The 245,680-nt window shown below is 41.8% G+C and overlaps 1 protein-coding gene across 1 annotated transcript; it reads right to left on the bottom strand.

Moving 5' to 3' along the window:
• Window positions 1–72,421: 72,421 nt before the first annotated feature.
• LOC110537709 (CXADR-like membrane protein) lies at window positions 72,422–196,423 on the bottom strand. The gene is made up of 7 exons (XM_021623977.3): window positions 195,824–196,423; window positions 91,121–91,278; window positions 85,512–85,710; window positions 78,437–78,604; window positions 77,426–77,548; window positions 77,128–77,269; window positions 72,422–76,295 (listed from the first exon to the last, which is right to left on the bottom strand). Exons 1-7 carry the CDS (start codon window positions 195,864–195,866, stop codon window positions 75,941–75,943), a joined length of 1,188 nt encoding a protein of 395 aa, XP_021479652.1. The 5' UTR covers window positions 195,867–196,423; the 3' UTR covers window positions 72,422–75,940.
• Between the last annotated feature and the right edge of the window lie 49,257 nt (window positions 196,424–245,680).

Here is a 245,680-nt window from a genome sequence, read left to right as displayed (position 1 = left end):
ACACAATTGCATTTTATCAATGGCAATTTGAATGCACAGAGATACCGTGACGAGATGAGGCCCATTGGGTTTGGGATGCTCTGGATTGACACACGACAGCTTGTTCCAGTTCCCGCCAATATCCAGCAACTTTATTCCCCTCATTTCTGTATCCACTTTTCATACTGATCATGCCACTTGTGTTTAACTTGAAAAGCACTGTTAAAAACTCCCTCTGTGTACAGCCTTTGATCCACATTCCAGGTTACTTATAGATTCGGTATTAGATAAGATACCCGCATCTAATGTAAAATGAAATGTTGAAAAGAGATATCTCAGCTTGAACAAAATGCTTCAAGTTCATATTAGTCTGTGGTGCAACAACATCTATTGCTGTGATCACAGGATGTGGTGAAAACATAGTAATGTAATATTTGACTTCCAATTCGGTTAACATAGAATGTTCTTAACTTTACTGTACTGTTCAGTAATGTACTCTACTTTACTGTCTAGACTTGTGAAACATAGACGTCTATGATTGGTTAGGATTTGGTCCGGTCCTTTGCCGATCCCAAAGCTTTTGCTTATTCCTAATTTTTGGGATGGAAAATGGTTGAAAAATGTATATATTCTTTAATTTCTAAACATTTCTAAATGGTACAACATGCATGAAAATAACCTAATTGAAAAGGTGAAATTCTGTACTGTCGCCTCATATGAAACATTTGATCTCAAATCAAAAATGCTGGAGTGGAGAGACAAATTAAACGTTTTAGCTTCACTGTCCAAATAAAAACGTAGGGGAGTGTACATATCCCCAGCCCTACCGCTCAGCTGTATACCAGAACAGGTTGCTGGGCTGCCATTTTCCTAAAAAATTAATCCCAGAATGTAGCTTTTAAAAAATATATGTACAGTATAATACAAATCTTCACTTTGTCAATAGCTTTCAATGGTTCTGCACCATCAACAGTATGGCCTTCTTTAATGTTTTAATCCATAAAAGAGTAACTGAAAAAGGTATAACAACCTCTGTGCGATAATTCAATTATTTCAAAGTCATTTCAAATAAAGCCCAGTGCACAAAGAGACATAGGCCTATGTGTGAGAACTACCATCAAAACAGATCAATGGGATTGCAGCCCAAATTAGAGCTTGACCGATTAATCTGCATGGCTGATCAATTAGGGCCGCTTTCAAGTTTTCATAACAATCTGTAATCAGCATTTTTGGGCGCCGATTACATTGCAATCCACGAGGAGACTGCGTGGCAGGCTGACCACCTGTTACGCGAGTGCAGCAAGGAACCAAGGTAAGTTGCTAGCTAGCATAAAACAATCAATCTTAAGATAATCATTAGTTAACTACACATGGTTGATGATATTACTAGTTTAACTAGCTTGTACTGCATTGCATATAATGCCGGGCCTGTTAATTTATCATCGAATCACAGCCTACTTCGCCAAACGGGTGATGATTTAACAAGCGCATTCGCGAAAAAAGCACTGTCGTTGCACCAGTGTACCTAACTATGAACATCAATGCCTTTCTTAAAATCATTACACAAATATACATTTTTTAACATGCATATTTAGTTCATTTTAGCAGACAATATTAACTAGGGAAATTGTGCCACTTCTCTTGCGTTCTGTGCAAGCAGAGTCAGGGTATATGCAGAAGTTTGGGTCGCCTGGCTCGCTGCGAACTGTGTGAAGACCATTTCTTACTAACAAAGACCGTAATTAATTTGCCAGAATGTTACATAATTATTACATAACATTGAAGGTTGTGCAATGTAACAGCAATATTCAGGCTTAGGGATGCCACCCAGTCGATAAAATACGGAACGGTTCCGTATTTAACGGAAATAATAAACGTTTTGTTTTCGAAATGATAGTTTCCGGATTTGACCATATTAATGACCTAAGGCTTGTCTTTCTGTGGGTTTATTATATTATAATTAAGTCTATGATTTAATATTTGATAGATCAGTCTGACTGAGCGGTGATAGGCAGCAGCAGGCTTGTAAGCATTCATTCAAACAGCGTTTGCAATGCTTGAAGCACAGCACTGTTTATGACTTCAAGTCTATCAACTCCCGAGATTAGGCTGGCAATACTAAAGTGCCTATAAGAACATCCAATAGTTGAAGGTAAATGAAATGGTATAGAGAGAAATTGTCATAATTACTATAATAACTACACCTAAAACTTTTTAACTGGGAATATTGAAGACTCACATTAAAAGGAACCACCAGCTTTCACATGTTCTCATGTTCTGGGCAAGGAACTTAAACGTTAGCTTTTTTACATGGCACATATTGCACTTTTACTTTCTTCTCCAAAACTGTGTTTTTGCATTATTTAAACCAAATTGAATTTATGTTTCATTATTTATTTGAGAGTATATTGATTTTATTTATGTATTATATTGTATGTATTATATTAAGTTTAAATAAAAGTCATATATATATATATATATATATACACACACATATATATATATACAGTGGGGAGAACAAGTATTTGATACACTGCCGATTTTGCAGATTTTCTTACTTACAAAGCATGTAGAGGTCTGTAATTTTTATCATAGGTACACTTCAACTGTGAGAGACGGAATCTAAAACAAAACTCCAGAAAATCACATTGTATAATTTTGAAATAATTAATTAGCATTTTATTGCATGACATAAGTATTTGATCACCTACCATCCAGTAAGAATTCTGCCTTGTTAGTTTTTCTTTAAGCCCTCCTGTACTCCACTCATTACCTGTATTAACTGCACCTGTTTGAACTTGTTACCTGTATAAAAGACACCTGTCCACACACTCAATCAAACAGACTCCAACCTCTCCACAATGGCCAAGACCAGAGAGGGTGCAAGGACATCAAGGATAAAATTGTAGACCTGCACAAGGCTGGGATGGGCTACAGGACAATAGGCAAGCAGCTTGGTGAGAAGGCAACAACTGTTGGCGCAATTATTAGAAAATGGAAGAAGTTCAAGATGACGGTCAATCACCCTCGGTCTGGGGCTCCATGCAAGATCTCACCTCGTGGGGCATCAATGATCATGAGGAAGGTGAGGGATCTGCCCAGAACTACACGGCAGGACCTGGTCAATGACCTGAAGAGAGCTGGGACCACAGTCTCAAAGACAACCATTAGTAACACACTACGCCGTCATGGATTAAAATCCTGCAGCGCACCCAATGTTCCCCTTTCTCAAGCCAGCGCATGTCCAGTTCCGTCTGAAGTTTGCCAATGACCATCTGGATGATCCAGAGGAGGAATGGGAGAAGGTCATGTGGTCTGATGAGACAAAAATATAGCTTTTTGGTGTAAACTCCACTTGCCGTGTTTGGAGGAAGAAGAAGGATGAGTACAACCCCAAGAACACCATCCCAACCGTGAAGCATGGAGGTGGAAACATCATTCTTTGGGGATGCTTTTCTGCAAAGGGCACAGGACGACTGCACCGTATTGAGGGGACGATGGATGGGGCCATGTATTGCGAGATCTTGGCCAACAACCTCCTTCCCTCAGTAAGAGCATTGAAAATGGGTCGTGGCTGGGTCTTCCAGCATGACAACGACCCAGAACACACAGCCAGGGCAACTAAGGAGTGACTCCGTAAGAAGCATCTCAAAGTCCTGGAGTGGTCTAGCCAGTCTCCAGACCTGAACCCAACTGAAAATCTTGAGGGAGCTGAAAGTCCGTATTGCCCAGCGACAGCCCCGAAACCTGAAGGATCTGGAGAAGGTCTGTATGGAGTAGTAGGCCAAAATCCCTGCTGCAGTGTGTGCAAACCTGGTCAAGAACTACAGAAAACATATGATCTCTGTAATTGCAAACAAAAGGTTTCTGTACCAAATATTAAGTTCTGCTTTTCTGATGTATCAAATACTTATGTCATGCAATAAAATGCAAATTAATTACTTAAAAATCATACAATGTGATATTCTGGATTTTTGTTTTAGATTCTGTCTCTCACAGTTGAAGTGTACATATGATAAAAATCACTGCAAAATCAGCAGTGTATCAAATACTTGTTCTCCCCACTGGATATATACACTGCTCAAACAAATAAAGGGAAGACTAAAATAACACATCCTAGATCTGAATGAATAAAATATTCTTCAATACTTTTTTCTTTACATAGTTGAATGTGCTGACAACACAATCACACAAAAATTATCACTGGACATCAAATTTATCAACCCATGGAGGTCTGGATTTGGAGTCACACTCAAAATTACAGTGGAAAACTACACTACAGGCTGATCCAACTTTGATGTAATGTCCTTAAAACAAGTCAAGATGAGGCTCAGTAGTGTGTGTGGCCTCCACGTGCCTGTATGACCTCCCTACAACGCCTGGGCATGCTCCTGATGAGGTGGTGGATGGTCTCCTGAGGGATCTCCACCCAGACCTGGACTAAAGCATCCGCCAACTCCTGGACAGTCTGTGGTGCAACGTGGCATTGGTGGATGGAGCGAGACATGATGTCCCAGATGTGCTAAATTGGATTCAGGTCTGGGGAACGGGCGGGCCAGTCCATAGCATCAATTACTTCCTCTTGCAGGAACTGCTGACACACTCCAGCCACATGAGGTCTAGAATTGTCTTGCATTATGAGGAACCCAGGGCCAACCGCACCAGCATATGGTCTCACAAGGGGTCTGAGGATCTCATCTCGGTACCTATAGGCAGTCAGGCTACTTCTGGCGAGCACATGGAGGGCTGTGCGGCCCCCCAAATAAATGCCACCCCACACCATGACTGACCCACCGCCAAACCGGTCATGCTGGAGGATGTTGCAGGCAGAAGGACGTTCTCCACGGCGTCTCCAGACTCTGTCACGTCTGTCACGTGCTCAGTGTGAACCTGCTTTCATCTGTGAAGAGCACAGGGCGACAGTGGCAAATTTGCCAATCTTGGTGTTCTCTGGCAAATGCCAAACGTCCTGCACGGTGTTGGGCTGTAAGCACAACCCCCACCTGTGGACGTCGGACTCATACCACCCTCATGGAGTCTGTTTCTGACTGTTTGATTAGACACATGCACATTTGTGGCCTGCTGGAGGTCATTTTGCAGGGTTCTGGCAGTGCTCCTCCTGCTCCTCCTTGCACAAAGGCGGAGGTAGCAGTCCTGCTGCTGGATTGTTGCCCTCCTACGGCCTCCTCCACGTCTCCTGATGTACTGGCCTGTCTCCTGGTAGCGCCTCCGTGCTCTGGACACTACGCTGACAGACACAGCAAACCTTCTTGCCACAGCTCGCATTGATGTGCCATCCTGGATGAACTGCACTACCTGAGCCACTTGTGTGGGTTGTAGACTCAGTCTCATGCTACCACTAGAGTGAAAGCACCACCAGCATTCAAGTGACCAAAACATCAGCATAGGAACTGAGACGTGGTCTGTGGTCACCTCCTGCAGAACCACTCCTTTATTGGGGGTGTCTTGCTAACTGCCTATAATGTCCACCTGTTGTCTATTCCATTTGCACAACAGCATGTGAAATATATTGTCAATCAGTGTTGCTTCCTAAGTGGACAGTTTGATTTCACAGAAGTGTGATTGACTTGGAGTTACATTGTGTTGTTTAAGTGTTCCCTTTATTTTTTTGAGCAGCATACATACATACATACATACATACATACATACATACATAACAATCGTCCGATTAATCGGTATCGGTTTTTTTTGGTCCTCCAATAATCGGTATCGGAGTTGAAAAATCCTAAATCGGTCGACCTCTAGCCCAAATGGCACCCTAATACCTTTACGGTGCCATTTGGGACACATCCTGAGACTGGCCGCACAATGGGCATCTAACGAAGCGAAGAAAAAAAGCACCTGGCTGTGTTTATACGGTCCTGCTGAAGTTATTCAAGTCATGCAGGCTGAATAAGGAACCTTTCTGCCCTGATCTGTGGAGCTGTAGGTCAAGTTCAAATATTTGACTTGGAACCGCAGAGCAGTCAAACCAAACAACAACCTCTGCTTTTTAATCTCGGTCGACGAACACGTGGCGCAATATCTGTAGCGCAGGTAGTTAGCCTACCCCTATCAATTTCACTCCCACAACACTATAGAGCAGACACCAAATCTCTCTCTCGTTATTTCTCTCTCTCGTCAAAAACGTGATTTTCCTTTATGTACCTAGTCAGTCTATCTCATGGAAAGAGCAGGTTTTCCATGAGATAGACTGACCAGGTAAATCCAGGTGAAAGCTATGATATCTTATTGATGTCACTTATTAAATCCACTTCAATCACTGTAGATGAAGGGGAGGTGACAGGTTAAAGAAGGATTTTTAAGCCTTGAGACAATTGAGACATGGACTGTGTATGTGTGCCATTCAGTTGGTGAATGGGCAAGACAAAAGTTAAGTGCCTTTGAACGGGTTATGGTAGTAAGTGCCATGCGCACCAGTTTGAGTGTCAAGAATTGCAACGCTGCTGGGTTTTTCACGCTCAACAGTTCCCCGTGTGTATCACCACCCAAAGGACATCCAGCAAACTTGACAACTGTGGGAAGCATGGGCCAGCATCCCCGTGAAACGCTTTCAACACCTTGTAGAGTTCATGCCACGACGAATTGAGGCTGTTCTGAGGGCAAAAAGTGGTTCAACTCAATTTTAGGAAGGTGTTCCGAATGTTTTGTCCACTGAGTGTATATTTCAACACTATGAGGTTCGAATAATACTGTGAAATTGTGAAAATTATGATAATTCCCTTTTAGTGTAAAAGGGTTTGAAAAGACCACCTGAAATGTCTGCTTGTTCTGGTGGGATGGAGTTTTGGCCTGTCTGGGGATATCGTCAGTGTTCCCCTTCCCACTCAGATCACTCCCAGACAGTCCTATCAAAATTCTTGATTGAGAAATGTATCTTTGCTAAAAAGCAATTTTTTCTTACCATTTAAATTGAAAACAATCACAGTAAAGTACTTAATTGTTACCCAGAAATGATTTGATATTGAGATAAAAACAGCTGTACTGAACCCTTAAGCTGTGCATATACAGTACACTTTAGTGTTTGCTTACGACACAAATAAGCTCTTTCAGGTGACAGACAAGGATGTAAGCTTTTATTGCGAAGGTTTGCTTGAGGCTCACATCACATGGGCCGCGAAGCAGTGGGAAGTGTGGTAGGGGCCTCATTCTGTGACCAGGTGAAATCTAGCTAGGTAGTGCAGTAGGCCTAGGTTATGTCTCTCCACAATCTGTACAGCGTAATAATTCCCAAATCAAAGTTTGATGGTCAATTGATCTTCTGTGAGTGGAGGAGGGACATTTGTCAAATGAAAAATGCTGTGTCTGGGTCATCAAGAGAAATAACATACAACTTCATCTACTATGAAGGCTTTCGGGAAACTCACCCCAGGGACCGCATGCATCAAGTGTCTCAGAGTAGGAGTAGGATCAATTTAGCCTTTAAATTTCACAATGAATAAGGTTACATGGACACGGTGGACCTGATCCTAGACCAGCACTCCTACTCTGAGACGCTTTATGAATGGCCCAGGTCAATTTGTCTGTCAGCACCTCATATTAGAAAATCCACTGCCTGACTCCGTCTCCTACCTCACATAGGCTCAGGTAACTGGCTACACAGGAGAGGCCTGTTCCCAGCTCACCTCGGAAGCTCCCGGCTTCACAAGATGGCCACGGATACAATGCCACTACAGTCCTGCTCAACTGATACATCAACGGAATCTTCGATGATATGTATCAACCGTTAACATGAGGCAAAGACAAACTACATCAGTTTGACAAAAAAAGTCTACTTTGATTGTTCAATGTTGAACTTAAACCTGGTCTCTTGAGTCATAAACAAAAAGCTGGTACTTGGTCAAGGTCCTAAAATCAAACATTTAGGGACAGTGAAAAGGAAAAGTCATGTGGTCTGAGGAAACCCTATAAAAAAACATACTTTTAGGGAAACCTAAACCATTCTTCATTTTCAAAGCGATGCCTGACAGGAAAGAATCCCTGTTAAATCTTACTAAGAATGATAAGGTTCCATTTACACAAAGTCATAATGAAAGTGAAATGAATGGGTCTCTAACAGAAAGAAAGAGAACAAAGATGATAACTTGAACTCAATAGTAGGTTAAAGAAATATAGAGGGTCTACAGCTTATAGGGCTATGAGGCATAAAATCATAGTTAGTCTGGGACATAAAAAGAAAAGCAACATCATCAGAGATCATCAGAAGACACACTGTGAGAGAATAAGGGTCGGACCTTTTACTTCCTGTCAATGTGCACATTTTCCCGTCAAAGGAAGAGCAAAGCACCAACAACAGCAAAGTCAGCAGAAAAGAACCTACCATTGTACCATAAAACATGCATACATGGTCATGGTGTGTAAATCAAACTGTCATAAAATGAGTGTTGGTGTTATTTTAGGCATGGTAGAAGTTACATAGTCTAACATCCTAAACTTAACCATAGCTGAGTCCCTGTTCAAAATGTTACCAGGTGACACACTTTCTTTTTGACAATGCCAAGAATGTGTAAGGTGTTCCATCTCACATTGTTATACTGTAACTATAATCATTTCCAATTTCCTTAGGAGTTAAAATCTTAACCCTTTAACTGTCTCTTCTTGAAAAACACATGCATTCCTATTACTAACATCTCAACTTCCAATTACTTTTATTTTTTTTTCAACTTGTTGTTTATTTTGGAAATAACAGAGCTCTACCAGACGGTTGAGAAGTCAAAAGAAGGTCATGGCAAGTAATGCCATGTTAGAATTGCAATTTGCATAGCATCTTTACTCATTTCAATAATATTACAAAAATGACTTTAGGCCTGCTTAGATGACTTTCATCGGTAGAAAAGCATTGTTAAATAAGGACTGATTATGGTAATTATGTATGTCCAAAAATGAATATTTAATAACATTTCAAAGTCTGAATATTGATTAATTGACCCCAATGGGTCATGAAATGTGGTTAAATTAAACAATATGTTGACTACCATAAGTATGCTGTCAATCACATTTCTCACCTAAATAAGTATTCTTAGTAAAAAAATAAATGTACCCTATTCTTACACCCGATGTCCAACAGATGTATTTTGTTTTGCCAGATGTCTAGCCAGCATTTTCCATACTTGAATTTAAAACTACCTAGTTGCAGTCTGTGTGTGCAGTTCAGTTTGTACCACTGCGTGGTAAAGCAACGCAATGAGGTGGAAATAGTGAACTCACATGGTACATAGAATGCACCACAGCCTAGTGCCTCATCACCTGAAGCGTTGAGGCCTGCTCCATTGTCAATAAATGACTTCCGCTGGAACACAGGGTTTGATGCATCTGGTGGACATGAAGTGTTATCAACTGCCGGTCTTAGCCCATTCTTGCTTATTAGCCTTTTAACATTTTAACTATTTGTTTGCATATGTTTAAAGGTTTCATGTACAAATATGACCACTCAATATCGCAATATAACACAGTTTAACGCAAGGAAAGTAATACTACTGGAAAAGTATTGTCAAATAAATTAGATACTGTGTGTGAATTACTGTATTTCATACAAAACCAGTGGAGAAAAGCTTCACCAGTTCCCACGGTACGACATAGGCTACAATGTCAAAATGGCTAACTTTCTCAAAACACCAACATGTCATGCGTTGGAAAACAATTAGCCTGCTATCCGCGTTCCTACCTTTTCAGACCCAGGCATGGACTCGGCTGTCAAATCCCCCCTTCAAAACTTTGTCACAGCCATAATCTGCTATGGCTTTAACATTTCCTTTCGTTTGTGTCCACGCACAGCCTTGGGGGGAAGTTTTGACAAATTAAACGTAGGTTGTATCAATCACAAGTGAACGCATATACTATCAACTATTTATTAAACGTTGTATATTAGAAATAAACTATAATTCGTGATTTATCCTTTTGTCAACGATATTCCCTGCATTTTCGGCATTAAAAACTCATACATTTCCAGTGTTAACGCACTAGATTGGCATGCGCTCTACGCAATCAGAATTGCCTTTCGCTTTCAAACGGGGCATCTCGAGTTCCGAGTTAATTTAGCAGGTTTAAAAGAAAGTTCCGAGTAGGCTACTGCTTTTCGGAAGGAGGCTTGTGTGGTGTCTGTCCCATTGCATTTGGTGCCACAACCGAAGAGAAAGTGCCACTGCCATGCAAGCATGTAACAGCAAATGACGCAAATGCAGTTATCAATTTGATTATTCATGATCTCATTGGCTACTTATTCACAACTCAGAGATACTTTTCGGTAGCGTACTATAGTTGTTAATTAAAATCCACCTTTTCAGAGAATAATACCTTCTCCTTACTAATCACACCATCCCAAATGGCCTGAAATAGAAGCAGTCGAAATAATGAAGACCTTTAGAAACACACACAGCCTACAAACAATACAAAGCCATTACTGAAAATGGTCTGATTGTATTCATCATAACCTATTAGACCGATGCGTCATGGTGTATGAAGATAATCAGTTTCACATGGTGATAGAAAATTGAGTCAGATTATTTAATTTAGCATCTTCCAAACGGTAATAGCATACAGTAGCAGCTGTGTATATGTGGCCGATGTGAAATGGCTAGCTTGTCAGCGGTAGTGCGTGCTCATAGTGTTTCAGTCGGTGACGTCACTCGCTCGGAGACTTTTGTGGTTGATGGGTATCGATGTTTCGTGAGTGACTGCGGTTGATGTGTGCCGAGGGTCCCTGGTTCGAGCCCAGTTTGGGGCGAGGAGAGGTATGCTATGCTGCTACATATAGTTGCTCTTTCAGTATTGCCTAGCCATTCTCTTTCATCTATATTTTTAGCATTTGCTTTATGGCTAAAATTAGGCTGAAATACACTCATTGTAAGATGGTCTAGAGCCAGACATTCACTAGCCACATTAAGAGGTTGGGACTGACAAAAAATTTGGTTACATGACTTAGGGGTGAAATACTTTTGCATCCTAAATGGCACTCTATATCTTATGAACCCCATGGGCTCTGGTTAAGATTAGTGCAAAGGGAATAGAGTGCCATTTGGGACAAATCCACAAATATATATATTTTTAAGCTTCTTGGCAATGGCGCAATATGTTTGTGACGTCATCCGGATAGCCTTTAGTGTCGAGCTTCGTCTTTTAAAAGTTTGAGCCAAAAAATGATGAAAATAAATTGTGAATTGGCTGTGTAAGTGAGGAAACGCCAGTTGATAGAACTGTACCACACTCTCAGATAAGTAGGCTACTCACTGTACGTTTTCCACCCCCACAGTGATTGAAGTGAAAGAGATGTTAGGCCATAAGGTAGTAGCTGAAACTGTTTCATACCAATACTGACAAGGATTGAGGGAAATGGATACAACAGACATGTTGGGTTATGCTACAGTATCATAATCATTTCATCATAATCATAATCAATCCTGATGCAACTAAAATGTCAATGATAATATCTGCATGTGCCACCAAAAGGTGGACTACGTCATATTCTGTACAATGTATACCACTTAAAAATGTCTGTGTTCCAAATGCATTGGTTCGGTCCAATCCCTGCTTTAGTATGACACCTTTCATCCACAATCAGGCCCTGTTTCATGTCAAGATGATTGACCAACCACATCTCCTCAGCCGTGTGGATGCATCCTGTCTTAACCTTCACTTCAGACTACTCACTAATTTTCACTTAAAAACCTCTCCACTTGATCATTTTGAGGGGTTTAAAATCAGCAGACTTTGTTCTTGGGTGTTTGATGATATGCAGAGGGGACGTTGCCAGAGTTAAAAGCCTCAAACCCCCCCACGAGGGCTTCGATCTGACATATAGTGCACAAAGCACACTTTAATATCGTCCCTCTAATTTCCATCAGTACCACCGAAGACTAAATTCCCTTCAGGCTGTATAAATCCAAATGGGGAAAGAAAACACCTGCCTCCCATATGGTACCCCATTTCCTACATTGTCCATGTCCAAATTAGCAGACTAAGATAAAGTAATGCAGTCAAACAGACATATTTATGTTTAAGCACTGCCTTCGTTGCAGCTGACATATGTATTATGGGCCCTTTGGCTCTGTAAAATACATCACAATAAAACTCTGCCAACAGACCCACTCTCTCTCTGTCTGTGTGTGCCTGGAATACACCTAAACAAAGCCACTGTGACATGCACGCTTGAGTAATGTATTATTATTATTACGTTTGTTTTTTTTTACCTTTATTTAGCTAGGCAAGTCAGTTCTTATTTACAATGACGGCATACCACGGCCAAACCCTAACCCGGACAATGCTGGGCGGCAGGGTAGCCTAGTGGTTAGAGTGTTGGACTAGTAACCGAAAGGTTGCAAGTTCAAACCCCCGAGCTGACAAGGTACAAATCTGTCGTTCTGCCCCTGAACAGGCAGTTAACCCACTGTTCCTAGGCCGTCATTGAAAATAAGAATTTGTTCTTAACTGACTTGCCTAGTTAAATAAAGGTTTATATATATATAATTGTGCACCGCCCTATGGGACTCCCAATCACGGCTGGTTGTGATACAGCCTGGAATCAAACCAGGGTCTGTAGTGATGCCTCTAGCACTGGGGTGCAGTGCCTTAGACCGTTGTGCCACTTGGAGCCTGAATCCTATGGTGTATCTCTTGCAGGCTGGCTGCACGAACACACACAGACATTGCCATGATCAACCATTCACCTGGGGCATATGTGTCCCAATGAGGCTCAGGTGGTAAGAGAATGGGTCAAGCATTTCCCTCCTCAACAAACAAATGTATAATTTGAACTATGTTTTGAGGTTATACAGTGTTTGTTTACATTTGTTGTTTATAAACTTCAAGCTTTTTTTAAAATACATATTCTTCAAGAATCAGTGGGTATATTTCATTAATGTGTAAGTCCAAAAATGGATCGAGCAACTAAGGATTCTAGCTCGACCCATGCTCTTACCACCTGAGCCACAAATATGACCCAGGTGAATGGTTGATCATGGCATTGTCTGTGTGTGTTAGTGCAGCCAACCTGCAAGAGATACATCATAGGATTGTATCATGACTGTGCAGATAAACTGTCATGACTGTTAACGACATGTCAAGTTGTTTATTACAGTGTTATGTAGCCATTATGAAGCTACGTTCAAGTGTAACCAACAGTTTTTTCTTGAAACTTTTATCCAACCAAACATCAACACATCATCACCCCTCTTAAGTCACTCACAATCTTTTCAATCCTGATCATTTAGACTTAGCTTATTCCTTTAGTTACATGTTATGCAAAAATACAGTTGAGAGGCCAGCTTATTTTTAAGGAAACAAAAGGGGTACTGCAAACATACTCTTCTCACTATCCATTTATTTGTATTAATTAGCATTGCTCAGGCATCCAGAATGATGTCCCAAATGGCACCATATTCCCTAAATAGTTTAGGGCCTATAGGGCTCAGGTTAAAAGTGGTGCACTATGTAGGGAATAGGGTGCCAATTGAGACACAAAACAGGTATTTGGCACAGTGCTGCTGACAAGAGCAATGAGGCCAGTCATAAACAAGCTTGCTATGTTGACCTCATTCCAGCAAACAGCCATACATCAATCCCTGAGAGGATTGGGCATCATTAATGAATCTGTTTTATCAAGAGCCTCTCATGGATGGGGCCAGCATTTTGCCAGCCCGGTTTTCCAACAGCTGTTTGAAGAGGTTCTCTCTATAATGTTTGGAGAGAATTTCACCGCACTCTCTCTGCTGAGGAGGGAGCAGTTTTTTTGGAGATTAGGTCATATCGTGCTCAATGTGATATGGTATGTACATGGGTGTGTTCAGTGTGGTGATATGTTCCGACTGTCTTCTTAGGGCTAGGCCCCTTTTTTCTCCACTTCCTGCCTGAATGACGTGCCCAAAGTAAACTGCCTGTAGCTCAGGCCCTAAATCCAGGATATGCATATAATTGGTACCATTGGAAAGAAAACACTTTGAAGTTTGTAGAATTGTTAAAATAATGTAGGAGAAAATCCAAAGAAAAACCAACCAGAATTTTGTTTGAGAGAGAGACCATCCTCTTAGCAATTCAAGAGAAAGGTCATATTGAAATTTAGCTCCCTGGATGCAATTCCTATGGCTTCCACAGAGTGTCAGCAGTATATGTTAAAGGTTTCAGGCTTGTAACTTCAAAAACTAATAAGAAATAACAGTTTTAGTAGAGGGACACAGTCTTGGATATTCATGTTTGCGCGTGCCATGTTGACATTACGCACCTGATAAAATTGGTTTCCTATTGAACATACTTCTTTCCGTAAGAAATACTATAGTTTGATTACATTTTAGGGTATCTGAGGAGTAGATAGAAACGTATTTTGACTTGTTGAAACAAGGTTTGGGGGTAGATTTTCCGATTCCTTTCTCTGCAAATTGAACGAGTGGATTACTCAAATCGATGGCGCCAACTAAACTGACCTTTTGAGATATAAAGAAGGATTTTATCTAACAAAACAACACTACATATTATAGTTGGGACCCTTTGGATGACAAATCAGAGGAAGATTTTCAAAAAGTAAGTGAAAATTTTATTCTAATAAGTGAATGTATGAAACCTGTGCCGATGGAAAAATATTTTGATGTGGGGCGCCGTCCTCAAACAATCGCACGGCATGTTTCGCTGTAATAGCTACTGTAAATCGGACAGTGCAGTTAGATTAACAAGAATGTAAGCTTTCAACCAATATAAGACGATGTATATGTACATACATGTTTAAAATCCATAATATTTATGATTATTTCTTTTCAATTGCGCACCATCCAGTTTCACCGTAAGTTGTCCCACTAGCGGGACTATCCCTAAGAAGTTTAAAGAAAATTATGCAAGTTGCTTTGGATAAAAGCATCTGCTTATAATTTCAGTATTATAATTCAGGAATCAAACCCACATGGGTTGTAAGCAGGCTGCTATACTTCAACGACTGAACAATTAGAATTATCTTGTGCATTAGTGTCTAATCATGCTGACGTTAAAAAATAGTCTCTCTATGGTCAGGGTTCCCCAACTGGTGGCTGATTTGTTGTTGGACATAAAACACTGAAAAAAGACCAGCAAATCAGCTCCAAGTGATTTCAGTTTTGGGAATCGGTTGCAAAGTTTTCCAACACATAATTGTGAGATACTGTATATGTGATCGTATACAAATGTAAGCACGGTTTGAAAATATATATGTTTTTGTCAAATGTTATATCTGTTTATTTGTAATTATGTTCCGGCCCCCTGACCATCCACTCTTGAAAAAAATCCTCCCCCAGTTGAATCTAGTTGATGATCACTGCTCTATGTGATACATTTCTAAGAGCTTCTTAGGTTAAAGGTGGTTCCAGCGGGAATCAAACCCATGACCATGGCATTGACAGCGCAATGCTCTTACCACCTGAGCCACATTTGGCCACAAATATGCCCCAGATGGATGGTTGATCATGGCTGTGTCTGTGTGTGTCAGCACAGCCAGACTGCAAGAGATTCATCATAGATCAGTCTAGTCTGGCATCACCTGGACTGATCCCATCCCTACGGAATACATATTTGGAACTGTCATTCCTCCTTCTCAGACTTCACCCCTCCCCTAGATGTGTCTCAACAGTGCACTAGTCAACCGTCACCCCTCCCCTACTCAAGTTTCAATCCAGCATTAGTAAAGTCTGGGTGACTAATGCAGGATTGAGACATAACTAGAGGAGATCTCAGGAGGAGGAATGACAAAGTTCCTAATATGTATTCCGTAAAAAGGGTCAACCCAGGTGACACCAGACTGGCCAGACAAGTTCCTAATATGTTTTCCGTACACCTCCAGACTGCACGCTTAGCTGCACCGTTACGGACCTGCTGTGCAGACAACCTTCCTTGAGGGCAAATAGCAGAATACTCTCCCAAATAACCTAAGTTGCATTGCAAAAGCAATGCTCTCAGAGCACGAATAGTATGTTAGCTAGCTAGGGTAGTGTACTGTATGCATGATTTGTTACTAAAGCAATGCCTCCAGAGCCCAACACGCATGCTAGTATGAGGCTGATTTAATCTGTTCAGGCAAGGTTTGTATCTGGGAGATATTTGAGGCAAACTGAGGCCTCTGTTTTTGGCTGTAGGGTGCATAGGCTCTATAACTTATGTGCCTCCTTGGACGTAACATCATACTAATCTAACGTAAAGATCTGTATATCAGCAGGTTTAGCTTTGTGCTTTTGGGAATCATAGGATTACCATTAACATAAGGGATATAATTCAAGTGATTATTGTGGGTATACACTATGAGTATGATATAGTATGTTCCCCACACGCCATTGATAAGAGACTAGGAGTCAAAACGAATGCAATGGAATGTGGGAGTGAAATTAGATTGTTATTATCTTATTATTAATTGGCTCAGCATCCACTCTTATCAAGGAGGACTTAGAGGACTTAAAAGGCCATAAATCTCACACATTAAAATGCCAAAGATTTTTTATGGCTGACATTGTCTGTTATTTTTCATTGGCAAGCTGTGCACCACTATCTAGGATTTGCAACTGCACATCGTACTATAAAAGAGGAAGAATGGTGTTTTCAAAATGAGGGTCTTTCAAGCCCTCAGCCCCGACCGATTCTTCCCAAACTATTTTGGGGGAAATAATAATCGGTGATTAATTGTGTTTAGGCAAAGGATGAAGGCTGAAAACGCAAAGAAATTCATGGATTAATTAATGCAAACGTGTTGTTCTGCCTTACATAATGAAAAATCGTTCAAGCTGTGACCAGATATTCACAATTATACTACACAAAAATATTGTCTAAGTGTTGAGACGAAGTTATGAGAAAGAGTACATATTTAAGGGAACAATTGGTTTCCCTCATCATTGCTGGCGGTTTGCAGACCTGAAACATGATGAACACACATTCCCGATCAGCAAAGTAACTTTGCTACTCACGAAACACAGAATGAGTTTTTTTTAAAAGCCCTATGTACAGTACGTACACTGTATGGACAGTATGTACAGTAGAGTAGGGACTACTTGTTTCAATGGCAGAGAATTCAGAAGAGAAAGTCCATAGAATAATTCTGGGTCCCCATGGAGCGGATGTTTGAAGTATAAAAAAAGCACACTTTCAGATGTTGGTGGTAGTAGTAGTGGGATAGTCACAAGATGGCCATTCTAAAATGGAGTAAATACATTATACATACAAAAGTATGTGGACACCCCTTAAAATTAGTGGATTCGGCTATTTCACCCACAACTGTTGCTGACAGGTGTATAAAATCGAGCACAAAGCCATGCAATCTCCATAGACAAACATTGGCAGTAGAATGGCCTTACTGAAGAGTTCGTCAAATTTCTGCACTGCTAGAGCTGTCCAGGTCAACTGTAAGTGCTGTTATTGTGAAGTGGAAACATCTAGGAGAAACAACGGCTCAGCCGTAAAGTGGTAGGCCACACAAACTCACAGAACGGGACCGCCGAGTGCTGAAGTGCGTAGCACATAAAAATCGTCTGCCCTCGGTTGCAACACTCCCTACAAAGTTCCAAACTGCATGAAAAAACTTAAGCAAAATAACTGTCGGGAGCTTCTTGAAATGGGTTTCCATGGTCGAGCAGCCACACACAAGCCTAAGATCACCATGCGCAATGCCAAGCGTCGGCTGGAGTGGTTTAAAGCTCGCCGCCATTGGGCTCTGGAGCAGTGGAAACGCTGTCTCTGAAATGATAAATCACATTTCACCATCTGGCAGTCTGATGGATGAATTTGGGTTTGGCGGATGCCAGGAGCACGCTACCGGCCCGAATGCATAGTGCCAAATGTAAAGTTTGGTGGAAGAGGAATGATGGTCTGGGGCTGTTTTTCATGGTTTGGGCTAGGCCCCTTAGTTCCAGTGAAGGGAAATCTTAACGCTACAACATACAATGATTATGTGCTTCAAGGCCCTTTCCTGTTTCAGCATGACAATGCCCCCGTGCACTGTTGTGGCAGAATCAGAATCCTTTAGGTAACATTTATGAATAAGATGTTTTATTAATTTTCTTAAGTATGCTTATGTGGGAAAAGTTACTTTTCCCACTCTGGAGAGGTTAGGCTTGTCTTCTTATGGGAATGTGTCTAACTATTTACATGTCCCCTCTGACGTTGCCCTTATCTTGATTTAGTATATGGCCTAGGAGGCTCACCGTCTCCGTGAGCTTGTCCAGGAGGGGTTGTATTTGGGATGGGAGTATCTAGAAATTGACAATTGATACATGCCATTGGAAGAGGTAATGTTTTGGTCCTAAATGGTACCAAGAACGATATAAGAACTTTGTCTAAGAGGGCAAATTGAACGATAATTTATAGCTAAACACTGTCTGGCGATGGGATGCTCCTCTCAGCACAAAATGAGGTTCATACAGAAATGGTTTGTTGAGATCGTTGTGGAAGAACTTGACTGGCATGCACAGAGCCCTGACCTCAACCCCATCTAACACCATTGGGATGAGCCAGGGCTAATATGATTCAGGCCTGATCGCCCAACATCAGTGGCCGACCTCACTAATGCTCGTGGCTGATTGGAAGCAGGTCCACACAGCAATGTTCCAACATCTAGTGGAAAGCCTTCCCAGAAGAGTGGAAGCTGTTATGGCAGCAAAGCGAGGGGACCAACGGCATTTAAATGCCCTTGATTTTGGAATGAGATGTTCGACAAGCAGGTGTCCACATACTTTTGGTCATGTAGTGTAGTTCAACTCAGAAACGTGGTAATTAAGTACAATCCCATAATCCATTGCTTTTTCCGTTTCGGATGGATCAGAGAGGAATGTACACAACACAATGACAAGAGGGACAGAGACAGTTGGTGAAAGTATGCCTTATCTACTTTGAATAACTAATAAAATGATTTCGTCAGACAGCTCTGCAGCGTAGGCTATTTAGGCAGACTAGCTAAATAGGATGACTAAAGACAGTACAGTATGGGGAGCACAGAGATGACGTTAGATGGTTTGGCTGACAGACTGCTACTGCCTGAGCAGAGATGAGATGATGACTTTAAGGAAGTTAAATATTTTCTTATTTCATTGTAATTTCCTATTTTTCTATTGATATCTACCCAAAGTGGACCTGACAAAGACAATTTAATATTTTCAATGTTTTGGCAATTGGATGTTCACGCTTTGTTGCTTTCGGAATTTCCATTAAAAAGCTTTATTACATAATGTATGTTAAACCAAAACGAAATAAAAAAAATAATATTTTGTTATAATCGAACCAACCTCAAAAAGCAGTAAGGCACTATGTATCAGGGACAGTATAATGGTGTGACGACATTCACATTACAAGTTCTCCCCCATTGCCTCTGCATGATGTTGAGAAAGGCAGGCACGACCCACAGTCCCTTATGATCCGCTAGCATTGGCACCTCTGCGCCTGAACTCTAGACAGAACACATTATCACAGAATGCAGTGGACTAATCTTGTATAGCTCTCCTCAGTGGTGACAAACGTGAAATGCCCAGGAATAGAAACCGCTGCCTTGATTTTGTCTTTGTGACTGCGTGAGCAGTCATCATGGCACTATGCAGATCTTTAGGGTTGGCACCAAGAGGAATACAGAGGGAAAAGACAGGACAAAAGGAGGAAGCAAGTCATTACAAATCTGATAGCTGGTTCTCTTGAAAAAGGATACTATGTCAAATCCACCCTGTCCAGATTGTTGCCCAACTGATCAATCCCTGGTGCACTCATCACAAATGCAAAATCACAAGCTAATTATCACTAGATTCAGAGGGGTTGGGTTAAATGCATAAGACACATTTCAGTTGAATGCATTCAGTTGTACAACTGACTAGGTAACACCCTTTCTCTTTCACTTTAGCTATCCCCATTCACTCAATACCAGTGGTTAGAGGGTTGGGCCAGTAACCGAAAGGTTGCTGGATCGAATCCCTAAACTGACAAGGTAAAAATCTGTCGTTCTGCCCCTGAGCAAGGCAGTTATCCAACTGTTCCCCAGGTGCCGAAGATGTGGATGTCGATTATGGCTGCCCCCGCACCTCTCTGATGCAGAGGGGTTGGGTTAAATGCGGAAGACACATTTCAGTTGAACAACTGACTAGGTATCCCCCTTTCCTAAAGCACTGGTTGGACTATGTTACTTCCGACTGACACTTCACATGGGCTCTGAATTCTGATTCATTACTTATACAGTATTTCATGAATGTTAGAAGATGATTGACAATATTTCAAGTCGTCATTGTGCTCCGTCCCCTCACACATGCACTACACTGCGCGTGCGCACACACACACACTACACAGTCATACACAATCATCATATACTGTATATAACGTCATAAAAATGCAAGACTTTACAATGTGTTACAATTAAAACTTTGAAGCACAAGCTGTTGAATTTACCTCCTCCTTGCTCCCCATACCGCTCTCTCCAAATTCCTTGGCTTGTTGTTAAACACTAAATGAACAGCCTAAAAATCCCTTTCATTGGAGTAAAAACTGAAGGAAAAAAAGAGTGAAGGGAGTAGAATGCGTATCCTCTCCTGTATTTCCTCTAACGTCCAGTCTCTCTGAATGTTTCTCAGAGAAGCACAGGTTTCTGCAAATTAAAGCTAACTGAGATTCAGTTCAGTTCTGCACAGAAAGCAGAGGAGTACTCTCATTCTTAAAATGTGTGCCACCCTCTCCAGGTCTCACACTGCTCTCACAATGTGTTCTCTCTCTCTCTCTCTCATCTCTTCACTGAAATCAATTTGTTTGTTCCTCTTACGGCTCTTTCTCTCTCCCTCTGCCTCTTGCAGCTCACTCCTTCACTTGCTCTTGTCCCAGCTCTTTCTTCTCTGTTTGCCTCTTCACTCACTCCTTTCCTCGCTCTCTCTTCTCTGCTTGCCTCTCTAGTCACTCACTCCGTGCATGCTCTTGCACTCATTTCCCTCTCCCTTCCCTCCCTTGCTCTCTCTCCTGCTCTCCCTAACCAGCGTATCCTGCTGTTATCCTGTTTTCCTGGGAGATTGGTGCATCTCGATGCCCAAGCACCACCAAGCAGGCAAGCTTGGCAAGGGAGCTAGCATTTTCTTTTAAATAACAAACTTAGAACCAGAAACTTTAACACTTGTTCTTGACACCCAGCATCTCTGAAGTTAATTTGAACTTTTTTTTTAACTAGGCAAGTCAGTTAAAGAACACATTCTTATTTATTATGACAGTTTACCAGGGAACAGTGTGTTAACTGCCTTGTTCAGGGGCAGAAGGACAGATTCTTACCTTGTCAGCTCGTTGCCTCGATCCAGCAACCTTGTGGTTATTGGCCCAACGCTCTAACCCAACGCTCTAACCACTGCCGACCCTGTTAGAAACAGGCAAGATTGGCATTCCAGAAACATCATTTTGTTGACATGTATTTTGAGCCCAGATAAATGAAGCTAATTGATTGTACCCAAATTGTCCGTTTAAATAAGAGGATTCAGATAATATTAAATCAATATAGTACCTAACATCCAATTTGGACCAAACTTTTCCTACCATTGAGTATGACATCCAATAAAATGGTAAAAATCCCCCCACGGAACCCTCTCACCCCAGGCCAATCCCATCCCAACAACCAGTACACAGTATCAGTTCTCTGTGTCTGACAAGTAGTATGAAGCTTCGGTTTATTGCTTCTTCAAACCACGTAATATATTCCCTGTGAATCTGGTAGTTATTTCCCCCTGTTCACAGAAATGAGTCATGGATCACAGGCAACATTCACACTGAGCTAAAGGGTAGAGCTGCAGCTTTCAAGGTGTGGGACTCTAACCCGGAAGCTTATAAGAAATCCTGCTATTCCCTGCGATGAACCATCACAGGCAAAGCGTCAATACGGGGCTAAGATTGAATCATACTACACCGGCTCCAAAACTCGCCTTATGTGGCAGGGCTTGCAAACTATTACAGACTACAAAGGGAAGCACAGCAGCGAGCTGCCCAGTGACACGAGCCTACCAGACGAGCTAAATCACTTGTATGCTTCGAGGAAAGCAACACGGAGGCAGGCATGAGAGCATCAGCTGTTCCGGATGACTGTGTGGTCACGCTCTCTGTAGCCAACGTGAGTAAGACCTTTAAACAGGTCAACATACACAAGGCTGAAGGGTCAGACAGATTACCAGGACGTGTGCTCCAGGCATGTGCTGACCAACTGGCAGGTGTCTTCACTGACATTTTCAACATGTCCCTGATTGAGTCTGTAATACCAACATGTTTCAAGCAGACCACCATAGTTCCTGTGCCCAAGATCACAAAGGCAACCTGCCTAAATGACTACAGACCCGTAGCACTCATGTCCGTAGCCATGAAGTGCTTTGAAAGGCTGGTAATGGCTCACATCAACAGCATTGTCCCAGAGACCCTAGACCCACTCCAATTTGCATACCGCCCAAACAGATCCACAGATGACGCAATCTCTATTGCATTCCACACTGCAGTTTCCCACCTGGACAAAAGGAACACTTATGTTAGAATGCTATTCATTGACTACAACTCAGCGTTCAACACCATAGTACCCTCAAAGCTCACCACTAAGCTATGGATCCTGGGACTAAACACCTCCCTCTGCAACTGGATCCTGGACTTCCTAAAGGTCCGTCCCCAGGTGGTGAGGGTAGGTAGCAACACATCTGCCACGCTGATCCTCAACACTGGAGCTCCACAGGGGTGTGTGCCTAGTCCCCTCCTGTACTCCCTGTTCACCAACGACTGCATGGCCAGGCACGACTCCAACACAGTCATTAAGTTTGCAGACGACACAACAGCGGTAGCCTTGTCACAGACAACAACGAGAGCCTATTGGGAGGAGGTCAGAGACCTGGCTGTGTGGTGCCAGAATAACAACCCATCCCTCAACGTAACCAAGACTAAGGAGATGATTGTGGACTACAGGAAAAGGAGGACCGAGCATGCCCCCATTCTCATCGACGTGGCCGTAGTGGAGCAGGTTGAGAGCTTCAAGTTCCTCGGTGTCCACATCAACAACAAACTAGAATGGTTCAAACACACCAAGACAGTCGTGAAGAGGGCACGACAAAGCCTATTCCCCCTCAGGAAACGAAAAAGATTTGGCATGTGTTCTGAGATACTCAAAAGGTTCTACAGCTGCAACATCGAGAGCATCCTAACTGGTTGCATCACTGCCTAGTACGGCAATTGCTCGGCCGCTGACCGCAAGGCACTAAAGAGGGTGGTGCGTATGGCCCAGTACATCACTGTGGCTAAGCTGCCTGCCATCCAGGACCTCTACACCAGGCGGAGTCAGAGGAAGGCCCTAAAAATTGTCAAAGACCTCAGCCACCCCAGTCAGACTGTTCTCTCTGCTACCGCATGGCAAGGCGGTACCGGAATGCCAAGTCTAGGACAAAAAGGCTTTTCAACAGTTTTTACTCCCAAGCCATAAGACTCCTGAACAGGTAATCAAATGAAAACCCGGACTATTTGCATTGTGTGCACCCCCCCATACCTTCTTTATACGCTGCTGCTACTCTCTGTTTATCATATATGCATAGTCACTTTAACTACACATTCATGTCCATACTACTTCAATTGGGCCGACCAACCAGTGCTCCCGCACATTGGCTAACCGGGCTATCTGCATTGTGTCCCGCCACCACCAACCCCTCTTTTACGCTACTGATACTCTCTGTTCATCATATATGCAGTCACTTTAACCATATCTACATGTACATAGTACCTCAAATCAGCCTGACTAACCGGTGTCTGTATGTAGCCTCGCTACTTTTATAGCCTCGCCACTGTATATAGCCTGTCTTTTTACTGGTGTTTTATTTCTTTACTTACCCATTTTTCACCTTTTTTGCACTATTGGTTAGAGCCTGTAAGTAAGCATTTCACTGTAAGGTGAACCTGTTGTATTCGGCACACGTGACAAATAAACTGATTTGAAGTCGCTAGCATTATTTACCATAAAATTGTGTGACAATACCAGCCTTTGACCACTAGATGATGCTGTTCCTGCTATACTGCCACACTTTTGTTCATTTAGCTGGTTTCTTGTGTTTATTAAATAGATCACAAAATTGATTTTGCAACTGAGTAGAAAAGCAATAGATTTTGCACATGATGAAAATAAATGGCGTAGTCATCCTCACAATTCAAGCCAGTCTTCTATGAAAGCAATTTTGTTTAGTTTGTCCTTCTCTTAACAACCTAATGCTTCGACCCAAATCTCCTTAAAAAGTCCGACAAGTGGCAGTTCTCTGAGAGGGCCATCCTTATGGTGCAATTCTCATATGAAGAGTTGTCCTACAAGCCCAAAACTTTGATCGAAAAAGTTTTCAAAACAATTATCATAAAACAGCTCTATATGTAGTGTGATTAGTGACATTTACCATTAAACTCAACACCATTGAAAAACACTAAACAGGGTGTGTTTTGGACTTTTACCATTGAATGCTATCAGAACTGCTGTAGCATAATGGTTTGCTTGTTCCATAGAAATGGTCTAAAAATAACTAATACAGACCTTTTTTGAAGGAAATGTGTGGCATGAACAGTGGCATCTAGTGGTCAAAACCGGGTACTTTCAAACTCATTTATGGTAAATAATGCAAGCGACTTCAATGTGCGCCTTGTGAAAAGTTCATTTGTGGAATTTCTTTCCTTCTTAATGCGTTTGAGTCAATCAGTTTCTTTTGTGACAAGGTAGGGTGGGTGTACAGAAGATATCCCTATTTGGTAAGAACAGCTCAAAGAAGCAAAGAGAAGTGAAAGTCCATCACTACTTTAAGACATGAAGGTCAGTCAATCCTGGAAAATTACAAGTTCGAAAGTTTCTTCAAGTGCAGTAGCAAAAACCATCAAGCGCTATGATGAAACTGGCTCTCATGAGGACCACCAAAAGAAAGGAAGATCCAGAGCTACCTCTGCTGCAGATGATAAGTTCATTAGAGTTACCAGCTTCAGAAATTGCCGCCCAAATAAAAGCTTCACAGAGTTCATCTCAACATGTTCAGAGGAGACTGCGTGAATCAGGTCTTCATGGTCGAATCGCTGCAAAAACCACTACTACAGGACATAAATAAGAAGAAGAGACTTGCTTGGGCCAAGAAACACAAGCAATGGACATTTGACCGATGGAAATCTGTCCTTTGGTCTGATGAGTCCAAATTTGAGATTTTTGGATCCAACCACCATGTCTTTGTGAGACACAGAGTAGGTGAACGGATGATCTCCGCATGTAAGGTTCCAACCGTGAAGCATTGAGGAGAATGTGGTGTGGTGTGGGGGTGCATTGCTGGTGACACTGTCAGTGATTTATTTAGAATTCAAGGCACACTTAACCAGCATGGCTACCACAGTAATCTGCAGCGATACGCCATCCTATCTGGTTTGCGCTTAGTGGGATTATCATTTGTTTTTCAACAGGACAATGACCTAACACAACTCCACGTTGTGTAAGGGCTATTTGACCAAGAAGGAGAGTGATGGAGTGCTGCATCAGATGACCTGGCCTCCACAATCACCCGACCTCAACCCAATTGAGATGGTTTGGGATGTGCCGGAAAGCAGATTGAAGGAAAAGTAGCCAACAAATGCACAGCATATGTGGGAACTCCTTCAAGACTGTTGGAAAAGCATCCCAGGTGAAGCTGGTTGAGAGAAGCTGTCGTCAATGCAAAGGGTGGCTATTTTGAAGAATCTAAAACATAAAATATATTTTGATTTGTTTAACACTCTTTTGGTCATTACATGATTTCTTGTGATATTTCTTAGTTTCGATATCTTCACTATTATTCTACAACGTAGAAAATAATAAAAATAAAGAAAAACCCTTGAATGAATAGGTGTGTCCAAACTTTAGACTGGTACTGTATATCTCAGTGAACTAATCCATTGCGGAGTCCGCGGGGACTGTCTAAGGGGAGTGTGGCTAAAATGCACAATGCATGTGTCTCTCCAGAATTGTTTTATAACTGCATTGTGTGAATTGTTTGCATTTGATTTGTAGGGTCTATCAACTCACCATTACATACAGTGCATTCGGAAAGTATTCAGACCCCTTCCCCTTTTCCACATTTTGTTACTTTACAGCCTTATTCCAAAATGAATTAAGTACATGTTTTTACTCATCTATCTACAGACAATACCCCATAATGACAAACAAAATAGATTTTAGAAATGTTTGCAAATGTATAACAATAACTTAAATACTTTATTTACAATGTTTGTTTGGATATGGCAATTTCTATTAATGCATTGAATATATTATTATTCCAATCTTTTACGATTCTTATTGTCAGAGTGGACACGATGCTTGCCTATGCACAACCTATGCTACACTTGTGAGAAACAACTTTTGGTTTGTTTCATTCTATTTATGAGTTTTATCAATTTAAATCATTGTGTTTTGTTTGGAGAGCTCCTGCAAATGTTGAGTAAGTACGCACACCTGATTACGCATAGAAGGCCTGTTGTTACTTGGCCTGCACGCAAACGTAGGCATATAAATGTGCCCATTTGGGGATCTGAAAGTATTTCCGATTGGCTTAACTCAGTATTACTAATGAGCTGTGAAGCTTCTCAAAGTAATGTTTTGTTCACCTCAAACAGCAAGCAAACAAATTCTGTTTTTACATCCATTGAGTATGACAATAGTTCCTCAATGTATTTCAAAATCATTCCCGCTCTTTCCCTTTCGATAACACTCAGAATGAAAGGAGAATATGCCATGCTCTGACCCAGTGGAAACGTCATAAAATAGGCCTACCTGATTACTTCTTATCCCTTGCGCAAGTAGCCTTCAGCTGTGTCAGAGCTCAGTGGTGCAGGAAACTGAGGGCCCAGAATATTTTATACAACGTTGCAAGTTTGCTATCACAAGCTTCAGGCCGAACCCAAGTTAATAGTTGATACAATGTTTCAAATGTGTTGCAGACAGGCCATGCGTAGCCAATGTGATTTATAGGATATATATTTTTATAAGGATATTTTCTACCTGCAGGCTGCAATGATTTACAGTGGGGCAAAAAAGTATTTAGTCAGCCACCAATTGTGCAAGTTCTCCCACTTAAAAAGATGAGAGAGGCCTGTAATTTTCATAATATGTACACTTCAACTATGACAGACAAAATGAGAAAAGAAATCCAGAAAATCACATTGTAGGATTTTTTATGAATTTATTTGCAAATGATGGTGGAAAATAAGTATTTGGTCACCTACAAACAAACAAGCAAGATTTCTGGCTCTCACAGACCTGTAACAACTTCTTTAAGAGGCTCCTCTGTCCTCCACTCGTTACCTGTATTAATGGCACCTGTTTGAACTTGTTATCAGTATAAAAGACACCTGTCCACAACTTCAAACAGTCACACTCCAAACTCCACTATGGCCAAGACCAAAGAGCTGTCAAAGGACACCAGAAACAAAATTGTAGACCTGCACCAGGCTGGGAAGACTGGATCTGCAATAGGTAAGCAGCTTGGTTTGAAGAAATCAACTGTGGGAGCAATTATTAGGAAATGGAAGACATACAAGACCACTGATAATCTCCCTCGATCTGGGGCTCACGCAAGATCTCACCTCGTGGGGTCAAAATGATCACAAGAACGGTGAGCAAAAATCCCAGAACCACAAGGGGGGACCTAGTGAATGACCTGCAGAGAGCTGGGACCAAAGTAACAAAGCCTACCATCAGTAACACATTACGCCGCCAGGGACTCATATCCTTTCAAGGTCCTGGAGTGACCTAGCCAGTCAACCCCATAGAAAATATTTGGAGGGAGTTGAAAGTCTGTGTTGCCCAGCAACAGCCCCAAACATCACTGCTCTAGAGGAGATCTGCATGGAGGAATGGGCCAAAATACCAGCAACAGTGTGTGAAAACCTTGTGAAGACTTACAGAAAACATTTGACCTCTGTCATTGCCAACAAAGGGTATATGACAAAGTATTGAGATAAACTTTTGTTATCGACCAAATACTTATTTTCCACCATAATTTGCAAATAAATTCATTAAAAATCCTACAATGTGATTTTCTGGATTTTTTTTCTCATTTTGTCTGTCATAGTTGAAGTGTACCTATGATGAAAATTACAGGCCTCTCATCTTTTTAAGTGGGAGAACTTGCACAATTGGTGGCTGACTAAATACTTTTTTGCCCCACTGTATTTGTTGGCTTTATAGGCTATTTTAATATACAGTTGAAGTCGGAAGTTTACATACACTTAGGTTGGAGTCATTAAAACTCGTTTTTCAACCACTCCACACATTTCTTGTTAACAAACTATAGATTTGGCAATTCGGTTAGGACATCTACTTTGTGCATGACACAAGCAATTTTTCCAACAGTTGTATACAGACAGATTATTTCACTTATAATTCACTGTATCACAATTCCAGTGGGTCAGAAGTTTACATACACTAAGTTGACTGTGTCTTTAAACAGCTTGGAAAATTCCAGAAAATTATGCCATAGCTTCAGAAGCGTCTGATAGGCTAATTTACATCATTTGAGTCAATTGGAGGTGTACCTCTGGATGGACTTCAAGGCCTACCTTCAAACTCAGTGCCTCTTTGCTTGAGATCATGGGAAGATCCAAAGAAATCAGCCAAGACCTCAGCAAAACAATTGTAGACCTCCACAAGTCTGGTTCATCCTTGGGAGCAATTTCCAAACACCTGAAGGTACCACGTTCATCTGTACAAACAATAGTAAGCAAGTATAAACACCATGGGACAACGCAGCCGTCTTACCGCTCAGGAAGGAGATGCGTTCTGTCTCATAGAGATGAACGTACTTTGGTGCGAAAAGTGCAAATCAATTCCATAACAACCGCAAAGGACCTTGTGAAGATGCTGGAGGAAACAGGTACAAAAGTATCTATATCAGCAGTAAAACAAGTCCTATATCGACATAACCTGAAAGGCCGCTCAGCAAGGAAAAAGCCAATGCTCCAAAACCGCCATACAAAAGCCAGACTATGGTTTGCAACTGCACAAGGGGACAAAGATCGTAAATATCCTCTGGTCTGATGAAACAAAAATATAACTTTTTGGCCATAATCACCATCATTATGATTGGAGGAAAAAGGGGGAAGCTTGCAAACCGAAGAACACCATCCCAACCGTGAAGCACGGGGGGGGGGGGGGGGGCAGCATCATGTTGTTGGGGTGCTTTGCTGCAGGAGGGACTGGTGCACTTCCCAAAATTGATGGCATCATGAGGCAGGGAAATTATGTGGATATATTGAAGCAACATCTCAAGACATCAGTCAGGAAGTTAAAGCTTGGTTGTAAATGGGTCTTCCAAATGGACAATGACCCTAAGCATACTTCCAAAGTTGTGGCAAAATGGCTTAAGGACAACAAAATCAAGGTATTGGAGTGGCCATCAAAAAGCCCTGACCTCAATCCTATAGAAAATGTGTGGGCAGAACTGAAAAAGTGTGTGTGAGCAAGGAGGCCTACAAACCTGACTCAGTTACACCAGCTCTGTCAGGAGGAATGGGTCCAAATTCACGCAAGTTATTGTGGGAAAGTTGTGGAAGGCTACCCAAAACGTTTGACCCAAGTTAAACAATGTAAAGGCAATGCTACCAAATACTAATTGAGTGTATGTAAACTTCTGACCAACTAGGAATGTGATGAAAGAAATAAAAGCTTAAATAAATCACTCTCTACTATTATTCTGACATTTCACATTCTTAAAATAAAGTGATGATCCTAACTGAACTAAGACAGGTAATTATTACTAGGATTAAATGTCAGGAATTTTTACACCTTTATTTAACTTGGCAAGTCAGTTAATACACATTCTTATTTATAATGACGGCCTAGGAACGGTGGGTTAACTGCCTTGTTCAGGGGCAGAACGACAGATTTTTACCTTGTCAGCTTGGGGATTCGTTTTTGCAACCTCCGGTTACTAGTCCAATGCTCTAGCCACCTGCCTTACATTGCACTCCACGAGGAGCCTGCGTGGCAGGCTGACTACCTGTTACGTGAGGGCAGCAAGAAGCTAAGGTAAGTTGTTAGCTAACATTAAACTTATCTTATGAAAAACAATCAATCAATCTTATCATAATCACTAGTTAATCTAGTAATATCAACCATGTGTAGTTATCTAGAGTGTCCTGCGTTGCATATAATCGATGCGGTGCCTGTTAATTTCTCATCAAATCACAGCCTACTTCACCAAACGGGTGATGATTTAGCACTGTCGTTGCACCAAACCTAACCATAAACATCAATGCCTTTCTTTAAAATCAATACACACGTATATATTTTTATACCTGCATATTTAGTTAATATTGCCTGCTACCATGAATTTCTGATCTGATAACTAGGGAAATTGTGTCATTTCTCTTGTGTTCCGTGCTAGCAGTCAGGGTATATGCAGCAGTTTGGGCCGCCTGGCTCATTGTGAACTGTGTGAAGTCCATTTATTCCTAACAAAGGCCTTAATTTGCCAGAATTGTACATAATTATGACATAACATTGTATAACCTTCAATGTAACAGCAATATTTAGACTTAAATAAAATATGGAATGGATCCGTATTTCACTGAATGAATACACGTTTTGCTTTCGAAATGATAGTTTCCGGATTTGACCATTTTAAATGACCAAAGGCTCGTATTTCTGTGTTATTATGTTATAATTAAGTCTATGATTTGATAGAGCAGTCTAACTGAGCGATGGTAGGCACCAGCAGGCTCGTAAGCATTCATTCAAACAGCACTTTCATGCCTTTGCCAGCAGCTCTTCTGCAAGCATTGCGCTGTTTATGACTTCAAGCCTATCAACTCCCGAGATTAGGCTGGTGTAACCAATGTGAAATGGCTAGCTAGTTAGCGGGGTGCGCACTAATAGTGTTTCAAAACGGTGACATCACTCGCTCTGAGACTTGGAGTAGTTGTTCCCCTTGCTCTGCAAGGGCCGCTGCTTTTGTGGAGCGATGGGCAACGATGCTTCGAGGGTGGCTGTTGTCAATGTGTTCCTGGTTCGAGCCCAGATAAAGGCGAGGAGAGGGACGGAAGCTATACTGTTACACTGGCAATACTAAAGTGCCTATAAGAACATCCAATAGTCAAAGGTATATGAAATACAAATGGTAGAGATAAATAGTCCTATAATAACTACAACCTAAAACTTCTTACCTGGAAATATTGAAGACTCATGTTAAAAGGAACCACCAGCTTTCATATGTTCTCATGTTCTGAGCAAGGAACTGAAACGTTAGCTTTCTTACATGGCACATATTACTTTCTTCTCCAACACTTTGTTTTTGCATTATTTAAACCAAATTGAACATGTTTCATTATTTTTTTGAGGCTAAATTGATTATGGATGTATTATATTAAGGTAAAAGAAAAGTGTTCATTCAGTATTGTTGTAATTCTCATTATTACAAATACATAAAAAAAAAAAAAGAAATTGGCCGATTAATCGGTATCTGCTTTTTTTTGGTCCTCCAATAAAATCGGTATCGACGTTGAAAAATCATAATCAGTCGATCTCTAATTGTGGCACCATAAGACATTCAAATCCAAGGACAATATCTTACAAGAGGGTGCCAGTGAAACACAAAAACACCATAGTAAACAAACATAAAAAAAAGGGAAAAGGGGATACCTAGTCAGTTACACAGCTGAATGCATTCAACCTAAATGAGTTCTCCACATTTAACCCAACCCCTCTAAATCAGAGAGGCGCGGGGGGGCTGCCTCAATCGAAATCCACATTGTCGGTGCCCAGGGAGCAGTACAGTATATGGCAACATTATTCTAGTGGAGCTCTTGAAAAAAGGCAACTAACTGAAACATTGGGCACTGATTTTTGTTTCTATTTACCGTTACAAAATGTTTACCATTATTATTCAGACACAAACAAAAATCCCATGTGACAAGGTTCTCTTTTAATTGACAGCACTCTCACAATAACATTCTTTATGCTCATATAATCATACAGTATACTGACAACACGCTCCTGGCAACACATTAGTCTAAAATATCTCTGAGCCAAGTATTTGTTTTCCATCAAGTCAGTAGCTTTTTCTGACCTACTTTCAATGGAAGTGCCTCTCAATCTTATCTAGAACAGGGCAGATTTTTTTTTTGCAGACCCATATTTAGCCACTGAGTTATAGACAGGCATGTCAATTATTGAATATAAATATTCTCAATGCAACCTGTTTACAGTGACATAAAGGGGGGGGGGGGGGGGTTACCTACTAAGGCCACTAAAATCTAAGTTTAAACATTTCCAACATATACTTCCCTAATTTTGTTAAGAAAAGTGGAGATAAAATTAAATATTAATCTATCATGTGAAGTTTTATGACAATTATTTTATAAGACACAAATATTTGATAAAATATGTGAGAAGTCTGGACTAGGCTTAATAAGTACCCAATGTATAATTTAAAAGGATACCTCGGGATTGTGGCAATGAAGGCCTTTTATCTACTTGCCCAGTCAGATGAACTTATGGATAGCATTTATGTCTTTGTGTTCAGTATGAAGGAATTTAGAGGTAGTTGCGTGAGCTAATGCTAATTCTATTATTTTTAAATAATTCTATTAAATTTTTTTTTAAATCTATTTAATAAACTTTAAATTCAGGAATAAGTGGAATAAGTCAAAGAAGGGGTATGAATACTTTCTGAAGACCCTGTAGGCTTTTGTTCTTGCCAACAAGTACACACCTGAGTCAACTAATCATAGACTTCAATCAAGACAGGATTAGTTGAATCAGGTGTGTTATTACTTGGTTAGAACACAACCCTGTACCCACACTGGCTCTCTGTGGATAAGAAGCCATGCAACAAAGACCATAACACACACACAACTTTAAATGAATCATCTGTAATCTACCTCTCTACTGTTGTATTACAAAGGTATAGGTGGTGGACAAAAATACAGAATCCTCTGGGTGAATGAAGGACACCATGACAATGCTCCCACCCAAAAGTGCATGAGTAGTTACCCAATAGTCATCTTCTTATCCCTCATTTGCTTGCATTTTTGTCCATGACTCAGGGCTCGAACCACCCAGTTTATAATTATTCTTACTTGTTTCTAATTTTGGTAAAGGCACCTGGGCTAGAAGCATAACTTTAGTTTTTGTGTGTTTTAATCAAATTAAATCGGAATAAAAAACATATTCATGCTCATGTTCAATGAATATTAGGAATATAATAAACACACTATCCCCATGTGTTTCAATGCAAACCCCAACTTAATAGGAGCATACTGGGCTTAACTAGAACAACAGTGATTGATGGTGAAAAGAATAGTAAAGTCTACTCATAAACTATTTGGAAACCAATGGTTTGGAGTATAAATATAAACTATAATATTATGCAAAGTTAGTATTGATCATATTGAACAATATTTCTTTATTGCCATTTACATTCTGTAGAGAGGGATTGCTTTTTGTGCTACTGTACCCTTTAAGCCCCCCTGAGATAAATGTCAAATTTATGTATAACAATGCAAGGTTATTTTAACAGTAAAATAAGACAAAATGCTACCATATTCATATATCAGCACATGAATCTCTTAATTTTACATAAAGTATAATTAATTATGTGAAAAGGTACAAAAAAAATAAAAAAATAGGGAAAAATGTGTTTATTTGCAGCTTTGAAATTGGCCACTAGTGGGAACTTACACATAAAATGTAAATAACTTAAAACATCTGATTAGCTCAGAATAAAACATGTATGGATATAACAAGCATATGAATTGGTTAGCAGAAAATGTTATTTTTTCCTTTTTTCTTTGAACCCGAAGACGGAAGAGGGCTTAATGGGTACATGGCTTAACGTACGATTACCCTAGCCTAAATATAATGAAAGCATAAGATTCTTGAACAAAAATAGCCTACACAAATAATGTGATTCATGTGCTATTTGTACATTCAAAATTCTCAAGGTCTACTGATATCAAACACTAAGTCGGTTGGAAAACAGGAAACCATCATTTTCTCCATGCCTTCTTGTAAGGAGTCTAGCATTGTCAGGGCCATCACAACCAAAATTATATAGTATGGTATATATAGCATCCTCCCCTCAGCAGATTCAGTATGTGTATGTGTACGTGCATGTGTTGTTGTTGTTCTGCGGTGCAGATAGCGTGTAAAGTATGCTACTCTGACGTTAGTAGGGCGGTAGGGCCGTTAGCCAGTGATTGTCAAGCAAAGAAGTGTCGGTCTCACGGTAATTGACCATTAATTAACATAAAACACAGTAAGCATTTCCTGGCTTCCACACACCTACAAGCTACTGATGCTGACCTTTGGAACATCTACATTTTAAAAAGTCTAATAAATCCATGTAATATAGCCTACACCTAATTTTAGCCTATAGCCTAAATCCATGATGTATTTTGGGCAGGTCTAAAGAAGCATGATATGAAGAAGATTGAGTCTTTTCAGAAGAACAGAATAGCATACTCTGAGTTGTCCTTATGTTAGGTCCTGATCTGGCTCTGCCATATGGCTGTGGGCTACACTAGTTCATTTAGCAGACAAGATTTGCTTAAAATTCCGTGGCATTATTTTATAGTATGAAGAATACAATTGAACAAAGCTGAATAAAATAGAAAGGATATTTTCTCCAAACGATTTGAGGGAGTGCACACATGCAGCTATTCTGTGTTGAGAGGTTAACAAAGAAATAGGTCCTCATATATGCTTCATTTAGAGTTAATGTAACTTTATTTGTTCTACAATGTTGGGCTATGTTTTGATTTTTAATACATTGTAAGGCTGCATGATACAACTAATGATGATTTGAAAAAAAAGTTGCTTGAAAGGCATTAGCTCTGCTTTGTTTTTTGTTTTTTGCGCAAGCTATACACACTTCATCAGTCTCTCATTCACTTGATAATGCCTCGATTTTCCCGGCGCCATCACCTTTGCACCCTAAATGCATTCTAAAAAAATCCATGCCTTTAGCAGCCTTTCTCCTTAAATGCTGCACGCTCTGAGGCACCTCTCATTTCACTCACATGGATATCCATCATGTGATCGGTAGTGATGCACCAATATTACATTTTTGGTCGATACACAATATTTTCCTGGCCAAAAAAAAAACGATACAGATAACCGATATATAAAAAAAGTTGCAGCCTTTTAAGCTTTCTAGAACAGTTAAATAGTTAACAAACACACATGAACGCAGCGGTCTAAGGCACTGCATCTCAGTGCAAGAGGTGTCACTACCCTCGATCGAGTCCAGGCTGTATCACATCCGGCCGTGATTGGGAGTCCCATAGGGAAGCGTACAATTGGCCCAGCGTCGTCCGGGTTTGGCATCATTGTAAATAAGAATTTGTTCTTAACTGACTTGCCTAGTTAAATAAAAGGTTACACACACCACACTGACCAAAAAGTTATTTTGTTGGCATTTACGCATGTCCCCATTACCAGTAAAACATAATCAAAACCTATTTCTTTCACTAACTTGCTGTGCTGTTTCATTGTTCATTAGTTCAGTCGTTTCATTTTTCAACCAGGATTTCTATGGAACGCCGTTTGTGTCTTTGCGTATCAAAAAATATACTATTTAACACTATTTGACGTGTCAAATAAGTTTGTTGACCAACCAGGACCTGAATATGACTGCACGTCATATAATTTAACGCGTTCATAATTTTTTAACGTAGTTATTACACATTGATTACACTATCACTCGTATTTCATATGTCACAAGGATTCATCGATACATATGCTATGACGCTGGTAAAGTTGTCTCGCGCACCTACAGTGCTGGTCATAAAAAAAAAGCTGGCTAGCTAATGGATGCAAAAAATTTTCTTCCCCAAAAACAGAGCAAAATGACAATTTGTTTTAGTAGCTATATAGTTAGCTAGCTAACCGGCTGCCTGGCCGGTTCCCCTCTTTCCACTGGGATTCTCTGCCTCTAACCCTATTACAGAGGCTGAGTCACTGGCTTACTGGGGCTCTCTCATGCCGTCCCTGGAAGGGGTGCGTCACCTGAGTGGGTTGATTCACTGATGTGGTCATCCTGTCTGGGTTGGCGCCCCCCCTTGGGTTGTGCCATGGCGGAGATCTTTGTGGGCTATACTCAGCCTTGTCTCAGAATGGTAAGTTGGTGGTTGAAGATATCCCTCTAGTGGTGTGGGGGCTGTGCTTTGGCAAAGTGGGTGGGGTTATATCCTTCCTGTTTGGCCCTGTCCGGGGGTGTCCTCGGATGGAGCCACAGTGTCTCCTGACCCCTCCTGTCTCAGCCTCCAGTATTTATGCTGCAGTAGTTTATGTGTCGGGGGGCTGGGGTCAGTTTGTTATATCTGGAGTACTTCTCCTGTCCTATTCGGTGTCCTGTGTGAATCTAAGTGCGCGTTCTCTAATTCTCTCCTTCTCTCTTTCTTTCTCTCTCTCGGAGGACCTGAGCCCTAGGACCATGCCCCAGGACTACCTGACATGATGACTCCTTGCTGTCCCCAGTCCACCTGACCGTGCTGCTGCTCCAGTTTCAACTGTTCTGCCATATTATTATTCGAACATATTGGTCATTTATGAACATTTGAACATCTTGGCCATGTTCTGTTATAATCTCCACCCGGCACAGCCAGAAGAGGACTGGCCCACCCCACATAGCCTGGTTCCTCTCTAGGTTTCTTCCTAGGTTTTGGCCTTTCTAGGGAGTTTTTCCTAGCCACCGTGCTTCTACACCTGCATTGCTTGCTGTTTGGGGTTTTAGGCTGGGTTTCTGTACAGCACTTTGAGATATCAGCTGATGTACGAAGGGCTATATAAATAAATGTGATTTTATTTGATTTTGATTTGACTATATAGCTAGGTGTCATCATCTAAAATAACCCTAATTTATAAGACAGTTCTTATTTGATTAACGGTGGTCGGACCCATCTATGTGAAGTTAGCCACAATAAGGATTAGCCACAATAGTGGACTTTGCGGTTAGCCTTCAAAATAAAAGTATGGCATAAATATATTATTTTTATTAATTTGCATCACTGTCAATTACATACTTTTATTTTTAAGGCAAACCGCAAATTCCACTATTGTGCCTAATCCTTATTGTGGATAGCTTCACAACACAGCCGGTCCAGAGCCGTATCAGTTCATACCAGGTCCAGCCCAGGGATTCCACTAAGCTAACATATGGAATTGGAGTTATAAGATAGCTAAATTATACATCTCAGCCTTCATCTTCATATGCACAGCTCGAAGCAAACTGGAACCTCTTCTAAGACTACTTTTTCTGGAATTAAGGGGATTTACAGGATAATAGGAGGCTTACTACTAAGTACATCTTCTGAGAACAGACAAATGTGTGTGTGTGTGTGTGCACTCATATTAGTCTCCTTCATGATGGACATATTTTCCTCCTTGCACTGTACACCCTGGTACTTGCCACCTCCATCAGCAGCTTCAGATGCTGGAATTCTGGAGCAGTCACCATAATCGTTGGTTGATCTGGACACAGAGAAAGAAAACTGTGTGTATATATTAGTGTGAGCTACTTGCCACACACACACAAAGTAAAAATTCACATTTCTTGTATATGATTCACTGGGAAATCTGAAGCGTGACTGGTGTCTGGTGTCTTTTTGTCAGGTCTCTTGAATTGTGAGCACAAGTTATTCAAGAACTGGCACCTTCTCCAACAGCTCCTGATAGGGTTGTGGCATTTCCACAACATCTCCAAACAGCAGATGCTGGAGGGTATCAACATAGCCTAGAGTGGGTTGTGAGAAAGCAGAGTGGAGTCATTTTCTTTTCATTGACATGTCATGACCATTGGTGTAAAAAATAACTGACTGTAAATTGGATGTCTCTTCAGTCCCCCCGCTTGTATTCTGGATAGAAAATGGCATATCGGAGTTTGATGCATTTTCATTATAATGCATCGCTGGCAGATGCAATTTAGAAGGAAACACAGCAATGATTCCAAAAAACATTGTACTAATGGCCTTTGATAACTGCAATGATCATCTTAATGAAAAGGCAAACATTTTTCAGAGGCTGCAATGGAAAGATAAATAAAATACAACTAGTGCATATCAATAGCTCATTCACAACACTTCCTTACAACAAAATCATAGCCTGCCTCTTGCTTACGACAGAGAGCTGATACTCACCCTTGCTTCTTCTAGAGGGCTTCAGATGAACCTGCACAGAAGTGGGTTGCAGACTGCAAGGTTCGGTCGGGCACCCAATCTCTCCGGTGCTTTTAGGCTGAAACAGAACATTTATTGGTAATGATCTATAACAGGGCAGTCAAACTCGTTCCATGGAGGGCCTAGTGTCTGCCGGTTCATTAATCAAGTACAATGGAGGCGCGGATATCCGCAGACACTCAGCACCTCTGTGGAATGAGTTTGACACGTGATCTATAATGTAGAAATTGCGAGTAGAGTTAAAATGGACTATTGTAAATCGTGTGGCTACTATGGAGCTGGCTCATAGTGTAATCATTATGAATCTACACAGTAGCGAAGACTGCTTAGCTAGCTAGCTAGCATGCATCCAGATTTCAGCAATTTATATAACCAGTCTCTACAGTGGAAACATTAACACTGTTGATGCAGATCATTTAGCTTAGCTAAATATTTATGCACTTTGATCACACATTACACTTTGCCAAGTCAAGACCCCATAGCACATTGAGTGAGTTTAAAGAAGATATTCATTGGTAATGTTTCTAGATAGCAAAAGCATGGTGGCTGGATTAGCTATCTAGTTAGCAAGCTAGGTTGCTAACACACTCACCAGGTTGAGAGATGCCAGTGTAGGTTCTGCAGGGGTTGGGATTGGGACACACTCATCTTTCAGAAGCAGTCCTGCATTTTGCACAAATCCCATTTCCAATTCCCTCGAGTTGGCAAAGCATTCCGGCGCACAGTGGGAGTTGCATACAAACTTGTATAGGCTAAAACCTGTTTCATATACAGTGTCAACGTTTTTGATCACTATGTTTGATGTACAGATACAAGATGACATGGTGTCATACCCTGTATTGTTCTGAACAGAATGTGCCTATGTATGTCTATTGTTAAGAACATTTTCCGGTGTTGTGCCCGAAAAGCTCCCCCCTGCCAGAATGGCATAATTCCAGCAAGGCTATTTTCTTGCCTAAATACTTTCTATAGAACAAACTTCACATCAGGATAGGCAACCAAAATGAATAGTGTGTCCTCACCTTTGTGTGTTATATTAAACATAGAGGAGGGAGTACAATGTAGGAAAGCAATAAACATTTCAGAACAACTACTAGTCAAAAAGACATGGGAGAGATGAAGGATTTTGGCATAGAGATTTATTTATAGACTAATACACTTGAAACAAATAGCCAAACCGAGAAACTGCAGACATTACTAGCGCCCCCCCCCCCCCACGATCAAATCGACATGAAAAATCAAATGAAACGCAGCCTAACGCAAACAGAAATCTCAACAAGCATGCAAGTCGCAGCAATGAAGAATTGAGTGCGTGCGCGTTCAAGCATTATTAAACAAATGCAGCTACTTTGCTGTTATTCTGGCTGAACTTTTTGACGTGACTTTAAATTAGCCGTAGTTTGCTAGCTAGCTAGCTCAAGGGATAAGAACGTTGCCAGTCAGTATGGCAATGGAACATTTAGAATGAACGACTGGATCGCGTCTATAGATACAGAACAAAAAGACTGAACGACTGGGTCGAGTCTCTAGCAACCCTAGATTTGTGTCGGGACTATATCTTGTGGAAGGATGAAATAGTACGAATACATTAATACAAATAACATTTTTTAATGAAAATATGTCAGTCATCATTTGAATATGTTGCTAACCTGTTGTATAAAAGTGATAGTGCCCTTGAAGCCAGTGGTTGTTGGATTTTTTTCCAACAAACACTGGCTTTTCAGGCATTATCACTTAATTGGAGAAACCAGTTAGTCCTCTCACTCAAACGCTTGTCATTTTTTAATCTTATGTTGCACCTACCCCACATTTTCCAGGAATATTATTTTCACGTTACTTAATGTATCCAGACCATTTTCAGACTTTGCTATCAACAAATGTGTCAGAGCACAGTAAATGTAGAATGCACATAAAATCAACAGTGTAATGTTTGGATTCAGTCTTGTGTCAGGTGAACTGTTGTGTCCTCACCTTTGGTCTAATACTTTTCCCATAATCTCCAAACCGTTCCCTAGCAATTACGCATATGCTTGTCTTATTTAAAAAATAAAAAAAAACTTTCTGTAAGAAACATTTCAATTGAGCCCTATCCATATAGGCCAATTCCCACGAGTGTAAGGAGTTAAACAAACCATACAGCTCTATGCCTGTGCTAATTTTAACAATTTGCACAGATTTTTTTTTTTACTCGAATAACAGTACAGATGTAAAGTTTAGTAACAGAATGACAGTAAAATCTCCCTCAGTTTTTTATATGTGACCACGTTTTCTCAGAAAGAATGGCATGACACCTTGAGTTTGAAAACATCTCTTTTTGGTTATTGATCTACAGCAAGTGAAGTGGATTAACACCCGGCAACAGAATGATGGTAACAGAATGATGGTAACAGAATGACATCATGGGTCCCTGATCTGTAATATACCATTCTCTTTATGGTGATGTATCCTGAATAGGTAAACAAAAAACGGTAGAAAAATGTAATATCCTCTTTTGCATGTTTAGGTATGATTCTACACACTGGCTATTATTCCAGTGAGCTCCGGCCCTAAACAAGACCACATTTGGTTGGTCCGGACCGAACCAAATCTGTACCAATCATAGATGTCTATGTTTCAAAAGTGGACAGCACAGTAGAGTATAGTTCAGTACAGCAGATCTCATTTACAGTAATACAGTATAGTACAATAAAGTAAATTATACTGTACTCGACTGTAGAGTGATTTACTGTGCTAAACTTTACTATGCTCTACTGTACTGTAGATGCGTGGGTAAAATTAATGGGGAAGCCAAGCCAGTAAAAAAAGCCATATTGCAACCTGTTGTGATATTTGCCTTGTTTGCTCTATAACCCATACGTCACTGTTAAATGCAAGAAGACCTTGACAACAAAAAGACAGTCACACAGTGGCAGAATAAATTCAACTACACATACGTTTGTTTCATCACAAAAGCGGAGAGCAACATCTGTCCGGTAAAGTCCACAAAGCAAATATTGCATGTAACAAACAGTTATGTGACCATCAGCACGGTCAAGCAAGTTAATGTTTTCAACAGTTCACTAAACAACTACTGAGCTGACAAGGTAAAATTCTGTCGTTCTGCCTGAGCAAGGCAGTTAACCCACTGTTCCCCGGGCGCCGAAGACGTGGATGTCGATTATGGTAGCGCCCCGCACCACTCAGACTCAGAGGGGTAGGGTTAAACGCAGAAGACACATTTCAGTTGTACAACTGACTCTGCATCCCCTTTTCCCTTTCTAGAACCAGAGTTACCACAAGTCAGCAGAAAGAAAACAGGACCACTGCCTCTGCTATTCCAGCACGATTTCAAAAATGTTAACATCATCAAATCAACAAGGCTATATATGCTTAGTTTAATACACTGAAAACAAACTTCAAGACACCAAAAACAATTTAGTCCAATCAGTGTAAATATCATGTGCCTGTCCATGGTACTGATTTCTGTGTGTGTGCGTGCGTGCGTGTGTGCGCGCGCGTGTTGATTCACCCTACTTGTAGATCAGTTGAATGCCAATACCATCCTCCTCTCTTCCATGTTGGCAAAACGGTCTATGCTATGTCATACATTGTCATTTAGTTTTTGTTTTCATAGGCTACCTAGCTAAAACGCTTGCTAGCCTAACGTCCCTGCATGGGCAACAATGAAACAGCTAAGTTAGCTAGCTAGTTAACATGAGCTTACTAGGCTATATCTAGGCTACATATTGAACTTCAGTGGCATATTAATTTATGGTTAGATCAGAATTGCTGACATAATCATCAGCCAGTACAGAGAATGAAGTCAAAACCACAAATCCAAATATAAATTTTTCTGACAATGATGATGTTTTGCTTAGGATGTGATGTGATTGGTGTGAAGCCAAATCCAAATAAAGACAGAAAAAGTATTTGGTTATAATTCTAAATGTTTCGGGGTTGCCAACCATCCTCCATTGAGTCCTAGAAAGCTACTAGTTGTGCAGGCTGTTGCTCCAGCCCGGCTCTAACACATTGTAAAAAAATCCGCTGCTCAACAGTCTCTTGATAAACTGTTTTAGGTGTGTTTGAGCAGGGTTGAATGAAAAGCCTGCAAACCCAGTACCGCTCTAGATGGAGGGTTGACCACATATGTTTTATACACTGACTATACCAAACATTAGGAACACCCTAATATTGAGTTGCACCCCCGCCCATTCACCCTCTGAATGTCACACATACACAATCCATGTCTCAAGGCTTAAAAATCCTTCTTTAACCTGTCTCCTCCTCTTCATCTAGATTGGTGGATTTAAAAAGTGACATCACCTAGTCCGTCTATGTCATTTTTTATTTCACCTTTATTTAACCAGGTAGGCTAGTTGAGAACAAGTTCTCATTTACAACTGCGACCTGGCCAAGATAAAGCATAGCAGTGTGAACAGACAACACAGAGTTACCCATGGAGTAAACAATTAACAAGTCAATAACACAGTAGAAAAAAAAGAGAGTCTATATACATTGTGTGCAAAAGGCATGAGGAGGTAGGCGAATAAATACAATTTTGCAGATTAACACTGGAGTGATAAATTATCAGATGGTCATGTACAGGTAGAGATACTGGTGTGCAAAAGAGCAGAAAAGTAAATAAATATAAACAGTATGGGGATGAGGTAGGTCAATTAGGTGGGCTATTTACCGATAGACTATGTACAGCTGCAGCGATCGGTTAGCTGCTCAGATAGCAGATGTTTGAAGTTGGTGAGGGAGATAAGTCTCCAACTTCAGCAATTTTTGCAATTCGTTCCAGTCACAGGCAGCAGAGAACTGGGAAGAGCAGGTGTCAATGTTTTGTATACTCGGTGTACAGTAGCCTATCAGTGCAATATTTTACTTTGTGGGGGGGTTCAGTGCCTTGCTCAAGGCCACAACGGCAGGAAATATAATACTTGGGATCAGAGATCAGCAGCTTTCCATTGAAAATACCAGTAATAATAATGAATTAGATTTTGTGAAGAGGTTCCTTGCATGATACAACACAATTTTCAGTCACCGTTTTAGCCCATGTTGTTAGAAATATGATACTTTTGTTATTTAAAAAAAATCTAGCTACTTGTCTGATGGACAAGTGGCTAAAAAAAGTTCATGTCAAGTCCTGCTATAACTAATTGTTAGATCTACCTTACCTTGTTACTTCTGTGAACTTTCATTATCCTCCTGAGGGAGAGAAATGATAAAATATCTTAAAGATGTGTTTTTTTAAAACAGAATGACAAGAGACTATGAACCTCTTAAGCTTTTTTCACATTGCAGTTTGAAGTGACTCAAATCCTATTTATTTTCATATCTGATACGAATCTGTTAGTTTTTCCTGCAGTCTGAACTGTCGAAAAGCTCTGTACAGTGAAGGAAAAAAATATTTGATCCCCTGCTGATTTTGTACATTTGCCCACTGACAAAGAAATTATCAGTCTATAATTTTAATGGTAGGTTTATTTGAACAGTGAGAGACAGAATAACAACAACAAAATCCAGCTTGTTACCTGTATAAAAGACACCTGTCCACAGAAGCAATCAATCAGATTCCAAACTCTCCACCATGGCCAAGACCAAAGAGCTCTCCAAGGATGTCAGGGACAAGATTGTAGACCTACACAAGGCTGGAACGGGCTACAAGACCATCGCCAAGCAGCTTGGTGAGAAGGTGACAACAGTTGGTGCGATTATTCGCAAATGGAAGAAACACAAAATAACTGTCAATCTCCCTCGGCCTGGGGCTCCATGCAAGATCTCACCTCGTGGAGTTGCAATGATCATGAGAACAGTGAGGAATCAGCCCAGAACTACACGGGAGGATCTTGTCAATGATCTCAAGGCAGCTGGGACCATAGTCACCAAGAAAACAATTGGTAACACACTACGACGTGAAGGACTGAAATCCTGCAGCGCCCACAAGGTCCCCCTGCTCAAGAAAGCACATATACATGTCCGTCTGAAGTTTGCCAATGAACATCTGAATGATTCAGAGGACAACTGGGTGAAAGTGTTGTGGTCAGATGAGACCAAAATGGAGCTCTTTGGCATCAACTCAACTCGCCGTGTTTGGAGGAGGAGGAATGCTGCCTATGACCCTAAGAACACCATCCCCACCGTCAAACATGCTTTGGAGGTGTTTTTCTGCTAAGGGGACAGGACAACTTCACCGCATCAAAGGAACGATGGACGACGGGGCCATGTACCATCAAATCTTGGGTGAGAACCACCTTCCCTCAGCCAGGGCATTGAAAATGGGTCGTGGATGGGTATTCCAGCATGACAATGACCCAAAACACACGTCAAAGGCAACAAAGGAGTGGCTCAAGAAGAAGCACATTAAGGTCCTGGAGTGGCATAGCCAGCCTCCAGACCTTAATCCCATAGAAAATCTGTGGAGGGAGCTGAAGGTTCGAGTTGCCAAACGTCAGCCTCGAAACCTTAATGACTTGAAGATCTGCAAAGACGAGTGGGACAAATTCCCTCCTGAGATGTGTGCAAACCTTGTGGCCAACTACAAGAAACGTCTGACCTCTGCCAACGAGGCTTTTGCCACCAAGTACTAAGTCATGTTTTGCAGAGGGGTCAAATAGTTATTTCCCTCATTAAAATTCAAATCAATTTATAACATTTTATAAACATGCGTTTTCTGGATTTTTTTGTTGTTATTCCATCTCTCACTGTTCAAATAAACCTACCATTAAAATTATAGACTGATTATTTCATTGTCAGTGGGCAAACATTCAAAAAAGCAGGGGATCAAATACTTTTTTCCCTCACTGTAGGTGTTTGTATTCTGATACAAATCTGATTCCTGGCCATGTGACTTGTCTGAACAGTCAAATCTGATTTATTTGCAGCTACCTAGCTAGCTAGTTGACTGCTATGGCTAGCCAAAAAGGACTAGTTTTGAAAGTTAGATCATGTTATCCTTTGAGGCTTTAAAAAAGTGTTCAAACTCGTGATTTTGAACATTCAAAGAATCTGGGAAACGTCCATGGCAGGTATTGTTGTCACATTAGCACCCCCACCAATAACACCAACAATTAGGCTACACCACTGCAGACACACAGGTCATTACTATGACAACTAGTGTAGCCATGTCAGCAAATTACTGCTGTTGACTAGAGGACGACCGATTATCATTTTTCAACGCAGATACCGATAATTGGAGGACCAAAAAAGCCGATACCGATTAAATCGGCCGATTTGTATTTATTTTTTGTAATAATGACAATTACAACAATACTGAATGAACACTTATTTTAACTTAATATAATACATCAATAAAATCAATTTAGCCTCAAATAAATAATGAAACATGTTCAATTTGGTTTAAATAATGCAAAAACAAAGTGTTGGAGAAGAAAGTAAAAGTGCAATATGTGCTATGTAAGAAAGCTAATGTTTCAGTTCCTTGCTCAGAACATGAGAACACATGAAAGCTGGTGGTTCCTTTTAACATGAGTCTTCAATATTCCCAGGTAAGAAGTTTTAGGTTGTAGTTATTATAGGAATTATAGGACTATTTCCCTCTATACCATTTGTATTTCATTAACCTTTGACTATTGGATGTTCTTATAGGCACTTTAGTATTGCAAGTGTAACAGTATAGCTTCCATCCCGCTCCTCCCTGGTCTCGAACCAGCAACACAACGACAACAGCCATCATCGACGCAGCGTTATCCATGCAGAGCAAGGGGAACAACTACTAGAAGGCTCAGAGCGAGTGACGTTTGAAACGCTATTAGCGCGCGTTAACTAGCTAGCCATTTCACTTCAGCTACACCAGCCTCATCTCGGGAGTTGATAGGCTTGAAGTCATAAACAGCGCAATGCTTGACGCACAAGGAAGAGCTGCTGGCAAAACGCACAAAAGTGCTGTTTGAATTAATGTTTACGCGCCTGCTTCTGCCTACCACCGCTCAGTCAGATACTTAGATACTCAGTCAGATTATATGCAATTTACCTTGGCTTACTGTATTCGCGTAACAGGCCCTGAACAAGGCAGTTAACCCACAGTTCCTAGGCCGTCATTGAAAATAAGAATGTGTTCTTAACGGACTTGCCTAGTTAAATAAAAAAAATATATAAAAAAATATATATATATTAATTTAAAAAAATTCAAAAATTTAAATTTGGCAAATCGGCGCCCAAAAATACCGATTTCCGATTGTTATGAAAACTTGAAATCGGCCCTAATTAATCGGCCATTCCGATTAATCGGTCGACCTCTACTGTGGACACACACTTGCTGTTTGGACAGTCTATAGTCAAAAACGGATTTGAAAAACTAAAATGATTTGAGCATTTGTGAACAAGGCTTTATATGTTAAGTCCCCTATATGGGGGACTTTGAGCTGTTCTGGACCAGTTCCAACTGACATTTTGGTGTACAAAGCGCTATGTGAACGCCGTAGGTTCCCGTGCCTTATCGTGCTGGAAAGCCCCATCTGTCTGCTCTCCGCTTCCATTCTCTCAGAGGAGCTGACTTGAAGTGTCAGGTTTCAGAACATACTGTGCATTTGCATAGGGAGTCACGTATCCCATTTTCTGTCCGATCCAGACAAAGAATTGATTTTCTCTTCCTCTGAACAATGGAGCTCAGCCTATGGCATATGAAAGGTGACAGTCTAGCGAATCCAACAGTTGTGGTTACATCTCGCTGTGATATTTTCCTACAGATTTAGAGCTCTACATGAAAATATACTAAATAGTTTCATAGAATTTAAACAAGACCTCTTTTCCTTGTACACAGATGGGAAAAAAAATCACTTCTTGCTTAAAGCTTAAGTTGTAATGAGCCTGTACACATTTGAATGGTGTCTCTGCGCCGCTCAGTGGATGTTTTGGAGAACATTCTCTGTCATCAGTTATGAAATAGTGCCAGTATTGTACTGCATTTTACAGTTACAAGAAAGATGAAATCTTAAAGTAAGTTGTTTGCAATTTGATTGTTACTCGATTTAGAAAGCATTTACCAACTCCATATTAACGCCCATGATTTTGGAATGAGATGTTAGACGAGTAGGTGTCCACATACTTTTGGTCATGTAGTGTATGTTAACTGCATGCAAATTAAAGTAGCCCCTCTACCACACCCACAACTGAAGCACAATCATGGCCTCGGATTTGCAGGTGGAGGACTTCTTGTAGTTACGTACGAATTCAAACCCAAAATCAACGAGGAAGTCTGCTGCAGTGTTGACAGCGTTTGCATGAAACCAATTGGTACGTCAAGCAAAGCTCTTAACCGTGCCATCCCACTCTTAATTTCTATTCAGTTCAACTGGCCATAAATGTAGCGTCTGAACTGTGTGCAAGTCGCTCTAGTTTAGAACATCAATGACTAAAATGTCAAATAAAAAATGGTAAGTGGATGGAGCAGGCTCAGCGTTTTTGTAGGGAAACGCAAGGCGGATTGTGGTCGTGTTCCCCTGCTCAGACGTTGCATGCATCAACTAATGGTTGCTAGCCACGCCAACGACTGACATCGACTAACAGATTGCTATAACATATGTGGTTAGCTGATACTTAAAATACCTATCCAGGCATTGTAAGATCTGGCATGCATCAGCAATTGCTGGCAAGAGGAACGTGCCCTGTGTGTGTAGGGAAATGTGTCCTGTGACACTTAAAGGGATCATTCACTCAAAAACAATATATTATTATTTTTAGTTCATTAGTCCACTGTCAGCAGTCAAGTTTTCAAGATAGAGGAAAAAAACAGACTATGCTGGATGTGCTCTATCATACGTTTTGAGTGAACTATTCCTTTAATGTTGCAGTGTTCATGGGAAAGCTTTGTGTAAACCATTAAACTCCCCTAAGGGGCAGTATTGGATAATATGAGGACATAATGGACGCAAGTCTGTATGACAAAGACACTGTCTGTTCCGACAAAGGCTTGAGTCCATTTATCGAGCTCACAACACCAAACACACCCACACAATGTCACGCCTATGCTCTGATTGACACTAATCTTATGGTGCATCTCTCATATAGGCCCAGCTGGTGGAAAACGACCTGTCAATCATTACTGCTTTGGCCACGGGGGAAACATCACCGCCTCTCACGGCTCTCCTCGTGAAGGAGTGCATGATGGGACTTCATCTCCTTGTCATCATTAACATAACAAGTGACGGGAGTCATGTGTACCTGGTTCTCCGTGAACAGAATAGTTCTATCTACAGGGCAGTATATTCATTTGGAACCAAATGGAAGGAAACTTGCCAAAACGGGGAGACACTAACCTGAATCTGTCCATTAAGAAGCACTAGTTTTCGTTGCAAAACTTTTTTCATTACAACATGTTTTACTACGGTGTGCACTAATGAATAGACCCCAGAGCAGTGTGTTTCACATGGGAATACCATAGCACAGCCAGCTTCTATGTACTACCCAAGTCTGCCATCTAGTGGTCTTGAGTGAACATCAGAGGTTAAAGGAAAACTCCACCCAAAACTATATTTTAGTATTTGTTTCATTAGTCTATTGTTGACATTGAGCAAAACATTTTGGGACTGTCAGCAATCAAGTTAACAAGATATGTAACTTGAAAATAAATAATTCCCATATGAGGCATTTTACATATCTTGAAAACTTGATTGCTGACAACAAAACATTTTGGGACTATGTCAACAATGGACTAATGAAACAAATACCATCCCAACAGGTTAACTAAAGACAGACAACCTATTAAGTGCCAAACAAAGTAACAGTGTTGACTGTAACTGGGTTAAATCAGCCATAAATCCCCTTGTGACAGGAGGAATGGAAGATTAGTGTGTGCAACACAGAATGGCAATTGAATGCAAGCTACACAAACATTTGTAATTGTCTATTGATGGGTAACAAGGTTAACGTGTTATGCTCAACATGCTCAGTTTTCTACCAAAAACCCCAGAACATTTCCACAAAAAAAAAAAAAAAAAAAAAAAGTGTAGAACCTGCTTTTACACTACATAGATGAAAACTATCTTGGTAGATAGTGTGGTCTAGAGCATGAGGTACTCTACCTCAGGCGAGCAATACCTTGAGACTACCTTAATATTAGACATCGCACACCAGCTGTTATTGACAAATAGACACATATCCCCACCCCTCGTCTTAATTGACATAGCTGTTCTGTCCCGCCGATAAATGGAAAACCCAGTGTCGTCGTTCAGCCACGACTCGGTGAAACATAAGATTTTATCGTTTTTTTAATGTCCTGTTGGTAGGATAGTCTCAAACGGAGCTCATCCAGTTTATTCTCCAGTGTTTGCACATTGGCCAATAGAACGGATGGTAGAGGCGGGTTACTCACTCGCCGACTAATTCTCACAAGGCACCCTGATCTCCGCCCCCTGTATTTCCTTATTTTCTTCATGCGAATGACGGGGATTTGGGCTTTGTCTGGGAGCAGCATTATATCTTACGCATCAGGCTCATTACATAAAAAATCTTTGTCCAGTTTGAGGTGAGTAATCGCTGTTCTAATATCCAGAAGCTGATTTCGATCATAAGAGACAGTGGCATCAACATTATTTACAAAATGAGTTACAAGCAATGTGAAAAAAACACAAAATAGCACAATTGGTTAGGAGCCAGTAAAACGGCAGCCATCACATCCGGCGCCATTCTTTCTAAAAACAAAATCTGATTTATTTAATTATCCATGTGGTCTATATTCAATGGCTCTTCATTTAATATAACAGGCTTTTAAAATGCAATATTGGTGCACGATTTCCACTTAAAATATCAAAAGGGACGCAAAAGACACTTTTCATTGAACAATGATTATTTGGGGTGAACAAATATCCACCAGGAAAAGATAGTGTAGGTTACTTTGTCAAATTTTTTGCCTTAGACTTTTTACAGAGTGTATTCATTCATCATGCGTTTTCTTCTTCTAAGTCAGCATGGCTACTGATACAGTACAGACAAGGAAAGATATATATTACATAATGCATGTCCTGTTTGTGCAGATGGAGTGAAACAGGATACTGAGTGTTGCATTAGGGATTTCATGTCCTAATGTTACATAATATCGACATTCCATTCCAATAAGAGGCCTGGGCTGGATACAACAACCTGAGCCCTTATTTATCCATTGGCTCCTACACTGCTGCTTTTCCCAAGGATGCTAGATCCACATCTAATTTTGGCAGCTAGCTATGCTACTGCACTATCGGTCTATTCCTAGAGGTCACAGATAATGGCTAAGGAGTCGACAATGTAACTGAGATGCAGACAGCCTGCAGTCTGGGATTAATTTCAGCTCAGCTCGTCTGTATTCTGTGTTGAGTCTACCATTCACCGGTTAGATATTCTACCGAACTAGACCTCCACTGCTGTATTTACAGGCTATTTTACGAAATGCTTTTTACTATTACTTTTTTTTTTTTAAACCCAGTGAGAGAACTTCTCAAAAACAAAATCACCACAATGTCCGCCTAGAAGAATTGGAGGTGTAAGAATCACTAATGTGTATAGAGCATTTGTTATGCTAGGCTTTCATTAGCACAACAAAATAGTGCATTTTATGCACATCTGTAAGACTTGCATTCACATGAGGTTTATTGTCATGAAGGCGATTGTCTGCAGGCTTTCCTTCAAGCCAAGTCTAAACAATCTGAGTTTAACACAAAAAGGGGTCTGCCACTGAAATGGGTCTGATCAAGATTGTGCTGAAGTGTCCATTTTTAATTGTAGCCTGGCAAAAAAAGAATCCTGCAGTCCTTTTGTTGTACAACCAAATATTGAGTATCTGTAAAGAAAATTGCAATAAGAAAGACTTCTTGAGTTATTGTAAACGGTCCAATGAAGATTGCGATGACGTCACTCCACTGGTGCTTTAGAGCAGGGTTTCCCAAACTCAATCCTGGGGCTCCCCATGGGTGCACGTTTTGTTTTTTTTGCCCTAGAACTACACAGCTGATTCAAATAACCAACTCAACATCAAGTTTTTATTATTTGAATCAGCAGTGTAGTGCTAGGGCAAAAGCCAAAACGTGCACCCAGGTGGGCCCCAGGACTGAGTTTGGGAAACTCTGCTTTAGAGCCTGGATGCAAGAATGGCCTATGCTCCATTTAAAAGTCACAGATCTAGGATCAGCTTACTCTCCCCAAACCACAACCTTAACCATTCGGTGGGTAAACACACAACTTTCCTCAGATCAGTGTCTAGGGGCAATTTTATCCTACTCCCTCCCTGGTTGGCCCACCAATGCTGCACTATGAGCCAGACAAACCTCTGAGGCAGAATCCCAAGTGGGTTGAGAAAGAGCCTAGCTGGCCTTGGATTTAGCCTGTCAGCATGTCTGGGGGGGATCAGTTGGAGCAAGGTGAGGTGCAGAATTGCTAATCTTGAACGCACAATGCGTTGTTATTTGGGATGCAAGGTGATTTGTAGATCAGTGATTCTGCGCAGTCCAACAGCAATGTATTCACTCTCAAACACAAACTCACACAGTGCCTGAGCTGCCCAGTAGTGTCAGGAGTGTGGCCGTGTGTCAGCAGCACACAAATCAGAGCGCAGCAGTACTCTCTCAATCTCATGCATGGCCTCCAGCCAAGGTTCACTTGACAAAGTGCCAAGAGGCAGAAAAACCTCTCCACCACCACCCCCAGCCACTATGAGAAGTATATAGATAATATTAGACCATTCAAATGTAGAGCAGGAAAGGTATGCTATCTGAATGTTGATGCAGAGTTTATGGAGGTGCCCTGTATGGCTTATGCATGGGATATGCACTTGTGTATTACTACCCTATGGTGAAAGAGTTATCCTCCGCTTTAAATGAGATGTCCCATGAGACACATGCAATACCCAAATTTGACACTGCTCTGGCATTAAAAAGTATATTTGAAAAATAATTTCCGCCACAGTGGAAGTACAATCAGAATCCCATTGAAAAAAAAGCTTCGCTTCAAAGTGAAGTGCCTTTTGCTTAAACATAATATTTCTTAAATCCATCACAAAAAAAACTTCATACCAGTGTATTGTTAATAATGCATGCTGCGATGCATCTGAATATCAGCTAGAATTCTGAATAATAAAAAATTGTCCGATCTCATCGTTTTTAATGTAGGCTTTGTAGGAGTCAGGGCGGGGCGGCAAGGTTTATTCCACCTGAAAGCAATCTGTAAGTAAGCTTCAGAGTCCTCCTCTATGGCCTCTTAGAAATGGGTAGGACCTTGATAAAGCATTTAATCATCCCACTTTTCTTTTCATTTAATTAAACCTTTCCAACCCAAAGAGGGGATCTGCCACTATCTCGCTTTGCCACTCGGTACAAATCAGTCATTTCCTGCATTTCCCATCCAGGACCCATTGACTTCCCATGACATGCTGGTGGATCTGAAATGTGTAGATTGCTTTGATCTGCACAGGAGTCAAATGACATGGCAGGAGGCCTTGAATTAATATGAGGGCATATTGGCAGTGATTTGACTTTGATAGGGATCTGGCAGCTGTACTACAGTGTTTTAATGGCTTGATTAACAGTGATAGCTGTTAAAAACAGAGTGTACCCTGATCAGCTTTGATTGGTCCTATATCTGGTAGATCAATGCCTGATTGATCCGTCATCCATCACTTCAGATCAACAGCATCAATGTTCGCTCTTGCTTTAACTCAATAAAGGTAGATACGGTATGTTCAGATAGTTCAGATATTTTACATATGTGTCCTTTCAATGTAAGGAAATACTTTAAGGGAATAGCATGGTTCATAAGGAATACTGGGAAAAAACAACACTGTGCTGCCTCCTCCCAGCACTTCACCTTGATGAGTATACAATCAACAGCACCAAAACATGACCACCATTTTAGTTTGATGCTTTATAAAGAGAAAATTCAGAGGGCACTCAGCTGGGGAACATTAAATAACGAAGAGGCTCAGACTAATAAAAATGACCTGATCGTGAGACGAATTCATGCACAAGGCCTACTCCTGTCAGACCAAGGACAAACAGCAGAGGATAGAGACATGGCATCAGTGCTGAGCTGAACCAAAAGAAAAAGATGCAAAAACTAAACTTAAGAACAGGAAGCATAGAGATAGTGCACATAGAACAGATATTTTGCGCCTTAGACTTGCTTTCAATTTGAATGACAGATCTATAACACACATTTCTATATCCATTTGGTCAGGTTGCCCAAAATGTAACATATTGTAGCTTTAATTACTGCATTATCTGGTTACCTTCCTACGTTCAGTGGTGGGAAAAGTACGCAATTGTCATACTTGAATAAAAGTAAAGATACCTTAATAGAAAATGACTCAAGTAAAAGTGAAAGTCACCCAGTAAAATAATACTTGAGTAAAAGACAAAGTATTTGGTTTTAAATATATTTAAATATCAAAAGTAAGTGGAATTTCCAAAACAGAAATCCAGGGGAACACTCCCACAGTCTGCCAGATCAGAGGTAGTAGGGATGACCATGGATGTTCTCTTGATAATTGTGTGAATTGGACAATTTTCCTGTGGAAAAGTAGCGAGTACTTTTGGGTGTCAGGGAAAATGTATGGAGTAAATAATACATTATTTTCAGAATGTAGGGAAGTAATAGCAAAAGTTAGCAAAAAATATAAATAGTCAAGTAAAATCCAGATACCAAAAAACAACTTACGTACAGTAGTACTTTCTAGTATTTATACCTAAGTACTTTAAACAATTGCCTACGTTTAAGGTTTATTTACAGGCCAATGCTGAAATAGAGCTGTTTAGAGAGGGGGACAGATCTATCTGCAACGTCACAGAGTTGGACAGACTTGACTTGGTGTTGTAGTGCTTGGAATTGAAGTTAGAAATGAACAAGACCCCTACAAAAATTTAGCATTTTAGTACAATTTAAATTTAAAAAATTGGTCACTATCATGGCAGGAAAATACCATGGTACTGTAGCAATACAGCATATATTTATATTGGAGCAATAGCAAGTACCATGGTCGTTTTTTAATTGTACTACCATGGTATTTTCCTGCCATAGTAGTGTCAAAAAAAAAAATATATTTTTTTTAAAATGTAGACTACTAGGTACCATTATCCAAAAAAAGAACCATGGTAGCACAAAAAAACACCATTGTTCACAACGCTGCATTCAGTCTTCTGAATGCATGCTTCTTCTGTTTACAAAACTATCCATTGATGCCACTAGTTTTATCAAAATATATATGAAGCATATGTTTCACTCAAACCCAGAAAACATCACGGAATGTTTTAGGCTATGAATGAGCACTTTTTTTCGTGTACCACCATCTCGTTTTTCGTTTGAGTGAAGTGAAGGAAGACAGTCTTCTCTTCTGTGTCCTACCTGTGTCCTCTCGAATTCGACGGAGTCGGTGACGGCGGCTTGCTTCGTTGTTGTAGTTGTTGCAGGTGCCCCAGACTAATGCTCCTCTGGAAATATTCGTCCTCAGTCTCTTCCAGCTTCAGCTCGGGGATCAAATGACTGTGATTTGCAAAAGCCATTTGGTTGGTTTATTGCTACACAATAAATGCGACGCTGCACTTCGTAAGGTTGTTAAAATGGGGTCTACAAGCGTTGTTAGAGGTTGCGTCGGGTGAAATATTCTGTTTTTGCCTGCCCTCCTCCCTGTATCGATAGGTTGGCCTATTCTCCGACAGCGAGGGGCACGGGACAGAGTAGCGTTAGAGGAGAAGAGCTGCACTTCGCTGTGGGTGGAGTGAGTTGACGTGACACGGATGGGGTGCTTCACAGGCACCTGCCCCAGCGCCATCGGAAGAGAAAGTTTGAGCCCAGAGTCTGGCTATAAAACATAAAAATTATAGGCTTTTAGACTTTTTTTTTGCCAATAGCCTGTTTTGCCCCAAAATAGAATGAAGTGTGTTAATATGGGGGAAATTCCCCTAATTTCAGTGGCGTGTATTCATGGATGCCAAGGGATGCCCGGCTTCCCAAAAAAATGTAGGCCTACCAAGAAACAAAAATATATAAAATAATGTATCTTTCGTGTCTCTGTGTTTCATAATTGTCCTTCAATTCGCAAGCGGCTGAATATACCTCACCAGAGAAAGCATCCGAGCAATCGAAACAGCTCCCCTCTGTCATTTTTTTATTACATTTTGTTTCAGTTTTATATTTTCAATATTTTTATGATCTTCTGATTTCATCTCTTCAGTTTGTTTTGGAAAGAGAAAGGTTAATACTGAAGAGAATGGCGGGACTGGGTAGAAAAACCAGGCTAGCTCAGCCAGCCATTGGCTAGGCCTTCAGAAGCTGGACAGAAGGCCTCTGCCATTCAACTCTATTAGAGGAGAATTTTGGAGTGACAGTGGAATGAACCATTCACATTTTGGTACCGTTTAAAAAAAAGGTGATGTGTCTTGGACAGTTTTAATTTGCCCCCCCAAGCTTTCTGAGCAAAAAAATAAAAACAAGTTAAACATTTTTGGGGTTGGACATAAAAGACTGTAAAAACACCAGGAATTCAGTTCCAAGTGATTATAATTTCAGAAATATGTTCGTAATTATTCTCACATATAATAATAGCGAGATGTGATCGTATATAAATGTAAGCAAAGTTTAACATTATTATGTTTTAGCTTCTTGAGGTCAATTTGCAGTCTACAAATTTTTTGTAATGATCCTGAACAAAAATATAAACGCAAACATGTAAAGTGTTGGTCCAATGTTTCATGAGCTGAAATAAGTGATCCCAGAAATGTTCCACATGCCCAAAAACAAGAATTCTCACAAATTGTATCCATTTTAGAATAAGCCTGTAACGTAACCAAATTTGGAAAAAGTATACTTTCCGATGTGTGTGTGTGTGTGTGTGTGGCGTCAATACGCATGTGTGTGTATGTGTTTTGTGTCTGTGTCCATGTGTGCCTGTGTGTTGGAGTGTCAGTGTAGTATGTGTAATTGTGTGGATAGAGTCCAGTGAGTGTACATCGAGCCTGTGCAAGAGTGTCAGTGCAAAAAATTATAATAAATAATAATAAAATAAGGGGGTCAATGCAAATACTCCGGGTAGCCATTTGATTAACTGTTCAGCAGTCATGGTTTTGGGGTAGAAGCAGTTAAGGAGCCTTTTGGTCCCAGACATCTATGACTTGGGTGGCTGGAGTCTTTGACAGTTGTCAGAGCTTTCCTCTGACACCGCCTGGGATAGAGGTCCTGGATGGAGGAAGTTAAGCCCCTGTGATGTACTGGGCCTTACGCACTACCCTCTGTAGAACCTTGCGTTTAAATGGTCTATCCCACTTTGCCCTGGCTGCTGAAAGGAGGGATCCCCAGCTCAGCTCATCAAACAGACATTGCTCAATTAGCGCTTGATTCGGCCCATTTGCCACCCAGCCAAACTTTTTTATTGTATAAATAATTTAGCTATTGTACGCTGAACAAAAATATTAATGCAACATTTTACTGAGTTACAGTTCAATTGAACTAAATTAATTAGGCCCTAATCTATGGATTTAACATGACTGGGAAGATAGATATGCATCCCCAAGCGGGAAAAAAGTAAATTTTAATATATTACAAGTATACTAAAGTATACTTAAATATACCAAAAAATATAATAATATACTTCAAATATGAGATGCACTCTTCTAGTATATCTTAAGTATACTGTACTTTAAATATAATATCATTACACTTCAATACACATGTTAAAGGTGTACTTTAAATTCATAGTTTTTCACTGTTTTATTATACTATAAATATACTACACTTATTAAAAGTGTACTTTAAATTAATTGTTTTCAGTCTTCAAGTATGTTGAATGATATATGTTCATAATCAATGATATGATATCAATGATATGTTCACTATCATTAAAATTAAACACACTCATTAAAACTGTACATTTTCAAATGCTTGAATTGTAATTTTGTATATTCATTCAAAATACATTTACATTTTTTTATGAAACTCTGCTTGTGAGTAATCAAGTACACTATATGTATAGTGCCTTGCGAAAGTATTCATACCCCTTGTATTTCTTCAACATTTATTGTATTACAAAGTGAGATTAACATTTATTTAATTGTAATTTGTTGTCAACAGTGAACTGAAAATACTCAAATGTCAAAGTGGAAGCAAAGTAAGATGAATACAAATATATACACATGAGATAACTCAAATATAGTTGTTGCATAAGTATTCAGACCCTTTGTTTAGGCAAGCCTAAATTAGTTCAGCAGTAACTCTTGGCTTAACAAATCACATATGTACATGGACTCTGTGTGAAATAATAGGGGTTGACACAATTTTTTTATGACTAACCCTTCCTCTGTCCCCCGTACATACAACAGCTTTAAGGTCCCTCAGTCAAGTATTGAATTTCAAGCACAGATTCAACTACAAAGACCAGAGAGTCTTTGGAAAGCCCCATAAAAGGACAGTGCTTTGGTAGATTGGTAACAATATCAAATCAGACATCGAATATATGTTTAAGCGTGGTCAAGTTAATTATTATGCTGTGGATAATGTATAAAACCACTCAAGACACATCAAAGAAACAGTCATCCTTCTGAACTGAGCTACAGGAGAGGAATGAAACTGCGAAGGGATGTTACCATGAGGCTATTGGTGATTGTAAAACAGTTACAGAGTTCAATGGCTGTGATGGGAGAAAACTGAGGATGGATCAAAAACAGTAGTGACTCAACAATAATGATTAAGTGACAGAGTGAAAAGAACAATACAAGTATACAGAACAAAAATATTCCAAAACATACATCTTGTATACGTCTAGGCATTAAAGTAATAGTGCAAAAAAAGTTTGGGCCTAAATGCAAAGCCTTATTATGTTTGGGGCAAATCAAACACAACACATCACTGAGTAACTGCCACCTTATTTTCAAGCATGGTGCTGGCTGCTTCATGGTATGGGTATGCTTGACGTCGTCAAATAGTTTTTCAGGATAAAAATAAACGGGATGGCGCTAAGCATAGGCAAAATCCTAGAGGAAAACCTGCTTCAGTCTGCTTAACAACAGACACTGGGGGAGGAATTCACCTTTCAACAGGACAATAACCTACAACACAAGGCCAAATCCACACTGGAGTTGCTTACCAAGAAGACAGTAAATGAGCCTGAGTGGCCAAGTTACAGTTTTGACTTAAATCTGCTTGTAAAGCTATTGAAAATTACTGTTTTGCCATGAACCACAACATTTTGACAGAGCTTGAAGAATTATGAAAATAATAAAGGGCTAATATTGCACAATCCAGGTGTGTAAAGCTCTTAGAGATTTACAGAAAACTCACCTCTGTAATCGCTGCCAACAGTGTTTCTAGCATGTTTTGACTCAAAGAGCTGAATACTTATGCAATGACAATATTTGAGTTATTTAATTTATATCAATCTTTAAAATATATAAACAAAAAATGTCCACTTTGACACAGTATTTTGCATAGATTACAAATGTACAATTAAATACATTTTAATCTCACTTTGTAACAATAAAATGTGAAGAAATAAAGGGATATGAACATTTTGGCAAGGCACATGTCACGAATTCTGCCAAAATGGGTCCCTCTCCTTGTTCGGGCGGCGTTGCCGGCCTTCTAGCCATCGCCGATCCACCTTACAGTTTCCATTTGTTTTGTCTCATCTTCCCACACACCTGGTTCCAATTCCATAATTACATGTTGTGTATTTAACCCTCTGTTTCCCCCATGTCCGTGTCCGGAATTGTTTATTGTAACGTTAAGTCTGGCGTGCGAAGGGGTTTTGTCCCATTGTATAGACATGTATATTGTTTTCGTTCACAGTGATTTTTTATTATTAAACTCTGCTGTTGTAACAGTCTTTGCTCTCCTGCGCCTGACTTCTCTGCCGCCAGTACGCACTCCTTACATATGAGTTTTGAAGTACTTTCTGAATTCCTGTTCAGAAGAGAGCAGAGAAAGTTGATAATGGTAACGATTACCTATTCCACATAAGAAAATATGCACAGCTGAGGAACATGCTTATTTTTAATATCCTAAGAAAATATACTTAAGTATACTTTCCAAAAAACATACACTGCTCAAAAAAATAAAGGGAACACTCAAATAACACATCCTAGATCTGAATGAATGTAATAGTCTTATTAAATACTTTTTTCTTTACATAGTTGAATGTGCTGACAACAAAATCACACAAAAATGATCAATGGAAATCAAATGTATCAACCCAAGGAGGTCTGGATTTGGAGTCACACTCAAAATTACAGTGGAAAACCACACTACAGGCTGATCCAACTTTGATGTAATGTCCTTAAAACAAGTCAAAATGAGGCTCAGTAGTGTGTGTGGCCTCCATGTGCCTGTATGACCTCCCTACAACGCCTGGGCATGTTCCTGATGAGGTGGCGGATGGTCTCCTGAGGGATCTCCTCCCAGACCTGGACTAAAGCATCCGCCAACTCCTGGACAGTCTGTGGTGCAACGTGGCGTTGGTGGATGGAGCGAGACATGATGTCCCAGATGTGCTAAATTGGATTCAGGTTTGGGGAATGGGCGGGCCAGTCCATAGCATCAATGCCTTCCTCTTGCAGGAACTGCTGACACACTCCAGCCACATGAGGTCTAGCATTGTCTTGCATTAGGAGGAACCCAGGGCCAACCGCACCAGCATATGGTCTCACAAGGGGTCTGATGATCTCATCTCGGTACCTAATGGCAGTCAGGCTACCCCTGGCGAGCACATGGAGGGCTGTGCGGCCCCCCAAAGAAATGCCACCCCACACCATGACTGACCCACCGCCAAACCGGTCATGCTGGAGGATGTTGCAGGCAGCAGAAGGTTCTCCACGGCGTCTCCAGACTCTGTCACGTCTGTCACATGTGCTCAGTGTGAACCTGCTTTCATCTGTGAAGAGCACAGGGCGACAGTGGCGAATGTCCACAAAATATATTTAAAGTATACTTTCAAAAACGCATGTTAAAAATATTTTGCATAATACCGAGCATCTTTACTGCAACTGAAGTTTTATTTATAATGTGATATTGTTCCTCATATTTAGGTTATTCAAATGATTTGATGTTCATTTTCAAACTGAATAATGTACTTTTAATTACAAATGACATATTACACATTACACATTTTATTGAAATGTTAATTTATCACCGTAATATCTACAACTAAAGTGTGACATCTGACTGATGCACAGTTCTCAACAATGTTACATGTACATTTCTAATCCAGACGCAACTGCTTGGTAAATAGTATCTTAGCAATAGCTGAGATGATGTCTTGGTCAATCAAAGTAACCTTTACATGGCTAATGACAATAACTACTATGGTGAAGGAGTATAAGTGTACTTGTTCAATTGTACTAGAAACACAATTAAAATGCACTTTTTTGTAAAGAAAATTCAGGAATTCTGATTCAAATACTATTTAAAATATTTTGAATTTATGAGAAATACATGACAAATGTAAAAAAGTATTTTTGTTTTGCTCTTTATCTAATATACTAAGAATATACTAAGAACAAAAAAAAGTGTCTAAATTTAGATCATTTTAAATGTAGCAAATATACTTAAATGCTAATAAAATACAGTAAAATGTACATTAAATGCATTACATGGATTTAAAATTGTTCCAGGTGATGGCGGGCCTCATGATCTCATCACGGAATCTCTGTGCATTCAAATTGCCATTGATAAAATGAAATTGTGTTGTTGTCCGTAAATTTTACCCCCTTTTTCTCCCCAATTTCGTGGTAGTTACTATCTTGTCTCATCGCTACAACTCCCATACGGGCTCGGGAAAGACAAAGGTCGAAAGCCATGCGTCCTCCGAAACATAACCCAACCAAGCCTCACCTGATTCTTAACACAGCGCACATCCAACCCGGAAGCCAGCCGCACCAATGTGTCGGAGGAAACACCGTGCACCTGGCGACCTGGTAAGCGTGCACTGCGCCCAGCCCGCCACAGGAGTCGCTAGTGCGCAATGAGACAAGGATATCCCTACCGGCCAAACCCTGCCTAAACCAGACGACGCTAGGCCAATTGTGCGTCGCCCCATGGACCTCCCGGTCGTGGACGGCTGTGACAGAGCCTGGGCTCAAACCCAGAGCCTCTGGTGGCAGTGCCTTTGACCACTGCGCCCCCTAACACAGCTATTTTAATATAGGAAAAAGGAGCCAACTGAAGATTGCAATATATAATTGTTCTGAGCTAGCTCAGGGCCAGTCTTAGAGTCTACATTACATTTTTCTTCAAAACACATTTGATGAGGTTCATTGTAAAAGCATTCAAAACAATTGTTATCTCTATAAATGGTTCTCATACTTCTACTTGGGAAACTATCTCACCTGACTCACTTAATCAAGCGATTGATGATTAGTTGACAAGTTGAATCTGGGGTTAATTCATTATGGTGATTCTGTTGCAAAACATTTTGCAACAGAAACCGTTTACTCCAAATGGAAAACGTTTTGCAATGAAAACAAGTTTCTATTGGACAAATTCAGGTAGGTCCTGTTTAGTTCTGCTTGCTCTGTTTGCTTCTAAAACTGTAAATGGTTGCCATTGAAAGATGTAATGAATACACCCCAGGTGTGCTAGCTCTGGAATAGATCAATGGCTGAGGGTACCTGAGGAGAGGTTTTAGAACAGTGTCACTCACAGTGTAATGAAATGGCTATATTTTACCACTAGAGTGCCTCGTTGCCCTTCTTATTGTTAAATGAGTGCGTAAAGGCTGCTGAGGTCTGGGGAGGATGAGGTTGGCTGGGGCAAGTGGAAGTGTGAACACGTAACCCCCTCATCAATTTGGGACGCAGAGGCTGGGTCAATTTGTTTCTGTGACTGGGGTCGTTCTTGGTCCCCGGTTTTATGGGGGGGGGGGGCGTCCTACAAAACACAACCCAGCCAAGCCGCACTGCCCGCTTAAACTGGAAGCCAGCCGCACCAATGTGTCGGCAGAAACACTGTACACCTGGCGACCGTGTCAGTGTGCATTGCGCCTGGCCCGCCACAGGAGTCGCTAGGGGACGATGAGACAAGAACATCCCCGCCGGCCAAACCCTCCCCTAACCCAGACGACACTGGGCCAATTGTGTGCCGCCCCATGGGTCTCCCAGTCACGGTTGTCTGCAACAAAGCCTGGACTCGAACCAGGATCTTTTGTTGCACAGCTGCGATGCAGTGCCTTTAGACCACTGCGCCACCCAGGAGGCCTATTTTATTTTATTTATTCATTATTATTATTTTGTATTTATTTATTTTTTTTATTTTTATTTAACTAGGCAAGTCAGTTAAGAACAAATTCTTATTTACAGTGACGGCCTACCCCAGTCAAACCCTAACCCGGACGATGCTGGGCCAATTGTGCGCCCCCTGTGGGACTCCAAATCATGTCCGGTTGTAATACAACTGGGAATCGAACCAGGGTCTGTAGTGATGCCTCTAGCACTGAGATGCAGTGCTTTAGACCACTGCGTCACTCGGGAGCCCAAAACTGAACTACGTTGATGATTTTAGTTTGCTGATGTGCACTATGAGATGGAGAAACGGAACCTTTTTCTAATGTCCTCAAGTACAGCCCCATCTGTTTTGTCCCAAGGGTTGCCAAATTATCGGTTTTGTTGCTAAACAACCCATCCATCTATTCTGATCATTTTTGTATTATTATTTTGACCAACGGGGTTGGCTTAGAATTAAAGGATTGTTGACAACATGTAAAATGTATTTCCTCTCAAAATGTTTATTGAAAACAAAAACAATTGCACAATGGGCACATGTTATTTCTCAAATACATCATTGATGTTGTTAGCTAGCTAGCAAATGTTAGCCACATTAGCATAGATGTGACATGAGTCAAAACACCTCAAAAGAAGACAAAAATAAGTATTTTCCAGACGTTGATGTTAAGTTGATTTTAGGTTCTGAATGAAAGGTGTAAATTCATATTTTACGGATGTTTAAAATACTTATTTTCCGGACATTGAAAATATGTATTTTCTGGACGTTTTAATCAGTTTCATTTTCTGTTCTGAATGAAAGTTGAAAAGACATAATTTACAGATGTTTCAACTGCACATAAGACGTGTTCACACTGCTCCTTAGCCCATTGCTAAGAGCCTTGCACGTTCTAAAGTGGGCTAGCAACAATAGCCCAGGGCTATTTGGCCCTTCTCAAGGCAGGGCTGGCACCAACTTTTCGGGGCTAGCCCCAGAAACACTGTACCAAAATATCCCGTGTGAAACGGGGTCAAGAACAACGCATATAGTTTTCATTCTCCAATCACAAAAGCTGCACTTTCACTGAATTTGCATAGACTTGTGATGCGTTCTGCAGCTATTTTGATAAGTAAATGTATACTATTTAATTATTCCATCTGAGGACAAAAACCTGACAAAAAAAAACCTAAATATAAACACATCTGTGCAAATACCTTGGTTGATATGGCTAACAAAAACAGTTGCTATGCAGGCTGGCTAATGTGTTCTCACAATTTCCATCTGTTTTCACAGCTTTTCAATTGACATTTAATAAGATATTACTATCCATGATAATAATATTGCATGATTTTGCCTGGATCAGAAACGTGTATGTCTCGTATGTCTCGTACGTGCACAGCACAGTACAAGGGCGAGATCCCATTTCAAAAGTGAAACTTTGTTTCCAAGGTCAGACAGTGAGGTTTACAAATCGTCACCGATGGAAACAAAATGCCCGGCTAAAAGCAATAGGACATAATGTGTTAATAAATACCTTTCTTATAACATTGTTTGCGTGGCAGAGATAGATTGTTGGTCACATGGATGTGTTTGTCCGTTTTCCCAGCGCTTTGGAATCCTTTGAATCCTTAGACCACGTGAAAAGCTTAGGCCTGGGTTATTAAATGTTAGTGTGAACACAGGATAAGCTAATTTAGGGCCAGTCTTAGCCTGGGGCTAAGATAGCCCAGGGCTACAAACAATGCAATGTGAAAAGGCCTATACATTCAATGAAGTAAGCATTATAACACAGCTATTTTAATATAGGAAAAAGGAGCCTATTGAAGATTGCATTATATATTATTCGTTTTTGTTCCCATCCTGTCACATGCACTTACTAGCTTTTTCAAAAGCTTTAAAACTGTCTGCAATGATGTTGAAAGTAGCACAACCTATACAAGAAACCAACAGACTGTAATATTCATATGTGTAAACATATTGAATTATAATTGGATGCATTTTACTGCCGTATCATACTGTGCTATGACCACCCAGATGGTTAGGTCATGGTCAGTTGATCATGGTTGGAGATAAGTGAACATGCAAGTTGTAGCTAGCTAATGAAGCGCTACGTTAAGAAATATCCTGTAGTACTGAATTTTATTATTTTGTACAAAGTGTGCAAAACAAGACATGGTGTCAGTGTAAAAGGCCTTACAAGATGGATTTCTCTGGAGTTCCTTCACCTCGAATGGACTGGGAGTCTACAAACTTACCCGATGCATGGCTTAAGTACAAACACCATGTGGAGCTAATGTTCACGGGTCCTCTGAAGGGAAGAGGAGAAGAGGAAAAGTGCAGTTGGTTAGGTCATGGTCAGTTGATCATGGTTGGAGATACGTGAACATGCAAGTAAACATTATTTCTCTGAATAAGTACCGCAGCTTGACATCTGAATGCGAGCTACTACAGCCCACCATGCGCAGACTGACTGGTTATGGTGGTGAACAGCTCCCAGTAAAAGGCACATGCACTTTCAAATGCAAATACAAGGAAAGTGACATGATGTTGGACTTTTACGTTGTTGACACTAGAGCACCTGCAGTGCTAGGTCTTAAAGCATGTTTAGACATGGACCTCATCAACCTAGTTTTATCAGTGACAGCACCAGTAGAGACAGAAAATGTACTGGAGGAGTTTGCTGATGTTTTTACAGGAATAGGATTATTCCCAGGAGAATGTACCATTCGCCTTGACCCAGGCGCAACCCCTGTGGTCTACCCACCGAGAAAGATTCCCCTTGCTCGTCTGAAGAAAGAGTTGGAGAGCATGGAGCAATCTGACATAGTCACCAAGGTTACAGAACCTACTGACTGGGTAAACGTGTTAGTGGTGGTGGAGAAACCACGCACAGGCAAGCTCCGAGTATGTCTCGACCCAAGAGACTTGAACAAGGCTATCAAACGCCCCCATTATCCTTTACCGACGCTACACACAAGCTAGCAGGAGCACACTACTTCAGTGTCTTGGACGCTAGATCAGGCTACTGGGTTATCAAGCTCACAGAAGAGTCATCTAAGCTCACAACATTCAACACACCGTTTAGACGCTACAGGTTCCGTCGCCTGCCTTTTCAGATTATCTCAGCCCAAGATGAGTTTCAGCGAAAGATCGACGAAGTGTACGAAGGCCTCAACGGAGTTGTGGCAATTGTGGACGACATCCTTGTCTATGGTCGAACCAAAGAGGAGCACGACCGAAACCTCTGAGCGATTCTGCAAAGGTCCAGCGACCCCGAGAAGCCCCGAGAAGAGCACAGTCGGAGCTACAGAGGTCAGCTACTTCAGACATCTTCTCACAGCGACTGGAATCAAGCCAGATCCACAGAAGATCTCAGCCATAAAAGAAATGGTGCCACCAAATAACCGTGAAGAGCTGGAAACAGTGCTTGGCATGGGCAACTACTTAGCCAAGTTCGCACCCAGCCTCTCTAATGCTAATGCACCCCTGCGTCAACTGCTAAAGCAGTCCAGTAAGTTTCTCTGGGACAAGCAACACGACATTGCATTCTAGAATGTGAAAGACTTGATCACAAGAGAACAAGGACCAATCCTTGCCTACTACGACCTCGACAAAGAGCTCAGACTCCAAGTGGATGTGTCAAAGTATGGACTAGGTGCAGTGCTACTGCAAGAAGGAAAGCCCATCGGCTACGCTTCCAAATCTCTCACAGACTGTGAAATCAACTACGCTCAAATTGAAAAGGAACTCTAAGCCATTCTGTTCGGATGTAAACGTTTCCATCAGTACGTATATGGACGACAAGTCATGGTGGAATCCGACCACAAGCCCCTTGAGTCAATCATGGGGAAACCACTAGCCACAGCCCCGCCAAGGCTACAGAGAATGATCCTTCAACTACAAAAATACGACTTCACAATCACTCACCATCCAGGCTAAGACATCCCTGTCGCAGACACACTCTCCAGGAAGTTTCTTACCTATAAGGACATCAGCCTCAGTGAAGGTATGGACATGCAAGTGCACACTGTGTACAGCAACTTACCAGTTAGTGACACAAAGCTGAAGGAGATCCAAGCAGAAAGAGAAAAGGACTCACAACTCGCACAGCTGAGGAAAGTCATACAGGATGGATGGCCTGAGGAGAGGAGAAAATGCCCTCAGAGCGTCTCAGAATTCTGGAACCATCGTGATGGTACTATCACAGATCAACGGAATAATTTTCAAAGGAGAGAAAGTCATCATTCCTACTAGTCTCAGATAATATATTTTGACAAAGATCCATGCTGGACACATGGGCATGGAAAAGTGCAAACAGAGAGCAGGGACATTTTGTTTTGGCCCGGAATGTGCAAACAAAGAGAGGACATTGTTGGTAAATGCGCCATACAGTGCCTTGCGAAAGTATTCGGCCCCCTTGAACTTTGCAACCTTTTGCCACATTTCAGGCTTCAAACATAAAGATATAAAACTGTATTTTTTTTTGTGAAGAATCAACAACAAGTGGGACACAATCATGAAGTAGAACGACATTTATTGGATATTTCAAACTTTTTTAACAAATCAAAAACTGAAAAATTGGGCGTGCAAAATTATTCAGCCCCTTTACTTTCAGTGCAGCAAACTCTCTCCAGAAGTTCAGTGAGGATCTCTGAATGATCCAATGTTGACCTAAATGACTAATGATGATAAATACAATCCACCTGTGTGTAATCAAGTCTCCGTATAAATGCACCTGCACTGTGATAGTCTCAGAGGTCCGTTAAAAGTGCAGAGAGCATCATGAAGAACAAGGAACACACCAGGCAGGTCCAAGATACTGTTGTGAAGAAGTTTAAAGCCGGATTTGGATACAAAAAGATTTCCCAAGCTTTAAACATCCCAAGGAGCACTGTGCAAGCGATAATATTGAATTAGAAGGAGTATCAGACCACTGCAAATCTACCAAGACCTGGCCGTCTCTCTAAACTTTCAGCTCATACAAGGAGAAGACTGATCAGAGATGCAGCCAAGAGGCCCATGATCACTCTGGATGAACTGCAGAGATCTACAGCTGAGGTGGGAGACTCTGTCCATAGGACAACAATCAGTCGTATATTGCACAAATCTGGCCTTTATGGAAGAGTGGCAAGAAGAAAGCCATTTCTTAAAGATATCCATAAAAAGTGTTGTTTAAAGTTTGCCACAAGCCACCTGGGAGACACACCAAACATGTGGAAGAAGGTGCTCTGGTCAGATGAAACCAAAATTGAACTATTTGGCAGCAATGCAAAACGTTATGTTTGGCGTAAAAGCAACACAGCTGAACACACCATCCCCACTGTCAAACATGGTGGTGGCAGCATCATGGTTTGGGCCTGCTTTTCTTCAGCAGGGACAGGGAAGATTGTTAAAATTGATGGGAAGATGGATGGAGCCAAATACAGGACCATTCTGGAAGAAAACCTGATGGAGTCTGCAAAAGACCTGAGACTGGGACGGAGATTTGTCTTCCAACAAGACAATGATCCAAAACATAAAGCAAAATCTACAATGGAATGGTTCAAAAATAAACATATCCAGGTGTTAGAATGGCCAAGTCAAAGTCCAGACCTGAATCCAATCGAGAATCTGTGGAAAGAACTGAAAACTGCTGTTCACAAATGCTCTCCATCCAACCTCACTGAGCTCGAGCTGTTTTGCAAGGAGGAATGGGAAAAAAATTCAGTCTCTCGATGTGCAAAACTGATAGAGACATACCCCAAGCGACTTACAGCTGTAATCGCAGCAAAAGGTGGCGCTACAAAGTATTAACTTAAGGGGGCTGAATCATTTTGCACGCCCAATTTTTCAGTTTTTGATTTGTTAAAAAAGTTTGAAATATCCAATAAATGTCGTTCCATTTCATGATTGTGTCCCACTTGTTGTTGATTCTTCACAAAAAAATACAGTTTTATATCTTTATGTTTGAAGCCTGAAATGTGGCAAAAGGTCGCAAAGTTCAAGGGGGCCGAATACTTTCGCAAGGCACTGTATGTCTTGAACGATAACCCTCAAACACTAAAGAGCCAGTGTTACCTCACTGTATCCCAGACCGACCCTGGCTGTAAGGGCGTTTGTCTGTAGGAGGAAGAGAAGCGGACCAAAGCGCAGCGTGGTGGTTATTCATGTTTTAATAAATCACTACACATGAACAAACTAACAAAAACAAGAAATGTGAAAACGCAAAACAGTCCTATCCTGTGACACCAAACACAGTGACAGGAACAATCACCCACAAACACACAGTGAAACCCAGGCTACCTAAGTATGATTCTCAATCAGAGACAACTAATGACACCTGCCTCTGATTGAGAACCATACTAGGCCGAAAACATAGAAATGCCCCAAAACATAGAAAAACAAACAGACTGCCCACCCAACTCACGCCCTGACCATATTAAATAAATACAAAACAACAGAAATAGAGGTCAGAACGTGACAGTACCCCCCCCCAAAGGTGCGGACTCCGGCCGCAAAACCTTGACCTATAGGGGAGGGTCTGGGTGGGCGTCTGTCCGCGGTGGCGGCTCTGGCGCGGGACGCGGACCCCACTTCACCATTGTCTTAGTCCGCCTTATTGTCCGCCTCCCTGGCTTACTCACCATGGCCACCCCTCTCAATGACCCCACTGGACAGAGGGGCTGCTCGGGACAGAGGGGCAGCTCGGGACAGAGGTGAAGCAGCTGCTCGGGACAGAGGGACAACTGCTCGGGACAGAGGGACAACTGCTCGGGACAGAGGGGCGATAGCAGCTCGGGACAGAGGGGCGATAGCAGCTCGGGACAGAGGGGCGATAGCTGCTCGGGACAGAGGGGCGATAGCTGCTCGGGACAGAGGGGCGATAGCTGCTCGGGACAGAGGGGCGGCAGCTGCTCGGGACAGAGGGGCAGCTGCTCGGGACAGAGGGACAGCTGCTCGGGACAGAGGGACAGCTGCTCGGGACAGAGGGACAGCTGCTCGGGACAGAGGGGCGGCAGCAGCTTGGGACAGAGGGGCGACAGCTGCTCTGGACAGAGGGGCAGCTGCTCGGGCGGCCCCTGGCTGACTGACGGCACTGGCGGCCCCTGGCTTACTGGCGGCCCCTGGCTGACTGGCGGCACTGGCGGCCCCTGGCTGACTGGCGGCACTGGCGGCCCCTGGCTGACTGGCGGCACTGGTGGCCCCTGGCAGACGGGCGGCACTGGCGGCCCCTGGCAGACGGGCGGCACTGGCGGCTCCTGGCAGACGGGCGGCACTGGCGGCTCCTGGCAGACGGGCGGCACTGGCGGCTCCTGGCAGACGGGCGGCACTGGCGGCTCCTGGCAGACGGGCGGCACTGGCGGCTCCTGGCAGACGGGCGGCACTGGCGGCGCTGGGCAGACGGGCGGCACTGGCGGCGCTGGGCAGACGGGCGGCGCTGGGCAGACGGGCGGCGCTGGCGGCGCTGGGCAGACGGACGGCGCTGGCGGCGCTGGGCAGACGGACGGCGCTGGCGCCGCTGGGCAGACGGACGGCGCTGGCGCCGCTGGGCAGACGGGCGGCGTTGATGGCGCTGGGCAGACGGGAGGCTCAGCTGGCGCTGGGCAGACGGGAAGCTCAGCTGGCGCTGGGCAGTGATAAGATGAACTGTTCCCCTGAAAGAGAACGTGATGGACTAAACACACACACAGCACAACATACACCAACCATACTTACCTGCAACACCACAAGAGCTGTTGACTGACACAAAAGCATGCTCAGCATCATATTGCACAAGGTCCGGAAGATTTTTTTGGTTTAAAAAAAGGGGGATGTAAAATTCATGTGTAAACATACTGAATTATAATTGGATGCATTTTATCGCCGTATCATATATCATATATCATATATCATGTCCTATGATTGGTTAAGACCACCCAGACGGTTAGGTCATGGTCAGTGATAAGTGAACATGCAAGTTGTAGCTAGCTAATAATGAGCTACGTTAAGAAATATCCTGTGGTGCTACATATTATTATTTAGTACTATACGCGCAAAACAAGACACAGACTAGTTCAACTACAATAGCATTCCCACTAAAATATACATAAATGTTTTTTCATGCTATGACTACGATACTTTATATTGTTGTTTATCTACCTTAGTTGAATCCACTGACTGTAAGTTGCTCTGGATAAGAACGTCTGCTGAATTACCAAAATGCTAATGTAAAAAAAAAACACTTGCAAAGCATGCTGGCTATTATTCTAATGAGCTCCACCCCCAAACAAGTACACATTTAGTTGGTCCGGACCAAACCAAATCTGAATGTATCATAGATGTCTATGCTATGTTTCACAAGTTTTGTCTGCACAGTACTAAAAAGAGCCACCTACGATTCCCCACATGGCAGCTTGTCATTGTTGCTAGTTATCTGACCGTCCAGAATCAAAACAGCACTCGCACGCAGCCTAGGTCGTCCCTTGTACAGGATAGTAGGTTACTTTTATTTACTGTTTTGCAAAAGAAACCGTTTACTCCAAACGGAAAACGTTTTGCAATGAAAACAAGTTTCTATTGAACAAATTCAGGTAGGTCCCGTTTCGTTCCGCTTGCTTTGTTTGCTTCCATTTGGTTCTCAAGCGGTAAATGTTTCACATTGAAAGATGTAATGAATACACCCCAGGTGTGCTAGCTCTGGAATAAATCAATGGCTGAGGTTCCCTGAGGAGAGGTTTTAGAACAGTATCACTCACAGTGTAATGAAATGGCTATATTTTACCACTAGAGTGCCTCATTGCCCTTCTTATTGTAAAATGAGCGCTCTAGTTGGCCAGAGAATGTTTATGCATGTATTACTAGTATATGTACATGTAACTGCCAAAATAAACAAAAACCTCGAGGAAATGAGGGACACAAAGTAAATTGAAAGCAGGTGATTCCACACGGGTGTGGCTCCTAAATTACTTAAGCAGTTAATCCCTTCATGTTTAGGGTCATGTATAAAAATGCAGAGTTGCCCATTATTTTGGCTACCATGGCTAGAAAAAGAGATCTCAGTGACTTTGGAAGAGGTGACTCTTCCAAGGGGATTTAAAGGGGGGATTTAAAGGGGGTGTGTGTCTCTCTCTCTCTCTCTCTCTGTCACCAAAATTCAACCCAATTGAACAGTTATGGGTGATTCTGGAACATCAGCCTCAGTGCCACCACTATCAACAAAATACCAAATTATGGAATTTCCCATGGAAGAATGGTATCGCAACCCTGCAATTGAGTTACAAACACTTGTAGAATCTACGCCAAGGCGCATTGAAGCTGTTCTGGCGGCTCGTGGTTGCCCAACACCCTATTAAGACACTTTATGTTGGTGTTTCCAATATTTTGGCAGTCTCCAGTGTCATTGCCAAAGAAACAAACAGATGGGGAATCTTGAGGACAGTGGTTGGTTGGTTGGTTGTTTTTCTTGTGTGTTGCTGCAGAGTCCCAGCAAATTGACTATCCTCGTTCGATCAATTAGAAGGTCAGCTGTCTCACTGTCCAGCAGTTTCCATGATTATAATGGTTATTTATGACTTTGCTTGTAGACACCCTAATCTGGAGGGACATTGTACAGATGGACGTTGTTTGCGAGCCCACTCCGTTGAAGGGCCGAGCTCAAGGGCACAACAGCACGCAGACCCCATCTGGTGTTTCACACAGCAACTTTATGGTCAGCCGTCTAATATGCCCTTCACTGCCCCATCAAATGTTGAGATGGAATGGTCTGTATTCTGATTGGCTCTGTGGATATTGTTTGTGTCTGAGAAACCCCAGGGGTCAAATTGTAGAATGATCTGAGATGTCAAGGGGAACTCGTCTATGTACTTAAAAAAAAAATGTAAATGTATTTTTAGGATTTATTTGGGGTTAGACAGTGACAAGCTTGAATAGAAGGGAGATACAGAGGCAAAAAGGCCTGGATTCAATCCCACACAGGCAGGGGGATCATGCATGTGTCTGAGGCAGGGGCCTTAACAGCTAGGCTAGATCAACTCCAGGCACTAGTACGTGTATTTCTATACTTTACGGCCAGTTTCCCAGACACCAATTATGTCCTAGACTAAAAAGCATGGACAGTAGAAAATCTCCATTGAAATAGCTTAGTGTTCAGGAAACCGATATGTGTGTCTGCATATCTGAAGTAGAGGACAATCAACCCAAGTGGCTCTTCATCAAATGCTTTATTACAAACCAAAACAGTACTTATTCAGATATTGTACAAATATACCATTTTCACTCGAGAGGGAGGTATATATATGGCCTTTTTGGTTTACCACAACTCAAAGTAACTGCATGGCATTGTCAATCAAAGAAAATAGAGTGAGAGAAAACATATTGTCCTTCTAACGGTGTCGGTGTGTTAAAAGGACTTAATGCAAGTAAAACACAAACAGAGGGGACATTAAGAAAGTACAAAGTACTTCAGATTGAATACTTAACCCAAACAAAGAACCTCAAAATGAATTTCTAAAAAATTATAAAACCTTCCTTATTTACAGTCATAGTATTTGTTTTAAAATGATTATTTATATATTTAATTGAGGCAAAAATACCGTTTTGTTCTTTCTCCAGTTAAGTATCAGTGACATGCATATCCATCGTTTTTCAGCTTTGGATGGGTTCTTTCTCCCTTTAACGTTACACTGGTTGGTTTCTAACAGAGATGTCCCATCACTCAACCGATAGTGGAGGTCTTCAGAGTAGACAGACACTAATGAATGACATCAAGATGCACGTTTTGTACTAGCTAAATGAGGGTAATGTCCTTTGGGAGTCGGCACATGGTGAAAAGGCAATGTAATGCCTGTGGTTCACGTTATTCCAATTCCCAGCATGGTTTGGAGCAGACGGTCTTTCCATTCCTCCTGTCTGCCAAGAAAGAGGTTCCAATGAAAAAGGGTGGAAATCTTAATGATTCAGGACGCAGAGCGCTCCGCCACGGCTGAATCAGATGGGCAGCGAAAGGTAGCTAGCAAACCAGGTAAAGAGCCACCAGGATAACTGGAAAATCACTCCCGGTACGTATCACACCCCATCAAACGTCCATAAAAGCTGCATTCAATCAGCCAATAGGCCTCTCTGTATTGGCTTTCAGCAGTATTATGGGAAATTCGAAGAGGGTTGTGATGGGTAATCACTAATAAGGAGCTCTCACTCAGGTGTCATCCTCTCATCTTGCCACTCATCCGTCTCCTGGTTTAAATGAGCTTTTCAAACAGCACTGGGCAAGCTAGAAGTACTCAAGAGACTCACCGAGACAAAGTTGCTGATTTATTTTCGCTCTTGGAACTGCCCACGATTCAGGAGATAATTTCACCTTCCCTACTGGAGTGACGTTCTAAAAAAATTAAATAATACTAAAGGTGAATCTGGTGGATTTCAACCAGGCATGAACCAAAGCCAGGTTAACTTGTCATGTTTTTTCAAGGAGTGTAGACTCCTGAGTACCCCTGTCCTGGCTCCAACCATTTCAGAGGCCAGAGGGTGAGTGCCCTCTGCACTGTGGGGTGAGTAGAGCCCGCTCCCTCCTGGGTGATCTAAGATGAGTGTGCTGGTTTATCCTGGAGGGCGCCACAGCATCATTCAATTCAAATACCTCCTGACATCTCATCCATCACATGAACTGTACTGCGAGGGAGCCAAAATAAGGGGGTGTCTCTCCGGGAGGAAGCAGTCATAATGCTGAAGGACCAACGTGCTGGCAGACAAGAATATCGCTATGCAAAAGTGACGCCTTTGGATCTGAGGAGAGCTCAGGCAAAAATTGACAATTAAGTCAGAGAGAAGGATAGGGCATAATCCAACTTTCAGCCGGGACATTTTATTGAGTTTGAGTTTAAATTCTGTGTTTGGCCACCATGAAGAGACTTTGATAGAATGATTTGAGTTTGGCTGAAACTAGTATGACTACATGGCTAAACAAAATCACTCAAAGCAATTGTCCTTTTCATTCCTCATCTGCTTGAATAGAATCAAATCTCAGATGTACCGTATCGTAGGGTTAACCATTCAAAACGGTGAAGCTGTATTCCTTAATGTTTTGTGAATAATACTTTTCTGTAATTTATTCAATTAAAAAAGGCACTCTTCAGGATCATAATTACCGTTCTTCTATAATTACAAGGTGCCGAATCAACACATATATTATGATGTGTACTGGCCCTTTGTTCCTTTTCCAATAATACAGAACATATTTATCATGTTTTCAGCTACATACACAGTTGCAACTGCAGGGGATTCAACTTATTACTGCAAATCTCTGCTCTTCATTGAAAAATAAGAAGGATTGATCCAATGACTTTATATACTGCAAGATATATCAACACATTCATTAGTTTGTTCATTCAACCGGATTAACGGACATGCTATTTACACAACACAAACAAAAAAACACAATTCATCAAACATCAACAGTGGCACTTTATCGATAGGGCTTATGTGCATCCATTTATTAACAATCCTTAAACATTCTGAGGAATCTGAGATAAATGAAATAAACTATTCTCCACAGCAATACATATCACAGCCATGAATAACCCCTTATGATGACCCTAGGGGATTATATGTCATATATTCCTATGGGTTTATATGACACTGTCCATGAACATGGGAAGATAACGTTACATATGTCCAGACTTGTTAAGTGCATAGTGCTGGATATACAGAAAACATGGAAGCAGGGGAAATCAATACAGATATGTTCATGTTGCTGCGAGTGACCCATGTACAGGTATATAGGGTGACAGGTGACGTGTCTATGTGGAGTCTCTTACTTACTTACTTTTACTTAAGCTATATCATCTTTGTACAGTTACAGGAAACCATCCCTCTTGCATCAGCAGCAGACTTTCATCCACTCTCATTGGTTTGGCGATCGATTGGTGCTTCCCTCCCTCCTCTGAGCCAATCACCATGCCTGCTGGCCTTGGTGGGAATCCAGGGATGCATGGAGGTGTGGATTGCCACCAAAGCAGCCTCAGAGATGTTGATGGCTCGGTGTGGCTCGGTCTGAGAGTTTGGCAGGGGTGGTGCCTAGGCAAGCCCGGGAAAACAGGTGTTTGGAGAGCTGTTTACTTTCCTTGTCTGTTTTTTATTTTTTATTTTGTCTCGTTTGATCTGGTCGGAAGCAGGTGGCGTGAGACACCCAGACACCCTGGCCTGTTCTCTGGGGAGCTATGCAGCCTGTGTTTCTCCTTTGTTTGTTCTTTTCTAGTCCTCTGTTTGCTCTAATGCCCTCCCTCCGTCCATAACCCTCCCACTTTCCCGACTCTGTCAATTCGGTTTAAAAATACCTAAAATCTACTTAGGGTCCTCCCCCTGTTCCTGCCACCTCAGAGTATGATACACATCACTGCCCGCGTTAGCAAAATCAGACAAAAATACAACAAAAGTTCTGTCGTCACGGGAAGGGAATATGAACGTGAGATGTGGCTCTGTATTGCTTGTACAGGAGGAGAGCAAAAGCAAAAGAGCAAAAGCTCTTCTTAAGAAAATATTCCCTTCATAAGAATGCTCTCAATTATACTTTTAGATGGCGACTATGAGTAACGGGGAGTTTTACTTTATGGTATAGCTGATTTTCACAGGGTCTCTGGGGGCAGGCTGGGGGTTGCTGTCAGCTGTGTACGGGTGCTTCTTGTTTCTGTCTGTCTAAGTCCACTCCTTTGTCCCTCCCTTCCCTCTACACAGTCTGGAAGGCCTTGGTCTGGGCAGGGATCATGACCGGCGTGGCCCCCATGCGGGCCAGGTTCCTGGGGCCCAGTTTGGGGGGAGGGCTGGGCTTGGCCGGGGCCGTGCGGGGCTCTGGGGTTTTGGGAACCACTTGTGTGTAGGCGGGGGGCTGTTGGAGGAAGCTGGGGGGCTGGCCGTTCTCCTTGAGGGTGGCCACGGCGGGCAGGCGGGCGTGCGGCCCCCGGGGAGCGCTGCTGTGAACCATGGATTGAGTGGAGGAAGTGCCTGAGCGGGAGCTGCCAGAGTGGGATGAGGAGAGAGAGTTGGGCTTTACCAGTTTGGCCTTGGGAGCCTCAGCATCCTCCCTGAGACAGAGACAAAGACAGGCGTGGCTCAGAACATCGAAGGAATAATTGGTAATATTAATGAAAATAAAAACCTTCCACATAATGCACAATGAGTGCATTAAAGCACATGTATAATGGTTTAAATGCAATGCATTATGAACTTTTACGTCTTCATATAATTATTTGAAGTAGCTGGCCAAATACATGGTACTCTGAATGGCTGAATAACTGGTATACACTTCTTACAATGAACCCTAGTTAGATCAAGTTACGACAGCACATCAACAACATGTGATTGATCATCACTACGTCATTTGCAACCCCTCACCCTTTCTAAACAGTAGTCTGACCTCAGACCGTGTGCGAGTGTGTGCGTACGAGTGGGTGTGTCGCCACTAATGCTCCATATGTAAACAGGACCGAAGCGACGGTCTGCTCTGTGACTCTTCCCTCGCCGTGCCACTCCATTATTGATGCACAGCCATCCCCCTGTGCCTGCATAATTCAGCCTGACACTTGCAAATAGGCAACAGCGTGGATGCTACGCTATCGGCCAAAAATAGCTGCTGTTGTAACAAGCACTGCCAGCAGCATTATCAGACATAATTTAGGATGCTGTTATCTGCTTTAAGAGGTGAGGGAGGGTGCGGCTGTATTGGAGCTACAGTACCAGCGGGATAGGGAGGACAGGGGATGGAAAACATAGGTTAGAGAGAGGATGTGAGGGTTCCCCCACCCTATCTGTTTGTGTATTTACTTTTGGCTATTTCTGGTTGATTTTGTTCTGTGTATTTGATTCTCTGGGAAATTAACCACACTAACCTAAATGTGTTTGGCTCTGTGTGTGTACCTGATCTCGTTAGGGGTCTCCTCCTCCTCGTATTTCTTCTTCTCCTTCTTGCGGAACACCAGCCAGATGATGAGGATGATGAGGAGGACGCCGAAGGACACACCCACCACGGCACCTGCCACCACACCCATGCCCCGCACATCTGAAACGCGCACAAAGATAAATATGATTCACGGGTTGGGAGAAAGTGATAGCTATTACTGTTTTGAAGTCCTACAGATCTTTTTTGGTAACATCTATGGGGTTATAATATGAGGCAGTATGTGTGTCTGTGTTGGTTATAGCCTGGGTTACTCACAGTGTATCTTGACCTCTACGGTGCAACTCTCCTCTCCCACATCGTTGCTGGCGGTACATTTATACACCCCAGTACTCTCCTTGGTCAGGTTCCTCAGTGTCACTATCTCCGAGTTCTTCAAATCTTACACAAGAAAAAAACAGCAGGACAAGGTACAGTGATTGTGATGCAATTTAAAGCTTTTTTCAACTATCCCATCCAGAAACACCATTGCAGGGGATGGTTATTTGGAGAGTGTTTGAACAACCACCAAATTATGATTGCTAAGAATGTAAACTAATTCAGAGTGACCATCCAAACTGGTGTCTCTACTGCATGTTCCTGCAGTATCACTTTCATAATATTTCTGTGGATGTGTGATGAATAGTACTGTTCTCTGTTCCTGATATAAGCTACTGCTTTTTGGACCAATGATCACTGGCCCAATCCCAATCCCAAACTATTAATAGGATTCGATAAGAATCTGCGGCATTGCATTACCCTCTGATAGACTAGGGGGAGTTTTTGCCATATTACCAAAACTATCCAATCCTAGAAGATCTACAGTACACAAAAACATAAGGCTGGTGTTTGATTTGGGATTGGACAACTCAGACCTTTGCTGTAATAGATGTGACTGTGGCCAGTTTCCCAGAACAGATACATGTAGGTAAGGTATTGTTATTGAATAAGAACTTGGTCGAGTCTGCATGGGAGTGACTTGACTGGACACAAATAAGGATACTGAAGGTGGTAAACCTGATTTGAAATTGGTCTGGCATTCTGACACATACTTTAATTACATAAGTATGTTCTGCCCCAAAAGCCCTTAAAGGGGATCTGAAAGAAGAGGATATGGCACAAAAGTGCAGGAAAATGTTTAGAACAGGTATCAAGTTGACTTTTCAGTCAGTTTATGACTAAAGACTAATCTGACTTATGACAGACGTCTTGAAGACTTATGGTTGCACCCATGCACACAGCAAAAACATCCACACACAGAAAGAGTATGCAGTGGACTAGAGGGCTTACCTATGAGGGCAAGTGGGGGCAGCTTCCCTACATACTTTCCCTTGTCCAGCACCCTTTCCCATTTGTAGTTGATGGGGTCAGAGCCGTCTGCAGACTTACAGCTCATCTTAACATCACTACCCTCTAACAGCCGGCCCTCCATCCAACATCGTGGCTTAGAGGGCTTCACTGGGGAGCGGGAGAGAGAGAGAGACTTTGAATTAGATAAATAACAGGTCCGTATTATGGTTCATCATGGGCTCAGGGAGAAAGTCGGGGGTTAAAGTTTACGACGAGACCCAAACTTCACCCTTGACTGACCCACAGACCACCACCCAACCTGACATCTGGACTTATCTGAAACACCTGAGAGACATGGTGCAGAACCTGGGAACAATCGTGGTGGAGCAGAGAGAAGAATTGAGCATCACTAAGACTGAACTCACATGCTATAAGAGCCAAGCGGATAAGCTTGAGCTGAAGATATGGAATATAGTTATATTTTTATGTTATCAATTTAGTGTAGTAAATCATGTTATAAGTAAACCAATGACTATATACTAACTGAATGTTGTCTTAGCCATGGGAACCAGATGGACAAGCAGTAAGAACAGACTGACAGAGTGAGAAAGAGGTGGAGGAGCTGAAGAGAGAGAACACAGGCGAAGAACATACTGTTCGCTTTGAAATACATAATCATGTCATATTGACCAACAGAAAGTCAAACATATCTTGAGTTCTTATGGAGACAAGTTTTTATTCTTATTGATGCAGCCTGGATTCAAACCAAGGACTGTAATGACACCTCTTGCACTGAGATGCAGTGCCTTAGACCACTGCACCACTCGGGAGCCCTTAGTTACATTTGTCCATTTTTCTCCAGAATATTGAGTCATTGAAACTGAAACAGTGCATCCCATATGGAGGCAGCAAACAATGTACCAGGCCAGCTGTGATTTACAACCTGAGAGCAGTATTTTTTGGACTGCCAAAAAATGTATTGGTGAATTATAACCCACTGTTCCCCGGTAGGCTGTCATTGTAAATATGAATTTGTTCTCAACTGACTTGCCTAGTTAAATAAAGGTTAAATAAAAAAAAGTAAAAAAAAAAAAGGCTGGGAATGTCAATACAATCCAACTAGCAAGGGCAATGATCACAAGTCAATCATAATGTGGCTAATAGGCTAGCGTATCTATCTATGTAGCAAGCTAAAAACACAGCCTAACATTAGCTAGATAGCTGGCTAGGAGGATGTCATGTCATGCCATTTGAGGAGTGGGTGAGTGACTGACTTTTTCCCCTGATATAATTTTTCGGTGACTATGCACAGCTAGAGATGCAGGTGTTAGCTAGCAGGAACTTGAACGACTGTTATACAGTTAGCCAGAGTGAATTTGTGAAAGCAATAGATATGCTATCTACTCCGATTTCAGAGCAGTCTCGTCTGAGTGTGTGAGAGCATAGAACAACTGATGAATTTACGAACGCGCAACACCTGTTGAATACGACTGGTGTCAGTAAATGTAGGCGAACAATGTAATAGTTAGTCAAGAACGCTCTAGATAATATGTTAACAGCCTAACCAGCTCTGCTACAGCGTGTAAAATGGTCAGAGTGACATCTGCTCTCATTTGTGTCTGGAAGTAGCTAGCTAGCAAGCTAGCCAACTTTAACCAGTTAGCTTGGGTGCTTGGTTGGGACAAGCATGTATTGGCAGGCAAGCAGCAAAAGGGTGAGGAGGCTACAATTCCCCATTTTTTTAATCAGTGGAATTTATACGGCCAACTAGCTGAAAAGGTTTGAGAGGGTTTATCTTTGTTCGTTAGATTTTGGCTCATCTTGCTCTGGCTAGCATTAGTTGTTGATTTTATTGTTATTGATGTGTATAACTGAGGGAGAGAGAGCCTACCTTTTCATGTTTTTTTTTTTTTATCAATAGGACTGTAAATTTAAGATGACTCCTGTGGTGTATACATATTTGCAGAAATCCATTCAGGTGTATTTTGTAGCTTTGGGTGAATACATTCTAATCATCTAAAGTCGCGCTGTTGCAACTGCCTGTAAACACACAGTACAGTTCTAAGTGAATGATGGGAGGCCTGTGTGGCAAATGGTTTGTTTGCATGAAGGTCTACTGTAGCTCTGATTGGCTATTGCTCACCGGTCTGTGTAGATTCTGATCCCGAACAAGACAGACGTTTTTATTCTGGTTTTATTTGCTGCAGTGTCTATTAATTGTCCAAACGCACGGCCGCTTTCCCACTCTATATTGCTTTTGAATTTTCACAAATGCCTTAGTATACATAATTCCCAAACATTCTAACAATTTATGATATGGTTAGAATTACCATATCTAGTCAGAACATTAAAACAATTACGTGTCAAATTCTTCCTGGGGGTGTACAGTGCACTCGGAAAGTATTCAGACCCCTTCACTTTTTGTTACGTTACAGCCTTATTCTAAAATGTATTAAATTGTTGTTGTTTTTCCTCATCAATCTACACACAATAACCCATAATGACAAAGAAAAACAGTTTTTAAAAAAATTGCACAAAAAAAAAAATAAACTCAGCAAAAAACAAAAAACAAATGTATATTTAAACTCAGCAGCACCCTCAGCACCCCTACTTCCCTCAACTATGCCGATATCCTCGACCTGTCCACAGCCATACAAATTCATATTATTTAATAAAAACAGTAAAAGAGCTTTGTAGGTCTGCATGCATTGGTTGTGTTTAGGCAGGTCTTAAGTGTAAGTGTACCAAAAGTTTGTATTTCGAAGAACCTCTTAAAACCTCTCAAGACACGTGGTCAAATTATAAAAATGGATGAAAGCGGCAATCGATAAATAGTGCCAAGGAGCGCCGCATGTAAAGAATATACTATGGTTTTAAAAAGGAATAACATGTCAATCTAAAAGTAGCCTAAAGAGTCTAGCCTAAGTGTGCAGCGCCCATCATTGTTGCCTCAATAACTCACATTTTGTTATGTAACATTTTATCAGGAAATATTCCAAAAGTATGGAAATCAGCTCTTGTGCTGCAAATCCATAAGGGAGGGGATAGTAGTGATCTTAATAATTACCGCCTCATTTCAAGGCTTCTTTGTCTAGCTAAGATTCTCGAATCATTGGTAAATGCACAACTACACAATTACATAACAATAACGAGCGTATATACAGGGGGTATCGGTACCAAGTGAATGTGCGGGGGTACAGGTTAGTCGCGGTAATTTGTCCAGTTTATAGATAATAAACAGCGAGTGGAGGGGTGTACGGGGCCGTATGCACTACCCTCTGTAGCGCGTTACGGTCAGATGCCGAGTGGTTACCATACCAGGTGGTGATGCAACCGGTTAGGAAGCTCTCGATGGTTCAGCTGTAGAACTTTTTGAGAATCTGAGGACCTTCGCCAAATCTGTGTTGTCGTGCCCTCTTCACAACTGTCTTGGTGTGCTTGGACCATGATTGTTTGTTGGTGATGTGGACACCAAGGAACTTGAAACTCTCAACCCGCTCCACTTCAGCCAGTCAATGTTAATAGGGGCCTGTTCGGCACTCCTTTTCCTATAGTCCACGATCAGATCCTTTGTCTTGCTCACATTGAGGGAGTGGTTGTTGTTGTTCTGGCATCACACTGCCAGGTCTCTGACCTCCTCCCTATAGGCTGTCTCATCATTGTCGGTGATCAGGCCTACCACTGTTGTGTCGTCAGCAAACTTAATGACGGTGCTGGAGACGTGCGTGGCCACGCAGTCGTGGGTGAACAGGGAATATAGGTGGTGCCTATGTACGCACCCCTGACAGGCCCCAGTATATATACACAGTACCAGTCAAAAGTAACAGTCAAAAATGTATTAAATGATCTGAAAATCGAGTTGAGTGTCACCAAAGCTGAACTTCAGTTCACAAATAACCAGATGAAGGAGGAGACTGAAGGTAACTGTCAAATGTGCTCTTGAGCAGGCCCTTACTTATGAATAAATACGCAATATTTATTTTTGTCATACAGGTATCTTCACAGCATCAGTGAGAGGAGTCTACTACTTCAGATTCACTTCCGGTGGTGGCCTGGATACAATGATCGTGTATTCTGTTTAAGAATGACCAGAAAGTATGGTTTGCATATGAAAAATAAGATGCTGATCGGTGTTTGGAGTATGCAGCTGTCCTGGACAGAGGAGGAGGATGTGGTCTACATGCATCTCCCTGCAAGCTTCAGGCTTTATGATAATTCCTCATATCACAGTAATTCCAGCCACAGACTGTTCTCTCTGCTACCACACGGCAAGTGGTACCAATGCACCAGTCTGGAACCAACAGGACCCTGAACAGCTTCTACCCCCAAGCAACACAACTTCTAAACAAGACTGCTAAATAGCTCATCAAATCTCAATGTGCCAATATTTTATTTTTGATTACATTTTTTTTATCTGATCTTTAACTCTTCGTTGTTGAATTCTTTTTTTTACAGCATTTCACTGTAAATCTAAATCTGTTGTCCAAGAAGCATGTGACACATAAAATGTCCTTTTATTACAGAATGTGAATGTTACCTTGATAAGTGTTTCACCTTGATATTATGAAATGTATTCTATAAGCATTTACTATCTGTCTGTCATTACTGTGTCCTTACAGCATAAAGTAATCTATCAATATGAAATATGCAATAATAACTAAGTTGACCGGTGCATCACTAACAAGTCTGAGGTCACATAATCTCCTACTAGATAGATCAACCAGGATAGACCAGTGTTGTTTTTTGTATTTTTGGTACTTTCAGAAAACCACATTGACATCAAAGAAATGTATTCTTGCCAGCTGAAAACAGTTATCCCTATGAACAAACAAACAAACATGATCAAACACACGTACACATAATATAGAGATCCCCCCCCCCCCCATCCACTTCCTGCTCTCTATCACAAACCTCTCTTCCTCTGTTTTCTCCTAATTTTGCTGAGCAGAGAAAATTCTACCCAGGATGAAATTAGGGGGGCTGAGGAGGAGGGGGAGCAGGAGGCAGGGGGCCCTTCATCTTGTTCATGTGTCAGAATCACCTCCCAGTACCCCCCTTCCCCAAGACCATTATCTTCCCATTGAACAAGACAAATGCTAATGTTTGTCTACCTAAAAATCGAAAGTGTCATTGCAAAGCTGCGGGCCAGTTTGTACAAATGTATGTGGCGCACTCCCTAAACGTCTTAATGTGGGAGACCATACGAGGGTAGGACAGCCTGGTGAGAGCTCTATATTAGAGCTATACACAGCTAGACGCTGTATCACAGTGTCAATGGTGCTACTCAGAGGTGTAGAGCACCTAAGTAAAAAATACTTTAAAGTACTACTTAAGTCATTTTTTGGAGTATCTGTATTTTACTTTACTATTTATATTTTTGACAACTTTAACTTCACTAGATTCCTAAAGAAAATAATCTTCTCAAGGCACAAGGCGAGACCCAAATGCAGACACAGGAGGCAGATGATTGGAGTCTTACAATGTTTATGAATCCGAAGGGGTAGGCAAGAGAATGGTTGTGGACAGGCAAAAAGGTCAAAAACAGATCAGAGTCAAGGAGGTACAGAGTGGCAGACAGGCTCGTGGTCAAGGCAAGCTGAATGGTCAGGCAGTTGGGTACAAAGTCCAGAAACAGGCAAGGGTCAAAACCAGGAGGACTAGAAAGAGGAGAATTCAAAAAGCAGGAGAACCAGGGAAAACACTGGTTGACTTGGAAACATACAAGACGAACTGGCACAGAGAGACAGGAAACACAGGGATGAATACACTGGGGAAAATAAGCGACACCTGGAGGGGGTGGAGACAATCACAAGGACAAGTGAAACAGATCAGGTTGTGACATATCTACTTTTTACTCCATACATCCCAAAAGTACTCGTTACATTTTCAATACTTAGCAGGACAGGAAAATTGTCACATTCACGACTTATCAAGAGAACACATGGTCATCCCTACTGCCTCAGATCTGGTGGACTTACTAAACACAAATACATATTTTGTAAATGATGTCTGTGTTGTAGTCTTCCCCTGGCTATCAGTACATTTTTCCAACAAGAAAATGGTGCAATCTGTTTTGCTGAATATAAGGAAATTGAAAATATTTTAACTTTTACTACATCAGTATATTTAGAACCAAATAGTTTTAGACTTTTACTCAAGTAGTATTTTACTCTGTGACTTTCACTTTTACTTATTAATATAGATATTAAGGTATCTATATTTTTACTCAAGTATGACAATTGGGTACTTTTTCCACCACTGGTGCAAGTTCCGCTTTTATCTCTTGTTGTCATTGGACAGTTTTGGATCGGTAGCAACATGTGGCAGTGGTCCAATGTCGACCCTTTGGAGTTAGTTTTCGCTTTTACAAGTAAGTCACAAGTAACTGCCATCTTATACTTTAGTGACACCAACAGGTTAGTTAGGTAGTGATTCAAACATCTCACCAACAGTGTTTGTGTGGTCATTGCCAGTCAACCACCTCACTGGGCACAGACGTCAATTTAACGTCTATTCCACATTGGTTCAAAGTCATTTCAATGAAATTGCATGGAACCAACTTTGATTCAACCAGTGTGTGACCAGTAGGACAATATTTTATTTATTTATTTTTTATTTCACCTTTATTTAACCAGGTAGGCAAGTTGAGAACAAGTTCTCATTTACAATTGCGACCTGGAATATGAAGGGACAAGGGACAGTATCACTTCTGTAATTGCTATCCATCACATACAGTAAGCATTTAAAACCATGTTACACATTTTAACAGTGAAATATTGGTGGTGTGAACATCTCTTGAATCTCTGACTAGAGATGCCCACGGTCACCTGTACTAGATGTGTGAGTGTATCCCATTTCAAGTGACATAAGTATGATACTGTATTGTGGTGAATTCAGGGTCAGCCTAACCAAACCCAATTCTCTGAGGGTATTTTATGTTCTTGTGACTAATCATGTGGTGGAGCTCTTTATATTACCTTGTGTGGTGGTGACTGGTTTTGATGGTTCCTGTTTGATGGGGTTTTTGTTTAAAGTGTGAAAAATCATAAAAATACACAGCGGGTCCAGAACTTACCCAGTACTATGAGGTTGACCGTGATCCAATGGTACTTCCCCCCGTTCTTCACCTTGCAGCTGTACTCACCCGAGTCGCTCAGGGTGAGGTCACTGATCAGTAGGGAGGCGTCCCCCTTGAGGTAGTCCCCGGCTAAGGACAGTCGGCCTGCCTCCGCCTCGTTGGGGTCGTACACCCGGCCCGCAAAGTAGGTGATCACCTGGCAGGGAGGAAGGGACGGAAGGTGAGACAGATGGAAGAGGTACAGAGAGATGAGAGGTGCTGGCTGTGTATAGCAGGACTTGTCTGGGAGAGTTGGAACTGTGGTGCAACAGTTCTGTAGACATGGTTATCTGGGGAAACGTTGTGGGTGTGTGTAGGTGACACGCACATGGATACATGCACATAATGCAAATATGCTGTCACATAAACAGAAGCATGAACACGCACACACATTCAGCAGACACTCTTATCCAGAGCAACTTACCGTAATGAGTGCCTACATTTTTCATACTATGTTCTAGCAACTATGCCACACACACACACACACAGTACAGTACACAAGGGTGGTGACCTAGGGAGCTCTGAGGTACTGGAACGCATGAGGAAAAAAAATCCCCTTTAAAGTAAAGCGTTGTATGCATATCATTGTATTTGTATATTGGCATAGAGCAGCAGAGTAGAGGAACTTACAGAAGTTGCACACATGGAGAACATTTTTAGTGGCCCTAGGGTCCGGGAAAAATGTGGCCTTTTATAAATGCATTTCATGCAATTCTACGTCATTTTACATGACTGGAGACTTTGGCATAATCTTTTTAATGCCGCGTTCAAAACATGGGAACTCTTAACTGGGAAATCTCTGACTTCCGACTTCAAGACAACTGAGAACTGTGGAATTTTTTTTTTTGAATGGTCATCCAACTCAGAATTCCAAGTCGGGAGCTCAGGCCTCTTCCTAGACTCCCAACTTTCCGACCTGAAGATCACTGATGTCATGATTCAACCTTGTTTCTTTCCGAGTTCCCAGTTGTCATGAAGGCACCATAATACCACACAAATGATCAAAATGACAGGCTACTTTGACACTGACAAACTGAGATCAATACAAATGACCTTGTCTTGAATCCATCAATAGTCTAGGCCTAGGTGTGTGCAAACACATATTGTAGCCTACAATATGAGGAGGAAACTATAGTCCTAAAAATGCTTTCCAGCTTCACTGACTCACCTAATGATGCTGTGCTCACTCGCTGGCGATGGCTGATGTGCTCGTGCCAAGAGCCTCTCGCTTGTTTTACTTTGTAAAACAATAGGCCTTTTAGAAAATGTATGAAATATTTTGGTGGCCTACAGCAGACAGATTAAAGTCCTCTTTTCAGCAGGAGCCATTTGCTTTCCAACCTGTGTTTCCCAGCGATTGTATTTTAAGTATTGCCAAAGGCCTGTTTTGTCTGTATGCTGTTTGTTCACTGACAGATTTGTCGCACGTTCCCGACTGTAGGCTATTCCTTGTTATTGGGCTGCACTGTACAGCTAGGCTTTTTTAAAGAAGAAGCTGATCCTCCGTGGCTAAATTATATGCTTTCTCATGGTGTCGTAGGCCATTCTGAATGATTTCATTTATTTCTGCACAGACAGCAGTAACACTCTGTAACTTTGGCAAATGTATTAACATTTTTCAGGGGCTCTGCAGAACCTCCAGTATAACTTCGCAAATGTATTTCAATATATCAGTGGTGCTGCAGCTCCTCCAGAACCCTCGCCCGGCTATGATTCTATAAGGAAATGTATTATGAAGTGCAACGCTGAAGAGATGAGCTGCAGGCTCATTCATGTCTATCAAAGCAGAGAGAGGTATTGCATATACAAAAAAATATATATACACTTAACAAAAATATAAACGCAACATGCAAAGTGTTGGTCCCATGTGTCATGAGCTGAAATAAAACATCCCAGAAATATTCCATATGCACAAAAAGCTTATTTCAAGGCTCTGTACACAATTCCTGGAAGCTGAAAATGTCCCAGTTCTTCTAGGACATTCACCAGACCATTAAGCATGTTTGGGCTGCTCTGGAGCGATGATTAGACAGCGTGTTCCAGTTCCCGCCAATATCCAGCAACTTTGCACAGACATTGAAAAGCAGCGTGTCAACATTCCACCGGCCACATTACAGCTTTCTTCTAAAATGGATTTAATCGTTTTCCCCCCCCATAAATGTACACACAATACCCCATAATGACAAAGCAAAAACAGGTTTTTAGAAAACTGAAATATCACATTTACATAAGTATTCAGACCATTTACTCAGTACTTTGTTGAAGCACATTTCTCAGCGATTACAGCCTTGAGTCTTGTTTATGACGCTACAAGCTTGGGACACCTTTATTTGGGGAGTTTCTCCCATTCTTCTCTACAGATCTTCTCAAGCTCTGTCAGGTTGGATGGGGAGCGTCGCTGCACAGCTATTTTCAGGACTTTCCAGAGATGTTTGATCGTGTTCAAGTGCGGGCTCTGGCTGGGCTACTCAAATACATTCAGAGACTTGTCCAGAAGCCTCTCCTGCACTGTTTTGGCTGTGTGCTTAGGGTTGTTGTCCTGTTGGAAGGTGAACCTTCGCCCCAGTCTGAGGTCATGAGTGCTCTGGAGACGGTTTACATCAAGAATCTCTCTGTACTTTATTCCATTCATCTTTCCGTTGATCCTGACTAGTCTCTCAGTCCCTGCCGCTGAAAAACATCCCCACAGAATTATGCTGCCACCACCATGCTTAATCGTAGGGATGGTGCCAGGTTTCCTCCAGACGTGACGCTTGGCATTCAGGCCAAAGAGTTCAATTTTGGTTTCATCAGACCAGAGAATCTTGTCTCCAAGTGAGCTGTCATGTGCCCTTTACTGAGAACTGGCTTCCGTCTGGCCACTCTACCATAAAGGCCTGATTGGTGAAGTGCTGAAGAGATGTTTGTCCTTCTGGAAGGTTCTCCCATCTCCACAGAGAAACTCTGGAGCTCTGTCAGAGTGACTATTGGATTCTTGGTTACCTCCCTGACCAAGGCCCTTCTCCCCCGATTGCTCAGTTTGGCTGGGCAGCCAGCTCTAGGAAGAGTCTTGGTGGTTCCAAACTTCTTCCATTTAATAATGATGGAGGCCACTGTGTTCTTGGGACCTTCAATGCTGCAGAAATTCTTTGCTACCCTTTCCCAGATCTATGCCTCGACACAGTCCTGTCGTCTGGGTTTGGCCGTGGTAGGCAATCATTGTAAATAATAATTTGTTCTTAAATGACTTGCCTAGTTACATAAAGGTAAAAAAAATACAAATACAAGTAAAAAATAAAATACAAAATAACACAATAAAATAACAATAACGAGGCTATATACAAGGGGTACCGGTACCGAGTCAATGTGTGGGGGTGCAGATTAGTCGAGGTAATTTGTACAAGCAGGCTGCACTGTTTGACATGACTATAAGTTAGCTGTAGGTGGCTAGCTAGCAAGCAATGGATAAGAATGTAGCCAGCCAGTATAACTGAATGACTGGGTCGGGTGTCTGGCAACCGAAACAAATGAATGAAAGACCAGCCGGCTTGGGTAGCAACCCTAGATTTGCGTCGGGACTATATCTTGTGGAAGGATGAAATAGTATGAATAAATATATCAAAATATTTTCTTTTATGTTTGTCATCTCTTTACAGGAATAGCCATTTGCATTCCAAAACGTTTTACCGCGATTGTATTTTTTTATATTGCGATATGCCTGTCTGAATCTCTGCTTTTTCACTGACAGTCGCAACTCAACAATCATCTATTTGGTATTTGCAGCGCGTGCTGCCCAAATTGCGGGCCTTAACGAGAGTAGGCTATGCAATTTAAAACAATCCACAGCGATCCTCTGTGGCCAAATCATGCTTTCTGTTGTAGTAGCCTATTTTGAGCGACTTTATTTCTTTCTGTAGAGACAGGAGTAAGCTAATTAGGCTATGTCATTTTTGGCAATTCAATTTACTTTAGGGAAAGCTTCCCCTAGCCTTATGGACACACAGCCTATGCCTTTTAATGTGGCATAAACACAACCAGTCATGATGTTTTCATCACATAACAAAGTCACTCCTGTAGGCTACTTGCGCACATTCGTCCACTCACAAAATCATTTCAGCATCCAAACCCCAACAGTGCAAGGTGCACCCGCAATTTGATGAATGGAAAGAGACATCCGTTACAAAACACCCACGTGTTCTGCAATTGTCATTAGGCCTACACTTGTAGCCTGAATTGACACATTCACTGTTGTCCACGTGCGCCTCGGTTCGGTGAGCCGAAAGCTGCTCATCATCTCTCCACAATGACAAAATGTAAATGCTCTACTCAAACCACAAAGCAATTTGGAGCGTGTACCACCTGGCTTCCAGTCAATTCACACATTTTTCATGCGGATGACACGCATTAATGTTACATAATGGTGTAATAGCCTATAGTTTTTTGGGGCATGTTTTATTAATTGTGACAGGCTCACGTTTTACCGGTATGGCGTACCCCCACTATTTTACCACCTTACTTTTACCCCCTCCTGGTACCCTAGTTAATAGAAATACCCATGAACAAACTGTGTCTACCACAGCATTATCTTAGACCCAAAGACAAAACAAAACATTCCTTCATTACTTGACATTGTAGGGATGTTTCTAAATCAACAAATCAAGACTTCATTTCACAATTTGACCATGTACGGAAATTCAAAATACCAACAAATGCATATGTTTTCCCCCTACAGCACTTAAAGTGTATAACCCCCATTGCAGGTATTACATATCACCATGGATATCCAAGCAGAGCCTGTAAAGTGGGCGAGTGAGATTTTATTTCCTCGGATAAACCCGCAAGCCTAGTAAACGATCATTCGCCCAAAGGCAAACTGTAGCAGCACTTTTATTAACCAGCAGGGAGAGAGTGGAAGGAGAAAGTAGGCGGACGAATTGGTCTAACGAGCCTGACAGCACCTTGGAGGCTAGATTGACCAGAGGCCAAATGGAAAGAAAACTATGCCCACCTGCCAATTCCCGGTCATAAAAAAGAGCTGCAGATGGATTCAGTGAAACCAGAATGACAAAAACAAGACAGCCTGCATGCTGAAAGAGGCAGATCTTCGAAGTTGAGAGAAGTGGATGAGAGTTTGATTCAGTCCTTTGGGGGTCCTCCTAGTCATTGAGAAAAGGGGGTCCCTATAGACTAATATTGGCCTCAATGAACTGGAGATAGTGACGCACTGTATCTTATGTCATGAAGTCATATGTTATGTCATCTCATGTCATGCGGTAGTAATGCCCACTGCTCTAGAGCTTCGTGCTCCCTCCTCCCATATACTTCTCTCTTTCCTGTACAAAGGAACACACATATATGCTATAATTTCCTCTGGTTCTATGATACATCGCAATAGTATGGAGTTGCTTTCTGTCCTTGTGTCCTCTCCTACTGATCTGAAAACACAGGGTAGGTGACAGCAATATAGATTCCGAAACCAGGAATGTTCTTTCGCATGTCTAGTTATGGAAGAAAGGACACAAGGGGAGGAAGACACTTTAGTCAATTGAGATGCACCCCAAGTCATCAGTCAAGTCAGCCACTCTCACCACTCTCTGCTTGGAGCTGGGCTTGAGGAGGAGCCACTCGATGTCCAGCGTGGGGGCGTCGCCTGCCCAGAACTGGTGGTGACAGGGCAGTGTGGCATTGTCCCCGACAACCCTCTTCATCTCTGTCTGGGCACACACCGTCAACACACCCAGCAGAACTGTGTGGGCAGAGAGGAAAATGAGCTTAGAGACACATTACAGACACATACATGACCAAAAGGATGTGGACACCTGCTCGTCAAACATCACATTCCAAAATCATGGGCATTAATATGGAGTTGGTCCCCCCTTTGCTGCTATAACAGCTTCCACTTTTCTGGGAAGGCTTTCCACTAGATGTTGGAACATTGCTGCGGGGACTTGCTTCCATTCAGCCACAAGAGCATTAGTGAGGTCGGGCACTGATATTGGGCAATTAGAACTGACTCGCAGTCGGCGTTCCAATTCATCCCAAAGTTGTTTGATGGGGTTGAGGTCAGGGCTCTGTGCAGGTCAGTCAAATTCTCGCTTTGTGCATGGGGGCATTGTCATGCTGAAACAGGAAAGGGCCTTCCCCAAACTGTTACAAAGTTGGAAGCACAGAATCGTCTAGAATGTCATTGCATTCTGTAGCGTTAACATTTTTCTTCACTGGAACTAAGGGGCTTAGCCAGAAGCAAGAAAAACAGCCCCAGACCATTATTCCTCCTCCACCAAACTTTACAGTTGGTACTGTGCATTGGTGCAGGTAGCGCTCTCCTGGCATCTGCCAAAACCAGATTGTGAAGTCTGATCAATCACTCCAGAGAAGGCATTTCCAATAATCCAGAGTCCAACGGCGGTGAGCTTTACACCAATCCAATCGACTGACGGTTTGCACATGGTGATCTTACGTTTGTGTGCGGCTGCTCAGCCATGGAAACCCATTTCATGAAGCTCCCGACAAACAGATATTGTGCTGTCGTTGCTTCCAGAGGCAGTTTGGAACTCGGTAGTGAGGGTTGCAACTGAGGACAGATTCAGCACTCGGTTCCGTTCTGTGAGCTTGTGTGGCCTACCACTTCACAGCTGAGCCGTTGTTGCTCCTAGACATTACCACTTCACAATATTAGCAGTTACAGTTGACCAGGGAAGCTCTAGCAGGGCAGACATTTGACTAACTTACTTGTTGGACAGATAGCATCCTATAATGGTGCTACGTTGAAAGTGACTGAGCTCTTCAGTAAGACCATTCTACTGCCAATGTTGGTCTATGGAGATTGCATGATTGTGTACTCAATTTTATACACCTGTCAGCAACGGGTGTGGCTGAAATAGCCGAATCCACTAACTTGAAGGGGTGTCAACATACTTTTGTATATATGTACACGCACGCACCAGGGTATTGGGGGTAATAATGAGCCAAAGTAGAATGGACTTCACTACCTCATACACACAGCATGTGGAGAGGTTAGCTTTGTTGTGCTTTGATACAGTGGAATCGAACCTGCATAACTCAATAACATTAGCCCACTGAGCTTAAGCCCAGAAATTAGCTGCGATGCTGCTCACACATCTATTCAGGTCTCAGACAGGTTACTCCTCAAAGAAGGATAATCTCAAACAAGCATAGATGGGCGAACCACCTCTGCAAGAAAAGCATAATCCATAATAGGTGATCAATGTTCTTTTCACTGCCCTCTCCTTTGTGAAATCTACCTCAACGCTACAGCATGTCTCTATCCAACTAAGGTGTACATCTCTCCATTGAAATACATTGTAAACCTTTTTGCAGCCTGTGTACAAGGCACTCAATCCAGTGAGAGACCAATGGCCAATGCAACACATCTGGGACCTTGGTCTGGATTAACTGTACAATGCATGGATAGGATGGCATTAAAATGGCATCAGGGGGGATTTACACTGAGATCAGTCTCATCACAATGGATGGCAGAAAATAAAAGCGATGAGGAAAGAACAGAAATGTCCCTGAGCGGCTGATTTTCTGTTGAGCTTCTGTCTTCGTCCCAAATGGCATTCTATTACCTATGGAGTGCACTAGTCACAAGTAGTGCACTATTTAGGGAATAGGTGTAGCGGTTTTCTTCCGTTGAAGGAGAGGAGGACCAAAATGCAGCGTGGTTAGTGTTCAACATCTTTAATATAGACGATAAACGATAACACTACAAAATACAAAACAACAAATGTGAAAACCCGAAACAGTCCTATCTGGTGCAATGACACAAAGACAGAAGGCAATCACCCACAAAATACCCAAAGAACATGGCTGCCTACATATGGTTCCCAATCAGAGACAACGATAAGCACCTGCCTCTAATTGAGAACCAATCTAGGCAACCATAGACTTACATAAACACCTAGAAAGGACACACCCCATTAACATACAAAAACCCTAGACCAGACAAAACACATAAATCCCCCATCTCACACCCTGACCTAACCAAAATAATAAAGAAAACAAAGATAACTAAGAAAAGGGTGTGACAATAGGGTGTCATTTGGGACGCACTCTATCCCAATGGAATGCAGATAAAGCAAATCACTTCAACTCAAAGAGATAGGTGAGACCACAAAAAAGTGTCTGTCAACAGCCAATTTGTCTCTGTGGCACATTAGGCCATATACAGTATTTGAGATGCTTCAGTGTTGAGAGAATAATTATATTTTCATTAGGTTTTGTGTGAGAACTTGTTAGAATTATTTATGATTTTTTTGCCATGCCAATAAAGCATTTTGAATTTAGAACATTATTCAGTGTAATGTCAGTCACAGACTGATGATGAAAAAATAACTCAAGTATAATGGTGAGAGAGCATGGGGTAAGTTTCGAAACAGCAATGCTCAGTATGGGGATTAATATTATACATTTAATACTGACGTCACATGAGTATTATACACTGAGTGTAAAAAACATTGACACTTTCCTAATATCTTGTTTTGACCATTCACCCTCTGAATGGTACACATACACAATCCAATCACCTGGTCAGTCTGTCATGGAAAGAGCCGGTGTTCTTAATATTTTGTACAACCATCAAAAACTATTTTCAGTGCCAGGTCGAGATTTTTGTTGTTGTTGTTGACAAAAGTCCATAATTTCATGCTTGACCCCGGGAACGCTAAAGCCATATCACCTCTGCATATCGCCCACTCTCACATATCCTCATCCACATGGCTGACCAAGTCTAGGGCTTCCATGACACTAGCATAAAAGCTAATTAGAGAGCGCTAACCGATTAGCCCAACCCTCTTCCCCCCATACATGACATGATGGTGGCAATTAAGATACAGTATGTAATTAGAAGGAGCTGGAGAGAGGACAACAAGATCATTTGTAATGATTACTCAATATGGGCCTAATTAGATTAAATTGAGTGCCACTCAGAAGCTCGGGGGGTGACAAGCAGGTGTGAACAGGACCCCTTTGTGAAAGTAATGTCTTTGCTCACAAGCCACTGAAAGAGATGCTAAGTCAAGTCAGGCTAGGGCTCTGTCCTCAATAAAGACCGTAGCTAACAGGCTAACTGGCCTCCTGCTTTTAGAAAATGGTGGAAAGTCAATGTCCAATATCCAGTAGAAGTAATTCCTCTAGCCAACCTGGCAACAGATACTTCCTGAATATAATAACAAGATGGCTGCCGCTAAAAGTGTTGGGTCCCTATTCCCCACTCGTTCCTGTTTTAGCACTGTGTTTCTCATAGCTATTGATCTTTGTGTAGTTAAGAACGTACCGTAAGCGTACTCCACAGATAGGTTTCTTCACAACGTTGTCAAGTAGGGGGGTCATGTGTGTTTGCAAAGCAGAAACGTGACATCCGTAACATTTGCACTTGCCGATGCCGTGTTAGGAGTTGGCAGGGGAGGACCTGAGAGCTCAGCAGGGACCTAGCAAGACGCTCTCTCTCTCTCTCTCTCTCTCTCGCTATATATATATATATATATATATATATATATATATATATATATATATATATAGATATATATATATATATATTTTCTCTCTATATTTTTTTTTTATGATTAAATGAAATATACTATGACATTACACTCCCTTATAACGTTCTTTAAACATTCTTGGAACGTTTTCTGGCTTGAGTGTCATTCAGATACATGGTCGTCAGTGGAAGAAAGAAACATGACAGAGAAGGTTAAAGGATAGGTAGCACAAATGTAATCACATGTAACATATGGATTTGCATTGGTATACACATCAAAAGTCCCAATGCAAAGTTACACTTCACTTTTACATTTTTCGAGTTATTACACAAAAATGATCAGAATTCCGAAGAATGCCGTTGTTGCTATCAACACCTAGGCTAGCTTACAGGTACATTAAAGTAAACCAAAGTTTAGCCTACTCACAGAGAACATGCCGAAAAGACAAAACAAAAAGGAGAACAGATGAGGTACTGTACGATTAGAGCAAGTAAGTTTGATTTTATTTTTCGTGTTGAGCCCACGGCAAGAAGGTACTAGATCCTGCCATGCAAACGGGTTCCCACTAGATAACACATCCGTGAAGAGCATTAGGATGCGGCATGGCTGCATGAGCCACTTCTGCTCCTTGTTTACATCACACTCCCACGTGAGTGGTTGATTTTATCTCAACAACGCTAACACTTCTGGAATGTAATCACATGCTAGCACGGCAAGAGGCTAACGTTGCGCAAGCTACCGAGCAAGCATACGAACTTGGTAGCACAGAGTAGATTCTCCATATGATGTTGAGAAATAGTGCATTGTGGGTAGTTTAGAAGATATCCGGAAATAAGTTAATAAATACAGTATGTAATAACCCCAAAACATGACTGTTTGTACTTATAGGTAACCAGATCGTGATTACAGCTAAGTTACTGTGTCTTTGACCATACTGTGTTCTTACTTATGCTTCCTACCCTTTAAGCCGGTAACAACTTCATAGAAGAGATGCAAAGTGGAAAGATAGATGAGAGAGGATCCGAGAGGAGATTTTAGCTTACCAGAAACTTATCAGCAGCAGCACAGTATGCATATGCTGACCGTGTATAGGGTAAAATTACCATGGGGCTATGGATAAAAGCCTAAACGTTACATTTTACGTCCTTTGGACTGTGATCATCCGTATTAGAGGTCGTCCGATTAATTGGCATGGCCGATCAATTAGGGCCGATTTCAAGTTTTCATAACAATCGGTAATCGTCATTTTTGGACGCCGATTATGGCCGATTACATTGCACTTCATGAGGAGACTGCGTGGCAGGTTGACCACCTGTTACCTTGGCTCCTTGCTGCACTCGCGTAAGTTGCTAGCTAGCATTAAACTTATCTTATAAAAAACAATCAATCTTAACAAAATCACTAGTTAACTACACATGGTTGATGATATTACTAGTTTATCTAGCTTGTCCTGCGTTGCATATAATCAATGCGGTGCATGTTCATTTATCATCGAATCACAGCCTACTTCGCCAAACGGGTGATGATTTAACAAGCGCATTCGCAAAAAAGCACTGTCATTGCATCAAGGTACCTAACCATAAACATCAATGCCTTTCTTAAAATCAATACACAAGTACAGATTTTTTTAAACCTGCATATTTAGTTAATATTGCCTGCTAACATGATTTTATTTTAACTAGGGAAATTGTGTCACTTCTCTTGCGTTCTGTGCAAGCAGAGTCAGGGTATATGCAGCAGTTTGGGCCGCCTGGCTCGTTGCGAACTGTGTGAAGACCATTTCTTACTAACAAAGACCGTCATTAATTTGCCAGAATTTTACATAATTATGACATAACATTGAAGGTTGTGCAATGTAACAGTAATATTTAGACTTAGGGATGCCACCCATTCGATAAAATACGGAACGGTTCCGTATTTCACTGAAAGAATAAACGTTTGTTTTCGAAATGATCGTTTCCGGATTTGACCATATTAATGACCTAAGGCTCGTGTATTTCTGTGGGTTTATTATATTATAATCAAGTCTATGATTTGATATTTGATAGAGCAGTCTGACTGAGCGGCGGTAGCCTGCTGCAGGCTCATAAGCATTCATTCAAACTGCACTTTCCTGCGTTTGCCAGCAGCTCTTCACAATGCTTGCTTCACAGCGCTGGTTATGACATCAAGCCTATCAACTACTGAGATTAGGCTGGCAATACTATAGTGCCTATAAGATCATCCAATAGTCAAAGGTATATGAAATACAAATGCTATAGAGAGAAATAGTCCTATAATTCCTATAATAACTACAACCTAAAACTTCTTAACTGGGACTCATGTTAAAAGGAACCACCAGCTTTCATATATTCTCATATTCTGAGCAAGGACCTTAAACGTTAGCTTTTTTGCATGGCACATATTGCACTTTCTTCTCCAACACTGTGTTTTTGCATTATTTAAACCAAATTGAACATGTTTCATTATTTATTTGAGACTAAATTAATTTTATTGATGTATTATATTAAGTTAAAATAAAAGTGTTCATTCAGTATTGTTGTAATTGTCATTATTACAAATATATATATAAAAATCGTCCGATTAATAGGTATTGGCTTTTTTGGTCCTCCAATAATCGGTATCGGCGTTGAAATATCATAATCGGTCGACCTCTAACCCGCATGGTCTATGATGTTCTGGCCTGGGCTGTTAGTATTGTTTCCCAGTCTGGATGAGGACAGTACAAAAATAAATATAAAAAATAGGAGTGTGTGTGTGCAGTATACGTGTCTGCACACATGTGTATGGGAGTTTGTGTGTGTTTGTGTGTGTCTGCGATTATTAACAAGCCACTTCACTGAGTGAGAGCTCAAAGCAGAGCATCAGAGAGAGAGAGAGACAGAGATAAAGGAGCTGGTTCCTCTGAAGATGCCCTAAGGGGAGTCGTGCTCCAGTAAATTCCCTCCTCCCCACAGCCTCCTTCCAGTCTTATTATAGGAGCACATAGGACCCAGTGGGACACATCGAGCCCCGTACCCTTCAAACTGTCCAAAGTCACGCTGCCTGTCTGACTAGCCTGCCCGCACATCCGAGTCAGCACATCACCCGTGCTCCCATGCTCTGCCACAGAGAAATGCTCAGATCTGAGGAAAAAAACACAGCGACATCAAAGAGAAAACTAAAAGAGAAAAGGGCCTAACTTCCGGCTGTAAACTCAGATTATAATTATTATTTATGTTCGCCCCATCATTTGGGGTGAAGAATCCTCAGAATGCATCAGTGGGCCCAAAACATGAGGGGTTGAACGTCAACTAACTGACTGATGACTAACTGACTGTGTGAGCTGCACGCTGATACAGTTGAAGTCGGAAGTTTACATAGACATCAGCCAAATACATTTAAACTCAGTTTTTCACAATTCCTGACATTTAATCCTAGTAAAAATTCCCTGTTTTAGGTCAGTTAGGATCAACATTATTTTAAGAATGTGAAATGTCAGAATAATAGTAGTAGAGAATGATTTATTTCAGCTTTGATTTCTTTCATCACATTCCCAGTGCATCAGAAGTTTACACACACTCAATTAGTATTTGGTAGCATTGCCTTTAAATTGTTTAACTTGGGTCAAATGTTTCAGGTAGCCTTCCACAAGCTTCCCACAATAAGTTGGGTGAATTTTGGCCCATTCCTCCTGACAGAGCTGGTGTAACTGAGTCAGGTTTGTAGGCCTCTTTGCTCGCACACACTTTTTCAGTTCTGCCCACACATTTTCTATAGGATTGAGGTCAGGGCTATGTGATGGCCACTCCAATACCTTGACTTTGTTGTCCTTAAGCCATTTTGCCACAACTTTGGAAGTATGCTTGGGGTCATTGTCCATTTGGAAGACCCATTTGCGACCAAGCTTTAACTTCCTGACTGATGTCTTGAGAAGTTGCTTCAATATATCCACATAATTTTCCACCCTCATGATGCCATCTATTTTGTGAAGTGCATCAGCCCCTCCTGCAGCAAAGCACCCCCACAACTTGATGCTGCCACCCCTGTGATGCTGCCACGGTTGGGATGGTGTTCTTCCGGCTTGCAAACCTCCCCCTTTTTCCTCCAAACATAACGATGGTCATTATGGCCAACAGTTCTATTTTTATTTCATCAGACCAGAGGACATTTCTCCAAAAAGTACGATCTTTGTTCCCATGCAGTTGCAAACCGTAGTCTGGCTTTTTTATGGCGGTTTTGGAGCAGTGGCTTCTTCCTTGCTGGGCGGCCTTTCAGGTTATGTCGATATAGGACTTGTTTTACTGTGGATATAGATACTTTTGTACCCTTTTCCTCCAGCATCTTCACAAGGTCCTTTGCTGTTGTTCTGGGCGGTATGAGCGGTATGACGGCTGCGTGGTCCCATGGTGTTTATATTTATTGCGTATTATTGTTTGTACAGATGAACGTGGTACCTTCTGGCATTTGGAAATTGCTCCCAAGGGTGAACCAGACTTGTGAAGGTCTACAATTTTTTTCTGAGGTCTTGGCTGATTTCTTTTGATTTTCTCATGATGTCAAGCAAAGAGGCACTGAGTTTGAAGGTAGGCCTTGAAATACATCCACAGGTACACCTCCAATTGATTTAAATTATGTCAATTATGTCAATTAGGCTATCAGAAGCTTCTAAAGCCATGACAATTTATTTTCTGGAATTTTCCAAGCTCTTTAAAGGCACTGTCAACTCAGTGTATGTAAACTTCTGACCTACTGGAATTGTGATACAGTGAATTATAAGTGAAATAATCTGTCTGTAAACAATTGTTGGAAAAATTACTTGTCATGCACAAAGTAGATGTCCTAACCGACTTGCCAAAACTATAGTTTGTTAACAAGAAATTTGTGGAGTGGTTGAAAAATGAGTTTTAATGACTCCAACCTAAGTGTATGTAAACTTACGACTTCAACTGTATATCTTCCAAGCCTTAAATTCAATGTGATAGACGCCATCCCAAAGGTATATGTACAGTAGTGGTCTCAGTGAAGGGCAATGAATAACTTAGGAGGCGACTGACAAGAAGAAGAGTTTGTTGCTTTGTGTTAGTAGTGAGTCTGCATGTAAATGCTGTGGCATGTGCCGTATCTGCATAATGAAACACACAACCTGCCTGAGAGTGGCTATATCAATCACACACCCACCCCATTGGTAAAGCCGTTCACACAGCTTCTAGGCTCTTGTCAAATACAGCACTCATTACACTTTAAGGGCTTAGTGTTACATACAGTATGAGTGACTAGTGCCTCTCATCGCGGTTTCGGGCCAGCCCAAGGGGACGGCCTTGGTGAATAGAGAGCCAAGGCCCAGCCCCACTGCTACCTGCCGGTGAGACGCCTTATTTCTTCCCCTCGCTTGACAGGTCAACCTGCTGTTAAAAAACACTGAGGGTTGGTGTTGCATTACACCAAGTACCCTGCAACATAGCGATAAATAGTTATTTAGTCTCCAGACAGATTTGAAGCCGCTTGGACCTCGCAGAGTTTCCGTCTGCGGGGTGATGGGTACAATACTCACCTATGCCAATAGGTATGTAGCGCCTACTGTAGAGTGTGAACCACAGCATTTAACCATAGAAAGAGGACTGGGAATATGGCCGAATATAAACAGTGTAGTTATTCCCTCGACAAGGCAATCCAACAAGCGAAATGTCGATATAGGGACAAAGTGGAGTCGCAATTCAGACACACGGCTCAGACACAAGACGTATGTGGCAGGGTCTACAGGAAATCAAGGACTACAAAAAGAAAACCAGCCACATTACGTCTCGCGTCCAGACAAACTAAACACCTTCTTTGCCCGCTTTGAGGATAATACAGTGTCACCGTCGAGGCCAGCTAACAAGGACTGCAGCCACCCCTCTCCTTCTCCTTGGCTGAAATGAGGAAGACATTTAAACATGTTAACCCTCGCAAGGCTGCTGGCCAAGATGGAATTCCTAGCTGCGACCCCAGAGCATGCGCAGACCAGCTGGCTGGTGTGTTTACGGACATATTCAATCGCTCCCTATCCCAGTCTGCTGTCCCCACATGCTTCAAGACGGCCACCATTATTCCTGTACCCAGAAGGCATAGATAACTAAATTACTACCGCCCCATAGCACTCACTTCTGTCATCATGAAGTGCTTTGAGAGACTAGTCAATGATCATATCACCTCCACCTTACCTGCCACCCTAGACCCACTTAAGTTGGCATACCACCCCAACAGGTCCACAGATGATGCAATTGCCATTACACTGCACACTGCCCTATCCCATCTGGACAAGAGGAATTCCAATGTAAGAATGCTGTTCATTGACTACAGGTCAGCATTCAACACCATAGAACCCTCCAAGCTCATCTTTAAGCTAGAGGCCATGGGTCTCAACCCTGCCCTGTGCAATTGGGTCCTGGACTTGAAGGGCCGCCCCCAGGTGGTGAAGGTAGGAAACAACATCTCCACTTCGCTGATCCTCAACACTGGGGCCCCAGTGTGTGCTCACGGCCTTCTGTACTTCCTGTTCACCCATGACTGCGTGGCCATGGACGCCTCCAACTCAATCATCAAGTTTGCAGATGACACAACAGTAGTGGGCTTGATTACCAACAACGATGAGACAGCCTACAGGGAGGAGGTGAGGGCACTCGGAGTGTGGTGTCAGGAAAACAACCTCTCACTCAACGTCAACAAAACAAAGGAGATGATCATGGACTTCAGGAAACAGTAGAAGGAGCACCCCCCTATCCACATTGAAGGGACAGTAGCGGAGAAGGTGTAAAGTTTTAAGTTCCTTGGCATACACATCACAGACAAACTGAAATGTTCCACCCACACAGACAGTGTGGTGAAGAAGGCGCAACAGCGCCTCCTCAACCTCAGGAGGCTGAAGAAATTTGGCTTGATACCTAAAACCCTGACAAACTTTTACAGATGCAGAATCGAGAGCATCCTGTCTGGCTGTATCACCGCCTGGTACGGCAACTGCACCGCCCTCAACCGCAAGGCTCTCCAGAGGGTGGTGCGGTCTGCACAACGCATCACCATCAATGCAAATTGCCTGCCCTCCAAGACACCTACAGCACCTGATGTCACAGGAAGGTCAAAAAGATCCTCAAGGACAACAACCACCCGAGCCACCGCCTGTTCACCCCGCTACCATCCAGAAGACGACGTCAGTACAGGTGCATCAAAGCTGGGAGACTGAAAAACAGCTTCTATCTCAAGGCCATCCGAAGGCTAAACAGGAATCACTAACTCAGAGAGGCTGTTGCCTACATAGAGACCCATATCACTGACCACTTTAAACAATGGCACTTTAAAAATGTTAACATATCTTACATTACTCATCTCATATGTATATACTGCACCTTATACCATCTATTGCACAATGCCTATGCCACTCGGACATCACTCATCCATATATTTATATGTACATATTCTTATTCCATCCTTTTAGATTTGTGTGTATTAGGTACTTGTTGGGGAATTGTTAGATTACTTGTCAGATATTACTGCACTGTCAGAACTAGAAGCACAAGCATTTCGCTACACTCGCTTTAACATCTGCTAGCCATGTGACCAATAACATTTGATTTGATTTGATATGAACTTCAGGCCCATTCTTAACAGTTTTTAGGGGCCATGGGGGAAGTGTGGCGAGTCACAAATAAGAAATGAACAGCTTTAAACATTGAAAGATCAGCGCATAATGTGGCAAAGCACTTTAGCTTGTCACATCAAATCACAGCATGTCAAGCATGTGACCTTTTTCCTGTCGTTCCTTTTTTTTGCCGACAATCTAAATGTTTGATTGTGCCACCAGCTCTAAGTGAATAGGCCTAAAGGAGAGAGGAGAGGTGGATGCGAGGGGAGTAGCATCTGGATGATTCCCATTTTGTGCTCAACTTCCACAAACACAACACTCGTCTGTTGGAGTTTTGTACAAATAAAAAATCACATCAAGGCAAGGAGATGTTAAACGAACTGACAGACTAAAGTGACATACAAAACATAACACCATCGTCAGACTTTAACTTTTTTTTGTTTGGAGATCATGGCTCTGGTTGCTCCTTCTGTTACCTCATTCATCTACGAGGGGGTCAATTATTGTAAGTGCTCCTGTAATTACTCAGCTGTCTCCATTCCATATGTGGTGCTAGCCCTCTACAGAAGTATCTGGCCTGCTGAGTTGAGGTTATCAATATTTCCTGCCTATTAACCCCCTAACATGGCCATTAAAATCTGTCAATTTAAGCTGGAGATATAGTTTTTATCTGCGGTGAAAGGTGACAGAGCTAGAGCAGTGTTTGTCAGACCATGAGACATCCCGAAGATCAGTATTTTAACAAAATCATCTATAGCATCCGAACAGTTTGGGCTACATACTAATATGACCCCTTCGAAGAAAGGTGAGACTCTTACGAGTGTTTTGCTCTAGGACACCCACAGGCCTCACAAGACCCGTCTGAAGGTCCCCCTTCACTAGCGAAAATTGTTAATGGAAGTATATATGGAGACTGTTTAGTGCCAAAAAGGGGGTTAAATACAACAACAAAAAAGTATTCAGACCCATTGGCATTTCCCACATTTTGTTACATTGCAGCCTTATTCTAAAATGGATTTTTAAAAAAAATCTCTACACACAATACCCCATAATGACAAAGAGAAAACAGGTTTTTAAACATTTTTGCAAAAACCTTATTTACGTAAGTATGCAGACCTTTTACTATGAGGCTCAGATCCATCCGATTTCTACTGATCATCCTTGAGATGTTTCTACAACTTTATTGGAGTACACCTGTGGTAAATTCAATTGATTGGACATTATTAGGAAAGGCACAGATGGAAGCCACTCTTCAGTAAAAAGCACATGATGGCCCGCTTGGAGGATGCCAAAAGGCCCCTAAAGACTCTCAGACCATGAGAAACAAGATTCTCTCTTCTGATGAAACTAAGATTGCACTCTTTGGCCTGAATGCCAAGCGCCATGTCTGGAGGAAACCTGGCACCATCTTTACAGTGAAGCATGGTGGTGACAGCAGCGGCTTCGGGACAAGTGTCTGAATTACCTTGAGTTGCCCAGCCAGAGCCCAGACTTGAACCCTGAACGAACATCTCTGGAGAGACCTGAAAATAGCTGTGTAGCAACACCCCACATCCAACCTGACCAAGCTTGAGAGGATATGCACAGAAGAATTGGAGAAACTCACCAAATACAGATGTGCCAAGCTTGTAGCGTCATACCCAAGAAGACTTGACGCTGTAATCGCTGCCAAATGTGTTTTAACAAAGTACTGAGTAAAGGGTGTTAGGTAAACCCTCGACGAACACTATGAAAGCTTAAACCAAGTTTATTCTTCCCAGAGGATCAACACAGCTGCATTATACAAAAACAAATCCACACAAGCACTTATATTTAACCCTTTCTCCTAGAGTCTTCTACACATCTGAACAAACATTGTATCTTTACAGCTAGGCAGGAAACTAAGTGATACAGGCCATAAACTTTTCTTTCTCCCTTAATGTGACCTGACCCCGACCCCCTTCTTCACTAATCCATGGCTCTCTCCCCTTACTGCCACATGTGATTGCTTTCACTGCACTCAGCACATACCAAGCTGAATACTTTCCGAAGGCACTGTATCTCTCAGATATAGGATGGACACTTTGGAACAAACTTCCTTTTGATATTTTTGGGGACTATCTGTTGTTCAATGTAGTGAATGTGTTATTCAATGCGTTTGTATGGGCTAATAGCAAGGCCAAAAATACTTTTTCATCAAGTAATTTCCCAAAAAGTTTTGGGGATACTTCAAGGGGTTTTATAATTCTAAATCAAACAGATAAATGATCCTTCTTAAAACAATTCCATTTAGCTTAGTAGACCCCCCGGCTTAGACAGGGCTTAGACTGTTATTGGTTAAAAATAGAAGCGTCTGTCTCAGTGACTGCATGCAGCACTTTGAAGAAGCTATCCCACAATCCTTTGCTTCTACTGCTGACAAGCCCAGGGTCCTGTCATTTCTGGTGAAAACCAAACACTGCATTCCAAAGAAAGAACCTCATACCAACGGTCAAGCATGGTGGTGGTATTGTGATGGTTTGGGGATGCTTTGCTGCCTAAGGACCTGGACGACTTACCATTATTAAATTATGCTCTGTATCAGAGAATTCTACAGGAGAATATCAGGCCATCTGTCCATGAGCTGAAGCGCAGCTGGGTCATGTAGCAAGACAATGATTCAAACCACACAAGCAAGTCTACAGTACATCATACATTGAAATGGCCTAGTCAAATTTACAGACCTAAACCCGATTGAGATGTTTATTTTATTTATTTTACCTTTATTTAACTAGGCAAGTCAGTTAAGAACAAATTCTTATTTTCAATGACGGCCTAGGAACAGTGGGTTAACTGCCTGTTCAGGGGCAGAACGACAGATTTGTACCTTGTCAGCTCGGGGGTTTGAACTTGCAACCTTCCGGTTACTAGTCCAACGCTCAAACCCTGCCGCCCCATGTTGTGGCAGGACCTGAAATGAGCAGTTCATGCTCGAAAACCATCACGTCAGAGTTAAAACAGTTCTGCATGGAAGAGTGGAACAAAATTCCTCTGCAGCGATGTTAGAGACTGATCAACAACCACAATAAGTGTTTGGTTGCAGTCATTGCAGCTAAAGGTGTCACAACCAGTTATTGAGTGTAATGTGGCAAATACTTTTTCACACAGGGGCATTGGGTGTTATATAACTTTTGTATCACATCTGTGTTATTTGTTCACTCTGGTTCCCTTTATTTAATATTAGGTTTTAGTTAAAGTTCTGATAACTTTCAGTATAAAAAATATGCACAAATAGAGAAAATCAAAAAAGGGGGAAAATACTTTTTCACGGCACTGTACATTGAGGTCTCTCAGGACCATATGTAGTCTGGTTGTGGTGTATTAAAGAGCGACCGCCTTTTATGCGCTTGATGTCAGAATGCGCTCATTGTTCCAAAATGTGATTGTTACGCAACAGGACAGTTAGCCTGCCCTCAAACCAAGACACACGCTGCCTGCTAATTATCTATAGGCTATATTTCAACTTGTCAATTAGAAACTATTTTTATTTTTATTTTATTTTTATTTTCTAACAACACTTTGCACTGAGGTGTGTTCCCCCGTCTCATTAATTCACATAGAAGTAGCCCATTTCACTGTTGCGGACAATTTATGTTTGATGCTTTACTGAACTGGACAAACTTCTCTCTTCGATGAACGTCCAAGCACCTCCCCAGTGTTTCCCCAGATCAAGTATGCAGACATTTGTGCAAACTTTTCCCTCCGGCACATTTTCTGGCTGGCGCTCACATTGCCTTCATTGTTGTTTTTCTTACAAATATTAACTTTGGACGTGTGTGCGTTTCAATCAAAGGTAGTGCCTTATTTTCTGTGTATCGTGTTGTCGTTTCAACTGTAGCATAGCGTATGTATGTATGTATGTATGTATGTATGTATGTATAAAGTACAATGTTTTTACTGTTTTATTCATATGTTTTCAAGTACTGATAACAAATCATGCATTCTGATTCTTGCATAGATTGTAATCGACACACATGACGTGTGTAAAATACTTTTTTGAAGGTTGTACTGTTTCTGATGAGCTAATGCTAAGCTATTTGCCAGCTATGTGTGGCGCCATGTTTGTTGACATTATCCAATGCATTATGGGTGTCGTGTAAACGTCTGTCAGACCAAAGATGTTAAAACAAAATGTGGTGAGGGATGTTTCACTCATCTTTCGAGTAAACTTCCGGAAGTGAATGAAGGGAAGTGAATGATGGTAGACCCCCATGCATACCAAACAGAACAAACTCATCTTGTCTCCTCTTCTTATCTTTGGTTGACCCGAAAAAACAAACATACTACACTCTAACTGCAGTTACACTGCAAAATTGCTGCATTAAAAAAAACAGTTATTTAGAATGCAGTATTTGCAGCATACTGCAGTTATGCTACACTCTAACTGCAGTTATACACCAGTTTGAGCGCAGGGTCCAGAGACAGACATGCCCAGCACCACCGACTTAGTTTACATAACACAACACTTTACGCGTTGAGAAATACTGCACCAAACACCTTAGTTAGATGTACATTCTTGGTGTTCTTGTCATGTTTTAGCCCTCTAGCAAATCGAGTTCCAGCCAATGAGCTTTAGCCCCAACGCCATTTGAATGACAGCTAGCAAGATGCACACACAGCAGAGCGAGAGAGAGCAATGACATGGTGCACATATCGGCACAATTCTCGGGCTCTTGAGCGCTACTTTTGGCTCAGAAGGGCTACTTTCAGAACTACCGGCTAAAAGGTTTACAAAGGTACCGGAGAATCTCTTTATTGTCCAGGTGTTAACATCAGGATGCTCATAGGATAGCTCACTCCCAGCACGCACGCACAAACACACACGAAACACATCCCCCAACACACACACTAACTCGAGGAAAAGCTAAAGAGAAAATTTGTTGAAATAAAGCTGCAAAATTAGGCCTGACAAGCGGTAACCTTGAAATCCATCTTCAAAGATATCTGAGATGTGATCCTTGATATGATGGAGTGAAGCTAAGCCTCCCGCTGGTCTCCTACAAAAGTAAAAAATCTTCTTATCCAATTAGATTATGGTAATTAGAGCCCTCCTCAACATCACCGGCGGGACGTTACGCCAACACCTGATTACTGAGTCCATGTCCCAAATGGCACCCTATTCCCTATATATATGCAATTCCATTTGACCAAGACCCATTTGGGTCTCAGACTATCTTTTCTCTCGCTTGCATCTGTGGGGATTTTACCTGAAATTGGGGGGGATTTAAACCCAAGTCTTGGACGGTGGCCAAATTTGAACTCTCCTGATGAAAGTTACATTTTATATCAACAACATAGCTCAGGCTGTAGGAAGCTCTGTCATCCATTTATATGCAGATGATACAGTCTTATACTCAGCTGGCCCCTCCCCGGATTTTGTGGTAAACGCTCTACAACAAAGCGTTCTTAGTGTCCCACAAGCTTTCTTTGCCATTAACCGTGTTCTGAACACCTCCAAAACAAAGGCAATTTGGTTTGGTAAGAAGAATGCCCCTCTCCCCACCAGTGTGATTACTACCTCTGAGGGTTTAGTCACCTCATACAAGTCTTTTGGAGTATGGCTATATTTGTATTTTTAATCCCAGCCCCCATCCCCGCAGGAGGCCTTTTACCTTTTGGTAGGCCGTCTTTGTAAATAAGAATTTGTTCTTAACTGACTTGCCTAGTTAAATACAGGGTAAATAAATCAAAATAAAGTTAGCTACTTGTCAGAGTATTTTCTCTGGCCTTTTGTGGATGCAGGCCTTTTCGTGGAATGCTGAAACTCCGATAAATTGGTCCATTCGCTTCAAAATAAAGATTCCACTGTCAATATCTTCCCTAAACAGAGGCAGAGGGGTTGGTGGACTTGGACCAGGTTTCACAGATTTGCGAATGGATGCGGCCATGCTTTTTTTGTGTTGAAACACCACTCTGTTGTGTAGGGCCCAGTGTTAAAAGCCGTCACCAAATGTCAAGCTGCCTGCGACTGAAGATAAAACCTTGCAGCTGCAGAGAGCTCCTCAAAGGGACAGCCACTACAGTACATATATACACCATGAGCCTCCCACAACAACTGGCCAGATAATTGAAGGAGAGAGAGAGAGAGAGAGAGAGCACCCACGCGAGCAAACGTACCCACGCACACAAATACATACGCACAAACACAGTAAGTGAACATTGCCTCCAGAAAACCAGACAGTAGCCCCCAATGGCCTCCCAATGAGAAAGAATCCTCTATTTCCATCACTATTCTCAGTCTAAATAATGGTACACTCTGCCATCAATTGTCTCTCTCTTCTTTCATAGCATCAACTTAATCCTGGTGATGTGATATTAAAAGCTCTGCTGTTGTCTTTAGTTTGATATGAAAAGGAAATAGTCATCATAGACATGTGTGGACATTTCTCTGTGACAGCATGGGTAGCACCATTGAGGCGATCTCCATTCCGGTTGGACATGACTCCAACAAGGTCACCAGGAGGGATCAGCCACAGAGCTCTGCTACCCGACCTGAGGCCGGTGGACCCCGACATTATACATTATACACTAAATTGATCACTACCATTTTGATGCTGCACCATTTGCTCGTGCTTTGCTGCGTAGTACAGTCATATCTGACTAAGATCATAACATGGTGTCAGAAGTGATTTAACCTCGTCAAATATAAGACAGTACAGATTATTTCACTAAAATGAATAATGTTCCTTGAGTTGTCGCAGTTAAGAGTGACGAAAAGTAGCTAACAGCTAACTGCTCTCTTCAGTGAGTAGAACAGCCAAAGCGGAGACGTTGCTATGGTTACTCAGAGACTCAGATCTTGCCATGAGTAGAGTACATGCAGAGCGAGCTGTACGCAGGGAGAGAGTGACAGACAGACAGAGAGGAGCAGCTAATGGATTTACTAAAGTAGGAAGTTATTTCGGGTTTCGGGCAGGGTCTTAAATTTGTCAAAGGCAATCGGGCGGGCACGGGTAGGGCTCGGGATTCAAATTAACGCTGATGGGTATTTTTCTCCGCTCATACAGGAGCAAGGAAGACCTAGCTCATAAATGTTGGGATTTTTTTATGTAATTATTATTATTCTTTTGTTTATTTCATTACACCAGGGGGTGCTGCAGCACCCACAGCAGCCCTACTTTCTGCGGCTATGCACCCGGAGCCTAATCGTAGCCTGCCGGCCAGTGATTGGTCTGTGACAGCACGTGGTCCTTTGTGACGACAAATGTAGTAGTCAGAATGGATAACTATTTAATGAAATATCTCGATTTGTAGCAAACTTTAAAAGAATTCACCATGGGGAACAAACTTGATCCTAATAAACCAATTTTAGAGCCCAAGACGGCCGTCTAAAATGTTTTTGTTTGGTCTTTCTGGCGTTTGCGATCTACATAGGCTTTTTAGGGTAAACCAGGCCTTTTGGCAATGTGAGGTTGCTATACAGTAGGAGAGCTTGTCATTTTACGCTCCAGACCGGACACTGTCGGCCTGGTTTTCCACTACAGGGGCCTGAAACTCATTCACATCACTGTGTGTTACGGTGCGTGAATGAGGACCCAAAAGCGAATTAACGTAAACAGAGCTTCTTTAATGACAAAACATAGGTAGGCTCAGATGGACCGGCAGATTCCGACAGGACAGGACAAGGTTGCAGCAAACATGACGATAGTCTGGTTCAGGCATGAATAACACAAACAAGAATCCGACAAAGACAGGAGCAAAAACAGAGAGAGATATAGAGGACTAATCAGAGGGAAAAAGGGAACAGGTGGGAAAAGGGGTGACGAGGTAGTTAGGAGGAGACAAGGAACAGCTGGGGGAAAGAGGGGGAGAAAAGGTAACCTAATAACGACCAGCAGAGGGAGACAGGGTGAAGGGAAAGGACAGAAACAAGACACAACATGACAATACATGACACTGTGATCCAAAACCACACCCATCGTTATCATATTTCCCAGAATGTAGATATTTAAATAGTTTGTTTCAACATCTATGTTTGTGCATGTACATCAATGGATTAATTCATCTTACGCTATGCAAATATCAATAACATACATTATTACAGCTGTTACTGAAATGGTTGTTAAAGTTTATAGGCTTTAGGTAGTCTCATATCTTAGTCTTCCCAACCCTGGCAGTCATTCTGAATGCAGGTTGCGGGTGCTGAAAAATTCTAAATGTCGGATATTCTCACTCTGGTTTGATTCCAATTGGAATTATGCATCACTTTGCAAGCCAGCACAATGTGACTTGCAGGCCTGATGTGGCCTGTAAACTGTGAGTTTCAGGCCACTGTATTACACTCGTATAAAAAATGGTTTAGGTTGGCCAAAGAGCTCTATTTTCATAGCATCTGACCAAAGCACCGGTTCTAATCTAAGTGCCAATGCCATTTACAAAACTACAAGGCATTTACATTTTTTGGATGACATGAAAATAAAGCTCTTTGGCTACACACACCAGTGGTGGTTTTGGCTTTGGAATAACAATGCATGACCAGAAAAGGATCCCAAACCTACTGTAACATTTGGTGGTGGATCTTTGACGTTATGGGGCTATTTTGCTTCCATTGGTCCTGGGGCCCTTGAGAAGGTCGACTGCATGAACTTTACCCAGTACCAGGACATTTTAGCCAAAAACCTGGTTGCCTTTGCCAGGAGGCTGAAACTTGGCCACAAGTGGATCTTACAGCAAGACAATAACCCCAAGCACACATCAAAATCCACAAAGAAATTGTTAATTGGCAACGGCCATCTCATTCTCCGGACTTCAAATCCATTGAAAACCTGTGGTTTGAATTGAAGAGAGGCAGTCCATAAGCGCATACGAAGGATATCAAGGATCTAGAAGGATTCTGTAAGGAAAAATGGTCTAAGATCCCTCCAAATGTGTTGTCAAATTCATAAAACATTTTAGAAAAAAGCTCAGTGCCATTATCCTCACAAGGTAAGGTATTGAAAACAGGGGTGTTAATAATTCTGACCCCTACCTTTTTGAGAAAAAAAACTATTGCTTGTTCAACAAAATCTCTTTCTCAGAGAAATTGTATTTGTATAAAATAATATAATTTCCATTTGTTTTGTAAACAATAGCTCAGTATTTGAATTATCTATTTTATACAGTCATTTTTGCTCATCTTTATCAAGGGTGGCAATCATTTCGTACCCCACTGTACATGTCTTTCTGTACTTTGATCACAAAGATGTCAGGTGTTTCACAAGATCAGTTAAGTATGCACAGGGCCTTAGACTATTTGCTGAAAAAGTAAGATTAGGGCAAACATTTTCGCTAATTTACTGTAATACCACTTTCATACCTATTTTGCTTATTAAGCGTCCTCCTTGAAAACTAGTCAGCGATAAAGCGAGGGGGAGCTCACTTTTATAAATAAGCACTTTGAGGTTTCCAGAGGTATGACACAGCACTCAACTCATCCATTGTAACTATGAGTTATCGCAACTGTTAAATCATTGCGATCCCCAATTCTTACAATAAAGGAGAATTCCAGCTTATACCACCCATCAGTCCTTTAGCGTCACCGTGAGCTTGACATCAACTGGCACATTTACTGTCTTTTTATATATGACCCTATCACTAACAGTAGCAGTCACTTTAAGGATGCACTGCTGCTGCTGAAACAGATCATTAATCTTTTTAGATCAATACTTAATACACTTTTTGTGCTTCCAAGTCCTTTTTGCTGCACTTTGCAACTTTCATGCCCATTAGGTGGACAATATAGCTGACTGGTGGTGTGCAAGCATATGTGTGCGTGTGTGTGTGTGCGTGTGTGAATAATGTGCATAAGCATTGTGTGTTTGGGGGGTTGCATGCATGCTTGTGTGTGCGTCTGATTGTGTACGTACGACTCCGGGATGCTGGACTTCTAGGCAGAGTTCCTCTGTCCAATGTCTGTTATTTTGCGCATCTTAATCTTTTCTTTTTATTGGCCAGTCTGAGATATGGCTTTTTCTTTGCAACTATGCCTAGAAGGACAGCATCCCGGAGTCACCTCTTCACTGGGGATGTTGAGACTGGTGATTTGTGGGTACTATTAAATGAAGCTGCCAGTTGTGGACTTGTGAGGCGTCTGTTTCTGTAACTAGACACTCTAATGTACTTATCCTCTTGCGTAGTTGTGCACCGGAGCCTCCCACTCCTCTTTCTATTGTGGTTAGAGCCAGTTTGCTCTTTTCTGTGAAGGGAGTAGTACACAGTATGAGATCTTCAGTTTCTTGGCAACTTCTCGCATGGAATAGTCTTCATTTCTCAGAACAAGAAGAAAGTACTTTGTTTCTGGCCATTTTGAGCTTGTAATCGAACCCACAAATGCTGATGCTTCAGATACTCAACTTGTCTAAAGAAGGCCAGTTTTATTGCTTCTTTAATCAGAACAACAGTTTTCAGCTGTGCTAACATAATTGCAAAGGGTTTTCTCTAATGATCAATTAGCCTTTTAAAATTATAAACTTGGATTAGCTAACACAACGTGCCATTGGAACACAGGAGTGATGGTTGCTGATAAAGGGACTCTGTATGCCTACGTAGATATTCCATAAAACATCTGCCGTTTCCAGCTACAATAGCCATTTACAACATTAACAATGTCTGCACTGTATTATCAATTTCATGTTATTTTAATGGACAAAAAAAAGGTGTTTTTCTTTCAAAAACAAGGACATTTCTAAGTGACCCCAAACCTTTGAAAGGTAGTATATATGTCTATGAATGTTATGTGTAAGAGGAATTCCAAAAAGGCATCTTTGTCTTCCATAGACCAATTCTCTATCCCAGTTGGTTTGGCTGATACAAAAATGTAAGATTATCATCATGCACCCTCCAAGTTAGTTTGGCTTTCATTAGCTGTATTGTAATAGCCTGGAGGTTTGACTGAGCGCCATATACATTATTTCATTACTTCCAGGGAAGCCATAAAAACCTGACTAAGTCTGCTTCCCAAATGGCACCCTAATCCCTATATAGTGCACTACTTTTAACCAGATCCCAATTGGTCCTGGTCCAAAGTAGGGCACTATATAGGGAATAAGGTGCCATTTGGGACATAGTTTAAACACCCCACAGTAAAAGAATACTAATTGGAGGTGCAGGCAGCCACTCTGAACTGTACCCCCGGCCAAACGTAAACTATACCGGGGACTGTACCATGGCCAAGCATAAGTTAATGATGCAAATAAATTATCTCCAGCTCAGGGCTGCAGCAATGCGTTTGGTTTGCTAACTTGCTAGCTAAGTGGCTAGCTTGCAAGATCAAACTTACTGGTTACAGCAGAAACAGTTCATCCCCTCCTGAATCAAGATCCCTGCTGCCTAAATTTGTTTTGTGTGTCAAATTATCATGATTTTTATTTTGGAAATAGAGCCCGTTGTGTGCACTGCCGGTAATACAGTACACCCCGGTATGGTACATGAATGGTATGAAAATCTGGATAACGACCTGTTGGCCACAGGGTGTGAGAGTGAGGGCACCAAGAGCCAGAAAGCTAAATGTCAGGCATTGCTGGAGTTAATTGCAAACAGGCAGCACACCTTCCTCGTTCATTAGCCCTTGCTGTTGGGTGAAACACTAGCTAGCCTAACTGCTACATGAGCACACGCTACTTCTTTCACAACAATGGGCCGCTGGGTCCTGAAAAGGAGTAATCACCATCGAAAGCCTAGTGTAGCCTTCTCCTCTAATCTGTGGGTAAGCAGACGGAGATAACACCCAATGGGATGAGTCTGGTCCTTAAAGAGAGACAGAGGGACAGGAAGACGAGCCCGTGGCTACAGGGCTAGTTGGGTCGGGTTGGTACCACTGTCCAATGCTTTACTCCAGTACCACACTGACTGAGGCTTCCAGATGGTGTATGGAACTGAACTGGAGGATGGCAAGGTTGGATGGTGTCAGTGGAGATGCATGGTGCCACACGGTTATAACCTCAGTCCCCAGGCCTAGACTTCGAGATCTGCACTCACTAGTCATAACGTCTAAACAAAGCAAATTGGCCAGTGTAACCTTTCGAGTGTGATTCAGGAATTAAATTAACTCTATGAGAGTGAAATTAAAACTCAGGGGTGTAAAATAACTCCAGTATTGGTGTTAATAACCAGTGTTGAGTGTGCTTACTCTGGAGAGTAAAACGTTCCCATCAAAACCACGCCCATCATTATCATATTCCTCACCATGCTCTAATGCAGCTAGATATTTTATAGGATTGTTTATGAATGTACATCACTTGATTGATTAATCGTATGCCACACATAGATAAATAACATACACTAATCCAATCAGTTAGTTCGATTTATTGCGCCCATTACTGAAATGGTTGTTCCAGTTGAAATGGTTTCGTTAGTCTCCTTTATCAATGTTCATAATAAAACGTCAAACTATCGGATGTTCTAACATCAATTTAGATTGTACATCACTTTAGATTGTACATCACTTTAGGTTGTACATCACTTTAGGTTGTACATCACTTTAGGTTGTACATCACTTTAGGTTGTACATCACTTTAGGTTGTACATCACTTTAGGTTGTACATCACTTTAGGTTGTACATCACTTTAGGTTGTACATCACTCTAGATTGTACATCACTTTAGGTTGTACATCACTTTTGGTTGTACATCACTTTAGGTTGTACATCACTTTGCAAGCCAGCATAATGGGAATCAGGAGTTTCCTAACGCCATGGTGTTGGGGTAAAACTTGGCCATCAATTTAGGCCTTGTGATATATATATATATAATGTGTTGTCATAAACGGTTTAATTTTAATAATAACATTTGCCTACAGCAGGAACTCACTTGGTAAAGTCCAAAGAACTGAAAATGAACAAATTCAACAACCATGTTGGTCACGAACAAACCCAGTCTTGGCTGGTAACTCTACAATTCGCTTGAAAAGGCACATTGAGAAAGTATATTGGAGGCGTGGATTAGTGGGGCATGGCTTTAAAAAAGAATACAAAATATATTTTTGGCCACACGTGAATGGAAGTTATGTACCAGTTTAAGTGGTCTATGGTTATGTTAATAACATTTTGAGTATATCTGCCACCAGTTCTGAAGTCTCAGTAAATGCTTACATAAGAGCATGTGACAATAAAGACTTGTAAGTATTATTGTAATGTCCTTAACCCAACACTGAGTGAGTGACCTTGTCAAGAGATACAGATCTCTTGGTGTAATGATAAAAAATACAATATGAGCTGTTATTGCATAACACCATTGGTGCAAACATAAGGAAATACACTTCCTTGTGTTAAAAATACTATATTGCAATACACCGAAAGTGTTAATTCCCTAACACAGACAAAGAGGAACAGCATTATCCCTAAGTAGTGTTAATTTAACAATCTAAAGTGTTAAATTGAACACTGTCAGTGTTGATTTAACACTGGAGAATTTGCTGTGTAGAGAAATATTATCTGCAGGCTAATGTTTCCTGAGAGATATGAAACTAAATGTATTTGGGTTTGAATGAAGTGTGTTTTTATAGTAAAAGGATAGTTTCCTTCAGTTGGGGTTTGGTTTGATTGAATCCAGACCATAGTGACTCTCCAGAACCTGGGAAGCTGAGCTCACACACACATAGGCATGCATTCATGAATACACACGCACGCGCAGACTCTCCGCCCCCCTACGGAGGTGGGAGATGGAGACTGAGAGGAGATTGGAACCAGATGAATGGTGTGCTTATAGGCTAAACCTCCCATTCGTCCCCTCCCTGGGCTTCTATGTTACATCTCTATCACCTCCCAAAGCCCAGATTAAAACAATGTGGGGAGACACCATGCCAAACACTGGGCTCTCAAAGGGTGTGTGTGTGTGTGTGTGTGTGTGTGTGTGTGTGTGTGTGTGTGTGTGTGTGTGTGTGTGTGTGTGTGTGTGTGTGTGTGTGTGTGTTAGAAAGACAGAGACAGTTGGACTAAGCCTCTGTTCTCAGAGGGTGTGTGGAGGATTTTGCTTGCCATAATAATCCTACTTCCAAGTATCTTGTTGATGGTGTTTTAAAACGTTCATTTTTTATATATAACGCTCTAGAGATAAGCTACATCAGACACATCAGTCAATGTAGTAAGACGCAAAGTAGTGAATTACTGAAAGGGTGGACTAAACATTCTGGCTACAAATGAGCAGAGAAACCCCGTAAGAGGCAGTCTGGGATTCAAACAACAACAAAACATACACCCAAAACTTTTTGGGTAAATAGCTGGGGGAAGGGAGATTAAGACGGATGAATTTAGCTCATAAGGCATAAGTTATTTTCTTCAAGAATCAATGGCAACTTTCAACACGCTAGAATTTGTTTTATACAATTCCCCTGATACATACACTACATGACTAAAAGTACGTGGACGTCCTGCTCGTCCAAAATCATGGGCAGTAATATGGAGTTGGTCCCCCCCCTTTGCTGCTATAACAGCATCCACTTTTCTGGGAGCAACAACGTTGCATCATGTTGTAGAGTCCATGTTACAGCAGAAACGGACTCAACCGCATGAATGCCCAGCCATCCTGTCTTCAGTCAGTTGTGTGTTTCACCCCCCCCCCCCCGAAAAAAAAAACATTATTTTAAACGGTTATGATGTTTTTTTGTTTTTCATGACAGTCTTCATCCATAACCGTCGGTTACACATTATACGGTAATCGTATCAGCCCTAGACATTGCGTGAATGTGCAGATGTGTTATTTGGATGTTGCATGAATGTTTCAGAAAGGGTTGAGTGGGACAATACAGCAGGGGGCTACAACCACCAATGCTATCTGGTTGCCCAGAGGAAAACTATTCCTATTCCCTATATAGTACGCCACATTTGAAGTAGACCCTTAGGACATTGGTCAAATGTAGCGCACTATGGAATAGTTTGCTACTTGGGATGCAGCATGAGGCACCTGCGAAAAATGAGGCCTGCAACTCGGCTGTTGTCAGGCCACTCAGGGGACAAGGAAATAAGACTTTGTCTTCAGTAGGAAAAAAAATACTATTCCACCGCTCGAGGATCCATCATCTCAGCCTGGCCTCAAAATATACTTTGCACCTCTAAGATGTATGATACTACTAATAGTGTAGTTACTTGCAGTGGTGGAAAAAGTACCCAATTGTCATAATTGAGTAAAAGGATAGATACTTTTATTTGAGTAACTTTCTATTAAGGTAAAAGTCACCCAGTAAAATACTACTTGAGTAAAAGTCTAAAAGTATTTGGTTCTAAATATACTTAAGTAACAAAAGTAAATGTATTGCTAAAATATACAGTACTTAAGTATTGTGAGGAAAAAATGTGTTGTCTGAAGAGATGGCATTGAATTGTACACAGCATCGCCTCTCCCTCTATCTTTGTTCGTGCAGGTGACTGTGACCTCCTCAGACCAATTGGCAGTATGCCCAGAACATTGTTCTGGGATCCAAAAGGAGTATCTCAGTTTCAAGGTCCCAGCTTTGAGAGAAGAAGCCTAGTGAGGTGTAAGTCAGTCACGTACAGTAACCAACGTTAATGATGAATAATTAATCATTTAAAATCATGCTTATGAGACTTGTTTGGATAGCCATATATAAGACAACTAGCAGGACTGCCCGGGGGAGCTCCCGACCGATGTGTACTATGGTGCATTAAGTTTGTTTGAACCTGTCTGCAAGGAAACACTGGTTGCGCATTCCGAAGTGTGAAAGCGTAAGGGAATTTCCCGTTTGACCAAAGCCGACATGGACCCGCCCAGACCTTTACTGAGAGCTGTCCAGGGGCTGATGCCTGATCCACGAACCTCTGAACGTCTACTGAATTCCAGTAAGTCAATTTAAATGAATTTGAATGATTCATTTAAATTTGACTTGGAGTCCCTGGTGGTAATTTCCAAGACAGTAACAAAAGTAAAAGTACCTATCATTTCAAATTACTTATATTAAGCAAAGCAGACAGCATCATTGTCTTGTTTGAAATATTTACTGATAGCCAGGGGCACACTCCAGCACTCAGACATAATTTACAAAGGATGCATTTGTATTTAGTGAGTCCACCAGATCAGAGGCAGTAGGGATGACCAAGGGTTCTCTTGATAAGTGCATGAATATGACAATTTTCCTGTCCTGCTAAGCATTCAAAATGTAACGAGTATTTTTGGGTGTCAGGGAAAATTTATGTAGCAAAAGGTACATTATTTTCTTTAGGAATGTAGTGAAGTAAAAGTAAAAGTTGTAAAAATTATAAATAGTAAAGTAAAGTACAGATACCCCCAAAAATTACTTAAGTAAGTACTTTAAAGTATCTTTACTTAAGTACTTTGACCAATGGTTACTTGAGACAGAAATTAAAGTAGGGAGGTTAGTCGGGCGGATGGGTGGGCAGGTATCATCTGCGACAAGTTCGAGTCGCATCAGGCACAAATGTAGCATTTTAGCTAACCCTTCCCCTAAAGGTAACCCAATTCCGCTAACGTGCTACATAAATTCACCTAACCTTTGTAATTTTAGTTATCTTAACCGCCAAAGTAAATTCTCCCCGTAATTCTCCATTGTTGTTCTCCTTTGTTGTTACAGAACAACACGACCAGGTAAGACGTATGCTACTATTCGTCTTCAAATTGGTATGATATTGTAAGACCGCTATTCCCATACATAATGTAACCTAATGTCAAATATTATAATAAATGGAATGCCACAGATTTATGCACAGAATAATACGAATTGCCCTGAGACGATGTTGATCATCTAGACCTGAGGGGCCAGGACAGGGGAGGAGGAAGAGAGGGGTGATTCCACACAGTCGGAAGTCGGAAGTTTACATACACCTTAGCCAAATACATTTTCACAATTACTGACATTTAATCCTGGTAAAAATTCACTCTGTTAGGTCAGTTAGGATCACCACTTTATGTTAAGAATGTGAAATGTCAGAATAATAGTAGAGAGAATAATTTATTTCAGCTTTTATTTCTTTCATCACATTCCCAGTGGGTCAGAAGTTTACATAGACTCAATTTGTATTTGGTAGCATTGCCTTTAAATTGTTTAACTTGGGTCAAACGTTTCAGGTAACCTTCCACAAGCTTCCCACAATAAGTTGGGTGAATTTGGCCCATTCCTCCTGACAGAGCTGGTGTAACTGAGTCAGGTTTGTAGGCCTCCTTGCTCGCACATGCTTTTTCAGTTCTGCCCACACATTTTCTACAGGATTGAGGCCAGGGCTTTGTGATGGCCACTCCAATACCTTGACTCTGTTGTCCTTTTGCCATTTTGCCACAACTTTGGAAGTATGCTTGGGGTCATTGTCCATTTGGAAGACCCATTTGCGATCAAGCTTTAACTTCCTGACTGACATCTTGAGATGTTGCTTCAATATATCCACATAATTTTCCTGCCTCATGATGCCATCTATTTTGTGAAGTGCATCAGCCCCTCCTGCAGCAAACCACCCCCACAACTTGATGCTGCCACCCCTGTGCTTCACGGTTGGGATGGTGTTCTTCGGCTTGCAAGCCTCCCCCTTTTTCCTCCAAACATAACGATGGCCTTTATGGCCAACCAGTTCTATTTTTGTTTCATCAGACCAGAGGACATTTCTCCAAAAGGTACGATCTTTGTCCCCATGTGCAATTGCAAACAGTAGTCTGGCTTTTTTTATGGCGGTTTTGGAGCAGTGGCTTCTTCCTTTCTGAGCGGCCTTTCAGGTTATGTGGATATAGGACTTGTTTTACTGTGGATATAGATACTTTTATACCCGTTTCCTCCAGCATCTTCACAAGGTACTTTGCTGTTGTTCTGGGACTGATTTGTACTTTTCGCACCAAAGTACGTTCATCTCTAGGAGACAGAATGCGTCTCCTTCCTGAGGTCCTGCGTGCTCTGGGTATTATATTTGCATTACTGACTCAAATTAACAATATCAGTCGAAATATTCATTATTTTTACTAACGAGTCGAAAAGATCTGAGTCAGTAAAAATAGCCGAACTGCCAGGGCAATTGAGTCTACCTGGAGTACCAGATAGGCAGGATTTGTACTTTTGGGACCATTCCATTGGTTTCATTGCCTGACAAGGCAAACCTTGATTACGACAGAACAAGTAATTAGGGTGGGTTGGGGAGAAACAAAAAATATATATATATTCAACCAAAACCGACAAGACAGTCTTATTGTTCTATTTATTTAATTAATTTCTACTCATACCCACTGTGTCTGTGGCAGAGAGTACTCAACAACGACAGAGACACCTGCATGTGTGGTTCAAATGTTCAAAAGTCATTACACGTACGGTAATCTGTTACCCTCAAGTCATTGGCTGTGTCCTCCCACTCTCTGTTATTACTAATCAAACATCATAATGTAATTACTGTTATACATGGATATGTCATTACTGTTATACTCTTATATAATATTTCAAGAGCTATACTGTGATGAAGACACAATGTCCTCCTCACATTGTTATATGGTCTTGAGCTGACTCAGTGCTGTCATGCCATTTTAATTATGGTAAATGGGTGTCATTTCTGAAAGACAGCAGCATTAACCTCTATGGACAAAGAGGCTTGAGACAACACAGTCACGAAAATTCTAAGTTAAAAGTTGATGTCTTCAAAGTATTCTGACAACCGCTCATTAGTAAGGGAAAAGGCGATCCTTTAGAGGTTAACATGTTTCATTGCTATGACAAAACTAAATTGGTTCAAGTTAACTGTTGAAATGACAGAGGAGTAGCTTGCTTGCTCAATGGGCTTAACGTTTGGCTGGAAGCTTCAAAACTCCAAGCAAAGTCCATATTTTAACCAGGCTACATTGGGGAGATGGTGATTCATCGCATGTGTATGCCTGTGTGAGCTAGTGTGTGACAGACCACATTCCAATGAAGTGTGTGAGGTCAGTGTTTAGATTAAAGCAAGACCAGAGTCTGAGGGAGATGTCTCGAAGTGGCACAATAGTCAACCTTGGCCCTATGGATGCCCTTCCCCACGCTATACACGCCTATTATACTCGTCCACTCCTAATCCTCCTCTCCAGTCTGGTCTTCTACAATCACCTTCTCCTTTCTCTCCTTTTTTTCCTTTTCTTGCATCTCCATTCAGTTCCTCTTCTCCTGTCACCTTCTGTAGACTAATGGAGGTATGATGAAAGCATTCAGTAATTGATATGGATGGATGGAAACAATTGCCATTCAAGAAGATAGTTTTACGATGTGATACCATACTATACAGCAGTGGTCCTCAACTACATTAGGACGCAGAGATATTTTTCTTGACCGAATGGTCAAAGGGCCAGAACATAATAACAAATCACTTGTACACTGCAAATTGACCGCAAGAAGCCCAAACAGATATAGTATTTGACAAAAACAGAATCATTTCAAACCTTGATTACATTGGGATACAATCACATACACTACCAAAGATTTGTGGACACCTGCTCCTCGAATATCTCATTCCAAAATCATGGGCATTAATATGGAGTTGTTCCCCCCTTTGCTGCTATAACAGCCTCCACTCTTCTAGGAAGGCTTTCCACTAAATGTTGGAACATTGCTGTGGGGACTTGCATCCATTCAGCCACAAGAGCATTAGTGAAGTCAGGCACAAATTTTGGGCGATCAGTCCTGGCTCATAGTCGGCGTTCCAATTCATTCCAAAAGTGTTTGATGGGTTTAAGGTCAGGGCTCTGTACAGGCCAGTCAAGTTCTTCCACACTAATTTCGACAAACCATTTCTGTATGGACCTAGCTTTGTGCACGGGGGTATTGTTATGCTGAAACGGGAAAGGGATTTCCCCAAACTGTTGCCACAAAGTTGGAAGCACATAATAATCTAGAATGTCATTGTATGCTGTAGCGTTAACATTTACGTTCACTGGAACTAAGCGGCCTGGCCCGAATCATGAAAATCAGCCCCAGACCATTATTCCTCCTCCACCAAACTTTACAGTTGGCACTATGCATTAGGGCAGGTAGCGTTCTCCTGGCATCCGGCAATGCCAGATTTGTCTGTTGGACTGCCAGATGGTGAAGCGTGTTTCATCACTCCATAGAACGCATTCCCACCTCTTCAGAGTCCAATAGTGGCGATCTTTACACCACTCCAGCCGACGCTTGGAATTGTGCATGGTGCGCTTAGGCTTGAGTGCGGCTGCTCTGCCAGAGACACACATTTTATGAAGCTCCCCGACAAATAGTTATTGTGCTGACGTTGTTTCTAGAGGCAGTTTGAAACTCGGTAGTGAGTGTTGCAACCGAGGACAAACGATTTTTAAACATTACACGCTTCAGCACTCGGCAGTCCCACTCTGTGAGCTTGTGTGGCCTACCACTTTGCGGCTGTGCCTAGATGTTTCCACTTACAGTTGACTGAGGCAGCTCTAGCAGGGCAGAAATAAAAAATATTACGAACAGACTTTCTGGAAAGGTGGTATCCTTTTGACGGTGCCACGTTGAAAGTCACTGAGGTCTTCAATAAGGCCATTCTACTGCCAATGTTTGTCTACGGAGATTGCATGGCTGTGTGCTACACAGCCATACACCTGTCAGCAACGGGCCTGGCTGAAATAGCTGAACCCACTAATTTGAAGCGGTGTCCACATACTTTTGTATATATAGTGTATATATATTTTTTTTATTTATGAGTGAGAATACTTGGGAACAGATTTCCTAAATTAAAAAAATTTGTAGTTGATGTCCAGCAATGAAAATATAATTTGTCCAACAATGAAAACCCTGCTATACAGCATGATTTGTGATCAGAAGTATCCCACCAGTTACAGAAGCACGCGTGAAATGCTGGGAAACCATATGTCTGCGTCATGAGAAAAATTTACATGAGAATCTTCAAACATGTCTGTTTTCATGTGTGAAGTTGTCAAAGCATATTCAAAAATTGCGATTAATCACGACCCCCCCTGAGCCACCCTGCAACTCCATCACCACTCACCACTTTCAAAAACAATCTCAAAACCCACTTGTTAAGTCTGGCTTTCCCCTCAGCTTGCACAAATCTTATTTGAAGGCCATTTATGAAAGCATAATAAGTTATCAACACAAGAATGTAACCAAATGACGTTCTTTTTCTTAGCGCACCTCAGAGATCTCAGTGCACCTTGATTTAAAACATTTACATTCTAAGAAATTACTGAAACACATAGATGCATAAATTTACATCTCAAAACCAAGCCCAGAATGATTCTTCTTAAAATAACTCAGGTAATTGGTATGTTTCTTGCCAAGTAACATTTTAGCATAATACTTCTGATGTCGCATTCACATTTGGAGCACAAACAACAGCAAGTATTTCAACTAGTCATATATTTTTTAATAATGACTAACTAGTGGGATCTGCACCCTAGTCTCCCGCTCAGGAAACCAACGTGTTAACCATGAGACAAAGTGGAATTCACTATTGGGTCAAGGGTGACCCGATTGTAAGTGTCCGACTCACCTCCGCTACATGAACGTATTTTATTCTTTCAATTCTGCCCTCAATTCAGAAGAAGACTTCCTGGATTCCTTAAGACTACTTATGTCTCAAGGCTATAAGGTTGTTATGTCTCTAAAACTCCTTCATAAAAATCAACACAACAGGAGGCCGAGAGAAGTAGAGGGAAAGAGGAATGAGAAAGAGGGAGGGGAGTGCTGAGCTGACAGCCGAGAGATGGGCTTTGATCATGATTGATCTCTACAACGTTTAGCGTTCACACAAGACACACTCCTCCGCACACACACCCTCACACAGACTGATGGGGGACACTGATGCAAAACGCACGCAACTGTGTGACACAGGTCTGAAAACACCCAACAGTCTCACAGCAGAACCCATATTTGTTGGTAGCAGAAAATCTCTAACTTCAAAACCCTTCTCAATGAGGTTCACCTTTTGAAATACTGCTGAAGGACTAACGTTTCTTTGTGTCATTCCCTTCTGATTGTGTCTGATTGATCTGTTCAACCGCTAATGATGTGATTTGGCATGGTGCGACCGCAGCCAGCTGTAAGGCCTGTTTAGTATTCACTAGATTTAATGAGGACAACAGTGACATGTCATTCCACTGCACTGCAGATGGACTGATATCATCATCATCAGCTACTGAGGCTGTCCTAATATGAACACCGTAATTAGCGGCAGCATCATCATCATCATCATCAGCCCCATTGGTACAGTGGTGGAGTTAGTCATGGTGTAGTCATACGGTGCCGTTACCAACTGTCATATTACTGCGTTTGTCCTTGTCAGTGGTCAAGATGAAGGTAACGGAGGCCACATCATACGCTGACTATCCGCAAAAGAGTGCAGCTTGGTGGAGATCACATGTACTAAATCGTAAGCAAGCTTGATAGTATGGTGCGATGGGGTGAATGACATTACTTTTCATACAATCTCCATTAAGCTTGATCATAAGAAATGGGTGCATGACCCCCTCCGAGCTTGAGAGTTATTTAGGGGGTGATTAACACAACCTGTACCTAATCGTAGCCCAATGTAATAGTGATTTAAGAATGGGATATGCCACTGTACTCCCAATTTGACCTTTATCCACATTGGTACACTACTGCTAGCTAGCATGAGGACGAAAACGTTTTCCAAGAAACTAGCAGTATATCAATCCTCTAGATGGAGCAGTGTGGATAAACGTACAATTTGGAGTAGAGTGGTATATCCCATCCCTGCATTGAGGTACGTTTTCCGACCCATATCTCTCGCCGGCTCCACAGTGTCTTTCTTAAAATAACCCTGATTGCGTTCTGACCTCAGTGCAGCTCAGTGCAAACAAGCGTAACGGTATGGTCGGAATCTTCTGGCAAGTCAAAGTCGAATTGAAGCGTAAATCTGCTAAACTCTTCCTGTCCCAACAGTTAACGTTCGCTGTTTCCCCAATCAAAAGCCCTGGATTAACACTGAGGTTGGCGCTAAGCTAAAGGATAGGGCTACCGCGCACAGGGCTATCCCAGACAACGCTGAAGCTACAGCTGAGAACAGGAACAAGTACAAGAGTCCCGCTATGACCTCCACAGAGTCATCAAACGAGCAAAGGGATAATATAGGAATAAGGTCGAATCATATTACACAGGCTCCAACGCCCACCGCATGTGGCAGGGGCTACAGTCCATTACGGTTTACAAAGGAAGACCCAGACGATCTGCCTCTCAACGCCTCTCTACCAGATGAACTCAATGCATTTTAAGAAACGCTTTGACAATAACAACATCGTGCTGGGAGTGAGGGCTGCCACCAACCCAGAAGATTGGATGATCTCGCTCTCCGAGGCCGACGTGAGTAAAGTCTTTAACCAGGACATTACCCGCGCAAGGCCACTGGGCCACGATGGTATTCCAGGAAGCATTCTCAGAGCATGCGCAGAACAGCTGGCAGGTACATTCACTGTAATTGTCAGCCTCTCCTTGTCCCAGTCTGTAATCCCCACATGTTTTAAGAAGACCACCATAATTTCTGTTCCCAAGAACTCTTAAGGCTTCATGCCACAATGACTACCGCCCTGTAGCACTCACATCTGTTATCATGAAGTGCTTTGACTGGCTGGTTATGGCACACATCAACTCAATCATCCCAAACACCCTAGACCCAATTTGCATATCGACGCAATCTCAATTTCACTCCACACTGCCCTCACCCACCTAGATAAGAGGAATAGCCTTTTTGAGAATTCTGCTCATTGACTACAGCTCAGCGTTGAACACCATTGACCCCACCAAACTCATCACCAAGCTTAGGACCCTGGGACTGAACACCTCCCTCTCCATTTGGACCCTGGACTTCCTGACGGGCCGACCCCATGTGATGGTCCACACACGCACAGTCGTGAAGAAGGCATGACAGCGCCTCTTCCCCCTTCAGGAGTTTGAAAAGGTTTTGCATGGCCCTCAAATCCTCAAAAAGTTATACAGCTGTTCAATTGAGTGTCTTGACTGGCTGCATCACTGCTTGGTATGGCAATAGCACTGCGCTCGATCGCATGGCACTACATAGGTTGGTGCGGACAGCCCAGTACATCACTGGGGCACAGCTCTTTGCCATTCAGGACCTCTATATCAGGCAGAGTGAAAGAAAGGCCTGGAAAATCATTAAAGACTCCAACCACCCAAGCAATAAACTGTTCTCTCTGCTTCCTCATGTCAAGCAGTACCGGTGCCTCAGGTCTGACGCCAACAGGCCCCTGAACAGCTCCCCATGCCATAAGACTGCTAAATAGCTAACTAAATATATAACAAAATAGCTACACAGCCTATCTGAGTTGACCTTAGTATTTTATTCTTGCACTGTCTCACACTCACACACATACAAACACTAACTCCATAATTTGCTCACACACACATAATATGAACTAGAGGTCGACCGATTATGATTTTTCAACGCCGATACCGATACCGATTATTGGATGACCAAAAAAAAGCCGATAGCGATTAATCGGCCGTAATAAGACAATTACAACAATACTGAATGAACACTTTAATTTTAACTTAATATAATACGTAAATAAAATAAATGTAGTCTCAAATAAATAATGAAACATGTTGAATTTGGTTTAAATAATGCAAAAACAAAGTGTTGGAGAAGAAAGTAAAAGTGCAATATATGCCATGTAAAAAAGCTAACATTTAACTTCCTTGCTCAGAACATGAGAACACATGAAAGCTGGTGGTTCCTTTTAACATGAGTCTTCAATATTCCCAGTTAAGAAGTTTTAGGTTGTAGTTATTATAGGAATTATGACGTGTCGACTATTTCTGTCTATACCATTTGTATGTCATATACCTTTGACTATTGGATGTTCTTTTAGGCACTTTAGTATTGCCAGCCTAATTTTGGGAGTTCATAGGCTTGAAGTCATAAACAGCGCTGTGCTTCAAGCATTGCTAAGAGCTGCTAGCAAACGCAGTAAAGTGCTGTTTGAATAAATGCTTACGAGCCTGCTGCTGCCTACCACTGCTCAGTCAGACTGCTCTATCAAATATCAAATCATAGACTTAATTATAATAAACACACAAAACTACGAGCCTTTGGTCATTAATATGGTCGATTCCGGAAACTATAATTCCAAAAACAAAACGTTTATTTTTTCAGTGAAATACGGAACCATTCCGTATTTTATCGAACGAGTGGTAACTCTAAGTCGAAATATTGCTGTTACATTGCACAACCTTCAATATTATGTCCTAATTATATTAAACTCTAGCAAATAAATTACGGTCTTTGTTAGGAAGAAATGTCTTCACACAGTTCGCAACGAGCTGGCGGCCAAAACTGCTGCATATACCCTGACACTGCTTGCACTGAAAGCAAGAGAAGTGAAACAATTTCCCTAGTTAATATCGCCTTCTAACATGCATTTATTTGAACTAAATATGCAGGTTTTAAAAAAATATACTTCTGTGTATTGATTTTAAGGAAGGCATTGATGTTAATAGTTAGGTACATTTGTGCAACGATTGTGCTTTTGTTAAATCCTCACCCGTTTGGCGAAGTTGAAGTAGGCTGTGATTCGATGATAAATTAACAGGCACTGCTTTGATTATATGCAAAGCAGGACTAGCTAATTAAAATAGTAACATCATCAGCCATGTGTAGTTAATTAGTGATTATGTGAAGATTGATAAGCTTAATGCTAGCTAGCAACTTACCTTGGCTCCTCGCAGCCACAAGGTCCTTTTGATGCTGCACTCACGTAACAGGTGTTCAGCCTGCCACGCAGTCTCCTCTTGGATTGAAATGTAATCGGCCATAATCGGTGTCCAAAAAGGCCGATTACCATTGTTATGAAAACCTGAAATCGGCCCTAATTAATCGGCCATGCCAATTAATCGGTCAACCTCTAATATTCATATACATTTATACTGATTCTACACACACCCACTCAAATAGTCATAATATACGCTACTGCTCCTCTGTTTATCATATATCCTGATACCTAGTCACCTTACCCCTACACATATCTACCTCTATTGTTTCAGTATCCCTGCACCTTGTATACATTGTACAGCAACTGACCCTGTTATATACTGTAGTATGCTTATTTTCTTTATCGTGTTCTTCTTATTTTCATATTTCATGTTTTTGTTCTACCTTTTTATATTTACTATTACATTGTTATTGATTACAATATTTTAACTTGAAACGTCATTGCAAAATAGTTTGGAATAGATTTTCGATGTACCGATTCCATTGCACATAGAGGTATATTTTCTGGGTGATTCAAATATTGACTGGCTTTCATCAAGCTGCCCACTCAAGAAAAAGCTTCAAACTGTAACCAGTGCCTGCAACCCGGTTCAGGTTATCAGTCAACCTACCAGGGTAGTTACAAACATCACAGGAATTAAATCATCAACATGTATTGATCAAATCTTTACTAATGCTGCAGAAATTTGCTTTAAAGCAGTATCCAAATCCAGAGGATGTAGTGATCACAATATAATAGCAATATCTTGGAAAACCAGATAGGCTGGGACTAATATAGTCTATAAGAGGTCGTCATACAATAGGTTTTGTAGTGATTCCAATGTTGATGATGTAAAGGATATGTGTTGGTCTGTGAGGTGTAACCAGATGCTGCATTTGACACATTTATGAAATTGCTTATTCCAGTTACTAATAAGCATGCACCCATTAATTAAATGACTGTAAAAACTTATACCCCCATGGATTAATGAGAAATGTAACAATGGTATGGTTGAGAGGGATGAGGCAAAAGGAATGGCAAATAAGTCTAGCTGCACAACCGATTGGAAAACGTACCCCAATTGAGAAATCATGTGACTAAACTGAATAAAAAGAAGAAGTTACATTATGAAACAAAGATAAATTACATAAAGAATGATAGTAAAAAGCTTTAGAGCACCTTAAATAAAATTTGGGGCAAAAGGCAAACTCCGCTCCATCATTCATTGAATCAGATAGCTCATTACAAAACCCACTGATATTGCCAATTATTTTATTATTTTTAAATTGGCAAGATCAGCAAACTTAGGCATGACATGCCAGCAACAAACTCTGACACTACACACCCAAGTATATCTGACCAAATTATGAAAGACGAGTGTTGTAATTCAGAATTCTGTAAAGTGAGTGTGGAAGTAGTGGGAAAAATGGTTGTCTAGCAACAATGACAAGCCACTGGGGCCTGACAACTTGGGATGAAAAATTACTGAGGATAATAGCAGACGATGTTGCCACTCCTATTTGCCATATCTTCATATTAAGCCTACTAGCAAGTGTGTGCCCTCAGGCCTGGAGGGAAGCAAAATGAATTCAGCTACCAAAAATAGAATAGTAAAGCCCCCTTTACTGGCTTAAATAGCTGAACAATCAGCCTGTTACCAAATCTTAGTAAATTTTTTGAAAAAATTGTTTGACCAGATGCAATGCTATTTTATTGTAAACAAATTGACAATAGACTTTCAGCATGCTTATAGGGAAGGACATTCAACAAGCACAGCACTTACACAAATGACTGATAATCGGCTGAGAGAAATTGATGATAAAAAGATTGTGGGAGCTCTTTTGTTAGGCGTTGATATTATCGATCATAGTCTGCTAATGGAAAAACATATGTGTTATGGCTTCACACCCCCTGCTATATTGTGGATAAGGAATTACAGTACATGTCTAACAGAACACAGAGGGTGTTATTTAATGGAAACCTCTACAAAATAATAGTAGAATCAGGAATCCTCCAGGCAGCTGTCTAGGCCCCTTGAGTAAAGCCAGTGTGTCTATGTATGCGGATGACAACACTATACATGTCAGCTACTACAGCGAGTAATATCACTGCAACACTTAACAAAGAGCTGCAGTAAGTTTCAGAATGGGTGGCAAGGAATAAGTTAGTCCTAAATATTTCATAATCTAAAAACATTGTATTTGATACAAATAATTTACTAAAACCTAAACTAAATCTTGAAATAAATAATGTGGAAATTAAGCAAGTTAAAGTGACTAAACTGCTTGGAGTAACTGGATTGCAAACGGTCATGGTCAAAACATGTTGATACAACAGTAGCTAAAATGGGGAGAAGTCTGTCCATAATAAAGCTCTGCTCTGCCTTCTTAACAGCACTATCAACAAGGCAGGTCCTACAGGCTCTAATTGTCTCAACTGGACTACTGTTCAGTAATGTGGTCAGGTGCCAGAAAGTTTACAATTACAATTGGCTCAGAACAGGGCAGCACGGCTGGCCCTTAAATGTACACGAAGAGCTAGAATTAATAATATGCATGTAAATCTCTCATGGCTAAAAGTGGAGGAGAGATTGACTTCATCACTACTTAAGAAGTGTTGACAGACTGAATGGTGTCTGTTTAAACTACTAGCACACAGCTCGGACATCCATGCATACTCCACAAGACATGCCACCAAAGGTCTCTTCACAATACCCAAGTCAAGAGCAGACTTTGGGAGGCGCACAGTACAACATAGAGCCATGGCTACATGGAACTCTTTTCCACATCAGGTAACTGATGCAAGCAGGAGTATCAGATATAAACACTGATAAAATACACCTTATGGAACGGCAGGGACTGTGAAGAGACACACACAGGCACAGACACACATGATAAGACACACTCTATGCACACATACACATGGATGTTGTATTGTAAATATGTGACAGTTGTGGCAACACACACATTTTGTGGGGTAAAGTGTTATGAAATGTAATATCATGTAATATTTTAAACTGTGTATAACTGCCTAAATTTTGCCTGACCCCAGGAAGAGCCTTGGCAGCAGCAAATGGGGATCCTTAATAAATAAAAATACACAAAACGACGCCAGATTCAAAACACAGAATTTTCCAATTTAAACGATTAAACAAAATTCTTGCAACCAATAGAATTCTGAAGTCTGAAGTTTACATACACCTTAGCCAAATATATTTGAACTCAGTTTTTCACAATTCCTGACATTTAATCCTAGTAAAAATTGTCTTAGGTCAGTTAGGATCACCACTTTATTTTAAGAATGTGAAATGTCAGAATAATAGTAGAGAGAATGATTTATTTCAGCTTTTATTTCTTTCATCACATTCAAGTGGGTCAGAAGTTTACATAGACTCAATTAGTATTTGGTAGCATTGCCTTCAAATTGTTTAACTTGGGTCAAACGTTTCAGGCAGCCTTCCAAAAGCTTCCCACAATAAATTGGGTGAATTTGGGCCATTCCTCCTGACAAAGCTGTTGTAACTGAGTGAGGCCTCCTTGCTCGCGCATGCTTTTTCAGTTCTGCCCACACATTTTCTATGGGATTGAGGTCAGGGCTTTGTTATGGTCACTCCAATACCTTGACTTTGTTGTCCTTACACCATTTTGCCACAACTTTGGAAGTATGCTTGGGGTCATTGTTCATTTGGAAGACACATTTGCGACCAAGCTTTTAACTTCCTAACTGATGTCTTGAGACGTTGCTTCAATATATCCACATAATTTTCCTACCTCATGATGCCATCTATTTTGTGAAGTGCACCAGTCCCACCTGCAGCAAAGCACCCCCCACAACATGATGCTGCCACCCCCGTGCTTCACGGTTGGGATTGTCTTCTTCAGCTTGCAAGCCTCCCCCTTTTTCCTCCAAACATAACGATGGTCATTATGGCCAAACAGTTCTATTTTTGTATCATCAGACCAGAGGATTTCTCCAAAAAGTACGATCTTGTGCAGTTGCAAACCGTAGTCTGGCTTTTTTATGACGGTTTTGGAGCAGTGGCTTCTTCCTTGCTGAGCGGCCTTTCAGGTTAGGTCAATATAGGACTCGTTTACTGTGGATATAGATACTTTTGTACCTGTTTCTTCCAGCATCTTCACAAGGTCCTTTGCTGTTGTACATTAATCTCTAGGAGATAGAATGCGTCTCCTTCTTGAACAGCATGATGGTTGCGTGGTCCCATGGTGTTTATACTTGCGTACTATTGTTTGTACAGATGAACGTGGTCCCTTCAGGCATTTGGAAATTGCTCCCAAGGATGAACCAGACTTGTGGAGGTCTACAATTTTTTTCTGAGGTCTTTGATTGTCCCATGATGTCAAGCAAAGAGGCACTAAATTTGAAGGCAATCCTTGAAATACATCCACAGGTACACCTCCAATTGACTCAAATTATGTCAATTAGCCTATCAGAAGCTTCTAAAGCCATGACATCATTTTCTGGAGTTTTCCAAGCTGTTTAAAGGCACAGTCAACTCAGTGTATGTAAACCTCTGACCCACTGGAATTGTGATACAAGTGAAATAATCTGTCTGTAAACAATTGTTGGAAAAATTACTTGTGTCATGTACAAAGTAGATGTCCTAACCGACTTGCCAAAACTATAGTTTGTTTACAAGAAATTTGTGGGGTGGTTGAAAAACGAGTTTCAATGACTCCAACCTAAGTGTATGTAAACTTACAACTTCAACTGCATACAACAACCATCCCAGCTCTGCAGATTTTGTGCAAAGAGACAGAATCATTAAATTGTTTGTGTCCATACTGTATGTAGCTTATTTTTGGTCGCACGTTCAGGAATGGCTGAACAATTGCAACATTTACCTAGAGCTAACTCTGCAAATAGCACTCCTGGGGGGGATCTGAAAAGTCATAGTCAATTGATCAATGACATAACACTTTGAGCAAAACATTTTATCTTTAATTTACAATCTGTAGAAACTATGAGAATAGAAAGGTTCAGAACTTTTGTGAAACATCACAGCACAGTTGAAAATGACATCTCAAATAGAAATCAAAACTGGATGGTTTTAAGAGATCAGTGGGAGGAGTTTTGCGGAGCTGAAGGTTGGGACTAAAAACAACAAGATAGCTCATATAAAATATACTTGGTCCATAAAATGTTTGAATGAACTTAAACCAAAAATAACAGAAGGACAAAACTGACAGTGAAGTTGTCCTATTTGTAGAACTTTTCATGGGAATCAAATTCCTCTTTTGTAGCCTCAAATTTCTGGCACTGCAGTAATTTGTTGAATTCCAGCCCTTTCTTGCATTCCTTAATTTTCAGCATGGCAATAATTGACTTAATTTGTTATCATTTTCACAGTGTCATGTTTCTTTGTCTTTGTATGCCTCTATTCATCAAAAAGTAACCTTTCCTTTATCAGAATAATTATTATCCTCTGTGAGAATGGATTTACAATGGATTCAATAGCAGTGTTCCGACTTAAAGCCTTTTCTCCCCCTTCCAAATCTGTCCCAACGTATTCATAAATGAGCTAATAGGTTCTTAGCTGTTAGCAGTCTTACTGGTGCTACAAATGGACGATTGCCATCAAGTTTTATTACTCTATTATGACATTTCACAAACCAAACATTAAAATACTGTTACATAAAGTAAATAATATATAAAACCCACACCGGTCAGTGGATGAATACCGGTTTATAGTAAAAAAAACTATAAACCGCCCAATCCTAATCCCAGCCCAGCTCAAAGTCAACCCAAGCCTAAATCTGATAATCTCTTCCTGTATCTGCATAACCTAGTTTGAAGTCAAACTGAATCATAACCTCTTCCTGTACCTGTGGAGAAGAAAAGAGAACAGGACGTACCCCACAGCCTTATGTCGTGCCTCTGTCTCCGTCTCTGTCTCAGTCAGTATGACTAACACTAACCAACCCAGGGACATTGGCCATTGCCCAGGGTGCCATTTGACATTGGCACAGTCAGTGGCATGTTCTCGAGCTGAGTTTGACACGCGGTGAAAAACGTGGGCCGACTCCCAATGGACGACTTCCTCTCAGAGTGGTTTGTAATGACACCGCTCGAAGCACACAGCACCACGCCTCTCAATAATACATCTCCACAAAGAAGATGAATCAGCATGATTTAGAATAATGAGGTATTAAGGGATATTATGACTTCGGTTGGTGCTGCCGGCCTCCGAGCCCCCTCTCTTATCATCCCTTTCAACCACCCATAAAGCTCACCTAGTGTGCTCACAATTGTACAAACAGATTACAGATTTTTCCACACAATAAGTTCCTTGTCAAACAATGGCCCACGTTGGGGTCACTGACAGAATTAGCTTTGCTCGTTTTGAACGGCCGATACGCTGATTATTTCCAGCACCGAAATGAGATCAAATGGATGAGAATTCAAAGGAAAATGGAGGAGTGCTTTCTCCGAACAAATTGGACAAATTAGACAAATGCTTGTCTCTTTGAGTCAGAGATAATGCAGGGAGAGGACTAAGACAATAGAAATGGGAAATCCTATATTGCTCCAGTATGCCGGGGAAGTATGGACAATGAGAGCAAGACCATGCTGGATCTAGGGAAATAGAGAATCCAGCCTGACCTGAAACAAACTTTTGAATCTTGGCCAATGAGATTATGAGATGATAGCAAAGTGCAGTTGGGGTTTGGGACCGCAATTGAACCGGAATCAGACCATTGTGTTTGAAATGAGTACGGACGGATGTATTTGGGTTTGGGACCGGAGAGGGGCCATATTGTGATTGTGTTTTGACCGTATGGTGGCCCTGCTGGGCATGGGGATGAACCCTTGGACAAACCACAATACTAGGAAGTCACAAACCTGGTCCAGAAATGCAATGATATTGGCCGGATACTCCCTGTAGTACAGTAGCAGTGTGCAGCTTTGTCAATGACAGTGGTGAATTATTGTGTGTCTAAACCTACTCAATTGAGATTCAGATGATTCATTTGGAGATATGAATGCCTTATTTAATCATCCAGGAATTAATATGTTGCTGATTATACTTGAGTACTGACCTGACATATGGAAAAAGCAAGTTGGCCCTTTTTTCTTACCATCAATGACCGTAGAACAGTTCATTAATGTTTGGAGTGGAACAAAACCAAGCAAATCCTGCTCACAGTTTGACATTTCAGTGCTACACCAGTGTCCAGCCCTGCCTCTCCTCTTATTTTTCTCTTCTTTCCTCTCCTCTCCACCCCTCCTCTGTCTGCATCCCCTCTTACCTCCACATCCCTTCCCTCCTCCTCCCACTCTCCTCTACTCTTCCCTCCCTCTCCTCTCCTCTGCCTGCCTCTCCTCTCCCTTGATCCATTCTCTTCACCTCCACCCACCCCCTCCTCTCCGTCCCTTACCCATCCCTTCCTCACCCCCCTTCCCTCTTCTCCTCCCACTCTCCTCTCCCCTCCCTTTCCTCTGCCTGCCTCTCCTCCCCCTTGATCCATTCTCCTCACCCACACCCACCCCCTCCTCTCCTCTCCTTCCCTTACCTCCTCCCCCTTCTCTCTGTACAGTATGGTGAGTTATAGGACAATGGATCTGCCTGTTTCCAAGCCTCAGCACTTCTGCTTGCCCCGCTGGCTTCCCTTTATTAGACCCACTCGACACTGTAAATTTGTCCAGACCACATCTCTACTGTTTGATTCATACCTCAAAGCAAAGGTCAAGTTATCTACTCCTCAATAATTCAATTCCGCAGATTAAAAAAAAACAAAAAACGAGACATATTTTATCAGAGGCGGAAAAGAAGGCAAAGACACTCAATAACCCACCTACTCACAAACTGCCTATGCTTCTGTTTTTTCTCTCCTTACATTTCTTGGCAGCACTTTAGTTGAAACAAAACCACCAGTCATAGTCTGTGCTGCAATGCAGTCCAGAGCCCAACTCCCAGAGAGAAAGCGGAGTAGAGGAAGGGATGTGAATGAAAGAAAGAAAATAACAGTAGCAGGGGAGCAGTGTGTCTGTGTGTGAGAGTGTGTGTACCTGTGTATTCATGTGCCCATTTGTGTATGTGTGTGAGTGTGTGTGAGAGCACTGCACATGTGTGTTGTTGGGCTGACCCCATTTAGTCGACTGGTCGATTGTTTGGACGGTATGCAGTTGGTCCACCAAGATTTCTTTAGTCATGAGATAGCAACACAAAAATAATCACTAATGTTCTGTGTTGGTCGCTGCAGCAAGGAGGAGAGAGAGACAACTGGTGCTAGTCACACAGTCACATGCTGTCATTTCTTTTAACACAGTGCAGCAAATCTGACCCCGGGCCGATCAAATCAATTGCGGTCGGACTCCCTCTAATAATTTGTGTGTCTTAATTATTTCATCAAACATTGCGCTTAAAGCATCAGACAAGCTCAGTGCATATAGTTGATTTGATTAAAACAAAGGATGTGTCTATACAGTGCATTCGGAAAGTACTCAGACCCCTTTGACCTTTTCCACATTTTGTTACGCTACAGCCTAATTCTAAAATATATATATATTTTTAAATCCCTCATCAATCTACACACAATAGCCCATCATGACAAAGCAAACATTGGTACATTTTCCATCTGGCCACTCTACCGTAAAGGCCTGATTGGTGGAGTGCCGCAGAGATGGTTGTCCATCCAGAAGGTTCCCCAATCTTCACAGAGGAACTCTGGAGCTCTGTCAGAGTGACCATCGGGTTCTTGGTGACAGGTCGACGGTGTACGTAACAGAGAGGTTTGACTCTCTGTCAGGTAAGTGCTGTCGCATGCACACCACAATTGATGCCCAGCCCTACAGTACACCGCAAGTAACGCAATATGAAGGGAACGGATACTGGGTGCTCGGTCTCATTCAAAATACAGGCACATCTTGAGCTTTACTGTACAATGACTGTGAACCGCCCTTTGTTCTGCGGTATCATCGATCAATGTGATTCAATTTAATTCAATATTAAAAAACCTCTTAAGGCTAGGCAGAATACTGCCCCCTTTGGAGGAATTGCGTGCCCATAGTAAACTGAAAAAAAATCTGTCAAAAATTGCTAATATATGCATATAATAATAATTATTGGATAGAAAACACTCTAAAGCTTCTAAAACCGTTGGAATTATGTCTGTAAGTATAGCAGAACTCACAGGGCAGGCATTCTTCCAAACTAGTTTTGTGGTCATGAAAGTTGGGGCAACTTTGACGTGATCGCCCCCACCCTTCCCAACCAGCTATGGATCTGGGGACACTTTCTATGTCTTCCACTAGATGTCCTCATTCAGTAGAACGTTTAATCGTTCAAATCCCGCGAGAATTGGCCCTATGGGAGTGAATTGAGTGAGTGCCGCGAGAAAATACCTGTGCGTTGGGGCGCGAATTGGTCCCAGCCATTCCTTTGTTCCAGCACTCCAGAGGAGAACTAACAATGACCGGTTGAATTGAAAATTGTTTTGTATGTTTACAACATCCTAAAGCTTGATTCTGCACTTAGTTTGACCTGTTTAGTCGACATATAATATGTAATTTTGAAGTTTTGATGCGCAACTTTTCCCCGGACCAGAGGACATTTTGGGTGCATTTCAGCTGATATTGTTAGCAGATGCTAATACAAAGACACAAGACTTGAAACCAAACGATGTTTTGGGTAAGTATGAACCCTTCCAGTACATTCTGAACGAAGACCATCAAAGGTAAGGGAATATTTATGCTGGAATTGTGTGTTTCTGTTGACTCATAGCGGAGAAATATAGCTTATATCTGAGCGCCGTCTCAGAATATTGAATAGTGAGCGATTTCTGTAACGTTAAAAAGAAATGTAACAAAGCGATTGCATTAAGAAGCAGTGTATCTGTCTAACTATATGTAGAACATGTATATTTAGTCAAAGTTTATGATGTCTATTTACGTTATCTTGCGGCGCTACCTATATTTTCTGCGGACATTTTTGAGTATTTTCTGAACATGAATTCAATGTAAATGGACATTCATGGATATAAATGGCATATTTTTGAGAAAAAAAAAATATGTACTGTGTAACATGTCCTATTACTGTCATCTGATGAAGATTTTCAAAAGGTTAGTGAATTATTTATTTTTTAATCCTGCTTTTATAATTTTATATTTTCTGGGACAAAATGGCTGCCTCTTGTCTTCGTTTCGGTGGTGGTCTAATATAAATATGTGGTGTGTTTTCGCCGTAAAACATTTAAAAAATCTGACATGCTGGGTAGATGAACAAGGTGTTTATCTTTCATTTGAGGTATTGGACTTGTTAATGTGTGGAGGTTAAATATTTCTAAGAATATTTTTGCGTTCCATGCGCCACGTTCAAGCTGAACGTGGGAGGGGATGTTCCCAAAAGGGATCCCTAACCCGTCATCAGGTTAAATACATTAAATAAGTTTAACACTTTATATTAACTTTCATGTTATGCCTTTATACATGCTTATAGATTATATTTATGTAATTATTGCCAAGGCAGAAGGAAATATCTTGTCTAAATCATATCTATCTCTCTACATATATTGTATCTATGTAGAGAAATAGATTCCCCCTGTCTTAGATATTCTAGTCAGATAATGTCCCAATCTCTGTCGTATTAGATAGCATAGCAGGCAGATGACAATTCCAAATGACACCCTATTTCCTATATTGTGCACAACCTTTGAACAGAGCCCATATGGCTCTGGTCAAAAGTAGTGCCCTAAATAGGGTGCCATTTTGTAACCCATTCCATGTTTTTAAGGGCCGCTGTCCTTGCTCTAAATGTCTAAATACTGCCCTATGTGCCCTTGTCAAAAGTAGTGCACTACATAGGGGATAGGGTGCCATTTGGGAAACAGCCTTTTCTAAGGGCCACTGTCCTTGACCTTGGTGTGTAAATACTGTGCATCACCTTGTATTTTAATCAGGCCGAAGAGATTGATGCTCACGGGCTGTCATGTTAATGGTGCGCATCCATCAAATATGGCCCAGGCATTTCACTCCAATCAGCAGGGTGTAACGCCTGTCGTCGGAAGGAGTGGACCAAAGCGCAGCGTGAAAAGAGTTCATGATTATTTTATTATCAAAACACACTCGAACAAAGTAACAAAACAAAAGCGAACAGTTCTGTCAGGTAACAGAGACTAAACAGAAAATAAATAATTGCCCACAAACACAGGTGGGAAAAAGGCTACCTAAGTATGATTCCTAATCAGAGACAACGATAGACAGCTGCCTCTGATTGGGAACCATACTCGGCCAAAACAAAGAAATAGACAACATAGAATGCCCACCCCAAATCACACCCTGACCTAACCAAATAGAGAAATAAAACGTCTCTCGAAGGTCAGGGCGTGACACAGGGCTGTAGAGAGACACACTGCCACCCCGTGTTGAGTTAGGAGCATTATACAGTGGACACACACACACACACCAGCATAGTGAGACACAAGGATAAACACACACATGCATGCACAAACTAATAAACACGCTCACACACATACACACAAACAAATACACATAGACAGGCACTAACATTAACACACACACATACACACACCCCAACACCACATAGATCAGATCTGCCCAGGCCACATTGACAGGTCATCCCGGGAGACAGCTTTTGATGGATATGGACATTTAATTTAATGTAATTTAATTACAAAAATCGCCTGAAAAAATTATGTGAAAAACACGTGTAAACAAATCACTTAAAACATTTTTTAGAGGGGGTGGGGATCTTCAGACATGGTTTTTGGCATGTGTTCTCCCCTTGAAAATTATATATATATTTTTTCCCACGCTTATTTTTCACCACTTCCAGCTTCATCTGGTCTCCCTTCCAGGGACCAACCAGGACCAACACAGCTTAGCAAACCAGCAGTAGGATGCAGGTTTCTATGTTGCTGGAATGAATGTGTCAAAACTAGAAAAAAGGCAGCGAAAGCAAAGGCCAGGGGAACATAACCAAAAATAGGGGAAATTGCAGGAAAGAGAAAGGCATTTTATTTAATTTCGTTATCATAAAAGAATGATCACCGAAAACATGTTTTTTTTCTGCATGCACTTACAATTCATTTGTTCTCGCCTTTCAAAACGATTTCCTTGCAATATTTTGTTTTGCTATCAATACATTTGTGTTTATGTTTGCAACACTAAGAATATTTTTTCTCAACTGCAGAACTCTTGCTTGATATTAAATAATGAAACTAAAGTAACTCCCTCACTAGAGGATTGCACAATGTCATAACAATATTACTCTATTAAAAGGTGTTTAAAGCAGCAATCCTTAATTTAAGCTTTCTCCCCGTCAGATTCAGTAAAAAGCAGAGGGATGGGGCTGGAGAAAAGCAACCACTCTCAAATCCATAAACTTTACTATGAATGCAAGGACTAACCATCCATGATATCAAAATGATAGTCTTAACCATGTTTAAAGTGGTTGTTTACATTTACTTTGGTTACAAACATTGGAATAAAACATATTTGAGTTCTGATGGGGTACGACAGTTGAACTAAGCTCAAAGGGCATTTATACAGTCCATTCGGAAAGTATTAAGAACCCTTGACTTTTTCCACATTGTTACGTTGCAGCCTTATTCTAAAACGGATTCAATTGTTTTCTTTCTCATCAATCTACACACAATACCCCTTAATGACAAAGCAAAAACTGTTTTTTTTTGTTGACAAAAGCAGAAATATCACATTTACATAAGTATTCAGATCCTTTACTCAGTACTTTGTTGAAGCACCTTTGGCAGTAATTACAGCCTCGAGTCTTCTTGGGTATGACGCTACCAGCTTGGCACACCTGTATTTGGGGAGTTTCTCCCATTCTTCTCTGCATATCCTCTCTAGAGCTGTCAGGTTGGATGGGGAGCGTCGTGCACAGCTATATTAAGGTCTCTCCTGGCTGGGCCACTCAAGGACATTCAGCGACATTTCCTGAAACCACTCCTGAATTGTACTGGCTGTGTGCTTAGGGTCGTTATCCTGTTAGAATGTGAACTTGTGTCCCAGTCTGAGCGCTCTGGAGCAGGTTTTCATCAAGGACTTCTCAGTACTTCGCTCCGTTAATCTTTCCCTCAACCCTTACTAGTCTCCCAGTCCCCTTGTTTCTCCTAGTCTGAGTCCTTTAGGTGCCTTTTGGCAAACTCAAAGCTGGCTGTCATGTGCCTTTTAGTTAGCAGAAGCTTCTGCCTGGCCACCCTACCATAAAGGCCTGATTGGTGGAGTGCTGCAAAGATGGTTGGCTTCGGGACAAGTCTCTGAACATCCTTCAGTGGCCCAACCAGAGCCCGGTCTTGAATCCGATCTAAAATCTCTGGAGAGACCTGAAAATAGCTGGGCAGCAACGCTCCCCATCCAACCTGACAGAACTTCAGAGGATCTGCAGAGAAGAATGGGAGAAACTCCCCAAATACGGGTGTGCCAACTTGTAGCATCATACTTAAGAAGACCCGAGGCTGTAATTACTGCCAAAGGTGCTTCAACAAAACAAACAAGGTCTGAATACTTATGTAAATTACATTTCTGTTCAGGAAACTTATTTCTGTTCAGGAGTCTTATGGCTTTGGGGTAGAAGCTGTATAGAAGCCTCTTGGACCTAGACTTGGTGCTCCGGTACCGCTTTCCGTGTGGTAGCAAAGAGAACAGTCTATGACTAGGGTGACAATTTTTAAGGCCTTCCTCTGACACCACCTGGATGGCATGAAGCTTGGTCCCAGTGATGTACTGGGCCGTTCGCAATACCCTCGTAGCGCCATGCGGTCAGAGGCCGAGCAGTTGCCATACCAGGCAGTGATGCAATCTGTCAGGATGCTCTCGATCGTGCAGCTGTAAAACCTTTTGAGGATCTGAGGACCCATGCCACATCTTTTCAGTCTCCTGAGGGGGAATAGGTTTTGGCGTGCCCTCTTCACAACTATCTTGGTGTGTTTAGACGACGTTAGTTTGTTGGTGACGTGGACACCAAGGAACTTGAAGCTCTCAACCTGCTCAAATGCAGCCCCATCGATAAGAATGGGGATGTGCTTGGTCCTCCTTTTCCTGTAGGGAGAAGTTGTTGTCCAGGCACCACACAGCCTATACAGAGGAGGTCAGAGACCAGGCCGTATCATCACTGTCGGTGATCCAGCCTACCACTGTTGTGTCATCTGCAAATTTAATGATGGTGTTCGAGTCTTGCCTGGCCGTGCAGTCATGAGTGAACAGGAAGTACAGGAGGGGACTGAGCATGCACCCCTGAGAGGCCCCTGTGTTGAGGATCAGCGTGGCGGATGTGTTGCTACCTACCCTTACCACCTGGGGGTGGCCCGTCAGGAAGTCCAGGATCAGGTTGCAGAGGGAGGTGTTTAGTCCCAGGGTCCTTAGCTTATTGATGAGCTTTGAGGGCACTATGGTGATGAACGCTGCGCTGTAGTCAATGAATAGCATTCTCACATAGGTGTTCCTTTGTCCTAGGGGGCAAGGGCAGTGTGGAGTGCAATAGAGATAGCATCATCTGTGGATCTGTTGGGCCGATATGCAAATTGGAGTGGGTCTAGGGTTTCTGGAATGATGGTGTTGATGTGTGCCATGACCAGCCTTTCAAAGCACTTCATGGCTACAGACGTGAGTGCTACAGGTCGTTAGTCATTTAGCCAGGTTACCTTAGTGTTCTTGGGTACAGGCACTATGGTGTTCTGCTTAAAACATGTTGGTATTACAGACTCAGACAGGGAGAGGTTGAAAATGTCAGTGAAGACACTTGCCAGTTGGTCTGCGTATGCTCACAGTACACGTGCTGGTAATCCGTCTGGCCCTGCGGCCTTGAGATTGTTGACCTGTTTAAAGGTCTTACATCGGCTGCAGAGAGCGTCTTCCGGGAACAGCTGGTGCTCTCATGCATGTTTCAGTTTTATTTGCCTTGAAGCGAGCATCACTGGGCAGTGCTCGGCTGTGCTTCACTTTGTAGTCTGTAGTGGTTTGCAAGCCCTGCCATATTCGTCAGAGGGCATAGTGGGATTTCTTAAAAGCTTTCGGGTTAGAGTCCCGCTCATTGAAAGCGGCAGCTCTAGCCTTTAGCTCAGTGCAGATGCTGTTTGTAATCCATGGCTTCTGGTTGGGGTATGTATGGACTGTCACTGTGGGGACGACGTCATCAATGCACTTATTGATGAAGCCAATGACTGATTTGGTGTACTCCTCAATGCCATCGGAGGAATCCCGGAACATAGTCTGTGCTGTAGCTTAGCATCTGCTTCATCTGACCACTTTTTTTATTGATCTAGTCACTGGTGCTTCCTGCTTTAATTTTTGCTTGTAAGTAGGAATCAGGAGGATAGAATTATGGTCAGATTTGCCAAATGGAGGGTGAGGAGAGCTTTGTATGCGTCTCTGTGTGTGGAGTATAGGTGGTCCAGAGGTCTTTTTCCTCTTGTTGCACATTTAACATGCGGATAGAAAATGGGTGAAACGGATTTAAGTTTCCCTGCATCAAAGTCCCCGGCTACTAGGAGCGCCGCTTCTGGGTGAGCGTTTTCTTTTTTGCTTATGGCGGAATACAGCTCATTCAATGCTGCTATAGTGCCAGCCTCTGACTGTGGTGGTATGTAAACGGCTACCTAAAATACAGATGAAAACTCTGAGTAGATAGTGTGGTCAACAGCTTATCATGAGATACTCTACCTCAGGCAAGCAATAGCTCGAGACTTCCTTAGATATTGTGCACCAGCTGTATAATGATTTTGTTATCATTCAGCCACGACTCCGTGAAGCATAAGATAAGGTAAGTGGGGCTTTATTTGATCGCCTACGAACTCTCAGAAGGCAGCCCGCCCTTCGGCCTCTCCTTCTCCACCTCCTCTTCACACAGATCACGGGGATCGGGGCCTCTCCCCGAGGAAGCAGTATATCCTTCCCGTCGGGCTCGTCAGAGTCGTGAAAGTAAAAAAAGGATTCGCAGTCCTGATGTCTAGAATAATCGCAGTCCTGATGTCTAGAAGTTATTTTCGGTTATAAGAGATGGTAGCGGCAACATTATGTACAAAATATGTTTTAAAATTGTTACAAACAATGCAAATAAACAAACAAAAAAACAATCGGCTGGGGCCACGTAAAACGTCTTCTTCTCTGGCACCATCTTACTCTGTTTGTTATTTTTAATAAATGAGCTGTTTAGCTATAATTTCTAAAAAACAGTTTTTTGCTTTGTCATTATGGGCTATTGTGTGTAGATTGATGAGGGAAAAACAACATTTAATCAAGAATAAGGCTGTAACATAACAAAATGCGCACAGAGTAAAGGGGCCGGAATATTTCCGAAGGCTCTGCATATACGCTACCGTTCAAAAGTTGAGTCACTTAGAAATGTTCTTGTTTTTGATAGAAAAGCTATTTTTCTTGTCCATTAAAATAACATCAAATTGAACAGAAATACAGTGTAGACATTGGTAATGTTATAAATGACTGTTGTAGCTGGAAATGGCAGATTTTTTATCTATTTAAAAAAAATATAGAATACCTGCGTATCAGCAACCATCAGTCCTGTGTTCCAATGGCACGTTGTGTTAGCTAATCCAAGTTTATCCTTCTAAAAGCCTAATTGATCATTAGAAAACAATTTTGCAATTATGTTAGCACAGCTGAAAACTGTGGTCCTGATTAAAGAAGCAATAAAACTTTGTTTCTGGCCATTTTGAACCTGTAATCGAACCCACAAATGCTGATGCTCCAGATACTCAACTAGTCTAAAGAAGACCAGTTTTATTGCTTCTTTAATCAGAAAAACAGTTTTCAGCTGTGCTAACATAATTGCAAAAGGGTTTTCTAATGATCAATTAGCCTTTTAAAATGATACAATTTGGTACAATTTCTGTATAGCTAACAGACTATGTGTTTGTAGATCGACTGAAGTGAATGAAGCTACAGCAATCAATGAGATACTGTCTGGGGTCGAAATAGCATTTAAGAATGTTTTAATTGCACAGAAATGGAGTAATTAAGCTTGGGGGGGGGGTGTATCTCACCCGCCCGGACCTCACTAAGACTCAGACCCTGGCTACAGTATTACACTTCTTCCCTTTACAATGACACAAGCCATATTACACCACTGTTCTAGTGTAAAAATATTCTAGAAACAAGATGGAGGACAATAGAAAAACCACAGCCTATTTTCCCCAATGGAATATGATAGTGTTTAGTTAGTGTTACTGCAAAACCTCCAGCTGTGTAGCTTAGCGGCCATAGAGCAAGTTATGATGAGTAATACTTTAAAAGCCCTATAAAGGCTGCTGTATGAGCCAACCACAGCCACATGTGAACTTACAGCCTCTTGTTTATAAGCAAGCAAACAAATGAGTCTGACTCACTCATACGCGTCTGTATATAAACGCAACATTCCCCCCAACAATGTGACATAAACACACACTCATTCGTTCAATTCAGCATGGTTCAGCTCCAGTTTTTGTCCTTTCATTAGTCATATGGGGTGAGCAGTCCACCCTGGCTTGACCATAGCGTGCATCCTAAAGATAGTTGGCCTATATGGGTTTCAATTGATTGTTTAGGTGTTTCCAGTTTCCTTATAGACATTCTGTCACTCTTAAAAGTGCTATTCAGGGTCTAAGGCACTGCATCTCGGTGCTAGAGTCGTCACTACAGATCTGGGTTCGATCCCTGGCTGTGTTGCAGCCGGCTGGGATCAGGAGACCCATGAGGTGGTGCACAATTGGCCCAGAGTCGTCTGGGTTAGGGGAGGGTTTGGCCGTTTGGGATGTCCTTGTCACATCACGCTCTAGTGAGTCTTTGTCAAGGCCGGGCGCATGCACACTGACTTCGGTCGCCAGTTGTACAGTGTTTGCTCTGACACAGTGGTATGGCTGGGTTAAGCGAGCAGTGTGGCTTGGCGGGGTCCTGTTTTGGAGGACACATGCCTCTTGACCTTCTCCTCTCCTGAGTCCGTACGGGTAAAAAGTACAAAATCAAAAAACAAAGAAAGTGGTATTCAAATAATAATTTCTCATTACTTTGTACCAAATATGAAAAAATAGCACAGATTAGGAGAAACTATAATGATAATCAAGAGCTTGTAACAGTAGTTGACAGAGGAAGAGGATTGTCTTCAGTACAATCCTCACAGCAAGACAAAACAGGCAGCATGAAAGACAAAAAGACAAACGGAGAGAGAAAGACCAGACAGGGCGAGCCAATGACTGACTAACTAACTGAGTCAGCGAGAGAGTGAAGGAGCGAGCTAATGTAATCAATGCCGACTCACCCCGCCTTGCTTTCTGTAACTGCCTAGCGCAGAGGGAAATCGCCACGTGTGCCAATAGAAGAGAAAACTCAGTGAGTTTGTGCCAAGCTTCTTTCTTCCCGCCTCTTATTTTCTCTCCTTCATGCACTGAGTGCATCTGCAAGTGAGAGAGTTGGGCAGGCGACTAACACTCGGTGACTAGGCTGGCTGACCATGCTGACCGCAGCTGGTGTTTGTGCTTGGAAGAATGGAAACTAGCACCGGCCAACCTGTGACCCCGGTAGGCTGCTCACTCATTAACAAAGGCCAATTGGACTGTCTAATAAACTAACACACGTCTCCTCCACACGCAGTCTAAAGCAGGCAGACAGGCAGGCAATAAGCGCTAGCCTGGGCCACCAAAAAATAGATGTTGAAATGCCTTGTCTACTGGAGAGCAACAATACATTTGTCAGAGTCAAAACCCAGTGTGGAGGTGAAGGATTGTCACACCCTGATCTGTTTCACATGTCTTGTGCTTGTCTCCACCCCATACCAGGTGTCTCCCATTTTCTCCCATTATCTCCTGTGTACTTATACTTGCGTTTTCGGTGTGTCTTGTCAGGTCTTACCAGCGTGTTTTCCCGTATCTCCAGTTTCTGTTTTCAAGTCTGCCTGGTTCTGACCATTCTGCCTGCCCTGACCCTGAGCCTGCCTGCCATTCTGTCCCTGTTTGACTCTGCCTCGGATTCCTGACCTCTGCCTGCCCTTGACCTGCTGTTTGCCTGCCCCCTGTTTTGTAATAAACATCTGAGATTCCAACTGTCTGCCTCCTGTTTCTGCATCTGAATCTTATCCTGAGTCGTGTCAGGATAATCTTCAAGCAGCAATTAAGCCAAGAAAAAAAGACTCCACGTGTATACATTTGTGACCCGTTCCAGGAAGCTAGGTGTATGTAACACATCACTACTTCACAGGAGAGGCATTTGAACGTAAACAAAAAAAATATTTTATCAAAATGCGTCTTTTGGCAGAAATGCCTTCTGGAATATGTGAACTTTCATGTGCCTTAATAACAAACTTGTATGACCTGTAAATACAAATGAAATTGTTAAATTACGAGCCTAGTTGGTTTAGCCACAGAAAAAGGAACCCTCCCTCTAGCCATGATTGGCTGAGATAATGGATGGGCTGGACATGCCAAGAGATGAGTTTGGATTGGTCTGCAATGTAGCATACTTCTCTTTAACACTATGTGTTGATAATCCTTTCTACCACAGCATTTTTTTTAATATCATGAAGAACTGTAAAAGTGACTCTGAAAATGAATCAGACGATATGGAAATCCCTGATGTAGGTAAAAACATTTTCATTGAACCAGACATTGTAGAGTCTTCTGATGATAGTGATGGGGAAGAAACGGCGATCAACAGTATTGACTGTGCCCTCTGTTCCATGCCAGCCAACCTCAGGCACATTCTCACAGGGTGTAAAACAAGCCTCACCCAAGGACGCTACACTTGGCGTCACAACCAAGTCCTTAAAAACCTTGCGTCCGCCCTGGAGGACAAGCGAGCTGCCACCAACTCCCTACCACCCCCAGCAGCATCACACCCCTTACGGACAAACTTTGTCCGCGAAGTGGCTAAACCACCGAAACGCGGCTCGACACAATTAGAGCGAGACCAGCTGCGCTTGGCCCGCGACTGGAAAATGCTAGCTGACATTGGCCGGCAACTTGTGTTTCCTCCGGAGATCGCAACCACCACCCTAAGACCTGACATGGTGCTCTGGTCCCGTTCGCTCAAGAAGGTCTTCATCATTGAGCTCACAGTACCCTGGGAGGACTCAGTAGATGAGGCTTATGAGCGAAAGCATCTGCGCTATGCCGATCTAGCTGCCGAAGCACGGCATCATGGCTGGAACACAGAAGTCCGACCAGTGGAGCTGGGCTGCAGAGGTTTTGTGGCAACATCTACAACCAGACTGCTTAGAGACCTTGGAAATAAGGGCCAGAGCCAGCGTTCGGCAATCAAAGCTGTATCGGAGGCGGCAGAAGGCAGCAGTCAGTGGCTCTGGATGAAGAGGAAAGACCCCAGCTGGGCCCCGAGAGGGCCAGGAGGTTTGCGGTCAACAATGCTTGACTCAGGGAGGAGGATGCCCCTGCCATGCATAGTCCCATGGGATGTTGGCTATCATCAACAAGGCAACTCCTATGACTAATTGGGAATGGGACACAAGCGTAGGATTGATCACCCTGTCGCTGGCCGCCTTTGGGGAGGGTGTATAGTGTGAAAGGCCGAAACACCCTAGGAACCAAAGGTACACTACTGACGATGCGCTCCCCAAATTTCACCAGGCTCACTGTTCATTAACTCTTGGAAGTGCTTGCACAAAGGATAGTAACATCTCATCCTGTGTTCTTGGAATCTGAATTTGTCACGGAAGAAGCTGACAGAGTTTTGAAATCAGTGAAATGCCCGGTGGAAGCAGGGTATGGTTGCAAATGTGGTGGGAGTCAAAAAGAGAACACAGAAGGCTGTTGTATAAAACACCTGTCTCTGGATTACATCTTCAAACTAAGGGTGACCATTGCATCCATGACAGAGAGGGAGAAGAGTTTATCTATGTATACGGGTAAGACTCTAGCTACATTTTCAGATATTATATGTTTCTAATTTTGTCAGAAAGTTGTTTTCATTGCAAGTTAAAGCGCACTGTTGAATAGCTTGCTAACGTTAGCTGGCTGGCTAGCTAGCTAACATTACATGTAAGAGCTGTTTCTAATTTTGCCAGAAAGTTGTTTTCGGGGCCTCCCGGGTGGCGCAGTGGTTAAGGGTGCTGTACTGCAGCGCCAGCAGTGCCACCAGAGACTCTGGGTTCGCGCCCAAGCTCTGTCGCGACCGGGAGGTCTGTGGGGCGATGCCAAGCATCGTCCGGGTTAGGGAGGGGTTGGCCGGTAGGGATATCCTTGTCTCATCGCGACTCCTGTGGCGGGCCGGGCGCAGTGTGCGCTAACCAAGGTTGCCAGGCGCACGGTGTTTCCTCCGACACATTGGTGCGGCTGGCTTCCGGGTTGGATGCACGCTGTGTTAAGAAGCAGTGCGGCTTGGTTGGGTTGTGTATCGGAGGACGCATGACTTTCAACCTTTGTCTCTCCCGAGCCCGTACGGGAGTTGTAGCGATGAGACAAGATAGTAGCTACTAAAAACAATTGGAGAAAACGGGGTAAAATTCAAAAAAGAAAAAAAAGGGGAAAACATAAAGTTGTTTTCATTGGAAGCCTAATGTTAGCTAGCTATCTAACATTGAACCTAGTTGGTTACATTTAGCTACCTACAGATTCATGCATGGTACATATGGGTTGGTTCATACAGTAATATGGGTTGGGTCTCACAGGCAATTCATTCTCAAAAAATTCATTCTCAAAATTCACAGGCAATTTTCTCAAAAGTGGGGTTACAAGTTTATCAAATTTCAAATCAGAATTATATTCCCATTGTTCCTCAACTTTTGTGTAGGATATATGATTTTGTAGCTCTGAGTCTCTACTTTTATCCAATGTAAAAAACACAATTTCAAATGTTGCTACATAGGCCCGAATCAAGGTGGTGGGTCACATTTGTTCTATTGAGAGGCTGTACCACATATCCCAGCTTGTGTCTTAGCTACAGTATAAATTTCCTAGGCTTGGGCTAAGAATGATATCGTAGCCAGCAGCCATCTGGTGTATTAGGGGTGGTTTCCAAAACATTCAGGGGGGTGAGGGAGCCCAGAAGCCCAGTCCTGGGGTGTTGGACACCACAAGCGAGCAGACTTCCCTCCAGCCCTCAGTGAGTAGAGGGAAGTCCAGAGCCATGAGATAGAGGCTACGTCCCAAATGGCACATTGTTCCCAATATAGTGCACTACTTTTGACCAGACCTCTATGGGCCATGGTCAAAAATAGTGCCCCAAATAGGGACTAAGGTAGCATTTGGGACAGAACCATTGAATGGCTCTATCTCCAGTGCCAGGGCAATAAGCCATTAGGATATCATGGATGAGTGTCTAACAGTAGCTCTATGGAGAACTGAAAGCCTTGTACCTTTGATCCTTTCCAGAGGCATCGTGCCCATTGAATCTGGAATATATTGTTTATTTTGCTTTGTCATTATGGGGTATGGTGTGTAGATTGACGATGGGAAAAAACTATTTAATCATTTTTAGAATAAGGCTATAATGTAACAAAATGTGGAAAAAGTCAAGGGGTCTGAATACTTTTCTGAATACACTGGATATCTTTATTGAGCAAAGAGTGAAAAATCCATTCAGAGGGTGGATACCAGTTCACTAATGAAGTACCTAATTTCACAGTCCAAAGTTAGTGGGGACAATGATTAATGCAGATATGGCATTATATTAAGATCAGAGAGAATATTAATTGAAAAGGGATATAAACAATATAGAGTGTCAGCAAGACTGCCATACATGATCTTATTCTTGACAAGAGGAGAGAAAAAAAGAGGGGGAGCAGCAGGAAGCATTGCTCACAATTAGACTTAAAATGTAGTGATTAATATTTCACTGTGTTGTTGGTGCTTACCACTCTGTAAGGCTACGTTCCAAATAGCACCCTATTCATTATAGTGCACTACTTTTGAACAGGGCACATGAGGCTCTGGTCAAAAGTAGTGCACTATGCAGGGAATATGGTGCCATTTGGGATTCAAACAAAAAGTCCATGATTAACCACAACGCAAGGCTATGCTAATATTCATTTTGATAATCATGTTAGCATTTTGCTAACACCCAAAAGGTAAAATGACAGGCGTGTAATAAGACAGATATAGCATTCTTACTGCAAGGCCAAGCTCATAATCACAAACAGGTTCAAAGTACACAAAAAGTAAACACAGTCATGGAGTCCTTAATGGCACTCTATTCTCTATTTAATGCATTTACATTTTAGTAATTTAGCAGACGCTCTTATCCGGAGTAACATACAGGAGCAATTAGGGTTAAGTGCCTTGCTACAGGAGCAATTAGGGTTAAGTGCCTTGCTAAAGGCCACAGACAGATTTTTCACCTAGTCAGTTCAGGGATTCAAACCAGCAACCTTTCGGTTACTGGCCCAACGCTCTTAACCGCTAGGTTACCTACTTGTGCACCGCTCAATACAGATTCAGCAGTATTGTCTGCTGAATAAAACAAAACACTAAACAGACATTATTGTCCAGGTTGTATGAGTAATATATAAATAAATCACTTAGTTTACTCACTAAAGCGAGACCAGCAAACAACCACAAACAACCACACTGTATTACAGTGCTGTGTAGCTCTTTACACTCATACCGGGTTGAAAATAACAGATTTAGACACTGATAAACTCTTAAATTGGAACGCAGTGGCTGTACAGCAACATGCTATACATGACCTCAGAGCTCAGGCTGTGAAGTGGTGCTGTATGGGTTTTGACTGACAGCCGTACTGAACTTGAGCACCGCAGACGACTAGAAGTTGCCCCCATTCCTCAAGCTAATTGGGCAACTCTAGCAAACAGTTTCTTGTTTGAAAGAGGGAATTTCTGTATATTAAGAGAAATCTATGTATTTTGAAAGATGAGATGTTGAGGATTATAATATCATACAAGCAAGACAAACACATGTAAGTCCATAACATAAAACTCATGTCATATACAACATTTATGATCACTATGTTTGATGTACAAGATGACATGGCATCATACCCTGGTTGTTCTGAACAGAATGACCCTATGTTTGTCTAGTGTGAACAAAATTTGCCACGGCACACGCACTTGTATGCACTCGTGACTCCTTTCAATGCGCACCAAAATTACAATCCGTTTCTTTGAATGGCCTTGTGAAAGCCCAACACTGTAAGGCGGGATTTTATAACTTAGCAAGCATGTTGGCAATAAAACAAGCTTTCAAATTATGCCCACCTAACCCAGATTGCGATTTATAATCGACCACTTTTGGATTGCGTAACCAACATCAGTAATTGTGTGAGGGTTGGGATGCAGGGTTGTGTTCTAAACAAAACAACTGCAAGTGTGCTTGCTCTAGTTCCTGAATGGCACAGCTAGGAGAGCTCAAAACTGGACACACTTTGGATAGGTCCGTGGCCACTTGGAGACACCCGTTAATCCTCTCACTCAAACCCTTGTCATTGTATTGCCTTATTCAAATGTGTCAAAGTACAGTAAATATAAAATACACATGAAATCAACAGTGTAATGTTTGGATTCAGTCTTGTGTCAGGTGAACTGCTGTGTCCTCACCTTTGGTCTAATTATTTTCCCATGATCTCCAAACTGTTCCCTTTCAATTGCTACCATGATTACAGTGGCTTGCGAAAGTATTCACCCCCCTTGGAATTTTTCCTATTTTGTTGCCTTACAACCTGGAATTAAAATATATTTTTTTGGGGGGGGTTGTATCATTTGATTTACATAACATGCCTACCACTTTGAAGATGCAAAATATTTTTTATTGTGAAACAAACAAGAAATAAGGCCAAAAAAACAGAAAACTTGAAAATCAAATCAAATTGTATTAGTCACATGCTTACTTACGATCCCCTAACTGACAGTGCAGTTTAAAAAAATTATGGATAAGAAAAAGAGATAAAAGTAACAAGTAATTAAAGAGCAGCAGTAAAAAATATATATACATGGCGGTGCCGGTACAGAGTTGCTGTTTAGAAGCCTCTTGGACCTAGACTTGGCACTCTGGTACCGCTTGCTGTGTGGTAGCAGAGAGAGCAGTCTATGACTAGGCTGGCTGGAGTCTTGACAATTTGAGCGTGCATTACTATTCACGCCGCCAAAGTCAATAATTTGTAGAGACACCTTTTGCAGCAATTACAGCTGCAAGTCTCTTGGGGTCTGTCTCTATAAGCTTGGCACATCTAGCCACTGGCATTTTTGCCAATTCTTCAAGGCAAAACTGCTCCAGCTCCTTCAAGTTGGATGGGTTCAGCTGGTTTACAGCAATCTTTAAGTCATACCACAGATTCTCAATTGGATTGAGGTCTGGGCTTTGAGTAGGCCATTCTAAGACATTTAAATGTTTCCCCATAAACCACTCGAGTGTTGCTTTAGCAGTATGCTTAGGGTCATTGTCCTGCTGGAAGGTGAACCTCTGTCCCAGTCTCAAATCTCTTGAAGACTGAAACATGTTTCCCTCAAGAATTTCCCTGTATTTAGCGCCATCCATCATTCCTTCAATTCTAACCAGTTTCCCAGTCCCTGCCGATTAAAAACATGTTTTAATAATGGATTTCATGGTGCTCCGTGGAATGTTCAAAGTTTCAAATATTTTTTTATAATCCAACCCTGATCTGTACTTCTCCACAACTTTGTTCCTGACCTGTTTGGAGAGCTCCTTGGTCTTCATGGTGCCCCTTGCTTAGTGGTGTTGCAGACTCTGGGGCCTATCAGAACATGTGTATATATACTGAGATCATGTGACAGATTATGTGACACTTAGATTGCACACAGGTGGACTTTATTTAACTAATTATGTGCCTTCTGAAGGTAATTGGTTGCACCAGATCTTATTTAGGGGCTTCATAGTAAAGGGGGTGAATACATTTGCACGCACCACTTTTCCTTTTTTTTTTCTTTTTTTTTAAACAAGTAATTTTTTTCATTTCACTTCACCAATTTGGACTATTTTGAGTATGTCATTACATGAAATTCAAATAAAAATCAATTTAAATTACAGGTTGTAATGCAACAAAATAGGAAAAACGCCAAGGGGGGTGAATACTTTTGCAAGGCACTGTATACATATGCTTTCCATATTTCTTCTGTAAGAAACATTTCAATTTAGCCCTATCCATATAGGCCAATTTACACGTGTGTAAAGGGTTATTAAGCTGCTCTACAGTAAAATTAACAGCTAGAAAAGTGAAAGCCAGCGAAAACCGCCAACAAGGAAAACTTTGACTAACCCACTAGGGACACTGAAAACACAATTTCACTGCTGCAGACATGGAAACTGTGGCTCTGCTTCATTAACTTTGCCATACCCTGTATGAATAAACATAATCCCAATGGTCACATTTATCGAAAATTACCCTAAATTCAAGAAAGTAGATACAATCTTCAAGCATAATACCGGTAAACAAAATGCTTGGTTCCAATACTGTTTTTTTTTAAAAAACGCATCAGGGATTTTACAATATCTAACAGCCAAAGACGACATGTAAAGGGGCAACAAACTCTGTATTACAGTGCTGGTGTACCTCTTGAAGGAATAACAGTAAACGGACACTTGCTCTATTTCCTCTATGTACCTCAGCTGAGGCTACCAAACAGGTGGGAAATGCAACATGTATGAGTAGAGAGAGGGAGATAGTAAGAGGGAAAATAAACAGGAGGGTATATATAGCTCAGACCAAAAACAAATATTAACTGTATCAAATTAATGCGCTATACAAACACAGTATAGACCCGGGGGGCATTCCCAACATGCCTCTCTCTGAGCTGGTGGGCGGGCGGCTCTAGAACATCTGTCACTCGCCTGACAATGCTGTTGTTCCCACACTGGCTTTACTGGTGATTAAGTTAACAGCATGGCATATCTTGACATAACAGCCATTCATGAACTGTAGCATCGAATAGAAAAGACGTAGAAAATATTTCTGAATTTGGTGCAGAGTGAAAGTTTAAACAATGTATTTTATAGACGGTTAGAGAGATATTTTCAACGTCTATTTGGCGGTCAAATAAAGGCCAGGCCGTGCTGGGACAATAATTAACATCTGTAGACGAGGCCAAGGCAGACTGACCATATTTCAACCAATATTCAACATCCGTGGACGTTAAGTGTCAGTTGGTGCTCCCTGGGATTGGCATGGTTTTCTGGAACACAAAGATGCATTAACTGGGTTCATTTTATTCATGATCATTATTAACGACTTAGCGTTTTTTGCTAATGAGCGGATTTTCTTTTACTACAAACATTCCTATCTAAAGGTGTTCCTGTGTGCCTCAGTTGGTGGAGCATGGCGCTTGTGGGTTTGATTCCCACTAGCGCCACGTCAGCCCCACCCTCAGACATCCGGTTTTCAGGGGGGAAAGGAATGGAGAGTGAGACACGACACGCGCCTCGCTGTTTACTGTCCCCCGTGAAACACGTAGCAGCTAGCTGCAGCACATTTGCTAGCTTGCACTCTGTAGTTGTTTCCATCCAGAATATTAACAACGCGACACTACATCTCAAAGCAGAACCCTGCAGCGTAGTAGTTAGGTGAACCTGCTTTTCTCTGGTCATGTCTTTACCCTGCCTCCCAAATGGCACCCTATTCCCTATATAGTGCACTACTTTTGACCAGGCTAGGCCATAGTGCTCTGGTCAAAAGTAGCGTACTACATAGGGAATAGGGTGCTGTTTGGGACATAGCCTATGTGTGCTCTCTGGCATACATCAAGCCCGTAACTCAATGGCAGAAGCTCCACTGGTTTTACATTGATTTTTCACAGATACCGGTACTTCAACAATCAATTGACTTGCGCCAGCACATCTCTTAATAGAGATTCATACAAATAAAGAAAGCTGCTGACTTAGGAACGGTCGGGCTGATGGACGTGACTGTGAGGAGGTGCAACTGTGACAACCATTTGCAACCCTGTTTATTTGCTGCCAGCACTTTGTGGGGTAGGTCAACAGAGTGGGGCATAAATAGCCATGGATGTCGAGGTAGGTGATGAGTTGGGGTAATCGTGAGATGGTACCTTGGTGGATGCAGCCCAACCAATATGTTTCGCCTTCCTGACACAAACACACGACTAGCCCTCTTTACCCCAATGCCATGCCTAAAAATGTCAGAGACAGATAACAGGATTATGGTCTTTATGGTGAATTGACTTTAAGACAAGGGAACGGGCACCACATTTCTGGCCCATTTGTTAAGGTGAGGTGGGGGTGGTTGTGGAAGGATTCTGTCACGATGGTGGGGGGGGATAGGTGGGTGGCTCGCGGGTACGATTGTGGGGAGTGCGGGGGTGTACAGCATGTGAGTGGGTCGCAGAGCAGTAACTGGTTGGTAACCTGCAGAGGGGCAGGCTGTTCTGTAGAGGGGGCGAGGGCGATGTGTGTGTATGGCTGTGTGCGAGAGAGAGACTTTGTGTGTGTGTGTGTGTGTGTGTGTGCGTGTGTGCGTGTCTGTGTGCGTGTCTGTGAGAGAGACTATGTGTGTGTGTGCGTGCATGCATATGTGTTTGTGTGTGTGAAAGAGACTGTGTGTGTGCGTGCCTGCGTGTGTGAGGTGTGAGAGTGTGTGTGTGTGAGAAAGAGAGAGAGAGAGAGAGAGAGAGAGAGAGAGAGAGAGAGAGAGAGAGAGAGAGAGAGACTGTGTATGTGTGGAAAGGTCCTCCCTGTGTGACGACAGTGCAGCAGTCCCGGAACAAGTCGAGCCCAGAGCAGAGCGTGCCAGATGGATGCAGGGAGGAGAGAGGAGATGGAGAGATAAAAGAGAAAGGCGGAAACCTGTGCTCTGTAGCTCAGAGAGAGGCTGGATGTGTGCTGACCAGGGCAGACAACCTTTCTCTCTCTCTCTTCTTACTTTTAGCCTCAATCTATCCTTCTCACGCTCCCTCTCTCCTTCTCCTCTCTTCTCTTCTCCTCTTCTCTCCTCCCTTCCCCTCTCCTTTCATTACCTTCCCTCCTCTCTTTCTTCCTTCTATCAGTAGAGTCTGTATTGGGCAATCAGAGCCCAGCATAACAGCACTACCAGCCTTTACATCCATCAGCTACAGCAGGAGGTTGTAGGGAGAGGCAGAGCTGAGATCTCTCTCTAAAAACACAGAAACATGCACGCATGCACACATAAAAACACTCATACACAGACACAGGCACGAATGTACGCACACACAAATAAACAGAAACATAATGCAGATACAAACACAAGGACACACACACATACAATAATGAACAAAAAGCATACTGGCAGATACAAACAAACACACCCACCTCTCTGTTTGCACACTTTCCTCATCCTCGGAGGATGTCAACAGATTGATGGGGGCGGTTGTCCTGAGTCATTGCTCACATGAGCAGGGAGAGGCGCAGTGTTTGGAACAGACACCTATGTCCCCTTCCCACGGGACAGAGAGGCAGAGTAACCATGGGGTTGAGTCTATTAGTCGACACACACAGGCAAAGTCCCAAAATGGTACCCTTTTCCCTATGGACCCTGGTCAAAAGAAGTCCACTATATAGCAAACAGGGTGCCATTTGGTACGAATACACAGACATGGAGATTCTTGTCAAGGACAGAGGGAACACAACCCACCCGTCGATCAGGGACAAAAGAACAGTCCGAGAGTGAGTCCTGCAAAACGTGGTGTCAAGGTAGGAGAGCTGGAGTGAGAGAGAGAGGGACGGAGGAATAGAGAGAAGTGAGGAGAGAGTGAAAAAGACATACTGTACAGAGACAGAGATACAGAGAAAGAGTGAGTGGCAGGGACAAACACAAGTAGAAAGGGACAGACTGACAGAGAGCGAGAGAACAAGTGAGTGAGTGAGTGAGTGAGTGAGTGAGTGAGTGAGTGAGTGAGTGAATGAGAAATAAATAGAGTAGGTGGGGAGGAACAAACAGAGAGAGAGAGAGACAGGGAGAAACAGACAGAGAGAGAGGGCAATAGAGAGAGTGAGTTTGGCTGGTGCTGCATGCTGCAGTGAGAGTGCTGTGCAGTGCTCTCTCTCTCTTTCTCTCTCTATTTGTCTTGGGACGAATGAGCCCAATGTCACAGTAACAGCTTCATGTTCCTCTGAGGGTACGGGACGGCCAGCGTCCATAATGGATGAGCTGCACACACACACACACGCACACAGCCAGGCCATGCAGTCCTGGTGATAGAAAAGGAATCAAACCTAACTTGAGCCGAGACAAGAACAATAATAATTTCCGTTGTGAAGGTCAAACCCTCTGAACTGAAGCCCCCATACACACAATCACCACTACAGTCAATATTTATTGAGATGTGTGTGTGTGTTTGTGTATGTGCGTACATGTGTATTTGTATTTATTATGGATCCCCATTAGCTGCTACTCTTCCTGGGGTCCGTCAGAATTAAGGCAGTTACACAATGTAACAAACAGTACAATACATTCATTACAGCATTCACAACACACTAAGTGTGAGGCGGCAGAGGAGGAAGAGAACACTGCTTTTAGATACCACTCTGTCCCAGAGAGCAAGATGCAGCTGAGTGGTGGACATACATCAGGCCTGGGAGTCATTTCATTGGCATATCTTGGTCTTGACGAGAGTAAGTGGGGAACAATAAGGAATTATCTCCACGCCTGTGTCCCAAATAGTACTCCCTGTTCCCTATTTAGTACACTTATTTGATTGAATTTGATCACAGAAATGGCACACAGGTTCTTATCACAGGATGCCAGCAGTAGTTGGACAGGCATAGCAATGTCAAAAACACTTTCAGTATGTTATAACTTTGACCACTCCTAAAGCCCTATAAGGCCTGGTCAAAAGTAGTGCACTATAGGGAATACGGAGTCATTTGGGATGCAGCCCACTGCTGTGTGTCTTCCCCCTGTGCTATGATTTCAAGACGTTTATGTCAGAGGGAATGGACGACTGTAAACCCATGGTAAAATCATGGCAATTGAACGACATTGTCAGTGTGGGGCAAATGAAGCTGGTGGACAGGCTCATTGTAACGGCTTGAATGGAATTAATGAAATGGTATCAAACGCTTGGAAACCATTTATCGGATGCGTTCGATACTGTTCCATTCATTCCAATTCAGCCATTACAATAAGCATGTCCTCCGATATCTGCCGTCTCAGGTTGTGCTGTAACATCCAGTGAGCTAGCATCAACCACATAACACTACACTGAGTCACCAGGACATGTCGGTAGGTATAGAATCAGCTCCACAACCATGTCTAACCTGAGATATAGGTTGCTCAATGCAATCCCCAGTCTGTGCACCCACAGACCCTACTCAGGGCCCCATATCTCCCATTAATAAGCATATAAAAGGTCAGTAACACCCCTGAAAATACTATTTGGCCACATCTCATAGCTACCCCGTGACCTCTTCACTTCCCAGGAAACGCAGATGTGGCCATAGTGGTAAAAGAGAGGCTTAAAGGGTAACTCTCAATGACAATTTCAGCCTTTGCCCAACCCCTTCAAATACATTTTAAAAATGCATTCAGGTGAAAAGTTGTCGGTGGGGGGAGTTGCTCATAAATATTCATTCTGGGGGTGGGTAAACGCAGTTGTACCTGAGCCCAAACACTTTATCACTAAAGCATACTTACCAAAGTCCACTGGCACGCTCTGATAATAAAATGATGTGCATTGCAAGCTAATATAGCTCTGGATAGTTAGCACACAGTGGTAATGCGCCAGGTTTCTGATATCCACTGTATTGCCACTTGCAGTGTAAATTGAATCTCCCATGGGGCGCAAAATAAATCTTTCTAATGTGGACTCACATTTATTGCTGTATTGTGTTCGTAAGAAGCGTACAATCATCACCTTGAAAATGAAGATTAGGGGGCTCAATTCAATCTAACCCGCATTGCAGTGTTAACGCAGTAGCTCTTTTTCCAATGGTCAAATTAACTCACAGATAGGTTTTTATTCACTAAGACCAACAACTACTACCAGGGCGACCCCTCTCACAGGTATGCCTTCACTTTTCAGAATTAGAAGGTTATGGGCACGGGATGAATACTGTGAATAAAGGATTTGAGAAGAAAAAAATCACATTTGCCCCATGTGGAATGAGAACTCAAAACCATTGAACTATAAACCAACTCTTTTAGCAGAATGCACCACTAATCCTGACAGCAGTTTAAAAAAACTACACTAAGTTGACACGACCACCATTGTCATCTATTTCTTGTTATGATGGATGTAGCCAGAATTGGGTAGGTTACTTTCTAAATGTAATTCGTTACAGTTACTAGTTTCCTGTCCAAAATTGTAATACTAACGCTACTTTTGGAAGACCTAAACTCAGTAACGTAATCTGATTACATTCTGTTACTTTTAGATTTTAGACTCCTCTGTAAACTGGCCATCTCTGTATACCCGTCCCAAGACCCAATGGGTTGATGCTTATTTATAAAAACCCTCTTAGGCCTCACTCCCCCCTATCTGAGAGCCTACTGCAGTCCTTTTTTATTTCACCTTTATTTAACCAGGTAGGCCAGTTGAGAACAAGTTTTCATTTACAACTGCGACCTGGCCAAGATAAAGCAAAGCAGTGCGACACAAACAACAACACAGAGTTACACATGGAATAAACAAACAGTCAATAACACAATAGAAAAAAAATCTACATACGGTGTGCAAATGAGGTAAGATTAGGGATGTAAGGCAATAAATAGGCCGTAGTGGCAAAGTTATTACAATTTAGCAATTAAACACTGGAGTGATAGATGTGAAGAAGATGAACGTGCAAGTAGAGATACTGGGGTGCAAAGGAGCATGAATTTAAAATAAATACAAAACAATATGGGGATGCGGTTGTTGGATGGGCTATTTACAGATGGGCTATGTACAGGTGCAGTGATCTGTGAGCTGCTCTGACAGCTGATGCTTAAAGTTAGTGAGGGAGATATGAGTCTCCAGTTTCAGTGATTTTTGCAATTTGTTCCAGTCATTGGCAGCAGAGAACTGGAAGGAAAGGCGGCCAAAGGAGGAATAGGCTTTGAGGTGACCAGTGAAATATACCTGCTGGAGCGCGTGCTACAGGTGGGTGCTGCTATGGTGACCAGTGAGCTGAGATAAGGCGGGGCTTTACCTAGCAAAAACTTATAGATGACCTGGAGCCATTGGGTTTGGTGACGAATATGAAGCGAGGGCCAGCCAACAAGAGCATACAGGTCGCAGTGGTGGGTAGTATATGGGGCTTTGGTGACAAAACGGATGGCACTGTGATAGACTGCATCCAATTTGCTGAGTAGAGTGTCGGAGGCTTTTTATAAATGACATCGCCGAAGTCAAGGATCGGTAGGATAGTCAGTTTTACGAGGGTATGTTTGGCAGTATGAGTGAAGGATGCTTTGTTGCGAAATAGGAAGCCAATTCAATATTTAATTTTGGATAGGATATGCTTAATGTGAGTCTGTGTCATCCTGCACATACAACACCCGTTCTGCCAGACAAATTCTGTTAAAGGTCCACAAAGCAAACACATCCCTGGGTCGCTCCTCTTTTCAGTTCGGCTGCAGCTAGTGACTGGAACGAGCTGCAACAAACACTCAAACTGGACAGTTTTATCTCAATCTCTTCATTCAAAGAATCATGGACACTCACTGACAGGTATGGTTGCTTTGCATGATGTATTGTTGTCTCTACCTTCTTTTCCTTTGTGCTGTTGTCTGTGCCCAATAATGTTTGTACCATGTTTTGTGCCGCTACCATGTTGTGTTGCTACGATGTTGTCATGTTGTGTTGCTACGATGTTGCCATGTTGTGTTGCTACGATGTTGTCATGTTGTGTTGCTACCATGCTGTGTTGTCATGTGTTGCTGCCTTGCTATGTTGTTGTCTTAGGTCTCTCTTCATGTAGTATTGTGTTGTCTCTTGTCGTGATGTGTGTTTTGTCCTATATATATATATATATATATATATATATATATATATATATATATATATATATATATATATATATATATATATATATATATAAATAATATTTTTTCATCCCAGCCCCCGTCCCCGCAGGAGGCCGTTAGCCATTTGGCAGGCCGTCATTGTAAATAAGAATTTGTTCTTAACTGACTTGCTAAGTTAAATAAATAAATAATAAATAAATAAAAATTTCCCCTTCAGATGCATTAGAAGAAGACAAAAATGTGTGTTACCAATCGAACCAATCGATCTATTACAGGATAAATCAATGTTGAAGTTTACATAGCTGGCCATATTTGGATGTTTAATTTGACTTTTATAAGTTGGTTATGTAAGCTTCTTCTAACCCATCACTTTCTATTAAATAAAGTAATGAAATCATATCTTTACATTAAAAACCAAAGTCTATCAGAATTCCAGTCATTCAAATAAATATTATACCCCTTGATCATCAAGAATAGGACTTGGAAATATGGAAGTATAGATTAGCCAAAATGTTTTCTCCTAGGGACTTATTAGCCAGCCCTACTCCATTGTTTATGCTTTTGTTGTCATGGAGGACTGATTGGGCTCATTGATTCGAGTTGAAAAGGAAATGTTGCCCTCATGGAATGACATGCTTTGAGCTCTACAAAAAGTGCTATTTACATGTGAAAAATGAATGCCATATGCTGCATTTGTTTTAGGCCTATTGTTTACCTTTTGTTGGTGATACCTTGATAGCAGCTGTTTGAAGGGCAAATCCAGACACAAAACAATAACGAAATCGTCACACGCCTCTGTTTTGGTAAAAAGCTGATGGATGGGCCTGGAGAAATGTAACCACACTCAGATGAATAGACAGAGCTATTGATGCAAGGACTGACCATGCATGATATCAAAAGTATTGTTTCAACCATGTTATGAGGCTATACAGTGTTAGTTTACATTTACAATGTTTACAAACAGTGGATTAAAACAAGCTTATATTTTGGGTTCTGATGAGGTATGACAGTTGAACTAAGCTCATGAGGCATTTATAAGTTATATTCTTCAAGAATCAATGGATAAATCATTTATAAGTAAATACATGGATGAGGCAACAACAGATTGCCCCTTTAAGTCTATCAAAAGTGTGTAAGTTTGTGCACGTGTCCATTAGGCCTATGGATTTATTTTTTTATCAGCATGAAATAGATTGAGCAATAAAAGCCCCACTTTTATTCAATAGGCTGGGATCTGCACTATGCAGCTGTTGCAAGAGCGCATTTTTCACTGGCTGTCCACTGGTTTCAAAAACAATGATTGATAGGCAGATTAAACTTCTTGAATTCAACCATTATTGGGTTCAAATACACATATAGATTTGTGAACAGCCATCCACAACAAACACAATCCGTAAGGCACAAATAGCTAAAATAGAGAGTGGCAGTGTGATTCACATTAATGCGCTATGTAGATATCAACAATAAGTGATAGACATATCGCCGCAGGCTACACCACTGCTGTCATCCATACCTCAAAGCGTTTCTTCAAGTTGGATCATCTTTGGATGCAGACAGCAGTCGCCACCATTGGACGTTTGGACTGTAGTTTGGACTGTAGTTTGGACTGTAGCCTACAAAAGCCTATTCCTGCTCTTTTCCCGCGATCCATCAAACACATTTGGTGTGTCATCATAGTGGTCTCTGACTTGTGCTCAGACTCACTCAAACTTGCGCCTTTTTTCAATACTGATTTGAATGTCATTGAGAAAACAGAGAAGTGTCAAAGATTTTTTTTCCCGCAAACATCCTTCCTGAATTTAAAAGTAATCCTCGAAGTAATCATCTAGTTTTTTAAAAGTATCTGTAATCTGATTACAATAGTTTTGCTGGTAACGTAACAGATTACAGTTACCGTTTTTTTTGTAATCCGTTACTTTCCAACCCTGGATGTAGCTATGAATATAAATATATAATCCTCATAGGCTGCATGTTTTTTTCCTTCTTTTTAAAAGCATCAAGATATGTATGAAGCGAGAAGCAAAAACGTTGACTTTGGTCATATGCAGAAATGTGCCTAACTGCCTGTTTTATTTAATATCAGTAGTTTAGTCAAGGAAGCATCATGCAAAATATATTGGCACACTCCACTTACCAAGACACTTGCCAAATAAGGCGCCCTGTCACCTGCTTTTATAGTAAGCCTTGTGGTGGTACCTCCCAGCACATATAGAAGGGAGTGTATTAAGGTTGGGCTGATACCGTCATACAATCCTTCTCTCACCCCGGGATATACAGTATTACCAGTTTAGTACACAAGGGGGAGCCAAAAGAAGTAATAGCACATTTCCATTGAGGCTGCTAGCTAAATATGCTAATATGCTAATGAACAAATTACAAAGACAGGCAATCTAGCTCATAGGTAGGAGCTACCGAATGTCATTTTCGGTGAGTTAGGACATTTACAAGAGACATTGTGCAAACCATCTAAGTTTTGACGCATGCAGTACTGACTCTCCAACAGCATGGAGAAAAACGCAAGGAAATCAATATAGCAGCGGCAGCTGTACAAATAACTAATCCAAAAGGGCTTTGCCTTCTCAGACATGGCAGAAGGCTAATACAATATGATGCCCCATCACCTTCAACTCAGCCACTTACAGTACTTAGATTGCAAGTTAAACTAGGGTTGTGTTAATGCTGTGTGTTTCATGCCGGGGAGAAAAAAAAACGCATAAGAAATATCTTGCTGCGTTTTGTAAACAAAGATCTAAAATGCTTCTTATTGTAATTTCTGCTCGGCATCAGACTCATTTTGTACTTCAGTTGCACTTCTAAGCTCAGATGATAATTGACAAACGGGCATTCTATCAGCAGACTGACTGACGAGTAACTGCTTTTCTCTGATCACTGTTGAAGCAAAAAAAAACACTTGACTTTCAATATAAAACGCGACACCTGTCAATACACATCTGGCCTCACCTGCTCCTGCTTTCTCCTGTTGTGCTATTTGCAAACAAACACATGACTGGCTCAACTGTGCTGGGGAACTAAGTAAGCTTCATAATGTAAAACAATATGACAGGTGAAATAAGAACACGATCTGCTTCATCTCCTAATGCAATGGCACAAGTTGACTGCAGGTATTTATTTACAACATTGCTACAAATATAAACATTTATTGAAAGATTTCAAAATAAATAGTTTCATCGGTATAGACGGTATTGAAAAACCATCCCGTGGCTATTTCCAAATACCCTGGTATACGGTATATACGGTATACCGCCCAAGTCTAAAGTGTATTTCATACCGAACCCCTCCCTTGAGATGACTTAGAGAGACCTTCTCAAGGTGCCTCTACATCATGATTTCAATGGTAGAGTTGAACCGCTAGGGGCAAAAAGAGCTAGATTTACTACAAAATACCAAAATATATCACTTCTGCAACAAACTGTCATAATGAAGACCAGAATTTACGTATTTCACTATAACTTAGCCTAAAACGTGATTTCCGATGAAACATTTTTTTTTTCATGAAAGTTACTCTAAAGACTGAAACGAATCGACAGCACAGTACGGTATGTGTGCCGGGAAGAGGGATATCTAATATTCGGTGGCTTCATTCTCACAAATAAAGTGTAAAAGCACCATGTGCTATTAAGTGCGATGATAGAAATTGAATCCCATCTAGTACCTGTGATCCAGCAGCTCCTCTCTAAATCTCTCCACTTCACTCAGTCCGCTGTGCTGTGAATTTTGGGGACAGACACCCAATAATTTTCAACCCAGTGCTATGTCAATCTTTCTCTGTCGGGGTATTACGGAGTTGACATGTGCTCAGTGGCGCTGACGATCAGGCTACGTCTGACCATGCATGCTGCGATTTCTTCGTTTGAGTTAGGGCGAACAGTAATCCATTCTTAAAACATATCTGCCACATTCTGCACACTTCTCCTTTGGGTCTTCGCCGTATCTGAGAAGTTCTTTGGTGGTCGATGAGCACAGAATGCTATGAGGTTGAAGATGTCCAGTGAGGCACTGTTGCCCTGTCTCTGTGAAGTAATACATTGTTGACATCATCTTTGAAGCGTTATGGGGTTGCTGATTTTCTGAAATGCTACGGGTTTGATACTTTCTTTGAAAAACTATGGAGCGGCCATTGTTGGTTTCTTTAGAAAACTGTGGCAGGGATCAACAACTAGATTCAGCAGCGGGCCGATTTTTTCTTGAGCGGATTGTTTGAGGGCCGGCACATAATTACAAATAATTTGTAGACTGCAAATTAATCACAAGAACCCAAAAAATATATAATATTTGACAGAAACATAATTTAAAAACTTCCTGTATACAATCACGTGTATCTCTATTGTGGGTGGTAATACTTGGGAACAGATTTCTAAAATAAAAAAACACTTGGAACAGATTTCCTGGTGTTTTTACAGTATTTTATGTCCAACAAATAAAATAATAAATAATAAATAAAATAATAAAACATTTTAAAAAACACCCGCGGGCCACCAGTTGGGGAACCCTGTCGTACAGACTTGGGGCTTGTTTAACAGACATTCCCCATTGTGTAATGTTACAGCTATGATGATGATGCTACAGAATATGCATCCTTTGATCTAACACCTCCTTTGTTGGGCTCCTGAGTGGCGCAGTGGTCTAAGGCAATGCATTTCAGTGCTAGAGGTGTCACTACAGACCCTGGTTCAATTCCAGGCTGAATCACAACTGGCTGCGATTGGGAGTCCCAATTGTGCACAATTGGCCTAACTTTGTTACGGTTTGGCTGGGGTAGCCCGTCATTGTAAATAAGAATTTGTTCTTAACTGACTTGCCTAGTTAAATAAAGGTTATAAATATCTACAGAACACTGTAGGCAGCAGCCATCTCTTTGGCTTTTCTCAAAGATCAACCAAACCATGATAGGAGGAGATTGTTTGCAGGGGTGGATTATGTGTTGTTCCCACTGGGCACAACACATCATTTCAACATGGAAATGTGGGTAATATTTGGTTGAGACGTTGATCAATACGATTTCAATCTTTATTCACCCACTTAAAAAGACATCCAGAAGTTTTTTGAATTCCCAAGGTGTTTAAACCATCTAAAAGCACAACCAAATTCCAATGAAAAAACAAATATTGGATTTTTGGTTTCGTTGTCATCAACATGTGTTGTGACTGCACTTTTAACCATTTAGAAGCACAACAAAGGCCTATATCTAATCAAGCATTAACCGGCGAAAGCCGACATCCGCATAGCTGGTGCATTTCCGGTGTCCAAGGTGTAACAGCTGTCAAATCAGAACTGCTGCTCATTTGGTCATTGTCACAAAGCCACACCCGTCCCACTCGTGTTAGAAGTTCAAAACAAGAAAGTATAAAATCATTAAATCAAAACAAGGACAATTTCTTTCAGCCTAACCGAGGTGTAGATTATATATCACATTCCAGTGTTCAAACTTGTAAACAAGGCTGCGTTGGATTTTTCTTAATGCAATTCCGTGCAGACAAAGGAAATGTCCACTTAACGTATAATGCTGGGAGACGCTTGTGGATTTCACAGCTCTAACGAAGTTTCACCTCAGACATCACCAAAACAACCGCTATGCGGGTTTCGCCTAGCACAGATATGATAGAATCTAGCCCAATGTTCCTTCCAAACGGGCCAAATGAAAGGAAAGAAAAATCACACTGAAATCAGCAAAAGAAGCTACCCGATTCTTGAATAACCTGGACAAGGAGAACGGTGGAAATAGCGATGAATGAAATGTATGGACTACTGGACAGCGCCTCAACACACAATGTACGATAGACGTGGCACTGGACTATTGAACTGTTTAGGCTACTGAAATGAGGTGACCAATGGACTATTACACCCCATCACATCAAAGACACAAAAGAGAAGGGTGCAGTATGTGTCGTTAATGCCTTCACTCACACGCCTATTGAAAACACAATCTCAGCACCACTCAAGAGATCTGTCCAGATGAATAACACTTTAATGACGATTGGCTATGCAGCCTAAATGACAACCCATTCATTGGTAGGCTGTAGCCATGATCTATTTGTTTCAGTAACAAACTGACACGTGAACAAGACAACATGATGATTGCTATGATCTGGACAACTATTTTTGAACGCTCCCCAGCCGATAGGCTATAAAGGCCTGAGAGGGTGGGAAGAATGTGAAAAAAGACAGAGAGATCAAATGTCATACAGCCTAAGTAGGGATGTGACAATTGTACAATTATTCTTAATGTTTAAACCACCATTTTTTTAAGTTGTTTAAACGATAAGAAAAAAATCATAAAATGATGATTCACAATTCAGATATGATCCTGCATATGACCACTAGGGGGCGATTCAGTTCAATCTACTGCAGTCCTGGGAATTTACCAGACAGCCATCACCTTACTGCAGCACCCCATCCACTCGGCAACGATGTCAGTAGATGGGACATCATGTCCCACTTCTCATCAATGTGATGGCTCGTTGCAGTGACATATGACAGCGTGTTTGTGTTCATAGATGTCCAACAATCTGTTATTAACGCCACATACGGTGTTTGAGAGCTCGCACTTTGTACTTGCAGAGCAACCGTTGTAGAATTTCTCCATCCAGGCGGTCACGGTTTTTCGACATGGCATCTTGTAGTCTGGTTCTAGATTTGCCATCAGGGCAGTGAAGCCGACATCCTTTACCATTGACAATGGCTGCATATCAACTGCAATCATTTCTGTAATTAGTGCTGTGATTCTCTCACTACATCCCTTATCGAACTGCTGGTTCGATAAGCAACGGTTTGGGTCACGGTGCCTCCCTTTTCAGATGGCTAAGCATTGCATCTGTACTGCCACTGTAGCTCAATTCCACCGTGCCAAGTTTGAATTTATTTCAACACCTTCAAATGTATACATTAATTGATAAATATGCGTTATCAATGCAATATGGGCAACATGATATCATCACATGTTGATTATACTTTCTTTTTATTCTCCCATCGTAAGTACAATGAATCATGTTAATTAATTGGTTGAATGAATGTTGAAGACACATTGGCAATTACCGAGTTTAGAAAAGAGAAAGACAAAGAAGTAGGCAATTGTGCGCGAAGCCTACAATTATGCACCTTTTAACTATTATTTCTAGCTCTTTGTTGGACAGTTATATAGACATTAAGTAATTAACTGAATCCCAAGGTGGAATGTATAAGAAATGTAGCTAGGCCAATTGAACATGTAGCTAATAAACTCTGAAAAATCGAACGAATCGCTTTGTCTGTGGCCCAGAGCGGACAGATGTTGCACTGATGTTACAAGTCATTAACTACCCCACTATTAAGCCTTGTTCACATTGGCAGTTGAAGAGAACCAAATAAAACTTCTTAGCATTTCCAATTCGCATCTGTTCTTTTTCCTGTAGTCTGAACATCCAAAAAGCACATGGAACTGGATATTTCAAGTCACATTTCAAACCACCTTCGTCTGAATGGTCAAACCTGATGTATTTGCCCTCAAGTGGTTTTTATATTGTTCTTTGGCATATGTTGTTGTTTGCTAGTTACTCTGTCGACCGTTTGACAAGAACATGTGGTAGCCAACTATAGTTAATTGTTTAAAAACAAATGAGTGAATGTGCTAGAAAGCTAAACCGCTACCTAGCTAGCTACAGTAGTTGGTTGCTGTCGCTAGCCGAAAAGGACTTGTTTTGAAAGTTGGATCATCTTATCCTTTGAGTCTTTAAAAATATTCTTACATTATGATTTTGAACATTCAAAGGGAAACGTCCAAGGCAGGCATTGTTGTCACCTTTGCTTGCAACATAACTTTTGAGTGATAGGAAGCATGAGCACCACCACCAATCAGACTACACCACTGCGCACATACCCGCCATTATGACAACTAGCATAGCCATGTCAGAAAATGACTGCTGTCTGAACGCACACAAATCCGATTTGGTCACTTCTAATTTGCTGTTTGGACAGACAATATTTCAAAACGGAAGGCCTGTAGTGTGAACAAGATTTTTGTTTATTTGAGTTTTGGGACATGCCTACTGGTGAACGCACATTTCCTATTTGCATTACTATACAATTCCAGCGTAATGTCTGTGGTTGTATTGGGCATTTGGGAATCTACTATGTAATAGCTAAGAGAAAGTGTCTTGCTTCCGACTGGCAGCTTTAGTGTCGCAGGTCGGGAGAAGGACGGGTGGGCTGTGTGAGGAAAATGGCATGTGACCCAAAGGAGCAAGGCTGCTGCTTGAAAATCGTGAGCACCTTGTGAAGGAGGCGATTGGCAAAAGAAAAAGGAGGTTGTTGCTGAGAAAAAGTAGAACTGGTGCCAGCGCAGGATGCAGAGTTGTATCTTTCCCCTTTCATGTGGCTCTTCAGGGCCAATTCAATTCAAGTCTGAAGCATTTTTTGCACCTTACATGGTGTGGGCATGGTTGGGTCCAGGAATGTAGTGGTAAAAAAGGTGAGTAAACTATACAAAAATATGAAATGCAACATGTAAAGTGTTGGTCCAATGTTTCATGAGCTGAAATAAAAGTTCCTAGAAATGTTCCATACGCACAAAAGGCAGGATTGAATCTACATTTGCCTGGCATTTTAGCTATTGATGTGATGTTTGGCGGCACCTAGTCTGTCAGTTCTGTACCTGCCTGGCAACCACAGTGTGAAATGCGAGAGGAAATAAAACTCAGTAGTCTGCCTGGAAATGTATATTTTTCATAAACATATTTGATCATTATCTGTTCTCCTCTCATTTTAATTCAAGTACTTTTCAAGTACCAATTTGAGAAAATGTCTGATTTTCAACGTATTCCAGTACTTGAATTTCAGAGAGCCAAATTCAAATACTTTAAGCACCTCAAGCACCTTCCATGAACCCTGTCTCTTATTATTGACCCTGAGAGGGATAACCTATTCCTTTCCTTAAGCTTAAAAAAAGAAAGATTTAGGCCAATCACACTGGCCAGGAAAAATGATTAATGTACAGTGCATTCGGAAAGTATTCAGACCCCTTCCCTTTTTACAGTTTTTTTTTACAGTACAGCCTTATTCTAAAATGGATTCAATATTTTTTGTCCTCATCAATCTAAACACAATACCTCATAATGACAAAGCGAAAACAAGCCCTGAGGACAAAGGAATTGTCCGTAGAGCTCTGAGATAGAATTGTGTTGAGGCACAGCTCTGGGGAAGGGTAGCAAAAAATGTCTGCAGCATTGAAGGTCTCCAATAACACAGTGGCCTCCATCATTCTTAAATGGAAGAAGTTTGGAACCACCAAGACTCTTCCTAGAGCTGGCCGCCCTGGCCAAACTGAGCAATATGGGGAGAAGGGCCTTGGTCAGGGAGGTGACCAAGAACCTGATGGTCACTCTGACAGAGCTCCAGACTTCCTCTGTGAAGATGGGAGAACCTTCCAGAAGTACAACCACTTCTGCAGCACTCCACCAATCAGGCCTTTATGGCAGAGGCCAGACACTCCTCAGTAAGAAGCATATGACAGCCGGCTTGGAGTTTGCCAAAAGGCACCTAAAGGACTCTCAAACCATGAGAAACAACGTCTGATGAATCCAAGATTTAAATCTTTGGCCTGAATGCCAAGCGTCACGTCTGGAGGAAACCTGGCACCATCCCTACGGTGAAGCCTGATGGTGGCAGCATCATGCTGTGGGGATGTTTTTCAGTGGCAGGGACTGGAAGACTAGTCAGGATCAAGGTAAAGATGAACGGAGCAAAGTACAGAGAGATCCTTGATGAAAACCTGCTCCAGAGCACTCAGGACCTCAGACTGGGGTGCAGGTTCACCTTCAAACAACACAACAACCCTAAGCACACAGCAAAGGCAACACATGAGTGGCTTCTGGACAAGTCTCTGAATGTCCTTGAGTGGCCCAGCCAGAGCCTGGACTTGAACCTGATCGAACATCTCTGGAGAGACCTGAAAATAGCTGTGCAGCGATGCTCCCCATCCAACCTGACAGAGCAGATCTGCAGAGAAAAATGGAAGAAACTCCCCGAATACAGGTGTGCCAAGCTTGTTGCATCATACCCAAGAAGACTCAAGCCTGTAATCGTAGCCAAAGGTGCTTCAACAAAGTTCTGATTAAAAGGTCTGAATACCTATGTAAATAGGATATTTCAGTTTTGTTGCATTTTTTGTCATTATGGGGTATTGTGTATCGATTGATGAGGGGGGAAAACAATGTAATCCATTTTAGAATAAGGCTGTAACATAGCAAAACGTGGAAAAAGTAAAGGGGCCTGAATACTTTCCGAATGCTCTGTATACTTTAGAAGGGTCTCATATGTCTCAGGGTCTCATATGTCTCAGAAGGTAGAACCAGCTCTAGACAAGACTCCTTAATAATAATCACTATATTTACTTCACAAACACTAATTATACTAGTTGACTGCACATAGCATAGATACATAGTACTAACACTCACTCCATAGTGGTTGGGAATGGGTATGGGAGCGGAGCACGCAGCTCCCATACTTAATATATATTTTTAAACTTTTACAAGTCTTTCATTTAGTCCTAGTTGGGCAAAATATACCTACCAATGGAATCATACGTCCTACTATCATATTCTATATTTATGTTTTTCTCCTTCATAACCTTACATTAAATAGTAAATGTGTGGCTAGAGTGCATTTACTGCAAGTCTGGCCAAAACTATACTGTATACTGTGTATATAGAGACCGACTGACCTGCATTAAAGGGAATGGCCACTACGGAGGCACCAATAAGGTTGCTCTCTCACCTGTGCAACAGTACTGGACAGATACATGCCGGAAGCATCAAAAGGGAAAGGGTTGGAGGGGAAAGACGAACATGATTGTTGCAACTCTAGACAAGTCATCATCTAAACTATATCCTCTTCCTAACACGTCTAAGGCATTAAACCACAACATCAAAAGAGATGGTCTATGTGAACTGTGGAGATATAAACATCCAACTGAAAGACAATACTCCTATTACTCTCGCGTCCACAACACATATTCAAGAATGGACTTTTTTGTAAACTTGTAAACCTTCTTAAATTGACTGTTTCTGAATGTAAATACCTTCCTAGAATAATTATGGACCATTGCCCATTGTCTTTCACGTTAAAGCTCAAACCTCTTATGCCAATAGCAAAGACATGGCGACTCAACTTAATGATAGACATGTTTTTGGAAAAAAATTTAGATAATGAAGTATGCTGAACTTATGTCTGGTAAGCTCTTAAAGCATATATGAGAGGTATCATGTCTTACTCTTCACATAAAAAAATAACACCTATTAAGAATAAGAAATACTAGAACAGAAAATTCATGACATAGAAAGAAAACACAGCTTAGATAGAAATGTTGTCACAACCTTCAACAGCTGAACACTTTGAAGCTCGAACACAACACAAACATTTGATCTGCAGAGATTGCTGCCATAAAATCCTAGCAACAATATGTTGAGCAAGGGGAAAGGGCAGGGAAAAAGCTTGCTTGGCAAATTACAAAAGAGGAACGTATTCAAACCCCAGATGGTAGCACAACAATGTATCCGTTCTTTCTTTTTTTTTACCACAAACTGTATCAATCCGAAAACAAAAAGTTCAGAGGAGGATATGGACAATTTCCTTAAAAAGGCCATTTTACCAATTATAAGTGAATCAGATATTTTTTTTATATGGATAGAAACACTACCCCAGGTGAATTGTTGGAGGCCCGAAAAAAATATACTAAAAAGGAAATCTCCTGGTAATGACGATTCTCAGTGGAATTCTATAGACACTTTTGTCCTAAATTACTAAAGCCCATGTTACTTATGCTCAGAGCAGCTCTAGAGAAAATTTTACTTCCCCAGTAACTATGTTTGGCAGTAATACAAAAGTTGATTCACTCAGATCAAACAGGGTTCATACGGAAACAGAATGTCTTCTGACAATCTGTTGTTTTTTCAATATAATCCATCATACCAAGAACTTGACTGCTCCAAAAGTGGCAGTATCAATAGCATTTGATAGGGTGGAATGGGCATATTTGGTGGTTGTCTTAAAAAAGTTTGGTTTTGGTCTGGTATTTTTTTCCTGTATTAAGCTATTGTACATATCCCCCAAATCATCTAAATGAACACATGGCTAGATCTCTGAATAATTTATGTTATCAAGAGGGACCAGACAGTAATGTCCTTTGTCTAGTTATGCATCTTCTTTAGCTACAGAACCTCTAGCATCAATAATTAGAACTCATGCCGAGGGCTGTTACAGTGACAGTATTACCACCATACCGGTGGTCACAAGTCATGAAGGCAGAAATTCCACGTGACAGGGCCTCCCTATCTGCAAAGCGGTCTAAGGCACTGCATTGGCAGTGGCTCTAGCGACTCTTTGTGGCGGACCGGGAGCCTGCAAGCTGACCTCTGTCATCAGGTGAACGGTGTTTCCTCCGACACATTGGCACGCTGACTTCCGGGTTAAGCGGGCGGGTGTTAATAAGAAGCACGGTTTGGCGGGTCATGTTTTGTAGGACAAATTTTATATTTTTCTAGGCAAGTCATATTTAACCCGTTCATGCGGGAGTTCCAAATACCTCTAACGGTCGCCCCAGCGTGAGTTTTTTTTATGCAGGTGATGTTAGAACATTCTCTCCATTCCAGAATGTGATTGTTACGCAACAGTACATTTAATCCGCGCTGCCCTCAAACCAAGGCACGCAGCCTGTTTTTATTTATAGGCTGTTTTCAACTTGTCAATTTCAAATTATTTTCTAGCAAGTTTATTTTCTAAGAACAGTTTTAATTGAGGTGTGTTCCACCTCATTCATTCACATAAAAGTAGTAATTTTTACTTTTGCGGACCAATTATTTTTTTTGACATTTCTGACCCGGACAAAATTCCCCAAACACTTCCCAATTGTTTGTGCAGTTCAAGTCTGCAGACATTTGCTCATCTCCGGTCCTGCACACACGTGTTCACATTTTCCGTCGGTTGCCTGCATCGCAGTCATAGTTGTTTTTGTTACCAATAATAACTTTGGAAATGTGTGCGTTTCTATTACAATAAGTGCCTTATTACGTTATAATAGTTTCTGCATGTCGTGTTATGTCGTTTCTACTGTAGCATAATATTTCCCTGTATATTCCTTATAACCGCGGACACGCGAGGTAACGTCACTCATTTCATAACCTTTATGGTGTTATACTCAATGCTTAGGTAGCTAGCTACATTCTTCTATTAGCTCTGTAAATCAATGTTCATTGCGTCAGAGAAGTATTAGCTTGTTGTATTTTGAAACTACCCTGGAAAAAATGAGAAATATCTTCTTATACAACTTGGTTGTTTTCTAAGTGCATTCCACAAAGCTGTTTATCATGTCCGCCTTATCCACTGCCCCCATTTTGAGGTTATAGTCAAGCACAAAGTCTGGTTTGATTTTTCTCTCTCCCGTCAGGTGGTCCACCTTCCCTGTGGCCGACATGGTTGCTGTATGGACAGTAGAGAGGACATTGACGTCTCATTTGTCATGCCACTTTACTGCTAGCTGTTGACATTTCTTATTTTGTATAACGGGGTCATTTAGGATGGCAGTAGCATTGTTGATGAAATGCAGTCATCACAGCAGAACTAGGAAGCAGTCTTGGAAAAAGAGGGTGGAAAAGAAGGGAGTTGCAAAGAAGGGAGTTGCAAACATAGGATCTGTGCTCCAGTATTCTCTTAGGGAGTTCTTCTTTACTATTCCCATGAGAAGGACTGTCACCAGGAAGGTATATATTTCTCTAATTGTGGTTGTCCACCCCCACTCCTGGCTGCTCTCTCTTCTCCTGTAGCTCCAAGGCATAGCGATTGGTCTCTGCTATGTCTCGCACCAGCTCCTCTGTCAGAAACAACTTGAAGCACTCTGCCTCAGATGGAAATGGCAAGAGGCTTTGCACTCCAGACTGGGACTCATCAAAGCAAACAGCAGGGCCAGGAGGGGTGAAATGACTGGCAGCATTCCAGCTACCACAGAACTCCTGTACTTCATCCACTGCCGCCATCACCACCAGCATCTTCAAAGGGAACTGGGACTTTGTCAGTGGACAAAGGGTCCTCAGATTCAGATTTTTTTAAACTCCAGGAGTCCTTTTGAAAGACATTGCTAATGCTATAGCTTAGCTCACTAGCTACATACATAAACAACAACACTGAATGGCTGAGTGGGAGTGAGAGGTTACCTGATTGAATGCCTGCACGCGCAATTGTATCAATTATTCACTATCAGAATTTTTTTTGTGTAGTAATTATTGATATATTTACTGTTTTATTCACGTTTTTCAAATACCGGTGATAAATCATGCATTCCAATTCTTGCATAGATTGTAATGTTTAAAATACTTTTTTGAAGGTTTTACTAATTATGATGAGCTAAGCTAATTCCAGCTATGTGTGGAGCCATGTTGGTTGACATACAATGCATTCTGGGTTTCATGTAATCGTCTGTCGGTCCAAAGATGCTAACACTCATTTTCTGAGAACTTCAGGAAGTGAATGGTGGGATTTGAACAATGGTAGACAACACACCCCTTCAACATGCATACTATAAACAGACCAAACTCATCTTGTCTTCTATTAATCTTTGGTTTCTGTGAGAAAAAAAAGCATGGCTATGAGCTGAAACTAATCATCGTTGGATTACTTTCGATTTCTAACTGTTTTACTCAGTTATTTTGATCAATGGTAAGCTTACCCGTGGTATGATTAATTATACGTAGTAATTGTTATTAGCTAATTCATATTGTAGTTTATGTCAGCCGAGATTTAGAAAATATAACCGCTTGTGGTCAATCTTTCCTCAGTTAGCTCTAGGACAAATGTAACCTAAATTTTTCCGGTTTGGATGATTGTTATTGTCACGTTCTGACCTTTATTTAATTTGTTTTGTCTTTATTTAGTATGGTCAGGGCGAGAGTTGGGGTGGGCAGTCTGTGTGTTTTTCTATGTTGGGGTTTTGAGTTCAGCCTAGAATGGTTCTCAATCAGAGGCAGGTGTTGTTAGTTGTCTCTGATTGAGAATCGTACTTAGGTAGCCTGGGTTTCACTTTTGAGTTGTGGGTGTTTGTTTTCTGTATGTGTGTTTGTTGCCACACGGTACTGTTTCGGTTTCGTTCGTTTCACGTTTATTGTTTTGTAGTGTTCAGTTTATGTCTTTAAATAAACGTTACGGACACTTACCACGCTGCGCATTGGTCCTCCGATCCTTCTCGCTACTCCTCCTCAGAAGAGGAGGAAGAATGCCGTTACAGTTATGCTATATGTTCTTCTGTGAATATCTGAACATTGCATCCAAAAAATAAACTGCTCACATTCTGTACATAACTTTGTAAGGACTGTGTTTGTGTAAATAGTTTCTGAAAAAAGTGTGGCCAGCTCAAATGCTGATTGTTGCGTCAATCGAAACTGGCCGTTCTAAATAAGCGTTCTAATCACACAGGGGTGATCATACGCTTCAGGGACCACTGTAGAACAATCACACCAGTGTGATGGTACATGTGAAAGGGTTAACTAGGCAAGTCTGTTAAGAACAAATTCTTATTTTCAATGACCGCCTAGCAACAGTGGGTTAACTGCCTTGTTCAGGGGCAGAAGAACAGATTTCTACCTTGTCAGCTGGGAATTCGATCTTGCAACCTTTCGGTTACTAGTCCAACGCTCTAACCACTAGGCTACCTGCCACCCCGAAGCATTCGACCTTCACCTCCCGAGTACGTTGGGGAGTTACAGCGATGAGACAAGATCGAAATTGGTGGTAGAAAATAAATAAATAAGATTCCACATGACTGTTTAGTCACGGTAATTAGGCTTCTCCAAGCTCTGATGCTGCTGATGGTCATTAGTAGCCTACCAAACTTGCTAACTCCCTGGTACTCAGCACTCTATTGTCCATCTAATCACTCTGACATCAATGCAAATGTAATCGAAAATCTAATCACTTCATGAGAGCCCATGAGCTCATGTTGAGCAACATTTCTATAGGCTATGCGATTGCGTGAGAAAACGGAGGAGGATCCCATCAGCATTCTATAGGCTAAGCCTACTATATTTATTTCTCAACTTTCCTAATATTAAGCATGTTGCTTCTCAATACAACAGGAGTATAGCCTATGGAAGGGTAATTTCTGTTACACCTTACTAATGCTAGTGTACTAAAATATCTTTCTTTAAGCCTAGGCATTGGGCTTGAGATAGTTTCTTAAACAAACTCATATAAGATAGAAAATTGTGTGTGCTCATTAATAACGGCCTATTCAAACTGTTCTATGTGTGTAGGCACTCAGCCAATACTTGACAGAAACTGACTTGTTCCTCTTAAGTTAACTGGTGACATAGAAAAGGTTATATCCTGCACACCAATGATAAAGCTATTGTTCCGTTTGGAGTATGTTTCTGGGCGGAAGATTCATGTTTTGTGTGTGTGTGTGTGTGTGTGAGACCAGTACGACCATACATCAACTGGGTCGACAGTCAAAGGCACTTGCTTGCCCAACTTGGGGAAACCGTTGAGCTACTGTTTCACCCCCCTCACGCCCACATACACATACATAGGGTCATGTGTTTTGCAGATGCTTGCATGGGGTAGCTTGACTATATAAATGCTCTTGTACTCTGTGTACAGGAGGCTCTCAGTCCATCTCACCTGCGTGGGTGGGGCAACCAATCTCCTTATTATAATATGTTTTTAATAAAAGTAATACCTTGACTGACTGATTATTGACTTTGCCTCTCCTCATTATTAGTTACAGGTAGAATTTCCACCACACCTACCTGGCTGGCATGAAAATGAACCGCGGAAAATTCGTTATTTAAGTGCATTTTCCCCCCGTCCCTGTTTTGAGACAGGTGCATGATAAGGGTCCATTCTAAATCAAATCAAATTTCACACATATTATTCAGTATATGTACATAAGATGTTTTATTTTATTTAACTAGGCAAGTCAGTTAAGAACAAATTCTTATTTACAATGACGGCCTACCGGGGAACAGTGTGTTAACTGCCTTGTTCAGGGGCAGAACGACAGATCTGATTTACCTTGTCACCCGGGGATTCAATCCAGCAACCTTTCGGTTACTGGCCCAACGCTCTAACCATGTAAAGACAAGATGAAATCAATAACAGTGTGATGGATGACAATATTAGCCTATCACTTGTGAATTATATATCATCACTTGTGAATGATGCCCAGCATAAGGTGACTTTTTCAAATCATAGTCCTAGTTTGTATCACAACTAAAGTGGCCAAATAACTTCTTAAAATTAAGCACATTCATCTGCTTTAACATAGGCTACTTCTTTTAGTGTTTGTTTGGCCTACTCATCTTGTTGGCTGACGAAAAGTAAATGTGGACAGTTCTTCCAATATCTTGGATTTGGAAAAAGACGCGGGCAGTTGCGTCCCAGATGTGTCTTCACTTGTAGCCTGTGAGAAAGAACCGGTAAGGTGACTGAGAGCCATATGAGCGAGAGGTGCTTCGTAGCACACTGCACGAAGGGAGAAGGAAATTACAATGATTATATTTGAACCAAGGGCACAGCGCAAAAGGGCACAGCGGCCACTGGCCGCAAAAGACATGGATTTTTTTAGGCGTAATTCCGGCGCCGCTGGGAAATTCTAAGCATTATCAAGTGCTTGTCAAATTGTGAATAAGAGACTGATGAAGTGTGTACAGCATGCACAAAAAACAAAGCAGAGCTCAAGCCTTTCATGCAACTTTAAAAAAAAAACATCATCATTAGAGGCGCATCATGCAGCCTTAGAATGTATTAAAAATCTAAACATATAGACCAATGTTTGTATCACAACTAGAGTTACATAAATAACAAAAAATTAAGCATATAGGAGTACCTATTTCTTTGTTAACTCTCAACACAGAATAGCCGCATGTGCGCACTCCCTGAAATCATTTGGAGAAAATATCCTTTCCACTTTATTCAGCTTTGTTCAGTTGTATTCTTCATACTATAAAATAATGTAATGGAATTCTAAGCAGATATTGTCTGCTAAATGCAGCTCACAGCCATATGTCACAGCCAGATCAAGACCTAACACAGGGAAAACTCAGAGTATGCTATTCTGTTCTTCTGAAAATACTACATTTTCTTCATACTGTATCATGTTTCTTTAGACCTGTCTAAAATAAATAATGGATTTATTGTGAAGGTGTAGGCTATATTACATGGATTTATTAGACTTTTTAAAAAAGTAGATGCTCCAAAGGTCTGCATAATTGGCTTGTAGGTTGGCAGCCGAGAGAAGCTAAATGTGTTTACGTTAATTAACGGTCAATTACCGTGAGATTGGCAGTTATTTGCTTGACTGCCACAGCCCTACTCATGCCTCAATCCGGAGCATAGAAATTGGTGGAGATCAACAGGTGATATCATTGTATGCAGATGACATATTACTTTATTTATCTGAACCAGAACATTCTTTGTCCTTTATTTTATTACTGTTGGACACATATGGTGCTGTATCAGGATTCAAAGACAATTGGGAGAATATTTTAAATAGGCATTATCCATAACGTTTCTAGAGTTGTCACCTTAGCTGACTCATTATTATTTTCTTCATGAATGTATTATTATTATTATTTGTTTTTGCGTTGAATCATTTATTTTTTAGCATTGGATTTGAAGGTTATTCTTTTTAGTTTTTTGTTGTTGTTGTTAATCATTGAAGCTAATACCGGCAGAGGGGAGGGAGGGGATGTTCACGTGTTGGAGAGGGAAGGGTTTTGCACGATGTGCTCCCATGTAGCAGGTGATTATGTGTAGGTGGGAGAAGTAACGGGGTATTGTAATTGTAAAAAAATAATGCCCAAAAAATATACGGAAAAAAAAATGAACAAATAAAATAGGCATTATTTCAGTTATGACTTCTCAAGCTTAGAAAGTACAATTAAGTGGAAGTTGGACAAAGACACATATGAAACACCTGAGTATACTGATACCATGCAATCTGGAGTAGGCAAATAAGATCAATTCCTTTAATAGATGATATTGAATCCAATGTTCGGAAGTGGAGATCTCTCCCTATTTCTATGTTAGGTAGAGTCAACATAATCCAAATTAATATATTACCAAGGTTGAGGTATTTATTCCAGGCCCTGACAGTTTCAATTTGATCCAACTTTTTAAATGAAATAAATGGCCTGCTCTCCAACCTTTCTTGGAATGGAAAGACCTTGAGTCAGATTGACTGTTTTACACTTACCCTATAAAGCTGGAGGTCTTGGACTACATCGTATGAAGATATATTACTGGGCTGCAAAACTGCGTTCACTTAAACAATGGTCAGCAGACTATCCTTGGGCATGGGGGAGTATCAAAGCCATACATGTAATACCTTATGATCATAAAATATATTCACTACTTTGGGTCCAAGGCATTGAGGAAAAAAAGAGACAATCCAATGATTCTCAATACCATTATTATTTGGGAAAATGTACATAAATTCATGCGATGGAAAGAACCAATATCGCCAGGCACCCCTATTTGGAATAACCCCACCCACCTTACCTCCATTAATGACAACACCTTTAAGTCCTGGTTCCAAAGTGGCATCATACATTTTTAACATGTGCACTTTGATGGATCACTACTGTCATCCAAAGAATTACAAGAAAGTTTTGGATTATCCAAGGCCGATTGCTTTAAGTTCTTTCAACTCAAATCTTATTCAATCGCTTCAACAGAATTCGGATGAACCTAAGGCATCTAGCATAGAAAGAATACCAAAAGAAGCCCCTAAGCCAAAAATGTTGATTGCCAAGTTATATTAAGGGTTGTTCGAAAATCTACCGGATGGTTCAGAACCTACAGTATGGAGGACAAAATGAGAAACAGATCTAAAGGAAGAAATTGAGGAGTACCATTGGTCACAGTTATGTAAAAAGCACAAAGGAAACCTATTGCATATGCTGTGGTCCTGTGATAAACTGACACCATTTTGGGATAATTTATAGTATGTGCTATCATTTCATTGTGTCAAGGAATTTATATCCATCCTTCTCCACGATTATGTCTGTTGGTTAATGTAAATATTGGTCATCAATATCAGTGAAAGTTTTGAGATCTAGGTCTAATTGCTGCAAAAGAAATGCATGGCCATCAACTGGAAAGCCTCATAACTGGAAACTGGAGGACTGAACTATTTAGCAACATCCCATTGGATTTTGCATATCATAAAACTAAACAAAAAAGTGTTTGACGAAATTTGGAAACCATGTATTGATCACCTTGGAGAATGTGTTGTATAGTGGGCGTTTTGTTTTTGTGTTGTGTTTGTAGGGTGCTGTGGAAAGAAAACATAACAAAATGAATTGTCAAAAGATACAAATTTAACATATTTTTGTCTATGTTGAAAATTGGTTACAATGATGACATCATTTTGTGGTTGAAATTTTACCCTCAAAACAACAGTTAAATACTTTCTTCTTTAAATCCAATTTATTTTCCACGTATTTTCACGTCACAATAGGTTGACAAATTACGTGAACTCAACATTGATTCAACTAGTTGGTGCACAGTGGCTTGGGGGATTTTGGAGGGTGAGGGAAATGGAAGGTCCTGTGTTTCCTCATTATTTAATGTTAGGAGTGCATCCACGTGTGGACGTTAATAGAGTGGATGGCATCTTCCCCTCCTGACAGGAAATGTTTGTTTTTTTGAGTCGAACGTCTGCAGTCATTACCGCCGTAACGTAAGACGGTGGCAGGCCCTTGTTATCTCCTATCATTCCACTGGGAAATAACACAGCTAAAATAATGAGCATGCCATGCTATCTGACTAATGTAATTCACTGGTACAGAAAAAGCAGATACACTACACCACAGAAGCTTTGTATTCCAAAACAGGGCACAAAATATGAACCAGATATGGCCTTTCTAGCATTATAACGACACAATCTTATATGTCACGTCTTAAATATCATACCTTAAAATCTACACATTTTCAAAGCAACATCGATTTATTTTTGTTACTCTGACTCCTGTAAATGGCATGTCTTTTCCTAAATGCCACGTTTCAGTGAACACAAAGAGAGGGTAGGCATCTGAGAGGGACCTTAGCCTTTTGTCTTCTCCGGAAGCCATGTACATGGCAGTTAGCCTGTCAGACCGCATAATCACCAAGGTAAAGAGGCCAGGAATAGACACAGGAGAGACAGCAAATAGGGGGTTGGGAACAGTGGCACCTGCGTTAGCCACACACGTTTCCGCTAAATCCCAAAACAGGCTCAATTTGTTACTGCTATAAAAGGGAGCTAAATGCAGTACATAAACACAACCACAATGGCTCTTTTTTTCCTTCCAAGGAGCAAACTCATGTCAGGCCTTAAAATGATGGGATACGAACTCGGGGAGTTTCCCTGAGGGAGAGTCTGCGTTACCTCAGTCTGGGTCCATTGGACAAAATCCTTAAATGAGACCCATGGAGTGAATTTTGTGAGGTCTGTTAACTATGACTTGAAAAACCAACGGCACTTACGGAGGGAGGGCCTGTGCTACGCCTGCCCAGAATCCAACCACCACAACACAGAAACATAAAACCAGCAAAGATACACATCTGTATGTCCAGCACGGCAGACAAAGTCTCAATTTCATCTGACGACTCATAAAGAAACAGGGATTGTAGTATCATCTGTTCGGAGAGAGCAAGATAGAGAAGACGGGGGGGGGGGGGGGGGGGGGAGAAAGGGGCGACTGTGAAAAGCCTACTCTGTAACCACGGAGGGTCCCTAACCCGAGCTTAATAATAGGTTCATTAATATCCTAGCACAAACAGGATACATCTTATCCCCACTGTGTTTACCTTTCCTTTCCACAGAAGGTTGACACGCATAGCCGATTGGAGCAATCCCCTTCCATGGGGAGTTAATGGCACTCTGCTGTGCATAAAACACATCTCATCATCCAAAAGACGAAGTCGAGGCCCTATGCACAGCCGTGTCACCTTCAAGGTACTGGTTCTGAAAGGGAGACTGACTATAACCATGTAAGATATGTGTGGTGTCCATATTAGGACAACCTCTTGCTGAGACTGAGGCTATCCTAATATGGACACCATAGATGTGGCTTCAATGAGTGTACTTCTCATCATGCCATGATCTCTTGAAAATTGGTAAAAATAGTCCATAAGCCTAAGATTAAACTTAATACACTGCAATTGACTACCCTAGATAATACCCCATCAAATGTAAGCTGAAGTGACAGTGATGTTTTTGGACTAAAGTAAATGAACATTAATGAACAGAAATGGAATGAATCACCACAAAATTCCATCACCCATTATATTTGACTTTCATGGATATTTACTTCACTAAGTACTTTGGAACTACCCTGTTTTTATAGTTAAGTCCAAACCCGCAAAAATTACAGTAAATCATGCTATTGAGTTTGGTGCATGCATAAACACAATCACACACACACGAGAGAGTATCTAACTAGTCTATAGAACTGCAGGGTGGGGTTGATAATGCAAGACAAATATTTTGGAAATGAATATCGACCCTATTTTTTCACTATGAACGCAAGATCTGCATTTGGTTTGAATTACAGTATTCTCAAACCATTCAAAAACATCTCTCAACACTTAAGTAAAGAAGGCAGTTCCTGTTCCTCTGCATTCCCAATCTGGTTCTAATTTAATCACACACAGCTCAAAGTGAGGTTTCCTTAGTGGGTACCAGTACTGCAAGAACAACTTTAACACATTTTGACTGCTCATGAATTTGACTGCCATTGACTTTTCTAAAATAAGTCTATATAACACACTGCTGTTGTTAGAATCGCAATATCACAAACAGATCGGAAGTTATATCCAGTTTATTCTATTGTATTGGTATATTCCAATTATAATCTCAAAATGGTTTGTACCCTAGATCACTCCTACAAATCCAAGCTTTATCAGTCTACTCGAGCCTACTTGGAGTACACAGTGAGAGTATGTGTAATTTAAAATGGCAAGAAGACCAAGATGAATTGATGCACATGATGTATCCTTAGAATAAAGGGTTCCAATAGGGTTCTTGGGCTGTCCCTATAGGAGAACCCTTTTGGGTTCCAGGTAGAACCCTCTGTGGAAAGGTGGGACCAAAATGGTTCTACATGTAACCAAAAAGGGTTCTTCAAAGGGTTCACCTGTGGGGACAGACAATTCTAGATAACACATACTCTTTGAAAAAAAGTGCTATCAGTGCAACAAGATCTGAAAGAAAATGATGAGATGGTGGGGAAGAAAATAATCATGACATCTCTGACGATTATTCATCTGATTCTGAGCCTCAGCCTGAACCTACACCTCCGAGGCCTAAGCTCAAAAAAGCCAGAACGATGCGCACTGAGCAGGTGTCTGTGCCACTATCAAATATAACGGTCAGACAGGAGGAAGGAACAAGCTGGTGACTACGGGCTGATAATCAGCACAAAATGTAATCACTGAGACAGCAGGTCCTACATCTCAAGCAAAAAAGCTATGCACTCACCAGCACAGGGAGCAAGGAGACTCTGCCTGGGAACTGTCTGTAGATGACAGCTATGGTATTCGATGTAGCATATAAATAATTGACTATTTTTGACTGCTTTCATATCGACACTTACAGTGCATTCGGAAAGTATTCAGACACCTTGATTTTTCCCACATTTTGTTACGTTACAGTCTTATTCTAAAATTGATTAAATGTTTTTTCCCCCTCATCAATCTACACACAATACCCCATAATGACAAAGCAAAAACAGGTTTTTATACATTTTTGCAAATGTATAATAAAAAATAAAATAAAACGATCACATTTAGATAACTATTCAGACACTTTACTCAGTTCTTTGTTGAAGCACCTTTACAATTACAGCCTTGAGTCTTCTTGCGTACGACGCTACAGGCTTTCCACACCTGTATTTGTGGAGATTCTCCCATTCTTCTCTGCAGACCCTCTCAAGCTCTGTTAGGTTGAATGGGGAGAGTCAGTGCACAGCTACTTTCAGGTCTCTCCAGAGATGTTCGATCGGGTACAAGTCTGGGCTCCGGCTGGGCCACTCAAGGACATTCAGAGACTTGTCCGAAGCCTCTCCACCTTTGTCTTGACTGTGTGCTTACGGTCGTTGTCCTGTTGGAAGGTGAAAATTTGCTCCAGTCTGAGGTCCTAAGCGATCTGGAGCAGGTTTTCATCAAAGATCTCTCTGTACTTAACTCCGTTCATCTTTACCTTGATCATGACTTGTCTTCCAGTCCCTGCCGCTGAAAAACATCCCACAGCCTGATGCTGCCACCACCATGCTTCACCGTAGGGATGGTGCCAGGTTTCCTCCAGACGTGACGCTTGGCATTCAGACCAAAGAGTTTAACCTTGGTTTCATCAGACCCAAGAATCTTGTTTCTCTGATGGCAAACTCCAAGCGGGCTGTCATGTGCCTTTTACTGAGGAGTGGCTTCCGTCTGACCACTATACCATAAAGGCCTAATTGATGGAGTGCTGCGGAGATGGTTGTCCTTCGGGAAGGTTCTCCAATCTCCACAGACTAACTCTGGAGCTCTGTCAGAGTGACCATCGGGGACTTGTGGAGGCCACTGTGTTTCTGGCCATTTTGAGCAAATGCTGATGCTCCAGATACTCAACTAGTCTAAAGAAGGCCAGTTTTATTTCTACTTTAATCAGAACAACAGTTTCAGCCGTGCTAACATAATTGTAAAAGGGTTTTCTAATGATCAGCCTTTTAAAATGATAAACTTGGATTAGCTAATACAACGTGCCATTGGAACACAGGAGTGATGGTTTCTGATAATGGGCCTCTGTACGCCTATGTAAATATTCCATGAAAAATCAGCTACAATAGTCATTTACAACATTAACAATGTCTACACTGTATTTCTGATCAATTTGATGTTATTTTAATGGACAAAAAATGTGCTCTTCTTTCAAAAACAAGGACATTTCTAATTGACCCCAAACTTTTGAACGGTATGTATATATATATATATATATATCATCTTTGTATCTCAAAATCATTGTAATGTGGTTAATAACCTTAAAAATCTAAATGAACATTATTGAAATCCAAAAGACAAAATTCATTCAGAGTGCCAAAAATCGATAAAGGTTGGATGTGACAGCAGAGATGAGGTGCGCACTGTTGACCACGCCCTCTGACTTTGAAAAGATCAGGCACACCCATCTTATTAGTGGTAGTGAGATAATGGTGCTTTCAAGACCACTGGGAAATCTGGAAAAAAACAATGTCAAATCATGACTTCAGGGAGAAATTATGTCAGACTAATTTGCAATTGAGTGTCACAGCCCCACATTAAAAGTATGTGATTGTTTGTTGAGAAGACAATCTCAATCTGCAATTGACTGCCATAGCCCCAAATAAAAAGTCAACATGGCTGTTAATTACATCATTATTTCCACATGGTTGGGGTCGCGAGAATTTTCAGATATCAAAATGGGGTCGTGGATGAAAAAAGTTTGGGAACGACTGGCCTACAGTAATATAAAGTAATGAAAATGCTATTGTGTTAATTTAAATATTTTCCCTCGTATTCTAATGTAAACCTTCACAAACACAAGCAAAAACATTTTATTGCGACAGCATATATGCAATGTATGAATTCCACTGTTAGAATGTCGCAGTCAGAATGACTGCACATTAGCTTGAATAGGGGGTCCCCCTTCTAGTGTGAAGAACAGCTAGTCATCTTGGGGTCCATACACACAACAAAAAATACATTACAGACGTAATACAGTTGAGTTGACATTACAAGACAGTCACACAATTGGTAGCAGTAGACATTAAATACATTTTTGGGACAAGAGGATGAGACAAGAGGAGTCAACAAACAATATACATGTTAAAATAACTTAACACACCATGATAGGAAAAAGTACAGAGCATCCAATACACATCATCTATCAAATTGCTCAAATGTATGCAGAGCATGAATTCCATACCACACGTTTCATACCAGAGCAACCATACATGTAATTATGATTAGGTTGCCTAATCTGACAATAGACCATATGGGATGAAGAACAACAGTACACGTGAATGAACTCTAAATGAAAATCTGAAATGTTTTATTCTTTTCACCTACACAATAAAGACCAGGACTGGCTAGATCAATGAGATAAGGAAATAAAGTGGATTTTAAGGTTATCTTATGACATGTTTCTGAAGGGGGAAAAAATGTTTGCCTGCCGCTAACGTGGAGCCCAAAGTGAATGCTAACTGATTTGGAGAGAAGATGGCGTGTGCGTGAGATGGAGCGCCTCTGTGGCAAAGTCGACAGATATCCCCTGTGTCACTCACTGTAAGACAACAACAGAGCTCCTATCTAGAGCCACTTGACTGCAGCTTCCACCCGAGAGACAGGCAGAAAAAGAGGGAGAGGGAGAGGAAAGCGAGAGAGAGAAGAGAAAGAGAGAAGGGGGAGAGAGAAGGGGAAGAAAGAGAGAGAGGACAGAGAGAGAGAAAGAGACAGTGAGTGCCAGTGATTTGAGGCCAGAGCAGCACAGCAATATGTCACATCCTAACCGCTGGCTCTAGAGACTAGAGAGGCTTGTGTCATCTCCATACTTGACAGATACTTTGCCGGCCCCTGGAGATGCAGTCTAAATATAACCAAGACTAGGGGAGAGATATGGTTTTTAAATTTGCATTCAACTTGATAGATCACACAAAATGGTGTATACACGTAGGCTACGTTGCAGGAAAGGTCATTCTATGAGATATGGTCATGTGCGACCTGTGGGACTCCATTCCTACAAGTGTGATACTTCATATGTGGAGCATTCAGAACGGAAAGAGAAATAGAGTGTGAAATAGCAGAAAGTGACTGGGTGAAAGACACATCCGAGGGGAGAACTAACTGGGGAGCAAGACTGACTGCAATGAGAAAGGAGACTAATTTTCCCCATTAGCTCTTTGACACATGAATGGTGCCAGGGTTATTCAACGTCCCAGTCAGTCATCAAAAAAACATTTGGAGGGCACCAGCTTGTCCCAAAAGGGAGGTTGCGAGATGATTCGATGTGAAAGGCTTCTTTAACTGTACTCCACTGTATTTCACTGATCATCTGGGTTGGAGGATATTGAACATAACAGATAATAATAAAATGTAGCACTGTTCGGATATCTCCATCCCCTCGGGTGTGACACTATGACCAGGAAGAAGGAATTAAGACAAGGTCAGAATCATTCTATAATCTTTAGGCTAGCCTATATACTGAAAGTATAGCCTAGCATAGAGAGCATATCGGCTACTGTCAGGGCTTTATCAGAGGCAAAAGCTAAATCACTTTTAATGAAAACTTACTTACGCCTATATACAGTTCTGTGACCGTACTCATTAATGACAACGTTGGATCATACTCATTAATTAATGACAAAGTTGGATCATACTCATTAATGACATTATCTTTATCTTCTCACTACCTAACCTACTTGTTTTGTTTAAAATGCTCCGAGGCAAACTGACTACCAAAGCGTGTTGTTTCGAATGCTCGGGCCGGGTTGCATGGCTTGTTTAACTCACTGCCATAATGCAACTAATGAAAGCTCCATCTCATCACCCCATGGACAAGCAGGCTAATTGTGGTGGCGTGCCCCGTCCGTCCCGATGGCATTCCCCTTCCGGAGTGTGCCCCATCCACCCCGATGGTTCAGCGAGACTGGAACACCACACACACACACACACACACACACACACACACACACACACATACACACACACACACACACACACACACACACACACACACACACACACACACACACGTCTCAACCCACTGGGCAAAGATGTCAATTCAACATTATTTCATTGAAATGAAACATGGATTCAACCAGTGTATGCCCAGTGGGAAGGCATGATAGCTTAGTTATGGCGTTGGGCTATCAACCGAAAGACTGATAGTTTGAATCCCGAGCAGACAAGTTGAAAAATCTGCCAATGTGCCCTTGAGCAAAGCACTTAACCCTAATTGCTCCAGGGTCCCCGTTGATAATGGCAAACCCTGGACGCAACCCCACTCTCTGAGGGTGTCTCAAGGGGAGTTGGGATATGCAAACAACACATTTCCAATTCACACATGCATATTAATACACAATGATACACGTGTGAAATTGGACAAATATAAGCACCCACCAATTTACTATGATCGACCCGACTATAAACACACAAACAAAATAGTGCGGGAGAACTTTGAGGATGACTGAGGACTCTATTCAATCCGTTTCGCTGAAATTCAGCGTTCCAGCGTGATTTCAATTTAAAGCCAAGGTTCACGCAACAGCGGAAACTGCATTGACTGCATATTAGGGATTATTATCTTCCCAAAAATCTATCAAAAGTTTCAACCCCCGGGAATAATAATAATAATAATTAATATTTCTCCTGAGAGTCCCGAGGAATACACAAAAAAATCAGAAGTGCCCATTTAAAGGTTTTAAAACTAAGATATGGTCACTATGCCAGGGTTCTTCTCCCCAATCAAGAGGGGAGCTGCGCCACCTTGTCGGCTTGGCTGTGCCATTTTATGTAAAGATTTCAGAGCAAATGAAACTGATATTGAATAATGATTGAGTAACTATCGCCAATGACGTTGTTGTGAACTGGAAAAACAGGACATTCATAAATTCAGAGCGTTATCATGTTCCTCAATTAATTCAGCGCATTTCAGCGATAGGCTATCTTGTCACGGAGCGAGCTCCGGATGCACATTGCACACCCCAAGTATAGAGTAGAGCGTTGTCGAATCATACAAACTGTGTAAATGCACTTTGTAAATGACTAAAGTTGCTAACCTCACTAGATAACCTCCTTCAACGAATGACAGAATATCTCCTATATTTAGCTAAATCTAGTTGATGATTACACAGATCGCAGATCAGCTCATGAATAACAGGGAGAGGAAGGAAATAGTGGAAATAGTTTAAATATCAAGGTATCTTAATGAGGACCAAAAATCCATATCTACTCTCATACTGTTTGTTGATCACACATTCCCTACCGAAGCTCTCACATGGGCAGCAAGTAGAAGACAGTGCAGAGGAGCGGGGGAAATGGTACAGCAGTATTTTGGCATGCAATGGCGAGATAATGCAACCTATGAATAAAGTTTTAATGCGAGACAGAAGTCAGGATTTTGGATTTCAGCAGGATTGGGACTGGATAGGGAAAAGAAAATACCCACTGGGCAAAAACTGGTCCAATCAACGTTGTTTCCACGTCATTTCAACCAAAAAATGTAATGTGATGATGTTGAATTAACATGGAAAACTGATTGGATTTGCAAAAAGTCATCAATGTCACGGAATTTGGTATTTTTTCACCAAACCTTTAAGCTAAATCCAATGACATGGTGACATTTCTTGTTGAATTCACGTTAGTTGACAACTCAACCAAATGTAAATCAAACTAGATGTTGAACTGATGTCTGTGCCCAGTGGTTGGGCTCTAGGACAGGAGAAGATAGGATTTTTTTTTCACGCCTCTCTGAATTGTTAACAGAATTCATGTCTGTGACAGAGATGCCTATGTATTGAATTGTGCATAGGCCCATCAACTTTGTGATTGTCTGAGGTCACAATAACCAGGTTTCCATCCAACCTTTTAATGCACGCGTTAAGAAAAAAATGTGTCTGTAAAACATTCCAAATGTCGACCAAACTAAATACGCTAGACAAGGTGGGATCTTTTTGTGTCTGTAAAATTATATATGCAAGAAATGGTGGTGGAAACGCTTTTATGCGCAAATATTGACATAATATTGATCATTTCGAAATATGGATCAACTTCGAATGGACGATGGACGAAATGTTGTGTGGTCCTCCCACTACTACTCTGGAAGATATGCAGTTTATTAGGCTACAGATAAAAATGTATTTATGATCAACGTCACGGAATTTGGTGAAAGTGCAAAGTTATGAGCTCGGTTACCCATGTTAGTCCCTACTGCATGTATTGGCTCAATAAGAAAATGACCTTTCCATTTCTACCGCGCAATCTAGAACGCTGCTACATTCGTATTGCTGAATCCCATATGAATATAAAACATAAAATCAGATAATGACAGCCTTATATATATATATATATATATATATATATAAATTACCTTTCCAAATCTATAATAGTATAGGCCTACGTTACCTAAACTGCAGTCTACACACAAGGAGTGCCCAGGGATTTTCAGTAAAAAGCTGTTATCACAAAAATTCATGCTACTTTTCTTCTCTCAACAACTTCTCACATGCCTTAGCTGATTAAATTAGGCTATCCAATGTGGACAAATCATTCAAATAGTCTAAGCCCATATTTCGATATGAGTTTGTAAATAAGAGTTTGTTCTTCATTGACTTGGCTAGTTAAATAAAGGTTCAATAACATAGGTTAACCAAAGAACCAACTCAAAACCAAAATTATACAAACAAAATGATCATGTTGTCAATATTGGCTGATGCAGCCATTATTTCCTCACATGACACACCAGACTGGCCTCAAATTAGTATTATATGTTACGTTTGGTATGGTTACATAAGACAGAAGGTTACTTAAGCCAAAAACAAAAGGAGGGAGGCTGTTCGGGGAGGATGTGTGGGCATTTTACCTGAACTTCTAGCAAACAATGATGTATATAAACCCTGGATTGCTGATGCTATGTATTGACCATTGAGATGCTTTGCCATATTGGTCGACCAGTGGAAATTAACGGAATTCTATAGTATTTCAATTAAATGTTTCAAGGACAAAATTACATGTATTTAAGTATTTTTTGTTGTAGCAGGGACAGCAACATTAGTCAACGCAAAAAATATACTTTAAGGAAAATGTTATGAATGTTGTCATTTTTCTATTAAGCTCACATAATATCATTTTAAAGTATGCATTAAGGTGTCCGTAATAGAATACACTTAGGAAAATCGAATGTAGACATTAATAAGTGCATTTCTATAGCTTCCAAAATATGTTTTACCATGGTGGGGGTGTGCCAAGATGGTGGCGCAGTAGCTTCAACACAGCACCCTTTATTAGTCATCTAGTGTATATACAGTGCATTCGGAAAGTATTCAGGCCCCTTGACTTTTTCAACATTTTGTTAAGTTACAGCCTTATTCTAAAATGTATTAAATAAAAAATGTCCCTCATCGATCTACACACAATACCCCATAATGACAAAGCGAAAACAGGTTTTTCGATTTTTTTGCAAATGTATAAAAAAAAAATGGAAATAGCTTATTTACATAAATATTCAGACCCTTTGCCATGAGACTCGAAATTGTTTCTACAACTTGATTGTAGTCCACTGGTGGTAAATTCAATTGTTTGGACATGATTTGGAAAGGCACACACCTGTCTATTTAAGGTCCCACAGTTGACAGTGCATGTCAGAGCAAAAACCAAGCCTTGAGGTCGAACAAATTGACCATAGAGCTCTGAGACAGGATTGTGTCGAGGCATAGATCTGGGGAAGGGTACCAAAAAATGTATGCAGCATTGAAGGTCCTCAAGAACACAGTGGCCTCCATCATTCTTAAATGGAAGAAGTTCGGAACCACCAAGACTCTTCCTAGAGCTGGCCATCGGAGGAGAAGGACCTTGGTCAAGGAGGTGACGAAGAACCCGATGTCCACTCTAACAGAGCTCCAAAGTTCCTCTGTGGAGAAGGGAGAACCTTCCAGAAGGACAACCATCTCTGCAGCACTCCACCAATCAGGCCTTTATGGGAGAGCAGCCAGACGATCCAAAGCACACAGCCAAGGCAATGCAGAACTGGCTTCGGGACAAGTCTCTGAATGTGGCCCAGCCAGAGCCCGGACTTGAACCCGATCGAAGATCTCTGGAGAAACCTGAAAATAGCTGTGCAAGACGCTACACATCCAGCCTGAGAGAGCTTGAGAGGATCTGCACAGAAGAATGGGAGAAACTCCCCAAATACAGGCATGCCAAGCTTGTAGCGTCATACCCAAGAGGACTTGAGGCTGTAATCGCAGCCAAAGGTGTTTCAACAAAATACTGAGTAAAGCATCTGAATACTTATGTAAATGTGATATTTCAGTTTTAAAAATATATAAATGTCAAAAGATTTCTAAAAATTGTTTTTGCTTTGTCATTATGGGGAAATTTGTCTAAATTGATGCTATGTTTATATAGCCTAATATCTGGAATGTTTACTGAACATAAATATAAATGCAACATCTAAAGTGTTTGTCCCAGCTGAAATAAAATACCCCAGAAATGTTCCATATGCACAAAAAGCTTATTTCTCTCTATTAAAAAAAAAAGCACAAATGTTTACATCTCTTATAATAAGAATTTCTCATTTGCCAAAATGTGGCATAACAAGAACCTGATTAAACAGCATGATCATTACACTGGTTCACCTTGTGCTGGGGACAATAAAAGGTCACTCTAAAATGTGCATTTTTGTCACACAACACAATGCCACAGATGTCTCAAGTTTTAAGGGAGCATGCAATTGGCATGGTGACTGCAGAAATGTCCACCAAAGCTGTTGCCAGATAACTGAATGATAATTTCTCTACCATAAGCCACCTCCAACATCGTTTTAGATAAATTTGCAGTACGTCCAACCAGCCTCACAACTGCAGACCAGGACCAGGTATAACCACGCCAGCCCAGTTCCTCCACATCCGGCTTCTTCACCTGCGGGATCATCTGAGACCAGCCCCCTGGACAGCTGATGAAACTGAGGAGTATTTCTGTCTGTAATAAAGCCCTTTAGTGGGGAAAAACTCATTCTGAATGGCTGTGCCTGGCTCCCCATTGGGTGGGCTTGGCTCACAAGTGGGTGGGCCTATACCCTACCAGGCCCACACATGGCTGCGCCCCTGCCCAGTCATGTAAAATCCATAGATTTGGGCCTAATTTATTTATTTCAATTGACTGATTTCCTTATATGAACTGTAACTGTGTAAAATCGTTGAAATTGTTGCATGTTGCATTTATATTTTTGTCCAGTATAATTACAGTCTATTGGATCCCGCAATAGACTGTCGAATGGAAATAAGTTGTGATATTACTCCGAAGTTGTGTTTCATCATCAACATGAATACCATTTGGAAACAGGAGCTTTGAAAATGCCTAAAAACACAATAGACTATACATTTTAAAACATGTTAAAGTGTGTTCAAAATATCTGTTGGACACTCAAACCAATGGCAATTTGAACATACATTGGCCCATCCGGGCAAATATGCAAATGTGTGATCGATTTCGTAATGATAGTATTGGCTACATTATTTATCATGATGTTGACTGAGCTTCAGAAAACACAATAGCTAAGTTTGAAGATATGCTTGGGATGAATGGCAAGGTTCTTGCAATGGAGAGATTTGAACACATCTTAAAACTGCGAGGGCTTTGTAGAAAATGATTTCGATTACAATATCATCTACAATGCTATAGTATAGCATAGGCTACTATGCTACTTCACATGTAGATGATATTGTAATCGAAATCATTTTCTACAAAGCCCTCGCAGTTTTTTAAGATGTGTTCAAATCTCTCCATTGCAAGAACCTTGCCCTTCATCCCAAGCATATCTTAAAACTTAGCTATTGTGTTTTCTGAAGCTCAGTCAACATCATGATAGATAATGTAGCCAAGACTTCACATGTACACTAACATGGATTGCGCTATACTTCAGCAAGTCGTATTTAATGAATATAAAAGCGCGTGGCTCATGTACTGAACTTACCCAGAAACAATGTGTGAAATAAGCCAGACATCACGACTCTCATCTGGAACGAAAATTCCACAGACTCTCAGCTGGAACAAAAATTCCACACACACGAGCAGAAAACGACGTCTTCTTGCTCCCCTAAATGAGTTTAAATCATATACCTGTGCCCTCAAATATATATATATATTTTTTAAATCGGAATAGAGCAATTGAAGTTAGTGGGGCAATCTATCTATATAGGTTGGCTACACAGGTTGTCACACACGTTCTCCCAATGTCCTTGTGCTCATTCACAAATATAGCAGCACCTTTTCATTATTTCTCACAGAACACCCGGTAAATGAATTAGAGTTCCACTACACCTAACCGAGAATACAGGACTGCGTTCTTGCAGGATCCGTAATTATGCCCCCTCACTCTCTCTTCATTCGACAGGATACAAAGCGGGTGCAATAGGTATGCGCACAGCCGGCTGAAAACCGGGGACCTCTACAGTTGCGAGTGCACACATGCCCTTGCGGTGCCAGCGCGAGCGGTTTCACACCAACACATATTCCTACCAGACAAGCTGCATGATGATTGGCCACTCCTTATCACATTCGCAGGTACAGTACTACAGCCGCAGCAGCGTGAGGAAAGAGCACTGGAGTTGGAGTGACTGTGACTGCAGTGGAGTTATCTCAAACGAAGCTCTCACAAAAGTAGAGATTTGCACAGCATATTATATAACATTATGAAAGTGACAAATACCAGGTTATATTCACATGTATGTTTAGGCTCACTTTAAAAAGAGATGTCAATGTTAATGTCAATGTGACTTCCCTGCAGGGCCGGCGTTATCTGATTATGTCTTGACAAAAGGAGTAAGGCATGTCATACTTTTTTTCAGGCCAGACCGAATCAGATACATGTGCAAAATATAGTTAGGCTGATAGGCGCTGTTTCGCTCCCTAGTTTCAACAGAGAGGAAAGGGCGAAGCGAGGAGTCTTATTTACATCATTCTTAGCTTAGCTAAGTGGTATAGTCATTGTGCGTTCTTAATGGACATTGATAATGAGGTCGTAAGATATCTAGCTTGTAATTTGTTATGCTAACAAGCTAGCAAGAAGTTGCATAGCAACATAATCAACTTTTGGTATACAGGTGAAGCGCTAGTACATTCAACTGAAAGGATACCGTTTGTTTACTGTATACTAAAATGAACTAATAGTATGTACAGTATGTTAGTATAGGTATTCAAACACAACTCTTTTCACTCGCATTCCCACCTTTGGGACAACAACTCACATTGTTAGGGCGGAGACATGAGTGTCTCGTCATTATGCATATGATTGGATCACGGTGTATCAATGTGTGCATATGGTTAGAACATTGGGCCAGTAACCGAAAGGTTGCTGGATCGAATCCCAGAGCTGACAAGGTACTTAACCCCGTGTTCCCAGGTAGGCCGTCATTGTAAATAAGAATTTGTTCTTAACTGACTTGCCTAGTTAAATAAAGATTCAAGTTTGTTTTTTAAAATTATAAACAGATCTCTGATTTCAGACACATGAATTAAGCTCAAACGCTTGAACGAGTGTGTACAGGCTGGAATTAGAATGCAAGGTAATTAATGAGAGAAAACTATTGTAGCATCAAAGTCTATTTTGTCACGTCGATGCAAACCAATGCTGGTAAAATGAGCGGATAAATTGTCAGAAAATAGACTGTTTGTGCATTGTTCGGTCTGGAATGTTGACATTCATAGTTAAAGTGTTTATTTAACGTTGATAAATTTAGCTGCCAGTGCCAACATATTTGAAAATAATAACTTTATGCCTACCTTTGTTGATTTTGAGCACAGGCATATAGCCTAGGCAGGCTACAGTTGGGAAACTTGTGGAACTTTGTTCAAGAGAGGATACTGTTATGTAGAAATAACGAGACTAGCTAAATTCTTTATAAACTGCTAGGGATTTACTAGCTACAACTCTCCTCATGTTCACAAGCTTACATAACTGGAGGCAGGTACGGTGGCTCCCGTAGGTGAGTCAAAAGGAACAATCATTCACAGGGCTACATAGCAAACATAACAAATACAATTGTTCATTATGGATTCCCATGACAATTAAGTTGGCATATGCGAATTCAAGCACTCTACTCTCACATGCAAATTTTGACCTGCCGTATGTTGGCGGGTGCACAGTGCTCTGTTCGGAAGCTGGCTTCCCATAAAGTATGTTTTGCCAAAATTATATATTTTCTGCTCGAAACGTTGGTGATTTACCCAATAAATTACTGGGAGGTTATACATAGAGTGTGCGGCTCTCTTTATTATTGTTATAGCTTATAGTTTATTCGCCGTTAGTCAGCACCTCTACATTAAATAATTGTCTCTGGGTGTGCACCAGCTCATGTTATTTAATGCATGTATTAAGGTAATTTACCGTTCTCATTCGCAGAGTGGAAACGTTGTTTGCAGAGTTCACAACCTGCAACACATGTGAGAAACAAGTTTTGGTTTATTTCATAACTATAATTTAGGAGATTTGTCAATTTCTTCATTGTCTTTTGTTTGGAGTGCTCCATGTGAGCAATGAGCATGTGTGTGGTTTCTCTGTCCTGATAATGTTGAGGGAGCGCATGCGCCTGAGCATGCAAACCTGCTGAGTTGATACAATGCTGCACTTCACTACATACAGTGGTTCCTCCTTTAAAAGTTGCAAGCTTACACCGCAGGACTTAGAGGTACCCGTCTTCACAGCTTCATTGCTCCAGACCACCGCAAGGGGGAGTTAGAGCACTCATTATGCATTTGGGTCTCAAGGTTTTTATATGACCAATCATATTGAGTGGTTCCAATGATGAATTTGACGTGAGCCATCCGTCGCTGGTGACTTTCTTCAGCAAAGAAGGCTGGCAAAACATTACGGTGGAAGCAAATGTAAGTAATTATAATGTCATAACGAGTCAAGCAAAAAATTTACAATTGAGAGGAATATGTTAGTTAATGTAGAGACAAATGATTGTGCATATTTTTTTGTCATAAAGGTCATTTACGAAAATCGCTATTTAGCAAGTTAGCTGACTAGCTAACATTAGCCAGCTAACGTACGCTAATCTCATTCCGTACAAATGTGCGCAACCGCGATATTCAAATGAGGCTGCAAAGAAAACTAATGGGACTGTAGTGACTGTGTTGACATCAAAATCTGGGGTGTGAACTACATTTCTATTCAAGCTTTGATTGACATGGTAATGGCTCTATAGTATCGGAGAAAAGTTGAAAAACTGACCCCTCCGACAATGTATGTTACATTGTGAAGTGTCATGGTGTACAGGACGCATAAAGCAACTAATTCTGTCTTACAGCCTCTCTCCACCAGGTGTAGCACTTCTCTCACCGTTTAAAAACAAGAAAGGGACAAGGTAAGGGGGGATACCTAGTAATTGTTTTGTGTCGTTACTGCAAGCTATCATGACTCTCAAAAGCCGTTGTTTACTTCTGAACATCACTTTAGCACCGCCCTAAAAACCTGATTCAAAATTGACACAAACCTTCAAATAGATATGTAATAACACATTATATAAACTCTTTATAGTGTTTTATGTACATTTTGGAGGCGATAAGTTGGACAGATATTTCCCCACACAACGTCTCTCCTTCTCACTATCACGCAATAGGTTTCGCTTCCCCACCGGCCATTTTTTAAAAGACGTGACGGCGCTCATTGCCTTCTTGAATCATGCAGAGATGGGCATCATGAAGGTCTCGTCATTGATTTTGTTGTAAAGGGGAGAAATTGTGCTTTACAATGGTATTGATATTACAGTTGATCTGGAAGTATTACGTTTTTGGGGTGCTAAAATAAGTTCAATTGTACGGACCAGCGCGATGTACAAAAGTGAGTTAGTTCACGTTAGCTAGCTAGTTTTATGACATTAGTATGAAATTGTAATTCGTGTTGTTTAATGTTTTAGGGACTCGTGAGAAAACCAGCAAACCAGGCTGTCGTCTTGTGAAACAGTGAATGTAAAGAATCTAGCTAGTTAAAGCATTTACTGCAAATTTAATGTACAATTGTGTAAGCTTGCCTTGCTTATACTTTCCATGCAGTGCAGCTGAAGTAACATAGCTAGCTAACTATTTATTTGCTTATTGTGTAGTGGAGGAAAAAAAATATGCCTATGGATGTGTAGCTTACTACAGTATGTAGCCAATCTGTGTATGGACCCTAAAACGGTTGGTATGAATATTTGTTCAGAACCTATGAACCTCAGCTATCATAGTTGTTGTATCGACTTCAAGTCTGAATGGCATTAATGAAGCCTATGGATTGAGTAGAGTATAATAACTTTATTGTGCCAAGGATGCAAGTCCTATATAGTAGTTATTACCATGCATGAGATCCCCACATTGTAGCCTGTACATTGAACATATTCACTGATCATGTACTCTCCTTGGCAAATAAAGGTGTGGTTCAGCGATGAATCTCTGTGAGACATTCTTTTTCAGTCATATCCAATGCCAGATGTATCGAACTCCATTCTTTGAATGATGCTGTGTCTGCATGTATGTATTACAATTATACACTTCAACAGTGTTTACCACTCCTGCTCCTGGGACATCAATGATTACACATTGTAACTATGCAATAGACTAGAAACATTATTTAAGTAAAGGCTGATTTGTAATTCACATATACAGAAGAAAACAGTACACTACACTTCCTATGCATATCTAACTCCCTTCATCTACATTCATCTGACACAGGATAAGTGTAGTATTTCAATGAGATACTTAATTTCAACCAGTGGAGAATGTGAAACGCTTTATTGAAAGTTTATTATCCAACTGTTATAAATACATAATACATGCATTATAAATATTATAATTGTAATATTATATAAATACAAGTTCAATCTGTACTTCAATGCACATATGGTGTGCATTGTAAAAAAGAAAGAGGAAGAAAGAGGAGGTGGGGAGAGGCGCAGAAGACAGAAAAGGAAAGAGGTAAAACAGAGGAGCAGGGAATACAGCCTATGATTAATGAATTGCAGTGCTACCCTAATATTTTCTCAGTTCGTCACAATTACAAAGTGTCTCTATCGATGTCTCCTAACCAGCCGAGGGGTCCCAGTCAGCTCGAAGGTTATCTTAAGAGTGGGTGAGGCGGCGATGACGGGACTGGGTTCTTCTCTCACATCAAAAACATACCTGCAGATGAGAGACAGATCGATAGAGAGAGAGCATGATTAAGCTTCGTTTTTTTTTATTCTAACACGGTCGGTCATCATAATCATCAGGACGTGAAATGCAAAACTGACCTTGGATCATTAACTCTGGGATTACTACATCTCTATCTGTATTTCAATGTAAAGCATATCTTTAATAATACTTCCTGTTGACCTGACCATTTAAAATGGCAGCAGTTTTACAGGCACCTAAACAATTTGTCACGTTCTGAACTTTATTTCCTTTGTTTTGTATTTATTTAGTATGGTCAGGGCGTGAGTTGGGTGGGCAGTCTATGTTTGTTTTTCTATGTTTTGGGGCATTTCTTTGTTTCGGCCTAGTATGGTTCTCAATCAGAGGCAGGTGTCATTAGTTGTCTCTGATTGAGAATCATACTTAGGTAGCCTGGGTTGCACTGTTTGTTTGTGGGTGATTGTCTATGTTGATGGCTTGTTTCAGCACAGGTCTCATTTTGTAGCTTCACGGTCGAATTTGGTTTATTGTTTTTGTTACTCGTTTGTATAGTGTTCAGTCTTTCTTTATTAAAGATTTACCATGGACACTTACCACGCCGCATATTGGTCCTCTGATCCTTTTCGCCTCTCCTCTTCAGAAGAAGAGGAGGACGACCGTGACACAATTGTGCTATTATGTTTGTTTTTTTCGCGTTATTTGTAACTTAATTTGTACATAATGTTTCTGTTTAATGAATGCAGGGAAACATAAATCAGTTTTACCTAATCTCTATCAACACGTTAAATGCGCAACCAGAGGGGGAAAAAATTCTACATCACCTGTATTCCACACACAGAGACGCGTACAAAGCTCTCCCTCGCCCTCCATTTGGTAAATCTGACCACAATTCCACCCTCCTGATTCCTGCTTACAGGCAAAAATTAAAGCAGGAAGCGCCAGTGACTCAGTCTATAAAAAAGTGGTCAGATAAAGCAGATTCTAAACTACAGGACTGTTTTGCTACACAGACTGGAACATGTTCCGGGATTCTTCCGATTACATTGAGGAATACATCACATCAGTCACTGGCTTTATCAATAAGTGCATTAAGGACGTCGTCCCCACAGTGACTGTACGTACATACCCCAACCAGAAGCCATGGATTACAGGCAACATTCACACTGAGATAAAAGATAGACCTGCCACTGTCAAGGTGTGGGACTCTAACCCGGAAGCTTATAAGAAATACTGCTATGCCCTCCGACGAACAATCAAACAGGCAAAGCGCCAATACCGGACTAAGATTGAATTGTACTACAACGGCTCCAATGCTCGTCTTATGTGGCAGGGCTTGCAAACTATTACAGACTACAAAGGGAAAAACAACCGCAGGCTGCCCAGTGACACGAGCCTACCAGCTGAGCTCGCTTCGAGGCAAGCAACACTGAGGCTTGCATGAGAACATCAGCTGTTCCGGACGACTGTTTGATCACGCTCTCCGTAGCCGACGTGAGTAAGACCCTAAAAACAGGTTAACATTCACAAGGCCGCGGGGCCAGACGGATTACCAGGACGTGTGCTCCGGGCATGTGCTGACCAGCTGGCAGGTGTCTTCACCAACATTTTCAACATGTCCCTGATTCAGTCTGTAATACCAACATGTTTCAAGCAGACCACCATAGTTCCTGTGCCCAAGAACATCAAGGCAACCTGCCTAAATGACTACAGACCCGTAGCACTCATGTCCGTAGCCATGAAGTGCTTTGAAAGTCTGGAATGGTTCACATCAACACCATTATCCCAGAAACCCTAGACCCACTCCAATTTGCATACCGCCCCAATAGATCCACAGATAATGCAATCTCTATTGCACTCCACACTGCCATTTCCTACTTGGACAAAAGTAACACCTATGTGAGAATGCTATTCATTGACGACAGCTCAGCGTTCCACCCCATAGTGCGCATCACTAAGCTAAGGATCCTGGGACTAAACACCTCCCTCTGCAACTGGATCCTGGACTTTCCGACCGGCCACCCCCAGGTAGCAAAACATTTGCCACTCTGATCCTCAACACTGGAGCCCATCAGGGGTGCGTACTCAGCCCCCTCCTGTACTCCCTGTTCACCCACGACCGCGTGGCCAGGTACGACTCCAACACAATCATTACATTTGCAGACGACAGAACAGTGGTAGGCCTGATCACCGACAACGACGAGGCAGCTTATAGGGAGGAGGTCAGAGACCTGGTTGGGTGGTGCCAGAATAACAACCTATCCCTCAACGTAACCAATACTAAGGAGATGATTGTGGACGACAGGAAAAGGAGGACCGAGCACGCCCCCATTCTCATCGACAGGGCTGTAGTGGAGCAGGTTGAGAGCTTCAAGTTCCTTGGTGTCCACATCACCAACAAACTAGAATGGTCCACACCAACACACCAAGACAGCCGTGAAGAGGGCCCTCAGGAAACTAGAAAGATTTGGCATGGGTCCTCAGATTCTCAAAAGATTCTACAGCTGCAACATCGAGAGCACTGGTTGCATCACTGCCTGGTACGGCAACTGCTCGGCCTCCGACCGCAAGGCACTACAGAGGGTAGTGTGTATGGCCCAGTACATCACTGGGGCTAAACTGCCCACCATCCAGGACCTCTACACCAGGCGGTGTCAGAGGAAGGCCCTAAAAATGTTCAAAGATCCCAGCCACCCCAGTCATAGAGTGTTCTCTCTACTTCTGCATTGCAAGCGGTACCGGAGCACCAAGTCTAGGCCCAAAAGGCTTCTCAACAGTTTTTACCCCCAAGCCGTACGACTCATGAACAGGTCATCAAATGGCTACCCAGTGTCCCCCCAACCCCTCTTTTACGCTGCTGCTACTCTCTGTTTATCATATATGCATAGTCACTTTAACTATACATTCATGTACATATGTACATACTACCTCAATTAGCCCGACAAACTGGTGCCACCGCACATTGGCTACACAGACTATCTGCATTGTGTCCCGCCACCAGCCACCCACCACCCGCCAACTCCTCCTTTATACTACTGCTACTCTCTGTTTATCATATGTGCATAGTCACTTTAACCATACCTACATGTACATACTACCTCAATTAGCCCAACTAACTGGTGCCTCGTTACTCTTATAGCCTCACTACTGTTATTTTTCACTGTTGTTTTTTATTTTTTTTATACTTATCTATTGTTTACCTAACACCTATTTTTTACTTAAAAATTGCACTGTTGCTTAGGGCCTGTAAGTAAGCATTTCACTGTAAGGTACCTGTTGTATTCGGCGCACGTGACAAATAAACTTTTGATTTGATTTGACCAAGTGACCTCTCAACTATGATCATGCTGGGCCCTCTGTGTCAGCCAGCTCAGATGCGGGAGTGGTTCACCAACACAGCTGATATAACCTACAGGATTTAGGGAGAAGGGGGAGAGGGATGAAGTGAAGGAGAGAGACTTTTATTGAGAAAATAGGGCAGTTAAAGAGACTGTGTTCAACAGGAATCTGTGTGCGTGTAGTCTCACCTGGTTTCCACACTAAGTCTACCGAGTACTTTATGCTGAAAAACAGACAATCAATAGAAGATAATGTCATTGTTCGGCTTTTACATTACCAGATCACAAATCCTAAGACAACAGCTGGTGTCAGGTTCGCCTCTGTACTTAAAGGCCGATTATTCCAACTCTCTGTGAAATGCTGCAGATCTGCCCGCAGACAAGGTAGTAAGACATATCCCACACAGAAGAGGTGGATAGAATTCGACAGGTCAAGGTAGCCTTCTTCCTCCAAACTGTGTAGCAAGTTGTAGTACTGACATGTCACAGCACTCCAAACATCTCTCCATAATCATTCCACTCTAACAGAGAGAAAGAAAATGTTTTGTGGGGGGGGGGGGGGGGGGGGAGAGAGAAGCCTAATCTCTGTGGTCCTATGGTCTTCCTCCATTAATAGTGAACACTGAGGTGGGTCCGAGGTTATAGATATTCAAGTTGTGTGTGCCTCTGTGAGTGGGTAATTACTGACTGTATGTGGCGCAGACACCTATCTGAGTGTACCTGAAACAGTTAAATATAGAGGGCTATGTGTCTCACCACTTGGTTACTGCAAGGCTAACCCCCAGGGAAATCATGTATTGGCAGCAACAGGGGCTTGATAGTCTAGTGAAAATGGCTCTTTGTTTATGTGGTGTAAATCTCAAAATTAGCAGCTGACATCTTCTTCAGGATCGGTGTCCCATCCAGGGGACGGTTGGGCTAACATAGGCTAATGCGATTAGCATGAGGTTGAAAGTAACAAGAACATTTCCCAGGACATAGACATATCTGACATTGGCAGAAAGCTTAAATTCTTGTTAATCAAACTGCACTGTCCAATTTACAGTAGCTATTACATTGAAAAAATACCATGCTATTGTTTGAGGAGAGTACACATTTTTGAACATGAAAAGTTATTAATAAACAAATTAGACACATTTTTAACAGAAATGCAATGACTCATTGGATCAGTCTAAAACGTTGCACATGCACTGCTGTCATCTAGTGGCCAACATCCAAATTGCAGCTGGGCTGGAATAATAATTATGGCCTTTCTCTTGCATTTCAAAGACAATGGTACAAAAAAATACAAAATAATGTTTTTATTTTTCTTTGTGTTATCTTTTACCTGATCTATTGTGTGTTATATTCTCTGACATTCCTTTCACATTTCCACAAACATCAAAGTGTTTCCTTTCAAATGGTACCAATAATATGCATATCCTTGCTTCAGGGCCTGAGTTGCAGGCAGTCAGATTTGGGTATGTCATTTTAGGTGTAAATGTATGTTTTCTTACTGAATGCATGTGAGACAGGTTCCATATACAACAAGACAGGCATAGAGGAAGAGAGAAAAAGAACACAGGACAGTTTAATTACCTCTAGGGTTGCTGTGTTGGTGCATGAGGCACGGAATTCGCCCGACGGAGCGTGTCGAGGATTTGATGGCACCTGGGTCAGCTCTCCATACTCGTCCTGAGGTGCGTGCTTGTTGGCTGGTGAAGATTGTGCCAGCCTCACGCACCAGGCCTCCTGTGCACCTCCCTAGCCTTGCACGTCCTGTGCCAGCTCAGCGCTACAGTGCGCCTAGCAGTGCTAACCGTGGCGGGCGTGGTACTGGTCAGGCACCGTGTTATGCGGTGGAACGCACGGTGTCCCCAGTACGCGTGCTTAGCCCGGTACGCTACATCTCAGCTCCTCACATCTGCCGGGCTAGGGTGAAGATCCAGCCAGGGCGGTTGGTGCCAGCCCTGTTCTCAAGATCTCCAGTATGCCTTCACGGTCCGGTCCATCCAGTGCCACCTCCACACACCAGCCCTCCGGTGGCTGCTCCCCGCACCAGACATCCTGTGCGTGGCCTCGGCCCAGTACCACCAATGCCAGCACCACGCACCAGGCCTACAGTGCGCTTCGCCTGTCCAGCGCTGCCAGAGCCTTCCTCCTCTCCAGCGCTGCCGGAGTCTCCCGCCTGTCCAGCGCTGCCGGAGTCTCTCGCCTGTCCAGCGCTGCCGGAGTCTCCCGCCTGTCCAGCGCTGCCGGAGTCTCCCGCCTGTCCAGCGCTGCCGGAGTCTCCCGCCTGTTCAGCGCTGCCAGAGTCTCCCACCTGTTCAGCGCTGCCAGAGTCTCCCACCTGTCCAGCGCTGCCAGAGCTGCCAGTCTGCAAGGAGCCGCCAGAGCTGCCAGTCTGCAAGGAGCCGCCAGACTTGCCAGTCTGCAAGGAGCCGCCAGAGCTGCCAGTCTGCAAGGAGCTGCCAGTCTGCAAGGAGCCGCTAGAGCCGCCAGTCTGCATGGAGCCGCCAGAGCCACCAGTCTGCATGGAGCAGCCAGAGCCGCCAGTCTGCATGCAGCAGCCAGAGCCGCCAGTCAGCATGGAGCAGCCAGAGCCGCCAGTCAGCATGGAGCAGCCAGAGCCACCAATCAGCATGGAGCAGCCAGAGCCGCCAGTCAGCATGGAGCAGCCAGAGCCGCCAGTCAGCATGGAGCAGCCAGAGCCGCCAGTCAGCATGGAGCAGCCAGAGCCGGCAGTTAGCATGGAGCAGCCAGAGCTGCCAGTCAGCCAGGATCCGCCAGTCTGCCAGGATCCGCCAGTCTGCCAGGATCCACCAGAGCCGCCAGTCTGCCAGGATCCCCCAGAGCCGCCAGTCAGCCAGGATCTGCCATTCAGCCAGGATCCGCCAGTCAGCCAGTATCCGCCAATCCGCCAGTCTGCCAGGATCCGCCATTCAGCCAGGATCCGCAATTCAGCCAGGATCCGCCAGTCAGCCAGGATCCGCCAATCCGCCAGTCTGCCAGGATCCGCCATTCAGCCAGGATCCGCAATTCAGCCAGGATCCGCCAGTCAGCCAGGATCTGCCAGAGCCGCCAGTCAGCCAGGATCTGCCGGAACCGCCAGTCAGCCAGGATCTGCCAGAACCACCAGCCAGCCAGGATCTGCCAGAGCCATCAACCTGCCTGAGCTTCCTCTCAGTCCCGAGCTTCCTCTCAGTCCCGAGCTTCCTCTCAGTCCCGAGCTACCCTTCAGTCCCGAGCTACCCCTCAGTCCCGAGCTACCTCTCAGTCCAGAGCTACCCCTCAGTCCCGAGCTACCTCAGTCCCGAGCTGTCCCTCAGTCCGGAGCTGCCCCTCAGTCCAGTGGGGCCCTTCGTTAGGGTTACTAGGCCAAGGTCGGCGGCGAGGGTCGCCAATCTAAGGACGCGATGTAAGTGGACTATGTTGGAGAGGGGTCCACGTCCCGCGCCAGAGCCGCCACCATGGACAGACGCCCACCCGGACCCTCCCCTATGGGTTTAGGTGTGCGGCCAGGAGTCCGCACCTTGGGGGGGGGTTCTCTCACGCCCTGGTCTTAGTATTTTGTGTTTTCTTTATTATTTTGGTCAGGCCAGGGTGTGACATGGGTATTTTATGTGGTGTGTTTTGTCTAGGGGTTTTTTGTAGGTTATGGGATTGTGGTGTAGTATAGTAGTCTAGGAAAGTCTATGGTTGCCTGGAGTGGTTCTCAATCAGAGGCAGGTGTTTATAGTTGTCTCTGATTGGGAACCATATTTAGGCAGCCATATTCTTTAGGTGTTTCGTGGGTGATTGTTCCTGTCTCTGTGTTTGTTTGCACCAGATAGGGCTGTTTTGGTTTTTCACATTACATTTATTGTTTTTGTATTGGTCGTTATCATCTTTATTAACCTCTACCGACGAGCAATCCCGTATCCGGGAGGGTAATCATAGCCTCAAGCTCATTACCATAACGCAACGTTTCCTATTCATGAAAATCGCAAATGAAATTAAATAAATATATTCAAACACAAGCTTAGCCTTTTGTTAACAACACTGTCATCTCAGATTGTCAAAATATGCTTTTCAACCAAAGCTACACAAGCATTTGTGTACGAGTATTGATAGCCTAGCATAGCATTAAGCCTAGCATTCAGCAGGCAACATTTTCACAAAAACAAGAAAAGCATTCAAATAAAATAATTTACCTTTGAAGAACTTTGGATGTTTTCAAAGACGAGACTCTTAGATAGCAAATGTTCATTTTTTTCCCAAAAGATTATTTGTGTAGACGAAATAGCTCCGTTTTGTTCATCACGTTTGGCTAAGAAAAAGACCGGAAAATGCAGTCACTTACAACGCCAAACTTTTTTCCAAATTAGCTCCATAATATCAACAGAAACATGGCAAACGTTGTTTAGAATCAATCCTCAAGGTGTTTTTCACATATCTATTCGATAATCTATCAGTGGTGGCAGTTGGCTTCTCATCAGAAGCAAACGTAAAAATACTGCAGTTGGATATTACGCAATAATTGCAACGGAGGACACCAAGCGACCACCTGGTAGATGTAGTCTCTTATGGTCAATCTTCCAATGATATGCCTACGAATACGTCACAATGCTGTAGACACCTTGGGGAAAACGTGGAAAACGTAAGCTGACTCCTAGCTCCTTCAGAGCCATATAAAGAGTCATTGGAATGAGGCGATTTCAAAAAATGCGGCACTTCCTGATTGGATTTTTATCTGGGTTTCGCCTGAAACATCAGTTCTGTGGCACTCACAGACAATATCTTTGCAGTTTTGTAAACGTCCGAGTGTTTTCTTTCCAAAGCTGTCAATTATATGCATAGTCGAGCATCTTTTCGTGACAAAATATCTTGTTAAAAACAGAACGTTTTTCATCCAAAAATTAAAAGAGCGCCCCCTATATCGAAGAAGTTAAAGATGTTTAATAATAACCACGCTGCATTTTGGTCCTCCTCTCTTTCACCGGAAAACCTTAACAGAAGCTGGATCATTTTGGCAATGATACCAGCACCATCTACATGCTGCAAAGACTCCCTAACTCTTCGCCATTGTACACGATGGCCCATTGCTTGGGGACTTCCTTTGACCATTCTAAAGCCTGCATGAGGCATCCTTGCCTTAATGGCGCTGACTTTCTGGTCTAACTCTTCATCTGACATATCAGAATAGCATTCCCTGACAGACATATTTTGTTCTTTAGTCCTTCTGTAAAAAAAAAGCTAACCGTTACACTGTCATGAAATATGATTATATATCGACTATGAAACAAACATGACATGGCCTGCTTATGAGTTGCCATGAAAGAAAGTTAGATGAATTCAACTGAAAATGGTGAGAACAGGCATTCATAGCTAAATGTTTTTGGTTAGCATGAGAATAATAATTGCATGATTTATCATTATATGGTATGTATGTATGTAATATAGTCGAATGTTATGAACCGATACTGAATTGTAGGAGCTAACTACTAGCTATGTAGAAGTTGGATGGAAGAACACCCAGTGCTGCTTACCTGAGACGCCATCATCACACAGTCCTTCGTAAGTGTCCGCTATGACTTCCTTTGTGTCGGAAAGAAAGGCTGAACAGTATTGGTTGTAGCCAAACTGACACTCAAAAAATGGCCAAAATGGAGGGTGGTTGACAGTGAAATTAAATTGGAGTTTTGTTTTCAAATATACTTTTTGTTCTCATAATATTTTTGGGGAATAAAATGCATAAAGTTTTGCGTTTTATTACAAAATATTTGACTCTTTTTTTCTACTTTGAAGCCTCCTTTTTGCTTTAAGAATAATTATTTATGATTGAAAATAAAAAAGTTGCTTTCGAACAATTATTTTTGATTGAAAAGAAAAACGTTTTGCTCTTGACAAAAATATGTACCTTCATAGCATAAAACAATGAAATATAAACCAAATAATTAACTAATAATTGTGCACGACTTCAAATGAAACAAGCAGGGAGCAGGTTTTGAACCCTCAATCTTTTTGCCCGAAGTCCAGCGCACTATTGACTGTGCACCAAAAGCATGCTCAAGCCCCAGAGTCGATAGAGCGCATCCTCTAGGTAGCTTGCTACTCAATGTAATAAAGTAGACTTTTCAAATAAGTTGCCTTACATGTTATGTTGACTGACAATTTGTTAGCTACACTGTCCTTACGAACCACATAGTGTATCATTACAGCAGTATGTACCGGTATGTTAGCTATCTACCTAACGTTAGTAGTTATACAAGCTTGCCAGTATTTTAACTACAGGCTATCTAACTACCCAACGTTTATTGACGTGATTATTCCTGTCATTCTTAGCTTAGCTAAATGGTATAGTTGTTGTGCGTTCTCAATGGACATTCGAGTGCTTTCGTAAATTCACTCTGGCAATCTACTCCAATTTCAGAGCACTCTCTTCTGAGTATACCAGAGTGCTGAATAATGAATTTACGAGCGCTCAACATCAGTTGAATATGGCCGGTGTCAGTAAACATCTGCATAAAAGCATAATTAAATTGTTTCCAGCAGCACAGTTACAGTCACCAACGCTCTGGTTAACACGAAAACTGCCTAACCAGCTCTGCTAGGGTAAGTAAAATGGTCAGAGTGGTCTCATTTGTGTCTGGAAGTAGCTAGCAAGCTAGCCAATGTTTGCTTGAGAGCTTGACTGCTGTTGTAAGGCCAGAACGCTCAAATCAACCCTACTCCTTGGCCCGAACGTCCAGTGTGCACTCCAAGAGTGAAATGGTCTGAATTTACAAATGGACAATCTGACAACGCTCTGAATTTATGAGCACAGGCACTCCAGATTGAATTTAAGAACACACCCAAAGTTGAAAAATGTCTAACTAGTCATTTGTAATGCTAACTAGCTAGCAAGAGGTTGCATAGCAACAGCATCAACTTCTGGTAGAGAAGTAGAGAAGGCAAAGAGCAAGTACGCTCAACTGAAAGTTTGGTTACACTACAATTAGGATGTGGAAATGTTATGCCCCTTAGATATTCATTTAGAATCCTTTAATCCTCTTATGCTGTAGCCTACTCCTGACCGCCATGTTGTACAGCTCCATATTTTCCATTCCATCCAAACGGAAACACCGAGGGCTTCATTTGTCTTGGAATAGAAACACCATAATATTACATTAATTAAGCCAAATTTCTTAAAATCAATCCCATATACTATGTTATTACAAAAGAGGTTTTAAATTCTCTGGTAATGCCAATATGGAAGACTATCAAATGCTTCTCAAAGATGCCCTCTGTTGGTCAAAATAGCACTAACTCGCATTAACAGAAAAAATGGCTGACAAATAAATAACGTGCCACAGAATGCTGCAGCATCCCGCACCATTTTTCAGCTGCAGTATGACGCAACTTTTAAAGGAGGAACCACTGTAGCTCAAGTCAAGACAGATAGAAAGGGAGGCAGACAGGCAGAGTAGAGAGATTAATGCGATTTGAAAGAACCTGGATTTTCATCAGAATTTTTTCTATGTTTTTTTATTTGTCTGCTTAAGGCCTATGTATTTTACTTAGTTGACTATGGAAGTAATAGGCCTACTGCTGCATTGGCCTATAGGCTATCTCTCAGTTCCATGCGCTAATTTCTTTAGAAGCCAATGGATCTCGATGTATCAATGTGTCCATATGGCAAAGGCTGCTGATCTTGCATTAGTTGAATTTTAACTTTTAGATTTTTATAATTTTAATGATTTTAATTAAAATGTTTATGATAAACCACATGACAATAATTTTGAGAAATTAAAACATTAGTGAAATGAAACTGTTTCATGAAAATGCGCATATAAAATAATCATAACTAGGACGCAGATAGGGTGAAATGGCCAAATACATTTGAAACTCTACCTATGGTCAGGAGATCCCATGAAAAAAAACTGGCCATCCTATATAAATCAAATGCCCATCCAAATGATTAGTTCTGGCGCTGGCCCTGCTTCCCTGATTAAATAAAACACTGTTAAATCATATGCGTAAATTAATGATGATGATTGCATTTTCAGTTGTCCAATTATGGTAAAGATAGTGAATCTACTTTATTTACAAAATAGGGAAATGACAACAACAAACTATGAGTATTTTTATTTTAAGAGTCACCACCTGAAAATGTCTGTACATTTTTAAATTTTCGTCATTTAGCAGACATTTTTATCCAGAGCGACTTACAGCTGCAATTAAGTGCCTTGATCAAGGGCACATAGACAGATTTTTCACCTAGTCGACTCTGGGATTCAAACCGCTAGGCTACCTGCCGACTAGCCTAAACTGATTCCGTTCATCCAGCAGAAAGGGCATTGGAAGTGTAAGTAGGGGTGCTGCTGATGACTCCCATAATGGAGAACACAGTGGCATCGACAGTACTTCACTACAGGGGCTGACTGGGACCCCAAAAAGTTATAATTTAGATAGGCCCACTGGGCTAAAGATAGATCTGCCCTATGTCCAGTCCGTCTATGCTTCACTATATATCAGTCCTTCCTTTGTCCGCAGGGTTCCGTTCAGGCAATACAATCTTTTTTTTTCCAATATGGGCTTTTTTTCTTGCTTTGTGACTTCTATTCTTTGTAGTGGATTTCTCCACATGTGTATTGGCCTATGATGTATTGATTTTGCTGATAGGTACCAGAGCAAGCACCAGCAGTCCTGGCTGGATTACTAAATCTATCAGGTATGGATGTAAGACCCAGATGCAGACACGTCAAATTAACAATGGTTCAATAATCCAGAAGGGGCAGGCAGTAGACAGGTCAAGGCAGGCAGGGGTCAGTAAACCAGAGGTGGGGCAACGGTACCGGACGGCAGACAGGCTCAGGCTCAGGGTCAGGGTAGGCAGAGGTCAATAATCCAGAGGTGGGGCAAAGGTACAGGTCGGCAGGCAAGCTCAGGGGCAGACAGAGTGGTCAAGGAGGCGGGAGTCAGGACAGGCAAGGGTCAAAACTAGTAGGGCGAGAAAAAGAGAGAAAATAAATGCTGGTTGACTTGACAAACAAGACTGGCAACAGACAAACAGAGAACACAGGTATAAATACACAGGGGATAATGGGGAAGATGGGCAACACCTGGAGTGTTGTGGAGACAATCACAAAGACAGGTGAAACAGATCAGGGTGTGTCAAAATCATTGCTAAAACTGCAAATAACTGGCAGCGTGCAGTCTCCAATCATCTAGCCACAACAGAAAGGGGCGTTTTTTTGTTCTACCTTATGTTATTTTTAGTATTACATTGTTATTGATTACTGCATTGTTGGGTTTAGAGCTTGCAAGAAAGGCATTTCACTGTACTTGTGCATGTGACATTAAAACTTGAAACTTGAAAACGTGAGAATGATGCTGAACGTTGGACACTGTACACATGACATCATTTCATGTCCTCCTATGACTTCCCAAATATAATTACGACATAGCTTCTAATTTCACCCTGCCCGTTGCTGAAGTCTAGCGCCACCCGAATAAACAATACAAACGCTGAACATGATTTTAAATGTGTGTTGACTGTGGATCTGACTTGAAATAGCAGAGCAGAACAAAGGCTCATTAAAAATAAATCATGGGGATATCAGCCTTCGTGTTTTCCCCCTTGCTCAGAGATGCTCATTGTGGCTCAATGATGGCAGAGGACATTAACATCACTCCCAATAATGTGTTTCATTAAAGCTGCACTTATTACAGCAACCATTCCAAAACGGTAAGAACAATAATGACCAATTCCAGCGTCAAATTACTGCTTGGTTATCCGCTACTATTCTTTCTGAACAAACCTAAAAGTCATTCGTCTACATTGGGCAAAACAGATAAAACATCGGAACGAAGGACACACATTTCATTCCCATCATGATAAACCACAAAAGTGAAAAATGAGAGAGAAAATATGATTCCTTCATTGTTTCTGTCAAGCGTGTACAACTGTTATGGACTGTTATAACAGCTTGCCAAAACCTGGGGAGACGAAAAGGGCATTATTGTCAGTGTAATCTGGAGTGAGACAGTAGGCAGCTCTACGAAACAAACTTTCTCTGATAACCATGAGAGAGGGAGGGAGCCAAAGAGAGACTGAGATATACAGACAGAGAGAGAAACGGACAGACAAAGACAGGGAGATATTCAAATCCAGGCAAACCTCGGCAGTCTATATAATGATGATGAGCTCTACACTTGCCCCAACTAATCTTTAGCTGTACCATAAACACTTGTGTTTACAACCATTACAATTCATAGGATTCTGGAATTGACCATCAAATTTAACAACAAAAAACTTGGTCTACTGGGATGTCACTGGTACATCACCATTGGTCAAAAACTGTTATACATTGAGTTCAAATTGGCTCAGACAACTCAGCTCAAACTAGTTATTGTCAAACAGTTCTCAGGCTGAGAAGACTTGCCAACCTCTACAGCCATTAGAATGAATACTCTAAGGTGAAGACAGTAACCACTAATGGACATAAGACTAATCTTACATAATACTAAAGCTACAGTGCCTTGCGAAAGTATTCGGCCCCCTTGAACTTTGCGACCTTTTGCCACATTTCAGGCTTCAAACATAAAGATATAAAACTGTATTTTTTTGTGAAGAATCAACAACAAGTGGGACACAATCATGAAGTGGAACGACATTTATTGGATATCTCAAACTTTTTTAACAAATCAAAAACTGAAAAATTGGGCGTGCAAAATTATTCAGCCCCCTTAAGTTAATACTTTGTAGCGCCACCTTTTGCTGTGATTACAGCTGTAAGTCGCTTGGGGTATGTCTCTATCAGTTTTGCACATCGAGAGACTGACATTTTTTCCCATTCCTCCTTGCAAAACAACTCGAGCTCAGTGAGGTTGGATGGAGAGAATTTGTGAACAGCAGTTTTCAGTTCTTTCCACAGATTCTCGATTGGATTCAGGTCTGGACTTTGACTTGGCCATTCTAACACCTGGATATGTTTATTTTTGAACCATTCCATTGTAGATTTTGCTTTATGTTTTGGATCATTGTCTTGTTGGAAGACAAATCTCCGTCCCAGTCTCAGGTCTTTTGCAGACTCCATCAGGTTTTCTTCCAGAATGGTCCTGTATTTGGCTCCATCCATCTTCCCATCAATTTTAACCATCTTCCCTGTCCCTGCTGAAGAAAAGCAGGCCCAAACCATGATGCTGCCACCACCATGTTTGACAGTGGGGATGGTGTGTTCAGCTGTGTTGCTTTTACGCCAAACATAACGTTTTGCATTGTTGCCAAAAAGTTCCATTTTGGTTTCATCTGACCAGAGCACCTTCTTCCACATGTTTGGTGTGTCTCCCAGGTGGCTTGTGGCAAACTTTAAACAACACTTTTTATGGATATTTTTAAGAAATGGCTTTCTTCTTGCCACTCTTCCATAAAGGCCAGATTTGTGCAATATACGACTGATTGTTGTCCTATGGACAGAGTCTCCCACCTCAGCTGTAGATCTCTGTAGTTCATCCAGAGTGATCATGGGCCTCTTGGCTGCATCTCTGATCAGTCTTCTCCTTGTATGAGCTGAAAGTTTAGAGGGACGGCCAGGTCTTGGTAGATTTGCAGTGGTCTGATACTCCTTCCATTTCAATATTATCGCTTGCACAGTGCTCCTTGGGATGTTTAAAGCTTGGGAAATCTTTTTGTATCCAAATCTGGCTTTAAACTTCTTCACAACAGTATCTCGGACCTGCCTGGTGTGTTCCTTGTTCTTCATGATGCTCTCTGCGCTTTTAACAGACCTCTGAGACTATCACAGTGCAGGTGCATTTATACGGAGACTTGATTACACACAGGTGGATTGTATTTATCATCATTAGTCATTTAGGTCAACATTGGATCATTCAGAGATCCTCACTGAACTTCTGGAGAGAGTTTGCTGCACTGAAAGTAAAGGGGCTGAATAATTTTGCACGCCCAATTTTTCAGTTTTTGATTTGTTAAAAAAGTTTGAAATATCCAATAAATGTCGTTCCACTTCATGATTGTGTCCCACTTGTTGTTGATTCTTCACAAAAAAATACAGTTTTATATCTTTATGTTTGAAGCCTGAAATGTGGCAAAAGGTTGCAAAGTTCAAGGGGGCCGAATACTTTCGCAAGGCACTGTATGTGTTGGGTAGGCAAGGCACTGTATGTGTTGAGTAGTGCACTATTTATTAAAAAAATAAAAATCCCTCCTTTATTTAACCAGGTAGGCCAATTGAGAACAAGTTGTCATTTACAACTGTGACCTGACCAAGACAAGGCAAAGCAGAGAAACAAAAACAACAACACAGAGTTACACATGGGATAAACAAACGTACCGTCAATAACACAATAAAAAAATCTGTATACAGTGTTTGCAAATTAAGTAAGGAGGAAAGGTAATAAATAGGCCATAGTGGCGAAGTAATTTCAATTTAGCAATTAACACTGGAGTGATAGACGTGCAGATGAGGATGTGCAAGTAGAAATACAAAATCAAATATGGGGATGAGGTAGGTAGTTGGTTGGATGGGCTATTTACAGATGGGCTGTGTACAGCTGCAGCGATTGGTAAGCTGCTCTGACAGCTCATGCTTAAAGTTAGTGAGGGATATATAAGTCTCCAACTTCAGTGATTTTTGCAATTCGTTCCAGTCATTGGCAGCAGAGAACTGGAAGGAAATGCGGCCAAAGGGGGTGTTGGCTTTGGGGATGGCCAGTGAAATATACCTGCTGGAGTGCGTACTACAGATGGGTGTTGCTGAGATAAGGCAGAGCTTTACATATTAAAGACTTATAGATGACCTGGAGCCAGTGGGTTTGGCGACGAATATGTAGCGAGGACCAGCCACTATGTAGGGAATGGGGTGCCATTTGGGACACTAGCATAAATTAGTTGATTGATAGTATGTTGAGTGTTTACAGTCCTCTGTCCTTGTGCAGGATGTTCAGAGGAGCTAGTGCAGATCATTTTACAGGATATAGATATTTAAACCCTTCACACAAACACACATAGGCAACACCCTAACCACCCGAAGAAGCCCTTGTACTGTATGTTCTCCATCGTGTGATTCTCAGCTTAATGTGTTAGGGGATTTTCTCTGTGCTTGACATCCGCATGCTGTTATTGTGCTTAATCAGTGATTTTACACATTTAGATATGTATTTTAAATGGGAGAGATTGACACCGGGAATTGATCCCAAATGTGGCTAAATTGTTTGCAGTGGCTAGTTTAACAAAACCAAATTGTGGATTGTAGTCACTCATTGTTCATTGACAGCTTTCAATGTAAAGAAACAAATGTGTAAACGTGTAAAATCACTCAACTATCCCTTTAACCTCTATCTTCAGTGAAGGAGCTGGGTCATCCTCTCAACGTATTATCTCCAAACAGATACACAATGCATTCCTCTTCACTTTGTAGAAAACACTCCAATCCAATCGGGGAGGCAGGTAGCCTAGTGGTTAGAGCGTTGGGCCAGTAACCGAAAGGTTGCTAGACAAGGTAAAAATCTGTCATTCTGCCCCTGAACAAGGTAGTTAACCCACTGTTCCTAGGCCGTCATTGTAAATAAGAATTTGTTCATAACTGACTTGCCTAGTTAAATGAAGGTTAAATAAAAATAAATAAATAAACGTCATAAAATAGAGCGATAGATAATGGACTGAAGTGTTGACAGTCAGTATCCGATGCATGGCTGAACCGAAGTCATCAGCAAAGAGCACTGACAAGTCGATGTTTTTTATGAACAAAGATGGTTCTGTCATCTGTGCCAACGACACAAAAACGTCATATTATTCTGCAAGATAGAGTGATAGATAATGTACTGAAGTGTTAACAGTCAGTATCCGATGCATGGCTGAACAAGCCGCACCGTTGATGATATACTGTAAGCCGGGACGAAATGAGAAACAGAGGTTCCTCATTAGGCTGGAAAATGTTAATATTTGACCTCATTTCATGGCCTGCCTCCCAAATGGCACCCTATTCCCTTCATGGTTCACTAACAGGTAGTACACCATAGGGAATATAGGGTGCCATTTGGGATGCATCCTTGGGTTCTTGGAATACTTCATAATCAGATACTTCTCTCTCTCCCTGGATGATTGGACTCTGTCGTGGGTTATTGTCTCTGGAACGTGATGAAAGTAATGAGCACACTCCTGACGTACATCATTAGAACATATTTTCCGAGGAGTCACCTCCTTTGTTATTCCAAGACGAAAGGCTACAACTGGGCCATTTTTTATTTTCTTGACATTTATTTTTAAATGTAAACTTGCACACATTTCGGAGAGTCAGCAAGTTTGTTTTTAAAAAAGGGCCTCTTCTCTAAACATCAGTTGATTAGAGAGGGTGGCGATATTAATTACATTAGGGGTTTTTTTGCAGCATAGAATTTTTCTCAAGTTATGGAATGGACAACATCAAAAGCCTTTCGCTACAATGGCCTGTATTTTTTTGTCTTCTCATGAAAAAGGAACACAGAGGGAGGTTGGAACTTATTATCATGTCCTGATTAAGGAGAAGAGGGAGAAAAGTCAACTGGTAGCAAAACAACAATGCGGCCCTGTTAGACATGACAGCCCAAAGGACTGTTTTCAAGGGCAACGCTATTTTCAAAGGACAAGTATGCACTTGACTGTTTTTTATACTGTTTTTGGAGACGAAGAAGATCCGAAAAGGCTCTTGTTTGTTTAGTCATGAATGACACGGTGAGCCCAATTTAAAAGCTTTTTGTGTGTCATGATGCAATGTTGATTATTCAACCCGTCTCTCCCAGGCTGCTCCCCACGGTCGATGACAACATGCAGTGGAACAGTAGACTATTTACTGTCGATGTCATTTCGCAAACTAAGACAAAACTGAAGTCACGGATGAAAGTGGGTTTTGGAGATTATTAATTCATGTTCTCAGTTGCGAGACATTTAAGTTTAGCATCCTTATTTTGGTCCTTCTGCCTTACCTGTAAACAAGGCATTTAAATAACATGTCCCCAGGCAAGGGGCTGTTTAAACTGCTTAGGTCATGCACAAATATAACTCTTGATTAAGCATCCCAACCTCATGATGAAAATGTGTTTGGTTTGACTGAAAAGGAACACCAGACCTCACTTGTTTTTCATATCAGTGATGTTAGTAATTATTGGGAACTGCTTCACGGTTCTAAACTTTTTGGAGTATTGTTAGATTTTATTTTACTTGAATGCTACCTGTGTGGTTGGTCCTGTATTCCCACAGTGGTACACCAAACTAACCAGACATCTATCTCAACTAATTGGAATATCTAGTGATGGTATTGCAGTTCACTGTCTGCTAAAACACATGTTTTCATGTGATCACGTGATCTTATGTTAAGTTAATGTGATAACATGTAAAGAAACATGTGATAACATGACGTGAAGTGTTCCAAAAGCCCGTTTTCACATGATTTCACGTGAAATTTCATGTGAGATCATGTGGTTTTCTGTAAGGGTACATTGAGGGCTTCCAATTAAATTCATTTCGAGGCCTTGTGCCTATACGCTTGAAAAATGGGAGGGATGTGTGTATGTGTGATAGACGCACTGCAGGCACTACCTACAACCTCCTCCCAACCCTTCCCCCACTCTTCTTTATTGCCTGCCAGATGAATGTGTGTGTGTGTGTTCAGTGTGTGAATGTGCTTGTGTGTTAACTCACTGCAGGATGGCTGTAGTAAATCTGCAGGCACTCTAGATCAAGCTTTGGAGGGGGACCCATAACTCTCCCATAAGTGTTTGTTTATCAAGCAGCTAAATGAAGCACCCTCCCTGATAACATTGCTGAGATTCCTAGCAAATTTTCACCTTACATGTTACTCCCCACACCTCTTTATCAATGAATCCTTCATACTACTATAGGCTAGTGTGTGGCTCTTCACTGCATTGCGATAGTCAAATGTGATGATGTCTTTACACACCCAAGGAAAGCAGTCTATTCTAAATGTAATTTAGTGTTACATCTTATGCCTCTAATTACAGTAGGTAAACCACAAATATTTAAATATTTACTTTTGAAGATATATGTATCTAGTTTAAGATTAAATCTGGAAAAGACAGACAATCACAATGTGAAATGAAAGGTTTTGAAAGTAGCTAGACTACCAATGTATCCCAAGATGTGTTTTCTAGCTACAAAATGTACAATTTTTTTTCTCCTGTGACATACAGTACCTGTAGAATTTTTTATTTATTTATTTATTTATTTTACCTTTATTTAACCAGGTAGGCAAGTTGAGAACAAGTTCTCATTTACAATTGCGACCTGGCCAAGATAAAGCAAAGCAGTTCGACAGATACAACGACACAGAGTTACACATGGAGTAAAACAAACATACAGTCAATAATACAGTATAAACAAGTCTATATACAATGTGAGCAAATGAGGTGAGAAGGGAGGTAAAGGCAAAAAAGGCCATGGTGGCAAGGTAAATACAATATAGCAAGTAAAACACTGGAATGGTAGTTTTGCAATGGAAGAATGTGCAAAGTAGAAATAAAAATAATGGGGTGCAAAGGAGCAAAATAAATAAATAAATGAAATACAGTTGGGAAAGAGGTAGTTGTTTGGGCTAAATTATAGGTGGGCTATGTACAGGTGCAGTAATCTGTGAGCTGCTCTGACAGTTGGTGCTTAAAGCTAGTGAGGGAGATAAGTGTTTCCAGTTTCAGAGATTTTTGTAGTTCGTTCCAGTCATTGGCAGCAGAGAACTGGAAAGAGAGGCGGCCAAAGAAAGAATTGGTTTTGGGGGTGACTAGAGAGATATACCTGCTGGAGCGTGTGCTACAGGTGGGAGATGCTATGGTGACCAGCGAGCTGAGATAAGGGGGGACTTTACCCAGCAGGGTCTTGTAGATGACATGGAGCCAGTGGGTTTGGCGACGAGTATGAAGCGAGGGCCAGCCAACGAGAGCGTACAGGTCGCAATGGTGGGTAGTATATGGGGCTTTGGTGACAAAACGAATTGCACTGTGATAGACTGCATCCAATTTGTTGAGTAGGGTATTGGAGGCTATTTTGTAAATGACATCGCCAAAGTCGAGGATTGGTAGGATGGTCAGTTTTACAAGGGTATGTTTGGCAGCATGAGTGAAGGATGCTTTGTTGCGAAATAGGAAGCCAATTCTAGATTTAACTTTGGATTGGAGATGTTTGATATGGGTCTGGAAGGAGAGTTTACAGTCTAACCAGACACCTAAGTATTTGTAGTTGTCCACGTATTCTAAGTCAGAGCCGTCCAGAGTAGTGATGTTGGACAGGCGGGTAGGTGCAGGTAGCGATCGGTTGAAGAGCATGCATTTAGTTTTACTTGTATTTAAGAGCAATTGGAGGCCACGGAAGGAGAGTTGTATGGCATTGAAGCTTGCCTGGAGGGTTGTTAACACAGTGTCCAAAGAAGGGCCGGAAGTATACAGAATGGTGTCGTCTGCGTAGAGGTGGATCAGAGACTCACCAGCAGCAAGAGCGACCTCATTGATGTATACAGAGAAGAGAGTCGGTCCAAGAATTGAACCCTGTGGCACCCCCATAGAGACTGCCAGAGGTCCGGACAACAGACCCTCTGATTTGACACACTGAACTCTATCAGAGAAGTAGTTGGTGAACCAGGCGAGGCAATCATTTGAGAAACCAAGGCTGTTGAGTCTGCCGATGAGGATGTGGTGATTGACAGAGTCGAAAGCCTTGGCCAGATCAATGAATACGGCTGCACAGTAATGTTTCTTATCGATGGCGGTTAAGATATCGTTTAGGACCTTGAGCGTGGCTGAGGTGCACCCATGACCAGCTCTGAAACCAGATTGCATAGCAGAGAAGGTATGGTGAGATTCGAAATGGTCGGTAATCTGTTTGTTGACTTGGCTTTCGAAGACCTTAGAAAGGCATGGTAGGATAGATATAGGTCTGTAGCAGTTTGGGTCAAGAGTGTCCCCCCCTTTGAAGAGGGGGATGACCGCAGCTGCTTTCCAATCTTTGGGAATCTCAGACGACACGAAAGAGAGGTTGAACAGGCTAGTAATAGGGGTGGCAACAATTTCGGCAGATAATTTTAGAAAGAAAGGGTCCAGATTGTCTAGCCCGGCTGATTGGTAGGGGTCCAGATTTTGCAGCTCTTTCAGAACATCAGCTGAATGGATTTGGGAGAAGGAGAAATGGGGAAGGCTTGGGCGAGTTGCTGTTGGGGTGCAGTGCTGTTGACAGGGGTAGGAGTAGCCAGGTAGAAAGCATGGCCAGCAGTAGAAAAATGCTTATTGAAATGTTCAATTATGGTGGATTTATCAGTGGTGACAGTGTTTCCTATCTTCAGTGCAGTGGGCAGCTGGGAGGAGGTGTTCTTATTCTCCATGGACTTTACAGTGTCCCAGAACTTTTTTGAGTTAGTGTTCAGCTTCCCTGAACAGCTGCATATCACGGGGGCTGTTCGATGCTAATGCAGAACGCCATAGGATGTTTTTGTGTTGGTTAAGGGCAGTCAGGTCTGGGGAGAACCAAGGGCTATATCTGTTCCTGGTTCAAAATTTCTTGAATGGGGCATGTTTATTTAAGATGGTTAGGAAGGCATTTTTAAAAAATATCCAGGCATCCTCTACTGACGGGATGAGGTCAATATCCTTCCAGGATACCCCGGCCAGGTCGATTAGAAAGGCCTGGCTTACTGTAAAAAGCAAAACAAAGGATTGATTACTGTACTTCAATATTTCTATCAACCATGTCTTGTGGATTTGGCCACAGGTTCTCATCCACATCACAATGGATGTTTTCATTAGCCAAACATATTGGGAAGAAGTGTCGGTCATGGCGAATCCAGGCCTGACACTGGTCTGCTGTGATGTCATTGCATGCGTCATCCATGGGCTGGAAAAGGGTGGCTTGTTCGTGATGGCGCTTATCATATACCTTCACCTCCATGTGGAGACAAATTCCTCAATCGGGTTAAGGAAAGTAGAGTATGGGGGTAAGTACAGGGCGGTAAATTGTGGATGGGCCTGAAACCATGCTTGCACCACTTGAGCATGGTGGAACCTGACATTATCCCACACAATGACATAAGACACACCATCAGCTCTGCAGACCTGATTTAGCTCATAAAGGAAGGTTACAAGAAGAGCTGCATTATATGATCCAATACAAGGTCTGCGTCGCACCACACCATCTTCCGATATAGCCGCAAACATGGTGATGTTGGACCCACGTTATCCAGGTACTTGGATGGTTGCCTGCTGGCAAATGAAATTCCGACCTCCCCTCCTTGTCTTGGCCAGGTTGAAGCCTACCTCATCCAAAAAGAGGAATTTGTGATAGTTTTCATCAGCATCCAGCTCCATCACCCTCTAAAAAGACATTTTGGAAAGAGAATTGCTGATTACAGTTTTGGGGGAATTTTTCACAACAGGCATCTCGAAACTGAACATACTCAGTCCACAGTTGCTTCACTCTGTCTGCTTTTCTTTCAAAAGGCACACAGTATAGCTGTTTTAGAGACACCTGGTGCCTTTTCAGCATGCGTGCAATAGTCGGCAAACACATTGTTGAACATGTTGTCATTGTCCAAGACGTGCTGCCGAATTTATGTAAGGAGAATATATTTCTGTCCCGAACCAAATTCACCACAGCCCGCTCTTGTTGGTCAGTCAGCATTTTGTCTCTGCCTCCGCTATTTGGCCAAGTCTCAATTATGCAGGGGAAATTACAGTAAGAACACATTTACTCACATTACCTACTCTGTGGTACACATTGGCATGCAGTATACAGTCATTTGACAATTGAGAGCAGCTCAACCTCTCTAGGCTAGGGGGCGGTATTTTCATGTCCGGATGAAAAGCGTGCCTAAAGTAAACTGCCTGCTACTCAGGCCCAGAAGCTAGGATATGCATATTATTAGATTTGGATAGAAAACATTCTGAAGTTTCTAAAACTGTTTGAATGATGTCTGGGAGTATAACATAACTTATTTGGCAGTTGAAACCCAGAGGATAAACCATCCAGGATTTGTTTTGAGGTCACTCTCTTTTCAATGGGTTTTCTATGGAGATCTAGATTTCTAAGGCACTTGCTTGCAGTTCCTATCGCTTCCACAGGATGTCAACAGTCTTTAGAAATGTGTTGATGTTTGTCCTTTGTGTAATGAAATAGGGCTGTTCAGAACGAGGCTCGAGTCTAGTGTACTGTTTGTTAGAGGCACGTGACCTGAAAGCACGCTCCACTTTGTTTTTGTCCGGTATTGAACGCAATTTATCCCATCTTAAATTGTATCAATTATTTACGTTAAAAAATACCTAAAGTTGTATTAGGAAAGTTGTTTGAAATGTTTGGACAAAGATTACAGGTACCTTATTAGATATTGTGTAGTCATGTTGGAACTGGTGTTTTTCTGGATCAAAAGCGCCAAATAAATTGACATTTTGGAGATATAACGACGGAATTAATCAAACAAAATGACCATTTGTGATGTTTATGGGACATATTGGAGTGCCAACAGAAGAAGCTCTTCAAAGGTAAGGCATGAATTATATAATTATTTCTGAGTTTTGAGTCGAGCCTGGCGGGATGAAATATGATTGTCTGTGTTTGTTTGATGGGGTGCTGTCCTCAGATAATCGCATTGTTTGCTTTCGCCGTAAAACCTTTTTTAAATCTGACACCGTGACTGGATTAACAAGAAGTTAAGCTTTAATTTGACATATTGTATGTGTATTTTCAAGAATGTTAAATATTTACAATTCTGTAGTTTGAATTTGGCGCCCTGCATTTTCACTGGATGTTTGTCAGGTGGGACGGTAGCGTCCCACCTAGCCTAGAGTTAACAAAAGGCTAAGCTTGTGTTTGAATATATTTATTTAATTTAATTTGCGATTTTCATGAATAGGAAAAGTTTCTAGGTGTATTTATGTCCGCTGCGTTATGCTAATGCGTTTGAGGCTATGATTACGCTCCCGGATACGGGATTGCTCGTCGCAAGAAGTTAGCAAAGACCTGTGGGCAAAGCTGTATTTCGCTCTAGGGTTTGTTTCTGGACCACACCATTGTTTTACAGTTTGAGTGCCCGGTGTGTGCCTTAAATAATTCTGATTCTTAACCTCTAGCGTCGAGCAATCCCGTATCCGGGAGCGTAATCATAGCCTCAAGCTCATTACCATAACGCATACTCCACATACTTTTGGTCACGTAGTATGGTGGCCTTAGAGTAGGTGCATTTCTTTTGGCTAAATTGAATTATCTGAGAGAGGGCTGAATCAAATGATTCATGTCACATTTGATGTGGCCACAGATTGGTGAAAAAAATGGTACGCACACTACACAACACATACAGTGCCTTGCGAAAGTATTCGGACCTCTTGAACTTTGAGACCTTTTGCCACATTTCAGGCTTCAAACATAAAGTAATAAAACTGTATTTTTTTGTGATGAATCAACAACAAGTGGGACACAATCATGAAGTGAAACGACATTTATTGGATATTTCAAACTTTTTTAACAAATCAAAAACTGAAAAATTGGGCGTGCAAAATTATTCAGCCCTTTTACTTTCAGTGCAGCAAACTTTCTCCAGAAGTTCAGTGAGGATCTCTGAATGATCCAATGTTGACCTAAATGACTAATGATGATAAATACAATCCACCTGTGTGTAATCAAGTCTCCGTATAAATGCACCTGCACTGTGATAGTCTCAGAGGTCCGTTAAAAGCGCAGAGAGCATCATGAAGAACAAGGAACACACCAGGCAGGTCCGAGATACTGTTGTGAAGAAGTTTAAAGCCGGATTTGGATACAAAAATATTTCCCAAGCTTTAAACATCCCAAGGAGCACTGTGCAAGCGATAATATTGAAATTGAAGGAGTATCAGACCACTGCAAATCTACCAAGACCTGGCCGTCCCTCTAAACTTTCAGCTCATACAAGGAGAAGACTGATCAGAGATGCAGCCAAGAGGCCCATGATCACTCTGGATGAACTGCAGAGGGTCTACAGCTGAGGTGGGAGACTCTGTCCATAGAACAATCAGTCGTATATTGCACAAATCTGGCCTTTATGGAAGAGTGGCAAGAAGAAAGCCATTTCTTAAAGATATCCATAAAAAGTGTTGTTTAAAGTTTGCCACAAGCCACCTGGGAGACACACCAAACATGTGGAAGAAGGTGCTCTGGTCAGATGAAACCAAAATGGAACTTTTTGGCAACAATGCAAAACGTTATGTTTGGCGTAAAAGCAACACAGCTGAACACACCATCCCCACTGTCAAACATGGTGGTGGCAGCATCATGGTTTGGGCCTGCTTTTCTTCAGCAGGGACAGGGAAGATGGTTAAAATTGATGGGAAGATGGATGGAGCCAAATACAGGACCATTCTGGAAGAAAACCTGATGGAGTCTGCAAAAGACCTGAGACTGGGACGGAGATTTTTTTCTTCCAACAAGACAATGATCCAAAAGATAAAGCAAAATCTACAATGGAATGGTTAAAAAATAAACATATCCAGGTGTTAGAATGGCCAAGTCAAAGTCCAGACCTGAATCCAATCGAGAATCTGTGGAAAGAACTGAAAACTGCTGTTCACAAATGCTCTCCATCCAACCTCACTGAGCTCGAGCTGTTTTGAAAGGAGGAATGGGAAAAAATGTCAGTCTCTCGATGTGCAAAACTGATAGAGACATACCCCAAGCGACTTACAGCTGTAATCGCAGCAAAAGGTGGCGCTACAAAGTATTAACTTAAGGAGGCTGAATAATTTTGCACGCCCAATTTTTCAGTTTTTGATTTGTTAAAAAGTTTGAAATATCCAATAAATGTCGTTCCACTTCATGATTGTGTCCCACTTGTTGTTGATTCTTCACAAAAAAATACAGTTTTATATCTTTATGTTTGAAGCCTGAAATGTGGCAAAAGGTCGCAAAGTTCAAGGGGGCCGAATACTTTCGCAAGGCACTGTACATGGTTAAGCTCGCACGCACGCACGCACGCACACACACACACACACACACATTCCCCTTCAATAGAGCATGGCATCTTTGTTTGTACCACAGAGGTATTCAAACATGAGTTGAGGTATTTATTCTTCCTCTACCTCTTCCAGTGGATTCGACGACCCCTCCCTTATCACACTACAAAGTAAACCACCTGGGCTTACAGCACGGCTGCATCTTCCTAAATCAAAGACTTGTTGCCTAGTCCTAGTGCGTGATAGAGAGAGGAACATCACAAGAATAGAGAGGAGAAATATTTATTCTTGCAAACATTGGTTGCTTTAAAGTCAAGTAATGAAAATGAGTGTGTGGGTGTTGTGTTTGTGCGTGATGTGTGCTTTGCTTGTCTATGTGTGTGTTGTGTGTGTTGGGGGGGTATATTTGAAACACAGATTTAAGGCAAGTCGGTGGTAGCAAGAGAATGTATGTTTTAAAGCACCTGGTGATTTAGCACTGCATCATCAGCGCTGGAGATAGAGGGGAGAGAACTACGGCAGAAGGGAGAGAGAGGTAAAGAGAGAGAGTGAGGATAGATGGAGAGATGAAACCTGAGAAGAGAGAGTGATGACAGGGGGAGAAATTAGAAGAGAGAGAGGGAGACATACATTTAGAGTGTGATAGGGAGGAGGACAATTGAAAGAAGAACAGAACAAGAGATTGGGGGGAGGGCAGAGAGAGAGAGGAAGGAGAGATGATGCAGTGATATCTACTCTGGGAGACACAGGCACAATCCTCTGGTGGAGTGGAGGTAAAGGCCAGGCAATTAATTTAGCTCCACTCACATACACTCCGGTCTTTAACGTTCCAGCAATCCAAAAGAAATAGGAGCTATCCTTCTGTCCCCCTCCTTTCCTACTCAGGCCAGAGACTGCGTCTGCATACCAAGTTGCATCCTACTCCCTATGGGCCCAGGTCAAAAGAAGTGCACTAAATAGGGAATAGTGTTCCATTTGGGACGTATGCTGAATGTGCATTAAGGGAAGAATCACTGCAGCATTACAATAATATATCATTATTAAAGGAAACACAGAGGCAGCATGATTTCAAGGACTTCATTTCCTATGACACAGCTAAATGGGATGGTAAACAATACTTTCCAAAGAAAACAATGTGGTATGCTGTTCTAACGGGGATTAAGTTAGTAGATCAGAAACAAGATTTGCACTAATTAACGTTCTGAACGGATTCAATTACAAACACACTTAGGTATGCAACCCAATGAATGGACGGCCTTCATTGGAGCTTATGGTTTTGGGGAAAAAAACTCATTAACGTTATTTGAACAAGGTCCAGTGGTGCGTTTTTTTGGTGTTTTGGGTTATGGCGCCCAATACTAATCCTCATTCATAACCCATATCTGGCCCCCAAAATAGGCGACATACACACTCCACCTCTCATGCTTGGACATCATGTAGGCCTACTACTGAACTCATGAATGGTGATGCGCCTAACCTCCTACATGGTCTATGATGACAATCATTTGAACATTTCATGGATGGAAATGTCAGCTGTCGAATAGCTATTTTTTTTAAAGTAGTCTTTGAACCTTTGACCTTAGAATTGGTGTCGCTCTCTGGTTCAGCCTGGCGGTGTGGATTATTTATTTGGTCTTTGAGCAACAACAAAAAGTAAGCCAAAGCGAAGGCGTGACAAACAAGATTCAGAAGTGCGCTGCTGCCCTCTTATTTCCAAGATGCAGCAATTATGCTAATATGCTCAGCCATCTGAATATTACTCAAAGCCTGAAATAAAACCTTTCATTTCCCAGTGAAATATGGATGCTAATTTCATTACTCTCACAACAACAGCCTTTACACAAATTATGTTGGATACAATGCATCAAGATTTATTTGAAATTCTATGAGGAACGCTATTGAATAGTGTGATGAGGATGCAACATCAGTGGAGGAATAAAAAGATGAACAGATAACACATTCGGGTTTGAATCCTTCATTTCAACTCTTCTACTTGTCGTCCATCAAAGCAGTATAAACCTGACCAGATGTAAACATACTTTCCGACACATTTTTGAAAGAAACTAATGGTTTGAAGTTTTCAAAAGAGCTGGAAAAATGAAGGGGATATGAAGATACAGTGCCTTGCGAAAGTATTCGGCCCCCTTGAACTTTGCGACCTTTTTCCACATTTCAGGCTTCAAACATAAAGATATAAAACTGTATTTGTTTGTGAAGAATCAACAACAAGTGGGACACAATCATGAAGTGGAACGACATTTATTGGATATTTCAAACTTTTTTAACAAATCAAAAACTGAAAATTTGGGTGTGCAAAATTATTCAGCCCCCTTAAGTTAATACTTTGTAGCGCCACCTTTTGCTGCGATTACAGCTGTAAGTCGCTTGGGGTATGTCTCTATCAGTTTTGCACATCGAGAGACTGAATTTTTTTCCCATTCCTCCTTGCAAAACAGCTCAAGCTCAGTGAGGTTGGATGGAGAGCATTTGTGAACAGCAGTTTTCAGTTCTTTCCACAGATTCTCGATTGGATTCAGGTCTGGACTTTGACTTGGCCATTCTAACACCTGGATATGTTTATTTTGTAGATTTTGCTTTATGTTTTGGATCATTGTCTTGTTGGAAGACAAATCTCCATCCCAGTCTCAGGTCTTTTGCAGACTCCATCAGGTTTTCTTCCAGAATGGTCCTGTATTTGGCTCCATCCATCTTCCCATCAATTTTAACCATCTTCCCTGTCCCTGCTGAAGAAAAGCAGGCCCAAACCATGATGCTGCCACCACCATGTTTGACAGTGGGGATGGTGTGTTCAGCTGTGTTGCTTTTACGCCAAACATAACGTTTTGCATTGTTGCCAAAAAGTTCCATTTTGGTTTCATCTGACCAGAGCACCTTCTTCCACATGTTTGGTGTGTCTCCCAGGTGGCTTGTGGCAAACTTTAAACAACACTTTTTATGGATATCTTTAAGAAATGGCTTTCTTCTTGCCACTCTTCCATAAAGGCCAGATTTGTGCAATATACGACTGATTGTTGTCCTATGGACAGAGTCTCCCACCTCAGCTGTAGATCTCTGCAGTTCATCCAGAGTGATCATGGGCCTCTTGGCTGCATCTCTGATCAGTCTTCTCCTTGTATGAGCTGAAAGTTTAGAGGGACGGCCAGGTCTTGGTAGATTTGCAGTGGTCTGATACTCCTTCCATTTCAATATTATCGCTTGCATAGTGCTCCTTGGGATGTTTAAAGCTTGGGAAATATTTTTGTATCCAAATCCGGCTTTAAACTTCTTCACAACAGTATCTCGGACCTGCCTGGTGTGTTCCTTGTTCTTCATGATGCTCTCTGCGCTTTTAACGGACCTCTGAGACTATCACAGTGCAGGTGCATTTATACGGAGACTTGATTACACACAGGTGGATTGTATTTATCATCATTAGTCATTTAGGTCAACATTGGATCATTCAGAGATCCTCACTGAACTTCTGGAGAGAGTTTGCTGCACTGAAAGTAAAGGGGCTGAATAATTTTGCACGCCCAATTTTTCAGTTTTTGATTTGTTAAAAAAGTTTGAAATATCCAATAAATGTCGTCCCACTTGTTGTTGATTCTTCACAAAAAAGAACGCTGTCGCACACGTTGATCCTGAGCATCATAAACATGCTCAATGGGTGACATGTCTAGGTATTGGGTACAGATCTTTACAAAATGGGGCCATGCTTTATCATGCTGAAACAACAATGGTCCTCAGGATCTTGTCACGGTATCTCTGTGTGTTCAAATTGCCATTGATGAAATACAATTGTGTTCGTTGTCCGTGGCTTATGCCTACCCATACCATAACCCAACCACCACCATGGGGCACTCTGTTCACAACATTGACATCAGCAAACCACTCACCCACATAACGCCATACACGTGGTCTACTGTACGTTTGTGAGGCCAGTTGGACATACTGACAAATTCTCCGTAACGATATTGGAGGTGGCTTATGTTAGAGAAATGAACATTCAATTCTCTGGCAACAGCTCTGGTGGACTTTCCTACTGTCAGCATGCCAATTGCACACTCCCATCTGTGGCATTCTGTTGTGTGACAAAACTGCACACTTTAGTGGCCTTTTATTGTCACCAGCACAAGGCGCACCTGTGTAATGATCATGCCATTTAATCAGCTTCTTGATATGCCACACCTGTCAGGTGGATGGATTATCTTGGCAAAGGACAAATGCTCACAAACAGGGATGTAAACACATTTGTGCACAAAATTTGAGAGAACATTTGTTGGATCTTTTATTTCAGCTCATGAAACATGGGACCAACACAATACTGGTCCACTAATACAGGACCCTCAGCACCGATATTTCCCACTGCTATGGATGTAGGATAGCAAAATTGTAATATAGGCATATGAACCACTGTTTGCTGACTGGTAAAATAGTTTGAGGTTATTCCAACCTAGTGAAAATGACATTTGTTTTATCCCACCATTGACTGAAAGATGTCAGGCAGCTTGTGGGTCCTTTCCTCTCTGCTTGCACCTGGCTATCAGGTATTTGGGAAGGTTTTTGTAGTGACTTTGTCACAGGGAACATACATTATCTGATGCTGCGCTAAACAAACAGATGAGCAAATTGCAGCAATAGTGGAGATACAGAAACATGGACAATGTCGCGGTTGATCAATTCCTTCAAACTGCTCTGGGCAGCCATTTTTATTAGGCACTGAATTGAGCACGTCAGAGGCTGGCTAGATGACAGGTCCCAATGAATTTAGTGCAACAGTGAATAACGAGGTGTAATTATCGTCAGAGTTGTCCTGAGACAGCTCAACCGAGACACCTTGCTCAAGTCACAATGAGTTGAAAAGGTTATCTAAATGGGAGGGCTTGTTTTTGCATCCGTAGCTACAATTAACATATTGTCAAGGAGTGTCGTCAATATATGAGTGAAGGGTGAGAAAAATTGTCATGATATCAATTAATTGATTGTTAATTAATAATTGTCTATACCGATATTCTCTCAGCATGTAGATTATGATATAGTACAGTTTACAGCACGCAACATGCAGCACAAAGTGTGGCCCATATGTCACTGTCTGTCCACATTTTCAGTGTAGCTTCATTGTAACAAAGACGCTGGGAGACAGGAAGCAGGTGCAGAAGATGAGTATTTAATAAGAAAAAGGAAGATCAACAAAATAGGAGAAGTGTACACAAAGCAATACTACCTGATGACTGAGGCCAAATAAAGGGAGAGTTATCAAGGTGAAGAAGCCCATGTGTGGGTAATGGGGAGCAGGTGTGCATAATGATGATTGCCAGGGCCGGTGGATAAACAACTTCGCGTGCCAGAGCGGGAGTAGCCGTGACAGTACCCCCGACGCGCAGCTCCAGCCGCAGGATGACACCATCCAGGAGGATGGCCCCAAGGGCGAGGAGCAGGCCGGTCCACAAGGCGGAAATGGAAATCCCAAAGGACGTTGGGGTCCAGGATGTCAGCCTCCAGGACCCAACTCCTCTGGGCCGTTCCCCTCCCAGTCCACCAGCTACTGGAGTCGACCCGCACAACATCGGAAGTCCATGAGGGACCTGACAGCATAGGCAGGAGTCCCATCGATGTCCAGGGGAGGCGGAGTAGTGTCGCGGGGGACGGCACCAGCCAGGGGACCAGGAACTACCGGTCTGAGGGAAACATGAAAAGGGGGTGAGATCTGGTAGTTGGTGGAGAGTTGTAAGGGATAAGTTACCTCATTGATCATCTGGAGGACTTTGAAGGGCCCCACAAACCAGGGGCTCAGCTTCCGGCAGGGCAGGCGGAGTGGGAGGTTCCTGGTGGAGAGCCAGACACAATCACCAGAATGTAACACGGGTCTGGCTCAGGGTCCACAGGGCCGGGGCCAGCTGATACCCAATGATACACTGGATCCCCTCAGCCTGGTGAAGGAGTGACAAAGTGAGTTCTGGGTGTACTCCGCCCATGGAAGGAATGGGCTCACTCCTCCTGCTGGTCCTGGCAGTGACTACGAAGGAACCTCCCCAGCTCCTGGTTAGTCCTCTTTACCTGCACATTGGACTGAGGCTGGTATCCGGATGTGACGCTGGCCGTGGCCCCCAGCTTCTCCATGAAGGCTCTCCATACCCACAGTGTGAATTGGGGGTCATGGTCAGAGAGGATGTCCTCTGGAAGACCATTGTGCCGGAAGACATGCTGGAACAGTGCCTCAGTGACCTGGAGAGTGGCAGTGGTGTAAAGTACTTGAGTAAAACTACTTTAAAGTACTACTTAAGTAGTTTTTTTTAGGTATCTGTACTTTACTATTTATATTTTTGACTACTTTTACTTCATTATATTCCTAAAGAAAATTATACACTAATTATACTAGTTTCAAGTTGAATGCTTAGCAGTACAGTAAAAAGGTCAAATTCACACACTTAAAGAAAACATCCCGGGGTCATCCCTGCTGCCTCTGCTCTGGTGGACTCACTAAACATAAATGCTTCCTTTGTAAATTATGTCTGAGTGTTGGAGTGTGCCCCTGGCTGTCCAAAAAACAAATACAAAAGGAATAAAAAAGGAAATTGTGCTGTCTGGTTTAAGGATAGATATATAAGGAATTTGATGTATAACATTTACTTTGTACTTTTACTCAAGTATGACAATTGAGTACTTTTCCCACCAGAGTACTTAAGTACATATAAATCTGATACTTTTTGGGATTTTACTGGGTTACTTTCACTTGAGTCATTTTATATTAAAGCATCTTTTATGACTATTGAGTACTTTTTCCACCTCTGGACAGCGGTAGGGAGACCAGAGAGAAGGATAAAAATGGGAGGATTTCGAGAATCTGTCCACAACAACCATAATAGTGGTCAAACCATCAGACGGGAGAGAGGTGATGAAATGTATAGACAGTTGGGACCAAGGCTGCTGAGGCACAGGACGGGGGAGGAATTTCCCTTCTGGAGAGTGCCGAGTAGATTTGGTTAGGGCAATTACAGAGCAGGAGTTGACATAGTGAGCGACATCATGCGCCAAGGTGGGCCACCAGTACTTAGCGGCGATGGATTGAATGGTGCGGGTGATACTTGGGTGTCCAGCGCCAACAGATATGTGTGTCCAGGTCAACAGCCCATCCCTTACCTCCGTGGGAAGGTATGAGTGCTCCGGAAGGAAGTTAGTAGTTCCCTCTCCAGGGCCTGGCAGATGTTCACATCTACGTCCCAAAGCATGGGGGCAACGACACATCGGGGCACCACCAGTACAGAGCTTGCTCAGGAATGGCAGCAGGCAGGTGTGAGTGCATCTGCACACACAATGAGGCAAAGACTTTTGGAGGATGGCTTGGTGTCAAGAATGGCAGCAAAGAAGCCACTTCTCTCCAGGAAATACATCAGGGACAGACTGATATTCTGCAAAAGGTACAGGGATTGGACTGCTGAGGACTGGGGTAAAGTTATTTTCTCTGATGAATCCCCTTTCCGATTGTTTGGGGCATCTGGAAAAAGGCTTGTCCGGAGAAGACAAGGTGAGCGCTACCATCAGTCCTGTGTCATACCAACAGTAAAGCATCCTGAGAACATTCATGTGTGGGGTTGCTTCTCAGCCAATGGGAGTGGGCTCACTCACAATTTTGCCTAAGAACACAGCCATGAATAAAGAATAGTACCAACACATCCTCCCGAGAGCAACTTCTCCCAACCATCCAGGAACAGTTTGGTGACGAACAATGCCTTTTCCAGCATGATGGAGCACCTTGCCATAAGGCAAAAGTGATAACTAAGTGGCTCGGGGAACAAAACATTGATATTTTGGGTCCATGGCCAGGAACTCCCCAGACCTTAATCCCATTGAGAACTTGTGTTCAACCGTCAAATGGCGAGTGGACAAACAAAAACCCACAAATTCTGACAAACTTCAAGCATTGATTAGGAATGGGCATCCATCAGTCAGGATGTGGCCCAGAATTTAATTGACAGCATGCCAGGGCGGATTGCAGAGGTCTTGATAAATAAGGGTCAACACTGCAAATATTGACTCTTTGCATCAACTTCATGTAATTGTCAATAAGCCTTTGACACTTGTGAGATGCTTGTAATTATACTTCAGTATTCCATAGTAACATCTGACAAAAATATCTAAAGACACTGAAGCAGCAAACTTCGTGGAAATTATCATTTGTGTCATTCTCAAAACTTTTGGCCATGATTGTACATTTGCAAAAATGTCAAAAACCTGTATGCGCTTTGTCATTATGGGGTTTTGTGCGTAGATTGCAGAATTATTTTTTAAAATCAATTTTAGAATAAGGCTGTAATGTAAGAAAAGGAGAATGAATACTTTCCAAAGGCACTGTATATGAAAAAAATATTGCGTATCTTAATTTCCTCAGTTTATGCATAATATGAGTTTTACCCATAACCAGGATTGCCATTACAAAAATCACATTTTTGGCAAGAATTTATTATTATATTGTCCCTAACATCATTACCCCATAGTAACAGATATGTTGGAATACATACATACACACACACACACACACACACTCATACATGCTCCCCACCCTTCCTCCACCAAAAAACACAAGCTCAGATGTTCAAAAGTTGTTCCATCCCCGAGCCCAACTCAAGACAGGACTTGATGTGTGAATGCATATACAGTTGTAGCTGTTTGAGAAGGCATGCAAAATGGGGAGATTTGATTAACCAATGCCAAGTCCTAGCTGATGGAGCTCAGATACACCCCCTTCCCCTGAAACATACACACACTGGTTCCCTGTTGTGACCATTTTCCCGAAGCATCTCTGTGCAGTCAAACCATTGATTATTTTGTGCCACAGTAATTTGCCCCCTCTCTGATTGTCCGAGTGTGACGCCCTCTCCATGGGTTACTGCAGCTCGTGTTGTCAGCACTGCCACTACCTGGGTGGGGGCACCCCACCGGAATCCCCACTGGATAGGTACACGGTTGTCAAGGTTCTCATTAGCAGCTTTAACAAATTCCTTGTATAGTATGCTCGCCCATCTAGGGGCTTTGCCTTTGTGGAACCAACCCTGCCAGGCAGGCGCAGAATCTTGATGGAGTGGAGCTGCTTTAGTGGATCTCTGACAGCATTTATCTTTCTGTCTTTGCTGCGTATAGGCTTGCAGTAGGCCTATTAAATAGATAAGGACATCTCCTTAGTGTATGGGTTGCTTAGGTGGGTGTCTAGGGTATAGGATTGGGGACCGTTCAATCAAGATAGGACAATAAATAAATACATGTATTTTAAAATGTATATCCAATGTCTGCACAAAATGCTAAGCTATCTGCTGGTAGAAACACATGGGCTCTGGCATTTGCAACCATTTTCCTTTTTCATTCACTTAACTCCATACTTTTCCAAACACAAAAAAACCACACCCCAGCCATCATCACAATACAACCGCACATACCCACATACTGTGCCATTTATGTCCTCTGTTTGCTGTGTTTTTATCCCTACCATGTTTATTCCTACCTAATTTCATTATTTTGTTTACTTGTGTGTTCCAGTTTCTTATCTTTGAGGATGTATTATTATCCTTTCTTCTAATGCTGTCTTTTATAAATAGACAGTCGAATACAATTTTTTTTGACAACTTTCCCCTTTTCTCTTGAACGGTATAGTGTATTTGTAGTCTATTTCTTTATTAATTGTTGTAATTTGATTTCCAATTCATTTTTATTACAATCCTTACCATGGATAGTATTGGGAGTTCCATTATTTGACTCCTCTATGGGAACTTTGTGTCACGCTGGTATAAAGGATCTTGGAGGCAAGCGCAGGAATACACAATAGGGGTTTTTAATACACCCAAAACAAACACATATATAAAAACACTGGGATGTACCCAAACAAAAGAGTGAGGGTAAACCTTGTTGAATGCCACGATACCTGTAATATATATATATATATATATATATATATATATATACAACACACAGCATAACAGCTGCACCAACACATAGGGAGTCACACCACCAACAGACATGGGAACAGAGGGCACTTATATAACATACTAATCAGGGGAAATAGGAATCAGGTGTGTGTAATCAGACAAGACAGTCCGGGGTTGATGATAATGAATCCGTTCAGTGAAGCCTAGAAAGCCGGTGACGTAGACCTCCGGAACTGGTGAACAGAATAAGTATCAGCACCGGGGGGGGGGGGATCCGTGACACTTTGTAATATTTAGAATAGCCATGGAGTAGTTCTGGTGTCTCAGAACAATTGGTTATCAATACAGTTTATCGACTATGAGGGCTACACGTTTCCTTTTTAATCTATTCACCTTGAAGAGTGGGTACAGAACAGCGCCGTTCTGCAATTTCCTTCAGGAACTGATCATTCATATCTATTTTCATGCTTGCGAGTCTTTTACCCAGGCTTTTAACCATTATTTTATCTTTAAAGAATGCACATTTGGCAATGTTTGGGCGCTCATATCTCGGTCCTCTCTGTCCGAAATGATGTACAAGTTTTGAGTTTGATTTTGTTGACAGTATCGCCTGGGATCTGTAGCGCTTTAAGAAATAATTCTTTCACCACACTTTCAGGATCCTCACACTATTTTTCTTTGATACCAGTAAGTACCAGATTTTGTCTCATAGATCTAGTCTGCATTTCAAGTAAGGCTTCTCTCAGAAACATGTTCTCCTTTTTAAGTTCTAAAACATCCTTTTCAATCATATTAGCTTGTTTGTTTCTTTCTCTATTGTCACATATTTTTCGTCACTCATCTGAAGGCTCGACTTCAACTCCTTCTTATCTTTACTGACTAGTTCAAGTATGCCCAGTTATTCATTTATCGACTTTAGCAAGTCGGTTTCTACACTTACCATTCCTGGTGGTGAAAAGCATAAATCGTCCGTTGAGGAGTATCGTTTTCTTCTGGTGATTGGTTCTCCATGCTTACCCTCCGACATGTTTGGGTGTTGATTGTCTTTGTGAAATTTGTTGATAGATTTCTCTAGCCTTATAGTTCCTTTTGGTTTGTTATCCAGATTGAAAGTTATTGCCACGAGTGTGTGGAGTGAAGTGCTAATATTTAATCAAACTTACAGATATTGAATATTACGGTTTTATCTTGAGGCATTCTGCACCGTTGTGTTCAGTTCGCCATAACACCTCTCCCTCCTGCCCGTCCCCTAATTGTTATCTAAAACATTAAACAATTACCCAAAAGTAAACAAGGCACCAAGTTAACTAAAGGTCTCTTTTCAATCATCTCTTCTGACTTGCTGAATACCTCATTACCTGGGGTCAGCGGTTATCAGCACATGACCCACCGAAGGAGATCAGTCTTTACCACTGTCTGTCCCATTCAGCCTCTTGAAGAAGACAGACCTCAAAATGTGTCTGTCTATCTAGCTCGTTGGTCCTGGTCTTGATGCAGATCTGCCGTACAAGTCCATGTCTTGCTTGAACCACCTGGATGACCTTGCCCATGGCCCAGGAGTTACGAGGCACCATGTCATCCCTCGTCCAATGCTTCCAGAACAGGTCCAACATGTATTGGACTTGTTTCCATCTTCTTCAGATTCTTCGAGTTAGGGATGGCTTGGTCTAGAGGAGCAACAGGTTAGGTGTCAGCGCCTCCAGGTCATTAGGTCACTGGATGCCTTGGTAATAGGACAATGGGTAATGATATCCTCTCCCTCACACAGAATAGTATGAAAGCCCTTCTCATCCAGGGTTTGTATTCTCAGTGGTGTTGAGACTCTTCCAGTTGAGCCTTGCCACTGCCTTGAGATGAAACCAGGAAGAGAAATGTTCCATCCCCTGCTGGACTGTATCCACCTCTTCAGCTGTCATCACAGTGTTCCTTTTGATCTCAGGGTCCTCAGTGGTTAGATCCCTTGAGTAATTTGGGTACTCTGGCCACTCCTCGTCTGACTTGTTGAGAAAGTCTGGCCCCAAGATTCAGGCTTCATTCTGTATGAAGTAATGCACCTTCAGTTCTCTCGACGTGTGATCAGCTGGGTTCTTGGCAGCATTGACATATCTCAACTGCAATGGTTCTGACAGCTTCAGAATTGCAGACACTCTGTTGGCCACAAAGGTACGGAACCTTGTGGTCTTGTTTCTGATGTACTTCAGTACGGCTGTACTGTCTGTCCAGAACACAGAATCTTCAAGCTGCAGCGGCAGCTCCCTTTTCAGCATCTTGCCAATGCGTCCTGCCAAGCTCCATATGGGGAATCGTGGTAGGTTTGAGCGAAGCGACTCTGGCCTTTCCCATGATGAAGAATCTTACTTCGAATCATAAGATCAAATAATATTACACCAGCTCTGATGCTTGTCGGATGTGGCAGGGCTTGCAAACTATCACGGATTACAAAGGAAAACCCAGCCGAGAACTACCCAGTGATGCGAGCCTACCAGACAAGCTAAATGCTTTCTATGCTCACTTTGAGGGAAGCAACACTGAACCATGCTTGGGAGCACCAGCTGTTCCGGACAACTGTATGATCACATGATGATGTGAATAAGACCTTTAAACAGGTTAACAAGGACACAGGACCAGATGGATTACCAGGATGCGTACTCAGAGCATGCGTGTATTCTCTAACATTTTCAACCTCTCTCTGACCCAGTCTGTAATACTAACATGTTTCAAACAAACCACCATAGTGCCTGTGTATATAAACACAAAAGCAACCTGTCTAAATAACTACCGTCCCGTAGCACTCACATCTGTAGCCATGAAAGGCTGGTCATGGCTCACAACAACACCATCATGCCAGAAACCCTGGACCCACTCCAATTTGCATACCGTCCCAACAGATCCACAGATGCACACCACACTGCACTTTCCTACCTGGACAAAAGGAACACCTACGTGAGAATGCTGTTCATTGGACTGAAATGATAGGATCGGTGGACTCAATACGGTGAGTGGCTACACCAAGCCCTTCAGAAGCCATTACCATGACAATTATGTCTATCTAGGGTCATATTCAGTAGACCCCAAATGGACTGAAACAGGGCGTGACAACTAGGGATGTGACAAATGGACAATTTTATTTAACTTTAACTGCTGTTTTTTAAATCTGTTTCATAAAATTCCATGTGAATTCACAATGCGTGTCACGTGTGCTTCATCTCCAGCCTCTAGGTCACCAGGTTGCTCGTTATGGCGCACACCTGTCACCATCGTTACGCGCACCTGCGGGTCATCACTCACCTGGACCCTATCACTTCCCTGATTACTGTCCCTATATATGTCACTCCCTTTGCGTCCTTCCCCAGGTGTCATTGTTAATGTTCCTTGTGCGTTGTTCATGTTTCTTATTTTTGTATATACTCCCTGAACTTGCTTCCAGACTCTCAGCGCACATCGTTACAATGCAGCTGTGCTGCTGCCAACAATGTTTTCGGTCTCAGTGTGTCCCTTTCAGATGGTTAAGCATTCCACCTGTAGTACCATTACCGTACCTCCATTCTACCTCGCAAAGTTTGCATTTCCTTCTCATTTAACTTCTCAAAGCACTGCCATACAGGACGTTGCTGCTGACACTTGCCTGACATTCTCTGACATTTTTTTCCCACTGTAATGACGTGGTGGTGGAGAGTTGACTCCAAAATAATTGATTACTCCTTGCACGTTGATGTCGACACCCATTTCTAAGTATCAAGATTTGATTGCACTAGGAATGGACTCCTAAGATGAACTATTTTTTGTAATGGAGGATTGCCGTACTTCTGAGAACAAACACTTGCATCGGCGAGAGAGGGGAAGGGTACAATATAGGCAGGACGGCCAACAGGCAGAGTCAGAACCGTGCACTAGGCCTATCTATCGGCAATCATGAGCTGTATCTCGCAATGGAATGCTGTACCTCGCAATTTCTTGGTTTGTAATGTCTCGCAACTTCAGTAAAGCAGGGCCTATCATCAATGGTTAGGATATTCTACGTGCAACCGATCAAAGACTGAACACACACCCACATCATTAGCATGCAGAAAGAACCATGTGCATATGCTTTGGTAATCTGTATCTTGTCTTGTCTTGCATGCTTTGCAAATTCACCAAAGTAGCCTAATGTTTGTCACTTCCTATCTGGCTTTATTGAAATGACAAAACTTTCCCCAGGCCTTTATAGCCTATCGTTTAGTTAGGCTTTAACACAGAAAACAATGTTTTGTGATAACCTTATTTTGTGGGGGTAAAACACCATAGTCTTTCACTTAGGGATTTTCTTAGCGTTAAGGATCCCAATTCCGTTTTAACATGTAAACATTCTTACCCCATGGGACAAGTCATAGAGATAGAGGACTCCAGTGCCCAAAAGCCTCTTTTAGCATGGGCAGCGCCATTGAGGACCTTTACCATTTTGAAGTGGTCAACTGGGTGGGACTTCCTCTGGTTTAAGGAAGGGTCACATAATTCCATACAGGTCACCAGGAGGGATCAGTCAATGAATTAAACTCATGAGGAAATATTACACAACTGCAGGTGGCAATACATCGCCTTTATACCTGTTCAAACAACACACTCTAGGTGGCAGTGTGCAGCCTCTCAATCTGTTTGCCTACTCATAGAAGTAGTATAAGAAGAAAATGGACCATGCTCAAGATTAACCTTCACCTGTGTTCTCCACCCTAGTTCAATCATATACTGTGGGTATCTTTCCTTTCAAAAAGCCTTAAATGAAAGATTTCACCTATTTTGAATGTTATATCATTTGTGCATCCCTGAGCGATGTTCTATCCTTTCCCGTATGATGCAAAACTCATCATACCAGCTGTATTTTGGCCAATAGCTCAGATACACATGAAATGACCCCGAGAATCAATAGAACATCGTTCAGAGATGTGCAAAAACAATATAACACAACAAATGGATGAATCTTTCATTTAATTCTAGAGTAGCATGCCTGACATTCTCATTCAAAGCATGTTTATGTCAATGATGTGAAGAGCCTTGGAATCGTTGTAATGCGCTAGAGCGGATGAACTGCGTTTGATGTATGTAGAGTCAGAGTTGAATGAACAATATTCATTGTTGGGTGTAGGGGACAGTGTACAAGACAGAGGCACGTCCATTCTATGTGATTCAAGTTCTATGCTCTGTTTGTCCCTATTCCATGTCACACAATAAGAACCTCCAGACCCACAAGCCAACTGTAATTGGTTCGCCTTGCTTTATTGAAAAGATTCCCCAAGAGTTTTCCCCCTAGGCTAGCACATATCACACCAAATGTAGATCTAGCATTTGTCTGCCAATCATTCAGCGTGTTGTGCGCACTTGGTTTGTAAATTACATTCAGAGGTGCTATGTACTCTCGTCCAGAAAACGGTATTAATGTGTCTGAGCCCTTAAGGTATTTTGAATAGTCCATCTCCTTCACCAGGGGTGCATTTAATTCCTCCAAAGGTTTGCATTGGTGAAACAAGGTGGTTCGTTCCTGCAACCTAGCTTTTGCCCTTGCGGTCGTTGTTTCACTATCTGGCAAGCAGCGCGTGTCAATATTCAATCCGCAACGTCACTTAGGAGATGAGACAATCCCATATAGCGGAGCGTTGCATCAGCACTTTTTGTCAGGCCTGCTCATTGGTATGCCTTGCGGTGGGCTCCCCTGCACATTACTCCGCTTGATCTTCCCTCCACTGAGGCCAGAGCAAAATAAATCTGCTTACATTTTTCTGTGCCCTATGTCTGTGCATCGTCTAATTGTTGTCTAAAGTACCACTGGAACAATAGGCATGGCTAGGAGCAATGTGTATGGAATGTCACTGCATGATTCATGTCGTGACTGGGAATAAGAAATGTACAGTACATAGCAGTTGCTGGACATCTGCCTTCTGATACTGATTTTAGAAAGTTGTTGCAAAGGTTATCTCCCTCTTTTTAGCCACATAACGCTATGGTTTCTCCTAAACAATGTGCCTGTAGGCCTAATGCAATATGGCACCTGTGGGACGTTAACACCTCCAACCTAAAAACAAATCAATGACAAGAAACTGTCATATCATGGATATTGAGCTACTTTGATACAGCTATTACATTCTGATCTCCCTCAAATCCTGTCAGACTCTAGAAGCTTCCATAGACCAGGGTTCACCCCATAGCATTTTGAGTAACCTCATTGGTATACTCAAAATGTCTAACAGTCCACCAATTATGGCATCATTGACTTGAATTTCCATTCTATTTATTCTAAGTCTATAGTTCACACCACGTGGCTGTTTGCGGTTTGTCCCTCCATGTTGTGGCAGGCATGGGAAAGATTGGTTTTCGTAGGTTGTTGGGTTGTTGTTGATCTGCTATAAATCAATGTATACAATGTATCAGTGTATAAAAAGAAAAGTTGGGATAGAAACTATTGCTGTGACTGTGTTCCAGCCGAACTAACTTGATTACAATGCAGCACACACTTTTCATCAAAGGGATATAGCACAATAATGTAACTCCTCTGGCATGAAATTGAACAGCAGATATCATTTTTGGGCATGTGAAGAGAGCACAACGTTGTTGTCTCAATGGATAACTGATATGGACTGGATTCATCTTGCTGTGAATACCCATTCTTACAGACAATATTGTCATTATTTTAATTTTAATGGTTGCTCACAATGTAAAGAGCTTTGTTATTTATGTCTGTAAATTAAAAGCGCTCAACAAATGCAATTGATTGTTATCATACCTTTTTCATCTGTTTAACACTGTGGAATAGAACACAGTGTGTTATTTAAAGTGTACAGTATATCCTAAACTCTTGTAACTGCTGTTTCTAGATTACAGTTCTACATGCATTTCCTCAATGCAACATGAACACGGTTGTCTTCAAGTGTTGAGGAGACGCAACTAGGGCTGTGGCGGTCACAAAACTTAGGCAGCCGGTGACTGTCAAGCAAATAAGTGTCGGTTAATTAACATAAACACATGTAGCATTTCCTGGCTTCCACACATTCAAGCCACTGATGCAGACCTTTGGAACATCTACATCTACAAGTCTAATAAATCCTTGTAATATAGCCTACACTGTCACAATAAATCCATTATTTATTTTAGACAGGTCTAAAGAAGCATGATATGAAGAAAATGTAGTCTATTTCAGAAGAACAGAATAACATATTCTGAGTTGACCTGATGTTGGGCCCTAATCTGGCTCTGCCAAATGGCTGTGGGCTACACTAGTTTCTTTAGCAGACAAGATTTGCTTAGAATTCCATGCCATTATTTTATAGTATGAAGAATACAATTAAATAAAGCTGAATAAAATATAAATGATATTTTCTCGAAACGATTTGAGGGAGTGCGGAAAAACTGTTCAGTGTTGAGCGGCTAACAAAGAAATAGGTATTCCTATGTGCTTAATTTAGAGCTATTAATAATGTACATTTAGTTGTTCTACAAACGTTGGGCTATATTTTTTGATTTTTAATACATTGTAAGGCTGCATGATGCGCCTTTGACGATTTTTAAAAAGTCTCTTGAAAGGCACGAGCTCTGCACTTAAAATGCTTAGAATTTCATGCTTAGAAGTTGGCAATGTAAGCCCCTCAGCACTCGTCTTTGATCGAGTTTGCGAGTATACAATTATTTTCACTCCGAGGCTTGAAACACCCCATAATTCAATTTGCGATGATTGTACATCCGCAAAGAAATGTCAGCCAAAACTTAAAACCAACATTAAATGGAGAAGTGTAAGTAAAAGTAAAAACGAATGTAAACGGCGAAGGTAGACGGCTCAAACACGTGTCATAAAAGTAATGATGTTTTTGTTTGATTAGCTTTTTGAAACGTTGGCTCGCGCATACAACTTTCCCTGACATCACACTTTTACATTTCAATTTTCGATTTACCTGATATAGTAGCATGGTTAACATTCGATGTCTGTGGATGCATTGTCTTCTAGACAAGATATGAAATGCAATCATAGTTGACTGCAGCGCATATAATGCACACACAACAGCTACCGGTGGTTCCACGATGACTGAAAACATGATTGTGGGATGAACAAGTGACACATCTCCGGTCAAGAGCGGTCCATTTAAAAATAATTAATTCTTCCCTCGCCCCTTGACCTGCAAGTGTCAACTCTTCAGACGTCATGATAAGTCATCAGAAGTGTCCACTTAATTTGAGGACTGAGGGGAGAGGTTGTGTCTTAAGTGTTTGGAATGCAGCCTCTGAGTGCTGAGCACTTCAAATCACCTCTCATTCACATGGCTCTCCATCATGTGATTGGGTCTTTCTCACAGGCTACAAGTGAAGACAGACACATTGGGGACGCAACTGCACACGTTCTTATCCAATTTCGAGGTGCATATTGAAGATATTGGAAGAACTGTCTACATTTACTTTTCGTCAGCCAACAAGATGAGTATGCCTAACGAACAGCAAAGCACTAGCCTATGTCAATCTACTATCCTTCATTGTACAAAGGTCGACCTATTCTGTGTGAGA

This window comes from Oncorhynchus mykiss, chromosome 12, assembly GCF_057628025.1.
Source record: "Oncorhynchus mykiss isolate SJ-2025 chromosome 12, ASM5762802v1, whole genome shotgun sequence".
Lineage (NCBI taxonomy): Eukaryota > Metazoa > Chordata > Actinopteri > Salmoniformes > Salmonidae > Oncorhynchus > Oncorhynchus mykiss.
Note: the sequence above shows the minus strand (reverse complement) of the source record. Positions and strands in the feature narration are given on the sequence as shown.

Excerpts from the sequence above, each read along its gene's own strand:
- LOC110537709 (XM_021623977.3), bottom strand. The coding sequence starts at position 195,866 with ATGAGAGTCGTGATGTCTGGCTTATTTCACACATTGTTTCTGG. Across the intron at positions 77,549-78,436 it reads GCCCCCACTTGCCCTCATAG|ATTTGAAGAACTCGGAGATA; the intron begins GTAAGCCCTCTA and ends TTCTTGTGTAAG. Across the intron at positions 76,296-77,127 it reads GAGACCCCTAACGAGATCAG|GGAGGATGCTGAGGCTCCCA; the intron begins GTACACACACAG and ends TCTCTGTCTCAG.